The sequence below is a fragment of the Struthio camelus genome, chromosome 3 (genome assembly GCF_040807025.1).
Source record: "Struthio camelus isolate bStrCam1 chromosome 3, bStrCam1.hap1, whole genome shotgun sequence".
Classification (NCBI taxonomy): Eukaryota; Metazoa; Chordata; class Aves; order Struthioniformes; family Struthionidae; genus Struthio; species Struthio camelus.
In genome coordinates this window covers 93,402,297-93,689,329 of record NC_090944.1, presented here as the reverse complement: position 1 = coordinate 93,689,329, position 287,033 = coordinate 93,402,297, and the positions used below count along the sequence as shown (strand labels likewise).

General features: G+C 46.4%; 1 protein-coding gene across 10 annotated transcripts; it reads left to right on the top strand.

Moving 5' to 3' along the window:
- Positions 1–119,917: 119,917 nt before the first annotated feature.
- SMOC2 (SPARC related modular calcium binding 2) lies at positions 119,918–275,657 on the top strand. Of its 10 annotated transcripts, none has more exons than XM_068939124.1 (14): positions 119,918–120,087; positions 120,508–120,679; positions 167,251–167,422; positions 184,193–184,299; positions 185,422–185,521; positions 193,416–193,463; positions 197,919–197,969; positions 198,768–198,842; positions 225,535–225,721; positions 235,292–235,374; positions 267,299–267,401; positions 268,277–268,551; positions 271,155–271,195; positions 274,012–275,657. In XM_068939124.1, the coding sequence occupies exons 2-14, from the start codon at positions 120,605–120,607 to the stop codon at positions 274,033–274,035; spliced, it is 1,341 nt and encodes a 446-aa protein (XP_068795225.1). In that variant the 5' UTR covers positions 119,918–120,087; positions 120,508–120,604; the 3' UTR covers positions 274,036–275,657. The 10 variants fall into 10 exon arrangements, with proteins under 10 accessions (XP_068795225.1, XP_068795227.1, XP_068795224.1 ...); XM_068939126.1 differs by having other exon boundaries at positions 119,981–120,087; positions 268,277–268,524; positions 271,152–271,195; XM_068939123.1 differs by lacking the exon at positions 119,918–120,087 and having other exon boundaries at positions 120,298–120,679.
- The last annotated feature ends 11,376 nt before the right edge of the window (positions 275,658–287,033 follow it).

The window sequence follows — 287,033 nt, the reverse complement described above, 5'->3', positions numbered from 1 at the left end:
GAGAGGCGTCCCGAGGCCAGAGTCCGGCTGCCCGGGGCCGTCCCCGTTGGCCGAGGCTCGTCTCCGAGCAAACGGCCATGGCAGGAACCTCTTCCTTGTCTTAGTCCCCTCTGCTGCAAGCAAGAGGAAAGCAGAAGTGGAGAGGGAGCGGAGGGGCTGCAGCTTTTCAGCTGCTGTCGAGAGCTAGGTGAGGAGGCAGCTCCTCAGCTTCCCTTTGCAACTCACCAGTGGAGTGGCCAAGTCCCTCTTCAGCAGCCAATGGGGCCAAGACGGGGCTCTGCTTGGTGCCAGCCTGCAAGAAAGAAAGGCAGGCGTTCAGGTTACGGAGGCGCCCGGCAGCAGCCAGGGCCGCCAGCCAGGTGCTTCAGCCCCGCAGAAAAGCGCGAGCGGCTGCAGGGAAAACCCGAGGTCGTGGGACGCCGGCGGAGGAGATGCTTGCGTGCGGGAACGGCCTGGCCTCTCTGCCCGACGTGGGTGCTTGGGGCCGGCCGCCTTCCCTCCCAAAACTCGCATGCCTCCCGGCAGCCCGCAGCCGGGGCCGCGGGACAGGGAGCCCCTGCTCACCTCCGCCGAAACCAAGGCCTCGACGGTCCGGGCGGTCAGCGACCCCGACTAGGCAAGAGAGCAAAGAGGCAGCGTGAGCAGGCGGTGGCGCGGGCTCTTGCCCGCAGCCCCGTGGCGCTCGGGGCGCAGCGCAGCCCCCCGGGACACTTACGGCGCCCTGGAAGCTGACGGCCGTGACGAGGAGCCAAAGGGAGGCGAGTCGGGTGACGCGGGTCTCCGGGGCTCCTGGGCTCGGCCTGGGCACAGGGCAGGGGCAAAGGCCGAGCTCCGTCACAGCCAGCCCCTCTGCTGGCTGCCCGGGCCCCGGCCCCGCGCGCCCGCGCCACCCTGGCGCAGGAGCCCTTCCCGCGGCGTTGGCTGGCAGCACCGCTCGGCAGCGGCCACGGCCCTGGCCATGCGGCCTCCGCGCCTCTTGCGTGGGCAAACGGGCAGCGGCAGCTCGCGGTGCCCCTGCCCACCGGCAAGGAGCCGCCGGGCCAGCTGCAGGCCGCTGCTCTTGCTTTGCGGGCACAAGGCGAAGGCCCTGCTGCCGCCGCTCTGCCCGGCAGCTGCCCCGCGCAGGGGGGTCCCTTTCCCCCACCTCCCCGGCTGCTTTGCTGGGGGCAGCTGCCCCGGCACCTCTGCACCGCCCGCAGCCTTGCCGCCGCCGCAGGCGGGCTGAATTGCCCGCCAGGGCTCACCTGAGCATCGTGCTCAGCCACAGCTCCTTGGCCTCCCGTGACCTGCAGCCAAAAGGAGAAACAGCCTCAGAGCCCGCTCCTCCTCCTCCTGCTCCTCCTGCTCCTCCTGCTCCTCCTCGGGAGAGGCCCAGGTGCCCGGACAGCTCTCGCCCGCTTGGCACTGCTGCACAGCGCCATGCACCCAAGCCCCCGGTCGGTGTCCCCCCGCAGTGTCCCTGGGGGGAGCAGAGGTGCAGGGGGGAGGTGGGGGCGGGGGCGAGGCTTGTGCCCGCCTGGAGGTGCCTGTGACTGCGTCAGAAACCCCCGCAGGACCCCTACTGTCTCTCGCCCCAGCCTGAGCTGAGCCCCAGCAAGGCCAGAGAGGACTGCAGGCGAGCACGGTGCCCTGCACCCCCCACAGCCCTGCACGTGCCGCCAAGACTCACCGGAAAGTGACCACGCAGCCGTCGTTGGGCCAGACGAGGACGAGGGCATTGGTGCACTTCAGGCCATGCCCGTCCTCTTCCTCCTCTTCGCGCCCGCCCGCCGCCTCGTCCTTCCCGCACAGCAGCCAGAGCTGGCCGAGAGGCACGCGGTGCTTGAGCAGGAAGGTGGAGCCGCACCTGCGGAGGGAGAGCAGGGAGCGGCGTGGAGGTTGTGTGGTGGGGCAGCGGCAGCAGTGGCCAGCAGGGCAGAGGCAGTGCCCGGGGGCAGAGGGTGGGGGCGGGGGAAGGACGGCTGGGGCTGCTCTCCTTACTTGAAGGTGGCGATGGCCAGGGTGTCGGGGAAGAGGAGGAGGTGCCTGTCCCTGGTGCGCCGGTGCCGGGTCACCTGGACACGGTCGCTGAGGAGGAGCTGGGGGCTCCTGCGCGACACGAAGGCGCCGAGCGGCGCCGGGGGCCGGGAGGCTCCCCTGGCCTCGAGCCCGGGGCCGGCGCCAGGAGCCGCGCGGCCAGGGGCCTCGGGCCGTGCCTGCGTGCCGGCAGCGGGGCCGGCAGCGCCCCGGGCACCGCAGCAGTTCGCCTGTCCCATGGCGCCGTGGCCGGGTCAGCAGCTGCGGTGCGTCCTTGCCCCGCGCCGGGCAGCGCCAGGCGCCGGTCAGGCCTGCGCAAAGCACGGAGCGGTGTCGGCGTGCCGAGTAGTGCCGCTGGGCTGGGAGCCTGCGTCTCCCTGCTGCCCCGCACCGGCACAGCACCGCACTGGGGCCGGGCGGGCGCCGGTGGCCGTGGCTACCCGGGTGCCACCGCGGCACATTGTGATGCACGACGGCACATTGTGATGCGCCGGCCGGGCCGTGGGGCAGGGCCGGGGCGTGGGCCGGGGGCTGCAGGTCTCCCTGGCGGAGGAGACGGGCTCGGTGCTGGAGCAGCTCCCGGCTTCAGCAGCCGGCTCTGTGTCCGTGAAAAGCCCCCACGCACAGGCGGCTTGCCCACCCGGCTGCAGCATGCCCTGTTGTTGCTGGGACAGGAGGACTCCCGCTTTGGAGGGGCCAAGCAAGGGCGCCTGTGCCTGTTAGAGAAGCAGGGCCCAGGCGGTGCCCCAAATCCCAACTTTCACACTTCCTCGGCCCTCTGTCGGTGGGGTGGTCCGCTCGAGACTGGAGACCTCCAGGCCAGGTGCCAAAATGTGGCATCACCATGACAAGTGGGAATGTTGGCTCCAAGCACAGCCAGAGAAGACTTGAGGGCAGGATTCAGTTGCCCAGACATCAGGACCGGCATCTGTTTGAGATGCCTTGGGAAATCCCTTGCGGTGGGTGCCCTGGCATACCCAGAAGCCTGTAGGCCTGGGCTTTCAGGCAGCTGAATCCCACCTCGACTCCTGCGCATCGCAGGAGTCTGCCGAGAGTCTCAACAGCACTCCACAGGACATTAGGCAGGCTCATGGAAATGCTTGCATACGGATCACAGCATCACAGAATGGCCAAGGTTGGAAGGGACCGCTGGAGATCATCTAGTGCAACCTCCCTGCTCAAGCAGGGTCCTCTAGAGCACATTGCCCAGGATCGCGTCCAGACGGGTTTTGACTCTCTCCAGGGCAGGAGACTCCGCCACCTCTCTGGGCAACCTGTTCCAGCGCTCAGTCACCCTCACAGGAAAGGAGGAGGACATTTTCCTCATGTTCAGGCGGAACTGCCTGTGGCTCAGTTTGTGCCCGTTGCCTCTTGTTCTGTTGCTGGGCACCACGGAGGAGAGCCTGGCCCCATCCTCTCGACACCCTCCCTTCACATACTTGTACACACTGATGAGATGGCCTCTCGGTCTTCTCTTCTCCAGGCTAAACAGGCCCAGCTCTCCCCGCCTTTCTTCATAGCAGAGGTGCTCCAGAGTCTGAAACGGAAGTCGCCGTGCGTGCAGTCTGCAGTGGAGCGCCAGTCCAAAGGCCTGTGGGCATGCCTGCAGGGGTGGTCTTTCTCTCAGCCGTCACTGATGCTTGGCTCTAGAGGGCAGGCGCCTCCAAAGTCCTTTTGCTGCACGGGGCTCTCCTCAACCAAGCGGCCGAGACGGCTGTGGCACACCAAGAGGTTGCACCTCGCTGGTGCGCGAGGGTGCAGGAGGAAGTGTCGCATGGGATAGGGCACGAGAGGGAAGAGGGCTGCAGGAAAGCTGATTGACAGGCAAGGATCACCTCCTCCAAGCTCCACGCGTGCCCAACCTGGGAGCCTTCCACGAGGGAAGGGCTGGCTGGACAGAGGAGGGGAGAGCAGTGGATGTTGTCTACCTTGAGGTCAGTAAGGCTTTCCACGCTGCCTGCCCTCACATGCCCTCAGAGGCAAGCTGAGGGGAAGTAGGGGTGAGATGAGCAGGCAGTGAGGGGGACTGAGAAGTGGCTGAACGGCAGAGCTGCGAGGGTTGTGATGAGTGGTGCAAAGCCTAGGTGGAGGCCAGTAACACAAGGTGCAGGCCGAGGGTCAATGCGGGCTCTGGTCCCGTTCCTCTTCTTCCTCAGTGGCCCGGGTGATGGGGCAGAAAGCACCCTCAGCAAGCTGGCTGCTAAACCAGGGGGGATGGAAAACAGGGAGGAGTGGCTGACGCACCAGAGGGCTGTGCTGCCATTGAGAGGGCCTTTGACGGACTGGAGAGACAGGCTGAGAGGAACCTCCTGAAGCACAACAAGGGGAAAGGCCAAGTGCTGCACCTAGGCAGAAAGAAGTCCATGCACCAGTACAGGCTAGAGACCAACGTGCTGGAAAGCAGCTCTGCCAGAAAGCCCTGGGCATCCTGGTGCACAAGTTGCCCGTGAGCCTGCACTGCATCCTTGTGGCCAAGGCGGCCAGCGGCCTGCTGGGCTGTGGTTAGGAGGAGCCTTGGCAGCAGGTGGAGGGAGGTGGTGCTGCACAGCTGGAGTGCTGTGGCTGGTGCTGAGCTGCCCCGGCCAAGGGAGATGTGGAGCTCCTGGAGTGAGTCCAGCGATGGGCTACGAAGATGCTGAAGGGCCTGCAGCATCTCTCCCAGGAGGACAGGCTGCGAGCTGAGGCTGTCTCTTGGCGGCTGTGCGGGCCGCAAGGACAAAACGCTTGTGGTTTTGGCAAAAGAGAGCTGGAAGCCAGGTGACGGCAGAGCTGCAGATTGCCAAGAGCGGCCGATGCCTTTTGCAACTGGCAGCGGGACCTTCTCCTTCAGCTTGCTTGGGAGGAGAGTGCCCCTGCTCACAGGGGCCGATGGAGGGGGCCTCTTCTCTAGCTGCAGCCTGCTGCCGGGATGCTGCTTCTGCCAGTCGCGGCTCCGGTCAGGCCACGTCACCTCCTGCCCCTTTCCCCCGTGTCCTGGGAAGAGCTGCACCCGGGAAACATCCCGCCTGCCATGCCTGCGTGCTGCCTTGCTCGGAAGCCCCTGCTGGAGCAGCATCGGCTCCCTGCGGCTTCTCTCTGCCCCTGACTGCAAACTGCTGCCCTCTGGCGGTGTCCCTTGACTCCCGGACAGAGAGGCACTTCCCCCCAAAATCTCGCCTGCCGTCCCCGACAACGGCACTAGCAGGGCTACCGCTGCGTCCGTATGCCAGGGCATTCAAAGAGCCCTGCCGGACCTAGAGACGCGGGCACAAGTCCGTGGGCTATGTGCAGCGGCCGAGCGCTTGAAAGAGAGGCAAGGAGCAGACTCAAGAGAGTCCTGCGCAAAAGTGCTTTGTTGCAGTGAAGGTGCACGGGCGTCAGTCAGAAGCCCGCCGGCTCCTGCCCCACGGCTCCCCTGGGCCCCCAGCGGGGAGTTAAGCGCTCCCCAAAGACAAGTTCCGACAGGCCAAAGCACACTGCACGTGCCGCCGGGGTTGCCGCTCTTACCGTGTGGCAGGGGTGCTGCCAAGGGGGTTTTTTTCCCTTTCCTTTTTCTTCTTTCCTTGAGTTCCTTCCCGTTTTTGTCTTTCCTTTTTTTAACCTCGTCTTTTCTTCCCCACACTTTTCTCTCTGCTTCCTCATCTGCTCCGGTCTAATCTACCCCATCTTATTGCTCCCTCTCTGATCTCCCTGTTTCTTTGCACCCCGGTTTTCTCCTCTGTTTTCCTCCCCATTCCTTTCTCCCCGTTTTGCTCCTCTTTTCTCCCCTTTTCTTTCTCCCTCCCTTTTTTCTCCCCCTTTCCTTCTCCCTGCGGCTTCTCCTCCCCATTTGTTCTCCGCCTTTTTCTCTTCCCTCTTTTTCCTCCCATTTTTCACCCCTTCCATTCTCTCTCTTCTTCCTCCCCGCCTTTTCTTCCTCTTTCCTTTCCTCCCCCTTCCCCTCTTTTTCCTCCCCCATTCTTCTCCCTTCTTTTCCCTCCCCCTTTCCCTATCCCGCTCTTCCCCCGTTCTTCTCCCCCTTTATCTCCCTTTTTCCCCTTCGACTTTTTCCCCCCATTTTCCCTCACCTTTCTTCTCCCTCTTCCCCCCTCTTTTTGCTTCCCCCATTTGCTCTCCCCCTTTTTCTCTCCCCTTCTTTTCGCCTGCTTTCTTTTCTCCCTGCTTTCCCCTTCCCCTTTTACTCCTCCTTTCTTCTCCCATGCCTCTCCCGCTTTTTTCTCCCTTCTTCTCCCTTCCCCTTTTCTCTTCCCTCTTTTCTTATCTCCCCTTTTCCAAACCCCTTTTTCTCCCCCCTTTCTTCTCCCCCTTTTTGCTCTCCCCCTCCCTTTCTCCCACTTTCCTACCTCCCCCTTTCTTCTCCCTCTTTTTGCTTCCCCTTCCTTCCCCTTCTTTCCTCCCCCTTTATGCTCCCTTCTTTCACCCTGTACCCCTCTTCTTCTCCCCTTTTTTCTTTCCCCTTCTTCTCTCCCTCCTTTTTCTTCCCTCTTTACTTCTCTCCCCGTTTTCTCCCTCTTTTTGCTTACACCCCTTTTTCTCCACCTTTTTTCCTCCTCACTCTTTTCTCCACCACGCTTTCTCCCCCTTCTTTCTCTTTATTTCCTCTTCACCTCTTTTCTCACACCTTTTTCTTCCCCCTTTATTTTCTCTTCAGCTCTTTTCTCTCCATTTCTTCTCCTTCTCTTTCTCCTTCCCTTTCTCCTTCTCCTTCTCCTTCTCCTTCTCCTTCTCTTTCTCTTTCTCTTTCTCTTCCTCTTTCCCTTTCTCTTTCTCTTTCTCTTCCTCTTTCCCTTTCTCTTTCTCTTTCTCTCTTTCTTTCCCTTTCTCTTTCTCTTTCTCTTTCTCTTTCTCTTCCTCTTTCTCTTTCTCTTTCTCTTTCTCTTCCTCTTCCTCTTCCTCTTCCACTTTCTCTTCCTCTCTCCTTCTCCTTCTCCTTCTCCTTCTTCTTGACCTTCTTCTTGACCCTCTCCTTCTCCTTCTCCTTCTCCTTCTCCTTCTCCTTCTCCTTCTCCTTCTCCTTCTCCTTCTCCTTCTCCTTCTCCTCCTCCTTCTCCTTCTCCTGCTCTTTCTCGTGGTCCTTGTGGCCTGCCAGCAGGAAGCGGGAATGGCAGCAGGTCCCAGCAGCGTTATGGAGAGGCCCTGGGGAGCAGGACAGCAGCTCTCCGGGGAGCACCTGCCGGGCACTGCGGGTGCAGAGGCAGCTGAGACCGGGGCAGGCAAGGGGGCAGGCGGTTGCTCCAGGGCCTCCTTCGCCAAGCTCGGCTCTTGCTGCTCAACCGCAACATTGCCCGCAGTGCTGGCGTGTTCCTGGTGCCTTCTGCCTCCCGAGCGGTCGGGGAAGGACAGGGCTGGCTCCAAGTGCCTCCTGGGCATCGTGCTGAGCTGCTTTTCCAGAGGAGGCAGTGGAGGGGCAGAGGCACACGTGCCATCTCTGGGGCTTCTCCCTCGGGGCTGCTGCAGCTCAGCGGTTGGGGGGCCACAGGCAGCTTCCGCCTCGGGGCTGTGGTGGGCAGCAGCGTCCTGCTGAGCGGCCCCTGGGTGCGCTGTGGGGAGAAAGAGCCTGTTAGCTAGTTTTCCTGGCCTCCGAAGGGGGGCAAGGGGACTTTCCCGGTGGGAGCACGCGGCCCAGGCGCATGGCAAGCTGCAACCTGAGCACCTCTAGAAGTGAGGAGCAGGTCAGGAGACACAAGCACCCCTGGGGGCCATGTCCTGCACGGGGAGAGCGCAGGTCCAGTGCATAGTGAGCAGCGCTGTGGAGAGCAGAGGTTTAACAACTGGGACGCCTTTTGTGGAGTGAGGATTGTCCTTCTGAACTGGTGGGAAGTGCTGCAGGAGCAGAGCACTGCCATAAGGTCTTGCCCCCTCTGCACCTCTCTGCATTGCCACAGACGTCTTCCGATCTCCAGCTAAAGCCCTGGGTGGTGCCAATCCTCCGTGCCTCGTCCTACCTGCGGAGCTGCCCGTGTGCTCGGGTGCCTCCGCAGCCGAGGCTCCGCTGCAAGGCAAGGCCACGTCGTCCCCAAAGATTGCTGTGCAGTTCTCGATGAGAAACTCCACCAGCACCGTCACCTGCACAGTGAAAAGCAGGGATGTCAGGGCAAGGGGCTGAGAACCTGCTCAGCAGTCTTTCCTGCTCCTTAGTGCCGTTTCTGTGCCAAAAGCTGTAGCTCTGGGGCTGCAGCTCCATTAAGAGATGTGCCTGTCGCGTTGTGCAGAGCCCAGCTGAGGGGCTGGCTGGTGAGTTCAACATACCCTGTCGTAGATCTCTCTCTGCACTTCCAGCGGGAGCGTGCTGTCCGTGCCCGGGCTCAGCATGCTGGGCCCCACCCAGATGGCCAGGTTGCTGGCGCCCATCCTGCTGGTGCCTGCGTGCTGGCTGATGCGGTGGAGCACCGCGAGCAAGGGCTTGAGCAGCAGCACATTTGCCCTGGGCAGTTGGTCAGCCACCCTGAGCAAACACAAAGAAAAGGCGCCATGAATTCAGGGGGCAGCGGCTGCTGCCGCTTCTGGGAGCAAGGCTCAAGGCAACTGCCACAAGTGGCGCTTCCTCCCACGAGAGGAACGCCGGTGCTCTCTCTCGCCTTTCCACATGTGCTGTCGAGAAAGCCCCGACAGCACGTGCTTAAGTACGAGACCTTGAGTGAGAACATCTGGACTGGGAGGTGGGCGCTTCATCAGTAGATGGACAGTGGGAATAAAGGCGAGGTTGTTGGGAGATGTCGTGGGAGGCTTTGCAAAGGCCCGTGAAAGCCTGTGGCTGTGTTGTGTGGTATCGGCACGAGCAAGCGGATAGAAGTGTCGGGCTCTTCCACAGACTGCCCGTTTCCAGAGAAGGCCCCAGCCTCTGCCACCCGCTCCAGAACGGTGGGACTGGCTACACACTTACTCCCTCAGGCCTTCAATCTTCTCCTCCCTGCTCGGCTTCTCCAGAGCCAGCATCCAGCTGTCGTAGAGGGCCGCCGAGAGGAGCGTGCAGGGGATATTTCGCAGGAAGTCCTGCAAGGCCGAGATACGGAGATGAGGCTTGGACACCACGCCTGAGGCCAGACGGAGCATCCACGGGCACTTGGGCTCCCCAGGAGGCAGGCTGCTTGGAGCTACCCGCTCTCAGAGGAGCTCCTGGCCGCTGACAGAGTGAGCAGTGGGCTGCGCGAGGACCGCCCCGCTTGGGCACGCTCGTGGGAGTGCAAGAAGAGGCCCTAGTGCCTATGAGCCTCTAGTGCACCCAGAAACCTCAGTCTTCCTCCCTCAGGAGGCTGCTGGGGAGCAGGAGGAGGACGAGGAGGAGGAGGAGGTGACTTTTCCCAGGGCAGGCAGGGCACCGCGGGCACAAGCAGGAGAACGGGCAAGCAGGTGGCAAACACAGAGGCCAAGCTTTCCACCGCCTGAAAGCCCGTCGTTTGGCTTCCCCGGGGTTTCAGCTTGGAGTGCCCCCTGGGCCCAGCTAGGCGCTCGAGTGGGCCCCTGCAGGTGGGCAACGTACTCTCCGCGCTGCCAGTCGGCAGAAATTCACCTTCAAGATTCCTGCCAAGAGGTGCACGGGTTGGCTTGCCAAGTCAACGGCCCCTCCTTTGTTCAGCTCCTCCCTCAGGTCCCTGCGGGCCTTCTCACTGGCACCTTTCCGGAATATGCCCTCCGTGGCAGGCCCTTCCCTATACAATATGGCCAGCAGCTCCTGCAGGAGAAAGCAGACGGGGCTGGCAGAAGAGCTCCTTGGGTGCAGAAAGGCCGTTTAGCAGGGAAGCACTTGCTCAGGGAGAGAAGCGAGTTTGTGCCTGGGCGGCGCACGCTGCTTTGCCTTGGTTCGGATCTAGTTCTCGCTGCAGGTACATGGCGCTGGGCGTAGCCGGGCTGTGCCCCAAGCCAGCCTCTTGAGCACGCTTCTGTAGTCGGGGGACTACAGAAACCCCTGGCTGTTCCTGCTGCTGCAAGCTTCCCTCGTTTGCAGGCCTTCTGCAGCCCAGGAGCTGGGGGTGCCGCCTGGCGAGACAAGCCGGCAGGCGGATCGCTGCGTGGCCAGGCTGCCTTACCTGGACTGGCTGGGGCAGGGTCCCCTGCTCTCCACAAAGGGTAGCCAGAGGCTGGCCAAAGAGAGGCGTCCCGAGGCCAGAGTCCGGCTGCCCGGGGCCGTCCCCGTTGGCCGAGGCTCGTCTCCGAGCAAACGGCCATGGCAGGAACCTCTTCCTTGTCTTAGTCCCCTCTGCTGCAAGCAAGAGGAAAGCAGAAGTGGAGAGGGAGCGGAGGGGCTGCAGCTTTTCAGCTGCTGTCGAGAGCTAGGTGAGGAGGCAGCTCCTCAGCTTCCCTTTGCAACTCACCAGTGGAGTGGCCAAGTCCCTCTTCAGCAGCCAATGGGGCCAAGACGGGGCTCTGCTTGGTGCCAGCCTGCAAGAAAGAAAGGCAGGCGTTCAGGTTACGGAGGCGCCCGGCAGCAGCCAGGGCCGCCAGCCAGGTGCTTCAGCCCCGCAGAAAAGCGCGAGCGGCTGCAGGGAAAACCCGAGGTCGTGGGACGCCGGCGGAGGAGATGCTTGCGTGCGGGAACGGCCTGGCCTCTCTGCCCGACATGGGTGCTTGGGGCCGGCCGCCTTCCCTCCCAAAACTCGCATGCCTCCCGGCAGCCCGCAGCCGGGGCCGCGGGACAGGGAGCCCCTGCTCACCTCCGCCGAAACCAAGGCCTCGACGGTCCGGGCGGTCAGCGACCCCGACTAGGCAAGAGAGCAAAGAGGCAGCGTGAGCAGGCGGTGGCGCGGGCTCTTGCCCGCAGCCCCGTGGCGCTCGGGGCGCAGCGCAGCCCCCCGGGACACTTACGGCGCCCTGGAAGCTGACGGCCGTGACGAGGAGCCAAAGGGAGGCGAGTCGGGTGACGCGGGTCTCCGGGGCTCCTGGGCTCGGCCTGGGCACAGGGCAGGGGCAAAGGCCGAGCTCCGTCACAGCCAGCCCCTCTGCTGGCTGCCCGGGCCCCGGCCCCGCGCGCCCGCGCCACCCTGGCGCAGGAGCCCTTCCCGCGGCGTTGGCTGGCAGCACCGCTCGGCAGCGGCCACGGCCCTGGCCATGCGGCCTCCGCGCCTCTTGCGTGGGCAAACGGGCAGCGGCAGCTCGCGGTGCCCCTGCCCACCGGCAAGGAGCCGCCGGGCCAGCTGCAGGCCGCTGCTCTTGCTTTGCGGGCACAAGGCGAAGGCCCTGCTGCCGCCGCTCTGCCCGGCAGCTGCCCCGCGCAGGGGGGTCCCTTTCCCCCACCTCCCCGGCTGCTTTGCTGGGGGCAGCTGCCCCGGCACCTCTGCACCGCCCGCAGCCTTGCCGCCGCCGCAGGCGGGCTGAATTGCCCGCCAGGGCTCACCTGAGCATCGTGCTCAGCCACAGCTCCTTGGCCTCCCGCGACCTGCAGCCAAAAGGAGAAACAGCCTCAGAGCCCGCTCCTCCTCCTCCTGCTCCTCCTGCACCTCCTGCTCCTTGGGAGAGGCCCAGGTGCCATGCACCCAAGCCCCCGGTCGGTGTCCCCCCGCAGTGTCCCTGGGGGGAGCAGAGGTGCAGGGGGGAGGTGGGGGCGGGGGCGAGGCTTGTGCCCGCCTGGAGGTGCCTGTGACTGCGTCAGAAACCCCCGCAGGACCCCTACTGTCTCTCGCCCCAGCCTGAGCTGAGCCCCAGCAAGGCCAGAGAGGACTGCAGGCGAGCACGGTGCCCTGCACCCCCCACAGCCCTGCACGTGCCGCCAAGACTCACCGGAAAGTGACCACGCAGCCGTCGTTGGGCCAGACGAGGACGAGGGCATTGGTGCACTTCAGGCCATGCCCGTCCTCTTCCTCCTCTTCGCGCCCGCCCGCCGCCTCGTCCTTCCCGCACAGCAGCCAGAGCTGGCCGAGAGGCACGCGGTGCTTGAGCAGGAAGGTGGAGCCGCACCTGCGGAGGGAGAGCAGGGAGCGGCGTGGAGGTTGTGTGGTGGGGCAGCGGCAGCAGTGGCCAGCAGGGCAGAGGCAGTGCCCGGGGGCAGAGGGTGGGGGCGGGGGAAGGACGGCTGGGGCTGCTCTCCTTACTTGAAGGTGGCGATGGCCAGGGTGTCGGGGAAGAGGAGGAGGTGCCTGTCCCTGGTGCGCCGGTGCCGGGTCACCTGGACACGGTCGCTGAGGAGGAGCTGGGGGCTCCTGCGCGACACGAAGGCGCCGAGCGGCGCCGGGGGCTGGGAGGCTCCCCTGGCCTCGAGCCCGGGGCCGGCGCCAGGAGCCGCGCGGCCAGGGGCCTCGGGCCGTGCCTGCGTGCCGGCAGCGGGGCCGGCAGCGCCCCGGGCACCGCAGCAGTTCGCCTGTCCCATGGCGCCGTGGCCGGGTCAGCAGCTGCGGTGCGTCCGTGCCCCGCGCCGGGCAGCGCCAGGCGCCGGTCAGGCCTGCGCAAAGCACGGAGCGGTGTCCGCGTGCCGAGTAGTGCCGCTGGGCTGGGAGCCTGCGTCTCCCTGCTGCCCCGCACCGGCACAGCACCGCACTGGGGCCGGGCGGGCGCCGGTGGCCGTGGCTACCCGGGTGCCACCGCGGCACATTGTGATGCACGACGGCACATTGTGATGCGCCGGCCGGGCCGTGGGGCAGGGCCGGGGCGTGGGCCGGGGGCTGCAGGTCTCCCTGGCGGAGGAGACGGGCTCGGTGCTGGAGCAGCTCCCGGCTTCAGCAGCCGGCTCTGTGTCCGTGAAAAGCCCCCACGCACAGGCGGCTTGCCCACCCGGCTGCAGCATGCCCTGTTGTTGCTGGGACAGGAGGACTCCCGCTTTGGAGGGGCCAAGCAAGGGCGCCTGTGCCTGTTAGAGAAGCAGGGCCCAGGCGGTGCCCCAAATCCCAACTTTCACACTTCCTCGGCCCTCTGTCGGTGGGGTGGTCCGCTCGAGACTGGAGACCTCCAGGCCAGGTGCCAAAATGTGGCATCACCATGACAAGTGGGAATGTTGGCTCCAAGCACAGCCAGAGAAGACTTGAGGGCAGGATTCAGTTGCCCAGACATCAGGACCGGCATCTGTTTGAGATGCCTTGGGAAATCCCTTGCGGTGGGTGCCCTGGCATACCCAGAAGCCTGTAGGCCTGGGCTTTCAGGCAGCTGAATCCCACCTCGACTCCTGCGCATCGCAGGAGTCTGCCGAGAGTCTCAACAGCACTCCACAGGACATTAGGCAGGCTCATGGAAATGCTTGCATACGGATCACAGCATCACAGAATGGCCAAGGTTGGAAGGGACCGCTGGAGATCATCTAGTGCAACCTCCCTGCTCAAGCAGGGTCCTCTAGAGCACATTGCCCAGGATCGCGTCCAGACGGGTTTTGACTCTCTCCAGGGCAGGAGACTCCGCCACCTCTCTGGGCAACCTGTTCCAGCGCTCAGTCACCCTCACAGGAAAGGAGGAGGACATTTTCCTCATGTTCAGGCGGAACTGCCTGTGGCTCAGTTTGTGCCCGTTGCCTCTTGTTCTGTTGCTGGGCACCACGGAGGAGAGCCTGGCCCCATCCTCTCGACACCCTCCCTTCACATACTTGTACACACTGATGAGATGGCCTCTCGGTCTTCTCTTCTCCAGGCTAAACAGGCCCAGCTCTCCCCGCCTTTCTTCATAGCAGAGGTGCTCCAGAGTCTGAAACGGAAGTCGCCGTGCGTGCAGTCTGCAGTGGAGCGCCAGTCCAAAGGCCTGTGGGCATGCCTGCAGGGGTGGTCTTTCTCTCAGCCGTCACTGATGCTTGGCTCTAGAGGGCAGGCGCCTCCAAAGTCCTTTTGCTGCACGGGGCTCTCCTCAACCAAGCGGCCGAGACGGCTGTGGCACACCAAGAGGTTGCACCTCGCTGGTGCGCGAGGGTGCAGGAGGAAGTGTCGCATGGGATAGGGCACGAGAGGGAAGAGGGCTGCAGGAAAGCTGATTGACAGGCAAGGATCACCTCCTCCAAGCTCCACGCGTGCCCAACCTGGGAGCCTTCCACGAGGGAAGGGCTGGCTGGACAGAGGAGGGGAGAGCAGTGGATGTTGTCTACCTTGAGGTCAGTAAGGCTTTCCACGCTGCCTGCCCTCACATGCCCTCAGAGGCAAGCTGAGGGGAAGTAGGGGTGAGATGAGCAGGCAGTGAGGGGGACTGAGAAGTGGCTGAACGGCAGAGCTGCGAGGGTTGTGATGAGTGGTGCAAAGCCTAGGTGGAGGCCAGTAACACAAGGTGCAGGCCGAGGGTCAATGCGGGCTCTGGTCCCGTTCCTCTTCTTCCTCAGTGGCCCGGGTGATGGGGCAGAAAGCACCCTCAGCAAGCTGGCTGCTAAACCAGGGGGGATGGAAAACAGGGAGGAGTGGCTGACGCACCAGAGGGCTGTGCTGCCATTGAGAGGGCCTTTGACGGACTGGAGAGACAGGCTGAGAGGAACCTCCTGAAGCACAACAAGGGGAAAGGCCAAGTGCTGCACCTAGGCAGAAAGAAGTCCATGCACCAGTACAGGCTAGAGACCAACGTGCTGGAAAGCAGCTCTGCCAGAAAGCCCTGGGCATCCTGGTGCACAAGTTGCCCGTGAGCCTGCACTGCATCCTTGTGGCCAAGGCGGCCAGCGGCCTGCTGGGCTGTGGTTAGGAGGAGCCTTGGCAGCAGGTGGAGGGAGGTGGTGCTGCACAGCTGGAGTGCTGTGGCTGGTGCTGAGCTGCCCCGGCCAAGGGAGATGTGGAGCTCCTGGAGTGAGTCCAGCGATGGGCTACGAAGATGCTGAAGGGCCTGCAGCATCTCTCCCAGGAGGACAGGCTGCGAGCTGAGGCTGTCTCTTGGCGGCTGTGCGGGCCGCAAGGACAAAACGCTTGTGGTTTTGGCAAAAGAGAGCTGGAAGCCAGGTGACGGCAGAGCTGCAGATTGCCAAGAGCGGCCGATGCCTTTTGCAACTGGCAGCGGGACCTTCTCCTTCAGCTTGCTTGGGAGGAGAGTGCCCCTGCTCACAGGGGCCGATGGAGGGGGCCTCTTCTCTAGCTGCAGCCTGCTGCCGGGATGCTGCTTCTGCCAGTCGCGGCTCCGGTCAGGCCACGTCACCTCCTGCCCCTTTCCCCCGTGTCCTGGGAAGAGCTGCACCCGGGAAACATCCCGCCTGCCATGCCTGCGTGCTGCCTTGCTCGGAAGCCCCTGCTGGAGCAGCATCGGCTCCCTGCGGCTTCTCTCTGCCCCTGACTGCAAACTGCTGCCCTCTGGCGGTGTCCCTTGACTCCCGGACAGAGAGGCACTTCCCCCCAAAATCTCGCCTGCCGTCCCCGACAACGGCACTAGCAGGGCTACCGCTGCGTCCGTATGCCAGGGCATTCAAAGAGCCCTGCCGGACCTAGAGACGCGGGCACAAGTCCGTGGGCTATGTGCAGCGGCCGAGCGCTTGAAAGAGAGGCAAGGAGCAGACTCAAGAGAGTCCTGCGCAAAAGTGCTTTGTTGCAGTGAAGGTGCACGGGCGTCAGTCAGAAGCCCGCCGGCTCCTGCCCCACGGCTCCCCTGGGCCCCCAGCGGGGAGTTAAGCGCTCCCCAAAGACAAGTTCCGACAGGCCAAAGCACACTGCACGTGCCGCCGGGGTTGCCGCTCTTACCGTGTGGCAGGGGTGCTGCCAAGGGGGTTTTTTTCCCTTTCCTTTTTCTTCTTTCCTTGAGTTCCTTCCCGTTTTTGTCTTTCCTTTTTTTAACCTCGTCTTTTCTTCCCCACACTTTTCTCTCTGCTTCCTCATCTGCTCCGGTCTAATCTACCCCATCTTATTGCTCCCTCTCTGATCTCCCTGTTTCTTTGCACCCCGGTTTTCTCCTCTGTTTTCCTCCCCATTCCTTTCTCCCCGTTTTGCTCCTCTTTTCTCCCCTTTTCTTTCTCCCTCCCTTTTTTCTCCCCCTTTCCTTCTCCCTGCGGCTTCTCCTCCCCATTTGTTCTCCGCCTTTTTCTCTTCCCTCTTTTTCCTCCCATTTTTCACCCCTTCCATTCTCTCTCTTCTTCCTCCCCGCCTTTTCTTCCTCTTTCCTTTCCTCCCCCTTCCCCTCTTTTTCCTCCCCCATTCTTCTCCCTTCTTTTCCCTCCCCCTTTCCCTATCCCGCTCTTCCCCCGTTCTTCTCCCCCTTTATCTCCCTTTTTCCCCTTCGACTTTTTCCCCCCATTTTCCCTCACCTTTCTTCTCCCTCTTCCCCCCTCTTTTTGCTTCCCCCATTTGCTCTCCCCCTTTTTCTCTCCCCTTCTTTTCGCCTGCTTTCTTTTCTCCCTGCTTTCCCCTTCCCCTTTTACTCCTCCTTTCTTCTCCCATGCCTCTCCCGCTTTTTTCTCCCTTCTTCTCCCTTCCCCTTTTCTCTTCCCTCTTTTCTTATCTCCCCTTTTCCAAACCCCTTTTTCTCCCCCCTTTCTTCTCCCCCTTTTTGCTCTCCCCCTCCCTTTCTCCCACTTTCCTACCTCCCCCTTTCTTCTCCCTCTTTTTGCTTCCCCTTCCTTCCCCTTCTTTCCTCCCCCTTTATGCTCCCTTCTTTCACCCTGTACCCCTCTTCTTCTCCCCTTTTTTCTTTCCCCTTCTTCTCTCCCTCCTTTTTCTTCCCTCTGTACTTCTCTCCCCGTTTTCTCCCTCTTTTTGCTTACACCCCTTTTTCGCCACCTTTTTTCCTCCTCACTCTTTTCTCCACCACGCTTTCTCCCCCTTCTTTCTCTTTATTTCCTCTTCACCTCTTTTCTCACACCTTTTTCTTCCCCCTTTATTTTCTCTTCAGCTCTTTTCTCTCCATTTCTTCTCCTTCTCCTTCTCCTTCTCCTTCTCTTTCTCTTTCTCTTTCTCTTCCTCTTTCCCTTTCTCTTTCTCTTTCTCTTTCTCTTCCTCTTTCCCTTTCTCTTTCTCTTTCTCTCTTTCTTTCTCTTTCTCTTTCTCTTTCTCTCTTTCTTTCTCTTTCTCTTTCTCTTTCTCTTTCTCTTCCTCTTCCTCTTCCACTTTCTCTTCCTCTCTCCTTCTCCTTCTCCTTCTCCTTCTTCTTGACCTTCTTCTTGACCTTCTTCTTGACCCTCTCCTTCTCCTTCTCCTTCTCCTTCTCCTTCTCCTTCTCCTTCTCCTTCTCCTTCTCCTCCTCCTTCTCCTTCTCCTTCTCCTGCTCTTTCTCGTGGTCCTTGTGGCCTGCCAGCAGGAAGCGGGAATGGCAGCAGGTCCCAGCAGCGTTATGGAGAGGCCCTGGGGAGCAGGACAGCAGCTCTCCGGGGAGCACCTGCCGGGCACTGCGGGTGCAGAGGCAGCTGAGACCGGGGCAGGCAAGGGGGCAGGCGGTTGCTCCAGGGCCTCCTTCGCCAAGCTCGGCTCTTGCTGCTCAACCGCAACATTGCCCGCAGTGCTGGCGTGTTCCTGGTGCCTTCTGCCTCCCGAGCGGTCGGGGAAGGACAGGGCTGGCTCCAAGTGCCTCCTGGGCATCGTGCTGAGCTGCTTTTCCAGAGGAGGCAGTGGAGGGGCAGAGGCACACGTGCCATCTCTGGGGCTTCTCCCTCGGGGCTGCTGCAGCTCAGCGGTTGGGGGGCCACAGGCAGCTTCCGCCTCGGGGCTGTGGTGGGCAGCAGCGTCCTGCTGAGCGGCCCCTGGGTGCGCTGTGGGGAGAAAGAGCCTGTTAGCTAGTTTTCCTGGCCTCCGAAGGGGGGCAAGGGGACTTTCCCGGTGGGAGCACGCGGCCCAGGCGCATGGCAAGCTGCAACCTGAGCACCTCTAGAAGTGAGGAGCAGGTCAGGAGACACAAGCACCCCTGGGGGCCATGTCCTGCACGGGGAGAGCGCAGGTCCAGTGCATAGTGAGCAGCGCTGTGGAGAGCAGAGGTTTAACAACTGGGACGCCTTTTGTGGAGTGAGGATTGTCCTTCTGAACTGGTGGGAAGTGCTGCAGGAGCAGAGCACTGCCATAAGGTCTTGCCCCCTCTGCACCTCTCTGCATTGCCACAGACGTCTTCCGATCTCCAGCTAAAGCCCTGGGTGGTGCCAATCCTCCGTGCCTCGTCCTACCTGCGGAGCTGCCCGTGTGCTCGGGTGCCTCCGCAGCCGAGGCTCCGCTGCAAGGCAAGGCCACGTCGTCCCCAAAGATTGCTGTGCAGTTCTCGATGAGAAACTCCACCAGCACCGTCACCTGCACAGTGAAAAGCAGGGATGTCAGGGCAAGGGGCTGAGAACCTGCTCAGCAGTCTTTCCTGCTCCTTAGTGCCGTTTCTGTGCCAAAAGCTGTAGCTCTGGGGCTGCAGCTCCATTAAGAGATGTGCCTGTCGCGTTGTGCAGAGCCCAGCTGAGGGGCTGGCTGGTGAGTTCAACATACCCTGTCGTAGATCTCTCTCTGCACTTCCAGCGGGAGCGTGCTGTCCGTGCCCGGGCTCAGCATGCTGGGCCCCACCCAGATGGCCAGGTTGCTGGCGCCCATCCTGCTGGTGCCTGCGTGCTGGCTGATGCGGTGGAGCACCGCGAGCAAGGGCTTGAGCAGCAGCACATTTGCCCTGGGCAGTTGGTCAGCCACCCTGAGCAAACACAAAGAAAAGGCGCCATGAATTCAGGGGGCAGCGGCTGCTGCCGCTTCTGGGAGCAAGGCTCAAGGCAACTGCCACAAGTGGCGCTTCCTCCCACGAGAGGAACGCCGGTGCTCTCTCTCGCCTTTCCACATGTGCTGTCGAGAAAGCCCCGACAGCACGTGCTTAAGTACGAGACCTTGAGTGAGAACATCTGGACTGGGAGGTGGGCGCTTCATCAGTAGATGGACAGTGGGAATAAAGGCGAGGTTGTTGGGAGATGTCGTGGGAGGCTTTGCAAAGGCCCGTGAAAGCCTGTGGCTGTGTTGTGTGGTATCGGCACGAGCAAGCGGATAGAAGTGTCGGGCTCTTCCACAGACTGCCCGTTTCCAGAGAAGGCCCCAGCCTCTGCCACCCGCTCCAGAACGGTGGGACTGGCTACACACTTACTCCCTCAGGCCTTCAATCTTCTCCTCCCTGCTCGGCTTCTCCAGAGCCAGCATCCAGCTGTCGTAGAGGGCCGCCGAGAGGAGCGTGCAGGGGATATTTCGCAGGAAGTCCTGCAAGGCCGAGATACGGAGATGAGGCTTGGACACCACGCCTGAGGCCAGACGGAGCATCCACGGGCACTTGGGCTCCCCAGGAGGCAGGCTGCTTGGAGCTACCCGCTCTCAGAGGAGCTCCTGGCCGCTGACAGAGTGAGCAGTGGGCTGCGCGAGGACCGCCCCGCTTGGGCACGCTCGTGGGAGTGCAAGAAGAGGCCCTAGTGCCTATGAGCCTCTAGTGCACCCAGAAACCTCAGTCTTCCTCCCTCAGGAGGCTGCTGGGGAGCAGGAGGAGGACGAGGAGGAGGAGGAGGTGACTTTTCCCAGGGCAGGCAGGGCACCGCGGGCACAAGCAGGAGAACGGGCAAGCAGGTGGCAAACACAGAGGCCAAGCTTTCCACCGCCTGAAAGCCCGTCGTTTGGCTTCCCCGGGGTTTCAGCTTGGAGTGCCCCCTGGGCCCAGCTAGGCGCTCGAGTGGGCCCCTGCAGGTGGGCAACGTACTCTCCGCGCTGCCAGTCGGCAGAAATTCACCTTCAAGATTCCTGCCAAGAGGTGCACGGGTTGGCTTGCCAAGTCAACGGCCCCTCCTTTGTTCAGCTCCTCCCTCAGGTCCCTGCGGGCCTTCTCACTGGCACCTTTCCGGAATATGCCCTCCGTGGCAGGCCCTTCCCTATACAATATGGCCAGCAGCTCCTGCAGGAGAAAGCAGACGGGGCTGGCAGAAGAGCTCCTTGGGTGCAGAAAGGCCGTTTAGCAGGGAAGCACTTGCTCAGGGAGAGAAGCGAGTTTGTGCCTGGGCGGCGCACGCTGCTTTGCCTTGGTTCGGATCTAGTTCTCGCTGCAGGTACATGGCGCTGGGCGTAGCCGGGCTGTGCCCCAAGCCAGCCTCTTGAGCACGCTTCTGTAGTCGGGGGACTACAGAAACCCCTGGCTGTTCCTGCTGCTGCAAGCTTCCCTCGTTTGCAGGCCTTCTGCAGCCCAGGAGCTGGGGGTGCCGCCTGGCGAGACAAGCCGGCAGGCGGATCGCTGCGTGGCCAGGCTGCCTTACCTGGACTGGCTGGGGCAGGGTCCCCTGCTCTCCACAAAGGGTAGCCAGAGGCTGGCCAAAGAGAGGCGTCCCGAGGCCAGAGTCCGGCTGCCCGGGGCCGTCCCCGTTGGCCGAGGCTCGTCTCCGAGCAAACGGCCATGGCAGGAACCTCTTCCTTGTCTTAGTCCCCTCTGCTGCAAGCAAGAGGAAAGCAGAAGTGGAGAGGGAGCGGAGGGGCTGCAGCTTTTCAGCTGCTGTCGAGAGCTAGGTGAGGAGGCAGCTCCTCAGCTTCCCTTTGCAACTCACCAGTGGAGTGGCCAAGTCCCTCTTCAGCAGCCAATGGGGCCAAGACGGGGCTCTGCTTGGTGCCAGCCTGCAAGAAAGAAAGGCAGGCGTTCAGGTTACGGAGGCGCCCGGCAGCAGCCAGGGCCGCCAGCCAGGTGCTTCAGCCCCGCAGAAAAGCGCGAGCGGCTGCAGGGAAAACCCGAGGTCGTGGGACGCCGGCGGAGGAGATGCTTGCGTGCGGGAACGGCCTGGCCTCTCTGCCCGACGTGGGTGCTTGGGGCCGGCCGCCTTCCCTCCCAAAACTCGCATGCCTCCCGGCAGCCCGCAGCCGGGGCCGCGGGACAGGGAGCCCCTGCTCACCTCCGCCGAAACCAAGGCCTCGACGGTCCGGGCGGTCAGCGACCCCGACTAGGCAAGAGAGCAAAGAGGCAGCGTGAGCAGGCGGTGGCGCGGGCTCTTGCCCGCAGCCCCGTGGTGCTCGGGGCGCAGCGCAGCCCCCCGGGACACTTACGGCGCCCTGGAAGCTGACGGCCGTGACGAGGAGCCAAAGGGAGGCGAGTCGGGTGACGCGGGTCTCCGGGGCTCCTGGGCTCGGCCTGGGCACAGGGCAGGGGCAAAGGCCGAGCTCCGTCACAGCCAGCCCCTCTGCTGGCTGCCCGGGCCCCGGCCCCGCGCGCCCGCGCCACCCTGGCGCAGGAGCCCTTCCCGCGGCGTTGGCTGGCAGCACCGCTCGGCAGCGGCAGCGGCCCCAGCCATGCGGCCTCCGCGCCTCTTGCGTGGGCAAACGGGCAGCGGCAGCTCGCGGTGCCCCTGCCCGCCGGCAAGGAGCCGCCGGGCCAGCTGCAGGCCGCTGCTCTTGCTTTGCGGGCACAAGGCGAAGGCCCTGCTGCTGCCGCTCTGCCCGGCAGCTGCCCCGCGCAGGGGGGTCCCTTTCCCCCACCTCCCCAGCTGCTTTGCTGGGGGCAGCTGCCCCGGCACCTCTGCACCGCCCGCAGCCTTGCCGCCGCCGCAGGCGGGCTGAATTGCCCGCCAGGGCTCACCTGAGCATCGTGCTCAGCCACAGCTCCTTGGCCTCCCGCGACCTGCAGCCAAAAGGAGAAACAGCCTCAGAGCCCGCTCCTCCTCCTCCTGCTCCTCCTGCACCTCCTGCTCCTTGGGAGAGGCCCAGGTGCCATGCACCCAAGCCCCCGGTCGGTGTCCCCCCGCAGTGTCCCTGGGGGGAGCAGAGGTGCAGGGGGGAGGTGGGGGCGGGGGCGAGGCTTGTGCCCGCCTGGAGGTGCCTGTGACTGCGTCAGAAACCCCCGCAGGACCCCTACTGTCTCTCGCCCCAGCCTGAGCTGAGCCCCAGCAAGGCCAGAGAGGACTGCAGGCGAGCACGGTGCCCTGCACCCCCCACAGCCCTGCACGTGCCGCCAAGACTCACCGGAAAGTGACCACGCAGCCGTCGTTGGGCCAGACGAGGACGAGGGCATTGGTGCACTTCAGGCCATGCCCGTCCTCTTCCTCCTCTTCGCGCCCGCCCGCCGCCTCGTCCTTCCCGCACAGCAGCCAGAGCTGGCCGAGAGGCACGCGGTGCTTGAGCAGGAAGGTGGAGCCGCACCTGCGGAGGGAGAGCAGGGAGCGGCGTGGAGGTTGTGTGGTGGGGCAGCGGCAGCAGTGGCCAGCAGGGCAGAGGCAGTGCCCGGGGGCAGAGGGTGGGGGCGGGGGAAGGACGGCTGGGGCTGCTCTCCTTACTTGAAGGTGGCGATGGCCAGGGTGTCGGGGAAGAGGAGGAGGTGCCTGTCCCTGGTGCGCCGGTGCCGGGTCACCTGGACACGGTCGCTGAGGAGGAGCTGGGGGCTCCTGCGCGACACGAAGGCGCCGAGCGGCGCCGGGGGCCGGGAGGCTCCCCTGGCCTCGAGCCCGGGGCCGGCGCCAGGAGCCGCGCGGCCAGGGGCCTCGGGCCGTGCCTGCGTGCCGGCAGCGGGGCCGGCAGCGCCCCGGGCACCGCAGCAGTTCGCCTGTCCCATGGCGCCGTGGCCGGGTCAGCAGCTGCGGTGCGTCCGTGCCCCGCGCCGGGCAGCGCCAGGCGCCGGTCAGGCCTGCGCAAAGCACGGAGCGGTGTCCGCGTGCCGAGTAGTGCCGCTGGGCTGGGAGCCTGCGTCTCCCTGCTGCCCCGCACCGGCACAGCACCGCACTGGGGCCGGGCGGGCGCCGGTGGCCGTGGCCACCCGGGTGCCACCGCGGCACATTGTGATGCACGACGGCACATTGTGATGCGCCGGCCGGGCCGTGGGGCAGGGCCGGGGCGTGGGCCGGGGGCTGCAGGTCTCCCTGGCGGAGGAGACGGGCTCGGTGCTGGAGCAGCTCCCGGCTTCAGCAGCCGGCTCTGTGTCCGTGAAAAGCCCCCACGCACAGGCGGCTTGCCCACCCGGCTGCAGCATGCCCTGTTGTTGCTGGGACAGGAGGACTCCCGCTTTGGAGGGGCCAAGCAAGGGGGCCTGTGCCTGTTAGAGAAGCAGGGCCCAGGCGGTGCCCCAAATCCCAACTTTCACACTTCCTCGGCCCTCTGTCGGTGGGGTGGTCCGCTCGAGACTGGAGACCTCCAGGCCAGGTGCCAAAATGTGGCATCACCATGACAAGTGGGAATGTTGGCTCCAAGCACAGCCAGAGAAGACTTGAGGGCAGGATTCAGTTGCCCAGACATCAGGACCGGCATCTGTTTGAGATGCCTTGGGAAATCCCTTGCGGTGGGTGCCCTGGCATACCCAGAAGCCTGTAGGCCTGGGCTTTCAGGCAGCTGAATCCCACCTCGACTCCTGCGCATCGCAGGAGTCTGCCGAGAGTCTCAACAGCACTCCACAGGACATTAGGCAGGCTCATGGAAATGCTTGCATACGGATCACAGCATCACAGAATGGCCAAGGTTGGAAGGGACCTCTGGAGATCATCTAGTGCAACCTCCCTGCTCAAGCAGGGTCCTCTAGAGCACATTGCCCAGGATCGCGTCCAGACGGGTTTTGACTCTCTCCAGGGCAGGAGACTCCGCCACCTCTCTGGGCAACCTGTTCCAGCGCTCAGTCACCCTCACAGGAAAGGAGGAGGACATTTTCCTCATGTTCAGGCGGAACTGCCTGTGGCTCAGTTTGTGCCCGTTGCCTCTTGTTCTGTTGCTGGGCACCACGGAGGAGAGCCTGGCCCCATCCTCTCGACACCCTCCCTTCACATACTTGTACACACTGATGAGATGGCCTCTCGGTCTTCTCTTCTCCAGGCTAAACAGGCCCAGCTCTCCCCGCCTTTCTTCATAGCAGAGGTGCTCCAGAGTCTGAAACGGAAGTCGCCGTGCGTGCAGTCTGCAGTGGAGCGCCAGTCCAAAGGCCTGTGGGCATGCCTGCAGGGGTGGTCTTTCTCTCAGCCGTCACTGATGCTTGGCTCTAGAGGGCAGGCGCCTCCAAAGTCCTTTTGCTGCACGGGGCTCTCCTCAACCAAGCGGCCGAGACGGCTGTGGCACACCAAGAGGTTGCACCTCGCTGGTGTGCGAGGGTGCAGGAGGAAGTGTCGCATGGGATAGGGCACGAGAGGGAAGAGGGCTGCAGGAAAGCTGATTGACAGGCAAGGATCACCTCCTCCAAGCTCCACGCGTGCCCAACCTGGGAGCCTTCCACGAGGGAAGGGCTGGCTGGACAGAGGAGGGGAGAGCAGTGGATGTTGTCTACCTTGAGGTCAGTAAGGCTTTCCACGCTGCCTGCCCTCACATGCCCTCAGAGGCAAGCTGAGGGGAAGTAGGGGTGAGATGAGCAGGCAGTGAGGGGGACTGAGAAGTGGCTGAACGGCAGAGCTGCGAGGGTTGTGATGAGTGGTGCAAAGCCTAGGTGGAGGCCAGTAACACAAGGTGCAGGCCGAGGGTCAATGCGGGCTCTGGTCCCGTTCCTCTTCTTCCTCAGTGGCCCGGGTGATGGGGCAGAAAGCACCCTCAGCAAGCTGGCTGCTAAACCAGGGGGGATGGAAAACAGGGAGGAGTGGCTGACGCACCAGAGGGCTGTGCTGCCATTGAGAGGGCCTTTGACGGACTGGAGAGACAGGCTGAGAGGAACCTCCTGAAGCACAACAAGGGGAAAGGCCAAGTGCTGCACCTAGGCAGAAAGAAGTCCATGCACCAGTACAGGCTAGAGACCAACGTGCTGGAAAGCAGCTCTGCCAGAAAGCCCTGGGCATCCTGGTGCACAAGTTGCCCGTGAGCCTGCACTGCATCCTTGTGGCCAAGGCGGCCAGCGGCCTGCTGGGCTGTGGTTAGGAGGAGCCTTGGCAGCAGGTGGAGGGAGGTGGTGCTGCACAGCTGGAGTGCTGTGGCTGGTGCTGAGCTGCCCCGGCCAAGGGAGATGTGGAGCTCCTGGAGTGAGTCCAGCGATGGGCTACGAAGATGCTGAAGGGCCTGCAGCATCTCTCCCAGGAGGACAGGCTGCGAGCTGAGGCTGTCTCTTGGCGGCTGTGCGGGCCGCAAGGACAAAACGCTTGTGGTTTTGGCAAAAGAGAGCTGGAAGCCAGGTGACGGCAGAGCTGCAGATTGCCAAGAGCGGCCGATGCCTTTTGCAACTGGCAGCGGGACCTTCTCCTTCAGCTTGCTTGGGAGGAGAGTGCCCCTGCTCACAGGGGCCGATGGAGGGGGCCTCTTCTCTAGCTGCAGCCTGCTGCCGGGATGCTGCTTCTGCCAGTCGCGGCTCCGGTCAGGCCACGTCACCTCCTGCCCCTTTCCCCCGTGTCCTGGGAAGAGCTGCACCCGGGAAACATCCCGCCTGCCATGCCTGCGTGCTGCCTTGCTCGGAAGCCCCTGCTGGAGCAGCATCGGCTCCCTGCGGCTTCTCTCTGCCCCTGACTGCAAACTGCTGCCCTCTGGCGGTGTCCCTTGACTCCCGGACAGAGAGGCACTTCCCCCCAAAATCTCGCCTGCCGTCCCCGACAACGGCACTAGCAGGGCTACCGCTGCGTCCGTATGCCAGGGCATTCAAAGAGCCCTGCCGGACCTAGAGACGCGGGCACAAGTCCGTGGGCTATGTGCAGCGGCCGAGCGCTTGAAAGAGAGGCAAGGAGCAGACTCAAGAGAGTCCTGCGCAAAAGTGCTTTGTTGCAGTGAAGGTGCACGGGCGTCAGTCAGAAGCCCGCCGGCTCCTGCCCCACGGCTCCCCTGGGCCCCCAGCGGGGAGTTAAGCGCTCCCCAAAGACAAGTTCCGACAGGCCAAAGCACACTGCACGTGCCGCCGGGGTTGCCGCTCTTACCGTGTGGCAGGGGTGCTGCCAAGGGGGTTTTTTTCCCTTTCCTTTTTCTTCTTTCCTTGAGTTCCTTCCCGTTTTTGTCTTTCCTTTTTTTAACCTCGTCTTTTCTTCCCCACACTTTTCTCTCTGCTTCCTCATCTGCTCCGGTCTAATCTACCCCATCTTATTGCTCCCTCTCTGATCTCCCTGTTTCTTTGCACCCCGGTTTTCTCCTCTGTTTTCCTCCCCATTCCTTTCTCCCCGTTTTGCTCCTCTTTTCTCCCCTTTTCTTTCTCCCTCCCTTTTTTCTCCCCCTTTCCTTCTCCCTGCGGCTTCTCCTCCCCATTTGTTCTCCGCCTTTTTCTCTTCCCTCTTTTTCCTCCCATTTTTCACCCCTTCCATTCTCTCTCTTCTTCCTCCCCGCCTTTTCTTCCTCTTTCCTTTCCTCCCCCTTCCCCTCTTTTTCCTCCCCCATTCTTCTCCCTTCTTTTCCCTCCCCCTTTCCCTATCCCGCTCTTCCCCCGTTCTTCTCCCCCTTTATCTCCCTTTTTCCCCTTCGACTTTTTCCCCCCATTTTCCCTCACCTTTCTTCTCCCTCTTCCCCCCTCTTTTTGCTTCCCCCATTTTCTCTCCCCCTTTTTCTCTCCCCTTCTTTTCGCCTGCTTTCTTTTCTCCCTGCTTTCCCCTTCCCCTTTTACTCCTCCTTTCTTCTCCCATGCCTCTCCCGCTTTTTTCTCCCTTCTTCTCCCTTCCCCTTTTCTCTTCCCTCTTTTCTTATCTCCCCTTTTCCAAACCCCTTTTTCTCCCCCCTTTCTTCTCCCCCTTTTTGCTCTCCCCCTCCCTTTCTCCCACTTTCCTACCTCCCCCTTTCTTCTCCCTCTTTTTGCTTCCCCTTCCTTCCCCTTCTTTCCTCCCCCTTTATGCTCCCTTCTTTCACCCTGTACCCCTCTTCTTCTCCCCTTTTTTCTTTCCCCTTCTTCTCTCCCTCCTTTTTCTTCCCTCTGTACTTCTCTCCCCGTTTTCTCCCTCTTTTTGCTTACACCCCTTTTTCGCCACCTTTTTTCCTCCTCACTCTTTTCTCCACCACGCTTTCTCCCCCTTCTTTCTCTTTATTTCCTCTTCACCTCTTTTCTCACACCTTTTTCTTCCCCCTTTATTTTCTCTTCAGCTCTTTTCTCTCCATTTCTTCTCCTTCTCCTTCTCCTTCTCCTTCTCCTTCTCCTTCTCTTTCTCTTTCTCTTTCTCTTCCTCTTTCCCTTTCTCTTTCTCTTTCTCTTTCTCTTCCTCTTTCCCTTTCTCTTTCTCTTTCTCTCTTTCTTTCTCTTTCTCTTTCTCTTTCTCTCTTTCTTTCTCTTTCTCTTTCTCTTTCTCTTTCTCTTCCTCTTCCTCTTCCACTTTCTCTTCCTCTCTCCTTCTCCTTCTCCTTCTCCTTCTTCTTGACCTTCTTCTTGACCTTCTTCTTGACCCTCTCCTTCTCCTTCTCCTTCTCCTTCTCCTTCTCCTTCTCCTTCTCCTTCTCCTTCTCCTCCTCCTTCTCCTTCTCCTTCTCCTGCTCTTTCTCGTGGTCCTTGTGGCCTGCCAGCAGGAAGCGGGAATGGCAGCAGGTCCCAGCAGCGTTATGGAGAGGCCCTGGGGAGCAGGACAGCAGCTCTCCGGGGAGCACCTGCCGGGCACTGCGGGTGCAGAGGCAGCTGAGACCGGGGCAGGCAAGGGGGCAGGCGGTTGCTCCAGGGCCTCCTTCGCCAAGCTCGGCTCTTGCTGCTCAACCGCAACATTGCCCGCAGTGCTGGCGTGTTCCTGGTGCCTTCTGCCTCCCGAGCGGTCGGGGAAGGACAGGGCTGGCTCCAAGTGCCTCCTGGGCATCGTGCTGAGCTGCTTTTCCAGAGGAGGCAGTGGAGGGGCAGAGGCACACGTGCCATCTCTGGGGCTTCTCCCTCGGGGCTGCTGCAGCTCAGCGGTTGGGGGGCCACAGGCAGCTTCCGCCTCGGGGCTGTGGTGGGCAGCAGCGTCCTGCTGAGCGGCCCCTGGGTGCGCTGTGGGGAGAAAGAGCCTGTTAGCTAGTTTTCCTGGCCTCCGAAGGGGGGCAAGGGGACTTTCCCGGTGGGAGCACGCGGCCCAGGCGCATGGCAAGCTGCAACCTGAGCACCTCTAGAAGTGAGGAGCAGGTCAGGAGACACAAGCACCCCTGGGGGCCATGTCCTGCACGGGGAGAGCGCAGGTCCAGTGCATAGTGAGCAGCGCTGTGGAGAGCAGAGGTTTAACAACTGGGACGCCTTTTGTGGAGTGAGGATTGTCCTTCTGAACTGGTGGGAAGTGCTGCAGGAGCAGAGCACTGCCATAAGGTCTTGCCCCCTCTGCACCTCTCTGCATTGCCACAGACGTCTTCCGATCTCCAGCTAAAGCCCTGGGTGGTGCCAATCCTCCGTGCCTCGTCCTACCTGCGGAGCTGCCCGTGTGCTCGGGTGCCTCCGCAGCCGAGGCTCCGCTGCAAGGCAAGGCCACGTCGTCCCCAAAGATTGCTGTGCAGTTCTCGATGAGAAACTCCACCAGCACCGTCACCTGCACAGTGAAAAGCAGGGATGTCAGGGCAAGGGGCTGAGAACCTGCTCAGCAGTCTTTCCTGCTCCTTAGTGCCGTTTCTGTGCCAAAAGCTGTAGCTCTGGGGCTGCAGCTCCATTAAGAGATGTGCCTGTCGCGTTGTGCAGAGCCCAGCTGAGGGGCTGGCTGGTGAGTTCAACATACCCTGTCGTAGATCTCTCTCTGCACTTCCAGCGGGAGCGTGCTGTCCGTGCCCGGGCTCAGCATGCTGGGCCCCACCCAGATGGCCAGGTTGCTGGCGCCCATCCTGCTGGTGCCTGCGTGCTGGCTGATGCGGTGGAGCACCGCGAGCAAGGGCTTGAGCAGCAGCACATTTGCCCTGGGCAGTTGGTCAGCCACCCTGAGCAAACACAAAGAAAAGGCGCCATGAATTCAGGGGGCAGCGGCTGCTGCCGCTTCTGGGAGCAAGGCTCAAGGCAACTGCCACAAGTGGCGCTTCCTCCCACGAGAGGAACGCCGGTGCTCTCTCTCGCCTTTCCACATGTGCTGTCGAGAAAGCCCCGACAGCACGTGCTTAAGTACGAGACCTTGAGTGAGAACATCTGGACTGGGAGGTGGGCGCTTCATCAGTAGATGGACAGTGGGAATAAAGGCGAGGTTGTTGGGAGATGTCGTGGGAGGCTTTGCAAAGGCCCGTGAAAGCCTGTGGCTGTGTTGTGTGGTATCGGCACGAGCAAGCGGATAGAAGTGTCGGGCTCTTCCACAGACTGCCCGTTTCCAGAGAAGGCCCCAGCCTCTGCCACCCGCTCCAGAACGGTGGGACTGGCTACACACTTACTCCCTCAGGCCTTCAATCTTCTCCTCCCTGCTCGGCTTCTCCAGAGCCAGCATCCAGCTGTCGTAGAGGGCCGCCGAGAGGAGCGTGCAGGGGATATTTCGCAGGAAGTCCTGCAAGGCCGAGATACGGAGATGAGGCTTGGACACCACGCCTGAGGCCAGACGGAGCATCCACGGGCACTTGGGCTCCCCAGGAGGCAGGCTGCTTGGAGCTACCCGCTCTCAGAGGAGCTCCTGGCCGCTGACAGAGTGAGCAGTGGGCTGCGCGAGGACCGCCCCGCTTGGGCACGCTCGTGGGAGTGCAAGAAGAGGCCCTAGTGCCTATGAGCCTCTAGTGCACCCAGAAACCTCAGTCTTCCTCCCTCAGGAGGCTGCTGGGGAGCAGGAGGAGGACGAGGAGGAGGAGGAGGTGACTTTTCCCAGGGCAGGCAGGGCACCGCGGGCACAAGCAGGAGAACGGGCAAGCAGGTGGCAAACACAGAGGCCAAGCTTTCCACCGCCTGAAAGCCCGTCGTTTGGCTTCCCCGGGGTTTCAGCTTGGAGTGCCCCCTGGGCCCAGCTAGGCGCTCGAGTGGGCCCCTGCAGGTGGGCAACGTACTCTCCGCGCTGCCAGTCGGCAGAAATTCACCTTCAAGATTCCTGCCAAGAGGTGCACGGGTTGGCTTGCCAAGTCAACGGCCCCTCCTTTGTTCAGCTCCTCCCTCAGGTCCCTGCGGGCCTTCTCACTGGCACCTTTCCGGAATATGCCCTCCATGGCAGGCCCTTCCCTATACAATATGGCCAGCAGCTCCTGCAGGAGAAAGCAGACGGGGCTGGCAGAAGAGCTCCTTGGGTGCAGAAAGGCCGTTTAGCAGGGAAGCACTTGCTCAGGGAGAGAAGCGAGTTTGTGCCTGGGCGGCGCACGCTGCTTTGCCTTGGTTCGGATCTAGTTCTCGCTGCAGGTACATGGCGCTGGGCGTAGCCGGGCTGTGCCCCAAGCCAGCCTCTTGAGCACGCTTCTGTAGTCGGGGGACTACAGAAACCCCTGGCTGTTCCTGCTGCTGCAAGCTTCCCTCGTTTGCAGGCCTTCTGCAGCCCAGGAGCTGGGGGTGCCGCCTGGCGAGACAAGCCGGCAGGCGGATCGCTGCGTGGCCAGGCTGCCTTACCTGGACTGGCTGGGGCAGGGTCCCCTGCTCTCCACAAAGGGTAGCCAGAGGCTGGCCAAAGAGAGGCGTCCCGAGGCCAGAGTCCGGCTGCCCGGGGCCGTCCCCGTTGGCCGAGGCTCGTCTCCGAGCAAACGGCCATGGCAGGAACCTCTTCCTTGTCTTAGTCCCCTCTGCTGCAAGCAAGAGGAAAGCAGAAGTGGAGAGGGAGCGGAGGGGCTGCAGCTTTTCAGCTGCTGTCGAGAGCTAGGTGAGGAGGCAGCTCCTCAGCTTCCCTTTGCAACTCACCAGTGGAGTGGCCAAGTCCCTCTTCAGCAGCCAATGGGGCCAAGACGGGGCTCTGCTTGGTGCCAGCCTGCAAGAAAGAAAGGCAGGCGTTCAGGTTACGGAGGCGCCCGGCAGCAGCCAGGGCCGCCAGCCAGGTGCTTCAGCCCCGCAGAAAAGCGCGAGCGGCTGCAGGGAAAACCCGAGGTCGTGGGACGCCGGCGGAGGAGATGCTTGCGTGCGGGAACGGCCTGGCCTCTCTGCCCGACATGGGTGCTTGGGGCCGGCCGCCTTCCCTCCCAAAACTCGCATGCCTCCCGGCAGCCCGCAGCCGGGGCCGCGGGACAGGGAGCCCCTGCTCACCTCCGCCGAAACCAAGGCCTCGACGGTCCGGGCGGTCAGCGACCCCGACTAGGCAAGAGAGCAAAGAGGCAGCGTGAGCAGGCGGTGGCGCGGGCTCTTGCCCGCAGCCCCGTGGCGCTCGGGGCGCAGCGCAGCCCCCCGGGACACTTACGGCGCCCTGGAAGCTGACGGCCGTGACGAGGAGCCAAAGGGAGGCGAGTCGGGTGACGCGGGTCTCCGGGGCTCCTGGGCTCGGCCTGGGCACAGGGCAGGGGCAAAGGCCGAGCTCCGTCACAGCCAGCCCCTCTGCTGGCTGCCCGGGCCCCGGCCCCGCGCGCCCGCGCCACCCTGGCGCAGGAGCCCTTCCCGCGGCGTTGGCTGGCAGCACCGCTCGGCAGCGGCCACGGCCCTGGCCATGCGGCCTCCGCGCCTCTTGCGTGGGCAAACGGGCAGCGGCAGCTCGCGGTGCCCCTGCCCACCGGCAAGGAGCCGCCGGGCCAGCTGCAGGCCGCTGCTCTTGCTTTGCGGGCACAAGGCGAAGGCCCTGCTGCCGCCGCTGTGCCCGGCAGCTGCCCCGCGCAGGGGGGTCCCTTTCCCCCACCTCCCCGGCTGCTTTGCTGGGGGCAGCTGCCCCGGCACCTCTGCACCGCCCGCAGCCTTGCCGCCGCCGCAGGCGGGCTGAATTGCCCGCCAGGGCTCACCTGAGCATCGTGCTCAGCCACAGCTCCTTGGCCTCCCGCGACCTGCAGCCAAAAGGAGAAACAGCCTCAGAGCCCGCTCCTCCTCCTCCTGCTCCTCCTGCACCTCCTGCTCCTTGGGAGAGGCCCAGGTGCCATGCACCCAAGCCCCCGGTCGGTGTCCCCCCGCAGTGTCCCTGGGGGGAGCAGAGGTGCAGGGGGGAGGTGGGGGCGGGGGCGAGGCTTGTGCCCGCCTGGAGGTGCCTGTGACTGCGTCAGAAACCCCCGCAGGACCCCTACTGTCTCTCGCCCCAGCCTGAGCTGAGCCCCAGCAAGGCCAGAGAGGACTGCAGGCGAGCACGGTGCCCTGCACCCCCCACAGCCCTGCACATGCCGCCAAGACTCACCGGAAAGTGACCACGCAGCCGTCGTTGGGCCAGACGAGGACGAGGGCATTGGTGCACTTCAGGCCATGCCCGTCCTCTTCCTCCTCTTCGCGCCCGCCCGCCGCCTCGTCCTTCCCGCACAGCAGCCAGAGCTGGCCGAGAGGCACGCGGTGCTTGAGCAGGAAGGTGGAGCCGCACCTGCGGAGGGAGAGCAGGGAGCGGCGTGGAGGTTGTGTGGTGGGGCAGCGGCAGCAGTGGCCAGCAGGGCAGAGGCAGTGCCCGGGGGCAGAGGGTGGGGGCGGGGGAAGGACGGCTGGGGCTGCTCTCCTTACTTGAAGGTGGCGATGGCCAGGGTGTCGGGGAAGAGGAGGAGGTGCCTGTCCCTGGTGCGCCGGTGCCGGGTCACCTGGACACGGTCGCTGAGGAGGAGCTGGGGGCTCCTGCGCGACACGAAGGCGCCGAGCGGCGCCGGGGGCTGGGAGGCTCCCCTGGCCTCGAGCCCGGGGCCGGCGCCAGGAGCCGCGCGGCCAGGGGCCTCGGGCCGTGCCTGCGTGCCGGCAGCGGGGCCGGCAGCGCCCCGGGCACCGCAGCAGTTCGCCTGTCCCATGGCGCCGTGGCCGGGTCAGCAGCTGCGGTGCGTCCGTGCCCCGCGCCGGGCAGCGCCAGGCGCCGGTCAGGCCTGCGCAAAGCACGGAGCGGTGTCCGCGTGCCGAGTAGTGCCGCTGGGCTGGGAGCCTGCGTCTCCCTGCTGCCCCGCACCGGCACAGCACCGCACTGGGGCCGGGCGGGCGCCGGTGGCCGTGGCTACCCGGGTGCCACCGCGGCACATTGTGATGCACGACGGCACATTGTGATGCGCCGGCCGGGCCGTGGGGCAGGGCCGGGGCGTGGGCCGGGGGCTGCAGGTCTCCCTGGCGGAGGAGACGGGCTCGGTGCTGGAGCAGCTCCCGGCTTCAGCAGCCGGCTCTGTGTCCGTGAAAAGCCCCCACGCACAGGCGGCTTGCCCACCCGGCTGCAGCATGCCCTGTTGTTGCTGGGACAGGAGGACTCCCGCTTTGGAGGGGCCAAGCAAGGGCGCCTGTGCCTGTTAGAGAAGCAGGGCCCAGGCGGTGCCCCAAATCCCAACTTTCACACTTCCTCGGCCCTCTGTCGGTGGGGTGGTCCGCTCGAGACTGGAGACCTCCAGGCCAGGTGCCAAAATGTGGCATCACCATGACAAGTGGGAATGTTGGCTCCAAGCACAGCCAGAGAAGACTTGAGGGCAGGATTCAGTTGCCCAGACATCAGGACCGGCATCTGTTTGAGATGCCTTGGGAAATCCCTTGCGGTGGGTGCCCTGGCATACCCAGAAGCCTGTAGGCCTGGGCTTTCAGGCAGCTGAATCCCACCTCGACTCCTGCGCATCGCAGGAGTCTGCCGAGAGTCTCAACAGCACTCCACAGGACATTAGGCAGGCTCATGGAAATGCTTGCATACGGATCACAGCATCACAGAATGGCCAAGGTTGGAAGGGACCGCTGGAGATCATCTAGTGCAACCTCCCTGCTCAAGCAGGGTCCTCTAGAGCACATTGCCCAGGATCGCGTCCAGACGGGTTTTGACTCTCTCCAGGGCAGGAGACTCCGCCACCTCTCTGGGCAACCTGTTCCAGCGCTCAGTCACCCTCACAGGAAAGGAGGAGGACATTTTCCTCATGTTCAGGCGGAACTGCCTGTGGCTCAGTTTGTGCCCGTTGCCTCTTGTTCTGTTGCTGGGCACCACGGAGGAGAGCCTGGCCCCATCCTCTCGACACCCTCCCTTCACATACTTGTACACACTGATGAGATGGCCTCTCGGTCTTCTCTTCTCCAGGCTAAACAGGCCCAGCTCTCCCCGCCTTTCTTCATAGCAGAGGTGCTCCAGAGTCTGAAACGGAAGTCGCCGTGCGTGCAGTCTGCAGTGGAGCGCCAGTCCAAAGGCCTGTGGGCATGCCTGCAGGGGTGGTCTTTCTCTCAGCCGTCACTGATGCTTGGCTCTAGAGGGCAGGCGCCTCCAAAGTCCTTTTGCTGCACGGGGCTCTCCTCAACCAAGCGGCCGAGACGGCTGTGGCACACCAAGAGGTTGCACCTCGCTGGTGCGCGAGGGTGCAGGAGGAAGTGTCGCATGGGATAGGGCACGAGAGGGAAGAGGGCTGCAGGAAAGCTGATTGACAGGCAAGGATCACCTCCTCCAAGCTCCACGCGTGCCCAACCTGGGAGCCTTCCACGAGGGAAGGGCTGGCTGGACAGAGGAGGGGAGAGCAGTGGATGTTGTCTACCTTGAGGTCAGTAAGGCTTTCCACGCTGCCTGCCCTCACATGCCCTCAGAGGCAAGCTGAGGGGAAGTAGGGGTGAGATGAGCAGGCAGTGAGGGGGACTGAGAAGTGGCTGAACGGCAGAGCTGCGAGGGTTGTGATGAGTGGTGCAAAGCCTAGGTGGAGGCCAGTAACACAAGGTGCAGGCCGAGGGTCAATGCGGGCTCTGGTCCCGTTCCTCTTCTTCCTCAGTGGCCCGGGTGATGGGGCAGAAAGCACCCTCAGCAAGCTGGCTGCTAAACCAGGGGGGATGGAAAACAGGGAGGAGTGGCTGACGCACCAGAGGGCTGTGCTGCCATTGAGAGGGCCTTTGACGGACTGGAGAGACAGGCTGAGAGGAACCTCCTGAAGCACAACAAGGGGAAAGGCCAAGTGCTGCACCTAGGCAGAAAGAAGTCCATGCACCAGTACAGGCTAGAGACCAACGTGCTGGAAAGCAGCTCTGCCAGAAAGCCCTGGGCATCCTGGTGCACAAGTTGCCCGTGAGCCTGCACTGCATCCTTGTGGCCAAGGCGGCCAGCGGCCTGCTGGGCTGTGGTTAGGAGGAGCCTTGGCAGCAGGTGGAGGGAGGTGGTGCTGCACAGCTGGAGTGCTGTGGCTGGTGCTGAGCTGCCCCGGCCAAGGGAGATGTGGAGCTCCTGGAGTGAGTCCAGCGATGGGCTACGAAGATGCTGAAGGGCCTGCAGCATCTCTCCCAGGAGGACAGGCTGCGAGCTGAGGCTGTCTCTTGGCGGCTGTGCGGGCCGCAAGGACAAAACGCTTGTGGTTTTGGCAAAAGAGAGCTGGAAGCCAGGTGACGGCAGAGCTGCAGATTGCCAAGAGCGGCCGATGCCTTTTGCAACTGGCAGCGGGACCTTCTCCTTCAGCTTGCTTGGGAGGAGAGTGCCCCTGCTCACAGGGGCCGATGGAGGGGGCCTCTTCTCTAGCTGCAGCCTGCTGCCGGGATGCTGCTTCTGCCAGTCGCGGCTCCGGTCAGGCCACGTCACCTCCTGCCCCTTTCCCCCGTGTCCTGGGAAGAGCTGCACCCGGGAAACATCCCGCCTGCCATGCCTGCGTGCTGCCTTGCTCGGAAGCCCCTGCTGGAGCAGCATCGGCTCCCTGCGGCTTCTCTCTGCCCCTGACTGCAAACTGCTGCCCTCTGGCGGTGTCCCTTGACTCCCGGACAGAGAGGCACTTCCCCCCAAAATCTCGCCTGCCGTCCCCGACAACGGCACTAGCAGGGCTACCGCTGCGTCCGTATGCCAGGGCATTCAAAGAGCCCTGCCGGACCTAGAGACGCGGGCACAAGTCCGTGGGCTATGTGCAGCGGCCGAGCGCTTGAAAGAGAGGCAAGGAGCAGACTCAAGAGAGTCCTGCGCAAAAGTGCTTTGTTGCAGTGAAGGTGCACGGGCGTCAGTCAGAAGCCCGCCGGCTCCTGCCCCACGGCTCCCCTGGGCTCCCAGCGGGGAGTTAAGCGCTCCCCAAAGACAAGTTCCGACAGGCCAAAGCACACTGCACGTGCCGCCGGGGTTGCCGCTCTTACCGTGTGGCAGGGGTGCTGCCAAGGGGGTTTTTTTCCCTTTCCTTTTTCTTCTTTCCTTGAGTTCCTTCCCGTTTTTGTCTTTCCTTTTTTTAACCTCGTCTTTTCTTCCCCACACTTTTCTCTCTGCTTCCTCATCTGCTCCGGTCTAATCTACCCCATCTTATTGCTCCCTCTCTGATCTCCCTGTTTCTTTGCACCCCGGTTTTCTCCTCTGTTTTCCTCCCCATTCCTTTCTCCCCGTTTTGCTCCTCTTTTCTCCCCTTTTCTTTCTCCCTCCCTTTTTTCTCCCCCTTTCCTTCTCCCTGCGGCTTCTCCTCCCCATTTGTTCTCCGCCTTTTTCTCTTCCCTCTTTTTCCTCCCATTTTTCACCCCTTCCATTCTCTCTCTTCTTCCTCCCCGCCTTTTCTTCCTCTTTCCTTTCCTCCCCCTTCCCCTCTTTTTCCTCCCCCATTCTTCTCCCTTCTTTTCCCTCCCCCTTTCCCTATCCCGCTCTTCCCCCGTTCTTCTCCCCCTTTATCTCCCTTTTTCCCCTTCGACTTTTTCCCCCCATTTTCCCTCACCTTTCTTCTCCCTCTTCCCCCCTCTTTTTGCTTCCCCCATTTTCTCTCCCCCTTTTTCTCTCCCCTTCTTTTCGCCTGCTTTCTTTTCTCCCTGCTTTCCCCTTCCCCTTTTACTCCTCCTTTCTTCTCCCATGCCTCTCCCGCTTTTTTCTCCCTTCTTCTCCCTTCCCCTTTTCTCTTCCCTCTTTTCTTATCTCCCCTTTTCCAAACCCCTTTTTCTCCCCCCTTTCTTCTCCCCCTTTTTGCTCTCCCCCTCCCTTTCTCCCACTTTCCTACCTCCCCCTTTCTTCTCCCTCTTTTTGCTTCCCCTTCCTTCCCCTTCTTTCCTCCCCCTTTATGCTCCCTTCTTTCACCCTGTACCCCTCTTCTTCTCCCCTTTTTTCTTTCCCCTTCTTCTCTCCCTCCTTTTTCTTCCCTCTGTACTTCTCTCCCCGTTTTCTCCCTCTTTTTGCTTACACCCCTTTTTCGCCACCTTTTTTCCTCCTCACTCTTTTCTCCACCACGCTTTCTCCCCCTTCTTTCTCTTTATTTCCTCTTCACCTCTTTTCTCACACCTTTTTCTTCCCCCTTTATTTTCTCTTCAGCTCTTTTCTCTCCATTTCTTCTCCTTCTCCTTCTCCTTCTCCTTCTCCTTCTCCTTCTCTTTCTCTTTCTCTTTCTCTTCCTCTTTCCCTTTCTCTTTCTCTTTCTCTTTCTCTTCCTCTTTCCCTTTCTCTTTCTCTTTCTCTCTTTCTTTCTCTTTCTCTTTCTCTTTCTCTCTTTCTTTCTCTTTCTCTTTCTCTTTCTCTTTCTCTTCCTCTTCCTCTTCCACTTTCTCTTCCTCTCTCCTTCTCCTTCTCCTTCTCCTTCTTCTTGACCTTCTTCTTGACCTTCTTCTTGACCCTCTCCTTCTCCTTCTCCTTCTCCTTCTCCTTCTCCTTCTCCTTCTCCTTCTCCTTCTCCTCCTCCTTCTCCTTCTCCTTCTCCTGCTCTTTCTCGTGGTCCTTGTGGCCTGCCAGCAGGAAGCGGGAATGGCAGCAGGTCCCAGCAGCGTTATGGAGAGGCCCTGGGGAGCAGGACAGCAGCTCTCCGGGGAGCACCTGCCGGGCACTGCGGGTGCAGAGGCAGCTGAGACCGGGGCAGGCAAGGGGGCAGGCGGTTGCTCCAGGGCCTCCTTCGCCAAGCTCGGCTCTTGCTGCTCAACCGCAACATTGCCCGCAGTGCTGGCGTGTTCCTGGTGCCTTCTGCCTCCCGAGCGGTCGGGGAAGGACAGGGCTGGCTCCAAGTGCCTCCTGGGCATCGTGCTGAGCTGCTTTTCCAGAGGAGGCAGTGGAGGGGCAGAGGCACACGTGCCATCTCTGGGGCTTCTCCCTCGGGGCTGCTGCAGCTCAGCGGTTGGGGGGCCACAGGCAGCTTCCGCCTCGGGGCTGTGGTGGGCAGCAGCGTCCTGCTGAGCGGCCCCTGGGTGCGCTGTGGGGAGAAAGAGCCTGTTAGCTAGTTTTCCTGGCCTCCGAAGGGGGGCAAGGGGACTTTCCCGGTGGGAGCACGCGGCCCAGGCGCATGGCAAGCTGCAACCTGAGCACCTCTAGAAGTGAGGAGCAGGTCAGGAGACACAAGCACCCCTGGGGGCCATGTCCTGCACGGGGAGAGCGCAGGTCCAGTGCATAGTGAGCAGCGCTGTGGAGAGCAGAGGTTTAACAACTGGGACGCCTTTTGTGGAGTGAGGATTGTCCTTCTGAACTGGTGGGAAGTGCTGCAGGAGCAGAGCACTGCCATAAGGTCTTGCCCCCTCTGCACCTCTCTGCATTGCCACAGACGTCTTCCGATCTCCAGCTAAAGCCCTGGGTGGTGCCAATCCTCCGTGCCTCGTCCTACCTGCGGAGCTGCCCGTGTGCTCGGGTGCCTCCGCAGCCGAGGCTCCGCTGCAAGGCAAGGCCACGTCGTCCCCAAAGATTGCTGTGCAGTTCTCGATGAGAAACTCCACCAGCACCGTCACCTGCACAGTGAAAAGCAGGGATGTCAGGGCAAGGGGCTGAGAACCTGCTCAGCAGTCTTTCCTGCTCCTTAGTGCCGTTTCTGTGCCAAAAGCTGTAGCTCTGGGGCTGCAGCTCCATTAAGAGATGTGCCTGTCGCGTTGTGCAGAGCCCAGCTGAGGGGCTGGCTGGTGAGTTCAACATACCCTGTCGTAGATCTCTCTCTGCACTTCCAGCGGGAGCGTGCTGTCCGTGCCCGGGCTCAGCATGCTGGGCCCCACCCAGATGGCCAGGTTGCTGGCGCCCATCCTGCTGGTGCCTGCGTGCTGGCTGATGCGGTGGAGCACCGCGAGCAAGGGCTTGAGCAGCAGCACATTTGCCCTGGGCAGTTGGTCAGCCACCCTGAGCAAACACAAAGAAAAGGCGCCATGAATTCAGGGGGCAGCGGCTGCTGCCGCTTCTGGGAGCAAGGCTCAAGGCAACTGCCACAAGTGGCGCTTCCTCCCACGAGAGGAACGCCGGTGCTCTCTCTCGCCTTTCCACATGTGCTGTCGAGAAAGCCCCGACAGCACGTGCTTAAGTACGAGACCTTGAGTGAGAACATCTGGACTGGGAGGTGGGCGCTTCATCAGTAGATGGACAGTGGGAATAAAGGCGAGGTTGTTGGGAGATGTCGTGGGAGGCTTTGCAAAGGCCCGTGAAAGCCTGTGGCTGTGTTGTGTGGTATCGGCACGAGCAAGCGGATAGAAGTGTCGGGCTCTTCCACAGACTGCCCGTTTCCAGAGAAGGCCCCAGCCTCTGCCACCCGCTCCAGAACGGTGGGACTGGCTACACACTTACTCCCTCAGGCCTTCAATCTTCTCCTCCCTGCTCGGCTTCTCCAGAGCCAGCATCCAGCTGTCGTAGAGGGCCGCCGAGAGGAGCGTGCAGGGGATATTTCGCAGGAAGTCCTGCAAGGCCGAGATACGGAGATGAGGCTTGGACACCACGCCTGAGGCCAGACGGAGCATCCACGGGCACTTGGGCTCCCCAGGAGGCAGGCTGCTTGGAGCTACCCGCTCTCAGAGGAGCTCCTGGCCGCTGACAGAGTGAGCAGTGGGCTGCGCGAGGACCGCCCCGCTTGGGCACGCTCGTGGGAGTGCAAGAAGAGGCCCTAGTGCCTATGAGCCTCTAGTGCACCCAGAAACCTCAGTCTTCCTCCCTCAGGAGGCTGCTGGGGAGCAGGAGGAGGACGAGGAGGAGGAGGAGGTGACTTTTCCCAGGGCAGGCAGGGCACCGCGGGCACAAGCAGGAGAACGGGCAAGCAGGTGGCAAACACAGAGGCCAAGCTTTCCACCGCCTGAAAGCCCGTCGTTTGGCTTCCCCGGGGTTTCAGCTTGGAGTGCCCCCTGGGCCCAGCTAGGCGCTCGAGTGGGCCCCTGCAGGTGGGCAACGTACTCTCCGCGCTGCCAGTCGGCAGAAATTCACCTTCAAGATTCCTGCCAAGAGGTGCACGGGTTGGCTTGCCAAGTCAACGGCCCCTCCTTTGTTCAGCTCCTCCCTCAGGTCCCTGCGGGCCTTCTCACTGGCACCTTTCCGGAATATGCCCTCCGTGGCAGGCCCTTCCCTATACAATATGGCCAGCAGCTCCTGCAGGAGAAAGCAGACGGGGCTGGCAGAAGAGCTCCTTGGGTGCAGAAAGGCCGTTTAGCAGGGAAGCACTTGCTCAGGGAGAGAAGCGAGTTTGTGCCTGGGCGGCGCACGCTGCTTTGCCTTGGTTCGGATCTAGTTCTCGCTGCAGGTACATGGCGCTGGGCGTAGCCGGGCTGTGCCCCAAGCCAGCCTCTTGAGCACGCTTCTGTAGTCGGGGGACTACAGAAACCCCTGGCTGTTCCTGCTGCTGCAAGCTTCCCTCGTTTGCAGGCCTTCTGCAGCCCAGGAGCTGGGGGTGCCGCCTGGCGAGACAAGCCGGCAGGCGGATCGCTGCGTGGCCAGGCTGCCTTACCTGGACTGGCTGGGGCAGGGTCCCCTGCTCTCCACAAAGGGTAGCCAGAGGCTGGCCAAAGAGAGGCGTCCCGAGGCCAGAGTCCGGCTGCCCGGGGCCGTCCCCGTTGGCCGAGGCTCGTCTCCGAGCAAACGGCCATGGCAGGAACCTCTTCCTTGTCTTAGTCCCCTCTGCTGCAAGCAAGAGGAAAGCAGAAGTGGAGAGGGAGCGGAGGGGCTGCAGCTTTTCAGCTGCTGTCGAGAGCTAGGTGAGGAGGCAGCTCCTCAGCTTCCCTTTGCAACTCACCAGTGGAGTGGCCAAGTCCCTCTTCAGCAGTCAATGGGGCCAAGACGGGGCTCTGCTTGGTGCCAGCCTGCAAGAAAGAAAGGCAGGCGTTCAGGTTACGGAGGCGCCCGGCAGCAGCCAGGGCCGCCAGCCAGGTGCTTCAGCCCCGCAGAAAAGCGCGAGCGGCTGCAGGGAAAACCCGAGGTCGTGGGACGCCGGCGGAGGAGATGCTTGCGTGCGGGAACGGCCTGGCCTCTCTGCCCGACGTGGGTGCTTGGGGCCGGCCGCCTTCCCTCCCAAAACTCGCATGCCTCCCGGCAGCCCGCAGCCGGGGCCGCGGGACAGGGAGCCCCTGCTCACCTCCGCCGAAACCAAGGCCTCGACGGTCCGGGCGGTCAGCGACCCCGACTAGGCAAGAGAGCAAAGAGGCAGCGTGAGCAGGCGGTGGCGCGGGCTCTTGCCCGCAGCCCCGTGGCGCTCGGGGCGCAGCGCAGCCCCCCGGGACACTTACGGCGCCCTGGAAGCTGACGGCCGTGACGAGGAGCCAAAGGGAGGCGAGTCGGGTGACGCGGGTCTCCGGGGCTCCTGGGCTCGGCCTGGGCACAGGGCAGGGGCAAAGGCCGAGCTCCGTCACAGCCAGCCCCTCTGCTGGCTGCCCGGGCCCCGGCCCCGCGCGCCCGCGCCACCCTGGCGCAGGAGCCCTTCCCGCAGCGTTGGCTGGCAGCACCGCTCGGCAGCGGCAGCGGCAGCGGCAGTGGCCCCGGCCCTGCGGCCTCCACGCCTCTTGCGTGGGCAAACGGGCAGCGGCAGCTCGCGGTGCCCCTGCCCACCGGCAAGGAGCCGCCGGGCCAGCTGCAGGCCGCTGCTCTTGCTTTGCGGGCACAAGGCGAAGGCCCTGCTGCCGCCGCTGTGCCCGGCAGCTGCCCCGCGCAGGGGGGTCCCTTTCCCCCACCTCCCCGGCTGCTTTGCTGGGGGCAGCTGCCCCGGCACCTCTGCACCGCCCGCAGCCTTGCCGCCGCCGCAGGCGGGCTGAATTGCCCGCCAGGGCTCACCTGAGCATCGTGCTCAGCCACAGCTCCTTGGCCTCCCGCGACCTGCAGCCAAAAGGAGAAACAGCCTCAGAGCCCGCTCCTCCTCCTCCTCCTGCTCCTCCTGCACCTCCTGCTCCTTGGGAGAGGCCCAGGTGCCATGCACCCAAGCCCCCGGTCGGTGTCCCCCCGCAGTGTCCCTGGGGGGAGCAGAGGTGCAGGGGGGAGGTGGGGGCGGGGGCGAGGCTTGTGCCCGCCTGGAGGTGCCTGTGACTGCGTCAGAAACCCCCGCAGGACCCCTACTGTCTCTCGCCCCAGCCTGAGCTGAGCCCCAGCAAGGCCAGAGAGGACTGCAGGCGAGCACGGTGCCCTGCACCCCCCACAGCCCTGCACGTGCCGCCAAGACTCACCGGAAAGTGACCACGCAGCCGTCGTTGGGCCAGACGAGGACGAGGGCATTGGTGCACTTCAGGCCATGCCCGTCCTCTTCCTCCTCTTCGCGCCCGCCCGCCGCCTCGTCCTTCCCGCACAGCAGCCAGAGCTGGCCGAGAGGCACGCGGTGCTTGAGCAGGAAGGTGGAGCCGCACCTGCGGAGGGAGAGCAGGGAGCGGCGTGGAGGTTGTGTGGTGGGGCAGCGGCAGCAGTGGCCAGCAGGGCAGAGGCAGTGCCCGGGGGCAGAGGGTGGGGGCGGGGGAAGGACGGCTGGGGCTGCTCTCCTTACTTGAAGGTGGCGATGGCGAGGGTGTCGGGGAAGAGGAGGAGGTGCCTGTCCCTGGTGCGCCGGTGCCGGGTCACCTGGACACGGTCGCTGAGGAGGAGCTGGGGGCTCCTGCGCGACACGAAGGCGCCGAGCGGCGCCGGGGGCTGGGAGGCTCCCCTGGCCTCGAGCCCGGGGCCGGCGCCAGGAGCCGCGCGGCCAGGGGCCTCGGGCCGTGCCTGCGTGCCGGCAGCGGGGCCGGCAGCGCCCCGGGCACCGCAGCAGTTCGCCTGTCCCATGGCGCCGTGGCCGGGTCAGCAGCTGCGGTGCGTCCGTGCCCCGCGCCGGGCAGCGCCAGGCGCCGGTCAGGCCTGCGCAAAGCACGGAGCGGTGTCGGCGTGCCGAGTAGTGCCGCTGGGCTGGGAGCCTGCGTCTCCCTGCTGCCCCGCACCGGCACAGCACCGCACTGGGGCCGGGCGGGCGCCGGTGGCCGTGGCTACCCGGGTGCCACCACGACACATTGTGATGCACGACGGCACATTGTGATGCGCCGGCCGGGCCGTGGGGCAGGGCCGGGGCGTGGGCCGGGGGCTGCAGGTCTCCCTGGCGGAGGAGACGGGCTCGGTGCTGGAGCAGCTCCCGGCTTCAGCAGCCGGCTCTGTGTCCGTGAAAAGCCCCCACGCACAGGCGGCTTGCCCACCCGGCTGCAGCATGCCCTGTTGTTGCTGGGACAGGAGGACTCCCGCTTTGGAGGGGCCAAGCAAGGGCGCCTGTGCCTGTTAGAGAAGCAGGGCCCAGGCGGTGCCCCAAATCCCAACTTTCACACTTCCTCGGCCCTCTGTCGGTGGGGTGGTCCGCTCGAGACTGGAGACCTCCAGGCCAGGTGCCAAAATGTGGCATCACCATGACAAGTGGGAATGTTGGCTCCAAGCACAGCCAGAGAAGACTTGAGGGCAGGATTCAGTTGCCCAGACATCAGGACCGGCATCTGTTTGAGATGCCTTGGGAAATCCCTTGCGGTGGGTGCCCTGGCATACCCAGAAGCCTGTAGGCCTGGGCTTTCAGGCAGCTGAATCCCACCTCGACTCCTGCGCATCGCAGGAGTCTGCCGAGAGTCTCAACAGCACTCCACAGGACATTAGGCAGGCTCATGGAAATGCTTGCATACGGATCACAGCATCACAGAATGGCCAAGGTTGGAAGGGACCGCTGGAGATCATCTAGTGCAACCTCCCTGCTCAAGCAGGGTCCTCTAGAGCACATTGCCCAGGATCGCGTCCAGACGGGTTTTGACTCTCTCCAGGGCAGGAGACTCCGCCACCTCTCTGGGCAACCTGTTCCAGCGCTCAGTCACCCTCACAGGAAAGGAGGAGGACATTTTCCTCATGTTCAGGCGGAACTGCCTGTGGCTCAGTTTGTGCCCGTTGCCTCTTGTTCTGTTGCTGGGCACCACGGAGGAGAGCCTGGCCCCATCCTCTCGACACCCTCCCTTCACATACTTGTACACACTGATGAGATGGCCTCTCGGTCTTCTCTTCTCCAGGCTAAACAGGCCCAGCTCTCCCCGCCTTTCTTCATAGCAGAGGTGCTCCAGAGTCTGAAACGGAAGTCGCCGTGCGTGCAGTCTGCAGTGGAGCGCCAGTCCAAAGGCCTGTGGGCATGCCTGCAGGGGTGGTCTTTCTCTCAGCCGTCACTGATGCTTGGCTCTAGAGGGCAGGCGCCTCCAAAGTCCTTTTGCTGCACAGGGCTCTCCTCAACCAAGCGGCCGAGACGGCTGTGGCACACCAAGAGGTTGCACCTCGCTGGTGCGCGAGGGTGCAGGAGGAAGTGTCGCATGGGATAGGGCACGAGAGGGAAGAGGGCTGCAGGAAAGCTGATTGACAGGCAAGGATCACCTCCTCCAAGCTCCACGCGTGCCCAACCTGGGAGCCTTCCACGAGGGAAGGGCTGGCTGGACAGAGGAGGGGAGAGCAGTGGATGTTGTCTACCTTGAGGTCAGTAAGGCTTTCCACGCTGCCTGCCCTCACATGCCCTCAGAGGCAAGCTGAGGGGAAGTAGGGGTGAGATGAGCAGGCAGTGAGGGGGACTGAGAAGTGGCTGAACGGCAGAGCTGCGAGGGTTGTGATGAGTGGTGCAAAGCCTAGGTGGAGGCCAGTAACACAAGGTGCAGGCCGAGGGTCAATGCGGGCTCTGGTCCCGTTCCTCTTCTTCCTCAGTGGCCCGGGTGATGGGGCAGAAAGCACCCTCAGCAAGCTGGCTGCTAAACCAGGGGGGATGGAAAACAGGGAGGAGTGGCTGACGCACCAGAGGGCTGTGCTGCCATTGAGAGGGCCTTTGACGGACTGGAGAGACAGGCTGAGAGGAACCTCCTGAAGCACAACAAGGGGAAAGGCCAAGTGCTGCACCTAGGCAGAAAGAAGTCCATGCACCAGTACAGGCTAGAGACCAACGTGCTGGAAAGCAGCTCTGCCAGAAAGCCCTGGGCATCCTGGTGCACAAGTTGCCCGTGAGCCTGCACTGCATCCTTGTGGCCAAGGCGGCCAGCGGCCTGCTGGGCTGTGGTTAGGAGGAGCCTTGGCAGCAGGTGGAGGGAGGTGGTCCTGCACAGCTGGAGTGCTGTGGCTGGTGCTGAGCTGCCCTGGCCAAGGGAGATGTGGAGCTCCTGGAGTGAGTCCAGCGATGGGCTACGAAGATGCTGAAGGGCCTGCAGCATCTCTCCCAGGAGGACAGGCTGCGAGCTGAGGCTGTCTCTTGGCGGCTGTGCGGGCCGCAAGGACAAAACGCTTGTGGTTTTGGCAAAAGAGAGCTGGAAGCCAGGTGACGGCAGAGCTGCAGATTGCCAAGAGCGGCCGATGCCTTTTGCAACTGGCAGCGGGACCTTCTCCTTCAGCTTGCTTGGGAGGAGAGTGCCCCTGCTCACAGGGGCCGATGGAGGGGGCCTCTTCTCTAGCTGCAGCCTGCTGCCGGGATGCTGCTTCTGCCAGTCGCGGCTCCGGTCAGGCCACGTCACCTCCTGCCCCTTTCCCCCGTGTCCTGGGAAGAGCTGCACCCGGGAAACATCCCGCCTGCCATGCCTGCGTGCTGCCTTGCTTGGAAGCCCCTGCTGGAGCAGCATCGGCTCCCTGCGGCTTCTCTCTGCCCCTGACTGCAAACTGCTGCCCTCTGGCGGTGTCCCTTGACTCCCGGACAGAGAGGCACTTCCCCCCAAAATCTCGCCTGCCGTCCCCGACAACGGCACTAGCAGGGCTACCGCTGCGTCCGTATGCCAGGGCATTCAAAGAGCCCTGCCGGACCTAGAGACGCGGGCACAAGTCCGTGGGCTATGTGCAGCGGCCGAGCGCTTGAAAGAGAGGCAAGGAGCAGACTCAAGAGAGTCCTGCGCAAAAGTGCTTTGTTGCAGTGAAGGTGCACGGGCGTCAGTCAGAAGCCCGCCGGCTCCTGCCCCACAGCTCCCCTGGGCCCCCAGCGGGGAGTTAAGCGCTCCCCAAAGACAAGTTCCGACAGGCCAAAGCACACTGCACATGCCGCCGGGGTTGCCGCTCTTACCGTGTGGCAGGGGTGCTGCCAAGGGGGTTTTTTTCCCTTTCCTTTTTCTTCTTTCCTTGAGTTCCTTCCCGTTTTTGTCTTTCCTTTTTTTAACCTCGTCTTTTCTTCCCCACACTTTTCTCTCTGCTTCCTCATCTGCTCCGGTCTAATCTACCCCATCTTATTGCTCCCTCTCTGATCTCCCTGTTTCTTTGCACCCCGGTTTTCTCCTCTGTTTTCCTCCCCATTCCTTTCTCCCCGTTTTGCTCCTCTTTTCTCCCCTTTTCTTTCTCCCTCCCTTTTTTCTCCCCCTTTCCTTCTCCCTGCGGCTTCTCCTCCCCATTTGTTCTCCGCCTTTTTCTCTTCCCTCTTTTTCCTCCCATTTTTCACCCCTTCCATTCTCTCTCTTCTTCCTCCCCGCCTTTTCTTCCTCTTTCCTTTCCTCCCCCTTCCCCTCTTTTTCCTCCCCCATTCTTCTCCCTTCTTTTCCCTCCCCCTTTCCCTATCCCGCTCTTCCCCCGTTCTTCTCCCCCTTTATCTCCCTTTTTCCCCTTCGACTTTTTCCCCCCATTTTCCCTCACCTTTCTTCTCCCTCTTCCCCCCTCTTTTTGCTTCCCCCATTTTCTCTCCCCCTTTTTCTCTCCCCTTCTTTTCGCCTGCTTTCTTTTCTCCCTGCTTTCCCCTTCCCCTTTTACTCCTCCTTTCTTCTCCCATGCCTCTCCCGCTTTTTTCTCCCTTCTTCTCCCTTCCCCTTTTCTCTTCCCTCTTTTCTTATCTCCCCTTTTCCAAACCCCTTTTTCTCCCCCCTTTCTTCTCCCCCTTTTTGCTCTCCCCCTCCCTTTCTCCCACTTTCCTACCTCCCCCTTTCTTCTCCCTCTTTTTGCTTCCCCTTCCTTCCCCTTCTTTCCTCCCCCTTTATGCTCCCTTCTTTCACCCTGTACCCCTCTTCTTCTCCCCTTTTTTCTTTCCCCTTCTTCTCTCCCTCCTTTTTCTTCCCTCTTTACTTCTCTCCCCGTTTTCTCCCTCTTTTTGCTTACACCCCTTTTTCGCCACCTTTTTTCCTCCTCACTCTTTTCTCCACCACGCTTTCTCCCCCTTCTTTCTCTTTATTTCCTCTTCACCTCTTTTCTCACACCTTTTTCTTCCCCCTTTATTTTCTCTTCAGCTCTTTTCTCTCCATTTCTTCTCCTTCTCTTTCTCCTTCCCTTTCTCCTTCTCCTTCTCCTTCTCCTTCTCCTTCTCTTTCTCTTTCTCTTTCTCTTCCTCTTTCCCTTTCTCTTTCTCTTTCTCTTCCTCTTTCCCTTTCTCTTTCTCTTTCTCTCTTTCTTTCCCTTTCTCTTTCTCTTTCTCTTTCTCTTTCTCTTCCTCTTTCTCTTTCTCTTTCTCTTTCTCTTCCTCTTCCTCTTCCTCTTCCTCTTCCACTTTCTCTTCCTCTCTCCTTCTCCTTCTCCTTCTCCTTCTTCTTGACCTTCTTCTTGACCCTCTCCTTCTCCTTCTCCTTCTCCTTCTCCTTCTCCTTCTCCTTCTCCTTCTCCTTCTCCTTCTCCTCCTCCTTCTCCTTCTCCTTCTCCTGCTCTTTCTCGTGGTCCTTGTGGCCTGCCAGCAGGAAGCGGGAATGGCAGCAGGTCCCAGCAGCGTTATGGAGAGGCCCTGGGGAGCAGGACAGCAGCTCTCCGGGGAGCACCTGCCGGGCACTGCGGGTGCAGAGGCAGCTGAGACCGGGGCAGGCAAGGGGGCAGGCGGTTGCTCCAGGGCCTCCTTCGCCAAGCTCGGCTCTTGCTGCTCAACCGCAACATTGCCCGCAGTGCTGGCGTGTTCCTGGTGCCTTCTGCCTCCCGAGCGGTCGGGGAAGGACAGGGCTGGCTCCAAGTGCCTCCTGGGCATCGTGCTGAGCTGCTTTTCCAGAGGAGGCAGTGGAGGGGCAGAGGCACACGTGCCATCTCTGGGGCTTCTCCCTCGGGGCTGCTGCAGCTCAGCGGTTGGGGGGCCACAGGCAGCTTCCGCCTCGGGGCTGTGGTGGGCAGCAGCGTCCTGCTGAGCGGCCCCTGGGTGCGCTGTGGGGAGAAAGAGCCTGTTAGCTAGTTTTCCTGGCCTCCGAAGGGGGGCAAGGGGACTTTCCCGGTGGGAGCACGCGGCCCAGGCGCATGGCAAGCTGCAACCTGAGCACCTCTAGAAGTGAGGAGCAGGTCAGGAGACACAAGCACCCCTGGGGGCCATGTCCTGCACGGGGAGAGCGCAGGTCCAGTGCATAGTGAGCAGCGCTGTGGAGAGCAGAGGTTTAACAACTGGGACGCCTTTTGTGGAGTGAGGATTGTCCTTCTGAACTGGTGGGAAGTGCTGCAGGAGCAGAGCACTGCCATAAGGTCTTGCCCCCTCTGCACCTCTCTGCATTGCCACAGACGTCTTCCGATCTCCAGCTAAAGCCCTGGGTGGTGCCAATCCTCCGTGCCTCGTCCTACCTGCGGAGCTGCCCGTGTGCTCGGGTGCCTCCGCAGCCGAGGCTCCGCTGCAAGGCAAGGCCACGTCGTCCCCAAAGATTGCTGTGCAGTTCTCGATGAGAAACTCCACCAGCACCGTCACCTGCACAGTGAAAAGCAGGGATGTCAGGGCAAGGGGCTGAGAACCTGCTCAGCAGTCTTTCCTGCTCCTTAGTGCCGTTTCTGTGCCAAAAGCTGTAGCTCTGGGGCTGCAGCTCCATTAAGAGATGTGCCTGTCGCGTTGTGCAGAGCCCAGCTGAGGGGCTGGCTGGTGAGTTCAACATACCCTGTCGTAGATCTCTCTCTGCACTTCCAGCGGGAGCGTGCTGTCCGTGCCCGGGCTCAGCATGCTGGGCCCCACCCAGATGGCCAGGTTGCTGGCGCCCATCCTGCTGGTGCCTGCGTGCTGGCTGATGCGGTGGAGCACCGCGAGCAAGGGCTTGAGCAGCAGCACATTTGCCCTGGGCAGTTGGTCAGCCACCCTGAGCAAACACAAAGAAAAGGCGCCATGAATTCAGGGGGCAGCGGCTGCTGCCGCTTCTGGGAGCAAGGCTCAAGGCAACTGCCACAAGTGGCGCTTCCTCCCACGAGAGGAACGCCGGTGCTCTCTCTCGCCTTTCCACATGTGCTGTCGAGAAAGCCCCGACAGCACGTGCTTAAGTACGAGACCTTGAGTGAGAACATCTGGACTGGGAGGTGGGCGCTTCATCAGTAGATGGACAGTGGGAATAAAGGCGAGGTTGTTGGGAGATGTCGTGGGAGGCTTTGCAAAGGCCCGTGAAAGCCTGTGGCTGTGTTGTGTGGTATCGGCACGAGCAAGCGGATAGAAGTGTCGGGCTCTTCCACAGACTGCCCGTTTCCAGAGAAGGCCCCAGCCTCTGCCACCTGCTCCAGAACGGTGGGACTGGCTACACACTTACTCCCTCAGGCCTTCAATCTTCTCCTCCCTGCTCGGCTTCTCCAGAGCCAGCATCCAGCTGTCGTAGAGGGCCGCCGAGAGGAGCGTGCAGGGGATATTTCGCAGGAAGTCCTGCAAGGCCGAGATACGGAGATGAGGCTTGGACACCACGCCTGAGGCCAGACGGAGCATCCACGGGCACTTGGGCTCCCCAGGAGGCAGGCTGCTTGGAGCTACCCGCTCTCAGAGGAGCTCCTGGCCGCTGACAGAGTGAGCAGTGGGCTGCGCGAGGACCGCCCCGCTTGGGCACGCTCGTGGGAGTGCAAGAAGAGGCCCTAGTGCCTATGAGCCTCTAGTGCACCCAGAAACCTCAGTCTTCCTCCCTCAGGAGGCTGCTGGGGAGCAGGAGGAGGACGAGGAGGAGGAGGAGGTGACTTTTCCCAGGGCAGGCAGGGCACCGCGGGCACAAGCAGGAGAACGGGCAAGCAGGTGGCAAACACAGAGGCCAAGCTTTCCACCGCCTGAAAGCCCGTCGTTTGGCTTCCCCGGGGTTTCAGCTTGGAGTGCCCCCTGGGCCCAGCTAGGCGCTCGAGTGGGCCCCTGCAGGTGGGCAACGTACTCTCCGCGCTGCCAGTCGGCAGAAATTCACCTTCAAGATTCCTGCCAAGAGGTGCACGGGTTGGCTTGCCAAGTCAACGGCCCCTCCTTTGTTCAGCTCCTCCCTCAGGTCCCTGCGGGCCTTCTCACTGGCACCTTTCCGGAATATGCCCTCCGTGGCAGGCCCTTCCCTATACAATATGGCCAGCAGCTCCTGCAGGAGAAAGCAGACGGGGCTGGCAGAAGAGCTCCTTGGGTGCAGAAAGGCCGTTTAGCAGGGAAGCACTTGCTCAGGGAGAGAAGCGAGTTTGTGCCTGGGCGGCGCACGCTGCTTTGCCTTGGTTCGGATCTAGTTCTCGCTGCAGGTACATGGCGCTGGGCGTAGCCGGGCTGTGCCCCAAGCCAGCCTCTTGAGCACGCTTCTGTAGTCGGGGGACTACAGAAACCCCTGGCTGTTCCTGCTGCTGCAAGCTTCCCTCGTTTGCAGGCCTTCTGCAGCCCAGGAGCTGGGGGTGCCGCCTGGCGAGACAAGCCGGCAGGCGGATCGCTGCGTGGCCAGGCTGCCTTACCTGGACTGGCTGGGGCAGGGTCCCCTGCTCTCCACAAAGGGTAGCCAGAGGCTGGCCAAAGAGAGGCGTCCCGAGGCCAGAGTCCGGCTGCCCGGGGCCGTCCCCGTTGGCCGAGGCTCGTCTCCGAGCAAATGGCCATGGCAGGAACCTCTTCCTTGTCTTAGTCCCCTCTGCTGCAAGCAAGAGGAAAGCAGAAGTGGAGAGGGAGCGGAGGGGCTGCAGCTTTTCAGCTGCTGTCGAGAGCTAGGTGAGGAGGCAGCTCCTCAGCTTCCCTTTGCAACTCACCAGTGGAGTGGCCAAGTCCCTCTTCAGCAGCCAATGGGGCCAAGACGGGGCTCTGCTTGGTGCCAGCCTGCAAGAAAGAAAGGCAGGCGTTCAGGTTACGGAGGCGCCCGGCAGCAGCCAGGGCCGCCAGCCAGGTGCTTCAGCCCCGCAGAAAAGCGCGAGCGGCTGCAGGGAAAACCCGAGGTCGTGGGACGCCGGCGGAGGAGATGCTTGCGTGCGGGAACGGCCTGGCCTCTCTGCCCGACGTGGGTGCTTGGGGCCGGCCGCCTTCCCTCCCAAAACTCGCATGCCTCCCGGCAGCCCGCAGCCGGGGCCGCGGGACAGGGAGCCCCTGCTCACCTCCGCCGAAACCAAGGCCTCGACGGTCCGGGCGGTCAGCGACCCCGACTAGGCAAGAGAGCAAAGAGGCAGCGTGAGCAGGCGGTGGCGCGGGCTCTTGCCCGCAGCCCCGTGGCGCTCGGGGCGCAGCGCAGCCCCCCGGGACACTTACGGCGCCCTGGAAGCTGACGGCCGTGACGAGGAGCCAAAGGGAGGCGAGTCGGGTGACGCGGGTCTCCGGGGCTCCTGGGCTCGGCCTGGGCACAGGGCAGGGGCAAAGGCCGAGCTCCGTCATAGCCAGCCCCTCTGCTGGCTGCCCGGGCCCCAGCCCCGCGCGCCCGCGCCACCCTGGCGCAGGAGCCCTTCCCGCGGCGCTGGCTGGCAGCACCGCTCGGCAGCGGCAGCGGCCCCGGCCCTGCGGCCTCCGCGCCTCTTGCGTGGGCAAACGGGCAGCGGCAGCTCGCGGTGCCCCTGCCCGCCGGCAAGGAGCCGCCGGGCCAGCTGCAGGCCGCTGCTCTTGCTTTGCGGGCACAAGGCGAAGGCCCTGCTGCCGCCGCTCTGCCCGGCAGCTGCCCCGCGCAGGGGGGTCCCTTTCCCCCACCTCCCCGGCTGCTTTGCTGGGGGCAGCTGCCCCGGCACCTCTGCACCGCCCGCAGCCTTGCCGCCGCCGCAGGCGGGCTGAATTGCCCGCCAGGGCTCACCTGAGCATCGTGCTCAGCCACAGCTCCTTGGCCTCCCGCGACCTGCAGCCAAAAGGAGAAACAGCCTCAGAGCCCGCTCCTCCTCCTCCTGCTCCTCCTGCACCTCCTGCTCCTTGGGAGAGGCCCAGGTGCCATGCACCCAAGCCCCCGGTCGGTGTCCCCCCGCAGTGTCCCTGGGGGGAGCAGAGGTGCAGGGGGGAGGTGGGGGCGGGGGCGAGGCTTGTGCCCGCCTGGAGGTGCCTGTGACTGTGTCAGAAACCCCCGCAGGACCCCTACTGTCTCTCGCCCCAGCCTGAGCTGAGCCCCAGCAAGGCCAGAGAGGACTGCAGGCGAGCACGGTGCCCTGCACCCCCCACAGCCCTGCACGTGCCGCCAAGACTCACCGGAAAGTGACCACGCAGCCGTCGTTGGGCCAGACGAGGACGAGGGCATTGGTGCACTTCAGGCCATGCCCGTCCTCTTCCTCCTCTTCGCGCCCGCCCGCCGCCTCGTCCTTCCCGCACAGCAGCCAGAGCTGGCCGAGAGGCACGCGGTGCTTGAGCAGGAAGGTGGAGCCGCACCTGCGGAGGGAGAGCAGGGAGCGGCGTGGAGGTTGTGTGGTGGGGCAGCGGCAGCAGTGGCCAGCAGGGCAGAGGCAGTGCCCGGGGGCAGAGGGTGGGGGCGGGGGAAGGACGGCTGGGGCTGCTCTCCTTACTTGAAGGTGGCGATGGCCAGGGTGTCGGGGAAGAGGAGGAGGTGCCTGTCCCTGGTGCGCCGGTGCCGGGTCACCTGGACACGGTCGCTGAGGAGGAGCTGGGGGCTCCTGCGCGACACGAAGGCGCCGAGCGGCGCCGGGGGCCGGGAGGCTCCCCTGGCCTCGAGCCCGGGGCCGGCGCCAGGAGCCGCGCGGCCAGGGGCCTCGGGCCGTGCCTGCGTGCCGGCAGCGGGGCCGGCAGCGCCCCGGGCACCGCAGCAGTTCGCCTGTCCCATGGCGCCGTGGCCGGGTCAGCAGCTGCGGTGCGTCCGTGCCCCGCGCCGGGCAGCGCCAGGCGCCGGTCAGGCCTGCGCAAAGCACGGAGCGGTGTCGGCGTGCCGAGTAGTGCCGCTGGGCTGGGAGCCTGCGTCTCCCTGCTGCCCCGCACCGGCACAGCACCGCACTGGGGCCGGGCGGGCGCCGGTGGCCGTGGCTACCCGGGTGCCACCACGACACATTGTGATGCACGACGGCACATTGTGATGCGCCGGCCGGGCCGTGGGGCAGGGCCGGGGCGTGGGCCGGGGGCTGCAGGTCTCCCTGGCGGAGGAGACGGGCTCGGTGCTGGAGCAGCTCCCGGCTTCAGCAGCCGGCTCTGTGTCCGTGAAAAGCCCCCACGCACAGGCGGCTTGCCCACCCGGCTGCAGCATGCCCTGTTGTTGCTGGGACAGGAGGACTCCCGCTTTGGAGGGGCCAAGCAAGGGCGCCTGTGCCTGTTAGAGAAGCAGGGCCCAGGCGGTGCCCCAAATCCCAACTTTCACACTTCCTCGGCCCTCTGTCGGTGGGGTGGTCCGCTCGAGACTGGAGACCTCCAGGCCAGGTGCCAAAATGTGGCATCACCATGACAAGTGGGAATGTTGGCTCCAAGCACAGCCAGAGAAGACTTGAGGGCAGGATTCAGTTGCCCAGACATCAGGACCGGCATCTGTTTGAGATGCCTTGGGAAATCCCTTGCGGTGGGTGCCCTGGCATACCCAGAAGCCTGTAGGCCTGGGCTTTCAGGCAGCTGAATCCCACCTCGACTCCTGCGCATCGCAGGAGTCTGCCGAGAGTCTCAACAGCACTCCACAGGACATTAGGCAGGCTCATGGAAATGCTTGCATACGGATCACAGCATCACAGAATGGCCAAGGTTGGAAGGGACCGCTGGAGATCATCTAGTGCAACCTCCCTGCTCAAGCAGGGTCCTCTAGAGCACATTGCCCAGGATCGCGTCCAGACGGGTTTTGACTCTCTCCAGGGCAGGAGACTCCGCCACCTCTCTGGGCAACCTGTTCCAGCGCTCAGTCACCCTCACAGGAAAGGAGGAGGACATTTTCCTCATGTTCAGGCGGAACTGCCTGTGGCTCAGTTTGTGCCCGTTGCCTCTTGTTCTGTTGCTGGGCACCACGGAGGAGAGCCTGGCCCCATCCTCTCGACACCCTCCCTTCACATACTTGTACACACTGATGAGATGGCCTCTCGGTCTTCTCTTCTCCAGGCTAAACAGGCCCAGCTCTCCCCGCCTTTCTTCATAGCAGAGGTGCTCCAGAGTCTGAAACGGAAGTCGCCGTGCGTGCAGTCTGCAGTGGAGCGCCAGTCCAAAGGCCTGTGGGCATGCCTGCAGGGGTGGTCTTTCTCTCAGCCGTCACTGATGCTTGGCTCTAGAGGGCAGGCGCCTCCAAAGTCCTTTTGCTGCACGGGGCTCTCCTCAACCAAGCGGCCGAGACGGCTGTGGCACACCAAGAGGTTGCACCTCGCTGGTGCGCGAGGGTGCAGGAGGAAGTGTCACATGGGATAGGGCACGAGAGGGAAGAGGGCTGCAGGAAAGCTGATTGACAGGCAAGGATCACCTCCTCCAAGCTCCACGCGTGCCCAACCTGGGAGCCTTCCACGAGGGAAGGGCTGGCTGGACAGAGGAGGGGAGAGCAGTGGATGTTGTCTACCTTGAGGTCAGTAAGGCTTTCCACGCTGCCTGCCCTCACATGCCCTCAGAGGCAAGCTGAGGGGAAGTAGGGGTGAGATGAGCAGGCAGTGAGGGGGACTGAGAAGTGGCTGAACGGCAGAGCTGCGAGGGTTGTGATGAGTGGTGCAAAGCCTAGGTGGAGGCCAGTAACACAAGGTGCAGGCCGAGGGTCAATGCGGGCTCTGGTCCCGTTCCTCTTCTTCCTCAGTGGCCCGGGTGATGGGGCAGAAAGCACCCTCAGCAAGCTGGCTGCTAAACCAGGGGGGATTGAAAACAGGGAGGAGTGGCTGACGCACCAGAGGGCTGTGCTGCCATTGAGAGGGCCTTTGACGGACTGGAGAGACAGGCTGAGAGGAACCTCCTGAAGCACAACAAGGGGAAAGGCCAAGTGCTGCACCTAGGCAGAAAGAAGTCCATGCACCAGTACAGGCTAGAGACCAACGTGCTGGAAAGCAGCTCTGCCAGAAAGCCCTGGGCATCCTGGTGCACAAGTTGCCCGTGAGCCTGCACTGCATCCTTGTGGCCAAGGCGGCCAGCGGCCTGCTGGGCTGTGGTTAGGAGGAGCCTTGGCAGCAGGTGGAGGGAGGTGGTGCTGCACAGCTGGAGTGCTGTGGCTGGTGCTGAGCTGCCCCGGCCAAGGGAGATGTGGAGCTCCTGGAGTGAGTCCAGCGATGGGCTACGAAGATGCTGAAGGGCCTGCAGCATCTCTCCCAGGAGGACAGGCTGCGAGCTGAGGCTGTCTCTTGGCGGCTGTGCGGGCCGCAAGGACAAAACGCTTGTGGTTTTGGCAAAAGAGAGCTGGAAGCCAGGTGACGGCAGAGCTGCAGATTGCCAAGAGCGGCCGATGCCTTTTGCAACTGGCAGCGGGACCTTCTCCTTCAGCTTGCTTGGGAGGAGAGTGCCCCTGCTCACAGGGGCCGATGGAGGGGGCCTCTTCTCTAGCTGCAGCCTGCTGCCGGGATGCTGCTTCTGCCAGTCGCGGCTCCGGTCAGGCCACGTCACCTCCTGCCCCTTTCCCCCGTGTCCTGGGAAGAGCTGCACCCGGGAAACATCCCGCCTGCCATGCCTGCGTGCTGCCTTGCTCGGAAGCCCCTGCTGGAGCAGCATCGGCTCCCTGCGGCTTCTCTCTGCCCCTGACTGCAAACTGCTGCCCTCTGGCGGTGTCCCTTGACTCCCGGACAGAGAGGCACTTCCCCCCAAAATCTCGCCTGCCGTCCCCGACAACGGCACTAGCAGGGCTACCGCTGCGTCCGTATGCCAGGGCATTCAAAGAGCCCTGCCGGACCTAGAGACGCGGGCACAAGTCCGTGGGCTATGTGCAGCGGCCGAGCGCTTGAAAGAGAGGCAAGGAGCAGACTCAAGAGAGTCCTGCGCAAAAGTGCTTTGTTGCAGTGAAGGTGCACGGGCGTCAGTCAGAAGCCCGCCGGCTCCTGCCCCACGGCTCCCCTGGGCCCCCAGCGGGGAGTTAAGCGCTCCCCAAAGACAAGTTCCGACAGGCCAAAGCACACTGCACGTGCCGCCGGGGTTGCCGCTCTTACCGTGTGGCAGGGGTGCTGCCAAGGGGGTTTTTTTCCCTTTCCTTTTTCTTCTTTCCTTGAGTTCCTTCCCGTTTTTGTCTTTCCTTTTTTTAACCTCGTCTTTTCTTCCCCACACTTTTCTCTCTGCTTCCTCATCTGCTCCGGTCTAATCTACCCCATCTTATTGCTCCCTCTCTGATCTCCCTGTTTCTTTGCACCCCGGTTTTCTCCTCTGTTTTCCTCCCCATTCCTTTCTCCCCGTTTTGCTCCTCTTTTCTCCCCTTTTCTTTCTCCCTCCCTTTTTTCTCCCCCTTTCCTTCTCCCTGCGGCTTCTCCTCCCCATTTGTTCTCCGCCTTTTTCTCTTCCCTCTTTTTCCTCCCATTTTTCACCCCTTCCATTCTCTCTCTTCTTCCTCCCCGCCTTTTCTTCCTCTTTCCTTTCCTCCCCCTTCCCCTCTTTTTCCTCCCCCATTCTTCTCCCTTCTTTTCCCTCCCCCTTTCCCTATCCCGCTCTTCCCCCGTTCTTCTCCCCCTTTATCTCCCTTTTTCCCCTTCGACTTTTTCCCCCCATTTTCCCTCACCTTTCTTCTCCCTCTTCCCCCTCCTTTTTGCTTCCCCCATTTGCTCTCCCCCTTTTTCTCTCCCCTTCTTTTCGCCTGCTTTCTTTTCTCCCTGCTTTCCCCTTCCCCTTTTACTCCTCCTTTCTTCTCCCATGCCTCTCCCGCTTTTTTCTCCCTTCTTCTCCCTTCCCCTTTTCTCTTCCCTCTTTTCTTATCTCCCCTTTTCCAAACCCCTTTTTCTCCCCCCTTTCTTCTCCCCCTTTTTGCTCTCCCCCTCCCTTTCTCCCACTTTCCTACCTCCCCCTTTCTTCTCCCTCTTTTTGCTTCCCCTTCCTTCCCCTTCTTTCCTCCCCCTTTATGCTCCCTTCTTTCACCCTGTACCCCTCTTCTTCTCCCCTTTTTTCTTTCCCCTTCTTCTCTCCCTCCTTTTTCTTCCCTCTTTACTTCTCTCCCCGTTTTCTCCCTCTTTTTGCTTACACCCCTTTTTCTCCACCTTTTTTCCTCCTCACTCTTTTCTCCACCACGCTTTCTCCCCCTTCTTTCTCTTTATTTCCTCTTCACCTCTTTTCTCACACCTTTTTCTTCCCCCTTTATTTTCTCTTCAGCTCTTTTCTCTCCATTTCTTCTCCTTCTCCTTCTCCTTCTCCTTCTCTTTCTCTTTCTCTTCCTCTTTCCCTTTCTCTTTCTCTTTCTCTTTCTCTTCCTCTTTCCCTTTCTCTTTCTCTTTCTCTCTTTCTTTCTCTTTCTCTTTCTCTTTCTCTCTTTCTTTCTCTTTCTCTTTCTCTTTCTCTTTCTCTTCCTCTTCCTCTTCCACTTTCTCTTCCTCTCTCCTTCTCCTTCTCCTTCTCCTTCTTCTTGACCTTCTTCTTGACCTTCTTCTTGACCCTCTCCTTCTCCTTCTCCTTCTCCTTCTCCTTCTCCTTCTCCTTCTCCTTCTCCTTCTCCTTCTCCTCCTCCTTCTCCTTCTCCTTCTCCTGCTCTTTCTCGTGGTCCTTGTGGCCTGCCAGCAGGAAGCGGGAATGGCAGCAGGTCCCAGCAGCGTTATGGAGAGGCCCTGGGGAGCAGGACAGCAGCTCTCCGGGGAGCACCTGCCGGGCACTGCGGGTGCAGAGGCAGCTGAGACCGGGGCAGGCAAGGGGGCAGGCGGTTGCTCCAGGGCCTCCTTCGCCAAGCTCGGCTCTTGCTGCTCAACCGCAACATTGCCCGCAGTGCTGGCGTGTTCCTGGTGCCTTCTGCCTCCCGAGCGGTCGGGGAAGGACAGGGCTGGCTCCAAGTGCCTCCTGGGCATCGTGCTGAGCTGCTTTTCCAGAGGAGGCAGTGGAGGGGCAGAGGCACACGTGCCATCTCTGGGGCTTCTCCCTCGGGGCTGCTGCAGCTCAGCGGTTGGGGGGCCACAGGCAGCTTCCGCCTCGGGGCTGTGGTGGGCAGCAGCGTCCTGCTGAGCGGCCCCTGGGTGCGCTGTGGGGAGAAAGAGCCTGTTAGCTAGTTTTCCTGGCCTCCGAAGGGGGGCAAGGGGACTTTCCCGGTGGGAGCACGCGGCCCAGGCGCATGGCAAGCTGCAACCTGAGCACCTCTAGAAGTGAGGAGCAGGTCAGGAGACACAAGCACCCCTGGGGGCCATGTCCTGCACGGGGAGAGCGCAGGTCCAGTGCATAGTGAGCAGCGCTGTGGAGAGCAGAGGTTTAACAACTGGGACGCCTTTTGTGGAGTGAGGATTGTCCTTCTGAACTGGTGGGAAGTGCTGCAGGAGCAGAGCACTGCCATAAGGTCTTGCCCCCTCTGCACCTCTCTGCATTGCCACAGACGTCTTCCGATCTCCAGCTAAAGCCCTGGGTGGTGCCAATCCTCCGTGCCTCGTCCTACCTGCGGAGCTGCCCGTGTGCTCGGGTGCCTCCGCAGCCGAGGCTCCGCTGCAAGGCAAGGCCACGTCGTCCCCAAAGATTGCTGTGCAGTTCTCGATGAGAAACTCCACCAGCACCGTCACCTGCACAGTGAAAAGCAGGGATGTCAGGGCAAGGGGCTGAGAACCTGCTCAGCAGTCTTTCCTGCTCCTTAGTGCCGTTTCTGTGCCAAAAGCTGTAGCTCTGGGGCTGCAGCTCCATTAAGAGATGTGCCTGTCGCGTTGTGCAGAGCCCAGCTGAGGGGCTGGCTGGTGAGTTCAACATACCCTGTCGTAGATCTCTCTCTGCACTTCCAGCGGGAGCGTGCTGTCCGTGCCCGGGCTCAGCATGCTGGGCCCCACCCAGATGGCCAGGTTGCTGGCGCCCATCCTGCTGGTGCCTGCGTGCTGGCTGATGCGGTGGAGCACCGCGAGCAAGGGCTTGAGCAGCAGCACATTTGCCCTGGGCAGTTGGTCAGCCACCCTGAGCAAACACAAAGAAAAGGCGCCATGAATTCAGGGGGCAGCGGCTGCTGCCGCTTCTGGGAGCAAGGCTCAAGGCAACTGCCACAAGTGGCGCTTCCTCCCACGAGAGGAACGCCGGTGCTCTCTCTCGCCTTTCCACATGTGCTGTCGAGAAAGCCCCGACAGCACGTGCTTAAGTACGAGACCTTGAGTGAGAACATCTGGACTGGGAGGTGGGCGCTTCATCAGTAGATGGACAGTGGGAATAAAGGCGAGGTTGTTGGGAGATGTCGTGGGAGGCTTTGCAAAGGCCCGTGAAAGCCTGTGGCTGTGTTGTGTGGTATCGGCACGAGCAAGCGGATAGAAGTGTCGGGCTCTTCCACAGACTGCCCGTTTCCAGAGAAGGCCCCAGCCTCTGCCACCCGCTCCAGAACGGTGGGACTGGCTACACACTTACTCCCTCAGGCCTTCAATCTTCTCCTCCCTGCTCGGCTTCTCCAGAGCCAGCATCCAGCTGTCGTAGAGGGCCGCCGAGAGGAGCGTGCAGGGGATATTTCGCAGGAAGTCCTGCAAGGCCAAGATACGGAGATGAGGCTTGGACACCACGCCTGAGGCCAGACGGAGCATCCACGGGCACTTGGGCTCCCCAGGAGGCAGGCTGCTTGGAGCTACCCGCTCTCAGAGGAGCTCCTGGCCGCTGACAGAGTGAGCAGTGGGCTGCGCGAGGACCGCCCCGCTTGGGCACGCTCGTGGGAGTGCAAGAAGAGGCCCTAGTGCCTATGAGCCTCTAGTGCACCCAGAAACCTCAGTCTTCCTCCCTCAGGAGGCTGCTGGGGAGCAGGAGGAGGACGAGGAGGAGGAGGAGGTGACTTTTCCCAGGGCAGGCAGGGCACCGCGGGCACAAGCAGGAGAACGGGCAAGCAGGTGGCAAACACAGAGGCCAAGCTTTCCACCGCCTGAAAGCCCGTCGTTTGGCTTCCCCGGGGTTTCAGCTTGGAGTGCCCCCTGGGCCCAGCTAGGCGCTCGAGTGGGCCCCTGCAGGTGGGCAACGTACTCTCCGCGCTGCCAGTCGGCAGAAATTCACCTTCAAGATTCCTGCCAAGAGGTGCACGGGTTGGCTTGCCAAGTCAACGGCCCCTCCTTTGTTCAGCTCCTCCCTCAGGTCCCTGCGGGCCTTCTCACTGGCACCTTTCCGGAATATGCCCTCCGTGGCAGGCCCTTCCCTATACAATATGGCCAGCAGCTCCTGCAGGAGAAAGCAGACGGGGCTGGCAGAAGAGCTCCTTGGGTGCAGAAAGGCCGTTTAGCAGGGAAGCACTTGCTCAGGGAGAGAAGCGAGTTTGTGCCTGGGCGGCGCACGCTGCTTTGCCTTGGTTCGGATCTAGTTCTCGCTGCAGGTACATGGCGCTGGGCGTAGCCGGGCTGTGCCCCAAGCCAGCCTCTTGAGCACGCTTCTGTAGTCGGGGGACTACAGAAACCCCTGGCTGTTCCTGCTGCTGCAAGCTTCCCTCGTTTGCAGGCCTTCTGCAGCCCAGGAGCTGGGGGTGCCGCCTGGCGAGACAAGCCGGCAGGCGGATCGCTGCGTGGCCAGGCTGCCTTACCTGGACTGGCTGGGGCAGGGTCCCCTGCTCTCCACAAAGGGTAGCCAGAGGCTGGCCAAAGAGAGGCGTCCCGAGGCCAGAGTCCGGCTGCCCGGGGCCGTCCCCGTTGGCCGAGGCTCGTCTCCGAGCAAACGGCCATGGCAGGAACCTCTTCCTTGTCTTAGTCCCCTCTGCTGCAAGCAAGAGGAAAGCAGAAGTGGAGAGGGAGCGGAGGGGCTGCAGCTTTTCAGCTGCTGTCGAGAGCTAGGTGAGGAGGCAGCTCCTCAGCTTCCCTTTGCAACTCACCAGTGGAGTGGCCAAGTCCCTCTTCAGCAGCCAATGGGGCCAAGACGGGGCTCTGCTTGGTGCCAGCCTGCAAGAAAGAAAGGCAGGCGTTCAGGTTACGGAGGCGCCCGGCAGCAGCCAGGGCCGCCAGCCAGGTGCTTCAGCCCCGCAGAAAAGCGCGAGCGGCTGCAGGGAAAACCCGAGGTCGTGGGACGCCGGCGGAGGAGATGCTTGCGTGCGGGAACGGCCTGGCCTCTCTGCCCGACATGGGTGCTTGGGGCCGGCCGCCTTCCCTCCCAAAACTCGCATGCCTCCCGGCAGCCCGCAGCCGGGGCCGCGGGACAGGGAGCCCCTGCTCACCTCCGCCGAAACCAAGGCCTCGACGGTCCGGGCGGTCAGCGACCCCGACTAGGCAAGAGAGCAAAGAGGCAGCGTGAGCAGGCGGTGGCGCGGGCTCTTGCCCGCAGCCCCGTGGCGCTCGGGGCGCAGCGCAGCCCCCCGGGACACTTACGGCGCCCTGGAAGCTGACGGCCGTGACGAGGAGCCAAAGGGAGGCGAGTCGGGTGACGCGGGTCTCCGGGGCTCCTGGGCTCGGCCTGGGCACAGGGCAGGGGCAAAGGCCGAGCTCCGTCACAGCCAGCCCCTCTGCTGGCTGCCCGGGCCCCGGCCCCGCGCGCCCACGCCACCCTGGCGCAGGAGCCCTTCCCGCGGCGCTGGCTGGCAGCACCGCTCGGCAGCGGCCACGGCCCTGGCCATGCGGCCTCCGCGCCTCTTGCGTGGGCAAACGGGCAGCGGCAGCTCGCGGTGCCCCTGCCCGCCGGCAAGGAGCCGCCGGGCCAGCTGCAGGCCGCTGCTCTTGCTTTGCGGGCACAAGGCGAAGGCCCTGCTGCTGCCGCTCTGCCCGGCAGCTGCCCCGCGCAGGGGGGTCCCTTTCCCCCACCTCCCCGGCTGCTTTGCTGGGGGCAGCTGCCCCAGCACCTCTGCACCGCCCGCAGCCTTGCCGCCGCCGCAGGCGGGCTGAATTGCCCGCCAGGGCTCACCTGAGCATCGTGCTCAGCCACAGCTCCTTGGCCTCCCGCGACCTGCAGCCAAAAGGAGAAACAGCCTCAGAGCCCGCTCCTCCTCCTCCTGCTCCTCCTGCACCTCCTGCTCCTTGGGAGAGGCCCAGGTGCCATGCACCCAAGCCCCCGGTCGGTGTCCCCCCGCAGTGTCCCTGGGGGGAGCAGAGGTGCAGGGGGGAGGTGGGGGCGGGGGCGAGGCTTGTGCCCGCCTGGAGGTGCCTGTGACTGCGTCAGAAACCCCCGCAGGACCCCTACTGTCTCTCGCCCCAGCCTGAGCTGAGCCCCAGCAAGGCCAGAGAGGACTGCAGGCGAGCACGGTGCCCTGCACCCCCCACAGCCCTGCACGTGCCGCCAAGACTCACCGGAAAGTGACCACGCAGCCGTCGTTGGGCCAGACGAGGACGAGGGCATTGGTGCACTTCAGGCCATGCCCGTCCTCTTCCTCCTCTTCGCGCCCGCCCGCCGCCTCGTCCTTCCCGCACAGCAGCCAGAGCTGGCCGAGAGGCACGCGGTGCTTGAGCAGGAAGGTGGAGCCGCACCTGCGGAGGGAGAGCAGGGAGCGGCGTGGAGGTTGTGTGGTGGGGCAGCGGCAGCAGTGGCCAGCAGGGCAGAGGCAGTGCCCGGGGGCAGAGGGTGGGGGCGGGGGAAGGACGGCTGGGGCTGCTCTCCTTACTTGAAGGTGGCGATGGCCAGGGTGTCGGGGAAGAGGAGGAGGTGCCTGTCCCTGGTGCGCCGGTGCCGGGTCACCTGGACACGGTCGCTGAGGAGGAGCTGGGGGCTCCTGCGCGACACGAAGGCGCCGAGCGGCGCCGGGGGCCGGGAGGCTCCCCTGGCCTCGAGCCCGGGGCCGGCGCCAGGAGCCGCGCGGCCAGGGGCCTCGGGCCGTGCCTGCGTGCCGGCAGCGGGGCCGGCAGCGCCCCGGGCACCGCAGCAGTTCGCCTGTCCCATGGCGCCGTGGCCGGGTCAGCAGCTGCGGTGCGTCCGTGCCCCGCGCCGGGCAGCGCCAGGCGCCGGTCAGGCCTGCGCAAAGCACGGAGCGGTGTCGGCGTGCCGAGTAGTGCCGCTGGGCTGGGAGCCTGCGTCTCCCTGCTGCCCCGCACCGGCACAGCACCGCACTGGGGCCGGGCGGGCGCCGGTGGCCGTGGCCACCCGGGTGCCACCGCGGCACATTGTGATGCACGACGGCACATTGTGATGCGCCGGCCGGGCCGTGGGGCAGGGCCGGGGCGTGGGCCGGGGGCTGCAGGTCTCCCTGGCGGAGGAGACGGGCTCGGTGCTGGAGCAGCTCCCGGCTTCAGCAGCCGGCTCTGTGTCCGTGAAAAGCCCCCACGCACAGGTGGCTTGCCCACCCGGCTGCAGCATGCCCTGTTGTTGCTGGGACAGGAGGACTCCCGCTTTGGAGGGGCCAAGCAAGGGCGCCTGTGCCTGTTAGAGAAGCAGGGCCCAGGCGGTGCCCCAAATCCCAACTTTCACACTTCCTCGGCCCTCTGTCGGTGGGGTGGTCCGCTCGAGACTGGAGACCTCCAGGCCAGGTGCCAAAATGTGGCATCACCATGACAAGTGGGAATGTTGGCTCCAAGCACAGCCAGAGAAGACTTGAGGGCAGGATTCAGTTGCCCAGACATCAGGACCGGCATCTGTTTGAGATGCCTTGGGAAATCCCTTGCGGTGGGTGCCCTGGCATACCCAGAAGCCTGTAGGCCTGGGCTTTCAGGCAGCTGAATCCCACCTCGACTCCTGCGCATCGCAGGAGTCTGCCGAGAGTCTCAACAGCACTCCACAGGACATTAGGCAGGCTCATGGAAATGCTTGCATACGGATCACAGCATCACAGAATGGCCAAGGTTGGAAGGGACCGCTGGAGATCATCTAGTGCAACCTCCCTGCTCAAGCAGGGTCCTCTAGAGCACATTGCCCAGGATCGCGTCCAGACGGGTTTTGACTCTCTCCAGGGCAGGAGACTCCGCCACCTCTCTGGGCAACCTGTTCCAGCGCTCAGTCACCCTCACAGGAAAGGAGGAGGACATTTTCCTCATGTTCAGGCGGAACTGCCTGTGGCTCAGTTTGTGCCCGTTGCCTCTTGTTCTGTTGCTGGGCACCACGGAGGAGAGCCTGGCCCCATCCTCTCGACACCCTCCCTTCACATACTTGTACACACTGATGAGATGGCCTCTCGGTCTTCTCTTCTCCAGGCTAAACAGGCCCAGCTCTCCCCGCCTTTCTTCATAGCAGAGGTGCTCCAGAGTCTGAAACGGAAGTCGCCGTGCGTGCAGTCTGCAGTGGAGCGCCAGTCCAAAGGCCTGTGGGCATGCCTGCAGGGGTGGTCTTTCTCTCAGCCGTCACTGATGCTTGGCTCTAGAGGGCAGGCGCCTCCAAAGTCCTTTTGCTGCACGGGGCTCTCCTCAACCAAGCGGCCGAGACGGCTGTGGCACACCAAGAGGTTGCACCTCGCTGGTGCGCGAGGGTGCAGGAGGAAGTGTCGCATGGGATAGGGCACGAGAGGGAAGAGGGCTGCAGGAAAGCTGATTGACAGGCAAGGATCACCTCCTCCAAGCTCCACGCGTGCCCAACCTGGGAGCCTTCCACGAGGGAAGGGCTGGCTGGACAGAGGAGGGGAGAGCAGTGGATGTTGTCTACCTTGAGGTCAGTAAGGCTTTCCACGCTGCCTGCCCTCACATGCCCTCAGAGGCAAGCTGAGGGGAAGTAGGGGTGAGATGAGCAGGCAGTGAGGGGGACTGAGAAGTGGCTGAACGGCAGAGCTGCGAGGGTTGTGATGAGTGGTGCAAAGCCTAGGTGGAGGCCAGTAACACAAGGTGCAGGCCGAGGGTCAATGCGGGCTCTGGTCCCGTTCCTCTTCTTCCTCAGTGGCCCGGGTGATGGGGCAGAAAGCACCCTCAGCAAGCTGGCTGCTAAACCAGGGGGGATGGAAAACAGGGAGGAGTGGCTGACGCACCAGAGGGCTGTGCTGCCATTGAGAGGGCCTTTGACGGACTGGAGAGACAGGCTGAGAGGAACCTCCTGAAGCACAACAAGGGGAAAGGCCAAGTGCTGCACCTAGGCAGAAAGAAGTCCATGCACCAGTACAGGCTAGAGACCAACGTGCTGGAAAGCAGCTCTGCCAGAAAGCCCTGGGCATCCTGGTGCACAAGTTGCCCGTGAGCCTGCACTGCATCCTTGTGGCCAAGGCGGCCAGCGGCCTGCTGGGCTGTGGTTAGGAGGAGCCTTGGCAGCAGGTGGAGGGAGGTGGTGCTGCACAGCTGGAGTGCTGTGGCTGGTGCTGAGCTGCCCCGGCCAAGGGAGATGTGGAGCTCCTGGAGTGAGTCCAGCGATGGGCTACGAAGATGCTGAAGGGCCTGCAGCATCTCTCCCAGGAGGACAGGCTGCGAGCTGAGGCTGTCTCTTGGCGGCTGTGCGGGCCGCAAGGACAAAACGCTTGTGGTTTTGGCAAAAGAGAGCTGGAAGCCAGGTGACGGCAGAGCTGCAGATTGCCAAGAGCGGCCGATGCCTTTTGCAACTGGCAGCGGGACCTTCTCCTTCAGCTTGCTTGGGAGGAGAGTGCCCCTGCTCACAGGGGCCGATGGAGGGGGCCTCTTCTCTAGCTGCAGCCTGCTGCCGGGATGCTGCTTCTGCCAGTCGCGGCTCCGGTCAGGCCACGTCACCTCCTGCCCCTTTCCCCCGTGTCCTGGGAAGAGCTGCACCCGGGAAACATCCCGCCTGCCATGCCTGCGTGCTGCCTTGCTCGGAAGCCCCTGCTGGAGCAGCATCGGCTCCCTGCGGCTTCTCTCTGCCCCTGACTGCAAACTGCTGCCCTCTGGCGGTGTCCCTTGACTCCCGGACAGAGAGGCACTTCCCCCCAAAATCTCGCCTGCCGTCCCCGACAACGGCACTAGCAGGGCTACCGCTGCGTCCGTATGCCAGGGCATTCAAAGAGCCCTGCCGGACCTAGAGACGCGGGCACAAGTCCGTGGGCTATGTGCAGCGGCCGAGCGCTTGAAAGAGAGGCAAGGAGCAGACTCAAGAGAGTCCTGCGCAAAAGTGCTTTGTTGCAGTGAAGGTGCACGGGCGTCAGTCAGAAGCCCGCCGGCTCCTGCCCCACGGCTCCCCTGGGCCCCCAGCGGGGAGTTAAGCGCTCCCCAAAGACAAGTTCCGACAGGCCAAAGCACACTGCACGTGCCGCCGGGGTTGCCGCTCTTACCGTGTGGCAGGGGTGCTGCCAAGGGGTTTTTTTTCCCTTTCCTTTTTCTTCTTTCCTTGAGTTCCTTCCCGTTTTTGTCTTTCCTTTTTTTAACCTCGTCTTTTCTTCCCCACACTTTTCTCTCTGCTTCCTCATCTGCTCCGGTCTAATCTACCCCATCTTAACGCTCCCTCTCTGATCTCCCTGTTTCTTTGCACCCCGGTTTTCTCCTCTGTTTTCCTCCCCATTCCTTTCTCCCCGTTTTGCTCCTCTTTTCTCCCCTTTTCTTTCTCCCTCCCTTTTTTCTCCCCCTTTCCTTCTCCCTGCGGCTTCTCCTCCCCATTTGTTCTCCGCCTTTTTCTCTTCCCTCTTTTTCCTCCCATTTTTCACCCCTTCCATTCTCTCTCTTCTTCCTCCCCGCCTTTTCTTCCTCTTTCCTTTCCTCCCCCTTCCCCTCTTTTTCCTCCCCCATTCTTCTCCCTTCTTTTCCCTCCCCCTTTCCCTATCCCGCTCTTCCCCCGTTCTTCTCCCCCTTTATCTCCCTTTTTCCCCTTCGACTTTTTCCCCCCATTTTCCCTCACCTTTCTTCTCCCTCTTCCCCCCCCTTTTTGCTTCCCCCATTTTCTCTCCCCCTTTTTCTCTCCCCTTCTTTTCGCCTGCTTTCTTTTCTCCCTGCTTTCCCCTTCCCCTTTTACTCCTCCTTTCTTCTCCCATGCCTCTCCCGCTTTTTTCTCCCTTCTTCTCCCTTCCCCTTTTCTCTTCCCTCTTTTCTTATCTCCCCTTTTCCAAACCCCTTTTTCTCCCCCCTTTCTTCTCCCCCTTTTTGCTCTCCCCCTCCCTTTCTCCCACTTTCCTACCTCCCCCTTTCTTCTCCCTCTTTTTGCTTCCCCTTCCTTCCCCTTCTTTCCTCCCCCTTTATGCTCCCTTCTTTCACCCTGTACCCCTCTTCTTCTCCCCTTTTTTCTTTCCCCTTCTTCTCTCCCTCCTTTTTCTTCCCTCTTTACTTCTCTCCCCGTTTTCTCCCTCTTTTTGCTTACACCCCTTTTTCTCCACCTTTTTTCCTCCTCACTCTTTTCTCCACCACGCTTTCTCCCCCTTCTTTCTCTTTATTTCCTCTTCACCTCTTTTCTCACACCTTTTTCTTCCCCCTTTATTTTCTCTTCAGCTCTTTTCTCTCCATTTCTTCTCCTTCTCCTTCTCCTTCTCTTTCTCTTTCTCTTTCTCTTCCTCTTTCCCTTTCTCTTTCTCTTTCTCTTTCTCTTCCTCTTTCCCTTTCTCTTTCTCTTTCTCTCTTTCTTTCTCTTTCTCTTTCTCTTTCTCTCTTTCTTTCTCTTTCTCTTTCTCTTTCTCTTTCTCTTCCTCTTCCTCTTCCACTTTCTCTTCCTCTCTCCTTCTCCTTCTCCTTCTCCTTCTTCTTGACCTTCTTCTTGACCTTCTTCTTGACCCTCTCTTTCTCCTTCTCCTTCTCCTTCTCCTTCTCCTTCTCCTTCTCCTTCTCCTTCTCCTCCTCCTTCTCCTTCTCCTTCTCCTGCTCTTTCTCGTGGTCCTTGTGGCCTGCCAGCAGGAAGCGGGAATGGCAGCAGGTCCCAGCAGCGTTATGGAGAGGCCCTGGGGAGCAGGACAGCAGCTCTCCGGGGAGCACCTGCCGGGCACTGCGGGTGCAGAGGCAGCTGAGACCGGGGCAGGCAAGGGGGCAGGCGGTTGCTCCAGGGCCTCCTTCGCCAAGCTCGGCTCTTGCTGCTCAACCGCAACATTGCCCGCAGTGCTGGCGTGTTCCTGGTGCCTTCTGCCTCCCGAGCGGTCGGGGAAGGACAGGGCTGGCTCCAAGTGCCTCCTGGGCATCGTGCTGAGCTGCTTTTCCAGAGGAGGCAGTGGAGGGGCAGAGGCACACGTGCCATCTCTGGGGCTTCTCCCTCGGGGCTGCTGCAGCTCAGCGGTTGGGGGGCCACAGGCAGCTTCCGCCTCGGGGCTGTGGTGGGCAGCAGCGTCCTGCTGAGCGGCCCCTGGGTGCGCTGTGGGGAGAAAGAGCCTGTTAGCTAGTTTTCCTGGCCTCCGAAGGGGGGCAAGGGGACTTTCCCGGTGGGAGCACGCGGCCCAGGCGCATGGCAAGCTGCAACCTGAGCACCTCTAGAAGTGAGGAGCAGGTCAGGAGACACAAGCACCCCTGGGGGCCATGTCCTGCACGGGGAGAGCGCAGGTCCAGTGCATAGTGAGCAGCGCTGTGGAGAGCAGAGGTTTAACAACTGGGACGCCTTTTGTGGAGTGAGGATTGTCCTTCTGAACTGGTGGGAAGTGCTGCAGGAGCAGAGCACTGCCATAAGGTCTTGCCCCCTCTGCACCTCTCTGCATTGCCACAGACGTCTTCCGATCTCCAGCTAAAGCCCTGGGTGGTGCCAATCCTCCGTGCCTCGTCCTACCTGCGGAGCTGCCCGTGTGCTCGGGTGCCTCCGCAGCCGAGGCTCCGCTGCAAGGCAAGGCCACGTCGTCCCCAAAGATTGCTGTGCAGTTCTCGATGAGAAACTCCACCAGCACCGTCACCTGCACAGTGAAAAGCAGGGATGTCAGGGCAAGGGGCTGAGAACCTGCTCAGCAGTCTTTCCTGCTCCTTAGTGCCGTTTCTGTGCCAAAAGCTGTAGCTCTGGGGCTGCAGCTCCATTAAGAGATGTGCCTGTCGCGTTGTGCAGAGCCCAGCTGAGGGGCTGGCTGGTGAGTTCAACATACCCTGTCGTAGATCTCTCTCTGCACTTCCAGCGGGAGCGTGCTGTCCGTGCCCGGGCTCAGCATGCTGGGCCCCACCCAGATGGCCAGGTTGCTGGCGCCCATCCTGCTGGTGCCTGCGTGCTGGCTGATGCGGTGGAGCACCGCGAGCAAGGGCTTGAGCAGCAGCACATTTGCCCTGGGCAGTTGGTCAGCCACCCTGAGCAAACACAAAGAAAAGGCGCCATGAATTCAGGGGGCAGCGGCTGCTGCCGCTTCTGGGAGCAAGGCTCAAGGCAACTGCCACAAGTGGCGCTTCCTCCCACGAGAGGAACGCCGGTGCTCTCTCTCGCCTTTCCACATGTGCTGTCGAGAAAGCCCCGACAGCACGTGCTTAAGTACGAGACCTTGAGTGAGAACATCTGGACTGGGAGGTGGGCGCTTCATCAGTAGATGGACAGTGGGAATAAAGGCGAGGTTGTTGGGAGATGTCGTGGGAGGCTTTGCAAAGGCCCGTGAAAGCCTGTGGCTGTGTTGTGTGGTATCGGCACGAGCAAGCGGATAGAAGTGTCGGGCTCTTCCACAGACTGCCCGTTTCCAGAGAAGGCCCCAGCCTCTGCCACCCGCTCCAGAACGGTGGGACTGGCTACACACTTACTCCCTCAGGCCTTCAATCTTCTCCTCCCTGCTCGGCTTCTCCAGAGCCAGCATCCAGCTGTCGTAGAGGGCCGCCGAGAGGAGCGTGCAGGGGATATTTCGCAGGAAGTCCTGCAAGGCCGAGATACGGAGATGAGGCTTGGACACCACGCCTGAGGCCAGACGGAGCATCCACGGGCACTTGGGCTCCCCAGGAGGCAGGCTGCTTGGAGCTACCCGCTCTCAGAGGAGCTCCTGGCCGCTGACAGAGTGAGCAGTGGGCTGCGCGAGGACCGCCCCGCTTGGGCACGCTCGTGGGAGTGCAAGAAGAGGCCCTAGTGCCTATGAGCCTCTAGTGCACCCAGAAACCTCAGTCTTCCTCCCTCAGGAGGCTGCTGGGGAGCAGGAGGAGGACGAGGAGGAGGAGGAGGTGACTTTTCCCAGGGCAGGCAGGGCACCGCGGGCACAAGCAGGAGAACGGGCAAGCAGGTGGCAAACACAGAGGCCAAGCTTTCCACCGCCTGAAAGCCCGTCGTTTGGCTTCCCCGGGGTTTCAGCTTGGAGTGCCCCCTGGGCCCAGCTAGGCGCTCGAGTGGGCCCCTGCAGGTGGGCAACGTACTCTCCGCGCTGCCAGTCGGCAGAAATTCACCTTCAAGATTCCTGCCAAGAGGTGCACGGGTTGGCTTGCCAAGTCAACGGCCCCTCCTTTGTTCAGCTCCTCCCTCAGGTCCCTGCGGGCCTTCTCACTGGCACCTTTCCGGAATATGCCCTCCGTGGCAGGCCCTTCCCTATACAATATGGCCAGCAGCTCCTGCAGGAGAAAGCAGACGGGGCTGGCAGAAGAGCTCCTTGGGTGCAGAAAGGCCGTTTAGCAGGGAAGCACTTGCTCAGGGAGAGAAGCGAGTTTGTGCCTGGGCGGCGCACGCTGCTTTGCCTTGGTTCGGATCTAGTTCTCGCTGCAGGTACATGGCGCTGGGCGTAGCCGGGCTGTGCCCCAAGCCAGCCTCTTGAGCACGCTTCTGTAGTCGGGGGACTACAGAAACCCCTGGCTGTTCCTGCTGCTGCAAGCTTCCCTCGTTTGCAGGCCTTCTGCAGCCCAGGAGCTGGGGGTGCCGCCTGGCGAGACAAGCCGGCAGGCGGATCGCTGCGTGGCCAGGCTGCCTTACCTGGACTGGCTGGGGCAGGGTCCCCTGCTCTCCACAAAGGGTAGCCAGAGGCTGGCCAAAGAGAGGCGTCCCGAGGCCAGAGTCCGGCTGCCCGGGGCCGTCCCCGTTGGCCGAGGCTCGTCTCCGAGCAAACGGCCATGGCAGGAACCTCTTCCTTGTCTTAGTCCCCTCTGCTGCAAGCAAGAGGAAAGCAGAAGTGGAGAGGGAGCGGAGGGGCTGCAGCTTTTCAGCTGCTGTCGAGAGCTAGGTGAGGAGGCAGCTCCTCAGCTTCCCTTTGCAACTCACCAGTGGAGTGGCCAAGTCCCTCTTCAGCAGCCAATGGGGCCAAGACGGGGCTCTGCTTGGTGCCAGCCTGCAAGAAAGAAAGGCAGGCGTTCAGGTTACGGAGGCGCCCGGCAGCAGCCAGGGCCGCCAGCCAGGTGCTTCAGCCCCGCAGAAAAGCGCGAGCGGCTGCAGGGAAAACCCGAGGTCGTGGGACGCCGGCGGAGGAGATGCTTGCGTGCGGGAACGGCCTGGCCTCTCTGCCCGACATGGGTGCTTGGGGCCGGCCGCCTTCCCTCCCAAAACTCGCATGCCTCCCGGCAGCCCGCAGCCGGGGCCGCGGGACAGGGAGCCCCTGCTCACCTCCGCCGAAACCAAGGCCTCGACGGTCCGGGCGGTCAGCGACCCCGACTAGGCAAGAGAGCAAAGAGGCAGCGTGAGCAGGCGGTGGCGCGGGCTCTTGCCCGCAGCCCCGTGGCGCTCGGGGCGCAGCGCAGCCCCCCGGGACACTTACGGCGCCCTGGAAGCTGACGGCCGTGACGAGGAGCCAAAGGGAGGCGAGTCGGGTGACGCGGGTCTCCGGGGCTCCTGGGCTCGGCCTGGGCACAGGGCAGGGGCAAAGGCCGAGCTCCGTCACAGCCAGCCCCTCTGCTGGCTGCCCGGGCCCCGGCCCCGCGCGCCCACGCCACCCTGGCGCAGGAGCCCTTCCCGCGGCGCTGGCTGGCAGCACCGCTCGGCAGCGGCCACGGCCCTGGCCATGCGGCCTCCGCGCCTCTTGCGTGGGCAAACGGGCAGCGGCAGCTCGCGGTGCCCCTGCCCGCCGGCAAGGAGCCGCCGGGCCAGCTGCAGGCCGCTGCTCTTGCTTTGCGGGCACAAGGCGAAGGCCCTGCTGCCACCGCTCTGCCCGGCAGCTGCCCCGCGCAGGGGGGTCCCTTTCCCCCACCTCCCCGGCTGCTTTGCTGGGGGCAGCTGCCCCAGCACCTCTGCACCGCCCGCAGCCTTGCCGCCGCCGCAGGCGGGCTGAATTGCCCGCCAGGGCTCACCTGAGCATCGTGCTCAGCCACAGCTCCTTGGCCTCCCGCGACCTGCAGCCAAAAGGAGAAACAGCCTCAGAGCCCGCTCCTCCTCCTCCTGCTCCTCCTGCACCTCCTGCTCCTTGGGAGAGGCCCAGGTGCCATGCACCCAAGCCCCCGGTCGGTGTCCCCCCGCAGTGTCCCTGGGGGGAGCAGAGGTGCAGGGGGGAGGTGGGGGCGGGGGCGAGGCTTGTGCCCGCCTGGAGGTGCCTGTGACTGCGTCAGAAACCCCCGCAGGACCCCTACTGTCTCTCGCCCCAGCCTGAGCTGAGCCCCAGCAAGGCCAGAGAGGACTGCAGGCGAGCACGGTGCCCTGCACCCCCCACAGCCCTGCACGTGCCGCCAAGACTCACCGGAAAGTGACCACGCAGCCGTCGTTGGGCCAGACGAGGACGAGGGCATTGGTGCACTTCAGGCCATGCCCGTCCTCTTCCTCCTCTTCGCGCCCGCCCGCCGCCTCGTCCTTCCCGCACAGCAGCCAGAGCTGGCCGAGAGGCACGCGGTGCTTGAGCAGGAAGGTGGAGCCGCACCTGCGGAGGGAGAGCAGGGAGCGGCGTGGAGGTTGTGTGGTGGGGCAGCGGCAGCAGTGGCCAGCAGGGCAGAGGCAGTGCCCGGGGGCAGAGGGTGGGGGCGGGGGAAGGACGGCTGGGGCTGCTCTCCTTACTTGAAGGTGGCGATGGCCAGGGTGTCGGGGAAGAGGAGGAGGTGCCTGTCCCTGGTGCGCCGGTGCCGGGTCACCTGGACACGGTCGCTGAGGAGGAGCTGGGGGCTCCTGCGCGACACGAAGGCGCCGAGCGGCGCCGGGGGCCGGGAGGCTCCCCTGGCCTCGAGCCCGGGGCCGGCGCCAGGAGCCGCGCGGCCAGGGGCCTCGGGCCGTGCCTGCGTGCCGGCAGCGGGGCCGGCAGCGCCCCGGGCACCGCAGCAGTTCGCCTGTCCCATGGCGCCGTGGCCGGGTCAGCAGCTGCGGTGCGTCCGTGCCCCGCGCCGGGCAGCGCCAGGCGCCGGTCAGGCCTGCGCAAAGCACGGAGCGGTGTCGGCGTGCCGAGTAGTGCCGCTGGGCTGGGAGCCTGCGTCTCCCTGCTGCCCCGCACCGGCACAGCACCGCACTGGGGCCGGGCGGGCGCCGGTGGCCGTGGCTACCCGGGTGCCACCGCGGCACATTGTGATGCACGACGGCACATTGTGATGCGCCGGCCGGGCCGTGGGGCAGGGCCGGGGCGTGGGCCGGGGGCTGCAGGTCTCCCTGGCGGAGGAGACGGGCTCGGTGCTGGAGCAGCTCCCGGCTTCAGCAGCCGGCTCTGTGTCCGTGAAAAGCCCCCACGCACAGGCGGCTTGCCCACCCGGCTGCAGCATGCCCTGTTGTTGCTGGGACAGGAGGACTCCCGCTTTGGAGGGGCCAAGCAAGGGCGCCTGTGCCTGTTAGAGAAGCAGGGCCCAGGCGGTGCCCCAAATCCCAACTTTCACACTTCCTCGGCCCTCTGTCGGTGGGGTGGTCCGCTCGAGACTGGAGACCTCCAGGCCAGGTGCCAAAATGTGGCATCACCATGACAAGTGGGAATGTTGGCTCCAAGCACAGCCAGAGAAGACTTGAGGGCAGGATTCAGTTGCCCAGACATCAGGACCGGCATCTGTTTGAGATGCCTTGGGAAATCCCTTGCGGTGGGTGCCCTGGCATACCCAGAAGCCTGTAGGCCTGGGCTTTCAGGCAGCTGAATCCCACCTCGACTCCTGCGCATCGCAGGAGTCTGCCGAGAGTCTCAACAGCACTCCACAGGACATTAGGCAGGCTCATGGAAATGCTTGCATACGGATCACAGCATCACAGAATGGCCAAGGTTGGAAGGGACCGCTGGAGATCATCTAGTGCAACCTCCCTGCTCAAGCAGGGTCCTCTAGAGCACATTGCCCAGGATCGCGTCCAGACGGGTTTTGACTCTCTCCAGGGCAGGAGACTCCGCCACCTCTCTGGGCAACCTGTTCCAGCGCTCAGTCACCCTCACAGGAAAGGAGGAGGACATTTTCCTCATGTTCAGGCGGAACTGCCTGTGGCTCAGTTTGTGCCCGTTGCCTCTTGTTCTGTTGCTGGGCACCACGGAGGAGAGCCTGGCCCCATCCTCTCGACACCCTCCCTTCACATACTTGTACACACTGATGAGATGGCCTCTCGGTCTTCTCTTCTCCAGGCTAAACAGGCCCAGCTCTCCCCGCCTTTCTTCATAGCAGAGGTGCTCCAGAGTCTGAAACGGAAGTCGCCGTGCGTGCAGTCTGCAGTGGAGCGCCAGTCCAAAGGCCTGTGGGCATGCCTGCAGGGGTGGTCTTTCTCTCAGCCGTCACTGATGCTTGGCTCTAGAGGGCAGGCGCCTCCAAAGTCCTTTTGCTGCACGGGGCTCTCCTCAACCAAGCGGCCGAGACGGCTGTGGCACACCAAGAGGTTGCACCTCGCTGGTGCGCGAGGGTGCAGGAGGAAGTGTCGCATGGGATAGGGCACGAGAGGGAAGAGGGCTGCAGGAAAGCTGATTGACAGGCAAGGATCACCTCCTCCAAGCTCCACGCGTGCCCAACCTGGGAGCCTTCCACGAGGGAAGGGCTGGCTGGACAGAGGAGGGGAGAGCAGTGGATGTTGTCTACCTTGAGGTCAGTAAGGCTTTCCACGCTGCCTGCCCTCACATGCCCTCAGAGGCAAGCTGAGGGGAAGTAGGGGTGAGATGAGCAGGCAGTGAGGGGGACTGAGAAGTGGCTGAACGGCAGAGCTGCGAGGGTTGTGATGAGTGGTGCAAAGCCTAGGTGGAGGCCAGTAACACAAGGTGCAGGCCGAGGGTCAATGCGGGCTCTGGTCCCGTTCCTCTTCTTCCTCAGTGGCCCGGGTGATGGGGCAGAAAGCACCCTCAGCAAGCTGGCTGCTAAACCAGGGGGGATGGAAAACAGGGAGGAGTGGCTGACGCACCAGAGGGCTGTGCTGCCATTGAGAGGGCCTTTGACGGACTGGAGAGACAGGCTGAGAGGAACCTCCTGAAGCACAACAAGGGGAAAGGCCAAGTGCTGCACCTAGGCAGAAAGAAGTCCATGCACCAGTACAGGCTAGAGACCAACGTGCTGGAAAGCAGCTCTGCCAGAAAGCCCTGGGCATCCTGGTGCACAAGTTGCCCGTGAGCCTGCACTGCATCCTTGTGGCCAAGGCGGCCAGCGGCCTGCTGGGCTGTGGTTAGGAGGAGCCTTGGCAGCAGGTGGAGGGAGGTGGTCCTGCACAGCTGGAGTGCTGTGGCTGGTGCTGAGCTGCCCCGGCCAAGGGAGATGTGGAGCTCCTGGAGTGAGTCCAGCGATGGGCTACGAAGATGCTGAAGGGCCTGCAGCATCTCTCCCAGGAGGACAGGCTGCGAGCTGAGGCTGTCTCTTGGCGGCTGTGCGGGCCGCAAGGACAAAACGCTTGTGGTTTTGGCAAAAGAGAGCTGGAAGCCAGGTGACGGCAGAGCTGCAGATTGCCAAGAGCGGCCGATGCCTTTTGCAACTGGCAGCGGGACCTTCTCCTTCAGCTTGCTTGGGAGGAGAGTGCCCCTGCTCACAGGGGCCGATGGAGGGGGCCTCTTCTCTAGCTGCAGCCTGCTGCCGGGATGCTGCTTCTGCCAGTCGCGGCTCCGGTCAGGCCACGTCACCTCCTGCCCCTTTCCCCCGTGTCCTGGGAAGAGCTGCACCCGGGAAACATCCCGCCTGCCATGCCTGCGTGCTGCCTTGCTCGGAAGCCCCTGCTGGAGCAGCATCGGCTCCCTGCGGCTTCTCTCTGCCCCTGACTGCAAACTGCTGCCCTCTGGCGGTGTCCCTTGACTCCCGGACAGAGAGGCACTTCCCCCCAAAATCTCGCCTGCCGTCCCCGACAACGGCACTAGCAGGGCTACCGCTGCGTCCGTATGCCAGGGCATTCAAAGAGCCCTGCCGGACCTAGAGACGCGGGCACAAGTCCGTGGGCTATGTGCAGCGGCCGAGCGCTTGAAAGAGAGGCAAGGAGCAGACTCAAGAGAGTCCTGCGCAAAAGTGCTTTGTTGCAGTGAAGGTGCACGGGCGTCAGTCAGAAGCCCGCCGGCTCCTGCCCCACGGCTCCCCTGGGCCCCCAGCGGGGAGTTAAGCGCTCCCCAAAGACAAGTTCCGACAGGCCAAAGCACACTGCACGTGCCGCCGGGGTTGCCGCTCTTACCGTGTGGCAGGGGTGCTGCCAAGGGGTTTTTTTTCCCTTTCCTTTTTCTTCTTTCCTTGAGTTCCTTCCCGTTTTTGTCTTTCCTTTTTTTAACCTCGTCTTTTCTTCCCCACACTTTTCTCTCTGCTTCCTCATCTGCTCCGGTCTAATCTACCCCATCTTATTGCTCCCTCTCTGATCTCCCTGTTTCTTTGCACCCCGGTTTTCTCCTCTGTTTTCCTCCCCATTCCTTTCTCCCCGTTTTGCTCCTCTTTTCTCCCCTTTTCTTTCTCCCTCCCTTTTTTCTCCCCCTTTCCTTCTCCCTGCGGCTTCTCCTCCCCATTTGTTCTCCGCCTTTTTCTCTTCCCTCTTTTTCCTCCCATTTTTCACCCCTTCCATTCTCTCTCTTCTTCCTCCCCGCCTTTTCTTCCTCTTTCCTTTCCTCCCCCTTCCCCTCTTTTTCCTCCCCCATTCTTCTCCCTTCTTTTCCCTCCCCCTTTCCCTATCCCGCTCTTCCCCCGTTCTTCTCCCCCTTTATCTCCCTTTTTCCCCTTCGACTTTTTCCCCCCATTTTCCCTCACCTTTCTTCTCCCTCTTCCCCCCCCTTTTTGCTTCCCCCATTTTCTCTCCCCCTTTTTCTCTCCCCTTCTTTTCGCCTGCTTTCTTTTCTCCCTGCTTTCCCCTTCCCCTTTTACTCCTCCTTTCTTCTCCCATGCCTCTCCCGCTTTTTTCTCCCTTCTTCTCCCTTCCCCTTTTCTCTTCCCTCTTTTCTTATCTCCCCTTTTCCAAACCCCTTTTTCTCCCCCCTTTCTTCTCCCCCTTTTTGCTCTCCCCCTCCCTTTCTCCCACTTTCCTACCTCCCCCTTTCTTCTCCCTCTTTTTGCTTCCCCTTCCTTCCCCTTCTTTCCTCCCCCTTTATGCTCCCTTCTTTCACCCTGTACCCCTCTTCTTCTCCCCTTTTTTCTTTCCCCTTCTTCTCTCCCTCCTTTTTCTTCCCTCTTTACTTCTCTCCCCGTTTTCTCCCTCTTTTTGCTTACACCCCTTTTTCGCCACCTTTTTTCCTCCTCACTCTTTTCTCCACCACGCTTTCTCCCCCTTCTTTCTCTTTATTTCCTCTTCACCTCTTTTCTCACACCTTTTTCTTCCCCCTTTATTTTCTCTTCAGCTCTTTTCTCTCCATTTCTTCTCCTTCTCCTTCTCCTTCTCTTTCTCTTTCTCTTTCTCTTCCTCTTTCCCTTTCTCTTTCTCTTTCTCTTTCTCTTCCTCTTTCCCTTTCTCTTTCTCTTTCTCTCTTTCTTTCTCTTTCTCTTTCTCTTTCTCTCTTTCTTTCTCTTTCTCTTTCTCTTTCTCTTTCTCTTCCTCTTCCTCTTCCACTTTCTCTTCCTCTCTCCTTCTCCTTCTCCTTCTCCTTCTTCTTGACCTTCTTCTTGACCTTCTTCTTGACCCTCTCCTTCTCCTTCTCCTTCTCCTTCTCCTTCTCCTTCTCCTTCTCCTTCTCCTTCTCCTCCTCCTTCTCCTTCTCCTTCTCCTGCTCTTTCTCGTGGTCCTTGTGGCCTGCCAGCAGGAAGCGGGAATGGCAGCAGGTCCCAGCAGCGTTATGGAGAGGCCCTGGGGAGCAGGACAGCAGCTCTCCGGGGAGCACCTGCCGGGCACTGCGGGTGCAGAGGCAGCTGAGACCGGGGCAGGCAAGGGGGCAGGCGGTTGCTCCAGGGCCTCCTTCGCCAAGCTCGGCTCTTGCTGCTCAACCGCAACATTGCCCGCAGTGCTGGCGTGTTCCTGGTGCCTTCTGCCTCCCGAGCGGTCGGGGAAGGACAGGGCTGGCTCCAAGTGCCTCCTGGGCATCGTGCTGAGCTGCTTTTCCAGAGGAGGCAGTGGAGGGGCAGAGGCACACGTGCCATCTCTGGGGCTTCTCCCTCGGGGCTGCTGCAGCTCAGCGGTTGGGGGGCCACAGGCAGCTTCCGCCTCGGGGCTGTGGTGGGCAGCAGCGTCCTGCTGAGCGGCCCCTGGGTGCGCTGTGGGGAGAAAGAGCCTGTTAGCTAGTTTTCCTGGCCTCCGAAGGGGGGCAAGGGGACTTTCCCGGTGGGAGCACGCGGCCCAGGCGCATGGCAAGCTGCAACCTGAGCACCTCTAGAAGTGAGGAGCAGGTCAGGAGACACAAGCACCCCTGGGGGCCATGTCCTGCACGGGGAGAGCGCAGGTCCAGTGCATAGTGAGCAGCGCTGTGGAGAGCAGAGGTTTAACAACTGGGACGCCTTTTGTGGAGTGAGGATTGTCCTTCTGAACTGGTGGGAAGTGCTGCAGGAGCAGAGCACTGCCATAAGGTCTTGCCCCCTCTGCACCTCTCTGCATTGCCACAGACGTCTTCCGATCTCCAGCTAAAGCCCTGGGTGGTGCCAATCCTCCGTGCCTCGTCCTACCTGCGGAGCTGCCCGTGTGCTCGGGTGCCTCCGCAGCCGAGGCTCCGCTGCAAGGCAAGGCCACGTCGTCCCCAAAGATTGCTGTGCAGTTCTCGATGAGAAACTCCACCAGCACCGTCACCTGCACAGTGAAAAGCAGGGATGTCAGGGCAAGGGGCTGAGAACCTGCTCAGCAGTCTTTCCTGCTCCTTAGTGCCGTTTCTGTGCCAAAAGCTGTAGCTCTGGGGCTGCAGCTCCATTAAGAGATGTGCCTGTCGCGTTGTGCAGAGCCCAGCTGAGGGGCTGGCTGGTGAGTTCAACATACCCTGTCGTAGATCTCTCTCTGCACTTCCAGCGGGAGCGTGCTGTCCGTGCCCGGGCTCAGCATGCTGGGCCCCACCCAGATGGCCAGGTTGCTGGCGCCCATCCTGCTGGTGCCTGCGTGCTGGCTGATGCGGTGGAGCACCGCGAGCAAGGGCTTGAGCAGCAGCACATTTGCCCTGGGCAGTTGGTCAGCCACCCTGAGCAAACACAAAGAAAAGGCGCCATGAATTCAGGGGGCAGCGGCTGCTGCCGCTTCTGGGAGCAAGGCTCAAGGCAACTGCCACAAGTGGCGCTTCCTCCCACGAGAGGAACGCCGGTGCTCTCTCTCGCCTTTCCACATGTGCTGTCGAGAAAGCCCCGACAGCACGTGCTTAAGTACGAGACCTTGAGTGAGAACATCTGGACTGGGAGGTGGGCGCTTCATCAGTAGATGGACAGTGGGAATAAAGGCGAGGTTGTTGGGAGATGTCGTGGGAGGCTTTGCAAAGGCCCGTGAAAGCCTGTGGCTGTGTTGTGTGGTATCGGCACGAGCAAGCGGATAGAAGTGTCGGGCTCTTCCACAGACTGCCCGTTTCCAGAGAAGGCCCCAGCCTCTGCCACCCGCTCCAGAACGGTGGGACTGGCTACACACTTACTCCCTCAGGCCTTCAATCTTCTCCTCCCTGCTCGGCTTCTCCAGAGCCAGCATCCAGCTGTCGTAGAGGGCCGCCGAGAGGAGCGTGCAGGGGATATTTCGCAGGAAGTCCTGCAAGGCCGAGATACGGAGATGAGGCTTGGACACCACGCCTGAGGCCAGACGGAGCATCCACGGGCACTTGGGCTCCCCAGGAGGCAGGCTGCTTGGAGCTACCCGCTCTCAGAGGAGCTCCTGGCCGCTGACAGAGTGAGCAGTGGGCTGCGCGAGGACCGCCCCGCTTGGGCACGCTCGTGGGAGTGCAAGAAGAGGCCCTAGTGCCTATGAGCCTCTAGTGCACCCAGAAACCTCAGTCTTCCTCCCTCAGGAGGCTGCTGGGGAGCAGGAGGAGGACGAGGAGGAGGAGGAGGTGACTTTTCCCAGGGCAGGCAGGGCACCGCGGGCACAAGCAGGAGAACGGGCAAGCAGGTGGCAAACACAGAGGCCAAGCTTTCCACCGCCTGAAAGCCCGTCGTTTGGCTTCCCCGGGGTTTCAGCTTGGAGTGCCCCCTGGGCCCAGCTAGGCGCTCGAGTGGGCCCCTGCAGGTGGGCAACGTACTCTCCGCGCTGCCAGTCGGCAGAAATTCACCTTCAAGATTCCTGCCAAGAGGTGCACGGGTTGGCTTGCCAAGTCAACGGCCCCTCCTTTGTTCAGCTCCTCCCTCAGGTCCCTGCGGGCCTTCTCACTGGCACCTTTCCGGAATATGCCCTCCGTGGCAGGCCCTTCCCTATACAATATGGCCAGCAGCTCCTGCAGGAGAAAGCAGACGGGGCTGGCAGAAGAGCTCCTTGGGTGCAGAAAGGCCGTTTAGCAGGGAAGCACTTGCTCAGGGAGAGAAGCGAGTTTGTGCCTGGGCGGCGCACGCTGCTTTGCCTTGGTTCGGATCTAGTTCTCGCTGCAGGTACATGGCGCTGGGCGTAGCCGGGCTGTGCCCCAAGCCAGCCTCTTGAGCACGCTTCTGTAGTCGGGGGACTACAGAAACCCCTGGCTGTTCCTGCTGCTGCAAGCTTCCCTCGTTTGCAGGCCTTCTGCAGCCCAGGAGCTGGGGGTGCCGCCTGGCGAGACAAGCCGGCAGGCGGATCGCTGCGTGGCCAGGCTGCCTTACCTGGACTGGCTGGGGCAGGGTCCCCTGCTCTCCACAAAGGGTAGCCAGAGGCTGGCCAAAGAGAGGCGTCCCGAGGCCAGAGTCCGGCTGCCCGGGGCCGTCCCCGTTGGCCGAGGCTCGTCTCCGAGCAAACGGCCATGGCAGGAACCTCTTCCTTGTCTTAGTCCCCTCTGCTGCAAGCAAGAGGAAAGCAGAAGTGGAGAGGGAGCGGAGGGGCTGCAGCTTTTCAGCTGCTGTCGAGAGCTAGGTGAGGAGGCAGCTCCTCAGCTTCCCTTTGCAACTCACCAGTGGAGTGGCCAAGTCCCTCTTCAGCAGCCAATGGGGCCAAGACGGGGCTCTGCTTGGTGCCAGCCTGCAAGAAAGAAAGGCAGGCGTTCAGGTTACGGAGGCGCCCGGCAGCAGCCAGGGCCGCCAGCCAGGTGCTTCAGCCCCGCAGAAAAGCGCGAGCGGCTGCAGGGAAAACCCGAGGTCGTGGGACGCCGGCGGAGGAGATGCTTGCGTGCGGGAACGGCCTGGCCTCTCTGCCCGACATGGGTGCTTGGGGCCGGCCGCCTTCCCTCCCAAAACTCGCATGCCTCCCGGCAGCCCGCAGCCGGGGCCGCGGGACAGGGAGCCCCTGCTCACCTCCGCCGAAACCAAGGCCTCGACGGTCCGGGCGGTCAGCGACCCCGACTAGGCAAGAGAGCAAAGAGGCAGCGTGAGCAGGCGGTGGCGCGGGCTCTTGCCCGCAGCCCCGTGGCGCTCGGGGCGCAGCGCAGCCCCCCGGGACACTTACGGCGCCCTGGAAGCTGACGGCCGTGACGAGGAGCCAAAGGGAGGCGAGTCGGGTGACGCGGGTCTCCGGGGCTCCTGGGCTCGGCCTGGGCACAGGGCAGGGGCAAAGGCCGAGCTCCGTCACAGCCAGCCCCTCTGCTGGCTGCCCGGGCCCCGGCCCCGCGCGCCCACGCCACCCTGGCGCAGGAGCCCTTCCCGCGGCGCTGGCTGGCAGCACCGCTCGGCAGCGGCCACGGCCCTGGCCATGCGGCCTCCGCGCCTCTTGCGTGGGCAAACGGGCAGCGGCAGCTCGCGGTGCCCCTGCCCGCCGGCAAGGAGCCGCCGGGCCAGCTGCAGGCCGCTGCTCTTGCTTTGCGGGCACAAGGCGAAGGCCCTGCTGCCACCGCTCTGCCCGGCAGCTGCCCCGCGCAGGGGGGTCCCTTTCCCCCACCTCCCCGGCTGCTTTGCTGGGGGCAGCTGCCCCAGCACCTCTGCACCGCCCGCAGCCTTGCCGCCGCCGCAGGCGGGCTGAATTGCCCGCCAGGGCTCACCTGAGCATCGTGCTCAGCCACAGCTCCTTGGCCTCCCGCGACCTGCAGCCAAAAGGAGAAACAGCCTCAGAGCCCGCTCCTCCTCCTCCTGCTCCTCCTGCACCTCCTGCTCCTTGGGAGAGGCCCAGGTGCCATGCACCCAAGCCCCCGGTCGGTGTCCCCCCGCAGTGTCCCTGGGGGGAGCAGAGGTGCAGGGGGGAGGTGGGGGCGGGGGCGAGGCTTGTGCCCGCCTGGAGGTGCCTGTGACTGCGTCAGAAACCCCCGCAGGACCCCTACTGTCTCTCGCCCCAGCCTGAGCTGAGCCCCAGCAAGGCCAGAGAGGACTGCAGGCGAGCACGGTGCCCTGCACCCCCCACAGCCCTGCACGTGCCGCCAAGACTCACCGGAAAGTGACCACGCAGCCGTCGTTGGGCCAGACGAGGACGAGGGCATTGGTGCACTTCAGGCCATGCCCGTCCTCTTCCTCCTCTTCGCGCCCGCCCGCCGCCTCGTCCTTCCCGCACAGCAGCCAGAGCTGGCCGAGAGGCACGCGGTGCTTGAGCAGGAAGGTGGAGCCGCACCTGCGGAGGGAGAGCAGGGAGCGGCGTGGAGGTTGTGTGGTGGGGCAGCGGCAGCAGTGGCCAGCAGGGCAGAGGCAGTGCCCGGGGGCAGAGGGTGGGGGCGGGGGAAGGACGGCTGGGGCTGCTCTCCTTACTTGAAGGTGGCGATGGCCAGGGTGTCGGGGAAGAGGAGGAGGTGCCTGTCCCTGGTGCGCCGGTGCCGGGTCACCTGGACACGGTCGCTGAGGAGGAGCTGGGGGCTCCTGCGCGACACGAAGGCGCCGAGCGGCGCCGGGGGCCGGGAGGCTCCCCTGGCCTCGAGCCCGGGGCCGGCGCCAGGAGCCGCGCGGCCAGGGGCCTCGGGCCGTGCCTGCGTGCCGGCAGCGGGGCCGGCAGCGCCCCGGGCACCGCAGCAGTTCGCCTGTCCCATGGCGCCGTGGCCGGGTCAGCAGCTGCGGTGCGTCCGTGCCCCGCGCCGGGCAGCGCCAGGCGCCGGTCAGGCCTGCGCAAAGCACGGAGCGGTGTCCGCGTGCCGAGTAGTGCCGCTGGGCTGGGAGCCTGCGTCTCCCTGCTGCCCCGCACCGGCACAGCACCGCACTGGGGCCGGGCGGGCGCCGGTGGCCGTGGCTACCCGGGTGCCACCGCGGCACATTGTGATGCACGACGGCACATTGTGATGCGCCGGCCAGGCCGTGGGGCAGGGCCGGGGCGTGGGCCGGGGGCTGCAGGTCTCCCTGGCGGAGGAGACGGGCTCGGTGCTGGAGCAGCTCCCGGCTTCAGCAGCCGGCTCTGTGTCCGTGAAAAGCCCCCACGCACAGGTGGCTTGCCCACCCGGCTGCAGCATGCCCTGTTGTTGCTGGGACAGGAGGACTCCCGCTTTGGAGGGGCCAAGCAAGGGGGCCTGTGCCTGTTAGAGAAGCAGGGCCCAGGCGGTGCCCCAAATCCCAACTTTCACACTTCCTCGGCCCTCTGTCGGTGGGGTGGTCCGCTCGAGACTGGAGACCTCCAGGCCAGGTGCCAAAATGTGGCATCACCATGACAAGTGGGAATGTTGGCTCCAAGCACAGCCAGAGAAGACTTGAGGGCAGGATTCAGTTGCCCAGACATCAGGACCGGCATCTGTTTGAGATGCCTTGGGAAATCCCTTGCGGTGGGTGCCCTGGCATACCCAGAAGCCTGTAGGCCTGGGCTTTCAGGCAGCTGAATCCCACCTCGACTCCTGCGCATCGCAGGAGTCTGCCGAGAGTCTCAACAGCACTCCACAGGACATTAGGCAGGCTCATGGAAATGCTTGCATACGGATCACAGCATCACAGAATGGCCAAGGTTGGAAGGGACCGCTGGAGATCATCTAGTGCAACCTCCCTGCTCAAGCAGGGTCCTCTAGAGCACATTGCCCAGGATCGCGTCCAGACGGGTTTTGACTCTCTCCAGGGCAGGAGACTCCGCCACCTCTCTGGGCAACCTGTTCCAGCGCTCAGTCACCCTCACAGGAAAGGAGGAGGACATTTTCCTCATGTTCAGGCGGAACTGCCTGTGGCTCAGTTTGTGCCCGTTGCCTCTTGTTCTGTTGCTGGGCACCACGGAGGAGAGCCTGGCCCCATCCTCTCGACACCCTCCCTTCACATACTTGTACACACTGATGAGATGGCCTCTCGGTCTTCTCTTCTCCAGGCTAAACAGGCCCAGCTCTCCCCGCCTTTCTTCATAGCAGAGGTGCTCCAGAGTCTGAAACGGAAGTCGCCGTGCGTGCAGTCTGCAGTGGAGCGCCAGTCCAAAGGCCTGTGGGCATGCCTGCAGGGGTGGTCTTTCTCTCAGCCGTCACTGATGCTTGGCTCTAGAGGGCAGGCGCCTCCAAAGTCCTTTTGCTGCACGGGGCTCTCCTCAACCAAGCGGCCGAGACGGCTGTGGCACACCAAGAGGTTGCACCTCGCTGGTGCGCGAGGGTGCAGGAGGAAGTGTCGCATGGGATAGGGCACGAGAGGGAAGAGGGCTGCAGGAAAGCTGATTGACAGGCAAGGATCACCTCCTCCAAGCTCCACGCGTGCCCAACCTGGGAGCCTTCCACGAGGGAAGGGCTGGCTGGACAGAGGAGGGGAGAGCAGTGGATGTTGTCTACCTTGAGGTCAGTAAGGCTTTCCACGCTGCCTGCCCTCACATGCCCTCAGAGGCAAGCTGAGGGGAAGTAGGGGTGAGATGAGCAGGCAGTGAGGGGGACTGAGAAGTGGCTGAACGGCAGAGCTGCGAGGGTTGTGATGAGTGGTGCAAAGCCTAGGTGGAGGCCAGTAACACAAGGTGCAGGCCGAGGGTCAATGCGGGCTCTGGTCCCGTTCCTCTTCTTCCTCAGTGGCCCGGGTGATGGGGCAGAAAGCACCCTCAGCAAGCTGGCTGCTAAACCAGGGGGGATGGAAAACAGGGAGGAGTGGCTGACGCACCAGAGGGCTGTGCTGCCATTGAGAGGGCCTTTGACGGACTGGAGAGACAGGCTGAGAGGAACCTCCTGAAGCACAACAAGGGGAAAGGCCAAGTGCTGCACCTAGGCAGAAAGAAGTCCATGCACCAGTACAGGCTAGAGACCAACGTGCTGGAAAGCAGCTCTGCCAGAAAGCCCTGGGCATCCTGGTGCACAAGTTGCCCGTGAGCCTGCACTGCACCCTTGTGGCCAAGGCAGCCAGCGGCCTGCTGGGCTGTGGTTAGGAGGAGCCTTGGCAGCAGGTGGAGGGAGGCGGTCCTGCACAGCTGGAGTGCTGTGGCTGGTGCTGGGCTGCCCCGGCCAAGGGAGATGTGGAGCTCCTGGAGTGAGTCCAGCGATGGGCTACGAAGATGCTGAAGGGCCTGCAGCATCTCTCCCAGGAGGACAGGCTGCGAGCTGAGGCTGTCTCTTGGCGGCTGTGCGGGCCGCAAGGACAAAACGCTTGTGGTTTTGGCAAAAGAGAGCTGGAAGCCAGGTGACGGCAGAGCTGCAGATTGCCAAGAGCGGCCGATGCCTTTTGCAACTGGCAGCGGGACCTTCTCCTTCAGCTTGCTTGGGAGGAGAGTGCCCCTGCTCACAGGGGCCGATGGAGGGGGCCTCTTCTCTAGCTGCAGCCTGCTGCCGGGATGCTGCTTCTGCCAGTCGCGGCTCCGGTCAGGCCACGTCACCTCCTGCCCCTTTCCCCCGTGTCCTGGGAAGAGCTGCACCCGGGAAACATCCCGCCTGCCATGCCTGCGTGCTGCCTTGCTCGGAAGCCCCTGCTGGAGCAGCATCGGCTCCCTGCGGCTTCTCTCTGCCCCTGACTGCAAACTGCTGCCCTCTGGCGGTGTCCCTTGACTCCCGGACAGAGAGGCACTTCCCCCCAAAATCTCGCCTGCCGTCCCCGACAATGGCACTAGCAGGGCTACCGCTGCTCAGTCACTTGCCCTCCTGCTGCGTCCGTATGCCAGGGCATTCAAAGAGCCCTGCCGGACCTAGAGACGCGGGCACAAGTCCGTGGGCTATGTGCAGCGGCCGAGCGCTTGAAAGAGAGGCAAGGAGCAGACTCAAGAGAGTCCTGCGCAAAAGTGCTTTGTTGCAGTGAAGGTGCACGGGCGTCAGATATACTTTTTTTTTTACAGATATGGTCATCAACCATTTCTGATTTGTGATATCTAATAATTTCCCAAGGGATGTTATCTTGGCGTACCAATTTAAACCTACCAAGAGGACTTCCTTTCTCACATCCTTCAATCTATGTGTGCTTACAGGTCTACAGACTGGAAACCTTAGCTACAATAAAATAGCCCATTCTAAGTAGCCAATATTTTTTCTTGCTAACTGTTTTAGTTTTATCTGCAGTTCCTAGAATGATCTATTTTTAATAAAATATTGATTTCATACTTCTTTCCGGTCCCATTAAAGAGGATGAAAAAATTGCCTTCCATAGGAGTTATATTAACTCCATCTCCTGCTCCACTCTATTTTCCAAAGCAAGGCTAAGGTGAGTTTCATTTTCAGTCAGTCTGAAACTATTCTTATTAATATCATTTTCATACAGTTTAGTTTTCCATTTGCTGTGTAATATGTCTTTTCTGAGATTGTATGTAGACTTTAGAGGGGTAATCGTACATTTCCAGATATGAAGTGATAAAGTGCTATTTACAGAGATTGCGGACACATGTTATCTTGCATCTGCAACTACAGTGGCTCCATAGGTTATTGCTGCCTTCAGCTTATCCCTGCCAAAGACAACTGCTCCCTCACATCTCCTGGGGAGCTGCTCCTTGGCATCTCTCAGAAAAATAATGAGACAAGGATCTGTTTAAACTGACTGTGAAAGGACCCTGAGTTGTCCAAATGTTTAGAAGTCAACTTACCTATACCTTATCTTTAGAATGAACACATGAAAATCACCCAGAGACCCAGAGAGTTGTAAATTTATAACCTTACGTTTAGGTTTAGCTAAACTAGGACAATCACTTTTTAAAATAAAGAAACTCAGGTTTTTATGAATGAGAACACAACAATAATAGCAGGCTTTTTAAGCAAATCTCCTTTCTGCTTACAGTTTTTTTGTCTCAGTCAAACAACATTTAGTGGTTTTTGGACTGCAGCAACCTCCACACTGGCTGAAAGTTCCTGAGAAATTTGAGCTAACTGTTGCCCCAAAGGCTGGACTTGCTTCCCTCTGCTGATTACACTCATCTACTGCTTCTTTTGTGCTAGCCTTTGAGCTTATCTGGCACCCTCTGCTTTTTAAAGCAGCATGAAATAGTGATTTTGGTGGCAGCAAGCTGTTAGATTATACCACCTGTCCTGCACAACCTCAGTCCCATTGCCTATGGGTCTCTAAGAAACCGTCTTTCTGTCACTTCAGAAGCTTGGCTCTGTCACTTCCCCGCTTCCTCCAGGCATCTGTCAGTGCCTTCCCTGCTGCAGGCTCCCTGCCCCCTGGGCCACTGCACCCCATGCTCCAGACAGCTTTCCCAGCTCAGGGCTCTTCTTCACCCTGACCAAGCAGGCACAGTGAGGCAAACGGCAACCCACCAGCTCTGCCACTGAGATGGGACAGGGCTGACACTACGCACTGCGAGCACACTGAGAGACAGCAGCAGTCCTCATACTCAGAGGATGGCAGCTGTAGATGTGCTAGAAGTAGTAGCCTCTTCGGCTGGGGGGAAACTGGACCCATTTATGTGATGGCAGCTTGAGCCCTAAAATTCAGTGACAATCATTAACAGCTTAATTGCCTTCCTAATGGTTGTTTCATCAAGATACAGCTTGCTAGCAAAGGTAAACGTTCAGTATTTTTTCAAATAGTAGTGACAACTTAAGCACATGTTAATAATATACTTTTTGAGTATTTAACTTTGTTTTTACTGGCCATCCAATTATAAATAAAATATTTGCATACTTAGGCTTTCTTCAGATAAGATTCAGAACCTCAAAGACACAGTTGTCTTCCACTTCAACTGCAGCATTTCCTATTCTGGTGTCCTTTAACTCCTAGGTTGAGTACTGCACAGCTTTATGAATGGGAAAGGTACATCCCATTCTCTGGCAAGATATTCTGATAAACAGTGTTTAAGTTTATCCGAAGGTTGACGGTTAAATAACAGTTAAGCTGTCTTAAATAACAGTTAGGCTGTTATTTAAGTGAGCCTAAGTTTTTGGCAATGAAAATGAAATTAGAATTTGATCTTGCAATTTGACAGAGACTCCGTTCTCTGACTGATACTCCATTGCTCCTTTAGGCAAATTGTTTAACATCCTAGGGAAAGGTAATTCAGATAGGGAAAAAGCTAAGCAGTTGCAGTCCTCATATCTCTGCATTGTTTGTCCCTATCTCTGCTGCCCATGAAACAGAAACCTAGCATACTCTCCTGTACAGTTAACAAGGAGTAAAGAGAAAAACAATATTTATGCTCAAATCTAAGAGCAACAGAAAATCATTTTATTTATGTCTTTCTACCAGAAAAGTAGTTCTGTGAAACTTTTAGCACTGAGTTCTTCCAGGTTTTGAAATAATTATTGTAAATTATTTTTAAAGTTCCATAGAGATAGTTGTGATGTGGTCAGCAGTGAACCTCTCTTAGCAAATGCCCTCGGTGGAGGAGGATCAGGCTAGGGAAAATTTAAACAAACTAGACATATACAAGTCCGTGAGCCCTCATGGGATGCACTCATGAATGCTGAGGGAGCTGGCCGATGTCATTGTGAGACCCATTTCAATTATCTTTGAAAGCTGGTGGCAAATGGAAGAGGTTCCTGAGGACTGCAATAAAGCAGATATCATCCCTATCTTCAAGAAGAGCAAGAAGGAGGATCTGGGAAACTACAGGCTGGTCAGCCTCAACTCAGTCCCTGGGAAGATGATGGTGCAGCTAATCCTAGACACCCTTTTCAAATATGTGAAGGACAAGAGGCTGATGCGAAGTAGTCAGCATGGGTTTACATAGGGCAAATCGTGTTTAACCAACCTGATAGCCTTCTATGATGAGATGACTGGCTTGGTGGATGAGGGGAGAGCAGTGGATGTTGTCTACCTTGAGTTTAGTAAGGCTTTGCACAATGTCTCCCATAACATCCTTATAGACAAGCTGATGAAGTACAGGTGGCTAGATCAGCAGATAGTGCACTGGATTGAAAACTGGCTCAGAGGGTTGTAATCCGTGGCACAGCATCCAGCTGGAGGCCACTCACTAGTGGTGTTCCCCATGGGTCAATACTTGCTCCACTACTGTTTAATATCTTCATTAATGACCTGGATGATGGACAGAGTGCACCCTCAGCAAGTTTGCAAATGATACAGAAAGGGGAGGAGTGGCTGATACATCAGATGGTTGTGTTGCTATTCAAGGGGACCTCAACAAGCTAGAGACGTGGGAAGAGAGAAACCTCATGAAGTTCAAAAAAAAGAGAAATGCAAAGTCTTGCCTCTAGAGAGGAATAACCCCATGCACCAGTATGGGCTGAGGGCCAACCAACTGGAAAGCAGCTTTGCAGAGTAGGACATGGGGGTCCTGAAGGACAACAAGTTGGGCATGAGTCAGCAATGCGGCCTTGTGGCAAAGAAGGCCAATGGTAACCTGCATTAAAAAGAGTATTGCCAGCAGGGTGAGGGAGGTGATCTTTCCCCTCAGCCCTGATGAGGCCACAGTTGGAGTGCTGGGTTCAGTTCTGGGCTCCCCAGTACAATAAAAACATGGACATACTGAAGCAAGTCCAGTGAAAGGCCACAGAGATGATGAAGGGCCTGGAGCGTCTCTCTTACTCCCTGGAGAGGCCGAGAGAGCTGGATCTGTTCATTCCTGAGCAGAGATGGCCCAGGGTGATCTGACCAAAGTGCATATGTGAGTCAGTCCCTCCATCCCTTCTTCCTTCTAGGCAACCATACATACATCCGCCCCCTTTTCAAACCAACTTCTCAAGCTAAGGGTACCCCAAGTACCTTTTTTGGGCTGGCGTTCAGGGCACATCTGACATCCAACAAAATGAGAGTTTTCTCTGTTTTAGCAGGCTCTATTTTTTATTTTATCAACAGAGACTGCTGACAATAGGGAAGAGTTTTCCCTGAGGCACAAAATAAAAGAGATGTACAAGAAGTCTGAGGGCTGCTTGCCGGAACTAAGCCTGGAGAAAAGATGAAATAGCATACTGCAAGGCCCAAAGAGTATAAGAATGCCAGCAAGCGTGTTTCCCAACATGGTCTGTTCATTTACCTTTGCACCCTTGAAAAGTAGACAAATCACTGCCAGTTCTTTGCGTTCAGCTGTAAAAAATCTTGTTCTAATTCTTAGTGCTAATAATATCTATCAGAATTATGCTTAGATATCCCATGATATATAGAAAAAATGTGCACATGAATTTACTGAGTGATATAAGGCCACCTACATTCAGCCACCTAAAAGTTAGGTCCATTATTTAAGCTAGTGGTCTAGGTGTCCTCCTAGACAATCAAGAGAGATAAGTGCTTCTAGAGGGAAATTTATTTCCCTTGTGCTAGACCTCTGTCTTGAAGTATTATCTTCTGGAGGTATCTATTCTTCCTTGAGATTGTTTTGTCCTCTGGAAGAGTCTCACTCAAAATTAAAACTAATTATTTACCGCTTATTTTTCTAGTTATTTACTGCTTATTTAAAAATAATTTAAGTGTCTATTTTGGGAAAATGGGCCATATTTAAAAACTCCGCCAAATATTCTGAATCCTAGTTTGTTAGCTGATCCAATACCAAACAATTACATTAGTTACTGTGCTAATTCCCCATGATGTTAATCCCAGTTTTTCAGCAACAGCTAAGCAAATAAGTGATCTGGTCTGTCTAAGCTTAGCACAATGGACTGAAATTCTGAGGTTTTGTCCTGATAAATGTGACATAAAGTGTGTATGAAGGATTTGCTTGGGTTTTTATATTCTAGTAAGAAATTCCATTAACTTTATGAAGATTATGATTGCTTTAAGAAAATGCTGTATGAGACTTACAGGACATGGATTTGAGATCTTCAGTTGAGTTTAAGCATGAATTAAGGTACACAAATGTAACATTTTCATCATGAAAATCTCTGCTCAGGGGCTGTCTAATCTTGGAGGTGAAGTTACGCCATTTTTGTCTTAAAGGCCTCTAAACACCAAAACTCTGCTTCCAGACATGTCCAGGAACTCTTGTGTCTTAACAGGCTCTGAGCCCTGAGGCTTCTCAAAACTATGTACAGCTTGTCTGAACTTCCCAGTTAGATCTCATCTTTCCCTCATACTCAGCACTTTTGCAATATGAGGACTCTTATGAGTCTCCATCTGGGCCTCTCCAGATGGAAACAGCTGAAAATACTAATCATTTTTACAAATCTTTTGCAAAGCTAGAGAAAGTAGTGTAGATTCCCCAGTATAGCATTCAGTACAATGCAATATTTGCTAAAACTGATCTGCCTACACAAACTCAAATGATCTTGATTTTAATAAAATTTTATTTTCAGCTTGTCACTTTTTAAATGCTTTCTTCACCTCAGAGTTACTTGCAGACTAAATGGCTCAGAACAGCTCTTCTGGCAATTGCAACTTGGCTCCAAATTCTTAGCATTGCTCTGAGGAGAAGTATGCTGGCCTGGGAAACAGGGTCTTCTTGTGGCCTGAGGGAGAGGTAATGTTGGCAGGAGGCTAAGGCATTGTTGGGAAGGCATTTGAAAGCTAATAACATACAAAATAGTGTATACATATTGGCTAATGCAGCACACCATAATTATCTGTGTTCTCTGTAGAAAGATCCAGGAAAAAAAGAAATCCCTATCCCTAGAGGCTTCTCCTGCCTGAACCTCAGTCTATAGACTTCTTGTAGGAGCTTAATCTCAAGGTGAAAGAAGTCTCGATGACATTATGAATGCCAGCCTACATTACATATACATACATATATGTATATATAAAAACAGTAAAAGTGCATATATAATATTTATAAGTTTATGGTTATACATATATTTTTCTATATATAATGCATATATGTGTACCTGTTCTTGCCTAGTTTTCTGCCATCATGGGAAGAAGGAGACAGGTCTCAGCACATGGTCAGTGATCACTCCCAGCTCATACCAGACCAGGGGAAATCACACAGTTCAGCCTATGTGATATATAGGAACACACGCACAGAGCAAATAGGCTGTCAAAGACAAGAACATACTACTGAAGAACGTTTCCGATGAAATGGGCAGTTTTTGCACCACTGCAAAGCCATCGCTGGTGAACTACCTTTGAAATCCATTAGTGTACTTCCAACTGTATGCGTGTGGTCAGACATTACAGTTTTCTACTTTATTCTACTTTAGAGGAACTTGAATCTGTACAGCCCAGGAAAGTCTGCTTGCTGCATGTGCCCACACTTCTAGACAAAAGAAGGCACGAGGACCCTTCCAGGCTCTATATTCTGGGAGAAAAAACATGTTCCCTGCCTTAGATACAGAAAATCTCTGCTGCTATAGCATCACTATGCAGAGGGCAAGATAACGATTTGGTTAACTTGTCCCTGGACATACATCTCTCTGGACATCACTGAGTAGTGCTCTGCAAAGGATTACTTGTGCTGGAGCTAACTTGGTAGCTTAGTTTCTAACAGCTTAAGATGTTACTTGGGTGAATGTTTGTGTGGGACCACAGATGTGGGACTCGTGGTTGTAATCAGTAACCTGGGAAGTCCCACCTAGCCCCACATTACCGTTTTAACCAGTTCTGTAATCTTGCATGTGCACAGATAGGAAGAAACGCCACTACATTGCTTTATTCATCATTAGGATATGTTCATCTCTACCCGAGAGGATTATTAACTGGTATTATTAAACCAGTTTTTAAAATACTCCTTATGCTATCTCTTTTCATTTTTTCCAGATGGGTTTCATTTTGCTGGTGATATAACTATGCGAACTTATCAACTGAGAACTTCTATGGTCCCAATTATCATTATCAGTAGAAATGGGTGGAATATTTGGGCAATGCAGTTTTCGTTTTATCCCAGGTTTAAAAGCTGATGAATTTGACTCAATATAAAAAATGTTCATCAAATTTGATGGGGATTAAACCAAAAAGGTTCTCTAAACTAAACAGGAGAGCTATAGAAGTTACTGTAAACACATAGGGAAATACATCCTTTCCAGAGTCTTTGTTTGCTTTTTAAAAATTCAGCGTATTGAATTCTGTAACAAGGACAGAATTTCCTGTTAAGTACTTTCAGAAAAATTCTTTAGGACTTCAAGTAAGTTAGACAAAACACAGAAAAGTGAAAGATTTTTCAGCTATGCTGAGTATATACCTCTTCTACCAACACTAACTGTAAGGGGAGCATATTTGAATGGCTAGCCCAAGGTTTCAATCAAGTGGTAAGTTACTGAATCTAGCAGATATGACTCTTTTGTGTTCTACCTATAGACAATACTCATTCTTATCTCAGGGATCTGCATCACTTTCCAAGACAGAGGCAGAGGCCTTCGCTGTAGCTTCCTGATCCTTTGCTAGCTGTTGGCATTTTGATTTCAGTACAGCTTCGCCTTCATTATGCTCCAGCAGTTGCAAAGTAACCTTGCATAGCTGTCGACATTTTTAAGAGACGTTCTTGGGCTCCTAAGTGTTTTGCTGTAATGTTTTAAAAAGGACACCAGAGGGCAAAAATTATGACTGCTTTTCAGAAGCAGGCTAGCAGGGGTGAGGCTGCAGAGCCCTGCCTGTGCCTTTGCCCAGAGGTGAGCTGCAGTGCATTTTGGGTTAGGCTGACAGAGCCATGAGGCTGGTTTGCATGGGTAGGCCTCCCCCAACGTGCTGCTCTGTGATCCTTCTGCACTGTCGCACTGGAAACTGGTCCTCCTTTTCTCAACTGAACTTGAATCAGATGGTACCTGCCAAAGTGAACAAATGCTTCTTTCTTTGTTGCAAGGCTAATCCAAACAAAATGTTAAAAATGCAAAATGTAAAAAGTGGGATGATAAATGTAGTTCCGTGACAAAGAAGAAACATGACTGTGGAAAGGCTTTTTTAATACATCATGATAAACAATCAGACAGCTTTAAACATCCTTACCAGGGATAAAGGAAAAAGGAGTACGTTTTCCATTTAGAGTTTTGTCAAGTGTAGCAATCACAAATTTGTACTAATTTTAACTAACTTTGCTGAATATTTAATATACCTTTATTCAAACTATTTTTCCTCCAAAACAGAGTTGTGAGCAAAGAGCATAGCTCTTTTGGATACTCTGCAAAAATAAATACTGGAGTGGCTTTTGGATGTATTCTCCCATTGTCTTCTACACTGCAATGCAACACGTGGGTAGGATTTCCTGTGCCAAAATAACTGAGACGACACTCTTCTGTGCTATTATTATCATCAAGAATGACTGATTCTGTTGTAGCAGTGGAAAATGTAAAATGTCAGCCATGATGAGCCTGATTTTTCAATCTCATATTGCAGGATCTATGTTAGGAAAAAGGTCACATGTGATTAGCTTATGTAGCATTAAATAACAGAAAATGCGGTGCTTTATAAATGCAAAATACCTAAAAAAGGGGCTTTGCTAGGGATGCAATTAGTCTCTTTAAAGTCAGACTTGTACCCTCAGTGGCTGGCAGCTGTCACCCTGTAGCTGGTGTCTGCCATTTGTACAGCCCGTTCAGCCAAGAGCTGTGAAAGAACATCGTGGACGTTATTTCCTCTCCAATTTGTTTTGTGTGACAGTTCCTCACCACAGCCCAAATGAAACTCTTTGAGACCAAAGCATGACAATCAAGAGGAACCCTGTGCAATATATGAAAACGTTCAATGTATTCTGCACAACTTTGAACATCTGTGGAGCTCAAGGAAGATCTCATGGACGTCTGTAAGTATTGTTACATGTAATCATCTTCACAACATGGGTTCATTATTATTCACAGTTTGTGGGTAGGGAGATTGGCACACAAAAGATAAGCAATTAGCCTTTGGGTAACAAAAATATTTTGTGCCTCTGAGGAGAGTAGATCCCAAGACTCTTGAACAGTAAACCTGTCAATCTTATTTTCCATAACACCATTTTGTGGAACTACTGTTTCCTTGGATTAGACTGCAAACAACAGTTTGTACTTACAAAATAGTGTTTGCTTTATAGCAATAAAATGAGAAGAGAAACTCCTCTCTCACCAGATCTCCTTCTCACAGGTACCTAGTAGCCAATTCCAAGCACACAAATCATAAATTCATGTAATTCATGATCCAGGCTTCAAAAAGGATAAGATTGTCATAAAGCTGTGTGATTTATTTTAAAAGGGTATCTTTCTCTTTTACTTTCTAGTTTCTGGGTGTGTAGGAGACACTTAAAATACATTTCTAGCTTTTCCCCGCAACCACTGGAATTAGAAGTATCACTACTGTTAAGAATTAAAGCTGAAATCCCTTTCAGAAAGGAGCTGGGTTTTCTGAGAGATGCTATTTCTGTGAGGCTAGTCATAAACAGTTAAGAGATGGCCACCTTTCTCAGTATTATTTTTGCTTCCTTTCATTAGCAGAAAAATATTTTAAAACATCCAACTCTGCGTGAGCACCATGGAAAGAGAAAGTGAATGGGATTTTTTCGCAACTCCCATATCACAAATCTGTTAACTTTGCCTCTATCTGGGATGCTTGATGCAGGTCTCTGGGTCATGGTCCCCTGGCTGTCCAGGCCGGAGACCTCTCCCTCATACACTGCAGGCCCCCTAGCCCAGGCAGGCATCACAGTGATGGGGAGGAATAGTGGATGGAAGGAGAGTTTCCCTGATGTGGCCCCAGATATACATGCCAACTCAGCAGGTCCAAGCTATTCCCGGTGTCACTGTTTTGGTGCAATTTACATTACTTTAGAGAAGCAACTGGTACAACTGGTACTGCTCCATATTTAAATATTGTGCCTCATGATACTTGTGTAACCCTCACTGTTGCCTAGAACTGCATGGAGGTAACACCAGTTGCAATTCTTGGCCTTTGAACAGCAGTTGTTAACATGAGAGCAGCGGGTGTCCTGCTGAATGCGTAAGACAGGGAGTCCTAAGCTCAGATGAGTGTAGCTTGGCTTCCAGATCCTAGCCTGAGCTTCAAGGCTGCTGAAAAGGAACAAATTTTCAAAAAGTATAGTAATAATAAAAAGGATTTCAATTCTGTTTTGAAACTTGTGACACCTGCTACAGTGTCAAATATCTACAGACAGATGTGCTTGTCTTTCTGCAGGGAAGGGAGTGGTCCCATGGACATGCTGGGGCAGTTTATCACCTGAAGGTGAAAGATGTGAAGTATCTGTGTGGTTTACACAGCAGTGTTCAATTTTATCCTCATTGCAAGCATGAAAAGCAGTGGGGAGACATATGTTGCTGTTTGACTCCAGGTAAATCTCCACGCACACGAGTGGCAGGGGAATGGGCAGCTCTGGCAGGAGGTCCTGGCATCAGTGCCAGGAGGACTGTGGCAGTGGTGACTGGGCTTGGGGCGACTCTGACACTGCAGAGTTGCAGTGAGGGGCCAGCAGCCCCTGGGCTCTCTTTATTTCCCCCACCTAGGAAACGGCACAGCCACAGTTTGGCCTAGAAGACAGTTACAAACTCTGAGCAACCTTATGGAGCCAGTGGTCGAAGAGTGTGGGGAAAAAGACCATCATGAAGGGTTGAGCTCCAATATCTGACCCGTTTGGTTGTGGGTTAGTGTGTGTATATGTGAGCTCTTCTCACAGCATTAGGAATATGAGCAAACGGTCTAAACAGAGGTGAGTTTTACAGACAAAGTCTTGCAATATGTAAGCGCTTTTATACTCTGAAATTTGGGCAGATAATTCCAGAGCAGATAATAGGTTCATGGTCTATTTGAAGTACCCGTTTTCTACATACCAAAGTATTAAAAAACAATTAATTAAGCCATCAGTTAAGCTAAGGCATGTGTCTTTAGGGGGAGTTCTATGTGGGAGATCTTTGAAGAAAGTGGTTATCACTCCTAGAAACAACAGAATCTGAGGAAATGGCACCTAACCATTGGAGATGGCAGGTTACACAGAGAATTTGTTTCTGTTAAAGAGAGCTTGGTGATGCCTACAGCCTTAAGGAGGAAAGATAGTGCCCTGCAGAGCGACCCTCATGTGCTGGGGAAATAATGATGTTTGCTACCGGTGTCTCCATGGCTATATCAGTTTGCATACAGGCTACAGTTTTCCTGCCTCACCCAACATTAGGATACTAGCCAGCTGCAAACCCCCAGATGTGAATGCTGCCAGCTGTGAGGGTCTCCCGATTTTGCTTGTGGTGGTGTTTGGAAGAAGATCTGAGATGCTGCTGGTTTCTGCCTGCTCTGAGCAGATTCCCAGCAGCGTGCACGGCATTGCGTGGCAGCACTGCAGAGGCTGCAGGGCGAGGCAGAAGGGAACCTGGTTAAATGTGGAGGTATAAACATTTGGTTCACTGCACTAAGGACTTTGGTTCCCAAATCAGCAGCACTTTTGCTGTATAGAGATGCAAGATAGAGAGGGCCAGCTGGTTAGTGGTCTCCCAGTTGGTTAGTAATATCCTGCCTTTTTGTGAGGCTTCTGCTGACAGGCCAGGATATGCCACATACAATGCCAACAAAGTAGTGAACAGGCATATTGTGAATAGAATTAGAGCTGTTAGTTTGGAACCTACATTATAAATTGAAATAGAGAGATATTTCAAATATCTCATTTTATGCTTTTTGAAGTTCAGATACTCCTCCAGGTGAAACCTACTAGACATTATTATAAGCTCTGCATTCAGGGCTTTATATGTAGCAGATTGGAAGGCTAGACCGGGGCAATGCTGTTTGAAAAGCCTCAGTAAGCCAGGAACCCAAAAGATGCTTCTTTGCTTAGCTGTGACCCGGGAACAACCCGGGTACATGACAGAGCTGCCCCTGTCCCAAACCCCCGCTCCCTCAAGAGCTGCCTGAACAGAGACTTTTGTACAAATGTTTGCAGTAGAGGGACCCCCCTCCCCAACCCCTACCCTAGACACTATAAATACTGTGGTATGATTACATTAACTTTCTTGGCACTACCATTCACCATTGCATACTAATGTTCAACAACTGAGAAGTCAAAAGCACAGGCTGTTCTTTCTATAAGGCTGTAAGCACTAGGTGTCACTGCAGCCCAAGGGAAAGACATCATCTCCTGGGCTGCAGCAATTAAGCTGACTGTGCTCATTGCCAGGAGAAAAGTCATTTTTCATTTACAGAATGGATGGAGAAAAAGCAGTTTTTGATGATGTCAGAGAAATAAAAGATAACCATGCTATAAATAAAATATAAAATATAAAATGCCATGTGGATAGTATATATTATTTGTATTGCAAATAGCAACCTATTCCAGGATCATCTTTTTTAAGACATACAGACAGAGCTCCCATTTTGTTTCAGCTGAAACTCCCATCTCAGGAAGGTTTGCTGGACTGACACTCCTCATTATTATTTCCCCAACTAGCCGCAACTTTAGGTAACTGATATATAAATTTCACACAATTTAAGAGAAGTGGGGTATGAGGGATTAGGGAGCACCAGTATGTAAGCAAAGTAGAAAGCACGCTCAAGCACACACGGATCTATGAGAGAACCATCCATACCTCTCCAGCACCTCCAATTTCCTTGTTCATGCATCTTTCTTAAACTTTAACGTAAATTTCACTGTCTATTCCTTTCCCTCTGCATCCTAAATTTCCTTCTCTTCTCTGCTCTACCAATTTAAAGAAGTTCGGATGTGTTCTGAAATGATTGCAGACATTGTGAGTTGGAAAATGAAAGTGACAAGTAAGAAATACAAATTTATACACAGAGTCAATGAATCCCTGTATTCTTTCATGTCTGGATTTCATCATTTGCTAATTTCTAATAAAGTAGAGCAGTATGAATGAGAAAGAAAGTTCTGGCAATGTTTTGAGTTTTTCTTTCCTTTTTCTGTCTTTTAACAAATGATGGCTTCTGTCAAAATAACCCCCCATAAAACCTTACATAGTTCTCTTGTGAGTTCTTCTTATGCCAGCTAAGTTCAAATGAAATATAGTGGTTTTTTATTTATTTTTTTATTTATTAAATGTGTGCAGACGGCCTATGGCTACTATTAGAAATTTGCAAACAAAACAGATGGCTTGTTGATCTGTTTCAGCTTGGCACAGAATCCCCTCCAGGATAAACTAGACATGTTCACCACCACGTCCTCAGGCGAGGGCCTGAGCAAATAGATGAGCCATGCATCCTGCTCAAAAAATCAACAGTCTGGGATACTGGCAGACCAAAGGAGGAAATGAAATTCACAGGTAGACAGAAGTCTACTGATGAGTTCCTGACGCTAATGCTAAGATGTCGCTGGTAACACTCACTGGTGGAAGAATATCCCTGCTGACCTTCTGCAAAGAAGGAGAGGGGTCTAGAGGTAGCTTGGTGTTTGCCATGCCTTCTGCCAGCGGTGGGCTCAAAGCTGAATTCTGCGTTCACCCACTTGCAGAAGTACTTCCACTGAAATGGATGGATTAGATATATCCACAAAAATTACAGGGGTGAAGCTCAAAGGGTCAGGGTGTGCATTTTGGAGTTGCAAAGAAAGGACCCTGACCTTGCTTTGAGCAGGGCTGTTAGAATAAAGACCTCCAGAGGTCCCTTCCAACTTCAGCTATGCTATGATCCAGAAAGTCTTTTCCATTTCTATTTTCTAGGTTCACAGGTTATGTTACAGAAAAAAGCAAGAGAAACTGTGGTTGTGGTTTGCACCTATATAGAGAAAAAAATACTTTGATTTAAAGAAGTTGTAGTAGGATCAAAGCACAGTAAAAAAAAATTTGGCCTCATGGGGCCTATGAAACTTGCTCTAGTTTTGTGTTAAAAACAACTTCATCTGTTTTCATCCAGTTCCTATAAGTGCAAAGTTATCCTGTTAAGAATGGGTGCTAGCAGATTGATGAATGTATACGTCCTTAATCAAGCCTGACGGGAGGCAGTTATTTGCCACCCGAGCTCCTAAAAAGACAATCTTTCAACTTTGTAGGTGTCCAGACCATAAGTGAGGTAAGGTGCATATGACAGACAATTATTCATAAACCGCATATAACAGGATGTTCGGCAAGTTAGAGGGTCTGAGCTAGTAGCTTTAGAAAGGCAGAGGCTTTGATTTCCTTACAACTACAGCCAGCTTGAGAGTCAGTGTCAAAGGGTCTCTGCCATGACATAGGCCCAGAGGAGCAAAGGACATAAGACAGTGATTTCACAACAGGGCTTAAGCTTTCATAATAAGCTCAGGAGCCAAAAAGTGAATATGAATAGCAAAGGTTAAAGACAGAGCATGTGGAAAAACACTGCCAACTTCTCTTCCAAGTTAAGGAGGAAAACATTTCTTTTCTTTCCTCTAGCTCGGAAGCGCACAATACAACTTCCCTTTTCTTAACAGATAGGAGAATTGTATGGTGAATCAATATATGAAGCTTGTGCTTGGCTATAAAATAGTAATCCAGATGTCATTCCCGAAAGTACAGTCTCTTTCTAGATGAAAGTCAGGCTCGGTGCCTTGAGCACTGGCATGCACTATGCCTTTCCAACAAAAGTAATACAACAAGTTGAGAGGAAAAGAGTTAGCTAAAGTGGAATGATACAGATATGTTCCTCCGGTGGCTTTTTCTCTGAAATAAAAAATTATCATGCCAACTTTACCAAGAAGAAAGATACTGTCATGACTATTGTCTACTTGAGCTAAGATCCAAGGAAAACAAAATTTCAAAATCAGCACGTTCTTCTCTTAGGCGTGAGAGCCTAAGGATCTCCAGAAGGAGCTCCTTATTCTGCAGGCACAAGCACACATATGTACCATCTTTTCATCGGCTGAGTGTCAGGGTGTTTGGAAACAGCTCCTTCCAGATACAGCCCCATCCCCTTTTCCTCAACCAAACATGTTACCAGACCTTTATCCTTGTCTTGCTTATTTGGATCCGTTTTAAGCAACAGATAGCAAATTTCTTCTGAGGAGGTTTGATCAAGAGAGGAAGTCCAAATAAGAGTCATCTAATGAATATCACAGGAAGTGTTCAGCCTTCCCCCCGCCCGTTAAGTCTTTAATCCTCCCTAAGAGCTTCTAAGGTTTAATTTGTGGTGCATGCTGCACCATTTTAGGCTTCCTCTGCTTTCGGACATTCAAATTTAGCCTACTGCTTTGCTTTATCACAGTGAATTCTGATGAGTGCTGTGGGGAGAAGTAAGTGTGTGCCAACCCCAATCCTCCACCATGGCAGAACATATTCCTCATGTTTATGCTAGATTAAAACTGCAGTGACAGTATAGTTTGCACATGTGTGTGGGTGCACGTGTCATGGAAAGGCTCTGAAAATCTCCTGTTAAGTTTTTCCACTGTCACTCAGCATTGATGGACCCTTGCTAACTATTCAAGATATAAAGTATTTATTCCTATGAACATCTTTTAGTCCCCAGATAATCCACATAAATATCAAATGTTGCTCAGTGACACTTCCTCCTGAATATATTTTTTGGAATTTTTATTCCGTAAGTTGCCCATATGCGAAATTCAAGCCTACTTATGACATGCTTTTGGCATCACATGGTGTCATTTCTCTTATCTGGTTTTGATAAACAGGAAAGCATTTCCTGCAATAAATGTTGCAAATATATTCTTGTAATAGGCTTACGGGAGACTATTCACCCAACTTGACTTTTCTGTGAGCATTCATGCCAGTGAAATGTGACCACTTCAATGTTTAAGGAAAGATTGAAATGTTGAAGAGAAATAGCCACTGGCATAAGCATATATGTTTCCTTGCAATTGTAGAAGATTCTTGGATTATTCTTTCAGCTCTGATTTTCTGGAATTTTAAATAGATACATGAACATATATATGCCCACAAAGAACAAAATCTAGTTTCAGTTGGGCTCAGAAATGTAGTTTACCTTCACAGATTTCGTTGGAGCTCCATATTTCAAGTCAGGTTATCAACACTACAATCTGTAGGACATAAATAGGAATGCCATGGGTACATTTAAAGACCGATTTTGTTTTCTACTAAGTTCGCTGAACAGACAAAGCTATATGACAAACATCTCCATATATTTTAACCACAAATTTGCATTTTATCATTGCCTGTCTCCAATTTGCTTATTTTTCTTTCTTTCTAGAGGACTAAGGATCATTTTCTCTTCATACCAATGGCATATAAGGAAATCATACATCTCATCAGAACCTTTTAAAAGTAATAAAAATAAAAATATATAAGAAAATAAGAAGATATCTGCTTTGTTTGGAGAATGAACTGTCACCTGGGAACTGAATATGCATTGAATTTTGAACCAAGGTAAGTAATAAAGAAAAATATATTTTAAAAGCTCAGTTGAATTTGATAGCAATTTTCTATCCAAGTCAGTGTATAAGTCTCTTGTGGTGTTATCAGTGGAAACATTTTAAGCTTGAAAATTCTGAAAGCAAATGTACTGCTGTGAAGCTTGAAATTGGCCCATCTGCACGTCTTAGGTTGTAAGTATCGCCATCATGTTGAGAAGTGTCCATTGTGTGCGTAAATGCAACTTATACAGTTCCTTCAGGGATACAAATTACTCGGCCAGGAATGGAAAAGTTATCACATGACTCAATTTCTAATCAAAGTAAACCAATAGTGAATGTTTAAAAATTCCTAAACTGAGATCTTTTGTTACATTAGCATTGAAAGTAGGTGTGTTAAAATCACTGGGTACATCACTTGCCACAGATAATATGGAAGAACGTTGCATAAAAGAATTAAAAATTCTCAGGAATAATTACTTCAGAAAAGTGTTTCTGATCTCTGTCTTTAACCTCTGCAAGACAAAGAGAAGGGAAGAAGAAAGTTAGTACAGGGCTGTTGCTATCTTTTAGGATAAAAATGCTCATCACTCCTTCCTCTAGCAAGTCCATTACTGGTATAGGATGGCAGCTAATGAACCTCTGCACTGAGTACGATGCAGCTGCATGTTATGTTATTAATGGTCCTGCTAATAGCTGGTGACAGTGAGAAAGTGAATTTCCACAGTTCACAGCACTTTGTAAGACTTCTTCTGGAATATTTCTCTGCACTATCATCACCCAGACTCCCCCTCTGACCTCTTTATCAGTCAGTGAGTGGTACCAGAGGCTTAAGACACATAATCACAGCAGTATGCCATGTGCGTGCTGTAGAGCAGTAGAATGTAGTGGGAAGAATTAGAAAAAAAGTACTACTTAAAAAATATAGGTTCCTGTTAATACTTCATGAGGTAATGATAATGTCATTTAGTTTCACCTTCTCCTTTTGGACTTACCAGTCTCTCACGAATCTCCATGTTTCAACCTCAAGTGAATCTTCATATTTACAGCTATGCAACCTGATCTAAAATTCACCAAGGGAAGTGGAAGCCCTGCCATTGACTTCAATGGACTTTGGATCAAGTTTGTATCTACCTTGGAGCTCCAGCTCCCTTGACTCCTAGCCATGAAACCAGAGGCTGAATCTGGCTTATCTACATAGCTGAAGAATTTAAAAATAAAATTAAAAGAAAGCACGATTGTATTTGCTTACACTTCTGTCTGTCTTTCAAGAGAAATAGAAGTAGCCGCTCATTTCAGTGCATTAGCATTAAAAGGTAAAACCAGCAGCTACAGATTACAGTTTAGTCCAGGTATGCTCTGTGCTCAGCATGGAAAATGGAACAGTTTTTGCTTCTGTCTCCTCACAGATCAAGGAGGCAAAAGAATCCTCAATGTCTGGTGCAGATAGCATTACATAGATGTCATCGAAGCACCGCTTCGGGCTTTTTCATGGAATCACAGAATGCTTAAGGCTGGAAGGGACCTCTGGAGATCATCTAGTGCAACCTCCCTGCTCAAGCAGGGTCCTCTAGAGCACATTGCCCAGGATCGCGTCCAGACGGGTTTTGACTCTCTCCAGGGCAGGAGACTCCGCCACCTCTCTGGGCAACCTGTTCCAGCGCTCAGTCACCCTCACAGGAAAGGAGGAGGACATTTTCCTCATGTTCAGGCGGAACTGCCTGTGGCTCAGTTTGTGCCCGTTGCCTCTTGTCCTGTTGCTGGGCACCACGGAGAAGAGCCTGGCCCCATCCTCTCGACACCCTCCCTTCACATACTTGTACACACTGATGAGATGGCCTCTCGGTCTTCTTTTCTCTAGGCTGAACAGTCCCAGCCCTCTCAGTCTTTCCTCCTAGGAGAAATGCTCCAGTTCCTTCATCATGTTAGTAGTCCTTTGTTGGACTCGATTCAGGAGCTCCACGTCTCTCTTGTGCTGGGGAGCCCAGAACTGGACACAGTACTCTTTGCCTGCATTTGGTGCCTGCAGGAACACTGGAGGCTTCCAAGGGCTTCAAAGTCTTTCGCTTGGCCTCTCACATGAATGTGTCCAAACATGGTGCCATTGGAGGTGGCTGTAACAGGAAGGGTAGTTGTAACGCCTGCTGCCCCGTATGAGAGAGTAAAGACATCAAACTTAATGACTTTTCTCTTGTAATTGTCAATGCTTTACCTCTGAGACACTTTATTTGCTCTTTGCAGTATTTATGGTTATTGTACTTCCACAGAAAGTCTACATGTACATTGTAAGGCTGGATGAAATCATCCTGAGTACCTTCTCCCTAACAAGGAATAATACAAGAACAATATAAGTACTTGACTGTCAATTTCTATCAAATAGTAGCACTTAGAATAGGAATTAAAACAATTGGAAGGAGTCAGTGTTTGTATTTCAGTTGTTTAAGGAGGTTTAAAATACTGCTTTTTTTCAGAACAATCAAGGGGTTCACATTGCATATCTATTTTCATAATTTAAAAATCAATTAAGCTATTTTCAAGTCTGCTTTACAGCAGAAGTAACTGTAATCTTTCTCTTTTAGGAGTTTTTGAGCCTGCTGTGAGAACTCTGGAACACATCACTTACGGATATGATTAGTTTTTTTTTAACATGTCCATAAAGATATCTTTTAGTTGGTTTGTTCTCATAATGCAAGATGCTAACTAATCTTTTTACTTGATGAAAAAAGTATATAATCCTTATTCAAACTCAGAAAACATCTCATTAAGCATAAGGCTCAGAACTACCTTGGTTTGCAGTGTTGTTACGGGCTGGTCAAACAGCAAGAAGTTACACTATTTTTCTTTCATTCTGCTTTGTTTATTAATACCAGTGCTATCTCTTAAAAGTCTGTGACTATAAATTGGTGGTTTAACCATTTTATACAGCTACAGTTTTAGGCTGTTTTAGATAGAATGCCCTTTAAAACAGCTACATGGAGTCCTTCTGGAAATGCCCCCACCTTTTTTTTTGATTTTTTCTTTCTTTCTTTTTTTCAGTGCATGCTGTATATGTAGTTCCATATGGCCTACAGCCCTCATGGGACAACAGTCAAGTATTACCATACCAACCCCCAGGAACATCCCTGTGAGGCTGTTTTTCTCCCTGCTATCTAGAATGGGACCATATCATGATCCTTGTTTTTCATTCTGAGACCTTAAAGAAGCAAGAGAGACACCACCATCTGTGCCCTCTACCCTCATCTCAGACGTGCTGCTCCATCCGTTTCATAGATCTTGGTCAGTGTTTTCAAATCTTGAAACGTTACTAGGAGTCTTGTGGTAATGAGAAGGTTCCTTTTTCTCAGTTTTCCTTCCCAGAAGCCCCGGCTCTAAGACATAGCTCTAAGTATATCAGGTCAGTATGTAATGGACACAGAACCAATAAGCTGTTCTAGAAGCAGTATAGCTAATACTGCCTGGCTCCCCATTAATTTGTGTCTTAGGATTGAAACTACTTCAGGGATTGCAATACTCAAAGGTGGCCTTGGCTCTTTCTGTCTCAGCTCTCTTTCTGGCTATTTATTTTAATGAATTTTGGAGGAATTTCATTAATTTTCTTGGAGATTGCTATTCTTCTATCAATTTGACCAATAGATTCAAAAGAGAAGAGGCAGGAGGAGTGGGGAGACACAACCCAGACATAGACAGATCATGATAAATGTCTTGATTCTTTGGGAAATCACTTTATGTTTTAAAAGGGTTCTGATTTCCACAGATTTTACATGGGCAGCATACAGTTCCTCGGGCTGGGCTGGCAGGGAGAAGTCTGAGGTAACTGAGCCCATGGGAGGGTCCTTCTCTGCAGCTCCGCATGAAGATATAGGCAACTGCTCCCAGCCAGTCCCTCCTTTGCCTGGGATAGACTCTGCCAGGTGCTGCACATGCTGGCCACACTCCAGCAAAGCACTTAAGCACATGGTTAATTTTCAGCACATCAATTACTCATGGAGAAGACCAGCCTGGAGATGCTGCTGCTGCAGAGATGGCGGTGAAAAGGAAATGGGGAGGTGGTGACCTTATTGAGTCTCTTTCCCAATGGACCTGTCTGCAGACATCAGTTGGGGCCTGGGGTAAAATGATCACAGAGGCTAATAGGTCAATGACCTGCTACTCTGTCGCTGGCCTAACTCCAGCCTTTGCAAAAGAAAAGGGAAGAGAGGGGGAAGGTCTGTACAGTTTGTCAGATGTTATCAGAACTGATAAGACAAAGCTTCGCTTTCAAGAATTTTTCTTTCCTAGTTTGCTATGAGAAGAAATGGCAACCCAGAGATCTGTGGTGACAAAGAGGAAACTCACAATCTTCTGTTGTTGCTCTGCCACTCACATCTGTGACAGGTTTCCTTTCTCCCTTAAGGTTTTCTAAGTTCTGGCTCTGTGTATGTCAAAATATATTTCCAAAGCAAATTCATGGGGTAATTAGAGCTGTCATTTTGATGCTAGGAGAAAGCATGCCCCTTCCAAAGAAGAGGTATACCTCCTGGTCAGTAGCATATTGGGGTGATGAAGAATGTGGTATTTGTCTCTTTGTAAAGTTGTGATTGTTTGCTTGAAGGATATGATAAAGGAGAAGGGGGAGAATTGCCTTACATTGCTGCTATCCCAGCTCTTCTCTGTTTCAAGCACTCTTAGGAAATGCAGCTGAGAGGAAGACAACTACACATAACCCCTAGAAGTCACAAGAATGACCCTAGGGTCACCTCTTCAGAAACGTGGGCATCTAACTGAATTAAAAGAAAACTTAAAGTGTATTTTCAAATGTGACAATTACTCAGAAAAACTGAAAGACTGTTTTCATAGTTTGTTCCTAATGTGAGCATTTTGTAATAATGGCAATATATGGAGATGATTAGTTCAAAGACTCTTTCTTTTCTTTTTGGGAATTGAGGTGCACACAAAAAGAAACTTTATTCCAAGCAGGCTGTCATGCTTTAGTTTCTGAACTTGTGTGCTATACATGACTTCCTGATCCTCTGTAAAATTACAGGTTCCGTCTTAGTCTCCCCTAGGGTAGCTGTAGCATCTCAGTTACAGGAAATTTAAATCAATTTAGTCAAAGTCGTGCTTTAGATGTGGCAAAAGAGAAAACAGTTGGAAAGCTACCTAAAATGTTTACTGTACGATGGGAAGAAGAATGGGCTTTCTACCTGAGGTACAGGACACTTGCACTCAGATTTGCTCTCTTACAAGTGTCTGATCCACTTTTGGCAAGTTACTTACTCTCACTGTCACTGGTTGCCCAGCTCAGCCATGGGAATCACTGTGATTCCATTCTCCCATCTTTCATACATTTTGTTTTGAAGGTGACATCTTCTTAGCATGCAAGAAAGTGTTAGTGTGAAGCACTGAGCATGGAGAGGGGTGCACTTTAGTGATGTGGTTTATTGATGCAGTCAGTTTAAGGACTCCTTTCTTTCCTGCCTGTTGTCCCTATCTGTGTAACTGCAATTCACAGCCCTGTCAGATGTGCCACTACGGATTTTTCCCGGAGATGCTGAAACCAGATCAGGAAACTTATCTGGTTAAAAGTAAGTCTTCCCTCAGCCAACATCATTTCTGATTTCCCATTTCGGTTAATACACTGATAAGTACAGCATGGTCCCATCAACAGATCTTAGCACAACTAAGTGGGCTGTCAGATGCTGTACAAGGCTGGGAACAAGGACTATGGGATTTCTTAAGTTAGTTTAGCCACCATTTCATTTCACTGCAGCCTCAGTAAAACTTCTTAGGCTGGAGAAGCATGAAGTGTGGTTATATGAGTCCCTGCCGCAACCCTGTTATGAAACTTTGCCCTTTTTCAGGACTTCTATTCAAGTACCACAGCAGCACTTTGCAAACATTGAGTGCTGTGTCCCTACAACACACCTGGCAGGCAGATACTGTATCCTTTTATCAGATGGGCAAAATGAGCTATACAGTGATCATGACTGGCCCAGCCATGCAGCAGGAGCCAACAAGAGAGGCAGCAAAAATCAGAAGGTCCTAATTGCCGTTTTAACTACTAAGCTTCTGTTAGAAACAAGTGGCTACTGAGAGAAACTGTCAATGCAAAAGATGTTTCAAGCAGCAGTAAGAATGGGGTGAGGAGTAACAATGATATGACTTGCAGATGGCTTTCATTAAATGGAGGGTTTTTTGGATTAAAGACACAATTTGGAGTCAACAGTAGAACTACCTGAAATATTTTCATCTGATCTTGAAGAGGCTTTTTGACTAAGTCAAGCATTTTGCTGGGAATTTTTCAACTCAGCTGAAATTTCCTGGGAAATTCCTGAAGTGAAACAATGAAAAAAGTCATTTCAAAACATTCATGAGTGTTAGTTTTATCATGGAATATGAGATCCATTTTATAGAAAATACATAATTGTAAGTCTGAGAATAATTTTTTTTTTTTACCAGCTCTTGCCAGTATTGCCAGTAGAAGTTTTATCATGGGTTAGCTTGGGTGATTGACTGGGCTGTAAATACTGTTGGAAATGAGATAGTTATGTTATATGTTTATATATCTATGTTAAAGTAACAAGAAAATACCTACTCCAGTGGTGAAACCAGTGATGATTAACCTTTCTTGAAAGAAAGAACTTTCTTCTCTCTTGTTGTATTCAGTCTTTATCTCCAACCTTTGAAAAATATCCTTTTTTCCATAGCAAAAATGATTGTTCTGAGGCATTGTACTTGCTTAAGGGTTTTAGGAGAAGGGAAGTTAGCAGCCGAAAGGTAATTGCATTTATCCAAATGTTATCATTTTCGTATACAGTCATCTCCTACCAAAATGTGTCAAGGTAGAAATTACCTTGATTTGCAATACATAATCCAAATAAAATGATATAAAAACACACAACTCTATTTCCTGGTATATTCTAGGAAAATACCAGGAAATATATTCTGATTGTGTCTGTTAACACAAGCTTTCAATAACTGTGAAATGTATTTTAGGCAAATCTACCTAAATAATCTCATGGATAGACACTGAAGCTATCGGAGTGAACAAAGTAAGCAAAGTTTGCCTCCTTTGAGTAGTCAAAGGAAGTAAAGAATTGCCATACTATGTTCTTGAGCCAATCTGTAATTGCTTCAAAAACCAAACCAACTGAAACCTTAGCTGCACTTGAGAATTCCTGCTATGTTTCAGCTGTTCAAAATTAGCTGTGAACCTCATGCTCCACTACAAAGAGAGCCCCCAAACTCCACCTAGGCTGACTCAGCAAAGATCAGATAAACCCGTTCTCATTATGTTTTATAAAAAGAAAACTTGTTTATAAGCATGGAAAGTAATATCCATGTTTTTCATAAATAATGAGAACAAGTGGTGAGGGAGGTAAAAGGAAGGGATGCAGCTTGAAATTCCAAACTAAAGGAACAAAAAACAAAGCCAACAACTTCCTGAAAGATTCAGAAGTCCCATCAACCCAACACCAAATGTTTTCAAAATCTGCAAAATCTTTCCAGTTTGAAATAATGTCAAGTTTCAATGACACTGCGATTAGCAGTAAACTATAAATCACTGAACATAGAGGATACTAACTGACAAGTGACTAACATATGAAAGCTATTTATTCATACTTTTGGCTTGTTTGAATATAATTTTTAAGTTGTTGTTAAGGAAAGAAGGTTTATATAATCTCTCTGCCTTGCTCAGCCCTCCCCAAACCCTCTGAGCTCTGTTGGGTAATTCCAGCCAAAGTTAATAGAAAGTTAGAAGCTTGAAGTGATTATGGTCCTAAAACTCCTGTGAACATTACTAGCCAGGTGCTGGAGAGAGGGCCCAGAGTGTGGCACAGAAGAGCTGTGGTATGAGTTTCCTGCATCACCAAACTCCAGAAGCTAAACAGGCGAGACCCACAGAACATGTAGAAACAGTAGGAAAAGCTGTGATCAGAGCTCACAGCTTATGAGACATGGGATATTTCAGCTGCAGAATCAAGACCAGAGGCAAACAGGGTCTGTCACTTCTGCTGCTCTTTGAATAACTCTGATATCATCGTATCATTAGTGCCTGTATTTGGGGAAAGAATCTCTGCTCACTCACAGTTCTCCTCTTCTTGACTTTGTTCTTCTTCAACTTCATATTGACAGAAAACTACAGGAGCTGGACAAATGCCCTGAGTACCTAGGGATTTAAGCAGGTGGCCCATTTTGTAACAGCTGGTATATCTCTTTCTCCTCTACTCTCCAGGAATTCTTTATTCCACAGTATTTCTCACTCATGAAGTAAAAAACACGTTCACAGTGTCTGCAGCAGTTGCTGCTCTGATGCTATCATGTGAGCATCTAGTAAGACAGTACCTCCCCAGGAGTCACTGGTTGCTCCTGAGGACCAGCAGCCTGCTGTCAAAATATTCTCCACAATCTTCCTCTCTCTTTATCTTCTGTGATACCAGTTTGGTCACAGGCAGGAAAGGGCTTGTCTTCCAGTTGTGGATCCATCCCTGATAGTGGCAGGAATGGAAAAAGTGAATGCTTGAAGGGCAGTAATTATCTCCACTATAGGAGCCTCTGAGCAAAGGACTGTTTCATAAGGGTCCAAGAAAGACTGAATTCTTCCACAATATCCAACTAATCAATCTTCAGACTCAACTTGTATGTCTATGTCACTGACACTCCAGTTTAAAACTATTTTAGTTGCCACCTGCTGTGTGGACCAGATAACACAGCATTTAGCATTGGCTAGGGGTTTAATAGCTTCTCAGCAAGTTTTGTAAGTTTTAAATTGATTCAGGTTCAGCCTTCGGCCAATGATATGTAGTTGGTCAGGATTAGGAGCCCCTTGAAATTTCACTGCTGAAAGCTGTGGGTATGACTACAGGGTCAGGTGTGACTTTGTGGTGCTGGCAGTCACAACAGCGCGGTAAAGCCAAGGAGTCTGAACCTTAGTTCAAACCATAGTGACCTTGACAGGCTGTCCAGAAAGAGACTTTATTTTTTGGAATGGGAATTAGCTGCACAGAAGAAAAAAAAAAAAAGGATGAGTCTACCTACTGAAGGCAGAATTAAACCAGGGCAGAGATACAGGCAAGGAAGAAGGGATATTCTCAGGGAGCATTAGACTGAAGTTCTGTATTAGGGGACAGAAAAGAAATGAACCAGCTGAATTTGTTGTTGGAGAAAGAATGTGATTTGTCTTTTATTAATAAAAGATGTCTCCCCACAAAGGAAATTCTCATCTTGGAGAGGTGATGTAGCACTAAGTGGTAACTGATACATGAAAAACCAAAGCCCACTGACCTCTAGTTACACTGGACTAGACACACGCTTTGGGGCTTGTCGTTACAGGGAGCTGGCAGACATACAGACTTCATCTCTGAGAGAGAAAAGGACTTTCTGCCCTCCTGCCAGCTTGGATGATGAAGCTCAGTGCCAAGCTGGACGTACCTTTCAGAGCATTTGTAAGCAGTGTTCAGTTCAATCTCAAATTCTTTCGTTCTCTAGGTTTACGAAAATCGACTAATAAAATATTTGTAGTGGCACCTGCAACTGTGAGGCACCTCAGAGAGAAAAGTCAAGTCCTGCCTTCCTACCAGAGGAAGGCACTGTCAAAGAAGCAGTAGCTCAGAGCGGCCTATGAGGGAAACGGGAGCTGTTACACAATGGCTCAGGCACAAACGATAGCTCAAAGGCAGCTGCTGTTCCCAGACACTGCCCTAACTGTATGCACCAATTCACTGTCTGCAACCATCCTAACGGTGTGTTATTGGAGGCACTAATACACCGAGCCATAGGGTCAACCTGGTTCCTGGGTGCTCTGCTGAAGGTAGGCCACCTGTGTCACGTGGTGACCGCTGTACAGTCAAGACCTGTTGCAATTACACCTGGGACACCAGCCCTGCCTGCTGCTGCTTTGTTCAGACTATCTCAGCACGTTTTCTCTCAGATCAAGAGAGATCACTGGGATCAGCCAGATCCCAGCCTTGCTGATCTATATCGGCTGCCTGTGTGGCAGATGATCAGTGATCTGATTTTTTGTTAGATGTCTCCACATGAGATAAGTAAAAGCTGTCAGCAAAAGAGCAGTACTATAACTTTCTGGCCAGATTCTGCTCTCTGTTATACCTGAGAAACACAGCTGAAGTCAACCTGATTTACAGGAATAACAGAGAGCAGATTTTCTTTTTCTTTGAGATGACATTTAGATTCTGTTTGCAGTGAATAGTGGCTGGCCACAGACAAATCTCAAAGAAAAGTAACATTGTTGCTTGTTTTTCTTCTCCAGCTCCAGTGTCAGCCTCAGTCTAACAAAGCACCCTATAATATTTGCTTAGGCACAGAATTTGTTAGCCTAACTTATTTTTACTGTTTATTCCATGTTTCTGCAAAAATGTGTAAAAAAAAAATTCTGTCAATGCCAAATATTCTCAAATACCCTTTTTCATAGGCTTGGTGTACACTAGGAAGAGCTTGCAAGTAGAACTACACTGGAATTTTTATATCAATAAACTCCTAAAAGGAGGTGCAACTCCTGTCGGCACACCAGCTCCGAGGATGAAATAACACATCCTGGCAAGCAGAGAGTTTTTTACCAGTATAACTGCAAGGCACTTTTTGCTGAGGAAGAATACCAGCAAAAGTTTCTCCAAAGAAACCAAGCAGGGGCTCCATGTCAACAGCCTCGGACTCCCTCCTGCCCCGGCATGCAGGAGACAAGAGTATGTGCCCTGCTCCACCTAAATCAGCTGAATCAAATCTACGCCCCTCCTCATCCAAAGCAATTCTGTAACCCTGGACCTACTGGCTGGCAGAAGATTGTTCCTTCTCTTTCTGCCCATCTGTGAGAGCTGCTCCAGGACAGTTCAGTTCCCTGGTGGCTAGGATGGACGCAGAGATGGGAGGTGGAAGAACTGGGTGTCAGTTAGGCAAAACAGGAGCTGAAAGCTGGGTCTCCTGTATCTCTGAACAGCTCTAATGTCAGCCTCTTGGCTAGCCTGAGAGGCAGAGCTTTATCTGATTTTCGGCAGAAATGCTTGTTTGGGCCCAAGAAACGTTTCCCAACAAAACTTTTGTTGCAATGGATACGCCTCTGCAAAGAAAATAGCCTTTTAAAAGTTGGTGTTTTCTGACACAAACACAGGCAAAATCGTATTTCACTGAAGAATTTCTGACCAGCTCTTGTGAGTGCAGGAAAGGCCAAATGACTTAAGGGTTACAAGGTGCCAGTTACAGATAGTGTTTCACATTCTTTCTCAGAAAAAATAGCTATGAAACTACTGGATTTTTTTCCTACTCTTTTCTGTATCTCTTCCAATGCAAAATACTTTATTCTCCCAGTGGAAACCAATCATTTCCTAAATATTTAGTGTAATTCATATCTCTGTCTCTCAAGTGGGCCAGTGTTTACACTTCTAAAGCAAGAATCTTTCTTCTTCTGCCATAATCACTCCATAGAAATAAATACAAACCACAGAACCCGCACAAATCTTTACTAAAGCACAAAATTTTAAACACCTTATGGGTTAATGTTTATGGAGCCTGTCAGAGATTTAAAACCACAACGAGAAAGAAAGGTTTTCTTAAGCTGTGGGAAACCAACTTTTTGTCTAACGTCAGTGCTACGCTGAAAAACACTTGGCAGGTTGTTTGTCTAAGTAGACAAGTCCTTATTCAATTGTTCGTGATGTCTTTCCACTTAGTGCTTACTATAAATTTGTCTCTTTGCCACCCTCTTTACACTTTACCTTGGTTTGCCTCAGAGACACACACAGCCAGCAGCTTACCACTAACTCAGCCGAAGGGGAAATGCTAGCAACAAAGACCAGTCTGCCAAAACCCATAAAACTTTCTGCTTTTTGCCTTACTTTAAAACAAAAAAATAATATTGTCTTTTCTCTAAAGTGGTAAAGCAACACATGCCCAAATAAGTTCTTGACATTACATTACAGGATATTTTAAGGATTTTGAAGAAACCTAAGCACTTATCAACATGTTCTCCAGAATGTAGGACTGTTAATTAGTTCAGCAGTCAGGAAAGGTAACAAAACTAGTCGCAGGAGGTGCAATCAGTGGCTTTAAGTAAGGCAATGGGAAGTCCATGAAAATAACAGCGTCTGAAGAATTAATCCAAAATGAAAGAACTGGTTAAAAGCAGAAATGCAGGCATGTCCACTGCTGTGATAATCTGCTGTTTTGCTGCTGCTGCTGTATCTACAAGGATATACTTGTTCCTGCTAGCTGGGCAAAAAAACAGTTGCTGCAAATCACAAGCAAGAAGAGAAGTAGACCTTTTCAGAGTGAAGAGGGACTTGCTTTATGTTTTTCATAAACGTTGCAGTATTTTTTCCTGAGATTTTAACTGAGCTTCTCACCACAGTGCTTGACAGCTTTTTTCATCTTTCTAAAGGGAGCTCAGGAAGAAAAGGTGACTCTAAATGGACTAAAAATCTTTGCTACCCATTGTAAAACGGAATTTGGCTAAGAGTCAAGCACAGCAAATTCCGCACAGAACAGAGCATGCGATAATGCCACTTTCCCATCAGAAGTGCCTGCTCTCTGTTTACCCTTGGAGGCAACCAAAAGCTGGCTGAGGGCATGCACTGCAGACCTGAGCCTGACACAAGACCCGCTGGCTAGCCATTCCTGCTCTCCCCCATCGCAGGGTCCTCCCCAGTCTCTTGCTCTCATTTCCAGTGTTTTACACCCACAGACGAGACCAGTGCTTGTAGTGCCGGGCACAACCTTGAGGCACCTTCCCATCCAGCACAGAAGATTCTTTCCTGCTTTCCCTGGACAGTCGTTGAGGATAAAAAGGAGAAAATGCACTTTTTGGTGCTGCCTGCCCATTATGAGGAGGAGGCAGGAAGGAATGGGAGAACAGGTGAGGAACATCTAACCCCTCCCTGTGTGCTTTCTACTTCCAGATTTCTTAAAAAGAATTAATCTCTGCGCAAGGTGCCAGAGTAACAGCCCTGGAGGCTGAAGTCCTCTGCTTATGTACAGTGCAAGAGCAGTGCAGGAAAGGACATGGGAGCCTTCCTTGCACAGTCAGGCCACTTCACCTCCATCCTGTCCTGGGTTGATCTCTGTTAGTGGTGATGGTGCGGCTTGGGCACTGAGCCTGTTTCGACTTTGGCATCTGTGCTGGGATCGCTCAGTGTGGTGAAGGCTTCACAAACATCTCGTGCCCACAGGAGATGGGCTTAAGACCAAGAAGCTTGCTTTGCACAGGGCCGAGGAAGACCCATTAGAACATAACGGTTTTTGGGTTACTACAGCTTTACACATCTGAAATAGCAAGCTGGTACACAATACAAATGTCACTGCTGGAGACTGGAAATAAGAAATACTCATGTGCTTTACCTAACTCCTTCATTCAGTATTTGGGACTGCCTGAAATTTCCACTGTTAAAATACCACACTTCTCTGGTGAAAGCATTTCCATTCAACAGCACAACAGACATCTTAATATTCTTCTGGGAAACAGCGCATATGAGATGCTGAAGTAGCATATCTCTGACAGCTGTCCAAGATATTCCCAATAAGAAGACTTCTTAAATCTTCTCAAACTGATCTCTATTTAATTTGCTATCTAAGTGGAGAGATCTTCCTCTAGAAAAAGATAAGCCAGGTAATGGCTCATCTTAAAGATAAACGGGTAATGATAGCAAAAAAACTCTGGTCAAGGAAGGGAAATAATAAAATAATAATATCAGAACATTTCTAGGATGTGTGCCGAATGATTCTGAAGATGTTTTGTGACTTTGACGTTCTGCTGTTACTTTGTGTTCTGATTGTCTAGTGTATCCTACATTGCTTCAGCTACTCCGCTAGCACTCAGAAAGCCTTTTACAGCCAGTACTGCACTTCATGTAATAGTTATTTTTCTGTATCGTTTTCACTCTTGGTGTAAATCCAGTTGCTGCCAGTAAATAAGCATTTAGGATGAAAGTATCCATCCCTAGACAGAGCTCTTCACACTGACATTTTCCAAACTGTGGTCTGATTCCAAAGCTCCCAGAACCATGCAGAATCCAATGTTTATTTCAAGATCATCGGACAGCAGGTTGAGTTTGGCAGCAATACTTCCGAAAGGCTTTTTTTTCTCTTTTCTTCCCTCTTTCAGCGTTCACATCCTGCTTGTCATTCCAGGTGTTCCTTTAAATCAGGAGCTGGCTGGTTTTTCAGGGTTTGCTCCTTATCCCAGCCACACCGTTCCAAATTCTACTTTTGGGCAAAAGAGGAGCGCCTCCGGCCACGGAGCCATGGCGTTCCTGAAGGATGATTTAATGTCAGATGAATGAGTCAGCTGTGATGCCTCTCTCTGTGTTACAACAAACAACCTCTTTCTGAAAAATCTAAAAAGTATGCTGTCTTTGAGTGGGAAGAATGCAGTAGAATCTGCTAGCTCTGCTCTGCTCTGACTCTACAAGATGCAGAGCAGTTTTTTGTTGCCCTGAAAAATTAAGTCCTTTTCCTCATACTGACTGATCATAAAAATGTGAGAAAATTCCAGGAGATGAGCTTTAATCACAAAAAATACAACATGCTAACGCTGGAAAATCTAGTTGAAGGATGACACTTTTCAGAACTCTGTGATTCCCAAGGAAAGCCCTGTTCCTCCTAACCAGTCACAATTTTGACCTTATTTCTACATTGCATCCCCTTTCTAAAAGGCCAGTTTGATGACTTTATTTTTAATGATCAAATAATGCGTGGGCCTTGGTGTTTTGGGGTTAGGGTTTGGCTTACCAATGTAGCTCTCAAAAACAGGATCTCAGCTCCTGGTTCCCATAAACACTTTAAAAAATTCCACTCTGCCTTTCATATGGCACAGAGCACAGCCCAGTCATCAGCTGTTTGCTCATAACTATGTTAAAAAAAGGCATGTTAAAAATGTTTACAAAGACCATTTTCTACTTAAAAAAAAGAATTAAATGAATTTTTTTTTTGCTCTGTTTTGGTTTTTTTTTGGTTAAGATGTTCCACAACCACCTACTTATCTCATGCTCTCCACCTTCCCTACTACTCACAGCAAACACAAAGAATTAAGACAGTGGAGAGTTTTATTATTCTTTCAGACTAAATACATATATCTGATTTTTTTGGAACAATCACCGATATCAAATGTGAAACCCTGGGAATGCAGTTTAATGATACCATGAGTACTGTAGGGCTAGAGTCTGGGCTACTTCATTTATATTCGTATGAAAGCTATGGGAGATTTTCCATTGAAGTCAGTTGGTTTTGATTTACTACTTTTTTTTACAAGAAGTGAAGTAATAATGCATTACAAAATAAAAAAATGCTACTTTTTTGTTATTATTTGTGCTGCTATAGTTTCTACCAGTCTCTGCCATAGAGCAGGACTTCATGGTGCTCAGTGATGTAGAAACATAGGAGAAACAGGTAAGTTCTGGCCACACAGCTTTGAAATGACTGTGCTGTACTTCTTTGCACTTCTGTAAGTGCCTGTATATTTTCTAAATATTGAAAGAAATTATTGCTTGAATTTAAATATTATTTCCCATTATTTTTTCAAACTTTAAAAAACAATCAGCTGTATGGTGTACCTCAAGTGAGTTTTCAGAATGCATACTTGAGAAACAGTGAACTTGAAAAGCAGGCGAGAATGCAGGGCTTGTTTGGTAATTCTTTACAAGCAGGTGCCAGGAATCCGTAGCAGAAGAAGAATCTCCTTCTAAGAATTGCATTATCTTCTGCCAAACAATACCCTGATCCTGCAATGAGAAGCAGGCAGCTGAACCTTTACATATCCCAGCCAAATAGCATGGGTCTGCCTGGATCTAGTGGTCCATCCCTGTGGTTATAGTACTGCTTGAAGAGCATTTACTTTTTTTGAGCATTTACTTTACTTTCTTGATATTAAGAGCTGAATATTTCTTCCCTTCTAACAATTTGAATTTCCAATATCCTTATCGGAAAAATCCTGTCAAATTTAAAACAGAATGGTAAACTGTCTAAAGGGTTTTAAACAAGCCTAGACAATTCTACAGTAGCGATATAATTTCCTTTTACTTTCTCTGGCCTAATTACAAGCACCAAAGGAGAGCTCTCATGCTCTAGTAAATTCTACCAAGTATTTCCTGCAGAACATTATTGGATTCACTGCTGCTAAACTACATAGGATTGGTCCACAAGGCTCACTCATCTAAGCAACTTGAATTACTTTCTGCAACTTCCTAAGCACATATTTTTGGAAAGTCTAGGGGAAGAGGAGAAAATGTGGGTCTCATTATGAAAGAACAGATCTAGGACCTCAGAAAATTTGGGTACAACTCCTAGCTGTGCCACAGATCAAGCCTGGGCATAGTCATGGGGTAGATGAGGAGGTGTCTGGGTCAGAATTCACCCTCACACAAAACTCAGAGTGCGTCAGCCCCTGGGAGAGGGCTGCTCTCGAAATAAAACCACAGCTGACAAACTGTAGTGTCCTATGGCAAGTAATGTAAAACAAAAGCTTCCTTCAGCGGCATCTGTGTTAAGGGGACACTCAAAATCACTCTGCCATTCTGAATAGGCCCAGGAGTCCTGCTGGGAATGAGGACTGGGAAGATGGTTCTGAAGAGGTGAGATGGAGGCTGTATTGAGATGGCAGCTGGAAAGAAAAGCTTGATGAGGGGAGCACAGGACTAAGTATGTGTGTAGAGTAACCCTGGGTGCTGTGGAAGAGGTAGGACTTGGACAAGATCTTCTGGATGGGACATGAGCATGGATGGCTGGAGTCATGGTCACAAGAATATAAGCACTTTCTGGCTCTGACAGGGAAGTGAACATTCCCAAGTTTCCCCATGCCCAGATGTCAGAAAATGGCTGTGGAGCTCACACTGGCAAAATATCTTGCTCTGCCTACAGCAGCAAATGGCAGTCTGCTATTTCTATGTGAGACATTGTTAGTTTGAGACTGGTGGAGGTCTCTGTGGTGGATTGAAGGGTCCCAGCCTTGCTCTGACTTGGGTAATGCCATATGATAGCTTTCCTATCTTTTCTCTTCACCCTTTTAAAAGCCCAAGAGATATTATGAAAGCACACACCCACAAACATACATGCATATACTCTTTGTTGATTATCAAGTTGTTCAAAAACAAAATTTTGAAAAGCAGGCTCTACAAATTCTTCGTGCTCTGGGTGCCTGGTTGAGACCTGGAGGCCTCATCTGCACAAACTATGACTAGTCTATCGGCTGCATGCTCTGAATATTGCAGAATCTGGAAAAGCCACCAGTGGGTGTCCCAAGTTGGCACCTAAGTGTAGTGTCTATAATTTACTTTTCTGTATCTCAGTCTTGGTCTCTGTGTGGAAAGCGATTGGTCCAGAGTGCATGCTCCATCCCCAGTCCTGGTTGAGGCAGCGTGCGCCCACGGAAGTAAGGACAATGTCAATGCCGTGACATAATGTGAGGTCAGAAATGGACCCTCGAGGGAATCCATCACCTGTGTGCTGAGACTGCTCCACTTGGCAGCCTCCCTAATGCGCTTTCAGCTTTGTTCTTCTCTTGGGAATGAGCACACTCTAAGAATACCACAGACATTAATCGCTTCAGCCTCCTCCTTGGTAGCACCACTGAACCTTGGGGAACTCTGTGGGCTGTCAGAGAGCCGTGGGTCTCAGGGGAGCAGCGGGGAACTCCTCCATTGACAAAGATGCTGTAAAAGGGTTTTTTTTTCAGATCCTCTGGTGGTTCATAGTTAGGAGATAATAAAATTCCTTATTTGGTTCCCAAAACCATAAAGGAGAAAAATGCAAAACCGTCACCAGGGAGGTTTTACACGGCATTTAATTGCAGGCGCAGCGACAGCCCCACAGCAACCTGCATTTTCCTTGCCAAATCTGTGCCGCTTCCCCGCTGCAGGGAAAAGGCCTGGCAGCGATGCCTGACTGCTCCATACCATCCCACAAAACATTGCCGTCTCGGCCCTTACCCCCTTGCATTGCAGAGGTGCAAGCCGCAACGGAGCCTGCAGGCAGGGCGGCCAGCGGAGCGCCTCGAGGGGGAAGATGGGAGGTGCGAGTTGCACCGGGGGTCAGGGTGCACCAGGGGATCAGGGTGCACCAGGAGGGGATCAGGGTGCACCGGGTGGGGGGGGGGGGTCCAGGGTGCCTCTCACCCCCCGAACCAGGTGTTGCCTGCATTTGTACGTTGATTCAGGAGGAGGCGGGGGGGGGGGGGAGGATGAGCCGCCCGGGGGCGCAAGGCGGAGCGCCCCTCCGGAGAGCCTGGGGGAGGGATCCCCGGCGAGGACCTGCGGGTCTGGGAGGAGGAAGCGGAGGCCGGGCTGCGGCGCGGGGGAGGATAAGAGGAAAAGGGCCGGAGAGGCTCGGGCGAAGCCGCACTCCGACAGCGTCCCCAGCTGCCGCCGTGCCTGCCGCGGCCCCCCGCGGGCTGCTGAGACCGGCGGGTGGTGTGGGAGGGTCCTCCCTCCTCCTCCCCATCCTTTCCTCCCTCTTCCCCCGCGACGCGGAGACGCGGGCCGAGGGGAAAGAAAGCGACCCCCAGGGCTAGGCAGCAGCCGGCCCGAGGCGGAGGGAGGCGCGGCGCCCCGGGGGAGGCAGCGGGCGGCGAAGCTGCGCGGCGAGGTCCCGCGGAGCCCCCGGCGGAGCCTGCGCGGCGGGAGGGCCCCGGGGGCGGAGGGACTGGGGGGCATCGCCGAGCCCGGGCTGTGACTCTCCCGGAGCAAGAGAGGGACGAGGAGAAAGGAGGAAGCCGCCGGCTGTCTTCTGTATCCCCCCGTCCCCAAACTTCAGGGGGTGGAGAGGGGGAAAAAAAAAAAAAGTAAAATAAAACCCCAGGAACTCAGCTGGGACCTCCCAGCAGGAGCGACTGAAAAGGAGCCCGAGAAGGCGCTGGCGGGGGGAGAGTCCCCCTCCTCCGCGTCCAGGAGCCGCTCCGCGTCCGCCGCCGCCGCCGCAGGATGTGGGTGCCGCTGCTGCTGCTGCTCCCGGAGCTGCTCCCGGCCGTGCCAGCCCAGAAGCTCTCCGCCTTGACGGTAAGGCTGCCCCACCGCTCCCGTGCCCGTGCCCCTACCCGTGCCCGTGCTCCTGCAGCGCTGGGCGGCGGCGGGGCCGCGGCGCACCTGAGCGGCGGGCGCGGGCGGGCAGGTTGATGCGCTGCTCCCGCCGCCGCCCCGGCAGATTTTGGCCTCTTACTGCCTCGGGAAAGGGCTGCTATCTCGGGCCCCGGCCGGGGAGGCGGCGGGCGGAGCGCCCCGCGCTTGCTGCGCCGGGGGAAGGCTGCGGGCTGAGCCGCAGCTGCCTGCGCTTGTGCGTGCCCAGCAAAGCGGAGCGCAGTCGTGGTGCTACGGGTGACAAACAGCCGGCCCGTCTGCGTTTTTCCAGGGAAAGCGTGGTAATTAAGTGGAAGTTTACTGTGCGTCTCTGCAGGCTTCGGACCAATATTAATACCAGTATTGATGCTTTTGTTTTCCCGAAGAGGAATAATGCTGCACTGAGGTCTGCTTTTGGACGGTCTTTGGTTGACCGATTTTATTTTATTTTTAATTATAAAACGGCGTGAAGCAGCCCTCTTTGGCTATTCCAGACTCCATGATGCTAAACATGGAACTCTGTGTAGAGATGGGTGAGCCAATTCATTAGGCTTGCTAAATAAGCCATAACCACTTCTCTAGCCAAGACCTGAGGTTTGCATCTAATAGCTCAGTTCGGTCTTCTTGTAAAGCTTGCAGTGTTTGCAAAGCTATAATTAATGCAATCTGTAGAAATAAAAACATTTTCCTTAAATGTGTTTTTAAACAAGTGCTTGAGTAAACATAACGGGCAGCGAGTACCCCTTTCAAGCTGTTTTTAAGTGTTTTGGTGAGGGCCGTGCCCTTTGGAGGTTTATTATGCTAAAGTTACAGGCAGTTGCAAAGTGAAATAAACCCTATTTTCGTCCCAGTCTGTCAAAAAGCTTCTGTAGAATACTGAGAGTTTTGTAGAGCTGTTCCCTCTTTCCCTCTTCTTTCCCTCTTTCCCTCTTCTTTCCCTCTTTCCCTCTTCTTTCCCTCTTTCCCTCTTCTTTCCCTCTTTCCCTCTTCTTTCCCTCTTTCCCTCTTCTTTCCCTCTTTCCCTCTTCTTTCCCTCTTTCCCTCTTCTTTCCCTCTTTCCCTCTTCTTTCCCTCTTTCCCTCTTCTTTCCCTCTTTCCCTCTTCTTTCCCTCTTTCCCTCTTCTTTCCCTCTTTCCCTCTTCTTTCCCTCTTTCCCTCTTCTTTCCCTCTTTCCCTCTTCTTTCCCTCTTTCCCTCTTCTTTCCCTCTTTCCCTCTTCTTTCCCTCTTTCCCTCTTCTTTCCCTCTTTCCCTCTTCTTTCCCTCTTTCCCTCTTCTTTCCCTCTTTCCCTCTTCTTTCCCTCTTTCCCTCTTCTTTCCCTCTTTCCCTCTTCTTTCCCTCTTTCCCTCTTCTTTCCCTCTTTCCCTCTTCTTTCCCTCTTTCCCTCTTCTTTCCCTCTTTCCCTCTTCTTTCCCTCTTTCCCTCTTCTTTCCCTCTTCTTTCCCCCCCCCCTTTTTTTTTTGTTGAATAAGGGGGAGATAGGGACAGCTCAAGGAGAAATAGCGGTGGGGGATGGCTGAGCTGTTCATACCTGGAATTCTTCGGAAGAAGTTTTACCTTCTCATCCAGTTTTTTTAGAAATGATTTGTAGATTAGAAGCTGCTAATTGAAAACCTTAAAGTAATGAGTTCCTTCCAAGAATTTTATAGTGTGTGACATTTGCAGCTGCGAGACAGATGAAGTCAAGTGAATTTTGTCTTTTAAGAACCTTGCTTCAAGCACCCTCAGATTGTCAGGCAACGTATACTATTTTAGTTAACTAGTTAACGTTGCCATTTAATTCCGAGTTTGCTTTCACAATCATATTAGGGCAAATTTGAGCGAAGAGAGTTTACAAGAACCTACATGTCGTATTTTCATTCTTCAGAACATAAAAAAGGTCTAGATAATTAGCATGGGAGTAAATTAGAAATGCTACCAAGACTTAGTTTGCCTAAAAGTAAAACACAACTGATTGTTCTAGCATCTGTAATCTCAAATGAGTCCAATGCCTTTTAGTAGAGTGTATGTAAACTGCTGCTGAACATGTCTGTCATTCACTGAGTGCTTGCTACCTCACAGAAGCTAAAGGAAGAAAAATCTGGCTAAGGATACTTGGGCAACGTCTTTAGAAAAATGGCATAGACTCATGCAGTCATATTTGACTTTAGCATTAGCTGAGAGATCTCTAAGCCCCTCTGCTCCCTCTCTTTCCCACCCAAAATGAGTATCATTTATTTCTGGACCTTATAGTAATGTGCATTTTTATGAACCACAAGCAGAAAAGTCAGTCCTGTTGGCATCCCCACCCGATGCTACCAAAACAGTAATGGCATTGGAGATTTTAAGCTTTTGAAGTGAATTAAACTCAAACTTTTCAGACGGGGTAGCTAGCTGTGTTGCTAGGTGGCTGTAGGTAGTGAGCCTACGTTAGTTTTTCTACTGCCTGTGCTCTTCTTACAGAGATGGCTAGCACATACGAATTCTAGCCTACATTAGAAATGCTGCTTCCATAAAATGGGTAATGAATTCTCAGACACCCAGAGTAAGAGAACAGCATACACACACACACAGGCACACATACTTTTTACGTCTTCCCACAAGACTAAACTTTGAGTTCTGGTTGCATGAGACAGGTTTATTTCTACTATTTGTGTACTTCCCTATTTAAACACAAAAACAGCAGCAAATACCACAACTCTAAATCATTCTTTACTCCTGTAGTCATTCTGCTTGTAGCTCATAGGCTGTATAATCCCTTCCCACATGTACCTCTCTCAAATAAGCATGGATAGTATCTGCACAAATCATAAGGAAAAAACAAACCCAGGCTGCGTAGAAAGACCAAGGAAACGCATGTCTTTTTTCACTTGCTATGTGATGACAGAAACCCACACAATTCTTTTCTACATGCCAGATGAAGATTTTTCCCTTTATCTGTGGCTGCAAGAATAATAAAGACAGACTGATATTTTCAAAAATAACCAGAGGCCACGGGGAGAGAACATGCTGCCCTGTGGACCTAAGGTTTGTGAAAACTGGAGGATGAATACAGGGAAGAGTGTGCACGGAACGTGCTGGTATCACATCATCATGGGACGTGGAATGTGCACCTCGCCAGGTGGTGGCTATAACAAGGACACAGTCTCCTTAACAACAGTGATAAATCTGCCAAAAAATGAACCTTAGCAACCCGCTGATAGTTAAATTAAAGTTCCCTCTAGTAAGAGCAACTTTGAAGTTAAGGTTCCTGGCATCAGTGTCATTTTTAAAAGATGATTACATGGATCAGAGTTTTTTTTCCTCACTCATATTTTGAGCAGGCTGGGGTTCTAAACTGCAAAGTGGATGGTGGCTGCTACTGATGGTGGTGAGGGGGGTGTCTTTGTGTTTTGATCTGGCTGAAGAGACTTCTGGGCTGTTTTAACTTGATGTCCGTGTTAGCTGCTGAGACAGACAAGACTTTCAGTTGTTTACAGAGCCAGATCCCTTTTAATTACAAATAATAGTTTTGCATTGGATTTCCCTTGGGCATAAAGACACATAGCAACTGCCCATGTATTTAGCTTAGGTATGTGATTTTCTGATGTGGGAAGCTTTGCAATAGCCCAATAGCAAAAGGCTACAGAATTTTCACACAAAAGACAGCTACAGTAAATTCCCAATTGCCTAACAGTCATTTGTGATTCCAGGACTGAGTTCTAGCAGGTCTGCAGGATCTGAGGAGTATATGGCTTCCTACAACCTTCAATATACCTGTCAGACCAATTTCTAGCAGACTGATGCATCAGAGCACTCCTCAGGTAGTTGAGATGCATCAAGTAGTCTAGAGTCCGGGCCTTTGGTCATCATGGCTGCATTTAAATGAGTGGTGAATGAGCATTTGTAGCATGTGTCTCTCTATCCAAACTATGGACCCAGCCAGAAGATGCTTAGGTCACCATCTGTGTGCCGGGGTGGAGGAGGAACATGGGGGTGGCCTGATGCCCATGTGAATATTAATTTATTGGGAAGCCAGAATATGTACCAGGGAGGGCCTATGAATTTAGAAGTTTTTCAGGGTTCACTGGGTTAGACACAGCCCAAACCTACTTTGCATTTGGAGCAATCTCAGCCTCTTGTGGTCAAAAGATCCTCTTTGTTACAGTTGATCCTGGATCCTTGTCTCCTGAGTAGAAACATATTACGATAATAGACAAAGTGAGGGGAAACATCCTATTCCAAATCGGAATTACTACCTGAGCCACAGAGCTGGATGGGGGAGGAGAAGATTATGTAGTATTATTTTGAATGCTATTTCAAATAAACAAACATTGGCAAGAGAACAATGGCTTTCATTTGGGGAAAAGAACTTGAGAGCTGTCTCTTAAGAACAGGAGAGATCTGGAGTGGCTGTAGCCCAGTTTGGCTGCTCCTGGTTTTCCCTCACCGTATGTCAAATATTCGTGTAAAGCATTCTTACTTTATACAAAATATCTCAGCTAACCTTGCCCTCTAACCTTGTTTATGGAAAGGCAGGTAAAAGTGTGCAGTGCTTGTAATGCATTGTTGGAACATTTTGGGGATGTTATATTTTTATTCTATACACACGCATTCTTTCTGGCTGTATGAAGTAGATGAGAGAGCTGATCCTTATTGACATACTGTAATAGGGGCACAGCTATATCTTGAAGATCTAGGTAATTTTTTTTTTTGAAACACAGTGTTTTAAAGGGAACTCATTCTCTTCCTAAAATACATAAGTTTTAAGATGGCTGCACTTATTGCCACACTTACTTTGGTATTGTTTATGCCGTATTTTTGGAACCCTCAACTTAGTTTTTATCTCAGTTGCAGTATTGTGGGTGCGCATGTGTTTGTACAAACAATAGGACACAAGTTTTTTTTATTTTGTAATCTTGATGACTTATAACATACCACAGCTATTTAATTTTATGCTTTCAAAGCCTTGTGGAACCATGTGTCCTTCTCAATATAATGTTGCTCTTATATCTTGCAAGGGAAGAAAGTTTGCTTGAAATTGCTTCTGAAAAGGAGCACCTCTGCCTGTTAAAAGTTCCTTTCATCAGAGGCTGAATATTTCAGGGAACAATTGTTTTTTCTCCCTTGGCACGTGCTTTGTCAGTATTCAATAGCATTTAATGCCCTGGATAGCTTCCATAACACTCGCCAGTATAAGATGGGCCACTGAGGTAGTTCAGTAGAGGGAAACAAAACACAATCAAAGCTTTCCAAGTTAAGGATCCATTTGAATGGCGCCTACAAACCCAAACATTTGGAAAAGTTACTCCAATTATGACTCAAAAGCCAAGATCATAAATAAAACTGTAAGTGGCTCCAGATCCTAACAGCATTGTTACTGCAAATGGGCATTGGTACAACCAAGGGTGCATCAGCTCTGAAAATAAAACACTTTCAACAACGCTTCTTTACACTAAACTCCCAAGACACTTCTCATTAAAGAAACAAAAGCAAAACCTGTGAGGGTTATTATTGAAAGAGTCAGCAGAACTTTTGTTCAGGAGCTAAAAGTAATATTTCTTCACGCAGCAAACATAAACTGTACCTTATAATGTGAAATACATAATGGATATGGCAAGTTGATTGCACACCCATAAGATTTTGGAACTAGAAGCAAAGAGTGGAAGTGAGCATGGGTGGGGGAGGGAAGAGCAGGACAGAGGAAACAAAAAGAAGAAGGTCACACAGAGGACCTTTTGGACAATTTTGATGCGTTCGTTCTTTCCGTGTTGCCCACTGAATACCTCGAAGAACAGCCTTGTGTATTCCTTGACAGTTGGCAAACCTCAGGGTTTGGTTCATTTTGAGAAGCATCCAGAAGTTTAGCTGCTATTCAAAACCTATATGAACCATGTTGGTTTGGAAATCAGGCTAGGAATCTTTTCAAGATCTGTCTCACTCAGGGCTTTGCTAGTGTTTCCATTTCTTCGGCCAAACCAGAATTACCACAGACACAGCCATTTGCACGGTATTTTGGTACTTCCATTTCCTGTCATGCCTGAGACCAGGAAGTGCAGAGGCGCCTGAAAATTAAAAACTGAATAACCTAGAGTTGAGATCAAAAACCTATTTTTGAAGGGCAAATGAAGGCCTGAGTTTGGGTCAGCAATGGCAATTTTTATCTGAACCAGTTCATATGTTCTTGAGGAAGCTGGATAGTGAATGGAGGTTACACTTTGTGAAGGACTGAGAGATTTTAAAATCTTCTTTTGTTTTCTTTAGGATCAAAATCCAAATGTTTCTTGATTTCCTACAAAGGAAATACTTTGGGTTGACTCGATATTATGTGTTGAAGCAGATTTTTAGAAAGTTCAGATAAAATACTGAAAATGAAGGTTATTTCATAGTGAAAAGCTGGAATGCTTTCTTCAGAAAGAATGCTGAAATAGTTCTTGCCTATATGAATACTCCCCTCCTCCTCGTCTTCCCCTCCTCTATCTCCTACAGCAAAATTCTGATGATGCCAGTCATCTTGATGTCAGTGGCCCCGTGTATTCTCACAGGATATGTTTCTACTGACATTTCTCTGACCAATTCTAATTCTTAATTGATGATACTCACTGCCTTCGTTTTTATCTACAGTGGTAGATAAAACACTTTCCAGGGTAATGCTGGCAGTGAGCCTGACAGAGAGGAAATGCATCAGGAAAAAACTTAGCATTTACAGCATGCTGATGTTACACAGCATAATTTTTACCAAAGAAAAAGGAAAGATAACTTAAGATGTAGCAAAAATTTGGCCATTAACAATACTTGGCAATTTTCTTGAGGAAAAGAGAGTTGATTAAGCAGAGAGGAGATAGTATAGCATAAATGTGGGCTGTTTTTTCCTGCACTTCTCCCATTTCTGTCTACTCATCTTAGATGCATAGGGAATAGGTCCGAATAACTGCCATCGGTGTAATCCAACGGTATACGCTGGATACAAACGTATAAACTGTTTGCTTAGGAGGAGCTAAAAGCTGCCCCAAAGTGAATGGGCCGCTTAGGTATTTTGGACGGCGTGATAACACTTGGTATTGGACAGTTTCTTAATAGGACTTAACCAAATTAACAAAGAGCTTCAGAGAAGAAGACATGGTATCATATCTTATCATGGAACCAGTGAAGTAAACTTGTGCAGAGTCAGCCTCTAAAACTGAAGTTTTACTCAGTCCTTGCCTCGATGAGTTAGTAACTGCTCTTCCGTGATTTTTTTCCCCTTTCTACTTTATTAGCCTTTAAAAATGATCAGTAAGTATTTCATCAGCTGCTGAAAATCCAGGCTAATAGAGAATACATCCTAGAATTCTTGACAGGACAGAAAGAGAAAACATTTCCTGAAGGTGATCCAGTCCAACTCTTTCCCTGGCTTTCTCAGTGTGTCACTAGAAAACTTGCTCAAGAATGTTTACCTCATATGTATCCAAAATCTTAACTATTTTTCTTCATTTACTTTAGGCTGCTTTTTCCATCATCTTATGAGACAGTGAGTAAACACGTTTTCTTCATGTGTGCTACCTTAAATTTGTTCTGAGGATGTAATAGTATGCTTTTCTGTCTTTAGGTGTTCATTTTAAATCTCTTTACAAATTAGCTGTCATACATGTGCTATAAATCTTCAGCTGTCTGTCCTAGAGCACCTAAAGAGTACTTAAATGAAAACAAAGAAAAATTCCATTGGTCTGGAAGGCTTGCTCTTTATTTATGCCATGACTGCCTGCTGTATTTTACAGATTGTTAGGGTACAGTTGCTGCCATATAGAGCTCACAGTCTTTTGGTCAGGCTGGATTTCTAATACTTTTATCAATATGCTTGACCTTTGTTCAGGATTTAAGCAAGATATTATCAGTGAATAAGCAGCTTAAATGATCAGGAGAGGTCTGTACATTTTAACATGAAAGTAATGGCACCTAAAGGACCATTTTAATAGATAATGATAATCAGGATAGACTCACCATGATTTGTCTAGTAAGTTGGAGTACAGAGAAAACTTGCAGGTTGCAAGCATGTGTGGATGTCGGGGGGGAAGGCAAAGACTCATTAAGTTTCATTATCTTTCTCCTATTATTATCTGGAGTAAAGGGGAGGAGTGGGGGAGTTTAGTCTGAGTAAAGGAGTCTGCCTTTGAGTCTCGTTACCACTTTGAAGGAGGAGGAGGAGTGAGGGTGACATTCTGGTGGATATACAAACCATTTGACCATAATTTAACCATAAATACATTGACTTCATGAACAGAAATGCTCTTAAACCAGTGCATGTATTTGAAAGTATCAGAGAGCAGAAAGTGTATTGTGAACTGCCTTGGGTCTAGATCATATAGTCTAGAGTACCAATTCCCCCAAATTTTTCTTTGCTAGGTGCTGCTGTCTGCAATAGTGGTGGGTATTGCCATTGGCAGAGGCAACTCTCATCTGTGGGTCAAGTCTGTAGCGCTTTGAAATGGCTTGACTACTATTAACGATAGAGGTTAAGGTCTGAGACTGCTATTTGGAGAATACAGGGTGGAAATGTGGAGCTGGCATTATAGTAGAGAGGCAGTGACACTGGAATGAGGGAATCTGTTCTAGATGAGGCTGTTTCTGTGTGTGTCATGTTGACTGCACAATGCTTGCCTTGCTCTGGGTTTTCTATATGCAATCAAGCACAGTGTATTCCCATTTGGAGGTGGGAGGTGAATCTAATACTTTTAAAAGAAGGAGAGTTACCATCAAAGGCAAGCATCGTAAGGACAGAATAAATATAGCTCCCACAGTGGCTCTGGCTCAGTTGCCCCAGTCAATGTGTTTGTCTTCATGCCTATCTGCTTAGGTGAAGAATTAATGCATTAAATCAAACAGTGTTTTAATCAGTTCTAATTCACTTTAGCATCTCTAGTAAAGCCACTTACTCCAGCCAGAGGGATGCCAGTGAAGCTGGCCTAGGCTTTGCAAGGGTTGTCAAGCACTTACTGCGTGACATCTTTTTCAGCCAATGGTGCTGTTAAGTTCTGCTCAAGGCCACAGAGTAGCTATCATGTAGACTGATGTGCCTGTTAGAGTAAATGGTCACTGTGGCAGATGTTGCTTTTTAAAGTCACAACTTCTATTGAATAAATGAAATCAACTAAGTGAAGCTTGGTCTAAGAGCACTAGGGGATAGCACACATTCTAAAGACATCTATATCCCCAAAGAAGGTACAGATGTGAAAAAAAAAACCCACCAATAAAGAAACTAAAGACTAACTTGAACATATGTGTATTTATTTAGTGAATTATCTCCAGTCTGTTAAATGGCTTACTTTTTGGGGGTAGCCATCAAAGACTTCAGAGACTTAAGATTAAAAAGCAGAGAGAGGGTCTGTACACATCCTTCTCCATTTCTTTTCCTGTCTGTTCCTGCCTGGTTCCAGCCAGCTCAGTGGCATTACCGACCCAGCATTGCAAGGCCTGGGATGGCACTTACCTACTTCTCCTACTACACTTCAGGAATCCACCACCGGAGGGAGTGCAAGAATAGCACGGTTTGCTTTGTCCCCTCTGTGAAAGACTGAAAGCAATAAAATACTTTCTCCAACCACCTGTATAAGACTGGAGGTTGGGGGATGTGACACGTGGGGACCCACACTTCTCAGCACTTGCCACTCAGTTGCTCATCAGTTAGGCCTTCAAAATGAGAAAAAAATTCAACAGAAAAATCTTAAATTGTAGAATTCATTTCTGTAAAAACAAAGTATTCTGTGTCTTTAGTGATATAGTTTGCCTTGACATTAATCATGAGTGCTGGTAACTGAGCTCAGAGCTGGCTGGTGTGGAAAAGAGGGGAAAGATGGCTTAACATAAAAGTTGCTCTTAAATGTGGGACAGTAGGATATGTTCAGCCTGCTAAGAACTGACACACAGCCAGTTCATTTTATTGCATATATCTATCTATAGGATCTCTTTTTGCATCATTTAGCTACAGGACTTCTGCTGAGCAAGATAAAACGAAGTGGACAACTTATTTTCTGTATTACATTTAATGGGATTATGTTTCAAACTGCATTCTCCTAGGAAGGCAGTTTTCAAGCATGTCAAATTTTTGATGGATTTCAGCCTGAGTGGATTTAGTTGCAAATCTGAACTTTGTACAGGAGGTTTTATCTTTCCATCATGTTTCCTCCTTGAGAGGCTCCATAAATTACATTTCTGAAAGAAAGGGAAAGATTTTCTGAAAGGAGTGTTCATTTGGTAAATTGCTCTTCTGCTTAAGTTTCCCTTTTCCAGGTGCTGAATAACTCCCAAAGCAAAAGTTCTGTCATTGCTTGGCAACAGACTTTCGTTAGTTTGTAATAAAATTACAAGGCAATATTCATGCATTGATAATTGATTTCCTTCTGAGGGGAAAAAGGCAAAATGCAGACAGCTCAAATCCCTATTTGTCTGTATCTAGTGTGGTCACTCTCTGCAATACAAGATGGGTGTATAGTGCTGCCCTTCAGAAGTGTCAGTGATTTACATTTGCTAGTCACAACACCGTGTGAGGTACATGGCAATGAGAGAATATTACTAGGGTGTTTCCTACTGGATGGCAAAGCCAGATCTGAAACCAAGATGAAACGGTTTGAATATTGCTGATGGATATTGCTTTATGTGTCCAGGTGGCTGGTGACAAACCCACAGAAGCAGAGCAGACCTAGCACTGCTGGTTTTGTAGAGCAAATAGTGCAATAATCACAGATTCACGATACATGCGGCATCAGGGTAAAACCAAAGAAAAGAGCTAGCAGGGACCCTGCTGGTTTGAAAAAGCCCAGAAAAGCTCAAAACTGAAATCCTTTGTGACTCTTGGTTTTGACTGGGCTGTCTCTGGCTGGTGCAGATTTTACTCCAGCCTTCTCCTTCCCCATATACTTGACCTTGCTTCCTTAGTACATCTCCTTCCCCAGTGTCAGCATGGCTTATCTAATTATATGGACTGTAAGCTTTTCAGGTCTGTGCAGCACTTAGGGCAGAAGAGCCTCATTCTTGGCTGGCCCTCTTGGTCTACCATAATCAGCAAGTTCAATAATAAATAGGTGTAATAAATAAGCATAAAACTCAAATGATACCTTCTACAGATAGGGTTGAATATAACTAGTGAAGGACCTACAAATAATGGAGTTAATCTGGTAGAAGAAGCCACAATCCAGTTCTTTACATCCTCTGCTTAGTATTCGAGATGACTACGTTGTATTGATTTTCCTGGTTTGTCTGAACCATGTCTAGGTATTCTAAAGTACTGAAGTAATTATTCAGCACTGCAGGAAGAGATGAGCAAAGGGTCTGTTCCCTGGTTTTGTCATGCTGCCGGCCAAAGGGGATCTGCATAGTGCAGAGGGCCAAGTGTCATCTCCTTGGTATTTCCTGCCCTGTGAGAGCTTAGTGTTTCAACCTTATCATTGCCTAAAGCAGGGGTTCTCAAGCTGTGGTATGTGTTTCCTTTCATGGTACAAAACTCTTTTCTCCCTCAAGGAAAAAAGCCCCAAACCGATACAGCCCGGCCTTTCCTGTAAAGAATAAAGGGAATGTCTGGATGCCTCTTCCTATTTTTGCATGCAGCTCAGCATGGAGCTGGGAGCTTCTCTAACCACTGCCCCTTTGTACCTTTTCTTGAGGGAATGAAGGTGAGGCTGTATTCAGGATACTTCTTTTCAGTGGTTGCAGACCAAAGAGCTGAGAACTGCTCTTGCTGCCACCCTACCTGATGACTGTACTCTCTTTTTCTGTAGCAGCAATACCAAGCATCCTCTGCGGAAACGTGACCCAAAGGATCTCTTGCCAACCTCAAAGAGGTGTCAAGCATTATAAAGAAGCACAGTTCTTCTTCCTGTGGGGAGCCTGGGGCTCCAGAATGTTGTCCATCCTCTGCAATAAATTCCCAAGATTGCCATCTTTTCTCTAAGACTATCCATGTCAGTCTTAAACGTTTGCGTATGCAGGGGTGAACTGTATACATTCCTGGGCAATACTCTGCTTCTTTTTGCTTTCTAAAGGTGATAGGAAAACCTGCATAAAGTTCTAAAGATCCATTTGGGTAAATATCTAGAATTTCAGAAAATTTTTTGAAGTGTACCCAGTTTGGTCTGACCAATATGATGTGGAGCTGTTTATATGTTCTCTAAGAAAAGAGAGGATGCATAATAAGTGGTAGTTTCTATTTGACAAGATTTCTAAGTTTTTATGTTTTAACTGTGTTGGAGATATTTCAGGGCAGCTGTGTTTGGTAGCTGATAGATTTGTGGAGTTATCTGAAAAGTGAAAAGAACACCATCTTCCTTCAAATCCGAGCTTAGGTTCACTTCAGTAATTGCCTCAGGCAGTAGTTTGGTTGTATTCTCTTAACTCTCTTGACTATCATCCTAAACTATGAGAGACTAGATAAAGCCTTTCCTGACTGAATTGCTAAGTATGACAGGAGCAATCAAAAAGTTACAGTTTCTACTCCTTGACAGCAAAGTGTATCATTTATTTAAAGCGGCTATCCTGAATCTCCTCTTCACACCCGGGGGAGAGGAAACTCCAAAGTGAGATTCATTTTACAACTGTGTCAGGAAATCACATTTATTTAATGCAAGTAAAGAGCAACTAGATTTGTTCATAGAAATTATGTGGTTACAAAGAGAACTAATCACATGTAAAAGCTCATAATTTCCACCTGACAACAATTAAACTAGTGTCAGAGAGGCAATGCAATTCCCTCAGGGGAGCTTCATATAAACTAGGGAGTCAAACATGAGGAAGATGATTGTGCATGATGGATGGAAAAGCTTGAGAAAAATGACAAGTCTATCAAAGCTGAAGGAGGTCACAGTTCATATTCTACAGCTATTTTGTGGTATGCAGGATGTTTCTCAGGAAGAACCCTGCAGCTATCTGCTGTCAGCAATGGCAAAGCAGGTGTGCATGTGTGTCTGAGAGAGGCAGGAATAGGTGTTTTTTATTTTCCATAGCTGATCTTTCTTGTCTGAATAGAGGTCGACCCCTTTTAAAACTTTGTGATTTTTTTTTTAACGTGTCTTTCTTTGTTAGAAGGCTACGGTGTGGTGGAGTGCCATTTAGAAGATGCTAACAAAGTACAGTAGGAACTAATTACTTAATTTCTTATTGGTTCTTTGTAATTGTAAAATGGCCTGAGGGCTTCGTATGTCATATATACGCATTCTGTGTCCTGCTCTTATACCAAGCGTTGTTTAAAAAAAAGTGGTGGGATGTGTGCCAGGCCTCTACAAAGCACCTCAACAGGTGGTGAGGGGTAGATGAGGAGAAGTGAGACAGTTTGCCCTGGTTTCCTGTTTTGGGGGACCAGAAAAGACTCTGAATTTACCATGTTGCAGTACTTCCTAATAAGCAGGGGGTTACAGTCTCAGCTTCTGTCTTAGCCCTCTGGAATGAGGCCGTTTGTGTCAAAGCAGCAGTGTCTGAGATAGACACTCAACAGAAGTTAGTTTGGCGCTCTTTGATCATGTCATACGTGTCATGGATAGAGCAGCTGCAGATGCAGCCATACATGAGTGTCAGAGGGTTTGTATGCTGACAATACAAAGATTCCAAAATGTTTAGTGATCACAGCAGAACTTCTCCACTAGATCCTTCTGAGTCCAGTGGGAGTTTGAGTTGGGCAAAGTTGGACATGCTGTCCTCCTGACTCCGAAATAAAGAAAACAACTTGCTCTCCGGAAATGAATGAGGGAGAAGAAACTTGACAATGGGTGTCCCATACAAGGGCAGGAATGTGCAGAGGAACTTGGAGATGACAGGAGTACCTGAAACTGATACTGTCAATGAGTTTGTTGTGGTGTGAAGCTAGGGCCTCAGAGACCTGATAAAATCTCTGTCGGTCTGCACATGTCTAGGGCTGTTCATACCCACAGCTCTTGAATCTAACAGAAATATGCTGTCAGGTTTTTGTACCTATAGCTGGAAGGTGGTCAACAGTAGGATACCATGGGATGGAGAAGAATCACCTCTTCCAGCTCTCTGGTGCTGGTATCCTGAAACTGAGTGGTTTATACTTTCTTGAAGCAGTCTGATCACTATATTCATATTTATTGCATGTTGCTGGCAAATGCATGAGCCGTAACTTAAAATTCCATTGAAATTGTAGGAAAACAATAGTTTGATGAAATCAAAAATGTTAGAATACTGTCCATCTTTCACTCTACAGGGCAAATATAGCTGACTCTCCTAATATTAGGTTGGTTAGTTAGAGCTAAATCCCACATCCATCAAAATCATTATTACAAGATTGTCAGTTAAATTTTTGGTGAAAATCCCATTGTCGATCTTGGCAGCAAGGGAAGAAGCTCTTCATAGACATAGCTATTCTTAAATTTCTGGATGCAATCTAAAAATCAATGCAATCGTTAAAAAAAGCTCAGGGAACGGGGGGAGTGCTAGGGCACCTGTCATTCATTCTGACTGCATTATATAACCAAGCAGATTCTGGGTGCATTGGTCCCATGATATACTCCTTTTTTCAAGTTCACACCTCTCCAGCAGCTTCGTGTCCTACTATCTGGAGCTCTGGAATCCTGCCTGAGCTTGATTAAGGTGCGTCAGAGGAACTTCACTTTGTATAAGTGTGCCTAAGTCATGCTGATCTACATCAGTTAAAAATCTGCCCTGTTGTCCAAAAATGTTTGTGCATTGTGTTAAAAAACCATGGGCAGCTTGTGTGTGGAAGCATGCAACATTGGGAGTTTGTATTTCCAACAGTCAGCCTCTGTTTTTGTAACTGCATGATGTGTGAAATTAGTTAATGCTGCTGTTTCAGTTCATGTGGTCAGTACTCCCTCATGTCTATTAACTTGAAGCTGTGAATGGTGCTATAAAATGAAGAGTTGATCTCTTGGTGTATGGGTCACTCGCATTCTTGTTGCAGCACATTGATCAGGGTTTTAAGCCCTTTCTAGCTCAGAGATCTCTATTGCTCACTCTTTCTCAAACAGCTTTTGATTATATGCTGTCTCTCAGATAGACTTTTTCTCCATCGTGCTTTTCATGTCAAAGGTGAACACCGTTGCTCTATTGCTATTTCATTTTCCAAATTTCGTTAGAATCTCTGCCATGGGAATCCATTTAACCGTTATGGTGTTGTTCAGATGCACTATAACTTGAATCAAACACTTGGCAGCTTTAGCCTGATGGACTGTGAATCCAGATGTTATCCTTCTCCTGTTCATCACCTAATAAAATACATATCCAGTACTTTGTTACCCTAGGGATCATTTATCAGCAGCACTTAAATTCATTATAGACCATTCCCTACCTCAAGGGCTGTGGATCTTTCCAGTGGAGAAGTGCAGTTCCATCAGCGCATAGTAGGTTACTTGCGGTTACACACACGTTGGGAATTTCACTGGGGGTGCTCACTTACCCTAGAAAGCACACATTAGGGCTTGGAGGCTAGTCCTGAAGCAGTGACGGTGTGCCCACAATGCTCCTCAGAACCAGAGGAGACAGGTTCGGTTCTAAATGAAGGGAGAAGGGACAAATAATCCTCCTATATACATAGGTGAAGGGTAAATTACCAATGCATTGCTGACTGATGACTGGTCTAAGAACAAGCTCACATGTGAGGTGCCGTGACAGTTGCCCACTTGTTCGTGTTTCTTTAACATTACCTCTGTTAAGTTTTGGTTTTTAGCATTGCCTGGAAACTGTTGATGGAGTTGATGGAGAGGATGGTTCCCTTGCTTACTAAAAGAGCATTTATCAAATGCCAAAAGATATTATCTATAAGACAGGCTGAAAAGATAAGGAGAGAAGAGTCACATATATCCAAAGATAGGTCCATATATATGGAAAGGATCAAAAAAGAAAAGCACAAGAGAAAAATGTTTTACTAGAAATCATACACAAGATAGCCATCAGACTACTCTAGGAAGTCTGGAGAAAATGCTCTCCTCTTGCCCAAATCATGTACATGCGTGTACTGCCTCCTTTGTTTTTTGTTTCTAACTGATTTTCTTCTTTTTTGGATAAATGGCTTTTTATTATCTGGAATTTAAAAATAATTACTATCAATAATAAAACAAGTGAAACCCTTGCTAGCCAATCTGATTAGCTAAATGGCTAAATGTTTTCTTTCATGATAAGAGTTATGTAAGCAAAGCCACAAGTAATTAGAAACTACATTGGCATAAAAAAGGAAGGAACAGAAAAAATCAGGCAAAAATTTTTATAAGTTCTTGAAAAGGCAATTTGTCTATGAAACATTCCATTTTCAAAAAGGACATTCCTTAACAAACAACTCTTCTGTTTGAAAGTTTTCTATAAACTTTATGCATTTTATTGTAATGATGGTTTATAGTCCCAATGTTCTTAAAGTGACAGAGAAACAGTCATTAAATTGTACTCTAGAAATAATGTACAGTAGTGCAAAGGGTTTTTGTTTCCTAAAAGAGCAGACAGAAAATAAAGGCATGTGGAATCTAGCAATTTTTTATGTAGAAGGGGCTTTTAAACTGAAAGAATTCCAGCCAGCTGTAGTTTTTCATGCGTAGCATAACATGAATGTAACTACAGGTTACTATACTTACACGTATGGTTTTGTGGTATATCAGTAACCATAGCTAAACAGGAGCTAATAAAGTTTCAGATGTTTTGTGCATGGAACCTACTTCTGTGAACCTTTTCTAACCCGAAAAGTGTTCTGCAAAATTTAAAAACTCTTTCACTTCTCAGAGTTAGCTCCTTGCTAATTTTCATGCAATCTTATTTCAGTAATGAAGATGATACAGTAGTACTTAGTGTTGTCTTTTTTTGCAGTTACCTCTTCTCCTTTTTGAGACTTCCTCTACTATTTTTGATAGTAAAATAAACATTTCTGTTGTGATTTGATTTCTGATGCCAAAGATGTGATTCATTTAAAAACCAGTATATGATGTCCTCTGTACATAAATCTGTAGCCTCCAATATAGGCTGACAAAAAGGTCTAAACATCTTTCAGATTTCGGAGAATATTTTTCATCCTTGAAATGCCCACAAAGCTAGACCCTATTTATGAAACATTTAAAGGCATGATAACCCCTGTTTAACTTTGATAATGAATATACTACAAAATTTTGCTATAAAGACCCATACCAAAAAATCTCTCCGTACATCTAAAGTAGGGGCAAAATTCATATTTGAATTTTGAATTACTATTTAGCATCACAAGAAACTGAGATTAGACAGGTCAAGTTATTGGTTTTGCTTTTGCTGGCTTTGTTTCTGACTAGGAATATTACACTGTTTACAGGCAGCTGCAGATTTACGTATGCAGAAGTAAGGAAGAAAAATTAACATTGTAGCATAGCTATCATCAGAGACAAACTCTTATAGATTAACATCTTGCTTGTAGTTTTTTATCTATTCTGTATTCACAACCTTCTTTGCATGGCAGACAAGATGATCTATAGGTATTACAATAAGTAATTATTGGAGAGATCTCTAAAGACCCATTTCAAACATGCCTTTACAAAAACCCAAGTTATTTCACCTATGCATTTTTTTAATGCTGTCTTTGGTGATTTATAGAAAATTAATTTTCAGGTTGCTTATTTCATTGGTGAACCAGCAGCTTATTTGCATTTGTATCACTTGGATGATCTTCTTAGTGTCAGAGTGACATTACCAATATCAAAATCTTTAGTGTCAAAACAGACCAACCTCACAACTGTTTTCTCTAATCACCCTAATTACCCAATGTCAAAACATCCCTATAATCCAATCTAAACACGTTTCAGTCCAACAAATTAACACATCTAGGCCTTTTTTTCTCATATTATTTAATTAAAATGAAATTCCCCGTCCTCAGTCCAAAGCAAATCATTGCACATGCCTCTCAGGGGACCAACTCCTGTCTACTTGCACCACTGCAACTGCCAAAAACCTCTTAATATGGTGAAAAAATGTAATGCAAGAGGCAGGCAGTCTACATTAATGCCCAGGCACTGCAGGCCGGAGGCTTTCGGGCCGATGGTGTTGGGAGCTGCTGGAGGGGGAGGGCTGGGGCCAGCCTGGGCAGGTGCTTCTGGGTCAGGGCCAGGGGGCTTGTGGCTGGGCAGAGGCAGGGGCAGGGGCTGCGATACAGCAAGAGCTGTAGCTCCAGTGAGGCCAAACGGCAGAGCTCAGCTTAAAATCATCTCTCAGGGGCCAGGGCTTGCCCAGCTGCAGCCTTCCTCCCTGCCACCTTGCCGGGGAGCCTCTGCCTGAAGCCACTAAAGGAGGGAGCTGCCCTCAGCTGCGCTCTCTCCAGGTTGGACACGCCCCCCGGCAGCCAGCCTCTGAGTGTGGGGATGCTCCCAGGGCTCTTGCAAAGAGATCCAATACGGCATTTGGGTGCTACAGGCCAAAAGGCACCTTAAAAAACAGTTGTACACTCTGCTAAGCAGTTCTGCCAACTAAAAATCCCAGCAGCCAGATTTTTGATCTGGAAAAGGTGACAGAGATGACCTAATGGCAAGCAGAGTCCACGCTGTTGTTTCCAGTTTTAGAGGACGGAAACTTGTTTGGTCAGTGGTAGCGTAGGAGCCCCAGGAACCCACCTGAGCATTTCAGTTAATTTTGTAGCAAGCCTGCCTTGTATAATGCCAGTTCATAACTTTAAATGGCTATTAAATATGCAGGGCAATAGAGAAAATAACTCTCTGATTTGGTCACATGTGTTAGGCTGAAGGAGCTTTGTTGTTCATGAGTGAAGACCTTTTATGCAGAGAAGCATAAACAAAAAGATAGCACAATACCAAACCTAAGGTACTCAGAATCCCCTAAGTCATGAAAAGAGAGACCAGCCGGAAGGGAGAGCAAGGAGGAGTGAATCCCTATTATGTGAGCATGAGAAGCAGTAGAAAAATGCAGCCATCTGCGAACAGACCAGCCTCTAATTGTAGGAGCCATGTGCATCTAGCAGTCTTACAGCTAATCAACCAGCATGTCTAGAGAGCTATAGTCTTTTTTGCTTCCCACATCATATTTAATATTTTTTGCAAGGCAGCAATTACTAGGCTTTTGACCGCTCATGTCAATATACGTAACGTGATAGCCAACACGCAGACAAGGTTCCCCCATCTACAATCTACTCTGCTGTGAGTTGGAGCAATCTATTACAGGAAATAAATAAATTACTTCTCTTACTTTGAAATCGCATCAGCTACACATCCTGCTTTCCACAACCGTATAAACCATGAAGTGCAAGGAAACCTTATGAAAGCACAGACAGGTCGCCAGAGTCAGAAGCTGCAGAGTGGACATGTCCATCTGAATCTGTGTGCATGCTTGTGTACGTGCATAAAGGTGCTAGAAACAGGCTGGATGGATGCATTGTGAGCATCTCTGCAGAGCCGAGCGCTGCACAAGCCCTCCTGAGCTGGAGGAGACCACATAGCTCAGCATAACTGTGTCATTGTGGCACAGTGCCCAAGTACTATGGTTTTCAGAGCCATGCATCACTGAGTAAACATACCAGCCTGTATCAACACTAACATGGGAGTACAGTTCTCCACTGGGTAGTGCGGAGATACCACAGGTTATTATGCTTATAATTGTCAGATATGTTTTTAAACGTTTTCACATTTCAAAAGAAGAGTGAATTGAATAAGGAGGTTGCAGGTTACTCACAGATATATGGCTGCCTTCAAGTGTCAGCCCATGAGTGCCTAAACAGGATGAGTTTCTATTATCTTTAAAGGCCTGCTCAGAAATAGCTGTGGGACTGCAAGAACTGATCTCATGATGATGAAAGATTGAAATTCATCCCTTGTAGCAGCAGTAAAGAAACACAATATGCTTGCCAGCATCACCTTTTTTGAGACAATTAGACTCACAATGACACTTTCTCCCCACTGAAGGAAGAAAAAAAGAATTATCCATTTCTCATTTCTTGCTCTAAAATGAACGATATTTTTATGTTTACATTCATTTCTTCAACATATCAAGATTTTTTTTGTCTGCTTTAGCTTTTTTTTGTTTGCCATGAGCAAATTCAATTTGTGTGCCCATCTGTAAAGTAGAGATAATACATCTCTCTCAGGGAAGCTATGATGTTTACTTTACTAGGTCTTGCTGGCCAGTACCATTATTCCTGTACAAGACAGGAGCATGTGTCTTCTCTCTGCTCCTCAGACCTGGCAGCAGCCTGGGTACTGCAGCTCCAAACAGGAATAGACTCCTCTTCCTGCTGTACTTTGTATGCCTTCTGTAGGTGCTGCTTTTACCCTGTTGTGCAGGACTAGCAAACTGTACTTCAGGAAAGAGTTCAGCTTAAATCAGCTCCAGGTGACAACAGGGAATTTTGATGGTCGAAAAAGCATAATGTTTGTATTGCTAAGCAGCCTTAAAAATAGAGGCTGAAGTCCAGGCTGGCTGATTCAGCTGTTCTTCTCATGGTGCCATGGAATGTCTTCCAGGCCCTTTCCTGTGTAGTGGTCTTCCCGAGTAGAGCGTCAGTGCTGGTAGCCTCCTGTCCTTCTTTGCAGTAGCTATTGGAGCATGCTGCTACATCCTGAGCCCTTCTTGTTGTGTACTACCTAAAGTGAAGGCCTCCCTGTGCAGGGAGAGTTATGGGAGAGTCCTAGCCCTCCCCTCCACCCCATGCTTTGTAATGCGTCATGAAGGAGGAGTTCCTGGGCAGGTCCCTTCCGAGAGCCATTGCAGCCGTGTCCAAGCCCTGTTCTGCTCACTTCTGACAACTTCAGGGCAAAGATCTGTGTATGAGGTAAGTCTTATGTGTGAGGCTGTGCAATGAATTATTTTAAGAACTGTTGAGAGGCATTCTGTGTACCCCTGCACAGAGGTGTCAAGGATGTTTGTCAGCTGATGCTTGGTCTTGTTTAAACCGGTGGAAAGGGCTATTGAAATCCAGCTTGAGGAAAGTGGAGGAAAATATGTGAATTATTTGGAAAGAAAAGTCGAGAAACATTCTCTCTCCTCTTGGGGAGACTTTCGGATTAAATGCCTCTGTCAAGCTGTTCTGGCCTAGAGACAGCAGAAGCCTATAGCTATCTGGCAGGAATGACTGAGAAGTTCTCCACCTTCTTGTCCAGTGCAAGACGAAATTCTTCAGTCTTGCTTTTTACTGCTATTTGTTTAGACAGGATCTGAGATAAAAAAAACTCTACTGTTCATGCAGTGCTCCTTCAGGGGAGAGGATGAGCTGGTGGAGAGGATTTGTTAGGCAGGTAACTGTCACTTAATCTGAGCAGCCACCAGGAAAGTCTTATATGGCAGTGAGATGATATAAAACATTACATGGAACAGAACTTTAGGATGAAACTGATACCAACTTGCGTGCCATAAAGTAACCTGAGCACTCAAAATGTGCCATTTGCTCTCAGAAGATGGAATTTTCCCGCACTAGTGGCATGTCAAATTAGTTCCACAACATGATGGTTGTATGACTAAACATCACCCTCTTTTCTGGGGATGGTGGGGAGGGGAATATGAGAAGAATGTTGAAAAGGTGTTCCCTAAAGCCACATAATAGAAACAATTAAAAAGGAAGAGTTACAGCTCAGGTCACTGTGTGTCTTGTGTGTGTTTCAGTGACTTCACCCAAAATTGCTGTGGCCACAGTGCAAATATTAGCTGAAGCTACTGTGGTGTGTTTGAGTTACATGGTCTGGTTGAACACTGGGGCATCCTATATCAGTGAATTCTCAGCACATCTTCAAAATGGAAACCCTGGGGAGTTCTGCTGAAAGATGCATTTTTTGACTCTTGTGATGGAATTTGCGATACACATGCATTAGATAATACTGGAAAAAATCATTCCCTGTTACACCAGTGCAACTCTATTCAAATGGAAGTGATTGCAGTGCAGAAGAATTTGAACAAGAGTATTTACAGATCGACTCACAGTGGTGGCTTAGTGACATGTGCTGTTTATTTTGTCTTGTCTCAGTGAGATGCTTCTGTGTTTAAGGGTAAACTTTAGAGGCAGCATTTCTTAAGTGATTCTTCATGTGTCTGTGTTATTCAGATAGCAGTGAAACTGTTCAGCTACAAGGATGAAATTAAAACAATTAAAATAAGCTAGAGGATCCTATGTCAATTAGGGATTTTTTACCATAGGAAACAATGTACAATATTATAAGCTGTTTAAGGACGAAATTTGCACCTTTACTGAAAATTATGTTGCTTCAGGAAGAATGGATAACACTACAGTCTGTGCTCATTGTAGAACTGTGAAAGAAAGCCTACTGAAGGTTGTGTTACAAATGGGTCCTTGGAAAAGTTCATCAGCGCCTTCACTTTTCTTGTCAGTTTATAACAGAACAGATATCCATATCCAGCTGGCTCCAGAAAGCATGAAGATCTTACCTATTTGAGAAGAAAGGCTCTATTGTTACTTTACTGACTCCTGTAGACTGGATTGAGTTCACTAGTTAGAAAAACACAAAGATTGTGACCATGGAGCTGTTCTATTAATAGAATCTAAAAAGGATAAAACATTGGATAAAATAGTAAGTTTTTTCTTAGGCTGTTAGGGAAATTCCTGAGGTAGATGAGCATTTTCTGCCAAAATGCGAGCAAGTATGTGCACTAAATCACACTAATTACAAATGCCATAATACAGTTTATAATACGTGATTTACACCTTCCCTGGGTAAGCTTATAGTTCAGAAAAATCCCAGATGATGTCCAGTTCTTAGCAGTAACAAACTGCAACCTAAGGCAAAGAGGTTTTCCAATTGAATTCTTAGAAGAGAATTCAAGAGTGGATGGAGATGTCTGTATGTTGAATCTATAGTTCAGAGAAGGTGTTAATGCTGAAGTCAAAGGATGCATAATTCACTGTGCTCATGTCCAGTTTTCCAAAGGTGCAGTTTGTGTTGCTAATGCTTTTCGCTATTAAGTATTTTAAATAACTATTGATTGGGCCCCAAAAACTTGGACGCTGATCTCACCTGGAAACTTTGAACTTCTGAACTTGGAAGGACATGTCCTTGAGTTACCCAGTCTTGAAAAAGGGATATTTGTTTATCTTTTTTTTTATCCCTGTAAACGTGTCCCATGGACATACTGATCAATCTAGCTCACTAGTTACACTTTAGTGAGTCCAATGAGTTTAAAACACAAGCTTCAAATCTTGACAGTTTTATCTAGTGGGTTGCTGTAGTGCCATTGAGGCAACAGCACAGTGTAGGGAAGGTTGTCAACTTACTGGAGTAAAATGCTCAGATTTAGAGGGTTATTTTCAGTAGTGCTGATCAGACTTAAGTAAGTTGCAACAAAAAGCAATAGCTGTGTATGCTGATGTAGTTTATGATGGCTGGGTACACAGCTGAAAAATCAGCAGAACTGAAGGACTTAAATTCATCATTTATTCATTCCAAAAAAGCTTTCCAAGTGTTTTAAACTCTTTCTTTTTACAAATCATCTTCTCTAATGACAAATAGCCAAAGAGATTACTGACATTTAGATAGAGATGGCTCTTCTAAATCTAACAGGTAGCTGCAGTGACTAAAACTCTTCTCTATACAAAGTAACACAGATGGACTGTTCAGCTTCACTGTTGTATTTTTGCACACTAACAGTATTTTGAAAAACTGAGATTTGTGCTCATCAATCACAAGCATAGCTGGACCTCCAGTTCCTTGATTCTCTGAGCTATAATAAAAGACCACAGAGAATTTTTTGCTCAGTCAGTTGCTGTTAGATTGTGAATTTATCACTGCAGCTTTATTCTCACAAAAACAGTTTAGTGTCTGCTGTCTGTGGCAGAATGAAGAGTCATTGTGGACATGCTTGGGCTTTCATAACAAATGCTTATCACTCTTAAGCACAGAAAGAAAATTCCAAACAGCTAGAGGTCAGAAATATCAAAATCAACTGTTTCCAGAAGGCTATGTTTTATTTGTGCATATTCTCTTAAGTGCCAGGCTGACAAAGAGTGGTCTGGTCTTCTTGAGAACAGTTGGCAATAGTGAAATAAGTGGAAAAATGTCATGGTTAAGTTTTTAATTAAGCTCTAAGCGTTTCTTGCACCTGTGAATTAAATATAGTTGAATTTGCCCACGCCTGTCTAATGGAAACAAAGTGGCGTCATACTTTCCAGTTACCCTTTTGAAGAAAGATACTAATGTTTAACTTGGTTTACTGAACTGACTCTCTGAGCAAAGCAACACCCACCTTCCCTGCTCCTATAGTAAACAGTCTTATTATCCTCACTGAACTTAAGAACAGCAAAATAAAGCCATGGAAATAATCTGATAGCTTTTTTTATGAATCTGACCTTTTTTTCTATGCTGAGATTTGTAATATGAAGTTTCTTTTATTGCAATATAATCATCACAAGATGAATAGTGGTAAAACAAATTTCCCATGCACTTCCTTTACTATATCACCTTGACTCAGATACCTTTTGACTGAAATATTTAAGTCCCCAGATCTGTGTAGGCTCAGGGCCTTTTTGCTGAGGTACTGTGAAAAAGATGCCTGTAGGATGGCATAAGGATTGTATAAAAAACACCATCTAATTTCAGGAGCAAGCCCAATCTGAAGAGGTAGATGTGTGTACATATGTACATATGAACAGCTCGATGCATCAAAATCCCCCTGAAAAAAAAATCAAAAATCAAAAAACAAAAAAAGTCTCAGCTTCCCACCTTGTGAAAGCACTGAGTTCACTAACGAGGAGCTGGAGTTAATTTATGGATATGTGGAAACAAGTACAGCTTTGGTAGCTTTCCTCTATGAACGCTGTCACTGTTAGTGTGGAGATTCAAGAAGCCATATTTTTGTTTCACCCTCTTTCCATGTTTAGTGCTCGAAAACAGTAAGAGGCATAGTAGTACTTGATTTTGATTAAAACCTGTAATTCTGTCCTATCACATTATCCAGTTAGAATGGAGAAAACCAGTCCCTTCCCTTATGAGTGATGTCGTTCCTCTGGATATCGTGAGGTCAGGGATCTGAGATCTGCTTTAGGAGGTTGCTGTCCTCTCCCCGGATGCTTGTTCCTTTTGCTACACCAGGGAATTCTGTGGAGATGGCGTAACTGGTTGGGAGGAAGAAGGTGACCAAGAACAAGGGGGCCAAGAACATCTTACACTGAGGAAGATGAAATACTGATCAGCTGTGAAAACATCGTGTAGATAAAAAGGCTGATATTTAATAACTGTAAATGTTAACATCCAGCGTGCAACTTGAATCCTGCATATTTGTTCTTCAGTCATGCTTGCTGAAGAGGAGAAACCCAAGCTCTTTGACTACAGTACTATGAAACCTCTTCAAAAGACTGAATTATCATAGCTCAGAGTGAAAGGGGAAGTGAAGACTTATTCTGTATAGTCCTGAGAGTTCTGAATTGTCAACTTGGTTGGCAGCATATACCACCTCTGAGAGAAAACATCTGTGGCTGGAGTCAGTAGACCTTTAACTTAATTGGAAAGCACTTTCTCAAACTTAGGATTCCCGGCCTAGACTCTAGGAAAGAAATCTTTCCCACAACTAACTGCATAGTTGGCATATTTTGGTTTGGACACTGGTTCTCAAGAGTGGGAAGATGACTTCATTTTATTACTGGGTTAATTACTTCTTATACAACCAGTTTCAGTATGTACATTTGAAAACTACAGACTTTTAAATTCAGAACAATATTAGGGATGCAAGTGTTAAGTAGGTAAATATTCATAGATAGATTAACTCCTGCTCTCATTAATAATAAAGACCCTGTAAATCCCTCTGAATAGTTGCCTGTCCTTTACAAAGCTGTCTTTTTTTCTGTTTTGAATTTTTCCAACTTCAGCTTTCGGTTATGGGAGCTTTTGATGCCTTTGCTGAATAGTAAGGCACATCCACTGAATGAAAAAGGTGTTCAGCCTGTTTAATACTTTTTGTAAAGTATGTTTGCATTTGAAAGCAGAACTTATCCATCTGTTCTGAAAACATTTGAAATGCATAAGTGGTCAATAGTTCTGCAGAAGGGAATGAGATTGCTGCCTTTAATGACATCACAGAATTTAAACCCTCCCACAAATAATTGAGTAAGGAAACAGCTGAGGTTGGTGGATGATCTTTAGAGAAATAGAGTTCTAACTTTAAGCAGAAACCGCTATTGGAGCGCTAACAGTTTTTCATGCTGGAGAGTGTTGGGTTGTCCTACAGTTGTTCCTACCACTTAACTGGGAAATACGTTCTTCTAATTATCACATAAGAACTCTGTTGATATAGCAAATTAATGTTCGCATCTGAGTCATGGACAATGGAAGTTTTAACTTAAATGGAACATCTCAAGTTGGCACTTGCCTGTTAATATGTTTATTTTCCATGTTTCCCCTTTGAGTTTTAAAGCAGTACTCATTACTGTACATTTTCCACAACTTAATTTATCCATTACCACAAAGCCTGTAAAATTCAAAGTAGGTGCTGATTTACATCGTCTGATATATTAGTTAAAATCACAGCAATCTATGAATTGCTACAATTTCTATAGACATGGGTCTGAAGCAAAATTTTAGATCTAAAACACCCCAGGCTTAAGAAAGGTTTGGATTCAGATCTAAACTCTGTGGTTTGGGTTTTTCTTTAATCACATGCTGCTTGTAACATCTATTTTATGTGTCTAAACTGTCCCAGCTGTGCAGGATATTTCTGTGAACACTCTGGACTTGTTTTTACACAGATGCAAATCAGGAGTAACTTAACTAAGGTCAGTGCAACTGGTGCCAACAGATGATGTTGTAGGAGGAATGGTGTGACTTTCCATGCTGTACCCTTGTATGCTAATAATGCACAAGGGACATGTATTCTTTGCATCGGCTTTGGGAAAAACTTGTCTGTAAGTCTTTGCAGGTGCATGAACATCTTGCAGATATGCTGGCAAATATAAAGGATAACAGAATAGGAATTACGGCTCTGTAGAATGGTAATTTGAGACCTTTCATCAAGGTGGGCCTCACTGCCATAGCTGCATCCTTCGTCCTGACTTCCCACCACCTTCTTGCTTTCTTCCATGCTCTGCTACCACTAATGCCTTCTCTTCGTGATTTTTACAGCCGCTTCCTGCTGTGTCCTGTCAGTTGCAGTAGCTTTGTCATTGTTCCATTTGCCTCTCACCTTTAAGGCTGCCACACATCAGCAATTAGGAACCAACAGTAGAGAAGATCTGAGGTAAAGAGAATAGTAGAGGTGAATCAAGTGTTGATTCCCACTCCAACTTTCCCTACTGAATTACAGAAATGTTTCACTAGAGCTTGAGCTGTAAAGAAACACAAGCTTTTCTGTGGGTTGGACAGAGCCTGTATAAGCTTTGTGTTTTCGTCCCTCTTCCCCCCCACCCGCTCTTCATTATTCTTGCATGCATATCCAGTTCTGGCTTAAACTGTGGCTGTTTTTGTGGTATTTCTACCCTGGCCAGAAGCAGGAACTTCTGGGAGCATTACTATAAAATCCTTTTTCTCTGAGTGTTCCTGCCTAGTTTTGCAGGCTTGCTGAACCCAACCTTTGTATGCTTTCAAGATTCACACTGGATGACAAATTCCTATTCCTTTACTTGTGTCTTTATTTGGATGGAAATGCTAGTTTTCTCTCTTATCAGAAGAGAGAGATTGGCTAATCTATCCTACTGAAAGTGGTCTGGCTTGCACCATATTAAACCAGTAAGGGGAAACTGTGCTACAGATTTTTGTTTTCCAGAGACTGTACGTGGTCTCTGCACAGCTGCAATTTCCCTGGAGGAAGACAGTCAGACTTCTCATTATTGGGGGCTGTTTGTTTGTGCCTGCTCTAGCCAAGAACAATATAAGAGGGGGTGAATCAAGGGTGGGATCTGTGCTGTTACCAGGCTTAATACTCAGCATGGAAATATCTTCCCCTAAGGGAGCAAGAGAGAAGATGACAAAGTCCATGACATCCCTTGTGGTGCGTACTCTATCAGAAAGAAGAAAGTGGTACTTCAGATAGCTCTGGGCCAGTAACAAAATGAGTGCGAAAAGATGGTGTGATCCACGGTCCCTCCTTCAGCAAAGTATTGGGTCTTGGCTCTTGGCTGGAGAGCATACAAATCTTGACATGTCCTTTTCAGTTGCTGTTCAAGTCTGTAACTTTGAGGCAGGCAAGGGTGAGCATTCATAGACTACCTCCCCTTGAGAATGGCAGCATTTCAAAGCTTGTGGAAAGTGTGAATCCTTTGAGGAACAGTGGGAACCTTGTTTTTGTGTCCCTGAAATACATGACTGGTTAAAGCCTGTTGAGAACATAGGCTAGCTTTATAGCAGTTATCAGCTGTTCTTTCCATCTCTTAAGAGCAGTTTAAACAGATACAATAGAAAAAGCAAGTCTGCTTTGTGTCCAGCTTTTATGTTATATATATCATATATGATCCATCAGGGAAGGCTCATACTCAAACCAGCATCAGTTTATGCTGTGGCAGAACACAACTTTATTGTACAAAGTGTTCAGCTAACATATTAAACAAGCGAAAGAAGAGCAGAACTGCTTCTTTTCAAAGGAAAAAGGAAATCTACAGGGTAATTGAGGAAACTTACAGAACCCTAAACTTTTAAAGCTAGACACTTCTATAGTGCTAAGATCATAGTATGTATTCCCTCACACCAATAATTAAGACAACCCAAGTTAAAGGCTTAAAGGCTTAAATCAGAAAACAGTTCATTGTTGAGAACCACGTTTCCCCTAGACTTATGACTTGCTTTCTCTACTGGAATTTTATGAATGCTTAACTGTAGACAACTCTTGAAATCCATCTCCTTTCTATTGGAGACACCAAGTCACCTGCTCTTTTATCTATAGTTCATCCTGACAATTTATATTTGTCTTCACTACTTCTGTAGGGATTGCTAGATAGTCTTAAAATTCACTGATTAAACTTATTTATTATATATTATTTTATTCACTTATTATTATTACTTACTATTTATTCATAGCACTATTATCTATTTTAAATGGTTCTTTGTCATTCACAGAGTTCAACTCTTAATGTTTTCTGACTGACTGTACTGCAGTGAAAGGACAAGATCCACATTTGATTTTTTTGTGCAGTGTTACTTCAGCCTTTCTGAAAGAGCTTGGAGCCTCTCTTAGCTGACTACCTTTTTAGGATTAGAAAGGAGAAGAAGAAAGGTAAAGGTGTGGTAATGGGCAACACTTTATGAAGCTTTGAATGCAACATAATTCCCACATGGAAAAATACTGCATTGGTCTGTTGTTTCTTTGAGGAGTCTGCATGTGTGAAAACTTGATAGTACGTTTCAGTTCCATATGTACAAGGCTGTTACACTTTTGAGCTATGGAGAAAGGAATCAGACAATAAATGGAGCTTGCTATGTCTCTTTGAATTTACTTTTACTTAAAGTTTAGGATTGAAACACTGTAGCAGGAAGAAAAGCTTTGACTGGACTTACTTAAGCAGTGGAAGTGAGCTGCTCTTTATCATATTGATTTCAGTTGACTCATGTCATTTCACCTCCCAAAACCAATGATGGTTGGTTAAGATTATATCCAAACCAGTCATAAGTTACCAGTGAATCAGTAACAGAATATTTTGGGCTGGTATATAAAAACATCTCTTGCTCCATATTTAGTTAGCTTGGATCCTCTTGTGGTTCCACAATATTTTACAAAAGCAAAACAGTCTCAGCTTCAAGCAGAGTCCAGTTTCTTTAACAAAACTTTTTGTACAAGGAGAGCAGAGTTAAGCCAATTTACAGCTGCATTCCTCGTAGAGCAGCTAACATAAACAAAGACATACATCTTGCATACTCCATGTTCAAGACTTTCCACTGTCATTTGTTTTCATTATCTGATAGACATTCTGATATTAAAAGCAAGGTATGCAGCAAATAAATTATGATGATATCAATTCCTCGCTGCAATATTCCCCTTTGCTGTTCCAAGTAGGAGAGGAAAAGGGTAAAGTATTTGGGTGTGGCAACCGTGCTGAGGAACTTACCCTCCCTGGCTGAAGGATTTTATTTGCTATTTTTCTCAGGTAAATGTGTAGTGTAGATGAAATATTACCATCAAGAAGCAGGGTGGTACACCTTTTAGATAAATTAGGGTAAGATACAAGGCCTGGCACAATGTTCAGAAAAAATCCTGCAAAATATGCCTCTGCCTTAACAATACCAGATTTGCTATAAAAACGTTATCACATCTATTCTGTGTTTTGATGGATATGTTAACAATATATTAACAATGACAATAATGTCATTCATTGTTCCTACATGTCCAAGAGCTACATCAGAAAATCTATCTGAAAACTGAAGGGTTCCTAAAGCTAAAACCCCCATAACCAAGTAGAACACGGTGCTCAGCTATCACAGAAAATTCAAATAATCCGCTGCTCAGCAATAAATAAGCCCCAGAGGACTAAAGTGAAAGTCAAGCCTGTGGCCTCATTGAGAGGCTGATCTTGTGGCTTTGGCACTTACATAATGTTTTGCTCTTATGCTGCATTTTTCATTCATGGTTTATGAAATGCTTTTTAGGTGAGGAGTAAAGAAACTCAAAGAGATAAAATGCCTTTTCTGTGATGTAGTCAATTCATAATAGACAGAAAGGGAGAAGTCCTGTCTCCAAGTGTTGCCTTGTGTTTTAGGTAGATCTGTTTCTTTACGGGGAAGAACACTGGAGATACATACCCCATACAAAATAAATGTGTTTGCTCCCCTATACTATTCTAGGCTCCGACTAGGAGGAGGATTCTGGGAAACCTTGAATTCAGGACGGGCTGTGAAAGAGCTCCAAAAACAATCAATGCCACACTGTTTTTTCAAAAGTTAGACTCAATAGCATGCAGAGCCAAAACAGCTCAGCCCATGCTTTTCCCTTGGAACATCATCCTAGATCCCATTAAAAATGCCCTTCAATAAAGTTCTTTTTTTTTTTTTAAATGGAAACCAAGAAGACCATAATTTAGTTTACAAAACATCCTCAAGTGTTTTTAACAAGAAAATCCACATGCCAGTTTTGAAGGAGTCATACAATTTTTTCTTGTCGTGTACTTACTTTGTTAATGAGCGAGCCCTTTTCCAGCCATGACTAAATCTTTTGTAGAAAAGAACATTTGGAAGGATGAAGCTTGTGGTTAAAAAAACAGGACTGAGTTTCTGGAGTCTTGGGTTTAGTTCCCAGCATTACCACAGACTTCCTCTGTGACTTTGGACAAGTCGCCCCATCTCTGTGATTAAACTCACCAGCTGTAAACTGAGGCTAATGGAATTTCTCTTCCTCAAAGGCATGTTGTGAGGCGAGATTAAGTAACTGTGAGATGCTCTTATGTTAAAAGGACCCTATATTAAAGTATCAATTGCAGCTACAGAGGTCTTTGATTTTTAACTTTCTTAAATGTATGAATCCAAAAGAAGTACTTAAAGTGTGGTCATTTTCTAAAGCAATGTTTTCATTGTCTCAGTAACGGAAAAATGCCAGAAGGTAAATGGAGTCATTTGTATCAGCAGTCTGTGGCACTTCGGCAGCTCTTTGTCAGACAGCTTCACAGCTGAACGTACCTCCTTAACAGGGTTATGGCGAGCCTGAGTCCATACCGGTGACAGCAGACTTACGGCAAGTATGTCAGAGTCAAATAACGATGCTGCTATGAATAAGATGTGGCTGGAGCTGTAGTGGGTGAGGTGTGCAGCAGTGAAGGACCTCCGGGGACTCTAATAAGCCAGGAGTGCCTGGCCCTCAGGCACTACTGTAAGATGTGGCTAGCGGTATCAGTCTATGACATCCAAAAGGTCCAGTGCAAATACCAAAGGGCAACTTAGCCAGTGTATCAAAGGCAATCTGTGCTAGACCTGATGGGGGACAAGTTCTTCAGGTTCCCAGGCCCCTACAGTTAAGGTGCAGGTCTTAACTAGGAGACCCTCTTTAGGAGATCTGTCCTGTCTGCCTGGTAGTAGTATGGGCACACTGAATTCAAATAGATCTTTTGTTGTTCTGTATTCTGAACAGCTGAATGTTCGGGAGCCTCAATATTTCCCTTGTTCATCTAGTCCAATATATATAGCTGAATATGTTTAGACTGATATGTCATACTCATCCAGACTGTTTTTAATGTGGTCAAGGACTGCCCGCAGAGACCATTAGTAACCACAGGTTAATAGCTTGTAATTCTGCATAGGTGCTTGGTAAGGGAGGGAAATGAGCAATTCCCCTTATGCCTGTCACTTGATGCTCCTTTTCCTCAGGCAACAGCACAAGAGGAGATGAGAATGCCTTCCTTTTCTTAACCTTTCTTCACTTTTGCAGGGAGCAAAGGTTAAGATTTTTTACAATCGCTTCACTATTTCTTTTCCCCCTCCCCTGCCGATAGAACCTGGTTGAAAATAGCTGTTTCACTGCCGGCTTTCCAGGCCCCTACAGACAATTGTGAAATAAAGCTGTGGCTACCGTTGTTCTCCATGAGCTCACGAGCAACAGAAGACAAAATATGCTTTGCAAGAGTCAGGCCCCAGACTCCAAGAAAGCCAATTTGTACATAGGGGAGGAAGAGGATGTGGAACTGGTGAGATGAGTGTGTCTGTTATCTGGTTAGTCTGCAATTAGAAGGGGATGACTCTGTTAAATGCTCTTCCAAATAATATAATCTTTACAAAAGAGTGTGTCATGGACCTATTTTCTGTGTTAAAATGCTGAAACGTTTTGTAGGTACCATTCCCGTCCTGTTAGTTGACCAGTTCTACTGCATATAAATAGTGTCCGTATCATTGGGTTAGTTGACCCCTCCACCCACTTCTAGATGCACATCTTTTTTTTTTCATATTCAAGGATTTTTTTATTTTGCACAACAACAGTCTTCATAATAATTAGAAATAGATGGCTTTTTAGTGACCTTTTTCCTTGGAAAACTGTGTTTTAAATTAAAGGATTTTTTTTTTTTTCCCAACACGCTGACAAAATACAAAAGTTCTATAAAAACCCAAAGCTGGGAGGAAGTAGAACTGCCAGTGGTTTGACAGAACCGCAGCCAGGTTCTTGCTTCCCTATGGAAAGTGTTTTTTCTCATTAAACTGTTTTGTTAAACCCTTGTATATTCAAAATGTGTACTATTTAACTGTTTGCTTTTAGCATTATTTCTCCTTTTAAATATGGCAGTATTTAAATCTAGTAACACGTTGTTTCAAGATTGACAGTTTAACAAGAGCAAAATCTGCCCCTCAGACTCAGCTGCCTGCCTTATTTCCAAAATACTTTGTTCTGAAGAAGCTGATGGCAGTGATAAATGTAAGAGAGTTAGAGCTCTGCAGTTATTGTCAGCAAGTTAGCTTTATGGAGAGGGGATTAGACCTTTGATGTCTTATCAAGTTTCTGCCCTGCGTGAATCAGTTGCTTACTTGATTTAAATTGTAAAGAGAAATGCTCTGTTGTGATATTGTCTCATACTGTGTCTTCGTCATTTGAGATGCCCTCTGTGTTCTTTAGTCTCCTGGGAAGAGAAGGCAACCAGCCATATGGAGAGTGGCCAGTTGCCTGCTGATCACGATAGGCATTAAACAGAATTGCGTAGAAACTGAGATATAGAAAAGCCCTGTTTAGCTCAGCCATTCTGTTCCGCCACAAAGGGAAATTGTTCTCTAGAACTGCGTAGCACAACATCCAGTACTGTTTCGCTTTAGCAGTTGGATGAGGGGGTACCCCAATTCCTTTAATAAATTATTTCATCAGCTAATAGAGTTCTTCATTAGGTGTTTTGGCTGTTCCCTTGCTGTCAGTGAGAAAGACATAAATCATATGAAGTGAGGAAGAGGTAAAATTTTTTCTTTGTGGAAATTATGAGTATGAGAAGCTACTGATTAGATATAATTTCCATGCATCTCCTGCTAACCCCACAGAGCTCTGGTCACCAGAGGTAACAGCTGCTTCTTGTGAAGCTGGCTTTTCGATATTCCCCTGATATAATTGCTACTGGACTGGTACAAAGAACACCAGTTCTGTATGGGCATGGGGTAGGAAGAGAGTAGAGGAGAGCTGGGAAGGGGGGCTCCCTTTCCAGCATTCCAGGGAACAATAGCATGGGAATGCCATACGTCACCCTTGGAGAAAACAATCTGAGACCATCTAGAAGTTGATGGTCTGGGTTTCGTAGGTCCTATGGGCTATACCAATGAGTGAAGAGGTTTCCGGCCTTTAGCACAGATCTTCAAGCTAACGCTTCTTATTTTGAGTTATAGGTCATTGCTTTTAGTTGTGTTGCTTTAAGCTATCTCAGACACTTCAGGGATTTATATGGATATTCTTTAATCCTGAAATAAAACTCCAAATGTAGAAATGTTGATCTGGCTTAGATTTTATTTATATTCTGAAATAGCATTTCAACATTTTAGAAGCCGGAATATTTTTCATTGGAGAAGCCTTTGAGAAAGATTTAAAAGTTAAATGTCTATTTTCCCAAATCGTAGCTGTGGGTATTAAAGGCACTAGTGAGGCAGATTAGCCCCTATGTGAGGAAACTGGTTAACTGGATGGTTGTGCTAGCCCACTTGTATTCTGAAAGTTGGGTCAGTACTCACGACAAGCTTAAATAAACCAGAGGATAATTCAATACATAGACAATGCATCCCACTGTTTCTCTGTTTATTTTTTCCCTGGGTGACTTCTGGCAACTGAGAAGGAACACTCTAAATGACAGCAACCCGCCAAAGAAAAGATTATGAATAACAATACCACAAGAACGAAGGGCATAAAGTTACTAGTGACTTGGGAAAGATGCAGGACACTGGACACAACACATCTAGAAATACTGGATTGCAATATATACAGAATAGAACGCTTCCAAATTTGAAAACCCTTTCAATTCGAGTTTCAATATTAATTATTGGTAGAATATTTTGTCTCTGGTAACCCAAGATCTATTTATTCATACATGTTATGTGACTCTATTGATCTCCTAACACAGAATCACAGAATCACAGAATCACAGAACCCTTTAGGTTGGAAGGGACCTCTGGAGATCATCTAGTCCAACTGCCCTGCTCAAGCAGCGTCCTCTAGAGCATATTGCCCAGGATCATATCCAGACAGGTTTTGAATATCTCCAGCGAAGGAGACTCCACCACCTCTCTGGGCAACCTGTTCCAGTGCTCTGTCACCCTCACAGCAAAGAAGTTTTTCCTCAGGTTTAGGTGGAACTACCTGTGGTTCAGTTTCTGCCCATTGCCTCTTGTCTTGTCGCTGGGCACCACGGAGAAGAGATTGGCCTCATCCTCTTGACACTCCCCCTTCAGATACTCACACACGTTGATGAGATCGCCTCTCAGTCTTCTCTTCTCCAGGCTGAACAGGCCCAGCGCTCTCTGCCTTTCTTCAGAGGAGACATGCTCCAGTCCCCTCAGCATCGTTGTAGCCCTCTGCTGGACTCTCTCCAGGAGTGCCATGTCTCTCTTGTACTGGGGAGCCCAGAACTGGACACAGTACTCCAGGTGAGGCCTGCCCAGGGCTGAGGAGAGGGGCAGGATCACCTCCCTCCACCTGCTGGCAACACTCTTCCTCATGCAGCCCAGGATACCTTTGGCCTTCTTGGCCACAAGGGCACACTGCTGCCTCCTGCTTAACTTGTTGTCTACCAGCACTCCCAGGTCCTTCTCGGCAGAGCTACTTTCCAGCAGGTCAACCCCCAGCCTGTACTGGGGCAGGGGGTTATTCCTGCCTAGGTGCAGGACCTTGCACTTGCCTTTGTTGAACTTCATGAGGTTCCTCTCGGCCCACCTCTCCAGCCTGTCCAGGTCCCTCTGAATGGCAGCACAGCCTTCTGGTGTGTCAGCCTCTCCCCCCAGTTTAGTGTCATCAGCAAACTTGCTGAGGGTGCACTCTGTCCCTTCCTCCAGGTCATTGATGAATACATTGAACAAGACTGTTCCCAGGACTGACCCGTGGGGGACACCACTAGCTACAGGCCTCCAACTTGACTCTGCACCACTGACCACAACCCTCTGAGCTCGGCCATCCAGCCAGTTCTCAATCCACCTCACTGTCCACTCATCTAGCCCACACTTCCTGAGCTTACCTAGGAGGATGTGATGGGAGACAGTGTCAAAAGCCTTGCTGAAGTCCAGAAAGACAACCTCCACTGCTCTCCCCTCATCTACCCGACCACTCATTCCATCAGAGAAGGCTATCAGATTGGTCAAGCATGATTTCCCTTTGGTGAATCCATGCTGACTACTCCTGATCATCACCTTCTTGTCCTCCAGATGCTTAGTGAGGACCTCCAGGAGGAGCTGTTCCATCACCTTGCCAGGGACGGAGGTGAGGCTGACAGGCCTGTAGTTTCCTGGCTCCTCCTTCTTGCTCTTTTTGAAGACTGGCGTGACATTGGCTTTCTTCCAGTCCTCAGGCACCTCTCCTGATCTCCAGGACCTATACTTTGCTACTGGAAAGAGAAACAAAAACTATGTATTTACTGAAGAAATGAAAAGAGTGAGATCTCTCTGGTTAGTGAGTGCTTGAACATGCATGCAAAGGACACCACTTTCCTGATAAGAGTTGGCCTGTTTCTTTACCATATCTTTAACAGTGCTGCTTTCAGCACTGTACTTAAGACTCAGTCATGCCTTCCATCCCAATCTATAGCTCAGTTTTCAGGCAACATATCTCAGCAGACTGATGTGTGACTGGCCTCACCTATGTTTGGATACCATTTAATTTTTTTTGATGGTGTGAAATGAAAGGAATCAACTGTTTATGTTAAACTGATGTTCAAAATAATTATAATAAAAATAAAGGGAAATTTTTTTGATCTCTGAAAACCCAAGTAAACAGTTTTTTTGGGGGGAAAAAAGCTACTGCAGTCCATTTGTTCTTGCTGTAGTGCCCTTTTATTACTTCTAAATATCTTCAGTACTGAAAGTTTGGGCTCTTTTCCTCTGTGGTGAATACACAAGGCTCATTTTGCAAAAGTGAATGTTTTAATGGAGTGTAGTGGCCTCCTGATCTTGGAAGTACACATATGAAGGTTGTCAGGTAATGGCTGCTTTAGTGTCACTATCTTTGTTTATCAAGTCTTGAAAATTAAGACCATTAGCTCATTTTTGGCAATATGAGGTCAGTGCTGACAAATCATTCATACATTGGTTCTAATGCTTAGATATTGCAGCTTGAGGCACGACTCATTTGGAGTCAGTACTTTGTGTTTTGAAAGATTATACTACAGCAGCATTCAAACGAAACAGTGAAAGATCCTTCTGAAAGGTTAGTTCATCAGGGCTGAGTGCTGCTCTTGAGCACAAGCCTGCTTCTATTGAAGTCTGTACATTTACATTAGTAGGGATGGAACTAGATCCTAAAATTAAGCTGCTCAGGAGAATAGCCCTTCAAGGGCTATGACTGCACTACCTTGAATTCTCTTTTCACAACAAAGCCAAATGGAGGGAAAAAAAAAGATTTAGACCCTTCATTCTTACGACTGCCTTTTAGTGTTTCATCAGATTTCCTGGTATAACATACTTAGAATGCTTAAACAGTATAGAATATGCTCTTACTGTAACTTCCCCTGTGCCTCCAGAGGCCAAAGCAATTCAGTTTCTTTTCGAACAGAACTGTAATAAGTAGAAGAAAAATATGGTCAGTTGGCAACTTTGAACTTACAGAGTCCATTCCCTTCCCCTGCCACCCTTCTCTTCATTGCTTATGGTTCCCTCCCCTCTTCCCTCTTCAAGAAAAAAATCTTCCTAGCAGATTAGAAATACTGTTAATCAAAAAGAGATTTCAGGTAATATGGTGGCTTTAAGTTAATGAGCTGTTGGGAGAAATTTTTTTTGGTAATAGGGTAATAGTGGAGCTTGGGGCTGCGTAAGTTTATGTCCATCCTTTTTTAAAGCGGGAAAGAATGTTTGTCACGCAGTTTGATTTCAGCTCAGTCCTTCCTAGTTTACATGGATGCAGAATTGAGATGCTTTGCCCTTTTTAGTCATCTGTGAAGCAGCAGCAGAAAGAAGTGATGGATGTGTTAACATTCAGCCCTGCCATCCATCCATCAATATAGCACAGTAGAGCTCACTTAACAAAATACCTGTAAAAGCAATAAACATTTTAAAAATAACATGCCAAAGCAAAGCATATCAATCAAAGCAGAACCTTGTTTAACAATCAATTTTCTGTGCTGGTTGTAACAAGATGATACTGTAGTTTAGCACATTTCCATATTCAGCGGATGGCGGTTAGTCTCCCAGAGCTCCACTGCACTCCAGGCACCAAGGGAGTAAAGCAAAACACTGTCCTAATTGATAGGTAATTTACAGCTGACCTTGGGCACAGACCCAAAGAGTGCTTTGCAAAAAAACCCAGCCAGCCCAGTGAAACTGCATACTCTGGTTTTTTCAACGGTTCGTGCTGCAGTTTACATGGAAAGAGGGCTGATGTGATGTTACACCTGAAGAGTTTCATGAAATGTGATAATGCAAAGGGGGATCTGTGCTGAGAGGTTCAACAGGGTCCTTTTCAATAAGACAATGTCTTAGCAACCGTTAGACAGATTTCCCCCTCCTGTGTGTGCCCTGCAGACTTACAGACAACTCTTGGAGACCTTTGATAAAGTTCTTTTTACAGATATTTCTCTCCTGGTAGAAACAGGCTTTCAGTTGTTCTTCTTCAAGTTTCTGCCTTTCTGAAACCTGGAATTCACATCTGTTTTAATTAGCTGGAACCTGGGATTTTGAATGTTTCTTTCCCTTTGTCTTCCTTTGATGCAGTGGGTTGGGTGAACCTCTAAGAACTTCAGCCATTTACAAGCGAACTAGCTGATCAGACCCTCCAATTCATACGGTGGAAAACACATTTCTAGGACAGGGCTCCATGTTATCCTTAGTAAGATGAATCCTATCCTAAAAGTGGATATTTATCTCCATTCTGTCCTTAAAATGAGAGTCTACGAAAGGCATGAACATGGCTTTGCTGTATCATGCTTAGCTGCCATAGGGAGTGCTATGCTATTGTAACCAAAGAATAAGGATTTTTTGTGAACAACACAAACGAATGAACTTTCACGCAACAAACGTTCATTTCTGGATGTCTGAAATAGCCTCATTGAAATCAGAAGTCCATTTGGTCACTCATCTGATAGTGGAAGATAATGGAAAGATTCTGATTAGTGCCAGCTGATAGTCTTTATCACTGAGAAGTGGAAACATTTTGATGAGGTTGTTTATTGTAAGTGCAAATGATCTTAAATTTTACACTCGCATCATATAACAGCAGGAATAAGCATATTCTAGCTCATCAGAATAGTGTCTGTGGAGTCCTATGTGAGATGACTTTCTGTATAAATCTGTCCATGCAAGCTTGACCTTAATGGTGATGTCCTGTATATCCGGACAAAGAGGTAGGTTACAATTTGCAGTAAGAAGCTCTGAGCTTTGTCCTGGAACATTCATGAAGGACTGTTGTTCTTCAAGGGGGTAGTGCAAGGTGAACTAATCTGTAAAAGAGAGGTTAAGCCGAGCAGCTCTATGGAGTTGTCATTTTGAAGGTGACTTCTGGTACTGTCCTAAATCACTCCGTAACAAGGATAAGGAGAACCTAGGTTTTCCATAGATTGCAAGACTTGGACGGAATGCTTTTGTGTGGTTAGAGGTGCTTAAAAAAAGCAACTGGCCCTAGAATGAGAGTAAGATTTTTTCTGTAATTGCACCTTCTACTTTATTCCTTAGCAGAAGAATGATGAAATGAAGCTTGAAAGTGAGTTTTAATAAAGCAGGTTAACTGAGACAATATAGCTGGTTGGAGTGCTCTTTAAGGTAGACTGTAGCATGTTGATATTTAAACATCATTGTCTTGGTCAGAAATGTTCATTTAAATAACGCGTAGAATACATATATATTTATATAGTATAGCGTGTGTGTGTGTACGTATACACAATGGGGTTTGTATATAAATACGTGTATAATACAGAAAGACAGACAGACAGACAGACACACACACACACACACAAACACAAACACACACAAACATATATACACATATATTACCATTGCCTAACTCATTTTCCCACTGTAGACTAGCCCAGAGGGAAAAAAATATTCCTAGCTTGGAGATTTCCACATCTGCCCTTCAGGCAGCTATCAGACAGAAACAGCATGGCTATATAAATCACTGTAAATCAGCACATTTTTCAACAGCACAAAGCCCTAAGCACAGAGCCGCTTTAGAGCACGCTGCTCCGTAGTTTGTACATGGACCTCCCATGCCAGCAGCAGGGAAGTCAGAACGTTCTATTCAACATCTTACAGTAACCAGATGCAGGATAAAAAATTGCCTTTCAAAGCTGTAGTCTGCAATAGGCCATTCCAAGAAAAACAGTGATGTCTAGTGTCCACCTTTTCTCTTCTGCTTGTTTTTCAGGCCTTTCATGCCCCCAGCCCCCCAGAATGAAGTGCTCTTCTCCTGGTTTGCAAGCAGCCTCGAGCTTCGCTTTAGATTCTGAAGCGCTAGTTTTCACTTGGTCTGGGCCAGGGTGTGGTGCGGGGGAAGTATGTATACTAATTCTTAGGAGTCCACAAAAAGTAACAGAAAAAAACAAACTTATTGTTAGTAGGTTTAAATACCTACAGTGGAGGGTATATATGACCCCTGAACAAAAATTGAAAAACTCTGACAGACAAAGTGAATCCGTGAACATCTAGATCTTCCTTTTCCCCAGTCCTCTTCTCATAGAAGAGAACAGAGGTTTTCTCCCCAGTCAGAAAAGAAACAGTTTCTGGCTTTCTGACTGTAGCAGGAAACAACAATCAGTTGGGCGAAACAACAATCAGTTCAGCGTAGGTTGCTTTGAGCTGTGCCACTCTAGGTGCAGCCTGTTTTTTGTGTTATGGATATTACTACAGGATTGTAGGCACCTTTTGTTAAATTGTTCCAAATCAAAAAATGAAAGACTAAAAAAGAATTGTTGGAGGAACTTTTCTGTCTTGCTCAGATTAAAATCAGACAATGGCCTCCGGCCAAAGACAATCCACAGCTGTACCCTATATCATGAAATGTGGAGTAGAACATTTCCCATTACTATTTAAAAGGCTATGAGATAGATTCCATAGCTAATCCTTACACTTTAGGCTAAACCTCTCTGTCATCAGCTTTTCCTTCTATGGGCAGAGATGCCCTCACTCTCATGCCCAGACTGTAATGTTGGTCTTGGCTCTTTTGCTTTCTTGTATGGGTATTTTCGCTGGTAGATGTACTCAGTTGTTAACTTTCTGGTCATATACTACTTTTTTCCCAGGGTACTCTGTGATCTGCTTTAAGTGGAGAATTGCTGTGCAGCATAGATGGTGGGATCCCAGATTTGTGCAGTGGAAATGCAGTTACTACGTTTCCTCTGAAGATCTTTTCTGCCCAAGAGGCCCTGTGGAGGCAGGATGTAGCACAATAGAAATGAAACTGAATCCTTGCATAAGAGTGCATAGTATAAGGTAAAGAGAAGATACATGTTATGCTGTAGCAATTAACGAGTTTATGGACCTATTATCTGGATAAATGGTTTAACAGCACAGTAAAGAAATATTCTAATGCCTGCTCTTGCGGTACTGGAAAAACTTTCTAATGGACTGGAGCATGCAGCTTGTGGTTGAGGAAATAAGCATCCTGACCTTCAAAAGACCAGATGTGGGACCAGTGACAAGAGCAATGCTGAAAGATAGAGCAGAGCAGAAAATGTAGCTGTAGAAATAATTTTCCCTAATATAGATAAGATTTCAGGTACCTGCTCTTTTATAAGCTGAAAATTCTATGACTACCAAACTCCAGTCACAGAAGAATGAACGATCACTGGACTGCTGGTACTACGGGAGGGCACATTTCAACCAGTATGAAGAACCTTTGGTGGATGAGACAGTGCAGGAACATGCTGGAATGCCATGGAGCCTGAAACACATGACAGTAAATCGTTTATAGTGACTTTTGCTTTTATAAACTGAGATATACTTAATAGTCAAGGAGTCTTCTGATACAGTCCCATTATCATTCTTTTTTTGCTAGAAATGCTACATGATAATTTAAAGCAGTGTCTACAATAGAATAGCAGGCCTCTCAGACATTTGGTGTTGTAAAATACAATACACTGGAAAGGCTTAAGCAAATTGGAGGCCATAAAAATATTTTGTGATATTAAAATGGAAAGCAGAAGATAAATAAAAAGCCAACTCTGGTTAAGAAGTCATGCCTGTTAATCTGTAGCATAAACTAAATCTGTGGTTGAAAACCAGTTTCTGAAACTAGACTAGGCTGGTCTCTGTGCTATTAGGGGTAGGAACACGTCTCTGTTAAAAGTGATTTACTTGTTAACAAGGATTAGCAATAGCTGTCCAGTTTTTGCTGGATGTTCAAAATAGTTCCACCTCTAGTTGGCCAGCTGTTGCTGGCTTAATCTCAGTTGCTACCAGTAAGTAGCAAAAATACTGCTTTAAGCTTGCCTTTCAGTGCATCATATGTTTTTACAATAACAGGTTTGTTTTTTAAATGAACTGAAGGCTAGAAATAGATGGGCCAGCATTCAGGATGAGTCATGTTCTGGTCCATTGATTCAGGTTTATAACCATCTTTCTCTCTAAACAGTCCCGTTTTAATAGAAAGGAGTGTTTTCATGGTAAAATACAGCTCTAACGTGCATCAGTATGATCCCAGTTTCTATACCACTGACTCCTCTTGTTTCTATTTGGACAAATAATCAGTCTCCTGAGAAAGCTCATAGTCTTTGCTCATTTCAGCAGTTCTATTAGTTTTGACGTATTTATCTGTTCCTTTGTCTACATACGAGTAAGCAACACTGGTTTGGGCTTGTATTATCTTACATTGCTGCAGTAAAGATGACAACAGATTATTTTCCAAAGGTTAATCACATTCTTCTTATTTTTTTTAATAAGTACATTTACTAATCTATCTCTTGCACACTATTTTTTATGCCAGTTACTTGCCATTTTGTCTTTCCTGCTATTAGATCCCTCAGTTACGCTAGCTAAAAGTACGACCCAGATTCTCCACTGAGGTTTGGCTAACCAACAATCTATTCAAGTGGCTTTGTCTCCTGGGGATCTCTTCATCCTCTTCTTTTCCAGGTTACGTGAATATCCTTGAACCCACAATTTACCCTCATCTCCTTTAACGCTTTGAAATAATAATAAAATGCTTAAATAAAACTCTGGATAAACACTCTTGAAAATATAGCTTTATCTGTGAACTCTCACTGTTTCAAGCAAGTGGATTTTGTTCCTCAGGCAGTTGAGGGGATTTTCTGTCCATTGTGTTACTGCGATTTGTCCACTGTGATCAGGCATACTCCTTTTAACTCCTGAAAAGACTCAGAACAGAAAAGATGAGGAAAGTGTGGGAGAAAAAAGGGATGGAGGCTAGAATGTTGCTCTGTGTGAGTGTTTTTTTTTTCTGAGGCCTGAGTTTAGTTCCCTGATCTACCATGGGATTCAAATATGATTTTGTGTGGGTCATGAAGCCTTCCTGCCCTTTTGGAAGATAACTGTCTGCCTGGCAGGGATGTTGCTGAGTATAAATTAAGGATGGCAAAAAGGCCTGGCCATTACAGAAATGGAAGGGGCAGTTTTATAAACAGAGAAAGGCAGTACTCTCATCATTACATCTCAAAATGGAAAGGGGAAGATTGTTTGATTTGCCATCATTAAATTCACACAGGAAGTATGAGGCAGAACAGGGAACTGGATACAATTCTTTTGTCCGAAGTCCTGCACTGTTCATCTGTCTTTGAAAAGTCCTCTTCTGACAGCCTCGACAGAGCTGCGGGTCAGTGAAAGGGTTAGCCCACGCTAGGCCTAAGCCCCGAGTCCTACAAATACTTCCAAGTCACAGCATCGCCTGTCCTGTCTCACAGCCTGATGTACAGGGGGAAGAAAGGATGCTTAGCGGACCTCACCAGGGCCCCAGGGCAGCTGGTAGGACGCTGCCTTGGGGCACGCCCCGGAGACTAATATAAGTGGGAGGTTGGTCAGAAACACGGAAGTTTGTCTTCACTGACGTTCATGTTGCTTGTAAAAAGAGATTACTTCAGTTTTCACCCTTTCTAGTCTGCTCATCTAATTATTAATACCTCTTAACAAAAAGGATGTGCAAAAAAGCATGGAGGGCGCAACATCTCTTTCTCCCTTCTGAAGCCCTTTAGCTAAATTCCAGGATGAAAGATTTGGGATTTGTGTGCCTGTGAACTGAGTAATTTGCTTCTGAAGCTACCTACTGTTAAAAACGAAAAATTGAACAAAACATCAGGAGAAAGAAGCTTTCCTTTTTATGTTATTGTGACACTGAAATTTAAAAATTCTGGTCAAATTCCAACAACATGACTATTTTAAAGTGACACCTCTGAGATTCTCCCTCCACGTACAGGCATACTCTCCATAAAGACATCTGCATTTCCTCACACTAATTGCTAGGAAATGCAAATAGACCACAGCTTAAGTATGAAAATTAAGGGGATTTATGAGTCTATGCATTTTTGTAATAAAATATAGGGAAGCTATATATAGAAACAGTTTTCTGAAATTGTTAGCTTATATTACTCTTTCCTCCTCAAATACTACTCCTTGTCCTGTTTTATTGCTTGAAATTTTCCTTCTAGTGGCCTCAGTTTGTAATCCGAAGTGTAAAATTTTCTGTAACTGGGATTTATGGCAATGAAGCAACACTGAAAATGAAAGAATAAACTAGTATTTCAGCCGGATGAAGTCCTTTTCTCGGGTCCATTTCCTTGTGCCTCATAATACCTAGCAAAATGATTATCTCCCAGCAGATACTTGGAATAACATTGCACTTATTGAGAAACAGCCAAACGGTAGAGATATTTATCTGAGGGCTGAATAGTTTGACCTTTTTCATAGTACCAGGCCTTCAGGCGCTCAGAAGACAAAACACTACCGTTGTTTTGGGCTGACGTGCAGTGGCATTGGGACTGGTCAGGTTTTCGGTGCAGACGGACTGCGTTCAGTGAGGCTTGGGGCAGACTTGGAAAGAGCAGCGTCGCCTGTAACTCGTAATGGAAACAACCTGAATTACCCCGGGAGGAGAGGAGATTGAATCGCTGAGAATGGAGGAGCGGTGGCGTAAGGGGCAGCAGTGAGAGGACTTCAGTAGCTGGGGACGCGTGAGGGTGACTTGTGTGGGAGGAGGCCATGAACCGCCCTGTGCTGGTCAAAGCTCGTTCCAGCTGGCTGAAACTCGCATAAAAAAGCAGAGGGGGGAAAAAAATACTGGGCACCATTGGAGGTTAACACGCAGTGTCCATAGTGTCCCTACTGAAACCTATTTAAGGAAGAAACCAGCAGCAGCCGGGGGCTGGAGATGCGCTTTTTGGGGTGTGTGTGTGGGGGGAGGGGGCTTCATAAACCCCTAAGGGTCTGTGGCCATGGGCAGCCCACGCCAGGGCAGGGGCACCTCTGGGGGACCACAGCTCTGGGGTGACCCCCGCCCGGGCAGGGACAGTGCCGAGGGCCCGTGGCCCAGGCGGGACCCGTGAGGAAGCGGGCGGCAGGAGGAGAGAGGGTTGCCGGGCGAAGCAACTTTGAGCTGCCCTGCAGGCCACCTCAGCCCCCTGCGTGGCCCGTCCTTTGACGGACGGAGCGTAACCCGCAGGAGGAACACCAAAAGCTGTGACTGGGGAAGCGGGCGGATGGGTGTCTGTAAAAGGGATTGTTTAGTTGTGCTCTTTTTTTGCCTCAGCGCTTGAAGCAGCAGTCAGAAGTGTGTGTGGGGGGGGGACTGGGGGATAAATTGAGTGAAATTCTTGGAGGCGCGACGGTTTTGCCTGCGACGTGCGGCCTGTGTCATCAGGTTTTCTCCGTTGCGCTGGCCCACGGCAGGGTGCTTTGGGGGAGGCTCTGGGGTGTCATGGTGTGGGCCGCTGGAGAAGCTGTAAGACCTTACAATTCCCCCTTCAATCCTGGCGTGTTTTTTCTTCATAGGCCAGCATATGCAGAAGTACCAACGTATCCATAACATATCACTAGAATTTCTGTTGCACCAATGAGCCTTTAGATTGTGAATGTGTACACTGCAGGAATAAACGATCTGTTCCCTGCGTCACATAGTGCTTCTAATCCTGCAGTGTTGGTATCAGTTCTGCAACCCTGCTCACCCTCTCTTCAGGCATCTTGGTGTCTCGAGACCACTGGAAATATTATGGATAAAATTTTAGATGAGTATTGACGTTAGAAATCCTGTTTGGATCTTAAACTTTGCAGCTTGCTATTGCAGGCTAATTCACCCGTGGCTAGTAAAATAGGCAAATATCCATTGCTCTCTCATTTTTATTGTGGAGAACGTTTGTGCTATTACTATTTTTGCTCTAAAGACTCTGAGCCACTGTGTTCCGCTTCATACTGGTTGGAGGGTTTCAGAGATTTCCTATTTGCAATAGTAGATTTATTATATGCTGTGGGAATGTTATAATGGCTGCCATTTCATAGCAGCAGCTGAACAACTCCAGGTATGCTGTATTAGCTGTTATTTGAATAGGCTAAAAATACAGAGCTTTCTTTTCAATTTTGGGTAATACCTATATGTGTTCTTTGGGGTGGTGATCAGGCAGCAATTTTTACTGGAGAATAGAGTTTCTACAGCATCATTTTATGTTATTTTTTCTAGTTTTTGAGAGTGGACCAAGACAAAGACAGAGAATGCAGCCTGGACTGTGCAGGGTCCCCCCAGAAGTCTCTCTGTGCATCTGATGGAAGAACTTTTCTGTCCCGGTGTGAATTTCAGCGAGCAAAATGCAAAGACCCTCAGCTGGAAGTTGCTTACCGGGGCAACTGCAAAGGTGAGGAAGTCAAAGCTTTCCAGTTGTGATCACAAGGAAAGATAACAGACTTTAAATAGCTTTTGAAAGTGACAGCTAGGCATGCTGTACTTTAAGAGTTATCTTAGAGGCAAGCAGGTAGAAATCTCTCCTGGTAATTCTATAAGATGCTACATGAGTAAATAAATGCTACACAAGATAAATTAATCTTTTTCCGTGAATAAATATAAGACTCTCCAACCCAGTTACAGGATAATAAGTTGCTATTAAGCAAATTGTAAGGTTAGATCCTCGTTCTGAAGGACCCTCAAGACTGGTATCTCTCTTTCAGTGTTTTAGCGGTTAATGCATAGAAATACCCTGGAATTCATTTTATTGATGGAAAAAGTAACTATTTCCATGAAAAAAACCATTTCTTTATCACTGAGCCTGCTGGGCTTCTTTTTTTGTTTTGGTAGTGGATTCCCTTTTATCTGTTCAATGAGAAAACACAGTGTTGTGAGACATATTCCAAAGTCTCTGCCCATAATCTTGTACTTCTGAGTCCAGCAAAAGCTGCAATGAAAACGATGAAGGTGAAGCTTTTTCGGGGATTGGTTTAATCAGCACAGGGTTCCCAATCAAAAGCTTTTTCTTACTAAAGAGCTACAAATGGAGAGGAGGTGAATGTGACCATCCCTGATCCAAAACACTGAATTGCAGTATATAAGTAGCCTTAAACAGGTGTCTAGTTGGTCCACTTCTCAAGAGAAAAAAGCCATTTTTCATTGTGGACTATGTCCTGTGGAAAATCTCATCTACAGTTCCTGTATGACTGTTTCTTCAGCTGCAGTGGGTACATGGAGCAAGAATACAGCACTGTGCAGAAACACTTGTGCTAGTTTTGCGTGAATTACCTCTGAAAGCTTAGCAGCCAGATGAATGAGATGTTCCTATGAGCAAAATGGCTTCCTGAGTAGCAGTGAACTTTAAATTCACTTGGATTATCACGCTGCATCTCTGATCTTGTAAATAGATTTCACTCATGATGGATTCACTGCTGAGATAAGCAGAAGTCTATGCAGAGCAGCAGTTGCATGCAGTAAGTTGGAGGAACAAGGTCTTTGTTTGATGCCCTGTCTGTGTTAGGCGTGATTCTGTGAGTTACCTTGTAATGAGAACTGGGAATGACCAGCCCCTTGCAGGCTCAGGTACTCCACTGGGGATGGCTTTCAGATATCTCAGAAATAAGAACTAGATTTATTTTTGTTTGATTTTTCTTGTCTACTGCAGTTTGATGTTTCAAGTTAGAGACGGTCGAACTCAGTCTTGTGTTTCCTAACTGTAATCATTTAGCTAGCAGAAAGAGATCCAATTGGTTATTGTTGTTTTGATTAGTTTTAAAATGTAATTCTCCCTGACATAAATCTGTCGTTATGACATAAATCAGTCCCTATAAATTGTAGGAATTTTTGTACATCTGAAAGCTTGTAAAGCCTCAAATAACGTAATTTTGAAGCCTCAAATAACGTAATTTTGAAATTCAGTGAAATGGTTTGTAATGCTTAGAACCCTCCCTGCCATTCCTAGCTACATCATCCACTCTTTTACTTCTGTTCTCTGTTTAAAGAAACTGTGCAACATCTGCAGCCCTTGCATTTCAGTTCCAATACTTATAAAGCATTCACAGTTTAATCTTTTGACTTTTAGAGTAAGCCAATGCTAGAAAATGCAGTTATGCTAAGAGAAATGTGACATAATTCCCTTCTGAAGTGTAGAGTGACTCCCTACACCATGATTTTCTTTTTTAAAATGCAGAAATACCAGTGATAAAGATTTGCTTTCCCTTGCTCTCTGTTCAAAAAGAGAGATAATGGAAAAAAATTCCAAGGACCACACAGACTCAACCTCTAGGAGGCAATTTTCCACATCATCTCTCTCCATTAGCTCCAGCAAGCCTCTGAAGCATCAAGACTGTTTCAAAGAGATATTCTGTCTCTTCTTCTTCCTAACTGAAACACTATGCTCATTCTTCAGTTCTTTCATAATAAGCCATTGTATTACCTGATGGATCTATTTACTTATGCAAAAGGATAACATAATTGAAGCTACCTGAGCCAAAGGTTTTGTTACAGTCATGAACAACAGAGAGAATTATTGTACGCTTTGTATTTGTTCATTGTATACATTTAGAGCATTTTACACTTGTTACAGGAATGCGCGTTGCAGAATGTTTTTCTTAATTGTTCATAATATATTGACAGTTTCATCTACAAGGAGTTTTTCATAAATATTAGTTGAATTGCCCTACCCAAAGTGTGTCCAGCAATGCTGGCAAATTTTGCTGCAGGCAGTAAACAATTACAATTCGGAGAAGTGCTCATTTATTGTTTATTTATTAATGCCTAGCATGTCACTACAATTGTAGACTTGGAATTAGACACCTTCAGCATCTTAAGTATTGCTAATAGTAAACAGATATCATGCCTTCATCAACTAGGTTCTTCTAATCTTTCGTTTAAATGAATGCAAACCTCACTCTACTGTTTAAATATTTTTCCCTTGGTTGTCAATAGACACACGACGGTCAGTAATTTGCTTAGTCAGTATCAGCAAGAGACCAGTGCTATTTTCATTTTGCATTTTCATAGTATTTATTATTTGATCAAAGTCTAAAATTTTGGAATGACCAATGTCTTTATTCCTGCCCACGGCTACAGTCATCAGAAATATTTCAAGCTGTGAAAACAAGTTTGAAGGAAGAAAAAGATGATCCACGGGCCTAGCTGCAGTTTCAGTTTCGGCATTGCAAGAGCTACCTTTGATAGCCCCAGCAAACCTCCAGAAGCAACTGAGGAAGTCTCAGATTAAGACCCTTTTTAGCTGGTTGCCTTTGAGTGGTGAAATTTGTTATGGCAGGTGATGCTTGACCAAAGAACAGAAGGGCTGTTTTAGTAGGATTAACCAAAAGATGACGGTTCCATTTCAGGGCAACTTTCAAGGTTTCAGAATTTGTTTTCATTCCATGTTGGGATGAAAATAAATCCTTTTGGAAGTCTTTAATCACTCCCTCTAAAAACAACAGCCAATAATGCATTAAAACATGAATTTTTGGATCAAATCTGAGATTGTTAATGCAGGAAGAAGTGAAATGAATGCATATATGTAGATGTGTAAGTTATGAACAGAAAAAATAGATGGGATCATCTCTGACCCCCAAGTGTAGGATTCACAGGTTTAAATTTCATCTGAAATCCAAGATCACTCTGAATGAAATAGAGCAGTCATAAGTCTGAATATATCTCCTCCTCTGTTCTTCTCAGGGGAAAAAATCCCTCTTGCACCCCACCAAAACTTGTCTGAAAGTGAGATACTTCCACGAACCATTTTATTTAACTGAAAACATTATGAGTGGCTTTTTGTTCAGTTCAGTGTATACATTAAAAATCTTAACACCTTGACAATTTATGACCCGCAGTCTTAAGGAATGATTTTGAGTCCATCATTTCTTGTTTATACATTCAGAGCTGGGATTGAACCATCGTCAGATTGGTGTCTGCTTTCTCCAGATATCCCTAGATGTGTCTTTTCTTGCAAAAGCCGAATTTGGATTGATCATCCTTTAATCTCCTTAGTTATTCTCAATATTTGTCTGACCTATTTATTTTTGATGACTTACTTACTTACTTAACTGCTAAATTAGAAAGAGCTAGATTGATTTAAAGTTACCTTGTTTCCTTTCTCCTTTATATTTCTTAATTCAAGTTACATTCATAGAAAAAGTGGTTATCTGAGGTAATTCTTTAGCACTGCAAAGGAAACAATTTTCATGGCCTGGATTTCAAAGCAAAACAATAAAATACATTGACCAGCTTTATTACTTTTTCTTTTCTCTCACTTCTGTCCATCTAGTTCCAGATAGCTGTAACAGAGATTGAAATGGCTTAATGTGTTTGCACGTGTTTATGTCTTTCTAAAGTACAGAAAGAATGAACAAACCTGAAAATGAATAAATGCTGAACTTTCCCCTCAGTCCTGAAAAACAACTCACCTGTGACAAAATAAGCATCACAATAGACTGTTTTGATAGTTTTTTTGTTTGCTTTTTTTGAAGACCTTATAGATTTTTATTATATTTCTTTTTTTTCAGTCCACTTCCAGACAGTTCTGGAATCAGTTGCTAAAGTTGGAAACGTTATCCTAATCTTATAAAATTTCCAGCCTACTTTTGCGGTTTCAAAGGGTTCAAATAGTTTGCATAAACTGTAGATGAACATCCACATTTTTGGATGATTTTCCAAACAAAATCTAAACTCTGAACTTCTGGAGATTTGCCACTTACTTGAGACAGACATTTACTGTGCAGTAAGATTTTAGGTCTTATAAATAAGTGTATTTTGACAGCTGAAATATATTATTTGTGTTGGGGGACTGTTAAAGTATCACCTGTGATGGGGATGCACTGCACACATGCACAGGCATCCTGTGCACACACACATACTTCACGGTAAAGCTGGTCCAGCATAGCCAAAGAAGCAAAACATACAAGAAGTGGGAAAGAAATATGACTGCTTTTAGACAAGGCAGAAGGACAGACAGGGGATGTCTCCCTGGTAAATTAAATATTGCCAGGACATAGTGTGACTAAGCAGGTATACTGGTAGAGTGATCCCCACCGCACTTTGAGCATGGGTCAGCTAGCACTTCCCAAGGACTGTGTGCACGTGGCGCAGGAGTTAGCATTCCTGGAGCTATTCCCAGGAGACAACATATACACAGCCACCTTCTTTGAGGGTGTAAGGCAGTTCAGCAGCACAACCACAGGCTGTTCTGTGTAGAGCTCTTCAGGATCTAGAAATGTTCGTCAAAACATTTAGTTTAGGAGTATAGAAAGTCATAGCACTATGGCCCTGATCCTCACACGCAGGTGGAGTGAATTTGGTACATACATACGAAGAACTGGGCGAAATGAAATACCAAGAGCTAAACCTTGTTATTCTTACAGGATTTTCTTCATACATGTCAGGGTAAATCTATTCCTATGACTAATACAACCTTGACCGTGAGTCCTTTATCACTTGGCCTTGTTCCATCTGCTACAGCTGGTGAAGATGGGACTGGAGAGCTCTGGATGTTACATTGTAAGGCTTCATAGCTTACAAAACAGAGCCTTTGATACTTTCTGTCAGTGCATGTGAAAAGTACAAATTAAAGTCTCTTAGTCTTGAACAATGTCTTGAAAAAAACATGCAGAAGCACCATATTACCAAAAAAAAAAAAAAAACCCAAACCCAAAACTCCTGTGAACTGTTTATAAAAGCAAAAGGAACAAAACTCTTTAATTTATAGCCCTGAACTATGTAGCTGCCCATTATGAGTAGGGACTGTTGCCTAGCACTGCAGTCTCCTTCCTGTAGGGCCAATAGCTACAGTCGTACAGTTAATGGAAATTTTACATGATTCAGAACTTGGCATAGCTTACTCCAAAAGGCTGCTGTATGGAGACTGAAATGCACAAGATATTAGCTAAAATTAGCTTCCTCAACAGAGATGGGAGAGGCATCCTCTTCAGACCCGTTGTAGCCTTTGCAGAGAAAATCTGCTTCTCAGCTCTGTGAGGAGGAAGGCAATGGGGCCCAGGAGACATACTGGATATGCTGCTATTGCCGGTACCTTCTGTCAGTTTCCTGTGCGTAGGAGAGGTTGTCATGGCATGAAAAATTCCCTAGAGCCGGACTGTCATGAAAGTAGGAAAAGGAGCTTAAATTAGCTTGTCTACATGCTTGTCCAGACTGGGTTTGTATTATAATGCCTGACCCAGCATTGCTCTTCTTCAGGTTTATCTTTTAAATTGGGAAAAAATACAACACCAGATAAGTCCCATAAGAAATGAATATTATACATGTGCTTTGCTTTGTATTAATGATAAAGTGGAATTATGCGTTCCTTCTGTTTAAGGGACTCATGACACAGATACCATTAAATTCAAGCTTTGACTTGTTTTCACGCTGCCTAGGGAGGACTCATCTCTCTAATCAGCCTTTTCATTCAATATCTTTTTAGAGGCTGGCTTCCTGGGGACTAATAAATCCCCCAAAGGCCTGAGGTTAAACAGTAATAGCCTATTTGCGGTCTTCCAAGCTAAGTGGGTTTTTACCTGATGCTCAAGTATGTGTTATGCTGCAGCTAGACTAAGTGGCCTTTTGAGGCTGTGCCTTGTTTAGGTCCTGTTTTCCTATGAAGAAAGAAGTATTATCCAGTTGAGAGAACGGGGGTTGTGAGCAGTCAGGCCTTCAGGAACTGGTTCTCAGCTGTGGGTAGGATAGCACAAAACCTACCTTTGCCCTATCTCTTACTGGTATGGAAGAAGTTATTATATGGCTTTGTGAAACTTTAGAGAACCTGGGATGAAAATTGTTTTTATAACGTGAGCATTCTCAGCTTATAAGGCAAACTGGCTTTTATGAATTTTTCCTAAATGTAATCATCTTGGTAGTTCAGACCATCAACTGCATTGAGGGTTTTATCAAGGAAGAATTGAGGAAAATATGTCAGATGTTTAGGGACTGACACAGAGAAAAAAGGCCCTTCAGCCACAGAGTACCTAGTATAAACCTGACAGTAAGCAGTGGTGTGGTCTCAGTACTTCTGCATGTGTTCAAACCTAAGCATGTGTTTAGCATGTACTTTGCTGACTGAGGACCTCATTCTCTGTAGTTTGTGTTAGCTGGTCTGACAAGTGTACGGGTGAATATCTGTCCTGAATTGTGATATATAACAGTACCTGAAACATGTTGGGTGTTTTTTTCATGAAGCATCTTCAACATCTCTTATGAAAAAGTCTGTTTTTTTTCCTGTAAGTGTTTGGAACTACTCTGTAAAATTTAGTCTCATGACTGTAGGATGGTACTGTACATACAATATTCAAATTCTCTTTTAAGTCGTGTGAATTTTTTATTGCAGACATCAGAAAAGTAAGAGAAAACTTTAGGTCATTTCTGGAGAGTCCTATCCATTTCCCTTCTGCTACAATAGGTGGAATTTTTTTTTCGGGATTGCTACCCTGCTCATCCCCCACTACTGAACAAGGCTTTTCCTATGAACTTTGAAAATGTGAACTTGTATTTTTCCTGTTACAGTTTTTGATTAGTTTTAGGCTTTTTAAGCAGTTTCCCACGACAGTAATTAACACCTATAAAATTTTAAAACTGAAGTTTTGATGCTAGGAGGAGATGAGTAGGGTTAAGTTTCTTTTACGCAATTGTGCCTTTTTCCCGTTATTTGAGATGACAACAAGTTTTAGTCCTAGCTAAGTTAGTAGGAGATTTTCTACAGGATCAGTAGAATTTTTCAGAGTACAGAATGTCAAGAGAAACAATGACTAGAGAACAATGACTAGCTTCCCACAACAGCTCGTTTCACAGTTTTACTGATGGCGTGAGGTGAACTGAAACAAGTAGCACTTTACTTCACCTGGGGTCGTTTAAACTTTCTGTAGGCATTTAAGCTCTTTCTATGAATGTTTGCTGAGATTTAGACAACTTCTTAGGAGGAAATTGAAGAGCACGTGCAAGGTCTGTGATTGAATTATGGATATCTGTGGTATTTCCAAAATGGCTACTAGGAATGTTTCGCTTAAGCAGCAAAGCCTCCATCTCCCGTGGAGATGCCCCTCTTAAAGTTAGCTGAGAGGAACTCCTGTTGGCTTTAACTAAAATTTGCCATGAAAGGCATCAGCAAGCATTGTAGGCTAACGCACTTGAACTATCGTTTTTTCTTCTATCTTCTTTTTCTCTTCTTTTTCTTTAAATAAAAATAAAAATATTTGTTCTCTTTCTCAGTTCATTTTTAGTTGCATGCAACTGGCCTATAATTGATGCTCTGGAGACTAATATTCTGAATCCATTAATAAGTGGGTTAGTAATAATATTTGGCATCCTGTCTTTGCGGTCAATGGAAAAACAGGTTTACATGTCCAGTCCTGACAGTGTATCTACCTTCCCTAACCTAGAGTTCTTGGAGCATCCCAGATGAGGTGTTCAGATCTTCCGGCCATACCATTCTTGGCTTCTCTACCAGTGCTTCACTAGAAGAAGACATCTGTAATGGCTGAATAGTTGATACAAATTGTTATCACTATAAAAGTGTAACTGCTAACTTGCATCACATTTCCTTACTTCACTGTCATCACGTAGCGGCAACCTGGGTTTGCAGTACCTTTTGAACTAGTAGTAAAAATACATACTCTGGCTGGCACTCAGAGTATGTATTCAGGCTTTGCAGAGGTGGCCCCAGCTGGGCCTTGTTGCTTCATGAACACACCAATGATAGCCAAAACACACAATAGTAGTATTGTTAGTCTATAACTCAGTAGATCCCCCTTTCTCTATTGGAAACCCTAGATAGCTCATGTTTAGCTTAACTCATTTATGGTATCATAAAGAGCTTGGCTGTTTAAAAATGCCATTCTTTTATGGGCTATCATAGACATAACAAAAGGTACTATCTTCATTCTCAGGATTCACATAAAGAACCGAAGCACATCAAAATATGAGTGGAATTTCCCATAAAGAGGTATTTTACTATTTGCTATTTGCTTTCCTTAAAAGAGAGAAGCATCCAGCATTTCCATTTCATTAAAAGTGAGGCTTAGAGCAGTAATGAGAAGTTACACTCATTTGAATTATTAGCAGAATAAATTAATGACAGAATGAAGCACATGCTGCAGTTAGTAATTAAGGTTCCTTTCTCTCCTTGGATAAACAAGCTGGTGTGATATTCCCTTTGTGGAGATGAAGAAGCACGCCACTGGTCAGTAGTTGTCTTAGGACTTGAATTTTGGGCTCATATATTAGCTGTGGTCCCATAACGCAGGAACCTAAGCATTCTTTGGGAAAATGCTACTGTTGTCTCTTAGCTAAAAAACTGGGTTATAAATGCTGGAAGTGGTCTCTAAATGCACACCTCCTACAGAGGCTGCTCTCAAGCTTAGGTTTGTCTGTGAGCAGGCTGTGAGCAGGCTGTGAGCCCATAATTATGAGCTCAATGTGTTCTTGCAGTGCTCAAGTGAGTCCCTTAGGTTAGCGCATGAGCAGGAACGTTCACTTGGCCAGTACATCCCCTGCCTGGAAGGCAGCCTAGGGGGCTGCTTTTGGAAGGCAGAATATGCTCCTGAGATGTTTAGTTTGGAGGGAGGCAAACGTAGTGAGTAGGTTTAGTTCTGTTCCTAACTGCAATGAGTGAAAGTGGGACTGGATCAAGGTATCAATCTATAAAATAAAGCCAGCACCTTGCATTTCACCTGACGTACTGCAAGCTTGCACAGCTTGCAGATTGAAAGCAAAACAGTTTTCACTTATCCTCTTCACCTCTCTCTTTTTTTTCCCTCATATTTTCTGAGAAAACAGGAAAAAAGAGAGATGAGGGTTTTTTAAAGTCTTTGGGGAAAAAATGAAAATGAGAAAGATGACATACTGAGAAGTGATTTCAGAGTATTTTTGAAAATATGCCTTTTCCTGGGAAAAATTGATTGTTGAGCAGATTTTAATTAAAAAAAAATTTTAGCTAGGCTCTGTCTGCTCCTCTTGCAGACATACTTTTCTCACCCTGGACACTGAAGTTTCAGCTCTAGGCTGATTCTGCATGTTTCTAGAGTGTAGTGTTGGCAAAATCCTGTCAATCTCCAACCTCTGTATGTTTTGTTTCTGAGCCTTCCTTAACTGACTGTTTTGTATCAAGCTATTGTTGGAAGGAGTGTTAATTTAAGAAATAAAATATTCAGCATCTTGATGAACAAAATGTATCTAGCAGAATATAATTTATGTCAGCAGGAGAAGTTGGCCTTTGATTGTGCTTGCTTGTAGGTACTAAATGGGGTGGACAACATTCTAAGTATGTTTGGAGTAATTGTATGTAGTAGTCATATATGTAGTAGTTTTATGTAGCAGTTTATATACGTCCACTGGTAGATGAAAAACAGGTCAATAACACTAAAATATTGTCCAAAATTTGTGTGTGTGTGTGTGTCTGTGTGTAGATTTATGACTTTTAAATACTACATTTCTCTTGATAATATTTCTTCAAGCAGAATTTACTTAAGCCGGACAGAATGTGCAGGAAAAAGGAGTGGAAGAACATTCTTAGGCATGAAAAAAGTACCTTTTTAGTGTCAAATATACCTCCAGTCACTACTCCAATTGTGTGAAAAGTCATCTTTTTAATTTTGTGCAGTCTTTCTTTACATTTCTGTCCATGCAGTGTCACTTTAAGTTTCAGGTTTAATATAAAATGAAAATCTAAAAGCATATGAAGTAGCAACTACTAGTGCTAAAGCAACAATACTGCGCTGAAGACTTAAAACCACAAATAGCTGTAAACCTCATCAAATTTTCAGTGCAAGAGTTACAAATAGGCCCATATTAGACTTCTTCAAACTATTTATCAACTCTGTTCCATTCAGCAGGCCTAGTCTGGTCTTTGGTATATAAGAACATCAAAAAACTAAGGGTGATTTCTGTGGCTTTGTTTTTTCTTGCAAATACTTGATTCAATTCTAGTCACATTGTATCTCTCCAAATGTGACTGTTAGCAAATCAGAGAAATATTATTGTGCCAAGAAGGATTCCAGCACAGCATTCCTTATTTTATCTTAAAGCTTAACTATCTAAATTGCTGGGTGGTTGCAAAACGTAAAAAAACACACTGCCTGCTGCTGTCAGATGCCAATAGAGAAGAGTTTAGACTAAGATTGCTCTGCTTTTTTGTTTGAATTCAGAATGCAGCATTAAAAATAAACAGTGAAAGCGTCAGCCAGCCCTTGTCCCAAAGCAGAAAGTCTTTTTTTTATGGCTGTGTCAGGCTTAATGTCTGCACTGACATCCTTTCTAATCCAAGAGGCTAATGATCTACATCTTTGAAACTGAAACTTTGAGGGCATGTAACTTGTTATGTGTTTGCTATCACTACAGTCTACAGCTCTATGTGCTTCCTTGGTCATGCTCTGCTCTTTGGAATATGCATTGACCTAGCTCAAATGTAGAAAATTTCCATTTTGGGAGTAGTCTGTGGATTTAACCAAACTGAGTCTTGTGCTCTGAATAAAACATTTCTGTGCTAAATGAACTACAAATTACGGCCATTCGATTTTTATCGTATCATTACCAGTTAGCAAAAGGGTATAAGAGGGAGAAAGAACTGCAGCAGTGGAAAGAAAATCTGGTTCATTGTTAGGCCAATTCAGTTAAGCGCTCAAATAGATAGCTAACTTTAAACAGCTTAATGATGCACTAGACACTTCTAAATTTAAGGGCAAGTAAGCTTATATGGGTATTTTGAGGCATAATGGAGGGCCAGTACGGGAAACCTACAGAGAAGCAATAAGAGTTATTTAGATTAGTCCATACCAGGTCTGCTTGTTCAAATCTATACGACATTAGAAAATCTTTCTGTTTAGCATACGAACAGCTAAGCATCTGTGGAAAGCCCTCAAGGGAATGTTTTCTTCAAATGATTAAGTTCAACCACTTCATAAGTGGTTTTAAAAAAATGGTAAATGTTTCTGATCTGTTCAGTGGGATAGTCCATCAATAATAAAATAACTAAATAAACTGTTAAGAGGATTTTATGTGCAAATACATAATAACCCCGTGTCACACACAGTAATCTATTTGAAAGCAAGTGAAGGCTGCTCAGTGTATTGAGATTACAAAAGGTACTTCTATTCTTATTGAAATTATATAGCAAACTAAAAAATACCGGATGGACTAAATCAAAATCTTTACAGTAGATTTATCTTTTTTTTTGGCAAGCTGCTTACTTTTCCATGAGAGAGTCTGGGTTAGATCTCCCTGTGGAGCCCAACAGTTTCTGTAAATTTTATTGTATTAAATGTCAGTTTAGAGATGGTGTTTACACCCTTGATGAGTTTGTGTCATTGTTTTAAAAATAAACTTCTACTTCACAGTAATAAACTTCTCTCTGTATGATATATTATTCAAGGATTAGCCAGCAGAGTTAAAGTTGATGGGTTTTTTTCTTCCAAAGCTCAGTATTTAGGTGCTATACTGTTGGAAACAGTACATAAAATAGACTAGTTCCAAGTCATTCCTGCACTGTTTGTGAGGCTACTTCTGTTTTAAGAGCTTCCTTGTATACTGCAGTTTCCTGTTAGCTTTAGTGCCATTCTAGGAAATACTGTGCTTCTGAATCTGGTTCTAGATTCTGTGGATATGCACCTACATCACTGCACTTAATAAGTGGAAGTCTGTGTTGTTCCAGTTAGAAGCTTAGCACAGCCATAAATACCACCAAATTTTATCTGTGCCAGATACTAGACTCCAGTCCATCTGCTAAGTCATAGAAGTGCAAACAACACACAGGCCAATGTGCTAAAAAACGCAGAGCCCAGTACTGCTCCAGTTTGACAGTAATATTATCCCAGTGAGCTAATCGAGCATACGTTCATGTATCTTCATGCTCAGTTTCTGTGCTAGGAGAACTCTTTCCCAGAAAGCTTCTGGATGTAAGAGTCCATTTACCTGGAAGGAAGGAAGAGCCCATTTTCCTGGAGTAGAGAGATTAGAATCTCACCCCATTAGCCACTGAAGTAATTCAAAATTACAGTTGGGCATACATACCTGCAAAATTATTTTTTCCATTGTCTGAATATAGACAAATAAAGCCTCATTTCAGCTTTCTACAGGTCCTGGAACCAGGCTTTTCACTATGATGTCATACACTGAATTGCTGTTGGAGCCTGCTGGATTGCTTCCCTATTAATACTTAAACTAGAGGAGAAATAAAGTGGGAGTTTAAAAAGAAGAAAAAAAGAAAAGCTTTTCTTCTAGAGCTCAATACATTGCAATGAGACTGACTTATCCCAGTGATGCACAGCATTGCACAGTGCTTTTCCTCTTCCGACACCTTGCAAACTTGGAGTCCGCTCTGATCTTGGGTTGTGTTTCACCAGTGTGATTCCTTTCACTTCAAAAGAGCTATGACTCCTTTGGCCAGGTGCTCTGATGATGGAAATCAAAGCTGTGAGCTGATTCAGTCAACACAGAGCTGTCAGGTAAGTCCCACCATATTTTACTCTCGGTCTTCATTTCAAGATAGATCAGGGGCCCTCCTGATCTAAATCATCCCTGTTGTAGCTAACAAGGAAAGATGAATCTGTGTGTGAGAGATCGCACTGGAATCCCCTTAGACGTCAATACTTCTGTGAGCTTTGTATTAGCAAGCCACTTAGGCCTAGACTTGTCCTACTGATGTGGGGTGCATATATGAATCATCTTCATTAGTTGCAGTTGTGTGAGGTACATAGAGGGGCCCTTAAGCAAGAATTCTGCACTGCTGAGTGCACACTTAGGACTTAGCACAGTTGACCCAGCATTTGGCTTCACTGAGTGAGTATAAGCAATGGACACGTGAATGATTGCTTTCTCTACAAGTTTGAGTCTTTTACTTGACTGAATTTTGTCTGTTAGGAGCTGCAAGGTCTTCCTACATCTGATGGCATGTTTAATATCTGTCTCTTGTGTGAATACTTCTATGTGAGCTCGTGTTTCACACTTTCCTGCTGTTTAAGTTTCTTCTCCTTTCTCAGCTGTTATTTTAGACAAGCTATAGAACATAATTTTCTTGAATTCTTCCTTTCCTCTGGAAAATATGGTTGAAATTAGGCAGTAAACTCAAAAAATACTGTGACTGGAACACACAGGCAGACACTCAGGTGGGATAATCTTACAAACTTATCATCAAAAATATGGTAGCACCTTTTGACTTCAGTGATGTATTTAAAATGAATTTAGCTCTTCTGTATTAGTAATCTAATATTAATTAGTATTTCAAGGAAAAATATCTTTGTATGCCTTCTTTTTATCTTAACAACCATGTTACATTTCTTCTATCAGATTTGGATTGCATCTCTCTTATAGTTCTTACCCTATAGTAATACCTTGATGAAATAAAAAATCAGAACTAGGAATAATATTTTGACTATTCATGGTTTCAGATGCTTAACTTGATAAGAAAACTTCTTACTAAGATTTTTTTTTGACCTAATGAAGGACGTTAATGCCCAACAGCTTTAAAGTGTTTCCATGGTTATAATACAAAACAAGGCTTGAAACCTGAATTTCATTTTCCACTAAATTTGACCACTGGTGTTTTTAAAGAATATTAGATCATCTACAAATAGGATGCCTTTAGAACACAAAGCTGTTTAGAAACAAAGTGGTGGACAATTTGGAGAACTTCTCTTTCTCTCTGGTGTGCTTTTATGATAATTCAAATATTGAAGATATTTTATAAGCCTGCTGGTACTATAGAAGAGACCTAATGTCATGGAATTTATATCACTTTTCCTTTTAGACATTTAAACCACATGTCATTCTAGAAAAACGAGGACAGAGGTCCAACAAAGAAGTGATTTATTTTCAGTTAAAATACTAGCTACATTAAAACCACATGTTATTAAATACTGTGTAACCAAACCATACTCAGAATAAGGCAAATGACACCAAAGGTTGGTTAAAATATTTCTTGTTTCTTTTTCACAAACTTTGGCAGTGCATATACTAACAGATTCTGTGTGAGCTGCACAGTACATAATTGCAATTTTTCTGTGATGAAAATCTAATATTATTAAAGTAGCAACGTACAAATTATTTCAGTCTCTTACTATCTTTCTGATATTTCTGGCTGGTTTAACTTTTCTGTCCAATTTTGGTGGCACTGCATCTCTGTGAAACAGCATAATATGATTGAGTTTATTTAAGTCTGAAACTTATATTTTTCTGTGCAAAACATCTTGTACTTCAGACATTTTACCAACACGAACTCTCTAATAACACTCATAACGCTCCTGTGATATAAGTAAAATCTTATTTTACAGAACAGTAAAGTAATGCACAGAAGTAATGCATACAGATTCAAGATCAAAAGATAAATCACTGTGAAGATTAGAATTAAGGGGGCCCAATTTTATGTTCAGGGCACACATACTGAGGACTGGTTTCTGTCCTCAGTATGCTACACTTTCCACACTAGATGATTGTCTAGGACTTCAAGGGAATTTTTTGTACTAATGTTGCTAGGTAAGTTGTCCAAAGCTTGGTGGAGCTGACCAGTGAAGAATTCATCCTGTACTACAGACAGCTTTTTGCAGTTACACAGAGCTTCCAAGTTGGCTCTGTGCTTATATGGCTAAATGGTAGTGGCACAGAGAGGGTGCTTGGGAGACCAGGAACTTAACTGGCTCAGGCTTAAGTGACAGAGTAGCTTTTGGGGACTGTTAGATGCTGGAGAAATGTCAAGATGCGCTGGTATCAAATGGGAAAATGAAAGTGCTATTACCTTACTCTTCTGATTCTGTTCAATATGCAGCTTACATAGGCTAAAAAATCTGCCCCTATGCTAAGAATTTTCAGTCACCAACCACCACAGCGTCACTGTCTCATAGGTAAATGCTGGACAGTTTTAGCCCTAGAATGCTATCAGCCATTTATTGTCAAACAATCTTTAAATAAAGAGATCAGCAGTAATAATTTTTTCTGCTTGTATGCTTGAGATCATTCTAATCCAGATGTTATGGTCACATCTTGAAATCATTAATGCTACCTTAACCTTGTCTGGTGGTCTCATTTGTCTTGAAATTGCTTAGCTCAAGCAGATCCTGAAATACTAATTCTGCATCAGCAACTTGCTAAAATTTGTAATTACCTTAAACCAAGAAGGTACAACAGGTTATTATATATCTTTTCTCAGTCTTTGGCTGCCTAATCAAAGTATAATATATTAGACAATGGAGACTCTACTGAATTAAAACTGTTCAGTTTGCTACCTTGCCTTAGACAGAGACCAGTACCAAGTAATGTGTGAGACGGTACAAGGAACCACACAGTGGACAAAAAGGTCCGTGAGGTAGGCTTGATTTAAGTCTAAGTCATAAACTGTTCCACACATTTTTAGCATAACATGAATTAAGTATGGAAAAAAATTATTATTCAACTGCCCACTCCCCCAACAAGTCCCTGTGCTGTGAAGAAATTTAATTTAATTTTTTTACCCAGCTGGCAGTGGCACTCATAGTCACAACTGAGATCACTGCCTAACTGAAGTAAACAGTATGCAAACTCGTAGTAGGAAGTACAAGGTTTCTTGGTTTCTACTTTGTCTTTCATGAAAAAGTAGAAAACTGGTCTTACTGCTTCTGCCACCGAGAAGAGTAGCACCGAGAGAATATTGGCAGCTATTACTGTATCAAATCAGCAGGAAAAGCCCCATTTGTTCTGCCATTTTTGGCAGTAGCGAGAGCAGCAAGGCTCTCTCTCTGGGCTCTCCCTCTATTTTGTCTACCAGTTCTGCCGTCCCCTCTGTGCTTCACTTTTTGTGACCTCCTGCCTTTGAGATGGCAAAATTTCGGTTTTATATACACTGCTTGGCAGCATGAGCAAGTTTGGGCAAAACGAAAGAACTCAAAAGTTAAATGGACGGCCAAAAGGTAGGAAGAAGAACAAAGGTATACCAGTGACTGGCATATGATACTCCATAGGAAATGCTATTATCAGGAAGGTGAATTAGGGTGATATTGACCAAAAGCCTGAAAAGCAATTAAGATACAATTATTGTCTTTCATTGATTTTACGTTTAAAAAATAATCCAAGTAACTGCACATTATCACTGATTGTCATTTCCATTCTCTTTATGGCTGTCTCAGAGCCTTCCTCCTTTTTTCTCTTTAGGTTATCACTTAAGTTATCACCTGCCTTTACATTGCATCACCACACTAACTTATCTTCTGCCTTTCTCTAGATGTTTCCAGATGTGTGGCTGAGAGGAAATACACCCAGGAACAAGCTCGCAAGGAATTTCAACAAGTGTTTATCCCAGAATGCAATGACGATGGCACATACAGTCAGGTTGAAAATTTTTGATTCGGTATTTTGCCTATCTAAAAGGTTAGAATTTCTGTGTGTTTGCAGACAATGAAGAAGAATGTAGTGTAATGAAATGTAATTTCAAAATGGAATGTAATTTGTGCTAACACTAAGGTTAAAAAATGGAAGGAAAATTTGTTTTGTGCCAGCTGAGTCCTTGTTCATTTTTCAGAGCTGGCCAGCAAAAGAGCCAAACATTACCATTGTTCATGTGATACACTCCTTATTCTTCTATGCTGAGACAGCTTAATCATTCTTGTATTCCCCTGAATACTCTCATCAGATGCTAAAATGTTTGGAATTTCTGATCTGCTCCTGATCTGAACCAGAAATCTTGTGACAAGAGTCCATATCTTTGTGCTAAAGCATGAATCATACAAGAATCTTCCCTATTCTCAGCTGAATTTCTGTACAAGCATATGACCCCGAGACCAGTTTATGTAGGTTAGATCATAGAATTCAGAAGAGAGACAGTTAAAAGCTTGTTCTTTGATATATATTCTAATTGCAGTTGCTTTCTGCTACCTCATTACTGCATTTAAATTGCAGAAGACAAAAAGAGAATTACAGAGTTGTACGGAAGACAATCTTTCTTAGCTTAAGTGTGGTGAGGGAAATGATATTGGCTCTCAGGAAATATAATGCAATTGATTTCTAAGAGGAATTCCAAGAGTTTCCTTTCTGACAGCTTGGGATATGAATAATGCTGGCGAATGCTGCTGTGTCCTGCTTTTTCAGTGGGTGGAACAATATGTTCTCTATGTGGAAAAAAACTCAAGATTACTTACTTCACGAACAGTTTGTGTGTCCCCTGAGGACCTTCATTGTGAGGTTTTCATAACACCTGCACCTCACTCTTCTGAAATAGGGCATAAGGAACAACATATTTCAATAGTTTTCTCTTCCATTGTAAACTGAAGGACCTACCACACTGTGCTTGGAAGAAGCTCTTCTTTATGCTAAGGAATTATATATTGAACTGAAATTAAGATCCTTCATGGTTTATCGTTCTAGACTTTACCAGTGCGGTTTGTTGGACTAGCCATTTGTACACGTGTCATGAATGTCTCATAGACTGCATGTGGTTCGTATCATTTCTGACAGGTTCAGTGCCATAGTTACACTGGATATTGCTGGTGTGTCACTCCTAACGGTCGACCTATCAGTGGTACTGCTGTGGCCCACAAAACTCCCCGGTGCCCAGGTAAGATTTGTTTGGCCGGCCAGGTTATAACATTATGTCAGGAATAACAGTCAGGTTCATGTGCGTCATCTGATTAGACTTAAGGAAAAAATTCTTCATCAGGAGCATGGTTCAGCACAGGAACAGGTGCCTACAGAAACTGTGGACTCTCTATCCTTGAGGATTTCCAAAACTCAACTGGACGAGGCCCCGAGCAAGTTGATTTAGCTTTGAAGTTAGCCCTGCTCAGTTCTTCAGAGGTCAATTCCAACCTAAATATTTCTGTGATTCTGTGATCCATCTACTTTATTTGTACTATAACCTAGCTATTGAGGAGATTTTCTGCAGTGGTTGTTTGCATGATATTTAGATGTTGGTATATGAAACCATTTAACTGCCTCGCTGAGGTAGTTCTTTCTTTATGTTGTAAGTCTCTTGCTAGAAAACTCATTGCAAAATTTCAAGAGGATTTCACTTTTTAGATATCTTAAGTATTTAGACTATAGAAAAACTCCTACAGCAAATCTGACAAATGGCCAAGTCCAGAAGAGAAATAAAAACAAAATGAAGCACTAAGAACATAATAAAATCATTATCTGTAGAAATTAATTGGCAAATCAAACTCATTACTGTGTGCACTGCCTTTTATCTTTCATCAGGACAATTAACAGGTTCACCTTTTTTAAGGAATTTACCTTATTTAATGGACATTGATAATATATATAATAAATCCCCAGTGTATGAGCTGTTGCCAGAAATACTGTTCACCTTGCTTGATGCCTACAGAATTGCATCCCTTCAACTGCAACAACTCTACAAATGCTTGCGCTGTAGGTATTGTGTTTCTGCTCATGCTGCAAGACCATTCCCTTTCAGAGAGCGGAAGGAACAACTAGTAACTTAAACAAGTTAACATAACATAAACTGTAACATAAACTAAGCTGAAAAAAGGCGTCTGTGCAAAGGCAAAGGTGGATTACCATTGAAAGAGTTCACTTGATCTGCTTCAGTTATTTAAGTACAATACTGACGTTTTTAATAAAGAGATGAAGGAGGAAAGAGACCAGAGAAAAAAATCTCAACAAAGACTATGAAAAGTTAATTCCACCTTTAAGGCCTATCTAGTTTAAACGATTTGCAGAACCTTCCGTGTATTTTGCCCGGGGATAAACCTTAGCTGGAAAGAATAATTCTTCAGTCTAATCGATTTGATACAGTCTAAAATGGGATATATGTTGAAGAGTCACTGTGGCATGACAGTGAATTGTGAAAAGTCATATACAATGTTCACAAGACTTAAAATTCAGAAATATACATTATTTTTAATGTGATTACTGCTTATAACTGGGTCATGGCTTCAGAAGATGCAGATGGTTAGGACAGCGTTTATATGCTTCAACGTACTCTTAAACAGAGGTGTTTCTGCACATTCACAACCAGGGCTTCTTTGAAAGTGTGCCTTCAAGCGTGCTTTACAACACAATATCAATTTGTGTCGTAAAGCTTTGTAGCCTCCTCAGTTTCACCTACATCAGTAAAGAAAGGATTATGTGTATGCTAGACTGTGTCACAATGTGTGACATCATTATTTTTAGGGGTCAAAATTTTGCTGAATTAGTTACTGCACACTCACTTAATTTTGTGTATTTGGTATCAAGGAGAAGCTGCAGTGTAGTTTCAGGTTGATTAATAGATTCACAGAAGAACTAATCTACCTCTGCAGGTACCAAGCCTTGATTCCCCTCAGAGGTATATTCATGTGCCTAGCAGATAAGCTGCCAAATTGCTTCAGTATTTTTTGGAGGCTTGGGAGAGGAAGTTAGTTTTACAGAAATGCCAGGGAGAAGGGGATGATAGCATTCTATTTTAATTTTGTAGTTCAGTGATAAAAAGACTGCTCTTAGGCCCAAGTGAGTATGCAGAACCTGATTCTGCTGCACGGAAGGCCAAGGATAGTTCTCCAGTTGCCATTAGATCCTTTAGGACTGGCTCTGCAGAATTCTTTCTCTGCTTGTGTTGGCACTCTTATGTTTGCTACTCACCACTTCTTTGTCCCTTAGGAAAGAATTCCAGCTACAGCAGAATTCAGAAATCAACTTGAAGTGCTAGGGGATTTCGCAGTTGTAGTGGATAAGGACTCAGTCTTGACGAGGTCTGGAAAAACCTTTTCACTCAGTTGAGAGGACAGCTACAGATTTTCTCAGAAAGTTACATAGCATAATAAGGCAAAACTTTGTGCTTACACTGCAGACTTAGAGCCTGAAGCAGAATTGCACCTCTCTCCCATTTCCCAGTATATGTTCAGAATTGCCATCTGTTTAGTATAACAAAGTTTTTTCTTTTTTTACCCCAGCAGGACTGTTGATTTTTTCCAGAACATCACTGATTCACTTTTATACTTTTTTTAGCACCACTATGCACAGGAATTTCAGTCAAAAAATTAGTAGGTATACTGAAGTTGAATAGATGTGCTCCTATCTTAAGTAGCATTTGTGATATTCCATTATTTCTCAGTCTATTGTCCCTAGGCATCTAATGCATTTTTTGTGGTTGCTAACCTCTTTGCAGGCATTGTCTTGCTATTTCTTGACATTACAAGCAGATCCCTTGTAGTAATGGCATCCTGACAGCTGCATTTTTATGTAGTCCTCTCTTGCTTCTGTGTGTTCTGCAGGAGTAGTGTTGTAGTTATTTCAAAGAGGTTTATGTATATATACCAGACTTTTTCTCCTACCATCACTTTTTGCCAGCTTTTTCCCTTAAGAGTAGAACCCGTGCAGACCATCAAGATGTCAGGTAGAGTCAGTTGTGAACATCCTTTTGAGATGATTTTCTCTTAGGAAATGTGGTAGCATAGAATGTGTGAAAAACTCCCTTTTTAATAAAATTTTTCAGTGTTTTCAGTTCCAGGCTAGTTCTGCAGCAACATCTTGTAAGGTGTGAAAACATACCTAATCAACTGAGCTCTTCCTAAATTATGGGATAATTTCTTGCCTTTCATTTTCTCCCAGCAGAACTTCCTTCGGCTTGGGTGAATGTCCAGAAATAGGAGAGAAGAGCATGGCAGCCTGAAAGAACTTTGATTTTAATAAAAGAAAAATGGAGTAAAATTGAGAATGGGCAGTTAGAAATTTGGTTTCCTGTTTTTCTTCCCTATCCATGTTTCATATTCACTATGTGATTTGGATAGGTCGCATAACTTTATCTAAACATTAATATTCCTTATCTGCTTAACACGATTCTCCCTAAAGCTATCTCAGATCCTGTAATAGAAAATACATTTTTTATGTGTCTGTAATATCTGTATGAGCAATTAAGTGCTCACTATGTTATTTTGGTTACTCTTATTATTTTGCTAGACACAAAAGATGTGGAAGGATGCAGGTTCTAAAGCAGCATTAAAAAATGCAGGACTCTTTCCAGCTGCTTAATGTAAAACCTTCCATTTAATTACTGCATCCTTACCTGAAAAGCTCTTCATCCATCCTCCCCAGTCCTTCCCACACCAGCACTTGGTACTGCAAAACACACGTGATAAATCTCAGAATGCCATTCCACTCCACGAAAATAATCTCCACTGTTCCAGGAGCAGTGGTGAGGAGGAGTGTAAATCAAACACATTCCCATGACAGCATTAAAAAGAAAGCTCCTTAAAAATGATGAATGTCCCCCAATCCTTTCACTAAAGAACACCAGACGTAAAATAGACATTTTTACAGCTCTCCATCTCTGTTATCAGCACTGCAGGGAACTGCAGAAATTCCAGTCCCAGAGTCCTGGGAAATGGGTCAGAAATTGAGAAGCAGGTGTTAAATTGTCACTGTAAAATAAAATATTCTCCTATTGCAGGATTTGTGTGCCATTTTAACTCTTCTGGGCTTCTAGCTTAGGATGCCAGTGAGGTTGCAGAGGGATAGCGACATGTTTTATTGTTCTTTGAGGCTAGTTTGCTACCTCACATTTAAGATGCCATCATCGTCTCTTAAGGCAAAAATATGAATACCTTTAAGAATTTAGAATTCTTCCCTCCTATGTAATATCATCATCAGATAATATAGTGAAAATGAACATATATTTCAGAAAGCAATGCTCTTTTTTGAGCTTACGTTATATTACTTTTGTTAGCTGAGAAAAATTTCCATCCTTGAATTACCTGGTTCTTCTGTCACTGTACATAGTACTTTCCCTATACATACACACTCATACAAACGCATGTGCAAAATACAGAACAACATGGGAAGTTTATGTTCCTTTCACTTGTTCTCTGCATTCAATAATTTCTTGACAAGTATTCCTTAGCAGGAGATCCAAAGTCATTATCTAAAACAGATAATAATAAGAATTCCCTTTCTCCTTTACAGCACAAAATATGTGATCAGAACTACAGAAAATATATATGCTAAAATCATAAACCACAAAAATCACCTCACATTGCCTGAAAGACTTACTATGCCTCAGAAGTTATTTGACTGAAAATGGGCTGAATTGTGGGTTTTGTAATAAACTAAGGCATGAATATTTCTATCATTTAAAAAAATTCATCAGAATCAGTAATGGATGGATAGCTAAGCAAATGGAGGAGATAAGTATATATGAAATAGAATGGTACTAAATTATTCTTGTTAAAGTAAGGCTGCTGAATCTAACATCCCTCCTTGCCCTCTCCGCTAACATCAATATATTTACGTGGTGATTTGCTTGCTTATACTGCATTAAAAACTTGAAGGCTTTGTATTGCCTAACTTTTTGAAAAGTTATATGCTGTGATTTCTGCTTGTTGCCTGACTGAAAACGTGAGCACTTCTGTCGTGAGTATTGAAGATATAATTCCCTAAATACTTCCATATGCAACTTCCTATAACCATTTTTGCTAGAAGTACTTCTAACTCGAATATATTCAGAAAATGGTAGGAAAAAACAATGTAAGTTTACTAACATCCTCCCCAAATCAGAGTGAATACCAAAACAAAATTTCTGCCAATATTTATATATATATAAATTTAAAATCTCAAGTGAAAGTATGTGAAGGGCAGTGATTTCACTTTTTAGCAAGTTCTGTGACTGTTTTCTTTAGCTTCCCAAGTATATTTAAAAAGTTAAGGTCAGCCTAGGGAACCTAATTTCCCAGCCTTCATATAATTTCATAGTGAAATTAATTTCACTATGCTATAATTAGCCTTTATGAATGCCGACCCATCAGTTCTCCTTCAAAATTTGGGTAAAAGAAAGTAAAGCATAGAAAAAAGTTCAATTTTCCTGATTGTACATCAATATCATGAAGTCATTATTTCTCACCATGTAGCATACAGATGGAGTAATCTGAAGGCATCTTGATGTTAATGAAATCTCGAAAGGCTTTTCCGCTTTTGGTCTAGAATGTGGACTACTATGTAGATTTCACAAATACTTTAAATTGCTTAGATATGAACTCAGTTTTCCATTCCATTTATAATGCTAGTTCTGAGTGTATATAAAGAACAGACAGGGAACACGTCTCACTTAAACTAAGGCTTCACTTTTTCACTCTTTGTAGTGCGAGGGGGCTATCAGTGGGCATTCATCACACACATCCCCACGTGAGGACCTCTTTTTTACTGACTAATTAGTGTAAATCACTTTAGTGTGGTTGTGAGTTAGACCTAAAACCTCTAGAATTTTAAGAGAATTTGTAATTACACCCTTATGCATCAAAATTAATTTGAGAAACTACACAAAATTAATTTGAGAAACTACATAGTTGTAGTTTCCATCTGGATGTAGCTGGATGAAATCTGAGGAAAGATTTGCATCACTTGTCTATAGTGCAATTAGAAAAGTCTATAATTTCGTACACAGTACTTCCTATACCTGGAACATCTTATCTGAATTCAAGATGGGCTTCTTATCAGATGCAAGCCAGCCCCCTAAAAGCTCAGATCTTCTGACTTAACTAGCACGAATACAAGAATCTGCCTCCTCTTCAGGTTGAACTTCAGGGCTTAGTGTTCTAGTCTGCTCATAGCAAGCTATCCCAAGCACCTTTGGATATACTTCCTATGATGATAATGCCTTTTTTTCATATCTGAACTAATACTGATGCAACTGTTACTAAGTATATTGAATTTCTGCTGATTCAAAGATGATGCAAGAAAAATACACTACCACAAAAGAGAAAACAAGTCCAGACTAAAATGTGTTCGATATGAATGTATAAAAACTGCATTAAAAGCCGAACCCATCAGAAGGTAATGTCAGCTTGGTTTCATGGTCACGTATTCTTTTATGGAGGCTTTTGAATATGCCTGCCAGATCTGTTATGATAGCTGCTTTTTCTCTGGCAAACTTCCTTGTGTAAATTTCATGCTGAAGTAACCATCAGTTCAACATGGTGAATAAGGCTTTGACGTAGTAAGTTCTCTTATTTAAATGCTTATTTTAGAACAAATTTATTATGCTGCATTTTTTTTTATTTCTAATGAATTTAGTTCTCTCAAAGGGAAATAAATTAAGGCAATTAAGGCAACAAATCATTTCACACACTACCAGCGAGCTGTCAGATGGCAATGTTTTTTCATTACTCCAGGTGTATGCAAGAAGAACTGTGGCAAGAATTTATAGCCATTATACTTTTCAATTTTTGATCACGTATTTGGCTATTCAGAGAGAAAAATACGACATTTAAAGGTTTTTTTTTTTTTTTTTAATACAGCAGAGACAGATGTGTCAATAAGAAATGGCTAGGAGTTAGGATCATACAAATGATTGTAAGAATGTGACATAAGTGAAACATAAGACAGTGTTTCTATTTTAAACCCTGAGGACAACTATCTGTTGTAAAAACTTTCAAGAAAATCTGTGAATTCTCCATGTCTTGATAATTTCAAATCAAGACTGGATGCTGTGTTGGGCTGGAGTCCAGGCTGGTAGAATAAGCTGTTAAATCTTCTGCAAACTTCATAACTCCTTTTCCTACTACTATTGTTTTCTTTCCTAAGGATTACAGCTCTGTGGACCTCTCCTACAACCATCTCAGGCTCAGACTGTTAAGGCCTGTCGCTGTTTCCTCTGACACACACAGAATCCCTAATTTCCTGGCATTACAGCCCTAGAAAATATGCTCTTGTCAAGTTAGTAGACATAGCGCGAGAACATGTGCTATGTAATGGCCTGTGAGAAAAAAAGAGGTCAGAAGAAATCTACTTTTGCTTCTTCCAGCCCTAGAATTTGTGTACAACTATACAGCTGTCTAGCTCAGTTCACAATCCTTTTCAGTAATCACAGTATTAGAAAGCTACAGTTCCAGATGTACTGTCTGTGCTAGAAACTCCAGCATGGACTTTCCATGCATGTACAGGAGAGTTACTGTTAGCATTTGTTCTTGCCACAGTGTAAAGTCTCTTCAAAGAGGATGGTTGTTTTGGCATATCCTAAAGACATTCAAGCTTTTGATTCACTGAATATCCTCTGCAAGTTAATTCCGTAACTAACCTAGGACTGGGCAAGAGACTCAAGAAACCTTACAGAGCACTTGAGGTGGATGGGCAAGACTGCGTGTGTAGGAAAGGAGCTGTCCTGCACGAGAAACTGCAAATGAATAGGGTTTCACACCGTGCCAGGACGATGCACGTGGTTGTAGAATGTGACATCTGTGTGTCTGCTTGGAAGGGACACTGAGACTGCGCAGCACATGAGCATGTTCTTGTGCTTGTATTTATGTAGTGTTTAATGTCATCTCTTTCTCTGATTAATAAAATTATCAATGGTCAATGATTTGAGGATGCACAAATGCAGATATCAGGCCAAGCTAAAGTCTTTAGCTTGCAAAAGAAGAATTATCTGATATTTATTGCTGTTCAAAACTGAACTATGTTACTTAGAAAACACATTAATAATGAAAACAGTATTTTTTCTGGTTAATTCCTTTTTCCAATTGCAGGTTCTGTAAGTGAGAAGTTGCCACAGCGAGAAGGTGCAGGAAAAACAGGTAAATATCTTAAAATGCCTTTAAATAGAAACTAAAATAGCTATGGGATATAACACTTTCATTTCCCATAGTTTTAAAATATCTATCTATCTATCAATCTATCTGTATAATGTGTGATACATGCATATATTTATATATATATATATACACGCACATATATATACACACATATATATGTACATGCACACATGCTACCATTTTATGTGGGCATTGAAGGTATTTAGTAAGCTTTGGGGTATAAATGTATGTATACATGTATGTGTATATTTGTCTATATATGCATACACATTATATTTTTCTAGTCTCAGCTCTACAGACTTTACTGTCCTGAGCTGGTGGGAAAATAATTTTTCTTCCCATAGCTATTCTCTGAACTCTTCTCCCTTATTATTTTCTTGCCCTAGAGGACTGATTATTCTGTCTCTTTGATAAAGTCAGCATTCTGGAGTCCCAAAATCCCAGGAACTGGCGTCATCACTTTATCTCCATAGCAACTGATGCTTGAGTTATCTTGGATATAGCACTTCATTCTCTATTGTGATTAATTCAAATAGTGGCTTACATTCATGGCCGAATGATTATTGTTTTTAGAGGCAGATCATGGTATATATCATGTCATCAGGGCAAAATCTAATGTGACTCCAACATGGCTGGTGGATTTAAATGAAGAAGATATTTGTATTCTAAACCAAATGAAAGTTCTCACCCTCTAACCCCTTAAATAAACTTTAAAGTCAGCTGAAAGTAATACAGGAAATATTGTTGTCAGTTACACTGGGCTAAATTAATTTTAATGAAGTTACTCATATTTCTTCTAATGATAATGAATATCCAGTTTGATCCACTTAAAATGTAAGTAATACAATTTTCACAGGAACTTTTGCAGCATTATAATATACCTAACTTTTAAATAAATTATTGTGCTCTTAGGTTAAGAAAATCAATATCTCTTTAAAGGCTAATAATGACAAGGTATTTTAATAATTGGTGGAAAATCTTTCCTTCATGTATTTCCAGACAAATTGTGGGCTCTAGTAACCTTAATTTCCCATTATTTTCTGGGAAAATTTCCTTTAGGTCAGGAATTTCATTTTTGGCTTTGAACTATGTGAACTATCTCATATATAAAACTTATCTAGATCTTGGAATTCTTTATTTTTGTCTGTGATCGTGAGGGCCAAGTTGCTGAAGCCTGAATGAATGAACAATCATAGAACAATAGGCTTAAATGAACATAATTTATCATTTTTCCCTCCTCATCATGTATATTTACATCTAAAATGATACAGTTGCATTTTACTCATGCCTTCTTTTTACTCTCCAGCACAAACCAGCTGTACAAAGGACAGCTGTCCTGTTCCCAGGTGGTTCTTGGCTCTTCTCAGATGCTGCTTACTTTCTCTCCCCACCCTTCCAACCAGTCACTGCCTTATGCTTTAAATAAAGTAACATTGTTAAAGACATCACAGTGTCTTTAGAGACCATCACAGAGTTCTGAATCAGATCAACTGTCTGAGTTAAAGATCTGTGCTTTGGCTTCACAATTAGCACAGCAGAAATATTTTATAGTTCAGTAATACAAGAGCTTGAAAGGCCATGGCAGTAATTTTTGGAGTAACCATAAATTTAGCATGCTACCCTCCTTACCTTGTCATCCCTCTATGTGGCTCTTATGGACTAGTCGGAGGTACTTGGATGGGTGTAGCTGCTAGTATTGTAATCGAGCAAGCTTAGTCAGGCTCATGACATTCTCCGCACTGCAGAGGACATGCTCCAGGGATTCAAGTCTGGTCTTGAAGACTGTCCTCAACAGGCAGAATAAATGGGCCTGAGAGTCTCTTCTGCCAAGACGTCCTGCGTGGGCTCACAAGAGAAGAGGACCTCACAGGCCATATCCGTTGCAGTTCTGCAGCTTGCTTTCTCTGGGTACTTTAACACTGAAAGGAAATTTCCAGATGCAGGTTTTGGAGATCAAGAGCTGTATTTGCATGTTTGCAGGTTTGCATATTGAACTGAACAGGATCAAAGCTCAAAGGACATTTCCTAGTGTATCTTCCCTCAGACCCCACAGTTCCCTCCTTTTGCCAGGGAATATGTTTGGATTGTTTGAAAAGCACAGGTATCTGAGACAAGGTTACATTGACTTTTCTATGATTCGTAGCTGACTACATGCCTGAAAACTTCTTGGTAACTGAACTTTAGTAGCAGAATGGTCTCTGTTCACATGTGAGCACGTATGCACTGGTATACATGGGCCAGCCAAGAAGTCTTACAAGGATAACACATGACGTACCTAATTAACGTGAAGATTCTCTGAACTGCTCTGGAATTCTACAGTTGTTATTCTGTATCGAATTTTCTTAAGAACAGTGAAGTGTTACATATCTTTTCATTCTGAAAACAAAAAGCTTTTTTTTGAAAAGAGATAGACCTGACAGAATGCAAATAGAAAATTAAAGGGGTTGTCCTCCCTCAGATTAAGGGTAATTCAGGAGCTTTTGCAGCTCCTCCAGTTCTGGATTGTAGTTAATATCTTTTGGATTATGTTTGATTCAAGACCTGAGACCTGTTTTATGGCTCCCATTTCAGGCATCTAAGGGATTTTTCTTTTCTTTAATATTTTGATATCCTGTATCTTAGATGCTTCTTGAACACTGTTGTTTGTCAACAGGATAATTTTGATTGGGCTGATCTCTCAAATTGCAGTATTATAGCTGAATTTTAGGTAATAACAAGAGACCAAATGTGGCACAAACTGAAAGTGTGTACAGAAAGATGATTAGAAAAATGTCTCTTAAACTCAAAACTGAGTTTGTGGCAGGGCTCTTGATAATCTATGCCTACCCTAGACTACCCTCTATAAATTTGCAAGTTTTCTGAGTCACTGATGACCTAAATGTATGTTTTGATTCTTAGTTCACTGGGATACTTGATGGCCTCTCTGAAATTAATCAATGGTCTTATTCCACCACCTAGACTACAAAAATGCCATCAAAACTAATGCGAAGTAACAGTTTATTATGTCATTGGAGAAAAGTATCTTGTCATTGCATGAACTTGAAGAAGCAACATTCTTAAGGAAAGTCTCCTTATGTTTGGGTAAAAACATTTTGCCATGAAAATAAATTTCTACTGCTGCTGCTTTGCTTTTGTGAAAAGCATGGAGGTTAGTGTTCCATGACTGTAAATTTGAAGTTTACCTGGTATCAGATTTACTTGGTATCTGTATTTCCTATGAATTAGGTTGTGGCCTTCAAATGAGAAGGACAGAGTGCTTCCAAATCTTTCACATGATCTTCATGAAGACAATACAGATTTGGAAACACTATGATAGTGACAACAAAGAGAACAGGAGATGGCTGTTCTGAGTTGCAGTAGAAAGGAGAAACTAAAACAGATAACATGTTACCCTTAAAACTGCTGCTTACAGTTACCATAGCAGAACTATGTGCAAGAGGAAGCTTCACGCTATCATTTCTTTCTAGCTTCTGTGTAAATGTCAGGAAAACAATCTGGAAACTACGTTGCTCTGAGACCTAGTTGTGAGACTGCAAGAAATACTAACGAAAGGCATGGAAGATGCTATTTGCTGCAGGGCACCTTGCTCTCTTCCACAGGAAACAGCAGCAGCTGGAAGATATCTACTATCAAGGCCTACTAAATCCTGTTTATTCAATATCTGAAATCATTTTAAATAAAGAAAACATAATACAGTAAAGATGGGTCTTTGGGTACCGCTCTTTCTCAAAGATCGCTAACTCAAATCATTTTTTCATATTGAAATTTTCTTTTCCAGCACTGCTTCCACTATATTTTACTGAATTTAAAATTATTCATGTACTCTTATCATTTCTGATAAATTTTCCTCCCTCTTGTCTTGCAGTAATGGTTGATTGTGAACGGATGGAGATGGCTGAAGGAAGGATAAGAACAATGCAAACAATTTTTGATTCATTAATCTATGAATCTTGCTTATAAAATCAACTTGCCTCTTAGACAGATTCTGCTGTACCTTTCATTTTAAGGTGTCAACATGTCTGCAACCACTCATTCATCCTAGGCTGCTTTTACCTTGACAGGGCTTACTCCTGATACGCTTTTATGCAATTGGTTTTTAGAAACGTTGATCTGATCAGTTAACAGTTTATAGGAGTCAATGTGCATCATTAAAAATGAAGGAGTACTATCTGGGTAGCGACCTGATCACTTCATATCTCATCAAAGACCCTGTAATGAGTTCACCAGTCATAACCTTTAAAGCCATTCATCTATAGTATGTAGTTCATAGGTGTAATATATCTATACTTTACAGTACATATTAATGATACTTAAATTACTGTTTATTTACCGGCCGGGGCTATGTGCAAATCGTTAGTATCAATCACGTATGTACACTTATTTAGCTTACTCTCATAATTGTAGTCTCCTTGCAAATCTTTTCCATTCTGAATTCAGATGATGCCTCAGCTCCCGCGCTGGAGACTCAGCCTCAAGGCGATGAAGAAGGTGAGCATCCATAGGAATTGAAATAGAACAATATTTAACTATGTACGAGGGACCATATATCACAGCACCAAATGCTACCTTAGATCAGGGTAGTGAAATTTAAAGTTGAACATAGAAATTGAAAGTTGCTGTGCCTTTACTTACAAATAATAAATTTCATGTGATAGTTTTGAGGTGATATTATAACTATAGAAGCTTATAGTAGCAAATTGATTGTCACTTCTAAAGGTAGAGACAGTTTTTATGTTTGAGCCACAGTAAAAATTAAGACTATATGGCCAAATAAGAAAGTTAAAAGGTAAATTCTGTCCACAATATATTACCTAGCTATATAGGATTTGTCTTTTACCAGGCCTATTTATCTCTAATGAAACTTACTGCTCTGTAAATGAACAGCTGAAGGCCTATACGCAATGGTAGTTCTATCCTGAGACTCTCTTACTGCTTAGCCTAAATCTAGAAGAATCTAATCTGAAGTTATTACATGTTTTGGGGCCACATCAGGATATTTCTATTCTCATTAAATACAATTTGATTCTACAAGCATTTCTTTCAACTTTTTGTGTAAATGGAATAAGGAAGGAACTCTTCAAAAGGAGTGAGGATGTTAGACATTGCTGTACAATTCTTTCTTTGCCTTGTCATGAATGAAGATTTTATTTGTTCTAGTAGAAAACTGTGTGCCCTTTTCTTTTTTAGGTCTGAGTAGCTTTAAGACTCGCACGTACTATTTAACTTCTAGTAACTTTTAAAAATCTACAACGTTTACAAACTTTGTTTTACTTTTTTTTTTTCTAGATATAGCTTCTCGTTATCCTACGTTATGGACTGAGCAAGTAAAGAGTAGACAAAACAAAACCAATAAAAGCTCAGGTAAGAATCTATGGTATCCTTGCTTTGCAAAGATCCTGTGAAGCCATGTATTAAGTCTTGCTAAAACTGAAGCCATGCAATGAAGCCATTTTAGTAATCATTATGCTCCCACTCTCATCACAATAATAACTTAACAATTTGATATGTGAAGCTTTTGTAGATTCATGTATCATACGTTCACTTTGTATATAAACAGTTTGGGCCAGGCTTCAGGTGGTGTAAATTGGCATTACTCTACTAAAGCCCCTGGCCCACGCCTGTTTGTATCTGTGAGTGGATCTGACACTTTATTTTTCTTGTCCTCTTTAATTTTCTGTCTTTCTATTTTCTATTTGTATTCTCATTATTTTGGTGATGTGTAGCAAGAAGATACTTGTAAAAGGGTGGTGTCGGTTATATAAGTTTAGTGGTCAGTCGCAGGAGACAAGCCGGAACAAAAGCATAATCCTGTCACAAACCAGTTAACAGAAAACTGAAAGGACAGTGTTACCCGTTTGTTTCTTATATCACTGTGCAGATTTACAGTCATCTGGTATTTTACAAACTGATTGCCAGTTTAGTGTGCGAGATTAATTATGCTACCTTTTTTACAATTGCTAAATTTTGGCTTTAGTTTTTCACCACTCTTCAGAAATGAGCTTAGGAAAGCTGAGCTAGGAATGCCAGGCAAATATGCAAAGACTTGAGCCTCTCAAATATTGAGATACGTTCAATGCTTTGGTGGGCTTCAAGTGTTGAGGCTTTCCTTCTTGCCCCCTCCTTTCAGTAGAATAATCTTTAGAGAAACTTCCTGAGTTTCCTAAATTATTTTGCTCTGGAAAAATGTTTGATTTCAAAGGAAACATTAATAATAAAGGCCATGACTCAGTAAATCACCCAAAAGCACACTTAAGAACCAGTGGAAATTGAGCTTGTACTTTACATTAAGCACCGTGCTTAACTATTTTACTGAACTGAGGCCTGAAAGGATTTAAAAAGACAAGCAATCAGCATAAGAAGGAAAGACATATTCATACTAGGAGGTCCACAGATTCCTTTATATGAATTATTTTTAACAACAAAGGAACAGTTATTAACACTTCTTCCTCTCCTTGATGCTCTAGTAGGCACTTAAGAAAAGGATTTTAAACATAGTATAAACAAGTCCTTGAAGGAAACCCTTTTCATGCTGGAGATTTGTCCTGTTATTTCTTTATTCAGTGGTAGAGAGAACAGAATTCCTTTGAGATTTTTACTGAGTAAAACCAGTCTATAGGAATATATTACTTTTAGGGTATTTATTTCATTTTTACAATGCTAGAGAACAGCAAGGTCTAAAGCAAGAGTAACTGAGTTCGGAGCATAGCTGTAGTAATAGAAAGCTTAAACACACAAACAAAACAAAGCAAAACAAAAAAGGAAAACGCTGAAGGAAAGCCTAGAAATTTTTACTGGGAGCTCTTAAGCTCCAGTTTATCTAAGATCATAGTTACAAAAAAGGAACATAAGAACATAGTCTCCCTGTACATATTATGATTGCTAGCCAGTGGTGCATTAGCATCAAAAACATGACTTTACTGGATTTGCTAATAGCAAGGACTTGCTCACAGTTATGCTATGTATACAGAGTCCCTGGAGGGTTTGTACAGTAAGCATCCCTGATGTTCTAGAAGGGACCATTGCTATCTGTGCTGTTACTTTTATTATCTATGTGATAGGATATTATCAATCAAAATGAATCCAGGTGTTAAAACCAGTGACTGTATTAGTTGTGTAAGGCAGCATCTTTCTTCTAGATTCCAAAAATATAACGGCATGTCATGTAACCAGGTATTTTTGACTTGTTCTGATAGCTGATCCACACCGATATTCAGTAGCTAGATCTTTGAAGGTCTTGGCAAAACTTGATTAGCTTTTCCCTTTACACTTCATAGAGTGGAGCCGAGGTACATCCACAGTGTACCAACTCTGGGCTGCTACATATATGAAATAGGACCTCATGATTGAATGCACACTTCAGTGAAAGGGATAAATACAGATGTCTTCTTTACTTGGTTTGCTTTGTAAATGCGGATCAGACTCTATTGTACAAACACAAGAAAGCTTATCAAAATACGTTTGAGTAAACTGGGCAGAATATATGCCTACATGTAAAGTGCACTTATGAAACCCAATTTATTGATAATGGGCCAAACATTCCTTTGCTGTGCTTTAGTAATGCAGGTGCTTTTAACAAAATTATTCTGATGCAAATAACAGAATAACCTCGCCCTGTATGTAAAAAATAAGCAAAATCATAGTGCTATCAATTTCAGACAAATTGCAGATATCCTACTTACAGGTTACCTACATTAGTTTGTATTGCTCTTATTTTTAAAATTTTTTACCTGAATTTATGTCCTAATATGTCATGGTCTGCAAGTTATGGACGTAGCTTGTCTTGATTTGAGAAATCGTTTTGTTCAGGAGAATGTTTTTATGGCTTAAGGCTCACGTTGTATTTATTGTACTCATCCTGAAGTGGTTTGCTTTTGCTTTTCTGCAAATAACCTGCCAATCATAATTAGTCAATAAAATTAGAGTAAGCTTTTAGTATTTGGAAGATAGAAAATAATATCTTAGGAAATTCTAGTTTACATTAGTTATCCAGTGTTTTCATTTGATCTAAATCAACCTAAATTAATTTAGCACAGAGAAATGGCATTTGGAGGATTTACAGATGCAGGGCATGAAATTACTGGATTATATTTCCATGCCATATAATGGTTTCTGGTGCATATTCTGTTTGTTGGTTCAGAGAAATAGGCTTTTGCTGCTCATAAAAGGAGTTTGCAGAAGCAGTATTTAACATATTAGCTTTTGATGAAAAAATGTTACTCCTGGCAAAAACCCCAGTCAACATCAGGTTGTATAACAATAGCTCTGTATAGAATGATGACTGTGGGTAGAAACATTTGACTCTGCATTTTAGCTCTTTTTGTGTGTTGAAAATGATTTTCAAATGTTATTTTTTCTAGAACTTTTTTCTTCCTAGATTTAGAGAAAGCATGTTTCTGGCTGCTAAAATAACACGGTGTTTGCTAGAATTATAATTTTATACATATACTTCTGTGCCTTTACAAGTATTTTAAGATTTTTTTTTCTGGACTTCTTTTTACCCCTCTGCTCCACATTGCTTCCCCCATTTCACAAAAAGTATTTTGATTTTGCCGTAGCAGATTGGCAAAAATATGAAGAATTATGGCAACAGCTAACAAAAATAAACAGAAATGCGTTGAACGTACTGAACATGGTGCTGTTTGGTTCCTGAGTAAGACATCAAAATTTAGCAGTCTATACACTGCTGTCTGTATACGAATTCAGTGTTTAAGCTCCTGCTGTAGTCAGTGGTGATATGGTCGTCATAGGCACTGACGTCTAGAGAGCAGTTCACCTGATCATAGCATTAACACTTGCACTTGGTCAGCTAACTAGATATGTGGACCTCACTGAGTGTGGTGACTAGTTTGTATATCTAGTACAAACTGCAAATACTTGCTCATGAGCTAACAGGGACCATGAAGTTTCCTGAGGGGAGCTCAGGTTGGACTATAGATCTCTTAGGTTGCCTTTAGTAAATCTGCCCTGCCAGCAGTTTATATTACTGTGGACCTCTTGAGAACCAAATGTCACATTTTTCAGAGGATATATGTCATTTTTTGAGTTTGAGTACAGGCGAAGGAAGGGTAACTTCAACTCTTGCCACACTGGCCTTCGAAGCTCAGGATTCACTTTGTTGGCTTGAATTTAAGAGGTAAAATATTTCTAATAGTCTGGTGTGGGAGCACTTCCATGGAAAAGAATAAATACACTGAATTTAACTGACAATATCACTAGTATTTAAAAAATTCTTAAAGTACAGAATAATTTTAAAGTACAGCTCTGTAACACACATGCAAATGAGAATAAATAACTCTCAATATGGAATTTCATTAACTGGAATGCAGAAAGGCATGCATAATCTGGAATATACTTACATATTTGCTTAAGGTCATTAGAGGTTCTTATGATTATATAATTCAAGTTAAAAGTGTCAAAGTCAAATAATGTATCAGTGGGTAAGACACATTAAAGTCTCATGGATTTTCCATTCAGTTCTATTTGCTTATTATTAATATTAATAGTTTTTTGTTCTGCTCCCTCAAGGATTAAATAGTAAGGCATTATTAGCACATATGATTTATATCTTCATTGATCAGTTGGGAAGTTTATTTAATACGTATTCTATTGAGTATTGTCAAATTTGGAGTCTGATTGTTGATAATCTGGTATGATGAGCAAAATAGGAGACAGGAAGAAGTTGTCATATTTATTTATACTTCACTGAACTTGACTTTGATTCATGCGCTAAATTTTACATGCATGAAATCACTGGGTAGAAATTTAGGACCCCTGGAAATCAATGGCAGAACTCCCAGACATCGATTCCGCAACCATTTATCTTCTGTCTACATGCTACTAGTTCATGTAGTCCAAATTTCCTCTGAACCAGGCATAGACATGTGATGATATGACATACTGTTTATGCCAGTTGTATGCTTTGTGCCAGCTTTGTGTTTTTATAGGCTTTAATCAGGAGCTAGAGGACAAGCAATACGTGGTCCAGTGTAAAATTGAGTTGGCACATGGAAAATTCTGGCATAAAGCCTGTTGAGGGAGGATCAGCCTGTTAAAATTCGTAACACATCTGTGCAAAAAATAGTGCATAATGTGACCATGAAATTTTTGATCTAGCACTAAGAACGTTAAACTGGAATTTACTGACTCTTTGAACTGTGGCTTTAGTGACTTCAACACTGCCAAGATTTTAGCCATTTTACCTGGATGTTTGGGTAATGTAGAATCATCTACACTGAAGTGCACATATAGTAATGTAGTACAGACTGCAAATACAAGTGAAAAAAGTAGTATAACATCTGCTGTGAATACTTTCTTAAAAGAATAAAGTATAGACTTTAAAAATCCTGTAAATGTTAATCCAACTATCCATATATCCGTCCCAAGTAGTTGTGTGCACTTGTCCGTCCATATAGTCTGAATCTGTTGGTAAAGTCTCTCAGTGAGACTGACTAATGTGACAGAGTGACGTTCTGAGGTTGAACACAGTTTCTCTTAACTGGTCGTTTGACAGTTTTAAAGCGCTTGCACATTCATATTTTTCTCGCATGGAAGCTATGACGTTGGTTGTCAATGAGGTTTCTGTTTTGTTTGCTTGCTTTGTTTTGTTTCTCAGAGGCAATTGTTCCAGTGGGATCCCTGTGCCCTGATCATTCTCTAAAAGTTACCTTTTCACAAAGAACTAACACAAACCTTTTTCCATACTTAAGTGCTCACACTGATTCCAAACTGAACCTAGCTAATATTTTCCTGCTATGCCTACCCTCGCAAAACTCAGTCCTGAAGTTAGTTAAAAATCAGTTACGCCTGCATGAAAAACCCTAAGTAGCATTTTCTTTCTTTCGAAATTAATGTAAGAGTTTGTGTGTCTGCCCAGTCACATCAATTCTAATGACAATTCCTCTGTAAGTATAGGAAAATGAGTAACTCTCAGGAAAATGAATAACAGTTCAGCTACTTAGTATTTATTCTCATTTATTGCTGCATTTTCCAAATGTTGCTCTTAATCTTGACTAGAGAGAAATCTTGTGCAGTTGAAGATGTGTGAGCTAGCAAGAAAAAAAAAAGATCTAGACAGCTGCACATTTCCAATTATAAAAGTCTTAAAAATTAATTAGAAGTTTTCTAGGGCTATTTTGAATTAGACTCATTTTGCAATATGAAGATTGCATGACTAGGTATGCAACTAGTCATAATAAAATAAAAATGTATATCATAGTAAACTGAGAAAAGAGTGAAGGGAAAAGGTGGAATAGGATATTTCAAAAGCTTATTCCCCCCTGTTTTTCAACTGAGATTCCGAATGCTTAGGATTTTGGCTTGTAGAACCATTGCAAATATTCTATTCTCAAATTTGTCTGTATTCAGTGCTTAAGGAGGGGTAGGTGAAAACTTTTTAAAGGAAGTGACTTTAAATCCAGCAGAATATACATGTACATTCAAAGAGTCAAACTGACTCTAAATGCTTTACATTCATATTGGACACCCGGAAATTGATTTTAGATGAATATATAAAGTAGATTTGTATAGGAAAGCAGCTTTAGTTGGACTGGCTCATTATTTGCAAGCAACTGACTTACATATGTAAAACAAAATGTTTTTTCCCCTATTTTTTTATCACTAAGTTCAGCCCAACAAGATAGTGGTTTTTTGCAATGGTTAGGGAGATATCAATCATATTCAGAGATAGCATTTGCCTTCACAAACTGCATTGTAAGTAGAGCCATTAGCTGTAGCAGGAGAAACTGAGAGTGGGAATCAGTTGTCTAAATATTGACATCTACTGCCACTTGATATGTGCAAGGGTATCTGAGACATGTGCCTGGGGCTGGGACATACGACAGCTTGCTGAAAACCTATACCCTTCTGGCATCCAGGTTTGAGTACCTGGTCCAGAGTACCTGAAATAGCACTGAATTAAGCCCTAAGGATCTCAGTTCAGGTCATCAAATGCAAGTACAAGGCAGAACTACTGATTTTAAGTAGTCTTCAAACATATCAATTTGCTAGTAAGTTCATACATTAATTCTGTTAATGGGAACTCAGTCCATTAGAGACAAATCTAATCCCTGCAGTCAGTCTCTGCCAAACTTTGGAGAAGTTCTAATCCAGATATTAATGTGAACCTTGTGGCTTGAGTTCATCTGCAGGCTAATGAACTGCACAAAAAAAAAAAAAACACTAGCATTTTTTACATGACATCTACAGCTGAAATTTGAATGTTTTGTGATGGCCACTGACCTGGCTTTTGGGGCTTATGAAACTTATTGCTGTTGGAAGACATCACCTAGTAAAATGTTTGTTGTTTGATCTGCTGTTATCTCAGCAAGTTGTGCATGGAAGATAAGAGAAAGACATTTTGAGGAAGTTGGGTAAGAGAACTTGAAACAGAAGAGGGCTGGAAGCTTCTGGGTATTAGGACCTCCCCAAACTCTTTGTGTTGACTCTGATTACTGACTCATTAACTGTTCCCTCTGGATTTCCTGAGTGAACACAACTACTTGGAGTGACCTATAATCGGTGATTTGTGTTTTACCGTAAAAACAGCATTGTTTAGAAGCTATTGGGGAGGGAGATGCATGAGACACTATCATTTCTCATTATACCTCCTATTGTGTTATTTTTAAATATTTTGAAGGCCAGGAGATAGCCCTTTTTTTCTCCTCCATTTTTGCTGTTTCCTATCAAGAATCAAAATAAATTCACTCTAATATTTTTAAAGGTGGTTTCGGGGTACTCCCTGGCAGCTGAAAAGCTGGTGGCTTGGGAACTGCTGATTGTACACATTGTTAGGGCCAATCAGTATTTGAATCACTTTTCATTAACACTTTTTAGTTAAATCCTTGTCTTGATTTAGCTCTTACACAAAAGAACAGTATTTTCAGCTTCTTCATCAGTGAAGGCAATTACTTGTCACCCTCCTTTGGTCCCTCTTTCCTCTTCCGTTCCATTCTGTTCCCTTCATTTCCCCTCCTTCCCTTCCCTTCCTTTTCTTTTTTCTTTTTTCTTATATTTCTTCTTCTTTTTCTTCTTCCCTTTCCCCTTCCCCTTTCCCCTTCCCTTTTCCCCTTCCTTCTTCCCCCTTCCTCCTTCCCCCTTCCTCCTTTTCTTCCTTTTTGTTTTTATTTTATTTTTTTCATTTTTATTTTTCCCTAAATTAGTAAAGGAAAATGAATGTTTTCTTTCTGCTCTTTCAGCCTCTTCCAAGAAGATAAACCTTTCCAGACCTCCCCAGAGTGCTTATATCTTATGATACATGCTTAATTTGTAGCTTGCTGGGTCGTACTTACTATAGCGCTGTCCTATCTTTAATAATCCTTTTTACAAGCATTTTCATTTATCTTCATTTTAATTTTACGTATTAGTTCAAAAACTTTATAAACATCAAGTTTTGGCATTTTTAATTTTTTCCTCCTACCGCAGGGAAAGATCCTCGCATTCTAAAACTTGTTTTTAAAAAAAGAGAGTTCTGTTTTACATCTAGTTGATGTTCTTTATGTTCAGGATGTTCCAGAGTTTTATTGGACCCCCACTGTGTTTGTTTGGTCGTGGGGGGAAGGATCTGCTTTATGCAAGGTTGATAATTTCTATTTTACTGCGTATGTTAAAATTTGATGCCAAAAGATACTAATCTTCCCTGAACTATTTTTAATTATACCATATTACTTTCTGTAGCAAGCAAATGACACAACAGTTGTGCCTGAAGTTCTCCTTTAATTTTTAGACATGCAGGCCGCCACCCGCCCACAGCTTTCTTTCCACAGTTTGCCAGACATCAGATTGCATAATCATAAAAGCATCAATAGATTTCATAAGCTGGATGTCAGGCTAGCAGTTTATGTTTTACTGGACAGATACACATACACACACAGAGAAAGTAAATCTTGTTAGTGCAAAGATACATATTGGATCGGGTCATATCTAAAGACATCATCTTTCTAGGAAATAAATAAATCTTCCAGTCCACAGAGTTTGGATCTGGCCTTGACTATACTATGTTTGCTGGGCTGTGTATAGGAAGATAGGTCTGCATGGGGGTTGCATATTTTGCAGGCAACTATAATAAGTCCAGAAGGATCCTCAATAATTGCTGCCAGGCCTTCTACCATTATGCCAATGACCTGATGATTCTGAGAAATGTGCATTTTCCATGCCTTTCCGGCCCTTCCCTGCCTCCTGCCCCTCCCAGACACCCGCAAAATAAAACAAAAAAAAACCTTTCTAAAAGCAACGAACACAAAAAGTAACCTAAGATCTTTGTCAATATGGTACAGCAAACTTTTTCTTGATCCCATGCACTTTCTTTGGCAAGAGACCCAGGCCAAGAGTGAGGACTTGGAATTAGGCACCTAAATCTGTAAAAGGGCATCTTAACACCCGTCCTATTTTTTTGAAATGTTGAGAGTCCAAAATGCTACCCTTGAGGTCAAGCCATTTAAAAAATTAGAATATTATAAAATTAAGGAAATATTTGCAGTGTTAGAGAGCTCTAAGGCTCTGATCTTTTCAAAACTTCCATAAGATGGTGGTTGTGTTCTCGAACAAAAAACCCCTTTTTTTTATTATAAAGATGGTGACAAAAGTAATTCTGTTGCTCCAAGATTATTCATGGAACTCTCCAACTTTCTGCAAGGTTAGGGGCTCCTTATGTCTTCATCTGTGAGCTGATAAAAAACCTGGAAAATGCTAACCTTAGAGAAAACCAAAATGTTAAGAATTCACTATTTTAATAAGGTTATCCAGTGAGCTGTTCTGGCAAGTTTTTCCTGTTTTTATGGGACGGACTGTTCTGGAAAAAGTAATTTTCTCTTTCTTTCACTAGAATCAGTCAAATGACCAACTGTCTACCCTTCCATTAATTGAGGAAAAAGTACTTTAAAAATCCCAGAACACTTATGGCAAAATATTTCCCTGTTAATATTTCCCTGTGAATTGTGACATTCTACTCTGTGACGTGGCTATACTTTGTACAAAAAACTCCCACTGATATTAATGAAAATACTGGCATGGACAGATTGGTAGGCATGTAATGTGCATCAGCTCTGGTGTTTGGAGTCAAAGTTTTACCTCACTTTCCTGATATGTACTTCTCTGACACAGTGAATTCATTTTTAGGTGTTCCCTTGTATATCAGGTTATGGGCAGACATGACTGAATTTTAGAGAGATTTTTAGTGAGATCATTTGTCACATACGACTTCCAACTTTCTTCTTTGCCAAAGCATATATCTCTGAACAAACTTTCTGAAAAGATTGACAGCTCATGCTACAAATCATGCATAGCTTAATTATTTTCAAATTAAATTATTGGCTTTTTTCCTTCTTTAATGCCTGAAAAAATTGCCATATGATACAGGAACTTTTTGTGGCTTCATCAATAACATTAGCATTTTTTATTTGGTACAAAAGCAAGAGAAATCTGACTCCTACTGAGACTTCTGTAGAAGAAGTGTAATTCACCCCCAAAACCTGCACGCTGGTCGCATGTTTGCAATGCAGTTGTTGTATCAGCCCAAGTGTGCGCTTGGACTGCAGCATCTGCTTTTATGGACTGTTAAGATCTTAGGTTTACACCGTCATCCACGGATCCTTTCCCTCAGCCTGCCCTTAATGCAATGCACTGGCTTTTCTATTTGGGACCAATATAGAGCCTCCTTTCCATGAAAAATGAAAAACCACACTGCAGGTCATAATTGGAATGAGGGAACTTGCTGTAGTCAAACTACATTTCTAAAGTATGTAAAACCACTTTGAGATCTTTTGATCTTTAAGATGTTGCATATACCCCAAATATTGTATTATTTCTGGCCTGCTTTCTTCTTCCCTCCACCCTGTCCATCATGCTGTCCTCTCTCATAACAGACTGTTCCAGACAAATACTCTACACTCTGTTTTCCCTGCACTCTGCTCTGCCTAAAAATAACATTAGCTATTGTTGCCATAATGCACTAGGTTTCTGTGTTACTGGAGAAGAAGCAGTGGTTGAAGAGACAGGCCACTGTTTTTCATTAAGCTATTTTTAATACCTGTTTTAGTTTAAGAACAGCAGGCCAAGTATCTACATTCAACCACAAATAAAGATATGTTTAAATAAGATTAAGGCTGTAAATTAAATTTCAGCTCTTAAATTCTCTGGGTGCACTACAAAACACAAGAGAAAAGAGAGGGTAAAGCTTAATATCACAGAACGATTGAAAATGCAGCCTCCTCTGGAAAACTCTGACTTCTTAGGGAACTTCTTTTGAAAAGATACACATTTTCAGCTCAAAAATTATATTTTTCAAACCAAAATTCAGATAAACAACCAAAAAAGCTTACAAAAAGCTGAATAGTTTTGCCCCAAACCTCAAAATCTTGATTTTGAAATGTTCATTGTAAGACCTTGTGGATGCTGTAATTTTAAGACCTTGTGATCCCCTTCTCTTTCAGGGGTTGAGGTCCTTAGACTGACTATGGCAAGATATGATTTTCCCCTTTTTTAAAAACAATGGGATACCTCAGATAAGTTACACTGGCATAGGGCATCTTGGATCATGTAGTTCCATTGGAATTTCGATAGAAAGAAACGACGTTTTGTTGTCAGTCCTTATTTTTATTTTATTCTCATAAAAATCTTTTTTTTTTATGAAAAGCAAACACTTATTAATAAAAAATATGTTTTCATCTAAGGACCTGATTTTCTATCAAATACAGTCACAGTGAAACATTTTCAATGAAGCCTGTTACAATCATAACAAGCAATGAAAAAATTGTGTTATTACTGCTTAAACAGTGAGTTACCTTGTTTCATTGGCTTCCAGTGAGATCTTAATGTTGTTTAAACTTGTCACTTTTATTGTCCTTCAGTGAGTAAAGATAACTTATCAAAATGAAAAGATTTTTATTGTGCATCAAAAGCACTCTGTTTTGATGACTGCTTAGATGTAGTTTTTTTTGGACTAGAGTGTATTATAAATACATAAAGTCCTGAAATCTTTATATTTCAAACTATTAACGGAATACATTTGGACCTGTCCCTGTATTGTAACATTCATTTGGAAATGAAGCCAACAGGCTTGCTTTCCCTGCCAGCAAGTGTTAAGGGTGCTTGCATTTTCTAGAAGAGTTAGTGATATACAAGCAAGTAAGGAGACTACATAGATGACTTCCTTATTTTTTCCACTGTTCTCATTAAGCTTGCAGTGATGTTACCTTTCTGACTGCAGTGTAGTCACTACTACATAGTCTGCTCTCAGCGAAAAAAGATTTTGTGCCTACTGAGACCAAACCATCCCCTCCTAAGTCTTTTGCTACTATTACATTGAACTGTTTAGTTTAAGGGATGAATTGCAGGATGTGTGACTACATTAGAAGGCACTGTTTCATCCTTGTGGATCCCTTCCTTACTCTTTCACTCTAGGCCCTGTCTGCACTGAGGCAGCCAAGAGATACTCTGCCTAAGGCCCTATAGCCAACATATAGATAGCTTCCATTAGCACGGTGTCTCCTATAATATTCCAATCCACTGTGATGATCGCAAAGGATGTTTTTGTTCAGATGACCATTTCTCTTGTTACATGATTGCTGGAAGCCTGTAATGCCCTGTAATTATTTTCCACTGCACCTAACTAGATCAGAGCAAGAGAGTGGCTAGTGTTTGGTCAAGGAGTAGAGGAATATAAAAGTGAATTAAAGCTTTACCGCTTGCTTTTTAATTTAAACTGTTCATACTGATGCAGTTGACTGTGTGTGCCCTCAAAAGCTGAGACTCCAGTTCTGGCAAGAAAATTGAAGATAGTTTGTGATTCAAGATGTGTTTGGATTCAGATCATAAGAAGAGTTAAGGGTTTCCAATTCACCCTAAGTCATTAGGCCAAATCTTCAGGTCTGCATCGAGGAAAATTTCCACTGATGTAAGGACTGACAAAGGGTGATCTTATCTGATTATGTCTACTTTTCATTTAGTAAAACCACCCACAGATTCCATTACAGCAGAAACTTCTCACAAAGGCAAAAATATGAGTCGTTGCAGAAGCTCATGACCATCACATTTTGTCATGGTGCAATTCTCCTTTCGCAACAGTTCTGTGACCAGTTATTCTGGCTGGCGAGGAGAAAGGATGTAAAACCAGGGATCCTTTTCTTCTGCTTGTTTACTTACCCAGTTGTTCTTGGGGGAAGATATCTGAGTAACTTTTGATCTTGGATGCTTTCCCTCTGACTTTCTGAAAACTCCCACTATGTAGCTAAAGCCGTAATCTCAGTAGCCCTTACTGTCCTAAACAAGGTAATGAGAGAGTCATTGTTGCCGTTGCTGTCCTGTTTGAACAAATTCTTGCCTAGCCAAGAGACTTATGATGTTAGTGTTCTTCCAGTTTCAAAACAGGTTTAAAAAGCAATTTCAAATAACTTTTAGGACATGATTTTAGTTCCTCTGGGTTGATGCAACAGAGAAGCAGCAAAGCCAAGAATATCAGTGTGAATGTCAGTGGTTTGAAAGGTCACCTCTCCCACTTTCCCTACCAACATCCTAAGGATAGAACAATGTCTTCTAATGCAGTCGCATGTCCTGTAGTTCATCCCTTAAACAAAACAGCTCCATGTAATAATAGTAAATGACTGTTGGAGGGGATGGTGTGGTTTCAGTGGACATGAAGCATCTTTTTACTGACAGCAGCATACATAGGAGTGACTCCACTGCAGTAAAAAGGATAATGTCATGGGAAGCCTGATGAGGAGAGAAGAGTTGGAGGTTTCTGATGGTGCTATATAAAAAATATCACATAAATACCAATAGTGCAAACCCCGCAGATGCAGAAACAGTAATCTTTTCGTCAAAGGCGTTACCTATGTATGTATGTAGCAAGAAAACCACAACAAAATCCAGTGGTGGTATTTGAAGTGCAAAAATTAACCTTATAAATCAGTTTTTTTTTAAGTGAATATGATTAACCTTTAGAACAATTCAGTGAAGAATGGGATAAATCCTCAGCACCTGAAGACTTTATATTAGAACTGGGCATCTTTCAATAGCTCTCCCATCACTCAAACGGAATGTGTGGGATTGAAGCAGTACATGGCAGATGAAGCTGTATGTGCCAGGAACCGGAGTAAATGATCATAATCACCTCTTCTAGCCTAAAATCAGTTGCTATGCTTATCAAATCCTTTTCATCATAGTCACCTTGGCTGCTTCTCCCTCTTCACCATTGTTTACTACCTATGTGCCAAACTGGGAGAGCAATGAGGTGTTTTCTCCTAAGGCTAGTGGAGTATATGCTTAGCCTTAAGTCAATGCTTTTCTAAATAAGAATGTTTCCATAGTCTAGGCTGTAAGTTCTTTATGGAAGTGACCCTTTGTATTTTTTAAATAAAACTCAGTGCAAGTGCCGTAACACCAGTACTAGTAGACAAAACGATCTGTGCTATCATGTTCTTATTCTATGGCAATTTTATTTCCTCAGGATGTCATCGAGGAGACTTAAGGCGCCAGCATAGTGTAGTATGTGAAAGTATGTAACATCAGCAACTGCAGAGAGACAGTGTGGTTTGATGGTTTACATTCATGGCAGCTAGCCAGGAACTCCAGGGCTCTAACCCTGGCTCTGCTTCTGGGAGGGCTGCTGCAGTCTGGACAGATCAATGCAAGCAAGAGTAAAAGTTTCAGCAGAGAGGTGATTGAGATAGTATCTAGTACAGGTCTACTGAACATATCATTGAGACTTAGATAGTATAGGAGGTGGATGTGAGGTCCCTAAATATGAAGAAAAATGAATTGCACTGACCAAAGGCAATAACTACATTTAGACACTACATAAAGACACAAGATAAACCCCTTTTCTTGGTCTCAGTTTTGCATCTAGACTTCCTCCGCTTTGTTTTGTGTATTTGCTATGGTCATGTAAATCATGACAGTGGATTTGCAGCCTTTTTCCTTGCAACTGATTGGCCACTTCAAAGATCCCTCCCCTTCTTCCTGCAAAATGTACCTGCTAGAGCATGCTTGCGATATGCATGTATATAGAACCCCAGGGCAAGCAGAGGATGCATGTGACTTTGGTGCAAAAGAGATCCTGTATAAAGACTCACCTCTGTGTTATCCCCAAATAAATGTGCCCCCATGAACGAGGCAAAATTTGTAGTAATCCATGGCACTTACAATGGGACTGTACTGTAGTCATCCACAACTGTGACCTAAGGCAAGTAGGTTTGTAAATACACAGGCTTTTCTACTCGGGTTTAGCCCTTGTCTGTTCCTCCGGACTGATGGAGACAGCCCTTGCAGGCTTCATTAATTATGCCAGTGGTTGATTGGTTTGGCATGGAATGCTTTATAGCAATAGGCAGATTTAATGAACAGCAGCTCCAGTTGCAACAGCCTCACAGCCTCCCGGGACCATCATGCCCTGTGCTTCATTTTGTATTATTTTCAAGCAATCAACCTTTAATCTTCTCAAATTAAAAAGAAAACAAAGCATACGTGTAATATGTTGAAAGAACAAAAGAACTGTCTTCACATAAACTGTAATAAAAATATTTCCTTATTAGGTGATTGAATGCCAGCATTGTTGTTTCCTGTGATACTGGTTTTCTGGAAAAGTTAAATATTTAGAATCTGTTTTATCTGAACAATTTTACCAAAAACAGCCCTTTGGATTTTCTCTATTTGTCACAGAGAGCTTCAAAATAAACAAGGCCTGAGGTAGATGTGTGCATGTGGGAGTGGAACAACAGGATGGGAGCAGGTCTGAAAGGCATGGCAGTATTTGTGGGAAACAGGCTAAGCAAACACTTTGAAAAATAACACTTTCTTAAACATGCTCTTTACTCTCATACAGCATGGATTGCTGAGAAGTACTTATTTATGCAAGGCTTTTTCCATTCATACAAGTTATTCCCATGGAAGGATAAACACTAATCATCTACGGAGCACTTACTGTAATCATATGACACTGGTTTATAAAGGATTAAGGATCATTATTCACACTTCAGAATTCTAATTTTACTGTTTCAAAAAGGCTTTGACTTTACTACTGTGCTTCATTTAAGAAGTCTTTGAAAATTGCTTTGTATGTGCTAGAGACTGAGTTTTCTGTTGATGACCCCCACTATGTTCAGTGGAACATTTCCAGCTTACAGGAGCAGAAATCATGAGCCAAGATTTTCAATATACTAGGGGTCTTTCATCCTTCCAAAGCATAGGGGTGTTTCATTATCACACCATATCTAGACTTCATTAGCGGGACTTCAGAGAACTATTTCTTTTTGAAAGCAGAGATGAAAGTGGAGTGGAATTAGCATTTTTAGTTTTAATTCCCACTACCCTTGTTTTTCTCCAAAGTTTGAAGGCAGAGCCAAGCCAAAGATTTTGGCTTTGCTCTTGAAACCAAAACACAAGCTGAGCCACTTAACTATAGCCATATGAGAAAAAAAATAGCTACATAAAACTGTATTAAAAAGTCACTGGAACTGAAAGAAATAATCTAAGAATATTCTTATTGGCTTTTACTCTTCTTTGGCACATGCTCTTTATTGGACACAAAACTTGGCCAAAATCAGTAAATGGTCTTCTACCTGAATCCTTTTTTCTTCTGCCTCTCCTGTTAAGAATATTGACATCCTACATACTATCTAAAAAGTACGTTGTGGACACAGGACCTATACAGCGTTAGCTGAACATGAGCCTTCTGAGTAGGATTTATGCAGGGTTTAAGTAACGCAATTACCTTTTGAGCAGGATTCATATTCATATTATTTGTAGAATCTAATGCTCAGGATAAGAGTTAATCCATTCCAGGAGTATTATGACCTAACAGATGATAGCACTTTACAGAATTTGCTTCTGGTTCTGTGCAAGGACTTTTCGTTACACTGCACGATTCTTTTAATTAGAGACATGAGCAATAATGTGCATTTTTCCACCTGCTTCCTGCCTCCTCTTTGACAAGATGAAGAAAAGTAAGTCAGAATTCGAGTGTCCAAGTTTTGGTTCCTGTATCATTAATTAGCTCTTAAGGATGCAATTGTATTCTTGACATTAGCACACTTTCTAAATATTGGGCTTTTTAAAATAGAGTAGGTTTGAAGGGCACATATCTGAGAGCTCTGGAGATAGAATCATTCTCCTTAGGCACAGAAGAGGCAGTGGGAATGATGGTTATATAACCTGCTTCTTTCTGGCTGTCAAAGTAGCCCTCCCTGAAACAGTGAGGTAAGGCAGAAAGAGAATTTCACTTTCAACCATCTGTTTAATGTCTATTTACCTGCTAAGTGTCAGGAAGGCCAAGTCCTTACCATTTTGTAACACCTGTGCTGTCTGCTATAAATTAGACAGAGGTGCATATTTTATTTCTCATTCTGTAAGGTGCTCTGAGACACCATGCTATGGTGGCAGAGAATGGCAATATCTGTTTTGCCTGTGCTTTGCCAGGGCTTGTGTGAGCAAACAGGTGCCCTGGGAGGGCAGAGGGTGCAGCTTCTGTCTCATGTGCCAATGCAGTGTGTTGAGATTGCCATTCTGTGAACTGAAAGCCTGACTATGCAGCCCACTTCACAAGCACCAGATCCACAGTAAATGATGTAATGAAACAAATAAATGAACTAAAAATGTTGTTTGATTCTTCTTATTTTAATTCTGTTTATATATTGAGTTAGTGTGTTCCTAGGCGAGTTGCCTGTAAGGTGGTTGTAAGGGAGCAAATACTTAGAAAATAAAGTGGAATGCTTCCACGTCAAATGGGAGTTAAACAATAAAGCTGGAAAATAGTGCACAATGCAAACAACATTGGCAGGGTGGACCAATGGCAGGAATGGGGTATAAACTATATTCAGTGATGCCACTGTACACCTTTGAAATTAAAATTACTTAGGTGCCTAAAGTCAGGTATCCAAAGCCATATCCAGGCACTGATGTAAGCATCTGTTTCCCAAGTGCTGAACAGAAACAAGTCCTGTTTTGCTGAGAGAAAGCTCTGGCAGATCAACATTTCTGCAAGTGAGCTTGCTTATTTGAGGGGCCAAAGTATGAATTTAGGCATCCAAGTTTGCACATTTTGCCTTGTAATTTTTGATAGAGCTATTCAAATAAATAGCTCTCCTGGCAAAGACTTTGATTTTCAATGCTCTGTGGAAAAAATTGATCCAGCATTATTTGCGCCTCAAATATTTCTTAAAAATGAGAGATTTTTCCAAGGGCAGAAGACTTAACATTGGCTGGTCAATATACTCATGAAGCAAAAATGGCAGGTTTGAGCAATTTTAGTTAATGAAGGTGCCTTTAGATTGATATAGCAAACTGGACAACTAGCCATTGTGTTTGGAAAAAGCCAATGGTTTTCATTTGCTTTCATTTTGGGTGGTGGCTTTTTTGTTTGTTTTTGCAGTTTGAAAGGTATAGTGCTGATCTACTTTGGCAGATTCGGCAGCCATACCTAACAATAATAGGAATCAATGTTTCCTCCTATGCCTGGGCTCAAAGGAAAGCCAGGTTTCAGCAAATACTGCTTTCAGTTATATCTTTGCAAGATAGGGCAGACTTTACACAGTGTCTTTACTCATATTGGGGGGACCAAGTTAACAAAGTCAAGCAAAAGCACTTGGAGATGATAATTCATCCTACGTCCAGCCCTGTAAATCAGTGGATATCTTCAACTCATTGAGTAGAAGGGAATGAGGGACCTCATCTCCTCAGAAACCAGAGGATTTTCCACTGTCCTTGTTAAGCTTGATGCCATGTGACTGACCCATTGTCCTACAAGAATTTTTGGTTTTGTGTTAAGGTTGCACTCAAGTTTCCACTGTGGTGGTTGGGGTGTAAACAGTCCTTGGATCAGAAAATTCTCAAGTCTGGCTAAAGCAGTCTGCTTTTCTAAGGCTTTCTGTCATTTTCACATTCTCCTGTTAAATATTTTGCAGAAATAGCTACTCTTGGTTTACTGCTCTTTCGTGTTTAATAGACAGTATAATAAATGTTTGACTCAAGATGTTCAGGGTACACATTATGGCTGTAATGCACAACGAGTCTTTGCAAGAACTCCTACTCTAATCTTTGCACTTTAATTATACTGATTTCATACTTATTTTTCATTTATCTACATGAGTATTGAACGACAATACTTAAACACTTAACGCCAAATTCAGTCATACTTATAAAAGACGACTAGCTACTCTGAGAGTTTTCATCATGTTGGTGGCCAATACTTGCACTATGGTTTTATTCAAAGTAAATAAGAATGGCAGAATTTAGATTACCTTTTTGTTTAAAAGCAGATAGCTATTTTATCGCTTATATTCTGTGCAGTGGCAGTTTGAGGACTCTGAGAAGGAAAAAAATGATAATAAGTGAATGATTAAAATGAGTAATTTAAATAAATTATAATAGGGTGGCAGGAAAACTTCAAACACTTACATAGTATTTCTCATCTCTTTAAGAAATTGAGCTGGATGTCTCAAAATTCAAAAAAAAAACCCCAACAAACTAAACAGGCTTTTGTAAGAAATAAGTTATTTTTCCATTAGAGGTGTTTTAGTTACAGCCTTTCTCACAGCATTCCTAATATTTCAAACTGGAGGCAAAAAAGAGGATTGGTAGAGGTGTACAAAACCTTCCCTAAAAGAGAAACTGGTGATATGAGCTCTTTTAAAATCCCAGTAGATATGTGAGATTGAATTTTGGTTAAAGATCAAGTCATCATGTTTTCATCTCAGATCTTTTTCTTTCAGGCCCCCAAAGTTTAGGCTATCAGTAGAACAGGAATTTGCATAAGGCAGACGTCTTGATTTGACCTAGTGCCTTTTGGCTAATCAAACTGGGGCAAAACTGGAGATCATCCTGGTATATATGGGTACATCAGGGGTTGTGACTATGATTTTTTCAGGTAAAGATAAGTTGGAGGCCAGTGCTGTCTGCATTTTGGCTCATTGTTTCCATGGGCTCATGGCGTTTCCAGATTATCCTCTGTAGGTATTGCAGTGTCTTTGCATATGAAACCACATAGATAAATGATAACATCTGTCTGTGATTTATCATGCTTTGTTCAGTGGGATGAAGTACTTAAATTAGTCTTTAGAGTTGTGTTGAAGCCATGAGCTTTGTGTTTGGCCACAAGCATCCACTCAAGCTCCAAATGTGCAAAATAGTGATCAGCTGTATATTGGAAGTACTCTGCAAATATACACAAGGGGGCAGAAATATATGGTTTTCACAAACAAGAGTAAGTATGGGAAGGAACGTTGCCAGCTTTCTCCAGGCCTTGAGAACCCTCATGCTGATGCATTCCGAACATAATGTAAATCAAAACATATGGCACCAGATGAGTATTAATACTATAATTTATTCTTAGGTTTCGGTTGCCTGCTAGATTTTGGAACTGAATTTGAGTATTAATGTTGCCTATTCCTTCCAATCATTGCTTGGTCTGTGAGCAAATATTTGCCTTAACTGGAAACACACGTGCATGTGAATATATTCAGCTGAGGCCTGATGTAGTGTCCGTTGAATATAGTGGGTATTTTTCCACTGAAGTCTTCCGGAGGAAGGATTGTGCTCAGAAGTGCTCCCCATTTGTTTAAGTTAATGAATAGTCTCTAGAAGAAGCTACAAGCATGAGCAAAGTTGTATTTGTTTCTAGTATTGAACTTCACTTGATTTTCATAGGAGATGAATTTATTTGAAATGGTCAAGAAACGGGGGCAGGCAAATTCTTGTAGAAAAAGAGCTTTTTAAGAAAGGTTAGTATGAGAGGTTCTTACACTGGTCATAAGGGACTAGAGAATAACTTTATATGCACAAAGTGTATGGAGTTGGCCTCTTAAACCGCCTCATCTCCATCCTGATAGAAGGTGTCTGTCATGCTAGAGAAGGTCCAAAGGCAGGCTGGAGACCCTAAAAGAATGTGAAGCCATTAAGTTACAACTCTCTTTCACTAGAATAAAATCCTTTAGGGAATTTTTGCCATTTATGTCAGCTAACATAATTCCTTGGCTGAGGTCTTAATAGCAGAGCCAGATGTCATAGATTCTAGGTTATGTAAATTGGTCAGCCACAGAGGAAGAACCTAAAAATTTATTCTAAGAATGAATATTTGCTGGAGTTAGGAATAACAGGACAACTGCTGTAACGGAATCACTTTGTTTTCCGGATCTGCCATCCAGTCAATGTAAATTCTTCTGTAGGGAGAGTGTAGCCTGTGTAGAAATTATCACTCTTCCCACTGCCTTTCTACAGCAAATGTCCTGGTCATATATGGAAATACAGTTTGGTGTACTGTAGGTGGAAAATCAGTCAGTGAAATTTGAATACCATGAAAGCTATTTGAAAATATAAAAACACATTGTAATCAGTTTCCTCAAGGCCTGCTGACTTCGCTGGTTCAGCAAGGGTTCCTCCTAAGCAAACAGATCAAATTCTTATACCAGTGAGAAGTGAATTTGTTGGAGGGTTGCCTGTTTGTCAATAGGAGGACTGCTTATCCATATTAATTACTTAGATTTTGAAATAAACTAGCACAGAACTTCTATAAATCAGTGTGTAAAGTGTTTTGAAAGTGCATAAACTAAGCTTAATTAACTAGGATAGCCTAATGGTTTTGATAACATTTTGGTTAGCCGAAAACATCATAGAATTTGGTAAGTCTCTGTACATAGAAATTTTGAAAAGGAATATATTCTATTGATATATATATCCTCCCGGAAACATGAGAAGACTGCAAAATTAACTGTCTCAAATGTTACGGTGCACTCCTCCAGGGGATATGTATCACTTTTCAGAGTATTTTTGTTCACAGGCTTGTTACTTGCTTTCTGTAGAGGATGTTGAGCTTCAAGGTCCAAATAAAATATTCCTTTACCCTAGAAATCGGGCTGTCTAAATTGTGCTTTCATGGCCCATTATGGTAATGAGAAAAGGAGGGAGAGGGAATCAACTGAAAATAGAATTTCTTGGAATGGATTCTGTTTGTCATATACACATTGTGGGGGCTAAGGAAATTGAAAGGAAATGTTTATATAGTGGCAGGAAATGTTAAAGTAGCGTACAGATGCCTTTGTAATTTTCTGCAGGTTTGGCAACTTGTTTCTGCAGAACACTGAAATTTAGACGTAAGAACAGCAATTCACATTTAAGCAAAAAAAAAAAAATCAAAATTATTTGTAATCATGAAAATTCCGCATGTTGGGAGAAACTGTGATGAGACACAGTACATAAATTTCAAGAATTTCTGAAATGAAGGCCTAGCATGTCTTCTGTTACAAAACTAACGTGATGGTTATTATAATCAACATAATGTGGTGCTGGTATTTTAGATATGCTACAGACAAATGTACCAGTAAGCTGTTTGTTCAGGATGACTTTTCCAGGAAAGCCACTTTTTTCCACTCTAGGACATCACCTAGTAAACTTTAATTAACACTTTAAGTAACTCATCAGAATTGATAAATGGATTCCTTAATAAATAAAGATTTGCAATTTTAGACCCTACAACCATCGAGGTATTTTTCCATTCATGTAAATTAACTTCAATCATTGGAATGCAGACTGGCTTTCTGGGAAGAATTGACCATTAGCAACAACAACAGACTCAAGATTTTATACAAAACATGAAACTTATACACAGAGTTTGCATTAGCTGAAGTATCTTTGCTATTGACAGAAGGTGAAGCATTTCCACTAGTTATTCCTAACGGACTTGTGAAGTTAACTAGAACAAGAACAGGAAAAGTGTATTTAGTAACTAATACTAACAGGAAAAAGAGAAGAAATAGAATAGCAGTAAGACACCGGAAGAATAACAGAGATTATTTAAATTAAGCAAGTATTTAAACTCTTTCATAGTCGTGAGCCAGATTTTTACTTTATTATTCAGAAAGTCCTTTTTCAGAGTAGGTAGATGGGCATTGGGTGGCACAAGGCTCTTTTTACACAACTGGGCAAAATATACCTGTTCTCTTACATATTTGAAATTTGTATGTTGAGTCACTAATGCTTACACAAATGAAATAAAATATATTTTTGGGTAGAAACTGTAACTAGGAATCCTAACTGTGCTACAGTGTGGCTGACTAACATGGCAGACTATCCTGAAAGGATTTTTCAGCCATGTCTAACTGTTTTAGGGAATTACCATGCTTGGAGAACCATCCTTTTTTTCCTATCAAGGCAGAATTAAAGGATCTAAGTGAAAATACAATAGTGTAAGCTTATTCCTTGAAAAGAACCTCAGATATCACTACTTTTTTCTTCTTGGAAGGAATGTTGTTGTAGTAACATATTCCATAAAATATTTGATATAGTCTAATGATTTAGGTATTTATCCCACTTTTATTTTGGTACAGATCTTTTTCCATACTGTTCATTTTAAGAATTTCTAGCATCCATCTGTTATGGTTCCAAATTGTAGCTGATGTCTAATTATTTGGACAAACAGTTAGGCATTTTATAAGTTAATGACATCTATAACTGTTTCTCCTAGTAAATTAACTTTTGTTGACCATGATTCTTCTGACGTTACAAAGGCAAGTATTTGCAGCACTATGGTATCTCTGATAAGGGTGCTTAGTCATTACAAGGCTAGAATTGAATCTTCCCAGCTCTCCTGTTGTAAATAATTGAAGGAAGAATTTAAAAGGGAGTGAATGGTTCCTTTAGAGAGGAAATTACACTGAGGATTAATATTCTTGTCCTAGGAAAAGCAGACAGGATTATGGGTAAACTATTTAAAGCAGTTTTACTTTAATTTATGTAGGAATAGTGTTTTGGTGGAAAAGACAAACAGGAAAGTAATAATAGTGGTACAAGTGATTTGGTCCTGTCAAAACTTGTACAATAGTCCTGGACTCTGAGGATATGATTCTGTTGAGTGGTTGCTACGCAAATTGCCTGATGGCTGACCAGGATGATTAGCCTTTGTGTTAGGAAGGGAAATACCAAACTGTTATGCACTTTTGGCAAATAAAATGAATGAACTCAGTTGAGAAGTTTTGTAATAAAGCCCAGTCATTTGGTACATACAGAGCTGACAACCATAATGTCCATCACACTATTTTATTTATTTTCCAATTTATCAAAAATATTCTACATTTTGTCCAACAGATTACTTAGGACTACTGATTAATTGCTCTTCTTGTTACAATTTCCCATCTGTAGGCAAAGGGAAAGAAATGAAAGGTTCTAAGAAGGGAAAGACCTTCCTGGAAATATCACAGTTTCTTTCATATCAGTTTTTTATTGTGAATACCTGTGCTGATGCTGCTCTTCAAGGCAGACTTTTCCATCACTAGAGTCCTTCTAATTTCGAGAATTCTTCTCTAGAGTTTTGTATGAATCCTAGACTTTTTGTCTATTTTTGCAATACTTCTGCCCCTAAAAACATTTCTTTTAATCATTAAACTTTCTTTTTAGTTACTGTCACTGACAATCCTGTTTCCTGTCTCTCGCACTTGCAAACTTAACACCAGTCCTCAGTCTGATTGTGCCTCCTAATGCCATTATCCACTTTCACAACAGTCCTTTGAAATCCCTCCCATATTACTGCTTCTCTGTACCTTTAAAACTTAACACTAGACATGAGGGAGAAAAAGGAGCACAGAAACCTAGCTTAGTGCTCAAGGGACAAAGTTCTGGCTTGAGTAGTAGCTAGCTGAAAACCTTACCTTGGGAATAAGTGTTCGTGAATGAAAAGACTGTCCATCTAGGTCTGCAACACCTGCTCCTAAATTTCCTCAGTGCAGGAACAGCCGCAGTGGCTCATGACTCCAGTGTTTCTGAGTCAGCAGTGCAGTAGTTTGCTGGTTATTTCCATCAACACACTAGAGCAGCCCCAGAATTAAACACTATAGCTTACGCTCACAGCTGAAATAATCCACATCTGCCTCTACATCGGGGATTCTCTATCGCACTCTCTCCCTGCTTGCTATTACATTTTGTCTGTCTGGATGACCTGACTGTGTAGCCTCCATACACCACAGTATTTTCTAAACTAGATAGAGACCATGAAAATATATCACTCCTCTGGGTTAGGAAGAGATAATTAATAATACACATCTGCCAGATTCTGTTGCTAGTTACAAGGATATAAAATGGGAGAAGGTCACAGTAGTTAGTGGAATGATCCCGAGGTTTATCAGTATGAATGAGAAAAGAAAGTAATTGAGTTTAAAGAGGAGTAATATTTTTTCCCTCTCATTGCAGCTTCTTCACCCTGTTTTTTCCTTTTTACTTGATTATATACAAAATGTAAAAAGTGAACAACCAAGCTAGTCAACGTGTTTTCCAGGGCTGTAATACTTTGTAAGTCAATAATTATCATAATCCAGATTCACTAAGGGAAAGATTTATTTTGGCTACTGTAAGAGGATATTGGTGATGGATTTCTATTTCATGAAACCATAGCTATTTCTATGAGGGTTTTAGTTAGTTATTTGCCCTTTTTTAAAGGAGCATTTCTGTCCTCACTACACTGCTTCTGTAATTACAGTGTATTGTCTAAACATTGGTGCTTTGAAACTATTTCATCTCTGTTTATGTCAGTGGGTAGACAAGAGAAAAACATGCAAAATTAATCAAATCGTTTAGCGCTCCTGCTCAAATACCATATGCAGCAAAGAAGCATAAAATTATCAACCAAAGAACTAAAAAAAAAAATCAGTGCCTTGTAAGCAAGTTGGCAAGTGAAATGCCTGTGTTTCAGTATTTAATGTTTATTGGAACAAAATATACTGTTTTAGAAACCAGACCATCATATAGATGGAATTGTGTGCCATTTAAAGTATGAAGGGGATATACTTCCTGTTACCTTTTCCACTGCACTGGAAGTCTTGCTGATTCTGGTCATCTGCCTCTGCAAGAAGCTGGCAGGGATCATTGGCATTCTGAACATAACTAATGCCTTTCTGTCACTTTTGTGCCTAAAACATGCAAAGCATTTTATCAACCCTGTGGCCAACAGTAAGTGAGATTAGATCAAAGATGAAACTCATTGCAAATACCCTGGAAAATACAATCAGGATTCAACTTGTTCTTCTATGGGTTGAGTCAAGAGGTAAAGTCTTCTGGAGATTCAGAGAATAATTATGCCCCTAGACTTTAACTAACTTGAAAGAAGAGCAAAAATTTGTTGCAGGTATTTTTCTAGACAACATTAAAACAACTTTCCTTTCACTGAATGAATTCTTTTTATTGATTGAAATTCTATAGGCTTGAGATTTTCTTATCAGTAATACCTGTTTTTGTGGAGTGCTTCTTATTTGTCATCAGCATTTTGGCTTTTTCAAATATTTATTTCTATTCAATGGCTTAATTTGGGAACTATGCAAAACCAGTTTTGTTAACCTCCTAAGTTCTGTACGATTGAAGATTGACTTTAAAGTTCCTGGGAAATAAATGGCTGGAGCAAATAGTTCATTTCATTTATTATTATTATTATTATACATTATACTGGAATTCTGTTTCTGGGGTTTCTTCTCTGTGGTCCCTGATTCACAGTTTCTGCATAAAGGCCAGGAATGTGTAGACACAAGATTTTCTCACATCCAGAAGAGATCTGGGACATACTGATAGGGCAGAGAGGAAATTGTACTACTTTTTCCTGGAGATCTCTGTCTCCAGATCAGATGATACATCACCAATACTAGAATAAGCAAGAAAGAAGATGGAAGAGTTTTCACTATATAAACATGCCATCTGGATGAATAATTCATTTATAAGGAATCTTTAAAAATTGGATTTCGACTTTTGCTCTCTAAAAAGAATCAATATTTTAGGGATTTGTGGAGTGGGAGAGGATTTTTTTAAGATGGCAGAGAAAGTATTTTACGTTTTGAAAGTATTCATGGATTCCCTCTGATATGGGAAAAGGAGTGTCAAGATACTGTTAGGAATGTGTTGTGAAGTGTCTACACCGAAAGGAAACTAAAGAGCATAATAGTAAATGCAACATAAATCAATGTAGCTGATATTTGAGCTGCAGTGAACCTCTTCAAATACAATCCTTATGTGCAATCACAGCGAGATATAACGAGTTTGATAAATCTAGTGGGTCCTTTACATATAGCTTCTTCAGTATTTTTTCTTCTCCTTCCAAAAGCATCATCATGTGATCAAGAACTTCAGTCAGCACTGGAGGAAGCTAAACAACCCCAGAAAGACAATGTATTCATTCCAGAGTGTGCTCAGGGTGGCCTTTACAAACCTGTTCAGTGTCATCCTTCCACAGGCTACTGTTGGTGTGTTCTTGTGGATACAGGACGTCCCATCCCGGGCACGTCAACAAGGTAAGGGAATACATTTTCGGTGCTGAGACATGTAATGAGAGGGTCATGGGGGCTGATGCCCTAGTGTGTTATGTACTAGCATGTAGATTCCTACTACTAGTGCAATTACATCATATAGATTGCTTCCATTGTGAATGTTAAGTGAAAATTTGCCTAAGAATCATCAAAAGTTGCGACCAGATGGCCAAAGACTGACTCACTGCAATGTCACAGCCTGTAGGCTTCTACAGTTCTCTTCTTGCTTTCCTTCCATTTATTTTGTACTGGGAAGGCAAGGTTTTAAAGCTGATAATGAATCAACCCAGAGGAAACCTCACACTCCTGTAGCCTGAACATGAAAGAACCAAGTGAGATGGGCTGTGACAGGAACCAAAGCCAACCTCAGAAATGTTCAGTTATTTTTCCAGCAACCTCCTCAACTATTTCATATGACTGACTTTATTGGAACAATTGTCTGGGAATCCACAGAGAGGAAATAACATTTTAATGTGTATTAATAGAAGCTTGGAGTTCAGTCATCTCAGCTGAGCCGGATACATGGTAAAGTGTTCTGAGCCACACAGAACAGATGTAGGCAAGGCAAATATCAGGTTCCAAAGGATGTTATTTAGGCTAGTTATTGAGGTTTGGCTCTTGCGGAAAAGCTATAGACACTCATATAAAGCTGTTGGGCAGTATGGATAGCTTAATATAAGCATAAATCTTTTCAAACTTAAGCAAAGATCATTTTTGATCATTTGCATAATGCTTGTGAAAAGCATTTTAAGACACGCACTGCAATTATATTGCGTTATATTCCTGGGGAGCAGCATATTCTTCAAGTGCTGATTTACTGATACTTGTTTGTACAGTAGGTCAGAACATGCCAATTACAGTACAATTCCTAGCTGAAGTAATCATAACTTAAAGTTACAGGCTATCTGCTGTTTCTGTCAAGCCGAGATCCATAAGCTGTCAAATGACATAGTCCAAATTTGGTCCTGAAACTGTAGGATCAGTATACCTGTTGTCTGAGGACGTAAAGATGTTCTCTAGAGATTCCAGAGTCTCCCATTTCTGCTCTTCTTCTGTTCTCCACCCACAGATTTGCTCACTGTTTCTTGTTCTTAGTGATAATCCTTCCTTTCTGTCTGTGTGTCTGTTGACGTGTATTTTATTTATTCAAAATTAGATGCTGGTGCAGCTTTCCTTCTGAACCCATAATTTAAACCACTTTTTGGGGCCTTGCATCCTATTCCTTAAGTTGAATACAAACCACCTTCTTGTGCTGGTCAATGATAGGACTTTTTTTTTTTTTTTTGGCTGACCTTTTCTATAGGTCATTTTATTACAGAATCACAGAATAGCTGAAGTGGTAAGGGACCTCTGGAAATGGTCTAGTCCAACACCTCTGCTCAAAGCAGGGTCAGCTAGAGCAGATTGCTCAGGACCTTGTCCACTTGGGTTTTGAATACCTCCAAGGATGGAGACTCCACAGCCTCTCTGGGCAATCTGTTCCACTATTTGATAACCCTTGCAGTAAAAAAAGTTTTTTCTTATGTTTAAACAGAATTTCCTGTATTTCAATTTGTGACTCTTGTCCTTTCAGTTCACACTACTGAAGGAAGTCTGACTGTGTCTTCTCTACTCACTCCCATCAGGTATTTATATGCGCTGATCAAATCTGAGGCTTCTTTTATACAGGCTAAGCAATCCCAGTTCTCTCAGCCTCTCCTCATATGTCCAATGCTGCAATCCCTTAATCATCTTTGTGATCCTTCACTGGACTTGCTCCAGTATGTCAATGACTTTCCTCCTACTGGTAAGCCTAGACCTGGATTCAGCACTCCAGACATGGTCTCACCAGTTCTGAGAAGAGGGAAACAATCACCTCCCTTAGCCTACTGGAGAAGCTCTTCCTAAGGCAGCCCAGAATACTGTTGGTCTTCTTTGCGGCAAGGGCACATTGCTGACTCATACTCAACTTGACATCCACTAAACTTCAGGTGCTTTTCTACAAAGCTGCTTTCCTCCTTTTCAGCCCCCAGCCCATACTGGTGCATGGGATTATTCCTTCCTAGGTGCAGGACTTTTCATTTCCATTTGTTGAGCTTCATGAGATTCCTGTTGACACAGTTCTCTAGCCTGTTCGGATCCCTCTGGATGGTAGCACTCATCTGGTAGCAACCATCTGGTGTGTGAGCCACTCTTCCCAGTTTTGTAGTGTCTGCAGACTTACTGAGGGTGCAATCTACCCCATCATCCAGGACATTAATGAAAATGTTAAACAGGACTGCTTCCCATATTGACCCCTGGGATACACCATTAGCGACTGCCCTCCAACTGGACTTTTCAGCTTTCAGTCCATCTCATTGTCTGTTTTTCTATCCTGTGCTTAATCAGTTCGTCTATAAGAATTTTATGGGAGATAGGCCAGAAAGCCTTGCTAAAATCAAGATAAAGAACATCCACTGTTCTCCCCCTACCCACCAAGCCAGTCATCTCATCATAAAAGGCTTTACCAATTACGGTTGATCAAGCTTAATTTCCTCTTCATAAATCCATACTGACTTCTCCCAATCACTGTCTTGTCCTTCATATGTTTTGAAATGATTTCCAAGATTATTTGCTCCATCATCTTCCCAGGAATCAAGATGAGGCTGACTGGCCTTTAGTTCCCCAGATCCTTCTTTTACCTTTCTTGAAGATAGAGTCTTTTGCTTTCTTCCAGTCGCTAGGAACATCCCCAAGTTGCCATGCTATCAATAGTGGCCTTACAATGACACTGGCCAGCTCCCTCAGAACTCGTGGGTGCATCCCATCAGGTCCTATGGGCGTGTGCACGTCCAGTTTGTTTAAATGTTGCCTAGCTTGATCCTCCTCCACCAAGGGTCATTTCTTGCTCCAGACTTTCCTACTAGTCTCAGGGACCTGTGACTCCTTAAGGATAATCTTAGCATAAAGATCAAGGCAAAGAAGGTACTGAGTACTTTGGCCTTCTCCATGTCCTTTGTCACCAGATATCCTAACCCATTCAGTAATGGGTCCACATTTTCCCTAGTCTTTTTGCTGCTGATGCACCTTTAGAAGCCCTCCTGATTGCCCTTCACATGAGCTTTGACTTTCCTAACCCCATCTCTTCACATTTGGACAGTGTCTGTATATTCCTCCTGGATCACCTGACCCTGCTTCTACCTCTTATATATACGCTTTCTTTTTATGTTTGAGTTTTGTCAGGCACTCCTTATTCATCCGTGCAGACCTTCTGCCACCTCCTACACACTGGGACAAACCATTCTTGAGACTAGAGGGGATGATCCTTGAAAATCAAACAGCTGTCCTATTCATATTATATCGTGTGCAATGTTAATGATTTGGGCTTGTATGGTCACACTAGCTGGATTTCCAGGTCTTCCCAACACCTATGAGGAGTCACCTGTGGAGCTAAAATCAGGCTCCCCTTTCTTTTCTTTCTGTTTGTTCGGCTAGCTCTTGTATTCCAAAACTATACAGTGATTCAGCTGCAGGAGAAGAGGTGGCAGGGTTTTCATTCATGGTACTGCATGTTTCCTAAGTTCGAATGCTAGCAGGTTTAGATTCAGTCTCACCCATATGAGCTAGACACAAATCTTCATTTTGCTAGATGGATGCTCTATCTGATGACTAGAACACAACAGACCACAGCTTCACTAGACTTATGGAGAGTTCAAATCTCTACCCACTTAACTTGGACTATAGTGGAGATCTGAGTCAGTAATATATAGTAATATCTCAAGAAGGGACACTTCTGAGCATACTGGGGTAACTAGAGTGCTTAATGTTAGGAGTTTCATGCAAAATAATGCCTAGTGAATTTAGGAGTCTACAATGCTGAGCACTCCTAGAAAACAAGCAGGTGGGATCACTGCCTGGAGTTTAGGAGGACTGTTTAAATCCCATTTCTAGGTGAGCTTTAGATGGGCTGAGATCCCATTATTCTTGCTGGATTTTAAAATTTCTTTTAGTACATGTTTATAAAATAAAACTCTTTCCCTTAGAAAGGAGGAGAAAGGTCAAAGTATGATTTCTTCCTGGCTCTCTGAGGATGCTTGATGAAATAAGCACTACAAGTGATGAGTATAAGATGAGAAATATGCGGTAGTCTTACAGTAATTATTTCTTACAGAATGGAATGGACGAAGAACATGTGAGTCTTTTCTAGTTTAAAGAATCAGGGTCTTGTGGAAAATGGTGTATGCTACCTTCCACGTTTCCCCTGCAAAATAAAAATCAGAAGAGTAAGTATTAAAGCTCTACTGCAGAAACTGATAGCATTAGTACTCCTAGTAGCAAGAAAAATGCTTTGCATTCTGCAATCTCTCTTCTGCAAATCTGAATATGTAGGTCTGGGAAGCTGCTGGGAAGCTGTTAGGAGAACAGTTCTGTATGTTGTTTGGTTTGAATACATTAATGAGGGTGAAATTTATCATATCATCAGCCTCTGTAAGCCACAATAAAAAGTAGTCCCATTAAATTAACGCCATAAAATGAAGGGAAGTTATGAGTACTCAGTGATCTTCTAATGCTCTGTTATTTGAAGTCAGGATAAATCATTTGTCAGTAAAGGTATTTCAGAAAAAACACATCGCTCCAGAGTTAAAATAAAGGTGAATGAATGAAGAACCATTATAGGACATTTAAGACATTGTCCTCCTGGAAATGATGTTAACAGACGCTTAATGCAAAGAAACTCACAGGAAATGTGTAAAGTAAAGATTTGGCATAAAGCTGGCTTTTATGAAAACCTAGGGGAAGTATACATTAGACTGCGAGGAAGCAGCGCATTTAAATGGTACAAACAACCATTCCCCTGAAAAGCTTATGACTTAAGCATTCAAAACAGGAAATGAAAGGGCCGGCAGAAAGAGTCTATCAGTATAGTTTTACCAGGTAGCTGGTAAACGCCTCCTGGACATCATTTAATCATGGTAGAATGACCCTCAAACCGTTTTATGCAGAACGGCCATGAGTCTGGGCTCTCAAATGTGACTTTGGAGCAGCTAGGATCATGGGCGGAATAACCTCCAATCTACTTGCAAAAGATTGTGTAGACTTTAAAAAAAAAAAAGTAAATCAGCTACTTCATGAAGTTGCCCACAGTATGTAGAATTCCTGCAAAATCCTTGATACTATACTGCCTTGAATACATCATTATACCTCAGTGACTCCAAGGGCACTGCTCAGAGGTATAAAACAGCCTTTATAAACCTTTGCTGACTCAAGATACATATTCAGCGGTGAGGATTCTTTCAGTTTTAAAAATCGGAAGAGTGAGCAATTTGGGATATCTTTTTACTGCAATATTTTTAACCTGAGAGTGCTTCATTTTGACATGCTATCCCTTTGCTGCTCTTTTCCCATGAAAACTGAGGCGAGTGTGTTTTTCTTATCAGCTCTTAGTGTGGCTGTGTCTCTGTAGGTTCAAACAGGTAAGTTTCTAATCATTCACTTCATTTTTCATCATTTTCTTGCCTTTAAAGAGTTAAACATGGACTTTTCATGTTACACCATTTTAACACCCAGTTGACTTTAATAGATCTGTCTTATGATGTGCTACATCTGTATTTAACAAAAAAATAAGCCAAAATGGAAGAAGTGGAGAAGAGTGGAGGCCAGAAAAGAAAGTGTAGGCACAGAACACTAACAATAACTGAAGAGGACAACGGGTATGTAGCGGGTATCAGATTAATCAGGGACCAGGCTGGTTGCCAGATAATGCATTAGTGAGTATTGCTCAGAGATTTCCCTTTCACTCTTTTCTTGGCTGATTGAAGTGGTCATCCATCAGGTATCTGAATCTCAACCGTGCTGTCAAAGCAATTTCTATTCCTACCATTCTTTAGGAAAAAACATGCTTGTAGTGCTCCTAAGCCTGTGAAACAACATTGTCACTTCTTGCAGCAGCCAAAATCAGATGGGCCAATGGACAGTTTCTTCACATGATGTGGAAATAAATTAAGCATTTAAAAGGAAAAGAAAAACAACAACTTTTTTTTGATTCTGCCCTGTAATTAAAGTCAGAATACTTACAAATTGTTTTTAGGGACAGTCTGGCTGGGACCTAAGACATAGCCACTATTTTATACTTTTAAAAAGAATATTTTTTTCCAAAAATTTAACTTAGTATGTTTTGATTAGACGTTTTAATATATAGCTCCATAAATGTGATATTTTGGAACATGCAATAGGAGCATTTCAAAGAAAGATGAGTGGTTATATTGAACACAAAGGAACCCAGATTCGGTGAATGAGTATGTCTGTGCACAAGCCTGTATGTGGACATATGTACTATTACTATATTTAACTTTTTAGAATTGGAACTTTTCCTGAATTGCTGTACATTAAAGTATCTAGCGTCAAGCTATATAAGAAAACTAGTAAGTAAAACTTTTCAGAGAGTCTATCAAACTAATTGAAATGCCATAATTAAAAACATAGAGAGATGAAAAAATGTATTAAGAGCTTATTATTTTTTCAGTCATTTCTGATCGTAGTAGAAATATGATTTATTTCATGTATAACCTTTAACCTTGCCAGGTTAAAAAAATGCTAGGAAGGATGAAGTAGGCAAGACACAAACTGCCCAAAATAGTATCATTTCAGTGTTAAGAATGAGCGTCTTTTACAGAGCGTTTTATTCCTTGCTGTGCTTTATGGCCTATGACATTATTCATTCGAATACTTGAATGTTTTTAAATATGATCCCATGGATAACAGAACTTTACCTGTGAGTCCAGTAACATGTGCAGCACTTTGCTTGACTACAACCTACCTCATCATTGTCTAAACACTCTTAGGAGTATAAAATAAAGGTTTTGTTCATCTCAGTCAATTTTTACCACTAGGCTGGAATTGAGTGAATCTAAGCCATTGAAATATCAATAAGTGCCAGGTGTTATAACTCAAAGGCTCAAGTGCGAATACCACCTTATCAAAAGAGGGCTGCATAATACAACAGCCAAATTGGGTCGGATGGGAGGAGTCCCATACTAGGTGATACTAGTGAAATATCTGAAGCTTTTGTTAGCACCCAACAGAAAAAATTCAAATTTTAAAAGTGCACAGACAAGACTTGCATAAGCCAGACTTTACAGTTTTAATCTAGGACTACTTTGCAGAATCACAGCATCACAGAATGGCCAAGGTTGGAAGGGACCTCCGGAGATCATCTAGTCCAACCTCCCTGCTCAAGCAGCGTCCTCTAGAGCACATTGCCCAGGATCACGTCCAGGCCAGTTTTGAATATCTCCAGCGAAGGAGACTCCGCCACCTCTCTGGGCAACCTGTTCCAGTGCTCTGTCACCCTCACAGCAAAGAAGTTTTTCCTCAGGTTTAGGTGGAACTTCCTGTGGTTCAGTTTCTGCCCATTGCCTCTTGTCCTGTTGCTGGGCACCACGGAGAAGAGGCTGGCCTCATCCTCTTGACACTCCCCCTTCAGATACTTGTACACGTTGATGAGATCGCCTCTCAGTCTTCTCTTCTCCAGGCTGAACAGGCCCAGCTCTCTCTGCCTTTCTTCAGAGGAGACATGCTCCAGTCCCCTCATCATCTTGGTAGCCCTCTGCTGGACTCTCTCCAGGAGTGCCATGTCTCTCTTGTACTGGGGAGCCCAGAACTGGACACAGTACTCCAGGTGAGGCCTGCCCAGGGCTGAGGAGAGGGGCAGGATCACCTCCCTCCACCTGCTGGCAACACTCTTCCTCATGCAGCCCAGGATACCGTTGGCCTTCTTGGCCACAAGGGCACACTGCTGGCTCATGGTGAACTTGTTGTCCACCAGCACTCCCAGGTCCTTCTCGGCAGAGCTACTTTCCAGCAGGTCAACCCCCAGCCTGTACTGGGGCAGGGGGTTATTCCTGCCTAGGTGCAGGACCCTGCACTTGCCTTTGTTGAACTTCATGAGGTTCCTCTCGGCCCACCTCTCCAGCCTGTCCAGGTCCCTCTGAATGGCAGCACAGCCTTCTGGTGTGTCAGCCACTCCCCCCGGTTTAGTGTCATCCACAACCTTGCTGAGGGTGCACTCTGTGCCTTCCTCCAGGTCACTGATGAATACTTTGAACAAGACTGTTCCCAGGACTGACCCCTGGGGGACACTGCTAGCTAGCTACAGGCCTCCAACTTGACTCTGCACCACTAATTACATACCCACTGACTAGAGAAGGGGTCCGACAATGAAGAATCAGACTTACTTTCATTAACAGAGAAATAGAATTGTAACTTGAAACCTGCAAACTGCTAAACTATGACTATACGCTCTGGGACAGCACACAAAATAGCTTTGCTGGAAACTTGCAGGATATAATTTTTTTTTTTAAATGAAGATCAAGAAAATACCAGGTTTCCCTATTCAATTCTATAGCAGTTCCAACAGCCATGGGACAAGTATGTGCTCCTCTGTTCCTAACCAGTACAAAGATATTTCCTACATACAATGATGGAAATTCTTCTCCAGTTGCGTGGGTATCCTTGAAGTGATTAGGAGACAACCCACCTGGGCACTGAGATCCAATATTCCTATTTCTAAAAATAATACACTTTGCACAATCATAAATATATTACATGATTTTTATCATGTTAGTAGTAGTTGTATCTGCACAAAACCAGCATGTCTATACTGTGATCACTAGAGCTTAGTCCTGACTGCCATTTCCTTGCCTTGCATTTTTCACTTCTGCACAGTGAGCATAAAATAGATGTGAAAAGCTAAACGAAAAAAGGGATAGAGAAGGATGACTCATGCCGTAGGTCTTTATTTCTTTTCCCTGGAGTCTCAGACTGGAAGGGTCCTTGAGAACCCAGATTTGGATGAGCCGGTAAAATCAGCTGGTCAGTGTCCTTGATATTAATTGGAAGTACAAATAGCGTAGGATTTCTTGTTACCTGCTGAACTAACAAACAAGCTTTAGACTTCTCAGAAAGAGTAGGGGAACCAGAATATTCAAGTAGCAGGTGGAGACTTGGTTTTCAAAACCAAGTTTAAACTATTCAAGCACAATTCCCTTCATTCCAGAATCCATATCCGTTTGTGTTCAACTAACATTTGTTTTGGAGAGGATACAATAGTACACAGTTGTATTGCTACAGTATTAAACTAATTACAGTACCTGCATTGTTCTGATTTTGAAGTTGCTTTTCTGGAGTTTCACAACATGAATACTGTCCCAGATGCCACAATTTGTTATGCTGTTTAGCACTTTTTGATTTGGTAGGTAGGAGGAACCTGGCTTTCTCTTTTGCTTTTATTACATATTATTTCATGGCCGTTCCCCACAGCTTTCTCCTTCCTCAGTTTTCCTCCCTGTATAATGGATTTGGAATAGATTATAATTATTCCATTTGGTCTCAATCCCAGAAGAATAAACATTTCCTGGATTATTTGAGGTAAGTGGAAAATAGGCAGATTAATTTGCATTGCCTGTTTGGAGTGAAGAATGAGAATTGCAAACTTCTTCCCTGAACAAAAGGTAGAAGTTTAATTTGGACTACAAAATTGGAAATAAATTAGTTCTAAATTTAGTTGACCTTGATGTTGTTTTTTTTCTCTCCCTGTAGGTATGAACAGCCTAAGTGTGATAACAGTGCCAGAGCTCACCCAACTAAAACAAAGGATTTGTACAAAGGACGCCAGCTTCAAGGTGAGTGAAATAAATAAATTTGGTTTCATCTCTTTCAGTACTTTGTTTATTCACTGCAATAATTCAGAAAGCAATTTTTTACTCCATATCAAAACAATATATCTTTTAGATATTGCTACATTGACTTGGCACTAACTGAAATCTTTGGATTTGGGATAGCGAGTGTAAATATGCATCTTCAGATGTTGTCAGAGAAAGTAAGGATCATTTCTCAAATGAGATTCCCTACACTGAAGTCAGCAGTTTAAAGGCAATCATAGCTACTTCCTGGAGTTATTCTTTGCTGTTGTCGCTTCAGAGAAATCAGCAAGTACATGAAGAATAACTTGGGCCATACTTCATAATCCTTTTTCTAGCAAAAGCCTTGGGAAATTGGTCTCCATCTTCAGATCAGACTAAAAAAATTTATCTACTTCCTTTTTTTCCCAAGGATCGATTTGTCAGTTTACTTCAGAATAATATTATTTTATTATCCTATGTTGTAGGAAAAAACCTTGGTATTTGTTAGATTTTGAGTGCATTTTTTTGAATGGTAGAGATCTTTTTTCTGGCGAGTTGAGCTACACAGAAGTCAGTAGACTTACTGCACTTTTGAATCAGCTTTTTAATGTGCATGCATAATGTGATGTTTAGTACATTTTAGTGATATTGCACAAATGAGGAGGAAATTGTGAATCCATATCAGCTATTCTAAAGAAGTGGCAACAAACAAATGATTTGGGGAGATGTTTTATGTCTTGGGAGGTATTTCAGATTAGCTACCCAGAGATATGTCTAGACAGTAACTCTGACCTAAATATGCTCGTCAGTGTTAAAATTCATCTTGAATGAAGCACGCATTAATGCTATCTGTTGTGAAGCAAACTTAATTACAAGGTATCATTTGAAAAGATGTAAGAAATATGAATGATATGTTAGTATACAATACATAATTATATGTTGTGTTCTTTGTGGAAAGTCGTCAATCACAGGTTAGCTGTAAGCCACCCAAACTACAGTGGCTGCAAAAATGGGAAGTGTGACCCAAAAACATGTCTAGTAAAGTATGATAGGACAGACAGACAGGACAGGACATATAGGAAAGCACTCATGCCAATTTTGATAGCCCTATTATTATTTATGGATTTCATCTGGAACCGTGAGTACAATTCTAGTCACCTGCGGTCATGAAAAAGATGCAGGCAGGAAAAGCTAGCTAGCCCTAAGATATTGGAGGAAGAAGGCCTATTTTCCAAGAGAAGATTACTACCAATCACTTTGTTTAGACAAACAAGACAAGGTCTGGAGGCAATATTGCTCTTCTGAGAACATGCAGAAGGGAAACAGAACTGTTTACCTCATTGGCAGTTTTGGTGCAAGAACAAATAGGTATGAACTACCCTTAATGCCTTTAGCCTGGAATCTGTAAAGAGGTTTCTATTAGAGTGAGGCAATAGCCCCTAAAGGAGTAGTAATGGAGCAGAAAATCTGTTGATCAGTTTATTAAAGAAACAGTAGAAAACAGAATCAAATGACTGAGGTACTCAGTCAACTCTTAGCATACACACCCATACAACATCTTAAGAACAAAGAAGAGTTGAAAAAAGGATTTGCACTAAAAACTGAGCTTGCAGCATGAATTTCCCAGCTCTTTGTAATTTGTCTCCATTTCTTTTCCTTCATGAAAAATAACTGAACATATCTAACTTGCAATTGCACTGTTCAGCTACTCAAAGACTCTGAGTTCAGCAAAAGCCTTATGTACCACATAAATCGTCAGCTATGTGAAATTTAGTGGTAAATACACCTTTGTTGACATTCAGATTGGTGAGGTCTGTCCATAATTTCATCAGCTAGTACTTGCTCACTGAAGTTACTTACTGCGGTTGTAACTCCAGGGACATTAGAAGGTATATCAGGGATAATCTGAGGCATACTTTACCACCTTTACTCCATTAAACCCAATGGGAAGTTGTCTACTAGTTTCTGTGGAGATAGGATTAGACCCATACTTCCCATGTACTCTAGACATCTGTCAAATTATGTCAAAACAGTACTTGCTTAGTTACAAACTTGTATAGTGACTTGATTTTGTATTTTTTCTGAATGAAAAGAAATTTACACTCAGAAAAGAGTATAACAGAGTAAAAACTGAAGACACAAGTTTTGCACTTAGTTCTGTAAAAAGTATCAGTCATTGGTTACTCCTACCTTTTACACAAATTTTTGAAGAGGCATTCTAAAGCTGGATTCTCAGAGGTAGGGTGGGCAGGTAAAGGCTTGTCAGCTTTCACACTTCTATTTCTTTTCCAAACTGGTAGTGTTTTCATATAGAGCAGTAATAAAGATTTAACCAAAGTCAGGATACTTTCTCAGTGAAACCATCAGCAAGAGCTCTCTGTGCTGTAAACTTCTACCTATTAATTTAAGTGTGGTTAAGTGAGGCAGTGCTCTTTTGATTTTCTCTTTCCGCTCTATGATGTTTTGCAATATGCAAGATTTAATCCAACAAACCACTGCTGCAATGTGAACTCATAATTGTCAGTAACTATTATACATGACACTCATTTGTTCTCCCATATTTTTGTTATTTATCTTTTAATAATCTTTAACTTCCAAGTGCTTTAGATTATTTTAAAATATGGCAAATACCAAAATTTCCTAAAATTTCATAAATACTTATGAGCTAGCTAGAAAATTCTTCCTCTCATTCTGCAGCAGCATGGAGTTACTCCTCTATAGAAGTAACAGAGGGAGGAATTTACTCCACAGCTGCTGTTGTGTTAAGGTGTTTATTTTTTTCTCTCTCTCTCAGTTTTCTCTTTTCTCTCTCTGAAGTTGTCTATTAAATGCTCAAGTACTGGTCACTCAACTGACAAATTTACCTTATCATCATTCAAACACAATAATTCCATCAAGGCAAAACTGAATTGAGTTTACTCTAGATATTTTTTTAAAAAATAAAGGGGTAGGAGGGTCTTGCACAAGGGTGGCTACTTGCTACCAAGTAACAGGTGAAATTGCATGTTTACTGTTGAGTGAAGCTTGAAACTGCACAGATGGCTAATAAGAATCAAAGTTTTAGTAAATGTGGACAACTGTTACCCAAAGTTTCTCACTGTAGACAGTGTTGCAAAAGCATGTTTGCATGTGTACTGTCCGAATTTTAAGTACGGCATCTGATTGTTAGCGGTGCCAGGTTTGAATTGAAAATATATTACGCCCTTGCATTCAAGGAATAATGCATTTTTGAAAGGAAGGGTCAAAAATGCAGTATCTTTGGTTGAAAACACTATGACTACCTGCAGTGTAAAACCATGAAGATTTTAAAACAATTACTTTACTACAATAAATAATTTTTAAATAGAATAAAACACAGTGGTACATCCTCAGGTGGATTGAATTGGCATAGCCCTGCAGCTACATTGACTTATACCACCTGAAAATTTGAACTGATTACGTATTAAGCCAAATATTTTTGGCAATAATTTGGAAATAAATCAAGGTGCAGTTTTTGGCAAACACTGGTATATTTCAATGGCAAAATCATAGAACATAGGAGCCACTCACAGTCTATGGCAAAATTCCCACTGATGTAAACTGGGCTAGAAGTATATCCTCACATCCTGAGGGTAACTTAATACAAAGCATCTGAAATTGAAGGCTTATTTAATGTTTGTAAGAACGATCAAAACCAACTGTATCTATTAGATTGGATTGGAAGTTGCATAACAATAATGCCTCCCATTAGAGTTCTAGTATGTTTTTTTTAAGTTCAAATCGTTTTTCTGAGGCTATTTGTGATTTTGATCCTGCTCAGAAGCAAGTTTTTCTGAGATAATGAAAGTGAATCCAAAAAAGATTCACTTGACTCAGAGCATGTCGCATACTGAGTAAAGAGACAATTTTTTACTTTTCTCACACTCAGAGTTTTCAAATATTTATGTTTCTACTTTTTATTCTCCACTGTGTTACATAGTAAAATGGGAACTCTGTGATGGACTGATATGTTCCCCTCTAAAGATTCTTGAATGCTTTATTTTGAGATTGTTTTGGTAACTTGTATGTTAAACAGAAACTCAGTTTTCTGCATAAGCTGGTCAAGAGCTTTTAAGAGGGTATAGGATGAAGGCTAGCAGGGGCTAAAAGTAGAATACGATGAAGGAGGTGTAGGTCTGCCTTTTCACAAAAAGCATAAGTAGTTATAGGTGAAAATCAGGAAAGCTGAAGAAATATCAGTTCCCAGAACTATATCTTTTCAGACTGTATCTAAGGGTGAAGGTATTTTCAAGAGTTAGATATAGTCAGTATTTTCAACAGATTAGAATAATTCTATCTCAGAATAACATCAGCTCAGTAACTATAGGAAGCTGATGAATTTTTCAAAGCACAAAATTCTAGATAATTTAAAATTGCTATACTTTTGGTCATACGATGTTTATTTAATTTCCTTACCTAGTTTAGTAACATGCATTGTATTCGTGGGGGAGAAGATAAGGATTATTGACAGAGGCAAGACTTTATGCAAACTTCATGTAAAACTATCATGAAAAGATTTTTCCATGAGCAGAGGATAGTCTCTCATAGGGCACAACAGGAAATTCTATATGTTGGGAATTATATTTAATATTTATTTCTAAAGTCTTAATAATAGGTGGAACATAGAAATGATACATTTCCTAATATAGCTATTCTAACAGACTTTGAGATTCCCTGGAGTCTAGCCACCAGATGACTTCCTCGTAGACTTGCCATTCCAAAATAGGGTCTGCCTCAAATTTGTGAGGTATGCAACAAAATAAGGCAGAAGGTATTGTAATCAGGCATTTAAACTCACATAACTGAAAATATATGCTAGGTAACATATTTCAGTGTTTCCTTCACCAAGGGTCAGGGAAGTGTGTAGGTATATTAGCATTCCCTTAATCAGAATAGAAATCTCTAGCCTCAGAGCCCATGTTCGTGAGGAAGATGCGTCTTTGCTGTGTCTCAGGATGGCATGGGTTGGACAGCTGATGGGACCATCAGCACCATTCCCTGCCTGTAACCAGCCTCTGCAGAAGGCAGCCACTCTCCAGAGAAACTTGTTAGTGGTGGTAATAGCAGCAGAGGTCACTTTGGATGTTAGAAGACCATTCCTCAAATCTGCCAGCCCTCCTAGATTTACCTTCGATAATGAATAGCTACCTGTTCATGAGGCTAGTTTTGCCTCTGCTCTAAGTTAGCTGGAAAAAGAAAGGTCTTGCACATGCCACAGAACAAAACCTGATAGTGTTTTGAGACCACTCAGCTAACTTGCCTCAGGGGCAAACCTTTTTCTCGTTGAAAAATTATACATTGAGTGCAACAAAGCTCTTTTTTAAACCCTGCCTGGTGTGAGGGCCAGAGAACCTTTGGATAATCCTTTACACAGTTTAAGATTTGTGTATTGTTATTTAAACTGGGAATTAGTCTGCTTTATTTTTGTAACATAATTCTCAATAAAAATAACCAGTACCAACACCTGACGTTTGAAAAGCAAGTGGAAAAATTTGAAAAGTATTGTAGGAAATGTGATTTTGCCAGCATAACATTCTCTAGTTAGAAATGCCATTGTCTTCTGGTGAAGTAAAAGAAAAAGAGAAGCCTGCTAGAAGACGCACTAGCTTGAGAGGGGGACGCAAAGTCATGCTGGATTTGCAGACTTAACTCTGGGTTTCTATGGTTTTGTGGCGTTAGGTCAGACCATTAATGTTGTTTACGTTTCATTTTGGTTTGTTTAAGTTTCTCTTTTTCTTTAGTACAGTATGTTTTTAAAGTTTCTATAGTCATGATACTTCCTGTCATACAAAGGGATAATTTGGGAGTGGAAACTGTAGTTTGGAAAAGACAATGCTTTATATACTGTAACTGTAATACGATCTACTGACTTGGGTGAATGTGCAGATTCAGTAAGCCCATGTACTAGACCATGTAAGATCGTGAAAGTCTCCTTTTTCTAATTTCCTCTAATACTGTAATTCTTCACTACTAAATATTTCCTTATGTTGAATTGCTGATCTCAGTTAAACCAACTGGAATCCATAGAACTCATCAATTGCACTGAAATTATTGTAGATTTCTACTAGTAAATAAGATCAGCATTCCATTTTTTTTTCCCCTTCCTGGCTGTCAGGCTGCTCTCTGAAAAGCTTCAGATGCTTCTCATTAGAATTTTGGATCCAAGTGCATTTCACCAAAAAAGTCAGTATTTGACTTTTTTGATAGAGCAGAATTAATAAGCACCTGAAAGGTTTCCATTGTTAATACTTGGAGCTTATTCAGTGACACAAGAAGGTTCCAAATTAACGAAATTACCATCTTTGTTTAGTCTTCCTGAATTCTCAGTATAAACCGCACTTCCTCCCTGCCCCAGTCTAAAAACTGTTAATCACATTCATTACTGTGCTGATACTGTGTTCATCTGCAATTTAAGTCATGATAAGAATCTTAAACTTTTATTTAATGGAAATGTCTTCCAAAATATCTTGATGCATCTCTGTTGTATAGTCAATCAACTTATTTATAAGCATAAAATTCCCCATTAACTTTTCTTTAAATATGGTCTTGTTGAATTACATGGTTAGCGTTTTCTGATTTCATAGCCTGCTAGAGATTTTATTCTGAGCTGTTGTTCTGTCCTAGGGATCTTGAAAAACTTCATCTGACCTTAGCATTCAAGCAGTTACTTTCTTCTGAAAATCGTTCGTGAGAGCCGTTTAAATCACGTTGTTTATTTCACATTCGCATGTTACTTAAGAGGAAGTTATTCTAACTGTCTAATTTTCTTCCTATTGTCGTAGTTTTATTTACTATTGTTCTAATGGGATATTCCAGCACCAGCTCTGAACAGTTTGTATTTTGTGGAGCAGAACTCATGATATAAGTTATATAGGAAACCTGTGTGGATAAGTACAGTTCACTTATGGTTGTTGGCAGTGCATTTTCTTTTTCCAAAGTTAAAGAGAAGTGATCAGAAATGTTCAAACTGAAATGATGTAAGATGCACAGCAAACAGCCATCATATAAAGTATCTTACTACTTCAAAGGCATCTTTTAAAAAAAAAGAAATTAATTCGGAGAGATGTACCATTATACTGTTATAATTGCTCTGCTTTTGACCGTGAACACAACAGATTTCATAAGGTACCAGACTGTTTTGAGGCCAAAATGCTAAAGTACTACCACCAGTCTACCTAACCTTGATTACTGTAGTTTCATGCTGTTCTTCACTTCTTCTGTGGGGTCTGGTGCCAACATTGAATAGAAAATAATCTTATCTTTGCTTATTTTTAAAAGTATCAATTAAGTAGTTGACTGTTTCTGATCATAGTACAGATTATATACATATGCCTGTGTTCCTATGAGCTACAAATTGTTAGGTCAGTTGCCATGTAACTTTCTCCACTGAGTTGTGATTTGCAAGGATTATATTTTAGTGAAGTAACCAACTTTTTGGAGGAATGAGCTAATATTTAAAATATGTCTTTCTCTTATTGAATCCTAAAGCTCCGAGCTGTCTAGTCTAAAGTCCATAGGTAAAACAACCATTTGAGGTTGCTGGCTGTTTCAACAGCACCTGTCACTATCTTCTTGAGCTCTATGTCACTTCATCTACCAAGAGATATTTGGCAAGACAGATCTATACTGCAGCAGATCTGCCTAGTTAAGTGTTGGAGCTATGACCAGGAAGTGCTGATGCGAAGCCAGCTCAAGCCTTCACAGCAATGATGACAGAATTCAGTTTCAGTGTGGTGAGGACGAGGGACAGGGATCTGCCTAGAGCCAGGCTACTCATGCAGTGAGGACAGAAGAAGAGAGGCTAGAAAGTGAGGTGCCCTGGGGTGGTGGAAGGGCAGGCTTGCTCTTCCTGCTGTCCCTGTAGCAATGGAGGAGTAGGGAGAATGGCTGCTCTACCTTCCTGAACAATAGGTCTAAGATTCAAGGCTCTAAGACACAAGGCTGCAGGAGGCAACATAATATTCTAGCCTTCTGCTGTCCTACACTGCTGGGACACATTGCCAATGCCTTGGGCTAGATCTGGATTAGTGACAGCTCTGTGAAGGACCCTTTCCACTTATTAAAGGGCATTACAATAATCCTGTGCTGGAAGCCTGAGACGGTGGCTGTGGAGGAGACTTACAGAGAGAAAGATGTGACTGGCATGCAAAGACAAAGAAGAAATGTGAGAGTCTTCAGTGCAGTAAAGCTGATGCAATACCAGTGCGCTTGGTGGACAGGAAGAGAGGAGTGCCACACAGCACAGGGACTGGTATTGCAAACACTGGCTCAGTAAGTGTACCTACACTGTAACACAAAGGGTCATTTTAGTAACGAGTAGTGGTGGTCTGGGAAGGATGCTGGGCTGAGGCAGTAAGACTTATGACTACTGACTACTGGTCAAACCTCCTTATAAAGAGGGAGGTCCACAGCAGTCAGCCAGTGCTATATTTCCTAAGGCCACAACAGTAATTTCAGAGAAGCTGAACTTCAGAAGAGGTTTCTGTCCCCTTAACCTACAACAATTAACTTATTTGCTTGGGCTTTTGGGTTTAGTGGCTCCAGCATTATTACTCTGTTGTCTGACTGCATGATTATATTGTAGTCTCCCAATGGGCAGCTTTGCTCCAGAGGAAATAAGGGCTGTAAGTTGTTTTTCAAGGCTGTGCAGATCTCATTTAATATCCTTATGTTCAATACACTCTCTCCTGTCCATCTCCCCATCCTTCCTTTAATCAGCAAATGGTCTGACCACAGCCTTTCACACTGCTTTACTTTTGACTCAGCCTAAAACAGCAATATTGACATCTGCGACAAAAAATGCTCCATCACATAACTCAAGAGCTGCTGCAACTTCCAGTTACAGGAGAATTCTGCCCCTCCCCGCTAAAAATTACAGTGAAAGCATTTGAGCTACCATTAAAGCACCAGTGAAAGACACAGCTGTGTCACAGCTAGCAAAAGAGAAGAGCTGGCTAATTAAAGGTGATGCTACTGGCTCCGCAATAGCATTTCATTCATTGCTCTGTTTAATATTAACCTATAATTCTATGTTTATTTTAAAGGGCTATATTAGGACTAATAAACACTGACTTCATTTGCTTCTCAGCGTTAAAAAAAAATGCTGGAAGCTTTGCCAAAGAACATAAACTCTGCTTCTCACCTCACTTGTTGCCATCCTCCCTTTTCAGCCAAATCCCATGTTCAGTATAGCAGTGTTTCCTGTTGCGCTGCTCAGTGCCAGCAGGCTCTGCTCTCGGTGAGAGCTGAGAAAGTCCTTGGACTGAGACACCTCCAGTGGACACATGCCTAGAGAGGGAGAGCGTTCTCATGTGTCTGGTTGATTCCCCGTGAGGTTCCAAGTAGCTTATAGGCACCATCCTCTGCACCAGCACTCTCCGAATGAGGTTCTGAGAGGGTAGTTTCATCTTGTGGGCCAAATCCGAGTGCACATCAGAAAAGTTCCACTGGCTCTTGTGAAGCTGTGCTGTTTTATACCCGCTGAGGATGTAAATAAGTAGAAAAATACTAGTCCCTGCACTTAATGATTTTGTCATTGATTTTGATAAAGCCAGACTTCCATTTCTGATTAGGGAATGGATTTTTGTGTAGTGAAGGTATATATACATATATATTTCTGTTTACCCCACAGTGAGAAGTAGTAAATTAACTGAAGCTTATTATGCCATGAAACATAAATAAAGCTGAAAAAAGACCTTTCTGAAAGATATTTTAATCCTACAGATGGTGTATTAAATCCAGCAGCCAAAAAGGCATAGAGGAAGACATTTGTTTTTGTTTTTCTTTCCAAAGAAATTCCATCGTGGATAACAACATTAGAGTATCAACTCATGCAGTTGACTTAGGGAGGGTTAATGTTTTCTTCCTTTTTTTACCAGAAAATTTCAAACAGTTCTATAAATCTGTGCTTATATTTAGCAGTTCTCTACCTCCACACATTGTAATTGTTCTTGGATATCTCTGAACTGTTTATAGGAAGGAGCCCACCCATTAACAACTATCAAAACAGTGAATTTCCTACCTAAAAGCAAATGCTCTTACACGACGGTGAAAGCTTGAACAGACTTTGTAATGCCATGGCAGATTAGCCTATAACAAGCAGATATAATACACAACCCTCTCAGATGAAACTCAGAGTACCATTACCAGTCAAATTACACTCAGAAGAGTATGAAAATCTGTCTTATCTTTGTAGTCATCACACAAAAGGAAGAAAAAAGTCCACAGAGCATTCATTCTTACCCATTCAAGTGAATGATCATTTTTATAATATCTGAAAGAGGAGCAGGGACTTTGATATAAAGAATATTCAGTAAGTTCAGATTTTTATAAGAGAATTATGTCTCTTTGTCTCATCGGTATCTGTTTTAGGTTGGACCATTTTCTGGAAATGCCTATCTCCGCTGACTGTAGAGGGAACATATGTAACTGACATCAGTGGTTGAATGTGTTTTTGATAGCTTAAGTTAAGTGACAATATTCCCACCTTACCTGTATAGATCATGAAAATGAACTGATATAGTATTCTACAAGTAATCAGATACAACCAGGTGTTTTCTCTTCTGTGGTTGACTCAGTGGGGATTAGATCACACTGCAACGTTTTTTTCTTGCAAAGTTCCACTGTGAAGTGTTTTTACCAGGGAAATAAGCCTAACAGTAGTAATAAGGTATGAGAACATCTGTCTGAAAAGCAGCATTTCTTTAGATACTACTTTATCTCACTTAAAGCAAGTACTTGGAGGATTACCTACATTGTGGCTATAGTTGGGGGAGGAGGGGCAGAGGAATGACTAATGGCTCCCTGAAACCAATTTAGTCTAATGAAGTCTTGAATTTCATTCTTAAACTAGCACTTCACGTATGCTGCTTGGCCCTGCTTACTGATTACAAGCGCTGAGCCTCTGTGAATGGAGAAATACTCTCTACCTCAAGAGATTCCTGTCAGTCAGTGTTCAGCTGCTCGAAAGCACACAGCATTTAGCTTTCCCTGGGAATAAATAGAGAAGCTCTTGAGCAGGGGGCAGTGAGCCCGTCCTTTGTCCTAAACATTACATTTACTCTCCTTTTTTCTTTATTTCTGTTTTCTTTTCCTCTAATATCAAAAAGAGGAAGAAGAAAATGAATTTATGCAAAATGTTTTGATGCAGGGATCAGAATCTAATTAAGAAATCAAAATCAAAAGAGTAAAATGCTGTATATTAAACAGCTTTTTTTTTTTTTTACTTTGTGTGTGTGTGTGTGTGTGTGTGTGTGTGTGTGTGTGTGTGTAGCCAGGGGTCTGTGGAAGATATATGTGAGTATTAGGAATATTAAGAATATCAAGATGTTTCTTGTCTTTTAAAAGAAGTCTATACTTTGGAATGAAAATACCTCAGGCCCTTTCAAAACAGCGGCTTGTAAATACATGACTATAGACACTGAGGTATTGTCTGTGCCCAGTATAAAATCCTAGCACAAGCAGAGTCAGCCTTTGATCACGCTGGAACCTAAAACAGATTAAAATACTTGCCCCCACTGAACAAACTTTGATGCTGTCTTCCTTAAGCTACTAAGCTTCAAGAAATGCATTAAAAAATCTTGAAATAGTTTCTGATATAGTGAAAACATGGTAGAGGTTATCTTGTAATAGTTAAGGGCAACTGGATTGCAATTCTTTGGCAAGGAGTAGAAAAAGCAACACAGGAAGAGGGAAAGATTGATGCAGTATAAGTTCAATGTTTTCTGCCAGAATGCCTGCAATCATTGTCATCTCGCAATCTGAGGGATGGCAGGAAAAATCCGTATGACTAAAGGGAAAAGGCAAACCTTTTAGTTTGCCAAGTCTGTAATTATACTGAAAAATGACACCTGAACCTTATCATGACCATGAGTGGGAACCACACAATAAGATATTATTTCCTTTAAGAGGTGTGGTATGGCACTTCTCTTCTTTCATCTGTTTAGGCATATACTGAATAAAATCATACCATTGCTTTGCAAGGCTGTTCTCTGCAAAATGGATATTTTGCAGTGTCTTGTTCTGATACTTGGATACAATTCCTACTTGATTATCTGATAGAAACAGCTCTAATGCTTAATCTGTGGGCAGGGAGCATTAAATATTTTCATTTCTGAATGAAAGCATATCTGTGGTCATATTTTCAAGAGTGAACAACAAAGATTAGGCATGTGTTCTTGCATTTAGTCACTTGAAGAAGTGTCCTACTTTTCAGACAAGCTGAGCACATAGTTTCCAGTGAGTTTAGTGAGATTTTCAGTTCTCAGAAACTTTTCAAAGACCCTGTACTGATATTGAAGCACCTGAGTAATTTTGTGTTTTGTATCAAACAGTCACTTTTTGAAATCCAAGCAGAATTATGGGGTTAGGGCTTCCTAAAATATTAAGCAAATGTAAGACTTCTCACTTCCTAATATTTTAAGTAATTTAACATATAATACAGAAATGACATCAGCTGAGTAGTGACTGAAAGCATCAAGCAATGAGATTAGCTCACATGCCAAAAAAACCAAACAAAATGAAGTCAGAAGTACTGATACTCTTACCTCTCACATCAGTAGGTATATTTTTCTGAAGAGAATATATAGATTTTCGGCTGCTCCATGAATCATTCTGAATGCTGGCTTTTCAGAAAAAGGCTACCTGTGACAATCAGAGAGCATGTTCAGTTCTCACATTCTCTAGATACTAGCATGGCTTATCTGGGAAGACCAGTGAAAGTTTGTGAGAAGAAACCCAACCAGTTCACAGAAAGACTAGTAATTCCAAAATTCAGTTAGGTACAAACCTATATCCTGCATGCACTCTGATGAAGATTGTCCACAGATTCCCATTTGTCCTAAAGGGAGAAAATTACTTTGACAAGAACTCACCTTTCCAAAAGCACACAATCTGTTGCCGATACAATCTTTCTCCTTGAGACACATTCCTGAGACAATCCAAAGGATCCAGATACTGTAGTGGGCCACAGAGGAAAAGTTGACTGAGGTGCTATGACATAAACTAGCCATGAATTTATAAATGGTAACTAGCATCTTGAGCATCTCTGAAAATGGAACTGGTAGCCAGTGTAAAGGACAAAGTAAGTGTTGCATGTTGGATTTATTTTAGAAAATAAAATATCAGTATTAAGCAAGTTTCCAACTGAGGTTCGGAGGTAATGCCAAGTTATGTCCTATGTTTTGTGGGGACAAAGAAATGATTCTTATACATGATATACATGATATATCTTGGAAAGGAAGTGCTGCAAGCCTTTGCACAGCCACAGATCAAAACGAAGGCATATCTAGTCACTATTCATTTGTAGAACCCGAGAATAGAGATGAGCTTGGGAAGTCTCTATGATTAGTATAGTTAATCATTTGTATCACAGCACTTTATAGGGACACTGTGCATAGCCTCGGATCCCAGTGTTCTAGGCTATGAACAGAACAACAAAATGATCCCAGGAAATTTTTATCTAAGTGACTGCAAAGCCACTAAGACAGTGGACAGATGCCATCAGCTGAAGAAGCAGTGAAAGTTCCTACCAATCCCTCAAAGTGCTTCAGGCTGCCAGCATGTGTCACCTCTGTTTTACACTAGCTGAGCTTAAGCCAGCTGGCTTTCTTCCAAGTCTCTTTCTGCATCAGGTATTTAGAAAGTAGAGAAAGCATTTCACTGGGCTCAGTGAAGAGATGCAAAATTAATATTCTTGTCCAAAAAGAGGACAGTGTGTACCAGACTACCTCAGTTGTTTCAAATACATGGTATTATTCCTCCCGTTTAACACAATTTGTAGGCCTCCACAACTGAGAGCCCTTAAGGAGGAAAAGAAATTACTCTTGCAAACATCTGGGAATTCTCTCAAAACATTCAGAATGCTTCACAAGATTCAGAAATTTGCTTCTCTATAGCTCAGCAGGAGTGTTACTGTTCATAGATTCCTGATGCTAGCTTATGGCAAAAATCTATGAATAATTTGAAGAAAATAAATTGTTCCTTGAATTTTACCCTTTTCTGCTTGTGAATCTTGATTTTGTTTGCTATCTAGAAATGTCTTCTGTTAAAATCTCTTGCTCTGTAAGCCATGCACAAACAATTCATTGTAAATATTCCTAAAATACAATTCATGACCTGTCTAACCCTGATCCTGCAAACACTTACCCGCATTCTTGTTGTGATTAGTCCCATTAAAATCAAAGGAACCTTTACATGTGGTTGTAAAGTTAAGCTCAGGCGTAAGTGTTTGTAGAACTAAGGTTTAGGTTGGTTCTATAACCCTTGATACCCTATGTGCTCTGTAGTCTCTGTTTGCTAAATGAGATGCAGGCGCTCAGAACCTGTTGAAAGCTAGGGTTTTTCAATACCAAGATTTTATTCCTATTCCCTTATAGAGTCCCCCTTAAGATTTTGAATTTTGAATTCTTTGAGTATATAACAAGGATTTGCTCGTTAGTGATCCAACTTGGAATTAGCTTTGGAACACAGTTAAATGCAAAGTAAAGGTTATTGAATCAAAGTAGTTTAAAAAACAGTGTGATTATTCATTAACTTTCTTATGATTTATTTAGCACTCCAGTCACTCTGCGCTTTGAATTTTACAATGTGGAAAAGTACCAATAAGCAAAGAGTTCCTAGATTTTATAGCTGTCTACAGTTATAAAAGAAGATGTCTACTAGAGCTGGGTAAATTTGTTCACAGAAAATAAAACCTTGACATTGAAAATTTTACCTAACTCTCTGAAGAGAAAAGCAAAGCTTGCGCGTAGTTATTAACTGGCACATTCAAGTATATATTTAGCTGTATTATATATACTCTGTATGTGGTGGTCAGAAAGAAAATACTGCATTTTGTATTTAAGTGAAAAATAACATTTAGTATTCAGTTCTATCGTCTCACTTACTTTTTCCCATTATTCATGTGTCTTTCTGATTTTTCAACATCTTAAGCAGACAAGCATCATAAAAAGCTCTGTTAAGTGTGTGTGTGTCTGTGTGTCTGTGTGTCTGTGTGTCTGTGTGTACGTATTTTAAAAAAATCACTAGTAACTAAAAAGAGTGTGTTACTACTCCATGTTTACTGGAGATCTCCCTCCCCACAATTTCAGTTCAGAAAGGTAGTATTTAAATGGCCATGAAACAATAATCTGGACTACTGAAAATATAAGATTCCTGGTTTTCTGTTGAGATACACAGTACGCATTTCTACCTTTGCAACTTTTTCAGTTTATCTGGTACATGATCCATTAGACTTTGAATGCAGAGAGGTAGTTTTAGGTCACTTACAGAAGTATTTTATTTGTTACATTTTTTTCTCTCCCTTTCAGATCTGTGTAGTTGAATTCACAGTATCAGAGAAAGGGCTGGAAGGATGCAAAAATGTGCCTAATAAAATGTTTTAAAACACTCTAAATTATTTATACAAGAGAGTTTTGGATTTTTTTTTTCCAAATAACACATGCCATATACAGTGTTTCTGAAGACACATTGTGGTATAAAGTTTCTGCTGGCATTTGTCCGGGGAGATGTGCACTTCTAATTTCATCACTCAAGAACAATGTAGGTATTTCTGTTTCATGCAGAATAAAGTGTTTTATGTGATAGCATACATAGCCCTAAATATAAATTTGTATTTTTACCAATTCTGATGTGTATGCACGCAGACCCTCTTGTGCCTCCCAATTCCTCCTCATATGAAAAGGTCTTAAACAGATTCCACTAACTGATAGGCTGAAGTCAGCTTGATAAAGAGTTTTGTCATGTTTTCCACGGAACAAAAACTACTCTGTGAGCTGTATGTTACTTCTGCTTTTTATCTTTAATTGTTGTGACATACTTTAGGGAAACAAATTACGATTGTCTTATTCAAGTTAACAGCAGACTGTAACTGTTTAGATTTAAGGTAATAGTGGTTTTGCTATCAGGATTTTTGCTGTGGTAAGTCTCATTTATTAAGAATGAGGAAAACAAATATTATAAGAATCAATCTTCTAACATTAGCTGATGCAATCCAGGTGATTATAAAATATGCATCTGTTTAAAAGTAGCTTCATAGCTGACTTAGTAAATAACAGCTTATTGGTATGCTTGGAAGTTACTTCTTGTAAAGAAGCTTTTCATTTTATTTAATCTACAGATGTGTAGTTCAAATGTTGCTTCTACTCCATTGCTTTGAATTGAAAATAATTCCACTGTAATCGCTTGGGTTATTCAAGATTTAAGGTGGTAAAAATGATGGTAATAACTGAGACAGTATACTTACCAAACTCTACAAAGAGTTGAAAATAAACTGTGGAGAACTCTGATATTTTCACTGGTATTTTTATTGATTTTTATTACACAAAAGGGAAGAAATAAATGAGGTTCAGTGGCAAGGGTAGTCGGAAGGTCTCCAAAATTGTAAGCATTACAACCCAGACATCTGTCACAAATACTAACTTTTCCAGGAAAGCGATGCTGGGACTTGGAATATAGGTGTTGTGTCTTCTGCTGTTGAAATGTCTGAGTGTAAATTCGTTCTTCAGCTTTTGCTCTGTTGCTTTAGAGAGGGTCAGCTCACACCCCTGACTCTGGAAAACTTACATGAGGTGAGGTTGGGGTGACAAAAGCTGTGTACACCCCCAGCACTGAAATGGACTACGACAATCAACTGCCTCCAAATGTGGCAGAGGCCGACTTCATAGTGAATGAGTCTGCGCTGATGGGACACTGTGATGAACTCTTTGTTTCTTTTCCTGTCGGCAAGACCTAATGAATTTTTGACTTTTCCCCCACCAGAACTGGGGTTAACTCCTCTGGCTAGCCCACCTTTCTTGTAGGCACATATATTTTCCCACACCATTTGCCAAAAAGTACTTGTATGACCTATTCCTTTGAGGGGACAGAGTTGACTCAACAGCCCCAGGGCATACTGGGTTCGCTACACATGCCATGTGGCATCCTGAGCATAGCCACACTATCAGTTAATCAATATTTCCTTGCATCTTAAAGCTGTTGAGTGGTAGGTTAAAATGTACAGCAGTAGAAATGTCAGGCAAGGGCACATTTTTCAGCCCCTTGTGTCTGTTTTTTGCAATTATCTTTTTTTTTTTTTGATGGAAACCTGTTAACGATTTGGGTCTACTTAAACGTGAGAGCAAATTTAACTTTCCAGCCATTGCAGTTGTGTCTCCACATCTTTTATCTTTGAAAGGCAGGAAGATTGCTTATGAAAAATGATTGATCCATCTTACACTATACATATTTCAAGTGACTTCTTTCTGTGTATAGCAGAAGGTTTTTTTCCTTGGCAAGCCAGGACACTTAGTTAATTAAGAACTTTTTATAACTATCTCTTTTCCTCCTTAATTGTCTAGTGGAATCCAAGTTTTCAGATCTGCTTGTGCAAAGCATACCTCAGTGTGATTAGAATAGCAGCTGGCCCGCTTGAGACTGAGATTATCTAAACTACAAAAAAAGCACCTACGGAGAGTTCATGCTCTAGATGTCATTGTCATTGTCATATCGATTTGAACTGAAGTCATGGATAAAACTAATTAGCATTAGATATACAATCCTGATGTGAGATTTTGAAAGGACATACTTTTCTCTGAACTTAGTCCTATTGCTGCTGAATCAAAGGAAGCTAGGATATCCTACCAGAAATGGCTTTTGTTTCTTGAATGAAAGACATTTTTTTCTTTCCTTTCTTTTCATGAAAATCCCACCCTTTCCTAATGCAAACTGTGCAAAGTTGACTTTTCTTGTAAACATTAAAATACTAACTTGCTATGAATTGTTCGAAATCTTATTCTCTCTTCTGACTGACCCCTCTCTTTAAACAATGTTGATTTCATCCTTTGCTATGCTCCTTTTCCCCTTGTTCTTGCTTCTTGATTAAAAAATCAAGACAAACAGAGGCATAACATCTGTGCCTCACATACGAGACAAGTTCATTACTTTTTCTATGTTCTATGCAGAATTTATAGGGAGGATTTTGTTCAGTGGATGTGTTTGTCAATAGTAAAAGTTTAATACATCAGGGATTACACAAATCACTCATTTGGAGTTTCTATAAAAATCAAAAAAAATAATTTCTTCCAATATGAATTTTGACCCCTGCATTAATAGAGTGCACAGTTTTCTTGGAGCTGAACTTGTGGTTCAAGGCTGGCATCATACAACCTTATTGCAAACTTGGCAGCTGAATCAAGGAAAAAGATTAATGTCCACTGCAGCGGTTGGACATGTAAGGTCCAGAAATCAGGCTTTAACTTACAGCTCCCTGTATGGCTTGATAAAAAAGGAGGCACACTGCTGTGGTGCTGGCATTTCCGATGTGTAGACAAACAGGGGTTACTTTTCATCTCAAGCTGTATTTACTTTGGAAGTTCATTAATTTCCCTGTCAGAGGCAGGTGACTTAGTGAAACCAGAGTTATTTGGGAAGCAGGAATCTTCAGGGAGAATAAAAACTGTATGGTTTATTCTACAGTGAAACCTTGTTATGCCAAATTGCTCAGCTGCTTGCGCTTTAAGCTTGGAGACCTTGCTAAGCATTTGGGTGAATGCCTTATTGTTACTAGCTCGTGTTCATCTCTAGCTGTGGGGTATCTTGTGGGCAGGCTTCACTTGGTAATGACTTCATGTGGAAGGTTGGAGGGGGAAGGGGGAATGTGAACAGATACACACTACTCTGATTCTTTACAGTCAGCCCAAGTAAAGTCACCCTGGGAACGAAATCATAAAACTACAGCTTATATGAGGAAAGAGGCACGCGTTTCTTATCATAAAACTGTTACCTGAATGAGTCTATTAAATGTGGACTCTTCATTCCAAATGAAACCTGTCCTTCTACAAGGGGACGGGGGGGAAGCCTAGACCCACTGGGTTTCACTCCATAATGTTATCCCATTTTCTTAATTCAGAAAAATATGGCTAATATATAGAAAGTGAGCTTACGGAGGGGTACAGTGAGTGGCTTGATATTGAAGTTTTCCTTCCTACTACAATGAATTTCAGAAATTGTATAACCACACAGAAAGAGAAGGGTACCCCATATCCATTATTTCTCCATCCGCACTGACTTCAAGATGGCACTGATGTGAGTGGACCTGTTTCCAGTCCCCATACTGACGAATATATATATATATTAATATTTGTTTACAAGCGTATTTTCTATTAAAGATAGGATTCATATCCCCGAGCATAAGCTCGAGTTTTCCCTCACAGCAGTTTTCTCTGTCTCTGTTTAGCTTCAGCACTTTCATTGATTAGAGCTTGCTAAGAAACATCTGTAATTTGGAGATGAATGGGAATTAACTGAGTTAATTTGCTAATAACGAAACAAAATTTTGAGCTCCTTTCTTCAACAGTGAAAGATTCATTCCTCAGCCCCTCTACTCCCAGTCATCTTACTTGTATTTTATCTCTGTTTACTGATAAACTGGAACACTTTAACACAGGATGTTCTATGCTCATTATATTCTCAGCAGAGTCTACAGATAAATGTCTGCCATGAAGAAGAACAATTTATTCTTAAAATCTGTTTTTAGAGCTATAAATTGTATATTCTTGTGCAGTGTTTTCTGGTAACCACTCCAAAACGTGTCACCAGCATTAACTGACTCTCTCAAATACTTGAGAGATTAAATATCCTTTATATATATATGTAGAAAAACAGAAAGTAGAAAAACTCAAGGTCACCAAAAATTATTGTTAGACTTAAATTTGGAACTAACATCCTCTTATCTTTTCTTGATAGATCTTTCTACCTTTATATGTCCATGAAATGCACAAATCATATTGATTTTGCTCCAGCAGATCGGACATCAGGACAACTCAAGATACACTTGCTATTCAACATAATCTTAGGTGCTTTGCTAAGTCGGATCTTTGAACATCAAGTTTGGTAAAGTTTGTGAAGGTACTTCACACTTTGTGAAGGTATTTCACACTTAGTAAACTAAATTAAATCTTTTTCATGCAAAGAACAAAAAAGCAAACAAAAGGGAGTTTGTGCTCTAGGTTATAAATGGAAACATACCTATCAAACTGAGGCAGTACCAGTGAAGTATCCTATGCTGTGTATTGACTACATGAATGATTTTTCCATTATTTTCTACTCTTTCTTGGGTCTGATTCCCTCCAGCTCCCCTACTTTTTCCTCTCTGATCTGGATTTAATTTTATCCCATTGGATATTATATTTTCTCCCCTATTTATCTCTTCTAATCTAGATACTTATCTTGAATAACAGTCAAGTTAAATACTCATTTTTAAATAGAGTGAGTTTAAAATTAGAAAATAAAATCTAACAGGCTTAATGAGTTCCTATGTCAAACATCAGGCTTCTCTTGTGTATATGCATTGCTGAAAAAAAAAAAATTAACAGCTTCTTACAGTATGACAGCATAGTTACCTGCTGCTTAACCATTTGTTTCCCCATCTCTGTTGTCTGGTAACACGGAAAGCCTAGAGTCCAAAACCTGCCAGGCAAAAAACTTACGCACTCTTCAGCGTGAAAAGTTCAGTGGCCTTTATCGAGCAAAGCACTGAAGCACATGCTTTTCTTTAAGCTTTTACATTCATTTGATTTAGTGAGAGTACACTCTGTTTGTTATCCTACGTGCCAAGTTTTTTGGAAGATTTTGGTTGTGTTTCTCTGCATCATGCAGGATTAAGCCCTAAGTTAAAGAGCGTGCTGTCCAGTCTGACTTCCATTGTTATTTTTCAGGAAAAAAAAATGTTGCAATGTAGCATTAGAATTACTTTATGACACTCTTTTCTTCTGAAAAGTTTTCTTACGACAAGAGGAACCCTTCTGTGGACACAGAATAGCTTGATGATTAGAGCACTCAGCTGAATAGGGAAGGACCTAGGTTCAGCTCCCTGATCCAAACCAGACAGAGCAGGGAATTGAACCTGGCTCTCTAGTGTCAGAGATTAGAATGCTCAACGAGGATAATAGAAAGCCAGGTTCAACTCTCCACTCTGTCTGGTTTGCATCAGGGAGTTGAACCTCAGTCTCCCTCACTTCAGCTGTGTGCCCTCTTCACCAAGCTGTTTGGCCAAGGTGGGGTGCAGTGTTTTGTTCTTGAAAAAAAAAAGTAGTTTATTCTGCATCAGAATAAAATCTAAATCCCCAAATCCTGACACTTTCCACATGATGGAATTGTTGTTTTCTGGCCAGGCCTATAGAGAGCTACTTCGTGGTCAGATACCAACAGAGCCAGAAGCAATAGCAAGACATAAAAACTCTCTGTCTCAGCAAATGAAGCTAAAGATGCAAAGGGATTCAGCCATGTTATCCACATGACTTTGGCAGGAACAGGGAAAACAAAACCACCAGAAGCCTCCTCATATGAAAGCCAGAGCTATCTCAGTGAACTATAGTTTTGTTTGGAGGAGAAAGGGGGAGGAGGATTAATATTCTGTCAATGTCGGCACTATCAATCAGGGGTGTCTGTGTCAGGCTATCTGTGCAAGTTCACTTGAAATTTCAGCTATTTTCCCCACCAGTTTCTGTGCCTCTCTCCTCTTACTTGTCTTTCTACCTGCTTATCTTTAATTTCCATGCTTCTCTTTTCCCTTCACTACCTTTACCATATATTCATGTCCTTCTGATTTCCTTAAATCTTGAACTTCTCCACACAAAGAAATTGCTTTGGCCTAGACTTAAATCTTCTTAATGACACACATAGTTGAACCCTGGCACAAACTCCTCTGTGAATATGCTCGTATCAGTTGACAAAAACAGATGGGTTTTAGCTGTTTATCTTGTCCTTGTAGTTCACACACACATATTGAATTTCTTAATCTAATCCTAGGAATGTATAAAGGTTTAAGGATCTTTTTTTTTCCCCTACATTTTCTTGTGCGTTCTGTTTCTAACCAAGCAGTAGACCATATTTTGATTTTTGACAGTCTAGCATGTGAACCCTTTTATAGCCATTTACAGAGAGTTTAGCTTATGCTAGTCATTTAAAGTTCATGGACTGAAAGCCGTGTGTCAGTTATAATTTGCAGTGCTGGATATCTTCAAGTCTGGAGCGTGGAGCCCCTTAATTCTGAATAAGAGTGCTTTACATTCACTCAGTTGAGATGGAAAATGATCACTGCTTACTAAATTGATGTAGAGTATGCATATTTATACCACAAAAGTGTTCACATGACAGTTTGAATGGAAGTGTGGGGTATATGAATTATAATCAGAGTCATTATTTTGGTTCCATTCACCACACAGAGAAGCACCATTGCAAAATGCATGGCTGGAAACCAACTTATTATACATGCATAAGAGGAGCACATAGTTTTGCAAGGTATGAGCATTTGAGATGCTGCTGTTATACATACACAGATTGTTAATTCCCCCTTATTCCTTGCAATTACCAGGGCGAAAAAAATTAATGTGATGTCTTGATCCCGTCTCCCTCCATTAGTACAGCAGCAGATAGCAAAATGCAGGAGAACCCCCTTTGTGTGTTAGTGTTGCTGTGCTGCCAAAAATCAAGATTATATTCATGTGCCACTGACTTCTTCAATTATGCATGATCTGCTCCACAAATGTGATACATATGCTTATATGGAGGGTGTCAAGAGGATGAGGGCAGTCTCTTCTCAGTGGTGCCCTGTGACAGGACAAGACACAACGGGCACAAACTCAAACACAGGAAGTTCCATCTCAATCTGAGGAAAAGCTTCTCTACTGTGAGGGTGACTGAGCACTGGAACAGGTAGCTCAGAGAGGTTGTGGAGTCTCCTTTGCTGGAGATATTCAAAACCTGCCTGGACACAATCCTATGCAATGTGCTCTAGATGGCCCTGCTTGAGCACGGAGGGTCGGACTAGATGATCTCCAGAGGTCCCTTCCAACTTGGCCATTCTGTGATTCTGTGATATACTTGTGTACCCATGCTCACTGTGGCAGCCATTCCAGACAGTCCTTGTCATGTCAGCCCATGATTAAAATGTGATCGTCTGGTTTCTGCAGAACAAGCCTGCCTACTGGAGGGATATTATATGATTTTTCTTTATCTCTTTGTCTTCCCTCCAGTCCCATAGTCAGTAAGCCTGAGAAAGTTTTCTCTTTTCAGTTTTTACCTATGTCCTCAGCCCTATTGGATATTATCCATTAATACCGAGTGACTGACTCTGGGTAACCTGATCAGCATTAAACTCTCAACCCCTGTTGAAGTTAATAGGGTGGGCTTCTGCACAAATGTAAGGAAATCCAATTTCCTGGCATGGCTGCACAATATTCCTAGCTAGGTTTCTGAACCAGTGCAGGACGTGCAGCAAAAGAAGGATACTGACCACACTGTACACAATTAAACTAGCACACAGTGTAGTGGTCCAGTTAGGAAACCATCCTCATAATCCATAATGGATTGCTGTCATGTAATTGGATCTCCGTGCTGTCAGATGACCCAAGGCACTTTGTAATCAAACCGCACATCATAAACTACTTTACATGAAGTCAGCTGCGTTGCATCCTTCCTGGCAGACACATTAGAACCATAATTACACTCATCTCCATCTTTAATTTACTCCATTGTGCTTCTGTCATTGCAGGATCTTAGCTACAGAGCACGATGTGTTCATTTCCTCAGTACTTACTGTAAATTGCAAATTAAAGATGGTATTGGTTTTAACTCTGAATTCTCTGTTTTTTGTGGGTTGAAGTAAAGCTCAACATTACTTGAGCTTATTGTGGTTTAATGAGGTACACAGTATTATATTTGGCTTAGGGGATCCCTTCCAGACAGATGCCAATTTGCAAAGAAAGTAGTTTTGGAAAGAAACCTGCTCTAGCTGCAGCGATCTCTCTTTCAGCCCTAGAAAAGTGAGCTGGATAACGGTGAATTAGGAGTGGATCTTCATTTTTAAATTAAATGAATAGAGTCTTAATTATTAAGGCCTGAGCCTGCAATTTGTCATAGTATCCCCCACTTGCTCCAGCAGGAGTTAAGGGTGTTTCATTCTTGCATAATATCATACCTTATAAAAGTTGCATACTGAGCAATTGTAAGGCTGTATTTATGCTTTTGTATTAGTCGTTTTACAGCTTTTTTATTTAGCAAAGGATGAGCCAGTGAGATCTGAAATGGTATTTACAGAGGAAATCTGTCATGTTTAATGGAAAGTAGCCAGGAAGTTAACACAATTGCCAGTCCGAAATTAAATGCTACATAAAGAGAGCAGTAGATTTTTGTGATGCCAGGTTTCCAAGGACTGATTCATTCCATAGCGTTGAAGTAATGCTTTAGCAGTTCTTGCTGACTCGTTTCCCTTTAGCTACTTCCAAACTTTCAATTTTATAAATCTCTGTTTTAAGCACTACCGTAAAAACTGATTCTGAGTTTAAATTCAGCATATAATTAATGGGCCAAGAAATAGCCTTCCCTCCCTCCCCTTACTCCCTGCTCACCTTGATGTTTAAAATCCAATTTCTTTATCTTCTATTTCCAAGTTACAGGAGTGAGGAAGAAAAGATAAGCAGATGAAGTTGATGAAAAATTGACTCCAAATTCAAATTCAGTACTTGCAGATATCTATATAAACAAAATAAAGCAGAGGAAAGATTTTTTTCATAAGAGGCTATTGTCCTTCTACTGTCTTTTCATCTTCACCTAACTGCTTGCAGTGTAGCTAGGTCTCCTTTCCCACTTCTGCTTCCCATTCCCCATCTCCTGTGCCAGTGCATCCTACACCATCCAACAATGGGCTTTTTGCCCTCCAAGTAGTGACATAGTTTCTTAACTGGTGGTTCTGCTACTGCTTTAATTCCAGGGCAGAGAGACACCAAGTCACTACATGTGTGGGACTCCCCATCAATGGAGCACGGGTAGGGTTTTCTCTGTACCTCTGGACAAATAAAATAGTGCACAGGTGCATTGGAAAAGTCTGTGATGTATATATCATCCTTCTGGGGGACTGAAAGGTCTTTAAAGAAAGTTGTCCTTACAACTCCATCTATCCCGTCTTATGACAACTGAAGTATCGTAGACTGGCATAAAGGTTCTCCTGTGCTCTCTGAGTACCTGGTACTGCTCTGTGGGCAGAGACTCTTCAAAAACACACAAATATGTGTGTTGCTGGGCTGACTCAGCTTCTAATCTCAGCTTTGAATTTCCTTTCATCTTTTTGGTTTAATGATCAATGGTTCTTAGTATCTGAATAGGGAGCTCTCTTATGGCTTTAATTATTTGAAGGTGAACGCCTTTGGGATTTTCAACTGATGCCTTCAACGGTAAAAGTCTCAGTAAGCGACACCCAGAAAGGTTGAAAACAACATCAGTTTGTAGAAAAGACCGTTTTTCATGCATGTTTCCAAGGAGCAGGCTGCTTAGTTCAATTAAGTAATGTAAAAAACATCCCCACTAAGCAAGTCCCCATCGTTCCATTTTTCCAGCAGGAGACCAGAATTATGCATCTTATTGCTGAGGTCACTTCCATAATTACAACAACATACATTTTTTGTAATAGCTTTTCCTTGTTAATGGTTATTTAAATAGAGGTAATTAAATATGGTTATTTCATACCCATCTCCTGAGAGGAAACATGACAGCATGATGAAAATAGTTAAGTGAATTGAAAGTAGTAAATTTCAATTAAAAGGGGATGCATTTGACTGCCTAAATGATGTTGGCTGTTAATTGGTAAGACTTTCAAAGTGATAAAGTGATCAAAGAGATGCCTGCTGTGCTACACAAAACTGGATTCCAAAATATTTCAGTTTAACAAGCTATTGTAGAAAGTGTTACAGTGCTCACAAATAGCAGTTGTATATCTCAGTCACAGATAGTCCTGAGATATGGTATGTAAGGTGGAAATGTAACCCTATGAAAATTGCATCCAGGTGTTTTTCCCTTCTAGATTTTTTTGGCCCTTTTTCTAATCGTGGAACTCTTCTGTCTGCATCATAATCAATGAGCTGATTGTCCTATGTCACTGTGCTAGCACATCAAACAAATACAATGTGTTTCTTTTGTTGGAACAGGAGCCATATAGCTATAATGAAGATTAAGTTCACTGTAACGTGACCAGCCTCTAAAGGCTGGGAGTTTGCATTGGCACAGGCTGAACATAAATGCTCAGAATTTCATATTCTTCTTAACATACTAAAGTGTCTTCGACTTCCCAAACTGGATTACCTTTGGCATAGCCAGTGGCTATCTTATAAAGGTATCAGCATGCCTTGTTTCCAGCCAGGCAGCAAAGGAAGCAAGAACTCTTTAGCTTTGAAGTTTTTGACACTTTTTCCTCTTTCCCAGTCAAAACTAGGAAAATAAGCGTCCACATAAGAATATTTAAAAAGGCAAATGAAGTCCATAGACCTTCTCAAGTCCTGCTTTGACTTTTGGATGGCATTTGAGAGGATTACTGTGTTTACAGGTTTAGCCTGTTCATCTCTGTCTCTTCTCACAATGCCATATCTGAACAGTTAGAAGAAACAAATTTGCTACTCAAAAACCTTTTCAGACTCTTACAGAGGAAAAATCAAGCTAACAAGTGACAATTAAAAATCAGTCATTTCACATTGCCTGTATTATGATGTGATGTTCGGATTCTCCTTTTCTTGTTTAACCATAATATTAACAGAATTGAAAGAAGCCAAATGAACTGCTTTTCCTATCAACAAATGTCCTAGCCTAACTTGGACATTTGGGCCTGCAAAAACTGTTTATAGGATCATATGTGTTTCTGCTATGAACATTATCACTTCTTTCCACCACATTTACCCCATGAATAGCAGAGCAGTTTGAGTCTAATTGAACTTAAAAAACAGACACATATAGGATTAATCCCAACCAGCTTTCTGTCACCTTGGTGTGAGCTAGCTATCCCGCTTCCTCAGTAACTAATGGGAAAGAAGAGAGACATTTCCAGGGAGATACTATCCTATTTTAAGAAAAAAGTCTAAGATAACTGGAAAGAATACCCTCTGAATGTGCTTCTTTCTTTCTCTATACAGAGCTTAAACAGGGGTTATGGGTGAGATATTTCATTTCAGTAGGCTCAGGTTCAGCAAATCTCACTCACTGTACTTTGGTATGATACGAATGTCTGGAATAGAAGGATAGGGCCCTGAGAGACCATCCTTTGCTAACCTTTTGTTTTTTTCCCCCTGAAATCAGAAGAGAAAGATCATTTTAAAATAATAACAACAGTGAAGTTAATAAATATATGTGGAGAACTGAAATCTACTGCCTGTCCTGTTCCAGAAATAATACTTTCTCCCATAAGACAGAAAGATATGAGGCTGCACAGCAATGGATCTGTAACTCCCTTCCAGCTAACGTATGTTCTGCCCTACTTTATTATTTCTGTGCTGGTCTGTTGAGGACACGGAAACCCTGGCCACAGTGCTACAGAGAGAAGTATACAAGATTCTTCCTCAAGATTTGCCATCACTAGGATGTCTAGTCAGTCTTAAAGTGATAAGAATGGCCCTTCCTTGGCCCTGTGAACCACAGGACAATCTAGTTAAGAAGAAATGAGAACGACAGTGATTAAGAGAGACTGAATTTATGGGAAAATGAAATTTCTTTTTATTAGGACAAAGACAATATTTGGAAAAAAAAGAACCAGAAAACTAGGCGAAGCAGAGATCTGTGAGAATTTGGCTGAGCAGAAAAAAAAAAAAAAAAAGATGGCTAATACCTGAAGGATGTTAACAAGGACAGGCAGTAAAGTCCTCAACCCCTGCAGGACAGAGAGTAAGAGGAAGATAATTACTGTTTGTGAGAGGTTACCAGGAGGTGCAGTGCAGGAAAAAGTGTAATGAACCGTAAAACCACTGCCTCTGTTAAGGTCATGATTTTTAGTCTCCAGTAGAATTATGAATCTCAGTTTCCAGACTCACCTTTTGAAGGTTTTTTTTTGTGGGAATAGGGCTCAGGAAGTCCTCCGTACGATAAGGAAGGCCTTCCGTATATCTAGACAAATACAAATTTGCTGTGATTTATTTAGTTCAACATGAATAAACTCCTAAACTGTACATATATATGTATATGGTACAAAAGTCAGAGGAAAAAGTATTTTCCTTTTTTTTGTTTTTCTGATCTCTCAGCATAATCCCTAGCATTGACAAAAAAAGACCATGCTACATTCTGTTCTCCCTTATATTACGATTTTTCAGTGAAGTTAAAGCTGCAAAGGAATAATGAATAGTTCTCATGATTTTGATATTTGGTATGTCAAAACCTATTTATAATCTTCAGAGAGATTTCAGTAGTCATTGTATTTGAGTGCACTGCTAAGCCCGGTATTCATAATAACAAAGGGGAAATAAAAAGGGAACTTTCCATTTGCTAATTAAAAGTTGTCATGCTTTTAGTTCTTGAGTGACTGACTCAAGACAGTTTCCTCTATTGCAGATGCAGAGAGAAGATTAATGTAAAATCCCTTTTCAAATTTTTAGTCTTATCTATTGTGTTCACTTTTTTACAGAAATGAACAAAATGCTTTTCTATCCATGACTTCAGATGTGCTGTAAAAGATATTGCTCCAAGATTGACAGTGGTAGATTATTATCAACCAAGCAGGGAGCTCCAAGGCATTTAGGTGCATATTTTAGAAGGTTTGTAGACACCTTTACCACAGATTAATTCCAAAAATCCATCTTTAATACTAATGGGAGATATCTTTATACACAGACATGTATATATACCTACATATGTATGTGCATAGAGATCTATAATAACATATCATAAAGATCCGTTGATTATCTTTATGCTGTAGCTGAAGTGAGGTGTTTGTATACTCTCCCGTTAAATGTGGATTGTATTTGTTGGTCTGAGATTTCTCAGGCCTATTCTCTCTTTATATGGAGAACACACTCTGGGTAAAACCCTCCCTAAAGCAAACACTCAGTTCTGCGTTACATCTCTGAATCTGCAGAATAAATACATGTGGTTTCAACTTCAGTCCTTTAACAACAAATTATTTATGTAACCTGTCAAAGCCACACAGGACAAGGAGCTGCACAAGAAGAAGCTGAAGCACATAAACCATAGTGAGAAGCATAAGGCTCACATCACAGACTAGTTTTTCCCTTTCGGTATTTAGTCCACTAAGAGTGAATTATTCATTACAATCGGGTGACAGCTCCCCTAGTCTTGCTATTTTGTCTGTAAGTTTGCTGAAAATTAAAGCTCAACATGAAGCCTCCAGAGAATTATTCTGAGTTAATAACACCTGCAAAGAACAGAGATTTCACTGTGAGGTAAATTGCTGTGTGACTGCCCACACATCAGCAAAAGTTATAATTGGAAGAAACTGAATATTTTCTCTGTGTTTAAATGGTGAGGATTTTGTGAGGTGTCATTTTACGTTAAGTAGTAGAGTTATAATTGAGAATGTTTCACAGCAACATACTGTGTTTGTTTTAACAGCAAGATTTATTTTCTATGAGAAGATTTCTGTTACTGTCAGCTGCTATTGCGGTTTTGTGCAATAAACATTTAGAAACCTTTCTTAATCTTAAGCAAAATTGTCAGAGATTGGAGTTTAACTGTGGATTTTTTTTCTTGTGATTTCCTGTGAATTTAGAAGTTGATTCTGTTGCCTCCCTATCTGTATCTCATAAATAGCAAGCAGCTTCTCCCTGGACAGCAGTGGAAATTACCTGAGGCATACTTTTTTGTTTCTTCCAGATGTTTCAGAAATATATTCATAACTAACCTGACAAATTCAGATATAGCTTCTGGATCAGATTGGATATTAACATTATTATCTATCCAAAAAAGGACAGAGAAAGAAAGAAAAGAGAATTATCTTGTCTATGTATGGTGCTGAATTTTATATTTTGAGGTGTTATTTTCTGCATTTTCAGTGAGTCCTGTGCCAATTCAAAACTCATGTTTAACGTAAGAGGCAGGCTTGTATCTGACAACAATAACACAATCCAAGCCAGAAATGGATAAAGCTGGTATCACTGAAGACAGGTCTACATGGACATTTGCAGACAGACCTCTTTTTTTCCTATGCTTTGGAATGAACCAGCTCTGTTCCACAAGCCAAGTATCCTCGTTAGCAAGATGCAGTGCTGTGCTCAGTAAGCTGACCAGAGATTTAGTTGGCTGACTGAGGTACATTGCCATCTAACATGGCTGGGTGCGCCTTCTGGGTTGGAACTACGTGGGCTCTGTCTGCTCATCCCTGGGCAAACGAGCAGTGTGACTGGTAAACTTACGTGGTCTCATTTAAATGACAATGTACAATTTATTTGTCCAGTCAAAAAGCGTTTTGAGTCTTACATCGCAGCACGCACTTTGTTCTGGAGAATATACCTGAATTACCCACTGAATACTACCATGAATCTTTTGGTATACTCTTTAGTCCATTCTCATTTCTGCTCCTTTCACAGAGAACTTAAGCACTTGGGATTATAGTCCAAGTTAGGTTGTATATTTTTCTTTCGTTTTTTCCCTCCAATTACAACACAAAGAAACTGGTGAAAAGCTAAAGGAAGAGGAACATTTGTAGGAGAGTGACATCTGATTTCAGATATGTACTTCAAGTGCAATGGAACTTGCTTCAGTAAATTCCTGTTACATGCCTTTTACAGTTACTGGAATAAAATATCTCCAGTGCCAAAGGCAAGCATATAAGATATAGGGAACTCACAACTGCACAGATGTGTTAGACATAGTAATATGTGGTGGCTGCTGCTGCTACACATAACAGCTGAGCAACATAGCTATTCTTACGGTAACACAGATCAGGGCTAATACAGCAGAGATTCATTTCCTTGAAGCATCGTGGGAGTTAGTAAAGAATAATTTGCTGGGCAAGATTAAGCTTTTTAGGCTCAGATAATTCTACTGCCTGGTCCAGAGGTCACCGAGAAGCCTAATGAAATAATAAATCAATACTGACTGACTAATACTCTTTTTCCACAACTCTTCAAAGCATTTTTCTTTTTTACTTAGCAAAGGAGCTGTAGGTAAGTTCGCCTCCAGCACAGAACTATCTGTGAAAGTCTTGCCATGGGCAGGAGAACATGCCATGGGTTCAGCTTTAAATTTTTGATCTCTGTGTCATGGCTCATGAATGATCCTAGAATTTAACTCAGACATTACAGAGATAGGTGAAGACTTAATATTTGGCTCAGGGCTCTAAGGAAGAGGAGAGGAAGCAGGTGCATTGTGCAAGCAAACCTCTGTGTGTCAACAACCATGCACACATCAGATGAATTTATCTGCTCCAGCTGCACTGCTCTAAGAATGGATCATTCAGTACGTCTTTTTCTGATGTGTTATGTATCTGAAGTGTGCTGTCAGTTTACTTCAAAGAGCTTTGTGGGTTTGGGAGTATAATTGTAAGGATGATGCAGTATTACAGTAGCATCCAGCAGTATGAGCTAAAGTACCGACTAACAGCATCCTATTGTGCTCTGTGCTGTATAGTGGGAGTTAACCCCCTGTCCAAGACAACAGTGGAAGAAGAAAAAAGATGACTCTCATTTTACAGAGGGGAAAAAAGATGCACTAAGAATGTTGAGAAAATCAATGGCAGCTCAGAGAAGCAGAGGTGGAAATCTGAAGAAGGTGTTGTTCTTTAGGCTTCTAGCCCATGTTTTCAGACTTTCTATGTGACAGACAAACTTATGTCTTTTCATAGCTATTCTTCTCAAAATGTGACACCCATGGAAAAACCATCTCACAGAGGGATGAAAAACACCCAAATTGAAAGAAAGGGATCCAAGCTATGCAAACCAGATTCAGGCTAGGTTGAGTTAAAAAAGATGGTTTTCCGTCCCTGATTTGTCATACAGATATGTGCCTGAATTTAGATGCTTTACGTTGAATTAGGTTCTGAACTTTTCCACAGTTTATGGGAGTTTGTATACAGAAGTTGCATTTATATCTAACTTTGAAATCCTATTGGAAGTTAAATGTTGTAAAAGAGGAAAGAAGTAAAGGAAAAATGTTGCTTTTCTAGGTTGTCCTGGGGCCAAGAAGAATGAATTCCTAACTAGTGTTTTGGATGCCTTGTCCACAGATATGGTGCATGCAGTTTCTGATCCATCTTTGTCTTCTAGCCGGTGAGTTTTAGATCCTCTTCATGTGTTTTGGTAGCAGTGAATGAAGTGTGGAGAGTTTTGAGAAGTAATTCTACCTCTGCCTTCACAATAAGTAAATTTCCAAAAATTGATCTGAGAGAGCTTACTTCAAAGCTACCACTGTGGAAAATATCCACTAAACAGACATGTATCTGATGGCTGAATTCTCATCAGCAGCGCAATGTAGAGTTTATCTGTAGCTGTCCATACAACTATGTGTTGGTCTCACTTCATTTTCCTGTCAGACTTCTCTTGATGAATGTGTGCTACCTTCCAGATTCGTATTCTGCCTAATGTCTTCTAAAATGCGATCAACAGTCACAGCTAGAATGAAAAATAAGTAAGTGCTGTAGAACTTTGGAAGTCTTGTAGGTCAGTTGCTTACCATCTGAAGAGGAGGTGGCATTTATTATCCTTCTGTTACTTACCCTCTACTGAATACATTTAAGTGTTTAAGAACGTCCATTATATACTAGGAATACTAGGAGTCTAGGCATTTGCCTGTGCTGATTGTTGGCCTCCTTCTGTTGGGTATGTTATATGTTTTCATCTATGGAACTGTCCTTTTCACTTTTCTGTGCTTCAGGAAATAAAAGGGGAAGGCATTGTTTTCTGAGTATAGTGTAGACCTAAGCAGGGTTTCAGAGGGTTAGTTAAGAGCAGATTCCAGCCTTTAGAGTAAGATTAGGGATACAGCTGGCCACAGTAAAAATAAGGGGATTCACTACAAGAAAGTAGTGTCCAAAAGCAGAGAGGTTCATCTAACAAAGCACCTAGTGATCTGACTATTCATCAGTAACAGTATAAACAAACATATGCAATCAAAAGTAAAGCTGAACACTTGGTTTCTGTTTCAGAGTTTCAGAGCCTGATCCAAATCACACTCTGGAGGAGAGAGTAGTCCACTGGTATTTCAAACAACTCGATAAAAATTCCAGTGGTGACATTGGCAAGAAAGAAATCAAGCCATTTAAGAGATTCCTACGGAAGAAATCAAAACCTAAAAAGTGCGTGAAGAAGTTTGTGGAATACTGTGATGTGAACAACGATAAGTCCTTGTCAGTTCAAGAATTAATGGGCTGCCTGGGCGTAACAAAAGAAGAAGGTAAAGCAGAAACAAAGAAACGCCATAGTAAGAACCTTTTCTAACTATCTTTTTCACTAAATTCTTCAAAGAAAGAAACAAAGTTGGTATTTGTATATACTAGAAGTATACAAAATAAAAATGTATATCTGCCTGTAGCTATTGGAATTGTTGCTTAGGGCAGATGAGAGGAAAGCTGCTTCTTAGTATACAAATCATCACTTCATGTCCCAACAGAGTCAAAACTTCCTGGGACTGATCATTACATGCCCACTTGTTGGAGTTACGCTGATGTGTTACAGCAGGAAGACCAAGAGATATGATACTATTGACAGTCACCTGAAAGCCAATTCCGTGTTATTAGAACAGCATGTCCTGAATGAGTCACACCTGTGCGTTTGGGATTCCTGCTGGAAAGGAAGCACATTATTGCCCCTTCTAATAGCTTCTCGTTTCTCAAATGTGATTTAGAGATACAGTGAGGAACGTGGTCATCTATCAAATAGCTGCAACAATTCCTGGTAAACAGCCACTTTACGCGGCTGCAACACTGGTAGATAGGGGAACAGCATATATAGTGTGTAATAGTCCCTGAAGAATTCGTTCACACAGTTCTGGAAAACAAAGAATTAAAAAAATCTTTGCAAACAACAACAGTAGATGCCCATTTTTTTTACTATAAGAAATTGTAAAATATGAATATAGGCAATTTTTTCTGTTTGCTTGGGGCCCCAAAATGAAGCCAGGACAGTAAAACAAAGGTATCAGAGTGAATGAAGAGCAAGCTAAGTGGGAAATGCAGTCAAAATAAAATGGTTTACACATAATTGGTTGTATTACCTTTTCAGTCTAGAAAGGGTATGTTGCAGAAAGAAGGAATAGGCATACAGTGCACTATTAAAATAAGTTGTCTGTGACTGTATGAAGTGGATTTCTTAAAACAAATGTATCAAACTCAGGATTATTTCTCTGTGTGTGTGTGTTTTTTGTGGGGGGGAGGGATTTAATAATAATCCCTTGCATTTTTCGTTCATAAGGAGAAGGTGAAAACATGTATATAAAGGTGAATAAGTGTTACTGTCTTTATGCTACAGATGGAGAAACTGAAATATAACACCTTTTTTACAGTGGCTTAAAATGGAGGCTGTTATGCTCACTTTATGTGTTAACATCCACTTCTGTACTGCAGCAGCCAGCATTCCTTTGCCTTACTGTAAATGAAATTTGGGTCCCAAGTCATTGGTGCAGGACATAAAGGAGGCTGTAGCAAAACTCAGACCAAAACCCACTTTTTCTTGCCTATTTTCCTATGTCCATTCCAGTGAAAAACAAAAGATAAGGATTCTCCTCCTGCCCGTAAGCTGCCTGTTTCAGAGGAGAAAGTTGTAAGATATATGAAATTATATGAAGATTACACAGAGAGCTAAAGTAAAAATTTTAGCTAGAGTAAAAATTATATTCACCATGACTGGGGATTTTGACAGAACTTCTCCAAAAAATGTAGTGAAAAATGAGAACACTCATTTTTTGGAAGGAAAAAAAACCTCAAAATTTTGTATTGAAAAACTAATTTGAAAAAAAAAAATTAACCAAATCATTTGGTTGCTTTTCAGTTTCCTAACAATACATACTTCTTAAAACAAGAAAATAAAAATCGCTTTTATTTGTTAAAGTGTCAGCATCCTGTTTTGTTTCTCTTACCTTTATAATTAAAGTTTATATGCATATACAAAAACATCATTTCCTCATTCAAGACATTTCCTTACTGATAATCCTTTTACTTCCACAAAAGAAATCAGTCACCACTTCACTGAAGTTAGAGTTATACTTTCAGGAATAGGTGAGACCCTTTTCATCTCAGGTGTGAAAGCTGAGATACATAGATGACTCTCTATGACTCTGTGTGAGTCCCAGATGTCTTGTGAGAACCAATTGAAGCAATGTAAAATTCAGTGATCTCCAGTATATATTTTCTCTGGGGAATGGTAGTTTCTGCAGCATTTTTTCAAGATCCAGTTTAGTTCCTCACTCTTAGCTCAGCTTGATTCACCAGCAAACAGATGGAAAATCGGGAAGCTGAGTTCTTCTCAAGCCTCTCAGGTTTGCTTTTGAAGGTGACTAGTCCAGCAGGCTCATGCAGACTCATTTAGAGTACCGTCTTGGTCTTTGGCATTAACAAGAAGCTTAAAAGCCAGAGATAATCATATGCTTTTACCGCTTAAATGTGAACAATGTTTTTGGCTGGTAGCGCTAGTGTTCTTATGTGGTATATGTAAGCAAAGTGAATGTTTCCAGGTAATCTTTGCTTTTCCATGCTTCTTTCCCACCAGGGATATTGGACTATATTTACTGCTGAGGATTTAATAAATGTGAAATGCTTGACGTTGATTGACTGGATGCAGCCTGTCCTAGGCAAATGTCACGTATTAACTGGCAAGAAATTCTGTTATTCAGCTTTCAGATAACTGCATGAAAGAAGCAGCGTCTATAATAAGGAAAGAAAAAAATTGATGATGCAATTAAAAATCTGAAATATTTTGTCTCACTGAAAGCTGTGAATCCTTTTTCAGAATGAGGACTTGAATTCTTGAGGAAGCTATATGTAACTTGCAAACGATGTTCATAATATTTTCTTCTCTCCCTTTTAGCAGCCCCTAAAACCAATACCGAGAGCACTTCATCCAACAGGCAGGTGAGTACTGAGCAGAGCAAGATCTCCATTCTTGTCTTGCCCAGCTGAACATTTTGTTGTTTTAGCTGTTACTGTTGCAGCTTGAAACTGTATTTATCTGCCATTCTACAGGCTCTTTAGGAAAATACAGGGCAGCATCCTGGTAAGCTAAACTTGACTTCGTATACTTCTCAGGAAAGTTAGATCAATCAACTGCAGGTGCAGAGTAAATGTGCCTGAATGCAAGGTGGATTAGACCTGTATTTGGATGTTCCTACTAAAGTGTAAAGTGACATCTAAGTTAGTGATACTTAGATGACTGTAATTTCAGCCCTTATATGAGTCTTCTGCCTCCTGAATGACAGCATTCCCAAACACTTTTAAATGTGGACTGCTTTATTGTCATCTACTTTTTCCTTTAGTTGATCTCTGTTAACTTCCTGCGAATCATACTACAGACACAAACTTACACTGGTCAAAATTACTCTTTGTGAAGAGAGCTATGCATTTCTTATGCCTATGAAAATCCGTACATCTAAACCCCACTTAATTATTGTATGGTGGATTTAAACACCTTTTAAAATCTTAGTGTAGAGAAAAGAGTTGTCACTTTGTGACAAATGCCTTTGCTAGCTGAGCTAAATGATTCTGGAGGCCTAGGATTTGCATCAGTTAGATGATGTATCTTATAACTAAAATTGGTTTGGTCTGTTGAAGGATTGTAAAAAGTAAGAAAATCTCAAGTGCCCTGACAACTTAATCTGTGGTTGGTTTTCAGTCAGTTTTCTGCAAAGACTTGATTTTGTCTTTCTGAATAACACCAGTTTGGGTCATTCATAGAGTTCTGACAGTACCTTCAGAGCTGCACAATGCACAAAACTGAAAAAAATGTTTAAATCGTGAAAAGGTAGATACGAAAAGGGAGAGATGCAAAGGGAAGCCCGGGAGAAAGGTGAGAAAAGGGCTTCTCATTTGTATGCATATATTTTTATAATCATTAATATTAATGATTCACTTTTCTGGACAACATGGGCAAAAATCCCTGTTATTTTTGCATAGATCTGAAGAAAGACTTGTGAGTTGGAGAGTTATTTGAATGTTCTGTTAAAAGCATTAACTTATAATTCTTGCTTCGCTTTTGTATTAGTTAGAATGAATTAAACAAGTAACAGATACAAAAGCATCAGGTAATGATGGGTCTTTTTTAAAGGTATTGCTATAAATATATTGAATAAATGTTCAAGAACACTACAGCTGAGAAAATATGCGTTTGGCCAAAAATACACAAAAGCCATAGTTGTGGTTAATTAGCTGCTGTCTTCCTGTCTATCAGGAAGCTACATTAGTTTGTTAAAAATTGAACCCTGGGTGAACCTCCACACAAGCCAAGAGGAATCTTCCTCTCATTGTGGCTAGTCAATTTGTTACTTGCTTTATCTCTTGATTTGTTTGATGTTAGGTTCACACTTCCTAAGGCAAGCTCAGCGCTGGTTGTGGGTTCTACCAGAGCCCTGCTGCATAGTTTTGATGGAATATAAAATGTTCTCACAACTAGAGGGATGTGATAAGTTTCTGTTTGTTTAAACAAATGTTTGTGGTCTTAACTTTTCAAATTCGCTCCCACAAATCACTTATACTTTAAACAAGGCAATCTGAAAACAATTACGCTATCAGAACTCAAAAACATTCAAAGGGGTTATTTTAATTATATACTAGCAATTACTGGCACACGTGCATTGCACTTGAAGCATGACATGCCCTCTCCCCCTTTCTTGTAATGCAATCCTGACTTGCAGAATCTATAACAAAAGTGTCCTAAGGATTCTACTTTTTTAATTTTAATCCAATAATTTTGCTGACTCAGCACCAATTATTTTAAAAGCTGTTACTGACAAATGATAGCTTTGAATTAAGGCTGGCTCAGCAAACCATCTGTTGGCAGTTTCATACTGTAACAATACCAGGCTGCAAATACAAAAGGTGGTTTTCATCACAAAAGCTTTTGCTTGAAAGGAAGTAATTGAAAAGGAACTGGGCTGGGTAGGAGCTGCTCAAAGGAAACTACCACCTAAGAAGGAGTGATCAGATCAGTACCACTCAGGAGATGAGTACTCAGAAGTAGTGCATCCATTTTTACTAGTTTATCGCTGTAGTCCATTTATTTATAGAATTGTAAAACGTGCTTATGCACATATTCATGAATATTCTTTACATATTTATATTAACATTTACAGTATTTTTTATAAACACACAGACTGACTGAAGAAAGCAAATATAGATACATATACTAGCATACCAATAGAGTTTCAGCTGTGATCATTGCAACTGAGGTCAGAAACATCACAGATCTGACAGAAGTGCGGTAATGGCCAGGGATATTTCCCTTGCTCAGCTCCACCATGTTCAACAAATATACACATACATGCACACACACACAATGTCAATGAGACTCAGCCTATCAGAAAGTTTTCAAGGGAACTACAGATTGTTCATAAGGCTTTGGACAGCAGCCCACTCCTTATGCATCACATGCCATAGAAAGGTATATTGTACCAGCGATGTACCCAGGCAGTTGCTAAAACTGTGTTTAGAGCAGGTGTAGATTTAAAGAGGCCATAGGTAAGAAAAGATAAAGATGTTGCTCTTCCCTTTGTTTACAGATGCCACGAAGGAATACATTGCAGAGATTGTTTTATTTCTCAAATATACTTGTGCAGAACTCTTGTTCTATTAGCGCCATGGGGACACTGCTGAAATGAAAAGAGATAACAGTTTATACTTGATTACTTGAAAACATGAGTAATAATGCAATTTTTTTCCAACTGTCTCTCTTTCAGCAAGTTTCTAAGAAGCAAGGGTGAACAGCTTACTGATCGAAGGCAGATCTCTTTGACATGTGGGAGATTTCCTCACCAAAAGGCAATAAAAACAACTGTAGTATTTGCACTTTGTATTTTAAAATGTAAATTCACTTTGTAGAAATGAAATATTTAAATAGACTTTTTTTAATCTGTGAAAATGTAATGGCTAGTTTTGAAAAATTATCACATACAATGTATGTGCCTTCTTTTGTTCTTTGAAGTATGTAAAACATGTTGGAGGTGTACAAGTTTGCATTTAAACCTTTTTTAAAAACTTAGCTTTTTTTGCAATCATTAGCATAGAAACCTGATTCTGTGTATTTCGGTTTCAGTAGTATGCCTTTTTTTTTAACCAATACTGTCATGTAAGTAGAGTTATGCTGAAAGGTCTACTGTATTCTCAGTTTTGTCCAAGCAATGTTGGATATTTCAGGTTTCCAGGACCAAGGGAAGTGTGTAAATTGCTGTTGACTTGTTTTTACAGTTTCTTAAGTGAACAGATTTTTCACTGGTGGCATATTTTGTTTCATTTTGGTTTTATTATTATGCTTTCCAAAGATCAGACAATGAGAATGCAACCACTAATGGATTCAAAACAGTTATACTACAGTTAAGACTCTTGTAGAAAAATGTATCCTTTTATCCATTTTTGAGGTGCTTTCCATTATAACTTTTGGTAGGATTTTTTTCCCTGTTTGTTTTTCCTTGAGTAATTAATGCAGCAAACCAACAAGGAGTAAGGTAGATTGTAATGTCACTTCAGTCTGGTTCAACCTAAGCTTAACAGCATGCTCCCATGTCAGTTTAAAGCAGGAGATGAGTCTATGTGGGTAAGGATTGTAAATCTAACTATAAAGAGACAGGGAAGGCTAAACAGATTTGTCAGCCTTTTCTTCCCCCACACCTGGCTGCGCCCATCAACTCTTTGAGTTGCCTTGGGGTCCACTAGAGGTGAAGCTATTGCTGAACAAATTATGAACAGTTGCCGTGAGGAGGGGCTACTCACATTGCCCCTGCCTCAGGCATTTTTCTTGCTTTCTGGAAGAAGTTCTTACAAGTTTTCATACCTTCTCTGTAATTTCCCCTCCCCCCCCTTTTTTTGTGTGCCTGAGGGGAGCGAGAACTTGCGGATGCGAATTTAGAGCATGGGACCTAAGTAAAAGGGTTTAGCCCTTGAACAACCATGAGTTACAAGCAGCTAGATTGGTAGATGCAGGGGTAAATAGACTGCTGGCATCTAAGAACTGACATGAAAAGGCAGGAATGTTGCAACAAGCAGTGATTTCATTCTGGTTCGCTTAAATAATGTGTGGGATCTGACATGTGACTACCTAGTCATAATAGCACCCTGGCTTGAACTTGTACCTGGAAAAGCCTTACTGCAAATAAGAATGTTTCATTTCAATTGTACATATGGATATATGCTGAAGTGATAGCAAACACTGTATGCAGTGGAATTTTATCCCAGAAGGTGAGTACTCTAAGCTTTAGCAGCAGGAGGAACCAAGATGCAACTGTGTGTTATCTTGTATTTTTGTTTTAAAATGTATTTGTTATTCTTTTATAATACTAAACTTTGAATTTAATCTTCTTTATAGATTAAAGTCCAGTATGATATCAAACTTTTCTAGTGTTTTTTCTTCTGTGACACAAATAGGCATCTTTAGAAGCGGATACACACTGTGGTGAACTACATCATCTTAAGTCATTTTTCAACATTTTTTTCCCTTAGTTCTTTTCCATCAGTGAAGCAGTATTACAGTTTTTATGAAGCCTCCATCACTTTGATATCTAAGCACTTTGTGAGGGAGACAAGTAATAAGTTACACAAGCAACTGTAACTATCAGTGTGAATGCAATAAGTTTACAGGTAACCGCATGACCTCACATTGTATCTTATCTCCCTTTCTTCCCTTGCCCCCTATTGACTTCTCTCTGCTAATTCATGCCTTATTTACACCATAAGTTTCTCAAGATAGCAATTTTGAGGCTAGGTGCTTTGTTGTTACTGTCTTCATATAGCTTCAGCTTGGCCTCTTGCCTTTTCTCAGTAAAGTGTAATGTGACACAGGTGCGCATTGCACCTTTTGCCCTCTGTGACTGTGAGCTGCTGGGCAACCTTCAGCCACACTGGAATCAATAAGGAGAGAAAGGCACTGCCTTAAGGAATACTCAGCACCTTGCTAGGTGGGACCCACTATGGTTAAAAGCAGCATTTTGTAAGGTGCTTCTAATTTCATCACTTTGCCTTCAGAGGCAATTTAAGTGTATGCAGTCAAGTATTTTGTCAAGCTGTCCATGATGTGAAATGGCAGCTGTTTTCAAACGTGGAGGGGGGACAACTTCTGACTGGCTATGTGATTATGTTAAGAATAGCCTTAAGAGCTTCAAATCACAAATAAATTCTGTGGCCATTTTCTTAAGTATCCAAAGACTCTTACTACATTAAGTCATTAAAAAACACAATGACTGAAACATAAGTTATTTCATCTTTGCACATATTTCTATACTGTCACAACTGCAGTTGCTTTTAATTTTCAGCCATTACACCACTCTACTATAAGCAGTATCTGGTGCTCATAGTTCTAATTAGAGATGAGTCCGAACCCATTCCTGGAACACACCTGAATGCTTGGCAAATTCACACTTGGCTCCTATATCTCCTATATGTCCACAGGACAGTAAGATTCAGATAGATCTTTGTCCTTCTAGTTGTAACCAAGCATGGCCTTGATCCCAAAAAGGAATCCAGGTGGATAGGCCCTTAGGCTCACACCAGAGTACCAGTGTTTATTTAGTTCCATGGCAATGAATTACTTCTAGTTTTTATCCTATTCCATATGCAACAGTTTAGACGTACTTTTAATTCCATTCTTACCGAAAGCACAACTTATGTTCTAGTTCTTATTGACCAATATTTCTTCTAGTTCCAGCTATTGCTGAACAGATTTATTTAGAGCTTTTATAAAGCTGTAAGTCAAAAACTATTAACTGTTAGAAATGCGTATGTGTTAATTGATTTGTCCAGTCTGTTGCAATGTCCATTAGTCAACAAGCCACAGATTGAGTAATATTCTGTGCTTTGTCAATGCTTTGCTAACTTTCTCATCCTGTTCCCAGTTCCTCAGAGTGCCAATTTTACCAAAATTACTTCATTTTCAGTCTTGTCCCAATCTAACAAAATGCCTAGATTTCAAATTCTCGTTTTGCAGACCTGGGTCCTATATGATTACTTTCAAAGATATTTTTTCTTGCTTATGCCATTTCACACAACAAGAGAAGAGAGCAAAAAACCATCAGTACACATGGGAATTAGGGAAAAGACTGAAAGTAAAATTTAAACTAAAATCTTTCCTGCATGTAAGTCAGGAGTTACACTCTGCACTGTTATCATTTGGACTGGGTTTTTGCTCTCCATATGTGCTATAAGCCAATGGAGAAAGCAAACATTCCTAGAAAACTGGGAAAATATAGACTACATCATTATACACCTTTAAATGTGTCCAGGATTTGGTAGAGTTAGTTAATGTTTTCCTTTTGCAGTAGTAATAAAAGATGGATTAATAGAGGTTAAGGGATCTTCCCTGGCAAAGATAATTTAGCTGTCCTTTTTAAATATTTACATTAGTGTATTATATAACTAGGTTTTGTATTAGGAACTAGTGTGAAAGAGTCTTTAATGTAGAAAGTGAAAGGTTTATTACTTTCGCTTTCTTTAGGATGGCAAATTGATGTCATTTTGAAGTAATTACTTTGACATTAAATAGCAACCAATTAAGTTTGTTGATGTCTGAAACATTGGAAGGATTATAGTAAATTACTGATACAAACTGTACTCTTTGTCCCATTTAATTGCTTCAGTTCAAGTTTTATAAGTGAAAATATGCCCTTTGTTTAAAAGCATAAATATTGCATGGTATTTTTTTCGTTATCAAGAGCTTGTGTGGAAAGCACTCGGAACAACACATTTCTCAAGAACAGCAAATGGTAGGGGATAAGAGGGAGTGAAGCAGTCTTCTATTTCTCATCTAGGTCAGCAATAGAAGTATCTGCAATAGTATCATCTTTTCTAGGTCCATGTTCCCTATTTTGTCATATGCTTTGTCCTCTGACTAATGTCACTGCTGAAATACAAAGCTTATTGAGAGGCAAGATAGTGATATGCGAATCAATTACGTGCATGTGACAAATCTTTTCTGTAAAATAAAGTCATCTGAGGCATCCTTTCACTAGATACTCTCTTAACATTAATTCAGTACACAAGATTGTTTACTTCTCATCAAAGGCGGACTACTTCTTTGCACTGACATAGAATCCATTCCTGGCTGAACAGATACTTGATGAAGAAAATCACTCATGCAAGTTTAGCACAGTCTCTGAGGTAAATCTGTTGTAAGTGGAAGGCCGCAGTTTTGCCTTACATCACAAACAACAGTTTATAAACGTCTGCAAAGCCCACCTAGTACTTCAAGAAGATCCCTGAGATTGCCTGTACCTGTTTTAAGTCACCAATCAAAAAAAAAAAAAAGCTGAATGATGTTTCCATTGAGAGATACTGTTTTCACTAAACCATGACTGACAGATTTCATGTTATTGCGTGAAATTTTGTTTCAAAAAATATTCTGTCAGTTCAATGTTTATTTTTGTGTTGAAACTTCCTTTCCTGTATCTAAAAAGCATGAAGTGACAACACTGAAAAGGGGCATTTTGACACTGGTTTTATCACAAAATCATATACGAGCATATAGACATTCTCGCTTTTCACCCCAACTTGAGATTGTTTAATCATTTTTATTTGAAAGAAGTCTGATTTCCAAAGCAGTCTCATTGTGCAGTCTATGAGCACCTTCCTATCTGTGTATGAGGCAAATAAATTTTATATTTTAATTTAATGGGATGGAACCTGATAAACTGATGAATTTAACACTGTAACACACAAGATCATGAAGAAAACTGCAATACGAGCAAGGGTATTTATACTAGTTTGTATCCACACAGCAGAATTAAAGCAGCATAGCCATGGTGGCATGAATTAGTGACCTACAGGCATATGAAGCATACTTTGCAGGCTTGCACAAACTGCTGTGGGTTGAATGAAATCCTTCTAAAACCTGAAATAGTATCCTAACACATCTCTATCATCTAGCAGACATTCCGCTCAAAGACTGATGCCTGCTAAACCCTACTTTAGACACTACCTGAGGAGCAGCCCAAGCTCTGTCAGCACAGAGCACAGCATCTGTACACATCCAATATTTAATGCTCTGCAGATGGGAGGCGTGCTTTTCTCAGTCTGTGGTGTATTTCCTGTGGTTTATAGGTTTGAAAGAGGAAGCTTGTTGTCTAGCCCTTCTCTCTCTGCTCTCCTAGGAGCTTGAATCGCACTGTTCCTGCTTTAAATAGGTTTTAAAAAATATTTTGCAAGACAAAATATATGAAGGATGAAGTGGAAGACAAAGAAAGAACATGAAGCTTAAAAAAAGACTAATAAAAGTTAAAGAAAGAGAAGAAAAAGTGAAGTAGAGGGACAGAGAGTAGAGTAATGCAGAGTGGAAGGAGGGTAATGGAGAAACCAAAAGGGGAACTGAAAGGGAAGGGAAGGTCAGAGTTTGGCATTAAATTGCCAGTAAGACATAGACATGAAGAGAAGTGTGAGGTATCTAGGATGGAAAAAGAATGAAAGGGACACAGGAGAGAAGGAAACCCAAAATTTCCTCTGCCTGGACAACGGCATTGCTCTCAGAGGCAGCACATCTACTTTCTGATCTGTACAAGAGGTCTAGCCTGCTCTTGCATGATTTCCGTGTCCATACATAAAGTCTGAATTTGGCCCCCTGAATTCCAGTGGCTCAAGTGCTTTATTTCAAGAGACATTTGTTTTCCTGGCCAATCCCAAAGCTTCCTTTAGATCCAGGAAGTCTGAGTAACATTTAATGAAAATATGAAAGCAGAAACCGGCATATTTCTAAATTAAGAGCAGATTTGAATAGGATGAGGAAATCTGAACCACAACAAAGATAAATTTCCTTTTGTATTTCTTATTCAGTAAAGATGCAAGCAAAGAGTAATTAGATTTTCTTTTAATTTTTTTATTTCATGCATTGTACCAATAGACGCTCTCCAGGCTTGGCTGATACCCTACAGTTTAACATTTTCTTTAATCAACACATTGATGGCAAAGGATTACAAGAGAGTGCTGGCTTTTCATTGTCTTTTGTTGTGGTTGCCTTTATGTTCACTCTTAGGGTGGCTAAAAACTAATGATTTAAATACTTCTCAAAATCCTTAATCTTTAAGCTGGAGGTTTGTGCGTGAGAGAAAGAAAGAAAGAGAAACAGTGCAAGAAATACATGTCCAAAGAAACCTTAGGACCTACAGAAAATACCACAGGTTCAGGCTGGAATTATTTTCAAGGTACCTAATATTCGGATGACTTGATGGCAAGCAATTTGACTTCATTATCTTTGAATATTCATTAGGAAAAATGACTAGAAAAATAGCTAATGACAGGAAGTGCCTCACACTCCAGATTTTCGGTGGTCCAGTGGAAAAAGTAAAACAGCAAGTTCATAACGTGCTGTCCTAATATAAATAGCAAACAGACCTAGGCTGGGACCACCGCATGAGGAGAGGCCAGAAGCCCTCCCCTGAGCGCACTGGGAGAGAGGTAGAGAGCCAGTTGCACGCCCATGCGCAGCTGCGGAGTGGATGCGGGAGAGAACGGAGGCAAAGAGGAAGGGGGTGACCCTGCGAGTGCCCAACCAACTTGGCTTGGGACTGGGGCCTGCTGCACAACTTAAAGCTTAGAGACTTTTAACTCTCCCACGTTCTTGTGTTATGCAGCATATCCAGTCCACACTGGGCTTCTCAGGACAATTTCTGCCCGGAGCCAAGCAGCACAGCTATAAAATGCAAGAAAATGACAACTGGCACAGATTTAATGGATGCCTGCTGCAGTGCTCACAGGAGTGTGTGTGTGTGTGTGTGTGTGTGTGTGTGCGCGCGTGTGAGAAAAAGGCTATTTTAAACTCCACAGTCTTTATTCCTTTTTACCTCTTTAAAATAGAAAGAAGGGATCATCTGTTTCCTGAAATCTATGACATGCGATATCCCAGGGATCAGTGTTCTCTTCTCAGAGCGAAGCAGGGTTTGAGGCATTAGCATGATCCAGGCCTACAGTCTTTTTGATGAGATGATCCAAACGCCACAGCTGTTCAGTCAGAAGCTTTAGAAAACATCTTTCTGGGCATTTTTCAGCCAGGAAACATGTTAACTTTCATGGTACATCAGAAATCTCACACCATTATCATTTTTTTAGGAAGTTTGAAAAGATTGCTATAATTGAGAGTTAGAAGGTCTGCATTTCTCCCACAATAGGTCTAAGGCTACAAAGGGAGTCTTCTGACAACAGAAAACACATAAAATCTAGTGTTGCTTTTAACTAGTAACTAAACACATGAATGAATCACTATTCAGGAATCACAGGAACTCAGTCATAGCATTCTGCTTTTTTCTTCTCTTTTAGCTTTCAGCATCACTTTTGATGGATTTTGTTTAAGAAATTGGTCATTATGGCCTGAGCCATAGAAATGAAACAGTAACAACGCCTACTCAACTTCAGAGATATTTCCACATATGTCTTGCTGTAGTCTATATTGGTTTTCAAATGGAAAATATAGATCTTGTTGCAGAGGAGAAACCAGTAGCAGATACATATACGGCCCTGATTGACTTCAATTCTTAGCGTATCTTTTATTTTATTATTCTATTTTTTTTCTTATGGGCTTTAAATAGTCTTTCACACCATGAAACACCACAGTTGTACCGATTTACCTCTATATTATATAATGTTGCCGATCTTCTTATATGCAATGGAAAACGCAGATGAGAGAGACCTGTCAGGTCATATAATCCAGCCTCAGTATATTGGTGGCAGTGCTTTACTCATGGCATTTTCACATTTTCTTCTTCATGCATTTAGGTGATAGTTAGCTTCCATAATTTTTCTATTAGTTGATAATTTTTAATGAGAAACAATGAAAACAAAACCAAAAAAAAATCCATCTTTTTCAGGAAGAGCAAAGTCACATTCTGCCAGTGAATCCATTGTGTCACAAGGTTTATTAATGTTCATTATCTTTTATACACGTTTCCATGAGCAAAATTCAACTCAAGCTGATGTACTGTGTGGTTTGGTCATGCTGCAGGATTTCACAAAAGAGTTTCCCATTCCTCAAGTGTCTGCCATAAACATAAAGGAGTCGACTATTTTCATCTTAATCTCCATGTGGTTGTAGTATATCACGAAATTATGAGATAATTGGATGTGGCTGACAGCCTTTGTTTCGAAGACAGCAAGGAGTGGAATACAAATGATCCAGGTGGAAGTGCAAAGGCAAAGCTACATGTGGAAACTTGTAAAATGCCTCCTTATGCTATTCTTAAGCTTGCCTTCTGGTGAACTTTCAACTCAGTTTTTTAAAAGCAACATTTAATAGATAGTGAAATATGTTACATTTGCTACAGGAAAATGCATACAGATGTTTTTGCGTATAAAGATAATGCCCTCTGTCTAATATCCTTTGTGAATTGCCTCCAATAAACACTCCGTGCTGTGGTTGATAGCAAAACCTATGTTTTTTCGGACAACCTGACATGCAGGCAGATTTTCGTTCTCACATAAAGATCTCTACCTTTCTTTGAAATGCTGTGCAGACCAGCTGCGCTCTGGTTCCCCAGGAATGCTGAGCCAGCATTTGCAACCAGAGATGGGGACTCCACCAAGTGCTGTAAGCATTTACAGAATAAGCGAGATTTGAAAGTGAAACAGAAGTATCACTTTATTGTGGTGTGTTCCTGTGAAAGCTGACAAATAAATGGTCTCACAGGTCATGAGCTCGGGTGCTCTCAAAGACGAGTACTCCAGCTCCTTAGAAGCAGGGTGACAGCATGAGGGGCAGAGGCTGCAAGCTAACCTGCTCGTAGAGATCCCCTTCCTCCTCAGCCTGCAGTGCAACAGGGGTGTTACTGCATGGTACTTGGCATGTGGAAGACGCATACTTCTGATGCTCTGAGCCTTACAAACCTCGCAGGAGGGTGTTGGTAGATGTGCTAAATGCACACATGAATAGGGGCTGGGCTGCAGTGTAACGCTTGGGTCCGTTTCAAAGTGGGGCTCCAGTGCTGTTACTTCAGACAGGCTCTGCGAGCTCAGTGCTGAGCTGGACTCTAGGCGAGCCCCGGCACGAACCATTCCCACAAACACTCTCCAAGCAGCCTTTCCATCAGGCTTAATAGGTACGGGCATGAACAAACAGATGGGACCTACTCTGTACTGCAGAAGTGAGCAAGGACTGGCTGCCATGAATAGGGAGGAGAAACGGTTGGTTGCCAACAGTAAGTTAGGGCAACCATTACTTCAGCTTTAATTCACCCTAAGACCTCAGACTAGGGCATAGTTGGCCCCAGATACAAAGGAATGTATCTGTGCTTACTGGCTGACTTTTGTGAGTGATGAGGAGTATGTGAATCCAAGATAGGGATTTGAAGAATAAGGTAATGCTGATTTTATGGACCAGATATATTTTTTAAGTTTAATTTTACTTTTTCTCATGGGTGAAGCTAGGATCAAAGCATCTAATGTGTAATCCAGACATCTGTACTGATGTAATGGTTTAGGCCATCATCAGGAGGAAAAAATGTTGATCCATGTTTCATTTTTGTGAAAGATCAGCAAATTGTAAGTTTTACGTTGGGGGATCTTTGGCAAGCTGAGTCAGAAGAGTGCAAAAGCTAAAATTTAAGGGACAACCAGCAGATTAGGCATTTCTAATAGTGGATAAAATTGATCCTGCTGAATAGAACTGTAGAAGTTATATGCACTGCTTCTATTCTAGTTGAGTTTCACCATCCTTGTACAAGTCTTCTCAGAACCTATTTCTAGTAACACAACAAGGTTGGTAGCCCAGGCTATACACACATCTGGGTTTCCAGGAACATAGCACATCTACAATTTGCATCACAAAGCTGGGTTACATGTGTTCTAGAAAGCCATAGGCACTGATTCTGAAGAGAAATTATTAATGTGGGTTGATTTATAATAGTTTTCAGCTTCATTTTAGTTATTTACTCTGAAAACAGATTCCATACTGAAATCCTCACAAAAGTAGAAAGATTACAGGCTTGCCAAAAATCTTTATGACTGGAGGAGAGTTGGGTTAAATTTTGTGTTGAATAGTAAACTCATTCCCCAAGAAAGCATTTTTGGGGGTAGGAACAGCATAGCTATGCACAAATTCTGGGCAAGTTTGACAAAGAGTGTTTGCCCCAAGAAGAAAGAAAAAAAAAAATTACAGAAAATCAGAATCAAAGATCTTGAAATTATGATTCAGCTGACTTGCTGGAAGTTTTGTTTATCTGTTTGCTTGACTACCAAGTCAGATAACTCACAAGTGACGTTTGTTTGGAACGAATGTTCAGTTACATTTTCCTCTCACGATCTGGGTATGACTATAATACAAGATGTACAGCAGTAAGTTCTAGGTAACTTTTCAGGACATGAACTGGGTTAAAACCTGAGATGTTATGCACAATTCTAGAAATTATTGCAAAGGGAGTTATGAACGTAAATAATACAAACGGAAAGAGCTAAATGAAGCAGAGACATTGCTGTGAAGATACATTTTCTTCTGTGGTTTAAACGTTGGAACTGCCAATTCTATCACTTTGGGCAAGGGACGTTCACCCTTAGTGCTAATCTATTGTCCTCCTCATCTTGAATGATAATCTGCATTTCCAAACATCCAGAAGCACCAGGCTGCTATGGCCACTATATGGGAGACAGTATAGTGAAGTTCAACCTTTCATTTCAAAAGCATCTCAGTACATTTAGCAGGCTTCCTAGAGATGGGATTCCCTAGGGTGGAGTCTAACTTTCCTATGCTGGCAGGTGAGAAGACATGTTATACTCCTGTGATTTTATAGTGAATGGTTCCATACACTTCACCAGCTTTATAACTCAAATATGGATTCAGGCAGTACCATTTCTCATGGAAAAAGAGTGAAAGACATGTAATTTCATTGTGAGGTTCTTAGGGAAAATGCTATTTTTTGATAACTCTTTATGCAGGTTTTTTTGAAGTTTCTTTGTTATATCTTTTTCTCTTCTACTTGTCTTAGCTTGTCTGCTAAGAAAGCTAAAAATAAGAAATAAGGCAGAAATACCTGCCTTATTATTTTGCTAGTGTGGGAAAAAGGCAATAGTCTCCTAAATTAGTAGTTTCTAACCCTTTTCAGTTTGTAAATCTGTAATTTTTTTCAAAGGAGGTGCTTTCTCCAGCAGAGTTAACACAAGCGGCTGACAGCAGATCTTTCTTAGCTGCTTTTCACGGATTCAGAAATAGTCTGTGGAGCATAAGGAGCCACAGTTCACAGTTTGAAACTACTGCTATGGCAGCATGGATGATACGACTGATAAATCCAATACAGCCAGTTCCATCTGTTAGTGCTCATTCTTGCACTTTGGAAATGAATTTGCTCTGCTGTGAGCTCTATTGGAAGGTCTGCTTTCTCCCAGTTTGCAAATCATCTGATGCTGCAGTCCGGTAAATTTGTCATTTTATGTTTTTGCATCTGTAGCAGTGCTGCTGATTGCCTAGATTACAGTCTGTTTGGATGTCATTTTGAATCCATCTCTGGTCACATATAATGAAATGAGGAATTACTCAGAGCTCTAGAGAGCAACCACTTAATCAAATAACATCACTGTGGATCCCCAAGATGGAGATGTGCAGAGCAAATATCATGAAGTTCCTCTATGTTTTTTCAGATTTGCTGAAAGCTGGTCACAGCCAAAAGCTTAGGTAGTAATTACATAAGCAGGATGTGGGGAAGTTTTTCCATACGCTCCAATGGGGACAGAATTTCACTTCTTAAATCAAGGTTGGTGTTTCCCCCAAAGATATTCACTGGTTCAGCCAGGATGCTGGGCCAGGAGCAGTTGTGGTTGAGCGAGGGTCTATGTGGCAGGGATGAAACTATCGGATTATGTGGCTCTTCTTGGCTTCATGCATAATACAGGAGAGGAGAGGAGAAAGTGCCTTTAATGCCACTAGTTTAAAATTAATCTTTTAATACATTTTTAAACCAGGAGATAAGCTTAGATGGCAGGATTTGGATCTGCCAAGTTTTACTGGTGTTTGCTTTCCAGAAGAAAATATTGGCTCCTGTTTAGTTTCAGGCACGCTACTTTAGATTTCATATCTGTTTCAGCCTCTTCTTTACAGTGAAAGAAGATTAAAAAGCTGCACAGGGTTGTACCATTCAGTGTTGGTCCAATTTCTCCTGTTAGCAAAAAAAAAGTAAAGTGGGGAAAACAAATATTAGCCATGCTTTTTTTGACTGATACTATGCATTTTAGGGTTGCTTCTTATTTCATCTGGCTTGTGCAATGGGATGTAAACACATGTTGGGATGAAATCTTTTACTTCCTTTGACCCAAAGACCCACACAGATGATGTTGACCAAAGAAAGTCCCACTGTGCACTGTCCATAAACAGGCAAAGTTGCCCTGGACCCTGTTAGGAACTACCCGTCACTACAACTTGGCAAACCACACAGAAATTTACTGAAGCGTTTCCTAAGTGAGACGCTCTGGAGAGGGCTTGCAGTTTTAAACTATGAGGTCCTATGATGCAGTAATGCAAAGAGGTCCTGATGGAGAAGTTGAAACAAGCTTCATGAAGCTAATTACATAAATATGACAAGACACAGAACCAGGTAAGTCCTGGGAGGAAATCATTAAGAAGAAATGAGCATTTCCGTGAGCAGTGCAACAAATAAGGCAGGCTTGACATCTATGACTGGATTCCTTGGTATAAGATGTAAGATCTGGCTAAAGTTTTTCATGGACTCACAACTGCTCTTTCCTATCAGAAGCTTTGCAGTTTAACATGCACTGAACCTTTCTCTCTGTGCTCACAGAATCTATTATTTTCTAC

What these genes read in the sequence shown, in the direction of transcription:
- SMOC2 (XM_068939117.1), top strand. Translation starts at nt 120,605, where the DNA reads ATGTGGGTGCCGCTGCTGCTGCTGCTCCCGGAGCTGCTCCCGGCCGTG. An exon ending in CAAAACTCCCCGGTGCCCAG is followed by an intron (nt 185,522 to 193,415) that starts GTAAGATTTGTT and finishes TTCCAATTGCAG; the next exon opens with GTTCTGTAAGTGAGAAGTTG. An exon ending in CAAAGGACGCCAGCTTCAAG is followed by an intron (nt 235,375 to 267,298) that starts GTGAGTGAAATA and finishes TTGCTTTTCTAG; the next exon opens with GTTGTCCTGGGGCCAAGAAG.